The sequence below is a fragment of the Megalobrama amblycephala genome, linkage group LG7 (genome assembly GCF_018812025.1).
Source record: "Megalobrama amblycephala isolate DHTTF-2021 linkage group LG7, ASM1881202v1, whole genome shotgun sequence".
Taxonomy (NCBI): Eukaryota; Metazoa; Chordata; class Actinopteri; order Cypriniformes; family Xenocyprididae; genus Megalobrama; species Megalobrama amblycephala.
In genome coordinates, this window is record NC_063050.1 from 23,695,776 (window position 1) to 23,984,133 (window position 288,358).

Here is a 288,358-nt window from a genome sequence, read left to right on the forward strand (position 1 = left end):
TTAACGAGACAATCAAAGAGGAGTAGATTTTGCAAAAAGATGGATAAAACGTATATAATTTTTATTTAATTTTTTTTAGAAAATGACAGATCGTTTCGCTAGATAAGACTCTTATTCCTCGTCTGGTATCGTTTAAATCCCTTTGAAGCTGCACTGAAACTGTAATTTTGACCTTCAACCGTTGGGCTCCATTGAAGTCTACTATAAGGAGAATAATCCTGGAATGTTTTCATCAAAAACTGAAGAAAGAAGGACATGGACATCTTGGATGACATGGGGGTGAGTAAATTATCAGGAAATTTTTATTTGAAAGTGGATTAATCCTTTAAGAGTTGATTCCATATATTTTCAGGACACCTGTTCACAAGGAAATTATTTTTGTGTGCAACTACACTACTTGTATTTATTTTTATTTTTTTACTTCTTTGTCTTATGTAAAACATGCTTAAACTTTTTTTTTTTTTTTTTTTAAATGCCTCTTGAGACCTTGCCTTCTTTTGCATTCATCAGCGCTCCAACTTGGAATGGATAGCTACTATTGTGCGGTGTCTCACATTTTTAAATGCAAAAACGCATTCTGTGAATGGTCCCTTGGAAATTCTGTCAAACATGTAAGTATTATAGGTCTGTATTATGATTACATTTATAAGTTGTTTGTACAAAAAATAAGTTCCCCAGAATAGAAGGCTGTCAGTTAATCCACAAACTGTTTGTGAAAGGACATGTGAATAAAAACATGCAAAACTGATTAAATATGCCTTTGCATTTATTCTGAATGTATATAGCAACTTTGATTCTTTAGTAAGATCAGTGGAATATTGTTATTTATGTGAACCAATGTAGGGGGGGGGCAGGTATAGTTAGAGTTAACACTTTGTGCTTTAGCATCAGTGACTCACTGAATTTGAAGCTAGAGTGCTCAAAATTGTATACAAAGTATAAGACCCCCATTTGTTCACTACAAAATGCACCAATTCAAACCTCTTCAAGAATATCACAGCTCTTATGAGTTGATGCCAGAATACATAGTTTGCCTTTGTTACAGTCTACCCCACTACCAGGGTAGGTTGTAACATATGCTGGGGTAAGTTGTAACAATTTGCTGCCTCCAGTCGCTCCAAAACGGTCCAGCTTACTCAGCAGCCTCAGTACCCATCCAGCCCCAGCCAAAAGCGGAGCCCGAAGCCAAGCTACACCTCCGCCCGGCCAAACGCTACCCGTTTCCAAAACAGCATGGGCCTCACCCCAAGCTAGAGCTGGACCCCGTGCAGCCAAATCAGTCCTGATGCCACAGGATGGAGGAGGAAAGGGTTAAGTCCCGCCGAAGCGGACCACCCTTAAAATAGGGGTGTGCACAAATAGTCGAATATTCGTTCTGTAATTAATATTCGAAAAATAAAAATACTATTCGAATTTTACTATGTTTCTTTCCTGGCCGTAAATGCAGTGAATCCATGATAAATCCTAGGCACTAAAACTTGCAGTTATAACTAAATGCACCGGGTGGCGCTGTGGAGTGTGTTTAACAAGTTTATTGAATTTGATTGTCACAGTTTGGAATTACTTGGATGAAAATGATCTTACACAATGGAATTACTTTTGATCAAATTTATTAATGAAACCGAGTTTTGTTGTCATAATATCACCACCATATTGAGAAAGCACATGAAATGAGGAAAAACAGCTGTCCATCACTGCATTCACGACAGGTAGGCTAAGCGCAGCTGTACCCAAAGTGAGCCGAGAAGATAACTTATCTGATAGCAAAATGATTTTGAGACATATGCTTCCTTTAAATTTCGTCAAGGGAGATATATTTATGAACAGAAAACACAAAGTGCTGCTGTTAGAAACTTAGCTTAGCATACCGTTATGTATTATCGTTATCTTGTTTCTGCAACTTCTGTCAGCGCGGCTCGTTTTCTCACCCGAGCATGTGGATAATATTATTGTTTTTCTCAACAAGAACATGTGAAACAATATGAAAACGATAACCATATAGGCTACTGTCTCGAGTGTATTATGAACGTTTTGTACGATAACTGGCACTGTCTGCTTTATTAGCGTTTTTCTAGTTCGCTCTGCTTGAGCTTAAATGCTTTTGGTCTTTATATATATTTTTTTTTTTTTTTGCACAAATTGTTTAATGCTTTAATCAAAAAGAAAACCTTAAGATATAACTTAAGCTTTTTGTGTATATTGCCTAATCGTAAGCTTGTTCAGAAATGGTTACAAACTCTTAATGAATTTTAAAAAAATAAAGTCCTTGTTCTTGTCCCGCCCCATCAGTTTGCGCACCCAAAACCCTTATCACTGTGATAGCGAACTAAAACAAAATTTTTACATTCTCACGAAAAGAGCATTCCTCCTCTCCATGTTGTAACAGGTGCCGCTCTCCTGCTTCAGAGCGAGACACAGCCTGTAGCACTCCAACCATTTGCCACTCGACTCCGGCATGGCAGGCCATCCCTGGAGTGTTGAGTTAAATTTTGGGAATAATAGAAAGTTATTTATTCCAGTTCACTTGCAGACCACCACGCTTCATGGGTGTGATTCACACTTCAGTCTCAGATGACAGTTCTCATGTCCTCAGAGCCAAAGTTCAGAGAGTTCCACGGAATGCAGCAAGTCAGGCTTTTACAGCCACTACTTCCTCTTCCCCAAGAAAGATGGTGGCCTCAGGCAAATTCTCGATCTGAGACATCTGAATCGTGCCTATATGAGACGGCCGTTCAGAATGTTAACTATGAAACAAATCCTTGTGCAGATTTGCCCTGGGGATTGATTTATACCAATGAATCTGAAAGGCGTTTACTTTCATGTCCAGATAGCCCCCCATCACAGACCGTTCTTGAGATTCGCGTTCGAGGGGGTGGTATACCAATACACAGACCTTCCATTACGAAATGTGTAGATCTAAATGCTCTTTCCCCTCTGAGACAGACAGGAATCTATGTGCTCAACTATCTATGTACTATCAGGTCTTGCCCTCTGCACAGACTGGCGAGCCGTCTTCTCCTATGGCCACAGAGGAACCTCGGCTCATTGCGGGTGGTTCACGTGCCAGGCTCCTTGAACATAGGAGAAGACATTCTTTCACATGCCAGACAGCCCCCAGGGGAATGCAGATATGGCGCACCTTCGGTTGGATCAGGGAGGAGAGATGTTCAGTTGTTCTGGTGGCACCATGCTGGCAGAACCAGCCTTAGTTCCCAGAATTGATTCAACTGCTGTCAGCATCTACATGGCCCATACTGCTGAAAAGAGTCCTCCTCTCCCTAGTGGGGGCAACACTAGGCTGGAGTTATGGGACCTGCATGTTTGGCCCCTAGATGGGAGCTGAGGGGTCATGAGAACAATCTCAGAGGCGAGGACCCTTTCCACGAGGGGCATTTATGCCCAGAAATGCTCTATTTTCTCAAGCTGGTGCTTAGCTCGGAAATTAGAGCCTTCTACATGCAAGATTGTGTTAGTTCTCACGTTTCTGCAGGAACTGCTAGATGGCGGGCACGCCACCTCCACACTCAAAGTATATGTGGCAGCTATCACGGCAAATCATGCCTCAATGTCTGGACAAGCGATTGGGAAACACGACCTAGTCATTAAGTTTCTAAGAGGGACTAGAAGGTTGAATCCTCCCCGCCCTTTCTCGGTCCCTTTGTGGGACCTCTCCACAGTCCATAGGGAACTTCGGGGCCCTCCCTTTGAGCTGCTCGAGTCAACTGACCTTCAGCTCCTATCGCTTTAGACTGCCCTCTTGCTGGCTTTAGCGTCAGTCAAGCGAACTGGAGATCTGCAGGCTCTATCTGTGGAACCTTCCTGCCTTGAGTTAGGTAGGAAGACGGTAAAGTAAAGTGGTCCTTAGGCCCAGAAAAGGTTATGTGCCGAAAGTGCTTTCTACCTCATTCAGAAAGCAGGTGATAGCGCTGTTAGCTCTTCCGCTCGTGAAAAACGAGCTGGCACCTCATTCACTCTGTCCCGTAAGGGCCCTTATGCCTCATTTCCACTGAGTGGTACGGTTCAGTACACTTCAGTATGGTACGCAATTTTTGCCGTTTCCATTGTCAAAAGTTGTGAATGGTACCCTAATTCCGAACCGTACCGTACCACTTTTAGGACCAAGCATGTTGGGGTACCAAGCACAATAGAACCAATAGTACCAGTATCAAAAGGATGGAGCTACACTCTGCAGAACGTTGATTGGTTGACAGAGAATGGTCAGTTGCGTGTGCTACAAGGGGAATGACAACACAAGAGGCGCCACACAAATGTGGTTCAGGTAATGTGTGCATTGATTATTTTTACTTCATGTAGGCTATATAATAAAAAAATATAAAACACAACCCTGTCTATTTTCGTTTTCATTTTTTTTTTTTTTTAAAGAAACCTATTAAATGTGTGGTTCAGGCTATTATGTGCTCTGATTATCTTCACTGTATGTAACCTATAATAAAATGAAATAAGACATAAGTCTCTTTTTGTTAAAAGTCAGTTTTAATTATCAATAATAGCCATTATAAAAGTATAAAAAGCTATACAATAAGAAATAAAGACAAGCAAACAATTCAGTCAAACGTACAAAGTCAGTGCTCTAGTACAACGGTAAAGTTAAATAAATATATAAAGTTATGAAACTTCACGTTGCACTCAGCCAAAATTATTTGCCCAAGAACAAATTATAAATTCATGAAACCAAAGATTGTCCGTTAGATATACACAAGACGAATGATATGTCATGTTTAACCACTACAGAGACATCTGAGCCAGCGGCAAATGTCAAAAGGACTAGCCGCGGTACAGCTGCTCTTGGCTGGGTATATTAGCACTGAGCGCCCGGTGATCACCTGGATCTCACAACTCTGACAACATCAGATCAAATTTTCAGATAGGCGCTAACTTTATAAATAAACCACAGATTTGAGCTTTAAACAACTGCATTCTCGCCTGAAAAACTTTTAAAACTACAAACCCGATTCCATAAAAGTTGGGACACTGTACAAATTGTGAATAAAAAGGAATGCAATAATTTACAAATCTCATAAACTTTTTTCACAAATCTAATATTTTATTCACAATAAAATATAGATAACATATCAAATGTTGAAAGTGAGACACTTTGAAATGTCATGCCAAATATTGGCTCATTTCGGATTTCATGAGAGCTACACATTCCAAAAAAGTTGGGACAGGTAGCAATAAGAAGCCGGAAAAGTTAAATGTACATATAAGGAACAGCTGGAGGACCAATTTGCAACTTATTAGGTCAATTGGCAACATGATTGGGTATAAAAAGAGCCTCTCAGAGTGGCAGTGTCTCTCAGAAGTCAAGATGGGCAGAGGATCACCAATTCCCCCAATGCTGCGGCGAAAAATAGTAGAGCAATATCAGAAAGGAGTTTCTCAGAGAAAAATTGCAAAGAGTTTGAAGTTATCATCATCTACAGTGCATAATATCATCCAAAGATTCAGAGAATCTGGAACAATCTCTGTGTGTAAGGGTCAAGGCCGGAAAACCACACTGGATGCCCGTGATCTTCAGGCCCTTAGACAGCACTGCATCACATACAGGAGTGCTACTGTAATGGAAATCACAACATGGGCTCAGAAATACTTCCAGAAAACATTGTCCGTGAACACAATCCACCGTGCCATTCGCCGTTGCCGGCTAAAACTCTATAGGCCAAAAAAGAAGCCATATCTAAACATGGTCCAGAAGCACAGGCGTTTTCTCTGGGCCACGGCTCATTTAAAATGGACTGTGGCAAAGTGGAAAACTGTTCTGTGGTCAGACGAATCAAAATTTGAAGTTCTTTTTGGAAAACTGGGACGCCATGTCATCCGGACTAAAGAGGACAAGTTGTTATCAGCGCTCAGTTCAGAAGCCTGCATCTCTGATGGTATGGGGTTGCATGAGTGCATGTGGCATGGGCAGCTTACACATCTGGAAAGGCACCATCAATGCTGAAAGGTATATCCAAGTTCTAGAACAACATGTGCTCCCATCCAGACGTCATCTCTTTCAGGGAAGACCCTGCATTTTCCAACATGACAATGCCAGACCACATACTGCATCAATTACAACATCATGGCTGCGTAGGAGGAGGATCCGGGTACTGAAATGGCCAGCCTGCAGTCCAGATCTTTCACCCATAGAAAACATTTGGTGCATCATAAAGAGGAAGATGCGACAAAGAAGACCTAAGACAGTCGAGGAACTAGAAGCCTGTATTAGACAAGAATGGGACAACATTCCTATTCCTAAACTTGAGCAACTTGTCTCCTCAGTCCCCAGACGTTTGTAGACGGTGTTGGAAATCTCAGAAGCATAGACCAGGAGACTTTGGGATCTCTTGAAGCAGAAGTTACTCTTTATTGAGAAACACGCTGTGCGTCGCTGTGGTCATCCAAAATCTGACTAAGGCAGTGTACATTGAAGTTTATATACATTTTAGGGGGCAGTGCTTAGTGATAGAGACAAAGCACCAGGGAGACAACAAAGCATGCAAATGAAGTATTCAGGTATAGGAACCCGCCCCAGACGCTAGAGTGTCACAAGTCCTAATCCAGTCAGCATACCTATTCAAAGAATGGGAGAGGGGCTCCAAGAGCCATTAACAACAAAAGGTGAGAATCTCAGTAATCTGACTCATTAGACATACAATAAAGAGAACAGGAACTGGCAGAAAACTCTTGCTAGAAACTTTGCTAAACAGAATCATTCATCTGATGTGGTCATCTTTACCTTAAAATACTAAATACAATGTACTTCACCTTAGTAATTCATGTGAGGTGATGTCAGTATGTAGGATCAACAGATCTTAAACAGATTATTAAATTTGTAATCCCACAACAGTTATAAAAAGAAGAGGGGATGCCACACAGTGGTAAACATGGCCTTGTCCCAACTTTTTTGATATGCGTTGATGCCATGAAATTTAAAATCAACTTATTTTTCCCTTAAAATTATACATTTTCTCAGTTTAAACATTTGTTATGTCATCTATGTTGTATTCTGTATAAAATATTGAAATGTGAAACTTCCACATCATTGCATTCTGTTTTGATTCACAATTTTTACAGTGTCCCAACTTTTTTGGAATCGGGTTTGTACATTTCATGACATTAAAGTAAATTCTCCTCTGCTTCTCCACTATTGATGCTTATTGGTGCGAACTACCAAGGACGCAAGTCTGAACTTTGTGTGCTTATTGTGAAGACTGGTATTTTGAAACGCCTAATGTCGGCACACATCAAGCAAAGCTTGTCTTCTTGTGACAGACAGCCACATGCCGAGAAACAAGAACAAGATTTGCTGTATTGTGGTTTACTGTGTTGCTTCCTTCTTCGGCAAGAATGACGTCGATTGCTACTTCCCGGCATACACCATGCCTATAAAGTAAGGGTACTGTTGGTGGTGGAAACGTAAGCCTTATCAGGGTTTACCGTTCCGAATCGTACCGAACCACTCAGTGGAAACAAGCCATTAGAGTGTATACTGAGCAGCTTCGGAGGCCGCACTAAAGGGCTGCCGGTTTCGAAGCAAAGACTTCCCAGATGGACTGTGAATGCAACAGTGCTGGCTTACAAGTCTGTGGACTTGTTGTGCCCCTTAGGAGTGAGGACCCACTCCACTAGAGGTATGTACTTCTCTTGGGCATGGTCCAGCGGAGTCTCTATAGCAGATATCTGTGCAGCGGCCAGCTGGTCCTCACCGTCTACTTTCAACAGATTTTTTAAACCTGGACATCCCTGCTCTTCAAGCACGGGTGTTGTCAGTCTGAAATACTTGTGTACTATGTAGCAGGTTCAGACTGCGGTCTGAGCCTCTCTTTATGCAGCTGATAGGGGCCCTCAATCGATCACCCCCAAGTTGTCGACTCACAGAGCGGCTTCTGTTCTGCGCTTGTTGCACAGAGCTATTGGATTAAGTTTTCTATAAGCGTCAGCAAAACTGACGCAATGCAAGTGAACCGTATCGAAAGTGAATGTTTATGGTTACCCATAAACATTCGTAACCCAGTTCCCTGAGATAAAGGGAACGAGCATTGAGTAGCTTACTGTGCTACTACACTGCCCAGCGAGTCAATCTAGTCGCTCCTCAGTCGAATATACGGATATACGGTATTTCTACGTGACTTATATAGGCAGTCAACCCCACCCTTTCTGGCAGCTAAAATGCCATTTGTCTGTGCAGTTACACAGACATGAACCAATTAGGCTTCAGGATTCTGAGAAAACAGGAGTTTTCCCCATAAGCGTCAGCAAAACTGACACAATGCTCATTCCCGTTATCTTTGGGAACCATAAACATTTTTATTGTTTGAGGTCTCAGAATCCTGACCACTGGCTTTCAACATTTTCTTTGCAGCTGATCTGACTGACTTGCCCTTCTTTGAAACCTCATTAGTTCCTTTTTCCACTGGCTGGCACACATCTATCTGTCCTTCTTTTCCACTGTGTAGGCATTCTGTTAGATTATTAAAAATAAACTGTTCTTAGTTGTATGTTAGGAGATGGTTGTAATACTTTTTAACGATGTGTTACAACCCACCCCTGTCAGACAGTGTTTAGCAAGCTGTATTAGAATAATGGTGATGATTAAATTATTATTGGTGGAATTGGTGGTGTTCTCCCCAACTCCAACTCTCCCCATGTTACAGCCAGGGGTGGAAATGGGGGGTGACGGCGTCCCCGGAGTGAATTTCAAGGGGGGGTGGCGTTCCAGTTCAAATTTGGTTTGATTTTTTTATAGAAATGAAGGGATTTCTGTATTGACACTCAATAGCCTACGAAAACGAAACCGATTCAGTGCAAAAACATAGCGCAATAAAATTGCATGATTAATCATAAAAAGATCGCAATCTGAATTCAAACACCCACGCGATCTTACTCAGTGCTCGAAGTGGGCCGGTACGCACCGGTACTTTAATCTGTAGCATACCCACGCTTTGTCTTGCATACCAGCACTTCTCCCATGTTGCCCGTACTCGATCTAACCACCACACCGAAACATAGAATCAGGCCGTTAATTAATTTTATAAATCGCGTGTTCTGAGCTTTTATAAGCATGAGTGGCACACCACACGCGAATCACCGCAGGCGCGTTCACCAGCGCGCTCCAAAAGTGTGATAAGATTTGCGCGAGCTGTTCCTATGATAAAATAGAACGTTCTCAATAGAATTCAAATGGGTTTCATTTGAGTTCTATTCAGAATGTAGTAAAACGTTATGGAGAAAGTCATCATGATCTAAAAACAGCCAGTAATGATGATCCTGCAAGCTTTTCAAACTTCTCATGACCACCTTTCCTAGAATTTATCACGTTCTATTGTATTTATTGTGGTACATTTTAACTAACTTGTTCAAGAATTTATAATATATAATCTATTAAGGCAATAGATTTAAAAAAGAGAGAAAAAAGTGAACATTGCCCTAAGTATGCAATGAGGAGCCATCAATGGTCTAGCTTTAATTATATCCTTATTGTAACAAATGCTATGGTTAAACAATTACAAGAACTACTTTTTCATAAGGCCAAGTAGAAGTTAGAATCATGTATCTTCTTGAATTATTGACTAAACATTAGTTTTCCTCATGTGTAAAATGTGTTCTGCTAATATGACAGATATGCTTATTAGGAAAAACCTAGCTGTACTCCAAGAATCAACAAGTTTGGTATAAGAACATTTTAAGTAGATAGTTTGACTTCCCATGGTACTTTGTAAACAATTAATTGTTAACTATAGGCTGTTACTTTATTGCAGTTGTTTTATCAACCAACTTTGCATGTGTGGACCATTTTGCAAAAATAAAGCAACAAACAAATAAATAAAACTCATGAGGGAGCAAACCCAAACTCCTCCCAACCAAGGAAGACAACCAGTCCCCCATCCCAAACGGAAGTGAACAAAATAGAGTAGAACAAAATAGAGTAAATTACCCTTTGAAAGTAACTTGATACTTCAAATAAAGATTGCATCAATTACATCGTTACACCAGTAGGTGGCGACAAATGATTGTTAAAAATGTATTCGTCATTGATTCATTCATTACAAAGAATTGTTCAAAAACGTTGATTCATCTATGAAACAAGTGACATCTTTATAATGGAGTAATTGAGTCATTTATTCAAACCGATTTGATAATTCATTCAAAATAATTAATGTTTTTTGTAAATAGACTGCAGCAACTAACATGATGTCAGAATCAGTAAATTACATTTTCTTTTGTTGTTGTTGTCTAATCAGAATCATGGGAGAATTGTGAACACTATTTAAAAAAATGTGATTCTCAATTTCCAGAATCTTGCAGCTTATCGAGTAATTTCCTCAGCAGTTGAAATTATTTCAGCGAATATCAGAATAAAACTGCATGTTCAGGTAGCAATGTTTTTTTGTTTTTTGTTTTTAAAACAAAAAAACTCTATGGTCTATGGTAACATCCTCAAAACAAGAAGTTTTATAAAATGATAAACATCACATCTCAACCCTTTTAACCATTGTTTAAGAAAAGGGATGAGTGAATGTTATTATATTTACATTATTATCCAAATTATTTTGCTTTTTAGAATGCACATCAGCTTCCTTTTGCATTAAAACTGGATTCCCCTTTAAATGTGTAATGGTTAATTTTCAAAGTATACTAAACTGAGTGGTAGCCATCCAAAACATTCAGTTTTCTTTAACCTGAGGACAAATGTATTTAAAATGTTTGTGACCTGTTCAATTCAGTATGTACCACATATGCAAATTCCTAGTCAATGTATCTTTAATTTGGCCAAAATCAAACAGGTTATTTTCTCCAAGCAAAGATTCTGTTGATTGAACATGTTTGTGCCACACACAATTCATAAATGTTGTTCATTGACCTTTTAATGTGCTTGCTTGATAATTAAGAAAATATTGTTTGGAGGAAACATGAAATAGGCCTTTTAATGTTAGCAGATTATATAAGTGTATAATATTTTTTTTTTTTTAAATACGTCTGAAAAGTCATTGAAAGTAAAAAATAAATAAATAAAAATCCTTCCCATATAGAGTCCCCCCAGTGAATCTCAGCCATTTCCAGCCCTGGTTACAACCATACCCAGTCTCCCCTATATTTTAAGCAGTAAAGATATGTACATCTTTTCCTGGGCTTTCACAATTCTCAACCTTGTTCTATCATAAAATGTCTTTTAAAACTAGTCCAAAATAATAATAAAATATCCGAAAAAAAAAATAATCCAAAAAGAACCTACATATATTTATTAACTGTTAACCAAATGTATCGCATATGTATTATAATAACTTGGCCTACATTCAACACATTACATTTGCAGCATCACATAAAAGTTCTAAAGACCTACAAACTGTGTGAACAGCTCCCTCTAGTGTCAAGTGATAATCAGTTCATACATTTTAAATACATATTTTTCAATATTCACTAAGTCAAATCTGCAATTACTATTCTAAAGTTTGTAAACTACTTTCTTGCAGCAATAACGGCATGTTCTATACATTGATATACCATGCGTGTAATGTATGTACAGTTTAATTAAATAGTAATTTCTACTTTAAACAACATCAGCAGAGTCTTATTTTCTAGACACATGCTTTCTTCTCCTATGAAAAGAGAACCAACTTGTACAATACTTACTAAATTTTATGATATCATGTAGGAATAGTGCAATGCAACTAGTTTCTCTAAATGTTGGAATTGTGGGTGTGTAAAAAGATTATTCCAGATGATCTGTAGGAAAACTAAAGCATTATGTTATCTACAATTTATGAGCAGGAATGACGAATCATGATACATTAGACAGATGTTTAAGTATAACTTTGCCTTTTGCTTTATTATTGTGTCATTTAATACCTACATTTTTATTGTTGTTTGGATGCTTATTTGTTTTTGCATCTGCAGTAAGAAGATCCATACAATCCCCCAAAATTGTCAGCACGTTTTTTTGTAAGTGTGGAAGTTTCATTAACTTGAGATCATCTATACCCATTTCTGTAACCGGATTTTCTTTCAAGCACTTTCTCAAATTGTGGTTAAATAAATAAACAAATAAATAAATTCCAATGTACTGTTTTTGCTCCTATATATAATGTTTATTATTATTTATATTTTGAGCAGGTGACATCTTGACAGGGAGATCTGTATGGAATTAGATTTGTGCCAAAACATATTGAACATAACTTTTCAAGAAACTAATGAAAATATAAAGTGAAAAAAATAAACTGCAGGCAAAATTTTCTACTTCCATGTTGGTTTTAAGAGAGACATTTATTTATTTTGGGACATTTATGCAGGCATTAAGCAGAAGTCAGTCAGGTAGCTTGGAAATATTTCCATTACTTTGGATTTGTAACATTACAAATAAGAATTTAACAGTAAAATGTGACAATGGACCACAAAACCAGTCGTAAGTAGCACAGGTATATTTGTAGTAATAGCCAACAATACATTTATATGGGTCAAAATTATCGATTTTTCTTTTATGCCAAAAATCATTAGGATAGTAAGTAAAGATCATGTTCCATGAATATATTTTGTAAATTTCCTACTGTAAATAAATGAAAAAAAAAAAAAAAATGCATTATGGATATGCATTGCTAAGGACTTCATTTGGACAACTTGGATTCGGACGTGCCTTGTTACCTTCCTACAGGCAGCATTTATCAGATATCGGACACAGCCATAATCAATGTGTGCAATTATTTTCAGGGAAACACACTTTTAAAGTAGTTCCATGCAGGTACTGACTGCGTTACAGTAGAGGTTGGTGAAGAGAAACCTTCACATTTATCCAAAATATCGATGAAACCCAAATGAATAAAGCATCTCAAAACGAAAAAGCCATATATGAATTTACGATAATGAAGGAGTGGATGATGACGTTCCTCTACACATCAAGGTGAGTAGACCTGAGATGAGGTTCTCCATGTACATTTGTGATCATAATATTCGGACGGGATTAGTTTCCTTATATATGTTTAAGTTATGAATTAAGATTAAGTTATTATGTTAATAACAGTTTTACTCAACTGTGATTTCATGTGCTGATTGGGATGGAAGTTAGTTGAGTATAGGCTAGGGCCGAAATGTCATGTGATCTGAATAGGCTACCTAAGTTACCTTCAGTTAGTTAAAATAGGTGATGAGCAATGTTCCCTCTAAGCTGCGCGCGTGCGCGGCCGCGCACTTCTGAAGCCGAAATAATTGCCGCGCAGAGAACAGACATGAACATGATTGTAGTAGTGAGAAATAATTGCAGTGCTCTGGACAACCGCTATAGAGTTATTGTCGCTATAGAGTTGGAACCGGTGAATGCGATTTACAGGTTTCATAGAAAGAGAACGATTGAGCGCGTGTGAGCTGGCTCTGGCTGGCCCTGAGCCAAATCGGTCGCGGTAAGAATACTGTAATGTTTGCGGACTAAATACATCGATACGAGAGGCAACGTGAAATGAAAAGAATTGTGAAATAAAACGCCGTGTTTAATGAAAAGTGGTGGAAATAACGGATGATGGGCACAGAATGCTAACAAAACTTTTACAATCTTTACAATCACACACCTACAGGTCTAGCTCACAAACTCAAAATACATCAGTGATATACCTCAGTTTAAATAGATTTGTGTGTGTGGTGGTGTGGGTTTCAGGGATGTTTAGATAACTATAAACGAGTTAACGTTCACTTTTCTTAAAAATATTTAGCTATCAGATCTGTTTAAATGCTTCAGTTTGTTTTCACTATATATTAAAACAAATGGAAGCATTTAAACTGATATAATACTGGATATCAGTTTAAATACTTAAATATTATATTATATTATAATGTATGCCTTATAAAAAAATTTATCTCACAAGGGGATTGTTTATGGCTCCTTGCCACGAAAATCTTAAAACCTCCTGGTATATAAAATCTGGGAAATTCATAAGCAATAAACATGTAATTTTGATGGTTTAACACTGTCTGTTGCTAATAATTGACTGTCCAAAAACACATTATGGTTGTCCCAAACCATCACTGTAACTGCTCATATTATATTATTATAAAGAATCGAACTGTCCTGCAGGAGGACAGAAATAATTTTTTAATAGAATTTCTTGGTAAAGACTGGTACACTTAATACAGCAATGTGAAAAAATCTCAAGTAACCTAAAATGTGCTTAATTTAGTGACTGAACTGCTTGTTTTCAAACATATTATTTAATAAATCACTAAGTTACATCAAGGGTCAAATAAAATAGAAACAGCACATTAAAGTTAAATGTTACAGTTGCATGATAAATGTGTGTGTGTGTGTGTTTACGTTCATTGTACAGGTCTGATATAAAGTATGTTTTTGCTCAGGTGGCCAAAATGTGCGCTCAACAGAGAAAAGTTTTGCTCAGCGAGAAAAAAAATTAGAGGGAACATTGGTGATGAGCTTTTAATTAATAATTAATCAATTGAAATAATATGTGATTAGCCTAATTAACACTGTGTATATAATTAATTAGGGTACCATTTGTGAAATGCATTAGGCTATAGTTAAGTTAGCCTATAAAGATTTTATTTTTGTTATTGAAAGTTTTTATTTTTGTCAATGGAGGATTTGTGGACACAGAAACACATTTCCCAGTGGCATGTTGTTGATGTTCATTTATTAAATTGTTTATATAATTCGAGGAATTATTGTTTCATTTCCAAAATCTTAATTATTTATCATAGCCCATAAGCTAAGTGAGCAGAATCATCTAATCTGAATTCACAGTTAATTGCAAATAATCCCTTCAATTAAAAATATAGGCGTGTAATTCAGGTGTATTTTTTGTTATTTGATATATCTGCCATTTAATTTGGTTTATGGTTCAGTAGTGTTATGATACAGTAGCGGCTCCTGGTCATAAATTTAGGTAGGCCAGATTCAGGGTCTTATCGCTAGTTTATGATAACCATTTCTGTAAGCGTTATATTCTAATCGCTGAACACATCAGACACTTTTGGCAGAATTCTGATGTTCTTGCGTTATTCAGCCTGAGGGTGGCGCTCTAATGATGATTGGCAGACTTCAGTAAACACAACAAACGCATAGAATGTCATCTAGAATTGCCTTAATTTAGTATTTATTGCTTCTGAATGTTGTTGTAGGATTTTGCAATGTATGTAGGAAATCCAATGAGGAAAAAAATAATGTCTGTTCGCAAGCAAACATAAAACAAACACAACAGAACAACTGTAACTTATATAAAAGCTATTCACATGAGCACGCTTAAACTAAAGGGTTTATACTAATTTGATATGCTACTCCACACAGGATCACAGACATGCCAACTACTTACTGACCTGGGGTGCGTTTCCCGAAAGCATCGTTGGTGAACCATGGTCGTAAGTCCCATTGAACTCTAATGGCAACGACGGAATTTGCGACCATAGTTCGCTTCGGGAAACGCACCCCTGATTCGGACACACATCTGAAGCGGACTGATGTCGTCTTGTCTTTAGCGAGGTTTGCGTAAGGTGTGTTTACCTAACGTAAAAAATAAGTTGGGCAGCCAGCTCTCTATGAGAGCGCGCTGCAGTTCCATTTTTCACCACAGAGTTACATTGGAAGTATGTGTGGCGCTGTATATGGCGGGCCGGAAGGTCCAAAAATAAGGCTACCGACTTGTCGCGGGAATTCACCATACAATTGCCATAGCCACTGAATTTACCACTGATAGGCCGGGGTTGCATCTGTATACACACTCTCCTCACGCAGCGAACGACTCACTTTCCTCACGCAGCTGACCACTGACTCTTCTCAGCCGGCGACTCACTTTCCTTACGCAGCGAACGACTCACTTTCCTCAGCTGGCGACTCACTTTCCTCACGCAGTGAACGACTCACTTTCCTCACGCAGCGAACGACTCACTTTCCTCAGCTGGCGACTCACTTTCCTCACGCATCGAACGACTCACTTTCCTCACGCAGTGAACGACTCACTTTCCTCAGCTGGCGACTCACTTTCCTCAGCTGGCGACTCACTTTCCTCACGCAGCGAACGACTCACTTTCCTCACGCAGTGAACGACTCACTTTCCTCAGCTGGCGACTCACGCAGCGAACGACTCACTTTCCTCAGCTGGCGACTCACTTTCCTCACGCAGTGAACGACTCACTTTCCTCAGCTGGCGACTCACTTTCCTCACGCAGCGAACGACTCACTTTCCTCAGCTGGCGACTCACTTTCCTCACGCAGCGAACGACTCACTTTCCTCACGCAGTGAACGACTCACTTTCCTCAGCTGGCGACTCACTTTCCTTACGCAGCGAACGACTCACTTTCCGCAGCCGATGAAGTGATGTGTGAAATATTTCAGCTTCAGGCCACTCAAGATCCAGGAGTGCAGCTTTCACCCAGACGGCCAGTCAGGTTGGGACACATGGATCTGGTGACAATGATCAGGAACCGCTGCCAAACCCAGCCCAGCCACTGAGTCAAGCGCTACCTGGATATTTAGCACCTCTGCCTTCCGAGTTGGCTTCTTCTGTGTCAGCAGATCAGAGGAAGAGGAAGAGGCAGAGCGGCAGTCAGCAAGCTCCAGATGATGGACGTCCATCCACCTCATATAAGAGACCTGCCAAACGGACTTGCACAGGTCAGAATAGGCTTATATTAAAGAAGTAAGCCTAGTTTATTCTTACATTACGTTACTAATTGAGGCTTTATGTATTTGATGTGTGAAATATTTCAGCTTCAGGCCGCTCAAGATCCAGGAGTGCAGCTTTTACCCAGACGGCCAGTCAGGAGGTTGGGACACATGGCTCTGGTGACAACAATGATCAGGAACCACTGCCAAACCCAGCCAGCCACTGTGAGTCAAGAGCTACATGGATATTTAGCACCTCTGCCTTCTGAGTTGGCTTCTTCTGTGTCAAAAGATCAGACTCTCGGGAAGTGGAAGAGGCAGAGCGGCAGTCAGCAAGCTCCAGATGATGGATGTCCATCCACCTCATATAAGAGACCTGCCAAAAGGACTTGCACAGGTCAGAATAGGCTTATATTAAAGAAATTATGGCTCAACTATTAATTTATTTGTCTTTGTAAAATATTCTCAAGATCTTTGATGTAAAAACTTCATTAAAGTAAAATTCTTTTACAGATTCACAAACTGCAACATGTCTTAAAGACATTTCTTGTGATCTTATATTTTGCAGAAGCATATGCGAAGGGTCCATTGCTGGGGCAAGGTGGATTTGGCTCTGTGTATGCTGGGACCCACAGGTCTGATGGACTTCCAGTAAGACATTTTCTCCTCTCCTTCATTCAAACAGCCTTTAGAAATGTTCTCAGAATTGATATTAGTAAATGTCGTATGTCACAATGAGGCAGGTGTGCTTTACTGTGGTTTCTGTCCTCAGGTTGCCATCAAGTATGTCACTAAAGGGAGGATGAACAAGAGGCTGAAAGTTGTAAGAATCAGCGTGAATCTGTTGTTCTGTTTCACATCTTATTGGTTTGCACACACGCACACATCTGCATTCAGCCCTAGATGTAATGCAGCATTTCTTATTACAGGAAGGCCAGGGTCTGCTGCTGCTGGAGGTTGCACTGATGACCCGGGTCAATTCAGCTCCTGCCTGCCCCAATGTCCTGCAGCTTGTGGAGTGGTTTGACCCTCCCACTGATTACATCATGATCCTGGAACGACCAGTTCCTTGCCAAGATCTCCAGAGTTTCTATGAGGAGAACGGCTGTCTAGATGAGAGCCTGGCCAAGAAAGTGCTGGTCCAGCTCATCACTGCGCTGAAACATTGCAAGAGCCGTGGAGTCTTGCACCGGGACGTCAAGCCTCAGAACCTGCTGATTTCCACAGTTTCTCATAACATCAAGCTGCTGGACTTTGGTTGTGGAGACCTCCTAAAGGACTCTGCCTACACATCGTTTGCAGGTTGGTTTGCATTACAGAAAGAAAGCTCTTACTACTTCGCTCAGGGTGATGTTCTTATACATGGATATTTTGTGAACGTTTGATTATCAGCCAAAAGGAAGCTCTGCTTTGACTCAAAGATCATTTCAGGCCTACATTTAGTTTGGACTAGAACCTTTTCATTGGATGTTTTTGAACTTTTTGGGTCTCTCAGGCACTCTTCAGTGCGCCCCTCCTGAGTGGTTTCTTCAGCACCACTACCATGCAGGACCGGCTACTGTTTGGTCAGTGGGGGTGACGCTCTACAAGATCTTATGTGGTTTTTTACCCTTCAGAGTCTCATGGAGGGTCACCTCTAACAGCAGACTGCACTTCCCTAGAGAGCTGTCTACAGGCAAGAGATAGCATACATTCAGAGATAGAGCCAGACAGAGAAGTTTGTTCTGTTGTGTTACTGAAGGCAAGTACTGTGTTGTGTGTAACAGAATGCCGTCACTTGATTAGCTGGTGTCTCAGTGCAGCGGTGGCAGACCGGCCTAGCTTAGACGACATTGAGTGCCATCCCTGGTTACACTGAACAGGTGGCCAGTGACATTACACTTATCTGAAGCACAGCAGTCATAGGTTGGATTGGATTGTTAGGATCAGTCTAGATAAAAGGTTTTAATTATTGGTATGGGTGATCAGGAGTGATACAGGACCTGCAGAGACGGCTTCCTGTGCACCTACGGAAAAGAGGAGTGGACCATGAACTAATGGACGCTCCACAAACATGTTATTTTCTCCTCTGCTCCCCTGGTAGGGTCCCTGTGTGGATGAACATGCAGCTGAATCCAGAGCCTTGATGGGTCAGAGTTCAGCTAGTTGGGCAGAGTCTAAGGTAGCAAAATGTGTATTTTTTCCCCCCAATCAGAGTAGAAACTTTGGGACATTTTCAAAAATGTGTTTTTGAAAATTAGGACAAGGAAATAAGAAAAATCAGAAAAATAAATCTTAGAGGTCGAGTAAGTCCAGTAGGTGGCGATACACACATAGAATGCAAATCACCAAAAAAACTACAGATTTTTTTTTAATGCTGGAAGTTTATATGGACATACCCTCGAACCCTCAATTTTGACCTTGGGAGCGAGTCTACTCTTATGTACACTTCAGGCAGCTTCATATATCACAATACAACAAAATTGTGACTGCACAGCTTTTATTATGGTAGCATATATAGTATCATGTATTGAATTAATAGTTTTTTTCTTGCAATAAAAAGAACTCTGAACATTTAAATATACAATAAAACAAAACACAAAAAAACTATAAAGCAAACAAATGTTTCATACAGATTACAATGCAGTAGAACTATAAAGAACAATAGGTAACACTTTACAATATGGCCCCATTAGTTAACGTTAGTTAATGCATTAAGTAGGCTAACATTAACTAACAATGAGCGACAGCTTGATTCAGTAGTTACTATTCTTTGTTAACGTTAATTAATAAGAATACAACTGTTGATTGTTCATGTTAGCTCAAGTCCATTAATAATAGCAGATACAACTTTTGATTTTAATATTTTAATAATGTACACTGTAAAAAATAAAATGTCGCCTTGGTTTTATTTAAAAAAATTATTTCAAAAGGCAATTATTTGCATCAGACTTCTGAGTATTTTGAACTCATCTAATTTGTGTTTGACCAATTAGATTTTACATGTCTTCAACAGGGATCCCTGCGACTGAGATGGCATAGAGTACCAGCTCTGACTGATACCATGACAGGAACCTCTGGGGCGACCAAGACATGGAGCTCTAGGACCTCGTCAACCATGATGGGTGGCTTGGAATCCAGGTTGTCCAAGATAGGAACTTTTGTGGAAGGAACATCTGGGGCGGCAGCTCTGACTGGGGCCACAACAGGAACATGAGAGCCGTAGATGACAGAAATTTCTGCTTTGACAGGGAGTTTTGAAATCAGGGTGGCCTTGAAAAAGACAGGAACCAGTGGACAGAAACCACTGTGGTGCCTGTGACAGGGATCTCTGAGACCACAGCTTGCATAACCCTCAGGGGACTCTGGGACTGGAACAGCTAAGATGGAAATGGCCAAGACAGGAAGCCCTAGCAGTGGTGAGGCCTTATGCAGCAGCTCTGAGACTGGCGTGTCCATGATAGGGAGCATCAGTTAAAAAGAGGGGCAAAGAAATTAACTATGGACAAAAAACTATGTACACATCCCCAGGCAGCAATACCACAAGACACAAATATTGATGCCTCAATCCTGGTGCCAGATGCTACCAGAGATGGCCATGATGCTAAGAACTGGAGGGATGGAGAGGCCACTTGAGATGACAAGTTATGAATATTTGCATATGCCAGCCCATGATCCAGGCATTACACAAGGGCAGAACGTCTGGATGTGCACAGCTGAATCATGAGACTAGGTAAGCAAGCAAGAACAATAGCGAAAAATGGCAGATGGAGCAATAATAACTGACATGATCCATGATAACATGATATTTTTAGTGATATTTGTGAATTGTCTTTCTAAATGTTTCGTTAGCATGTTGCTAATGTACTGTTAAATGTGGTTAAAGTTACCATCGTTTATTACTGTATTCACGGAGACAAGAGACCCGTCGCTATTTTCATTTTTAAACACTTGCAGTCTGTATAATGCATAAACACAACTTCATTCTTTATAAATCTCTCCAACAGTGTGTAATGTTAGCTTTAGCCATGGAGCATAGCCTCAAACTCATTCAGAATCAAATGTAATACATCCAAATAAATACTATACTTACATGATCCGATGTATGCAAGCAGCATGCATGACGAACATCTTGTAAAGGTCCATTTTGAGGGTTGTATTAGCTGTGTAAACTGTGTTTATGCTGTTCAAGGCAAGCGCGAGCTCCGGGGGAGGGGGAGCACGAGAATTAAAGGGGCCGCAACCTATATATCGGTGCATAGTTAATGATGCCCCAAAATAGGCAGTTAAAAAAATTAATTAAAAAAAATCTATGGGGTATTTTGACCTGAAACTTCACAGACATTCAGGGGACACCTTAGACTTATATTACATCTTTTAAAAAGAAGTTCTAGGGCACCTTTAAACTTCCTTTACACCTGCTCACATATTATTCTAAGCTGCACAATTTGGAAAAAATCCAGCATTATGGCCATCTTTTATATAGCCACATGACTCAGATGTTATTTTTTCTTGTCTTGTATCATATAGAACTACTGTTGGCCTTTTTTGTGAAGATCTCACCTCTAGGCAGACACCACAGCCAGTCCTTGATCTTGTCCAGATCGGTGTGGTCTGGAAAATAGCTTCAAAAGATAGCCGATGTGGTCCGGAAAATAGCCAGCAGCAGTACTTTGTAAGTTTGAATTGCTAGAGCATGTTTTCTCTGTATACATTAGTATGTGAAACATGACACTAGTGTTAAAGTCCCAAACTACAGCTATATATATATACTACTAAAGGTTTTGTACTGTTTCATACAGCAGGTCCCCACAGCCAAAATCAATTAGTGTCATGTCCAGGGTGTCTGTGTTCACTTACAAGTTCTCCAGTTTGATGTCTCTATGGAGAACTCTGCGGCTACAGCATTTGTCAGCAGCCAAAATGTCCTGCAGCATCACATGCCGTGCAAACTCTTCATCAAGAAATGCCTCCACAGCTCTCCGAAAAGAGATTCTTGCAGGGGGCGCTGCAAGACCATAATATATAATATATTCAGTACAGTCCAGCATTTAAAGAACAGCATTTATCTGAAATATAAAGCTTCTGTAGCATTATACACTACCGTTCAAAAGTTTGGGGTCAGTAAGAATTTTTATTTTTATTTTTTTGAAAAGAAATTAAAGAAATGAATACTTTTATTCAGCAAGGATGCATTAAATCAATCAAAAGTGGCAGTAAAGACATTTATAATGTTACAAAAGATTAGATTTCAGATAAACACTGTTCTTTTGAACTTTCTATTTCTATTTCTATTCATCAAATAATCCTGAAAAAAATATTGTACACAAATATTTTGTACAGTTGTACACATTAAATGTTTCTTGACACTGAAGACTGGAGTAATGATGCTGAAAATTCAGCTTTGCCATCACAGGAATAAATTACTTTGTCAAATATATTTAAATAGTACACAGTTATTTTAAATTGTAATAATATTTCACAATATTACTGTTTTTTACTGTATTTTTAATTAAATAAATGTAGCCTTGGTGAGCAGACGAAACTTCTTTTAAAAACATTAAAAATCTTAGTGGTTCCAAACTTTTGGACTGTACTGTATTTCCTCAAATTATTGTTAGGCAGCCTGTCTATTAAAAAAATAGTTAGCAGTCTTTGATTAACATTAATATAAAATTGAAAACAGACAATGAGAGGAGACTTAGAGAGCAGTCTAATTACAATGTTAATGTATTCCATGTTTTTACACTTTTAATTTCAGTGCCACCTAATCAACAAAACAAAAAAAATGTAATTAATATCATATCATTCAGGTTATTAATCCTCAACAGACAAGTACGTTTTTGTGGATATACATAGACATTGATATATAGTTGGTCCCCCTTTGCAGCTAAAACAGCTTTCCAGAAGATTTCGTAGTGTTTCTGTGGGAAACATTCATCCAGTAGAGCATTTGTTAGCTGGTGACTTTTACACTTTATTATTCAAGTAGTTTCAATGGCCTTGTTTTAATTGACGAACTATATGGAATATTTGTACTAAATAAAAAAACTCAAATAAATGTTACCATTACATCACCTAAAACATAAAATGTCCTTTATACTGTACATAAACATTTAACCCTAAAAAAAAGTTTGTCTGTGGGACTCTTATTTTGATTCTTCCTGTTGTACCTGTGTTCAAGCTCCTTCTGTTTAGTTCCTGTTTCCTAGGTTTCTAGTATGCCTTTGTTTTTGTAGTTACTGATTGAGTTCATTACTTATATTGTTTGTAAACAAAATTAAGACACTGTACAAATTATTTGAAAAGAGAAACTTACATTTGTTTTCATCAAAACTAATAAATGCTTTTAGAGAATGAATCTTATATTTCCCTGAATTCCTGAAGGAATGTTAAATAATCTTACATAGGCTACAACAACACTGCTTTGGTTTTCAAAATAACATACAAAACCACTGCTTAAGAAAACTTAATAAATGAATTAATAAATTAAAGCATTTTTGTCTTAAAACTATTTAATTAGTGAGATGCAGTCAGTTTGAGTCCATGATAATACTAATTGTAATCCAGGATAATCTTGTAATTGTAGTCCATGATAATCTAATTGTAGTAGCTATGCTTATCTCTAATAATAATATTTTGTCTTGTGCTTTACTGGGTTTCTCAGTTTTTTATTGCATATTATGTTTCTAACAGTCCTCAAAATACATACATTACATAGTAAAGTTACAATTTTCTATATCTATTTTCCTCATCCTCGCTCTCCTTTTTGGTTTATCGAAAAGGCTTACTGGCCATTACATGATTAGTGGTTGCGTTTTTCTCTCACGGCCACATGAGGGCGGCAGACATCTTATGGTATCTGGACAGGGTAGCATAACCTGATTTTACTGAGTTCAACATGGATCAACATTTTTGTTGATCCTGGAACATTAAAATCAACCAATCAGATTTGAAGGACACGTTTACAGATTATTTCAAGTTTAGGCTTAAAATCATGAATTAGTGCTTCTACATAAGTGTTATTCATCTATCATTTCCCTCAGATTTTTTTGGAATAACTTAAGACTACATTTTCAGACTAGAATGTTGTTCCAGGATCAACAAAAAATGTAAAAATGGAACGCATCTAACTCAGCAATATCAGGACGTGCGTACAGTACAGGATCACAGTACGATTGCCTGACTTACTGTAGAAACTAGAACAAGAATATTGTCCTATGTGTTGGTATATGACAAATGACCATACATTATTATTTAATTTAATATTATTTTATATTATGCTCATTCTTAAAAATAAATGACATTAAATCATAGGATTTTATGGTTATGTAGGAGTTGGCTATGAAAACATGGGAAACTATTCCCACGAGTTTGACATACTAAATAAATATGGCATATAAAACATCAGTGTAGCCCTACCTGCCCTTCCATCACTGCAGAGATGAAAATAATACTGCTTATTTACATATAAGACTTTTCTCACTCTTTTCTCAGAATCAATGACAAGTTTCACAAATAAGCTGAACTCCTTGTTGAATATACGTTACCACACAGCAAATACAAAATATAAACCATTTTGTTTAATCACAGCTGACTACAACTGGGCTGCTGTCACAGATTATTCAAAGACAACATAAGCATCACCTATTATGTTTATTTAAAGAAGATTTGAATATTACAGTTTTTCTCAGTCGCTTTGGTGCATTTCTCACATCACTATTTACATTTGCACAACAGTTAATGCAGTTCTCAAAACAATTAGTACAAACTGCAAAACCTAGTTGATAACCTGCAAAAGCGTGTCACTTGCTCAAAATGGATAGGTCATTCCTCAAAAGCAAGTATCCGTGTCAATGAAAGTGTCAGTGTCATCAAGATGAAAAGTCCTGACACCATTGTTTATGAACAAGATAGTCAAATGGCTTTGTCATGTTTTCATTATGACAGTTTACTCTGTCAATGTTTTCCAATGCAAAAAAATCAGATCTTGGTGACACTACCTGAAAATGCTCAAGACAGCACTATGTACTATTTGCACAGCCATTTGAAAAATACAGTAAAGTTACATCTTACTGTATTTAGTGAGGTAACTGAGTACAAGACACTGAATATGTATGTTTCATATTTTTACTGCATATGCTCTTTGCAATTGTAATTTGTTCACAGCATTGTGCAAAAGAAAAAATACACCCTTATTTGCAACAAACATAAACTCCCTTTGGGTAGAGCTGTGCACAACTGTAAACAATATTGCAGTACATATGGCAAATCTTTACTGTAACACTACTGTACACTACAATACACTAAATGTGTGATGCAGTAAAGCTGTACGTCTAAATGTAAAATGTACAGTGACAAGTTCTTGTCCCACTGCAAGCTTCATGTATGACACGATGACAGTAGTGCAGTGCAGATTCTTTAGTGCTGAATTACTGTCCATTTATACACACCTGTTCTCCCAACTAAATGTTTGAATAATTGAATTTACAGTGGTTCTCCCAACATTTGGCTGCACCCTTCGACCAGCCTCAGCCATTGTGAGGCTGTGATTGACAACGTGATCCACAATTGTAGCCCTGAATTCATCAGGGATCTGCCTATTGGCCTCTTCTTCCTCTTCCCCTGTTTTGTCCCCTTCCCTTTCTTCCCCGCACCCTTACCCCTCTTCCATGAGGCTGACCTTCCATTTCTGTGTCACAGTAATTGTAGAAATGGTACACACTATGTCCTGCTTGGTTCGTATATGCTTGTAAAGTGGGGGTTTATGGGATTCACCTCTGACAGTGATTGTAGAGAAGTATCATTGGTTGCAACTAATGCTTCACACACCCCTTCTCATCAGTGAAAGTTGAGATTCACTTGAGAGAAATTGTTCAATTTAGGAGACATTTTCAGGAAAAAAAGATTTTAAAAAAATGTGTAAAATTTGCTTGACAGATTTTGACAACTAGTTCAACATTTTTGTATGTAATGACTCAAGCAATGAAATGAGGACTATTAGTTTTATATGGAATGACTATTCAGCATTCACAAGTATAGTTAATTTTGACTGACATGACATAAGCAAATGATAATGTTTTAAAACAGCAGAGAGTTGTATGAAAGCAATTGATGCATGTCCAAAAGCATTTGCAATTTGTTCGAAGGAATGAGAAACTGCTACTATGATGTGCACAAATGACTAAATGTTGTGGAGGTTGAACTAACTGTTGTGCAAATGTAAATAGTGATGTGAGAAATGCACCAAAGCGACTGAGAAAAACTGTATTAGGTTCAATTTATACCTACGCGAATAGGGACTTTTATTTTGAAGAGGGAAACTTTTATTTTAAAGAACATTGACGTCCCTCACTTGCACGACCTTAGCAGTGCTGGTGATAGTGTCAACATGATTTTGGGAATCCATGAAATGCATGACTAAAGATTAACTTTATTAATCAATCTGCCCAAATGACAATAAACAGACGGTTTCAGGAAACTCGGTGAGGTTTGATCTATGCTGTTTTCTATTCCAGATTGCCAGTCAGTTGTCTTGTCTGATTTCTATGGTCGGTCTGAAATGAATTATAAACTGATGTGGATTAACAGCGATCAGCTGAATATACCATGATGGCATTTCTACATTGTCATAAGCTTTTAGAATGTATCATTTTGTTTAATCTCTGTAATTCTGTAGTGGCTAATACCAAATTACCACAATGTTATTATAGCAGGCTCACTAATTGTAACTATTAAAATGTTAGTCAGTTAAAATGACCAAAACTTGAAGTGACCAATCATTTCTCTTTAACCTATGCTGAATAAATTTATCAGTAACGTTAACTACAAACATTTGGTCCCAAACTAGCCTAATGAGTGACAGCTTAATTTAGGCAAAATTTGCGAGTCTGTTGTTTGCCATAATTGCATATTTTATTGTTTGTTTATTGATAAAGAATAATAATAAAATAGTCATACAAATAAGTGTTTTAAACTATTTTCCTTAGAGGTTAAAATAACCAATTTTAACTAACTAAACAACTAACTAACTAACTTTCAATAACCATTTATTTATTATATATATATATATATATATATATATATATATAGCAAACTTAGCAAGTTTCAAGCTCTATTTTGTACATTCTTTATGGAAATTATATTTTGTGTAGTACCATGGTAAATTTAAATGAGGCTGTAATGTTCAGAGGTTTATGCTTGAAAGCTATTCACATAGATATTCTTTGCTGTTTTTACAGAATAAGTTCTACTCAACAGAAAAAGGAAGATGGGTCTGACTAGAGTTTTTCCTATTCTTCATCATGTTGCTGCTCTTTTTCCTTTGTACAGTACAATGGCTTTAAGACATTCTCTTTGTAAGCGTACTGTAAAACTGCACTATGCTTCCCTCTGCACCCTCCAACAGACGAGATCTGTTTCAGCAGAGACTGCCATAAGCCAACACATTTCAGACTTGACTGACAAGGAGAAAAGACTACTGACCAAGCTTTATGATGGACTTATCGGGGGTCAAAGGGCAGCTCTTGCTGAATCTATAACCCTTGTAGAAACCCAGCATCCGAGGAAGAAAGAGTTATCCCAGGTTCTGCTTCAAAGAGTGCTGGCATTCCGTCCGGAGCAGGAGAGACGCAATGGTGGAAAGCCAGTGGCCTTCAGAGTTGGTCAGTAAGGTGATGTGAACTATGGGAGTGAAACTGAACCGTGTTGCTGTTTGCATGAATGCCCTCAATCCTCAATCACCTCTCTGTACATGTGACTTCAGGACTGTCTGGTCCCCCTGGTGCTGGAAAGTCTTCATTCATTGAGGTCATTGGGAAGATGCTGACAGGAAGAGGACATAAAGTGTCCGTTCTGGCTGTGGATCCTTCTTCATGCACAACTGGAGGTGAACAAACGCTCAAATATCTGAAAGACATTTACCTGAAGATGATAGTGCCAATTGTATCTTGCTGCTACAGTACATATATTAGCTTGTTTAATCTGCAAAAAATATGTACTTTTTTATTTTTATTTAAAAAAAAAAAAAAGTCTCTTATGGTCACCAAGGTGGCATTTATTTGATCAAAAATACTGCAGAACAGTTAAAGGGTTAGTTCACCCAAAAATGAAAATTATGTAATTAATGACACCCTCATGTCGTTCCACACCCGTAAGACCTCCGTTCATCTTCGGAACACAGTTTAAGATATTTTAGATTTAGTCCAAGAGCTTTCTGTCCAGACAGTGACGCTGATGATGTGTTATGTAGTGCGCCCGAGCTTCGTTTACAGTCTGAGGGAGACGCACGCTGTATTCAAGCTATTCTACATTGTTTGTATTTTGGTATTGCTATATATAGGTCCCGTTCTTCGTGATCCCATGTTTCAAACTTTAGTTAGTGTGTAACGTTGTTGTTAGAGTATAAATAAAATCTGTAAAATTTTAAAGCTCAAAGTTCAATGCCAAGCGAGATATTATATTTAACAGAAGTCGCCTACATCGAACGGCCAGTTTGGACTACATCCCTCTACTTCCTTCTTTAATGACGTCACTAAAACAGTTTTTTGACTAACCTCCGCCCACAGGAATACACAAGAGTTGCGTTTGTAGAGAGTGTTTGTCGCCATGTCGTCGAAACGCTGTTATTTTCATCCAGCAGTCCAATCACCGGGTCTGATTCCGGCTCAAATTGATAGGGTAAAATTAAAGACATGTTTACAATAACACTGAGCGCATGCATCTCCACGTTATGGTAAGAGGCGTGACCTTTCCGGCCAAGATGCGCTAAACTGCTGTCGAATCACAACACAGGAACCGCTGGCACAATCAGAACTCGTTACGTATTTCTGAAGGAGGGACTTCATAGAACAAGGAAGTCATCAGCCCGTTTTTATGACAGTGGAAACAGCGGTATACAGATAAGTAAATTATATGAAAAATACTGTGTTTTGAAGAAGACAATGCTGAATAAAGTCGTAGTTTTTGTTATTTTTGGACCAAAATGTATTTTAGATGCTTCAAAAACATCTAACTAACCCACTGATGTCACATGGACTACTTTGATGATGTTTTTATTACCTTTCTGGACATGGACAGTATACCGTACATACACTTTCAATGGAGGGACAGAAAGCTCTCGGACTAAATCTAAAATATCTTAAACTGTGTTCCGAAGATGAACGAAGGTCTTGCGGGTTTGGAACGACATGAGGGTGAGTATTTAAAGGTGCTAAAGAGGATGTTTTGTTTTATACATTTTTGCAATATTACTTGAAACTGTCTTTACTAACTGATAAAATACTATTTATTAGGTGCTCTGAAAGTAATAATATTAATATACATCATCTGTGCACGAGGTAGGGCCTTAAAAACATCAGCCAATCATTTACGCGATTGGCCTTTTTGTCAGGAGACAGGAGTAACAACTGCAGATTATGAGTTACCTGCGGTGAGTCCGACATAATAAAGCCACTAACACGACACATCGAATGCCGGTGGTAAACACTCGTGTTCCAATACGAGTGTTCACTAGTTTTGAGAGGCGTTCCTTCGAAGGAGGGGGGTTGTTCTTACGCATGCACTCATTTCAAAAACTCAGTAACAGTCTTTGGTTTCTCAGTCGACGAAAAGATCCTCTTTAGCACCTTTAATGACATAATTTTCATTTTTGGGTGAACTAACCCTTTAAAAAAAAGTAACATTGTGAAACATTATTGCAATTTGAAATGTAAAAAACATTTTTCTGTTTTAATGTATTTTAAAATATAATTTATAAGCAGCCATTAACCCAGTCTTCAATGTCCCATGATCCTTCAGAAATCATTCTAATAGGCTAATTTGGTTAAGAAACATTTCTTAATATTGTTAATGTTAAAAACAATTGTTATTTAATTAATCAATGCATTAAAAGAAGTAAAGTAGAAGTATTAAAATAAAGGAAAAGTATATCTTTTCAAACAAATGTAAATAAAGTATATATAATCAAAAGTTATATAATATAGCCTAAACGTTTAATCGGTAGGTGAATAATGTTTATAAACACATTTTGACACTGAACAGTTAATCTTATAATAAGTTGCTAACCTTTTATGCAGGTTCACTGATGGGAGACAAAACACGAATGACAGAGCTCTCCAGAGACATGAATGCTTACATCCGACCATCTCCCACATCAGGAACTCTCGGTGGTGTTACCAGAACCACCAACGAAGCCATAGTCCTCTGTGAAGGTGCAGGCTATGACATTGTATTAGTGGAAACCGTAGGTAAGCCTTTGTTCCGAGTTTACATATAGTATTTTCAATTTTGAGAAATGCTTATCTTAAAAAAGTTGAAATCTTTACACAGGTGTTGGTCAGTCTGAGTTTGCTGTGGCTGACATGGTGGATATGTTTGTTCTGCTGATCCCACCAGCAGGGGGCGATGAACTACAGGTATACACACTTCCTTTACTTGATCCCTGTTGCCTGGTTCTCAAGCAGGGGGCCGGGGGCCCACTGGGGGCACTCGGCAAACTTCAAGGGGGCTCAAGATGACTTAAATTATTATAGACTTAAAATTTATTTTAATTAGAATTGCAGTCAAAAAGTTGGAGAACCACAGCCATTGAACATGATTTGAATTATCTCAACTGATTGTTTTATATTATAGGCAATTCTTATATTTTCAAGATTTTTTATTTGTAGACATTCTTGCTGAAAGTGTATTCAATTGTATTTTCAAAAAGGGAATCAAAAGAGGAATTATTGAGATGGCTGATTTGGTGGTGGTTACAAAATCAGATGGAGATTTGCTTGTTCCAGCTCGGAAGATACAGGCAGAATACACAAGTGCCCTGAAGTTACTTCGAAAGAAGTCCAAAGTCTGGAAACCGAAGGTTTGTTACTTTATAATCATGCTTTACATTCCTATCTTACACATATACTACAAGAAATCAGTTGTAATTAATTTATTGTAATTAATTATAAGATGACCATCATATCTGCAAGTCTTGATTTTGTTTTTCAGTGTCTACTAGAATAGATTTTCATGCTTGAACGTTCAAAAAACACATTATTTTTCACATATTTTACATTGTTGCAGCACCTCTCTTCCCAGCCTGTCAGCAACTATCTGTTTTGTTGCGGTCTCTTTGAAGACCCTCCTTCTGAAAAATGCAATATGCTCTGATTGGTTGGCCGGACCAGTGTCTTGTGATCGGTCAAACTGCTTAGAGCGTATTTTGGAAATGTCACACCCTTTACCATAACCGTGAGTTTCAACACATAGTAACGCAATTTAACCAGGCCTCACCCCTATTTTTTTTGCATATGCCTTAGGAAGAAATTATTTAAATGAGGAATATGAAGTATATGTTCTCGGAAGAAAACTCAAGACTTTATATTCATTATTCATTTATATTCACAGGGTTAGTTCACCCAAAAATGAACATTCTATCATTAATTACTCACCCTCATGTTGTTCCAAACCTGCAAGATCTTCAGAACACAATTTAAGATATTTTTGATGAAAACCAATCTGGATTTTGATGAAATCCGATCTGACTTCTCCATAGACAGCAATATAATCAACACTTTCAAGGTCCAGAAAGGTACTAAAGACATCAATAAAATAGTCGACGTGATTGCAGTGGTTCAACCTTAAAGGTGCTAAAGAGGATGTTTTGTTTTATACATTTTTGCAATATTACTTGAACTGTCTTTACTAACTGATAAAATACTATTTATTAGGTGCACTGAAAGTAATAATATTAATATACATCATCTGTGCACGAGGTAGGGCCTTAAAAACATCAGCCAATCATTTACGCGATCATCGCGTAAACAGTTGGCCCTCTGGCTTGTCAATCACTGCCATGACGATCCATGTGAGAGACGCGCGGCTGCGCGCTCCAGTAACTTTCCACACTCCACAGGCGCCGCATGCAATGTTTTTGACAGGAGTAACAACTGCAGATTATGAGTCACCTGCGGTGAGTCCGACATAATGAATCCACTAAGTGTGTGCGCGGCTTTAAGTGTAAGGCCGATTATGAATGTAAATTGATACTTATGACTGATCGCGCTCAAACGCGTCCAGTCAGAGCCAGTTGCTTTCAGTCTGTGATTACAGTCGGTGTTCAAATTCCATGTGAAAGTATATAAATCTGCTTCAGGAGCAGGAAACAGCATAGTCAGAATGTTTTAGCAAGTCGTTAAATGTGTGCCCGGCTTAATAACACAGTGAATGCCGGTGGTAAACACTCGTGTTCCGATACTCGTGCACGAGTTTTGGGAGGCGTTCCCTCTAAATGAGCTGTGAAGGAGGGGGGTTGTTCTTACCCATGCGCTCATTTCAAAAACTCAGTCAACAAAAAGAACCTCTTTAGCACCTTTAATTTTATGAAGCGAAGAGAATACTTTTTGTGTGCAAAAACAAAACAAAAATAATGACTTTACGGAACAATTTCCCCTTTTCTGTCTCAATCTCTTACGCTGTTTACGTTCAGCACATCCAGGTTCTACGTCTGATCGCCGGCGCTTTCAGCTTTGACATAAGGAAAAGGAAAAAATAAAACTTTAAAATATATTAAAATAGAATACAGTTTATTTTAAAATGTTATAATATTTCACAATTTTACTGTTTTTACTGTATTAAAATCGAATAAATGCAGATTTGGGTGAGCATAAGAGGCTTCTTTTTAAAAACTTTTAAACTTATTAAAAATCTTACCAACCCCAAACTATTAAATACTAGTGTATATAGCCATGTCTTTATTTGATCATTTTTCCTTCTTCACCTCCCTCCCACATAACAATTACATGCATGATAAATGCATTTTATTTAAATATCTTCATTCTCTGTTCAAAAGAGCTGTCCTGGCCAGTGGAGTAGTCAGTGTTGTTATTTCCCATCATGCTTTGCTCTGAGTTGTCAAGTCTTTCCTCTTTGTCCCCTCACCCCCAGTATTACCACAGGGCACAGAGCCAACATAGGCAGCCCTTTGAATGGCCAAATGCTGCCTCATGCATTTCACTGATTAGAGGCCACCCACATGGATGAGAACCGCTAAAGCCTTTGTCTCCTCTCAGCAGCATGATTTCTGAGCTCCATCCGTGTACTGGAGGATGCAACAGTCATATTGATTATTAGTTCACCCTCCTAAAGACTTTCTATAGGTCCTTTACTGAACCCAAGGATGGAGGAACGTGTGCGCGAACACCCTTTACATTTCTGCATTCTGGCTGCTTATATATAAAGCAAATGCCTGCTTCCATTCTCTTTTACTTTCTTCTTCTGCTTGTTGTTTTTATCTTTCTATTAAGTCTATAGTTATCCACATCTACACCAACACATTTTGTACACTTTCTCTCTTTCTTTTTTTTTTGCCCCCCTCCCTCTCTTTCCCATATGTGGTCAGGTGGTCCGCATATCTTCTCAGACAGGGCAGGGTGTGCCTGAGCTGTGGGATACCATGCTACAGTTCCGGGATGCAATGCTGAGCAGCGGGGAGCTCCGAGCCCGACGGCAAACTCAGCAGAAGGTATGGTTGTGGAATCTGATCCAGGAGAACGCTCTACGCCACTTCCAGCAGCATCCAGCGGTGCGTGCCGAGCTCCCGGAGCTGGAACGAAGGGTCACGTGTGGAGATATCTCACCCGGTCTTGCTGCTGACCTCCTTCTGAAAGTCTTCTCTACCACACCGTGATGGAAGGCCCTTCTATGGGAAACTATGAGCCAAGGCGTATTAGAAAGGGAGTAATTGGAAGATTGAATCTTACAACCTTCGGTTTCTTATTATTGTGCTTGACCTGGTTTAAAAGGATTTTAATAACTGATGACATTTGATAATTATTATAGGTGAGATAACCATTGTTGATTGTCTCTGTATTATCTTGCAAACTTGGTGAAATTGTATCTAAAGAAGAGGAAATTAAATGATTAATAATTGTTACACCCCTATGACCTGAAATCTGTTATTTTTACAGCACTGAACAATAAAAAATTATTTTCTTTTGGCCCATTGGGGACACTGATGAATTTGAAAGTGAATTTTTATTTGACTTGCCTGCACTGATCACATAAAATAAATACATTAGAAAAAATAATAATAATAATTCCTTACATTTATATATATTTATATTTATACCACCACCAATGCTACAAAAATATTTTTCTTAATACTGTAATATGTTATAAAATATATATATATATATATATATATATATATATATATATATATATTACAATATTTTTGCGTTTTTTTTCTTAAACACAGACATTTTAACGAAAACAATTTTTTTTGAATTCTGAAAAGTTATAATATAAACACTTTTGTTGGAAAACAATGGCATTGGTTGAATACATTACTGTTTGGTTAATATTTTTAATATAATTCTCACCATTAAAAATCTATTAAAGCCATCAAGGTAATGTTATCCGGGTCGCATATTTAAATGAGACTTTGCAACAGTCCTGTTCAATAGATCCCAGAAAACAAAATGTTTAAAGTCACTATGAAATCAAAATAGACAATTATTATTTTTATGGAATATTGCAGTATTTATTATGAATGATTAATCAGTGCATATCATTATTATTATTATTATTATTATTATTATTATTTTAATTAATGTGTCCTCATAGTCTTTAAACAAAAAAGATTTTTACTGGCGGGAGGACGGGACAACCTGTCACTCGCATGAGATCACAGCTATAGAAAACCTCAATGATCCAATCAATTCCTGATGTCAAAATCAAGTTTTTTTTTTTTCTTGTTTGAGAAGCTGTTTCACTCAGAGATGAAAAGACTATCACAACTTCCGTTTCAAGCCAATTTTATGTTTGACAATAAGATATATGATGGAGAGTTCTGTTATCTGTTCATGGGAAAAAAGCATGCCCTCGAAAAGACCTTTGACCTTCCCTGCACTATATTGTTTCATATTCATGTATAAAATTTAAATAGAAGCCCTATGTACTGTACAGAGTTGCTATGTAAACTACCAACATTATTTTTATTGTCAAATGTTTCCATGTAAAAAAAAAAAGTAATTCCCCTGTCATTAAAAAAAGTCTGTTTGATGTTCACCTATTAGTCATGGTGCGTTTGTTCCGAATCATCTAGAAGCAGGCCAGAGTTATTTTTACAATTACATTCTCTGCAGGTCAGCTAGTGATATTGCTGATCTTACATCAGAGCTCCAGTACATGAATTTAAATGAGCTCATACAGTAAAATGTTTTCCAGTAGCTGATGTTCTCTCTGGCTGACACTAGATGGACCTGTAGACCTGAAGAGATCTTTGTCCATTATGTAAAGAAGCTCCTCTGCATGCCACTGCTGTTTGTCTCAGCCTACAATAGCGTGTTGTTGGCCTGCCCCTTACAGACTCAAAATATGCTGACTGCGATTCCAGTCTTGTGGATTCCTGTCCTGATGTTGTACCACAACTGAGATTTACAAACTCTTGAGAGAATATGCCATGTAGTAGTTGAACACTGCCATATTGTAACCCGGCATTGTTCTGTTCAGTAAATCCCAAGTTCATGTGACCTCATCTCATCGCTATTGTCCTGCAAGCTGTGCGTGTTTGCGTACAGACACGTTCTGCCTCCTGTGCACATGCTTTCTAGTCATTATGCCTTGTGCTTCTGTCTTATGACTCAGACTGGAATGCTTTGTGAATACTGATGAACTCCAAAGACCTGAGGGCCGCCCTCTCCATCAATCACAAATAAAAGCTCTTGGCCTTTCTCTGTAAGCGGAGATACGTTAGATCTGAGTGTCTGCATTATACACGCAGAGTCCAGAACTGTGGTTTGTCTGGAGGAAACCTTCAGTCTGTGATATCACGTTGCAGCCTAAACAGTGCGTACATACACATTTAACATTTAGACAGATTGGTTTTGTGTGACCACATGCAGAACCCAAAGTTTTTTATATGTGATTGGAGAGTCTGCTTGGAAAAGTTCTCCCTTCTGCACATCTGACATACATACATGCATACACACAGAGCTGGGTAGATTACTTATGAATTGTAATCAGTTACTGATTACAAATTACATGACAAAATTTGTAATCAGTAATATAATCTCTTAGATTACACATTTTTGGTAATGTAATCTGACTACTTTTGGATTACATTTAGATTACTTTTGTGCTAACCCTTATTTGATGTCACATATATTGTAGGATAATCTTGTACTATTTTGACAAATACAAAGAAAAAATATAGTCCAAAAAATATTCTATTCACCAACAAGAGCCTCAATAGAGTCTTTTTAAAGTGCAATGTATGGACAGTTAACACTTCAAAATACTAACACTAATGTACCTGTTAGTGTTTGCTGATAGTAACGCTGAGTAAAACAAAATCACATCTTATGATTTTAAAACATATTTACTTAAAATTAAGTAAACTTAGAAAACAGCAACATTACAAAAGCAAATACTCTTGTTGTTGCTGATTTCTGTGCACGATTCCACACCCCTCCCCCTCACTTTCGAAAAAACTCGAAGAATCACAAACGTATATATATGCGGAAGGTTTATTATGAAAAAAATATAAATGTTAAAAAAAAAAAATGAAAAATTAGGAGAATCAATGAATTGTGAACAACTTACTACCATTTTGTAAATAATATGTAATCATGTAATCCATAAAAAAAGTAACTGCAGTCTGATTACGAGTATTTTAAAAAGTAGTTTACTCTAATTTCAAGTACTTGATTTTTGGAATCTGATTACGTAATCCAGATTACATGTAATCCGTTACTACCCAGCTCTGTATATACACTATATTGCCTCCAAATCATTGAATTCAGGTGTTCCAATCACCTCCATGGCCTCAGGTGTATAAAATGAAGCACCTAGGCATGCAGACTGCTTCTACAAACATTTGTGAAAGAATGGGTCGCTCTCAGGAGCTCAGTGAATTCAAGCGTGGTACCGTGATAGGTTGCCACCTGTGCAATTAGTCCATTCATGAAATTTCCTCACTACTAAATATTCCACAGTCAACTGTTAGTGGTATCATAACAAAGTGGAAGCAATTGGGAACAACAGCAGCTCAGCCACAAAGTGGTAGGCCACGTAAAATCACAGAGCGGGGTCAGCGCATGCTGAGGTACACAGTGCACAGAAGTCACCAACTTTCTTCAAGAGTCAATAGCTACAGACCTCCAAACTTGTGTCCTTCAGATTAGCTCAAGAACAGTGTGTGGAGAGCTGAATGGGTTTCCATGGCCGAGCAGCTGCATCCAAGCCTTACATCACCAAGTGCAATGCAGTGTGTCAGATGCAGTGGTGTAAAGCACGCTGCCACTGGACTCTAGAGCAGTGGAGACGTGTTCACTGGAGTGACATTGCCAGGAGAATGGTACTTGCCTGACTGCATTGTGCCAAGTGTACATTTTGGTGGTACATTATGGTGTGGGGTTGTTTTTCAGAGGTTGGGCTTGGCCCCTTTAGTTCCAGTAAAAGGAACTCTTAATGCTTCAGCATGCCAAGACATTTTGGACAATTTCATGCTCCCAACTTTGTGGGAACAGTTTGGGGATGGCCCCCTCCTGTTCCAAAATGACTGCACCAGTGCACAAAGCAAGGTCCATAAAGACATGGATGAGTGAGTTTGGTGTGGAGGAACTTGACTGGCCTGCACAGAGTCCTGACCTCAACCCAATAGAACACCTTTGGGATGAATTAGAGCGGAGACTGCAAGCCAGGCCTTCCCGCCAACATCGGTGTCTGACCTCACAAATGCGCTTTTAGAAGAATGGTCAAAAATTCCCATAAACACACTCCTAAACCTTGTGGAAAGCCTTCCCAGAAGAGTTGAAGCTGTAATAGCTGCAAAGGGTGGGCCAACTCCATATTAAACCCTACGGATTAAGAATGGGATGTCATTAAAGTTCATGTGCATGTAAAGGCAGGCGTCCCAAAACTTTTGTCAATATAGTGTGTATATATATATATATATATATATATATATATATATATATATATATATATATATATATATATATATATATATGTGTGTGTGTGTGTGTGTGTTAATTGGATCACGTCTTAACTGGTCATACTTTATGACTTCATGAAGTTTTTCAAAAAGCACAAAGCAATTTTTTTCTCTAAAAAATTATAAAAGATTATAATAAACTAATTAAAAAGGTTTTCTTTTCAAGAATTTCATTCTTTTGAAGAGTGTGTTCTTCATTATATCAGAATAGTTGTAAAACAATGACAATTTGGACTTTATGTCGCCTAAAATATCAAAATTTTAAAAATGCTCATGATAATAGAGATGAAAAACCCTGAATTGCAGTTTTAATGTATTTTTGAATAAATTAATAGGGAAAAAATAAATGAGCATCATGTCATAAAGCAACATTTTGCTTGCAATCAGAGTTTTGAAAGCATTCACAGCCAGGCATACTGAGATAATGTTTGCATTCAAATAAAAAAAGAATAACAAACTCAGCAATGGCATGCGCTGCTATATCTGGGCCCCATAAAAGAAATATAACCTTGGCCCACCTAAAAAGCAACAGTTCTTTGTAGTTTTGCTGGTTGCAGTCTCTGTCTGATGTATTTGTGCTATTAGCCTCCCTTACATCCACACGCTCAGCTGGCTGCCTCGCCGTCTCTCTAGTGACTGATGAGAGCGCAAGGCATTTCCTTCAGGGTTGTGAGCTCGGTTTCTGCAAAACGATCCTATGAGTGACAAACTAATGGGACAAGACTGGAAGTGTGGGAGGGGGTAATGCAAACTCCTTTGGCACACTTAGACTAGACCGGCAGTTCTTTCAGCTGCAACTGAAGTGATTTCAGCCCTGTTGCGATAAGCCTTTTGTAATCCCTGTGCCTGCATCTACGAATTACAGTATCATTCTGCAGGGTGTTCTGTACCGTTGCAGAATAAGTATTATTTTACAGCATACCTCAAAGTTATAGTTTACCCCAAAAAAATGTGAATTCCAACCCTGTCAACTTCTGTGGAACACAAAAGAAAATTTTGAAGAATGTTGAAAACTTGCAATGAAAGTCAATGGGGTCTAAAACAACACTGGACCCCACCGACTTTCATGTTATGGACAAAAAACAAAGAAACGCATGCAGGTTTAGAATGACGTGAGCGTGAATAAATGATCACAGAAGTTTCATTTTTGGGTGAAATATCCCTTTAAGACTGTAAGGGGTCAGCTTTATTTTTAAGTATTAATGGAATGGCAAATTAACAATTTAATACTACAGATATTGTTTTGTGTGTGCAAATGGACAGCCCCCTAAGCTACCACTCAGTACTGCTTTTGAAAAGAAAATTTCCGCTTCAAAAATGACAGGAACTCAATTGACCTGTGGTAATATATTTCAGTGAATAATTATTCTTAGCGACTATTGAATGATGGTATCAAATAGAGATGAATTCTTTTGAATAACCTGGTGAAAGCCAGTCTGCCGCCAGTGTTCGCTTAATGAATTCCACCTGGTCTCTGTCCCAAAATCAAGGTTTGATCAGGCCACGGTCCCACTGGTTATACTGTAGCCTACCATTGCCTCCACAATGTTGATGTCAAAATCAAGCTCTTTACATACAAATGTATTTTCTGGCAGTGCCGAGTGGCTTTTTTTCTGCCTACCCTCAAGCGGTAACTCAGCATGGCTTGTGTTCTTGATGGTAATAGAGTGTCTCGAGATGGCAGGCAAACTCTCCTCAGGCCTCTAAACTCAATCCTTTTTAATCCCAGGTCTAATTGCTCGCTTTGCCAGCCAAAGTGAATTCAGCTGCTGGCTGTCTGTGAGACCAACAGTCCCTCTAGAGCACAATGTAATAACATCATAGATTTACAGGAATTTAAAATTTAAACAAAAGACAGGAACATGGCAGCTTGCCTGTCAAAGAGGCCAGCAGCCTTCATACTTATGTTCAGACAAAAGAAAGAGAGATATCAAGAGCCACGTGCCATCCATATCCTGCTTTATCCCTACATTTAAAGTTATAGTGGGTATGGATATGAAAGGAACTGTACTTTCCTTACACCTTTCTTATTGTATATATTAATTTAACAACTGTCACCAGCAGAGGAGGCAATCTTTAGTAGTTTATATTTTTATATCTTATAGTACTTTATATTTGCCTAGTCAGGCTGGCACAACACTCTGCTGTTGTGCGGTTGAGTTCACTAAAATATTGAGTCCACTGAAAACAAAACTTTTCATTTTACATGCTATTTTCCCGATAGAATTTCGTTCTTGAGTTTTTAAAGGGTTAGTTCACCCAAAAATGAAAATTCTGTCATTAATTACTCAACCTCATGTCGTTCCACACCTGTAAGACCTTCATTAATCTTCGGAACACAAATTAAGATATTTTAGTTGAAATCCGATGGCTCCGTGAGGCCTGCATAGGGAGCAATAACACTTCCTCTCTCAAGATCCATTAATGTACTAAAAACATATTTAAATCAGTTCATGTGAGTACAGTGGTTCAATATTAATAGTATAAAGCGACAAGAATATTTTTGAAAAAAAAAAATAATAATAATGACTTATTTAGTGATGGCCGATTTCAAAACAATGCTTCAGGAAACTTCGGAGCACAAATGAATCAGCATATCAAATCATGATTCAGATCGCGCATCAAACTGCCAACGGCTGAAATCACGTGACTTTGGCGCTCCGAACAGCAGATTCGATACACTGATTCATTTGTGCTCCGCAGCTTCATGAAGCAGTGTTTTGAAATCGTCCATCACTAAATAAGTCGTTATTTTGTTTTGTTTTTTGGCGCTCCAAAAATATTCTCGTCGCTTTATAATATTAATATTGAACCACTGTACTCACATGAACCGATTTAAATATGTTTTTAGTACATTAATGGATCTTGAGAGATGAAATATCATTGCTCCCTATGCAGGCCTCACGGAGCCATCAGATTTCAAATAAAATATCTTAATTTGTGTTCCGAAGATGAAAGAAGGTCTACGGGTGCGTAAGGGCATGTAAGTAATAAATGACAGAATTTTCATTTTTGGGTGAACTAACCCTTTAAGTTTGTTTTACAATAAATTACATTCAGTACTCAAACGTAAATTATGAGTCGCTTTCAGTGTGTTTTTAACTGAAGTTATTATTTGAAAAGATTGGATCGGCTCAAACAAACGGTTGGTTCACGAATCACGTTACCAAAGCAGACCAATCAATCAGCCACACCTGGAGATTAATTAATTAAAACACTCGCACGACCAGCCGGTGACGTAGCCAAAGTATTTCCCAATTTCACAAGCTTTACATACTTTTGTTAAAAGCAGATTGCCTCTTTCTCATACTGACTTTGTCCCCTTTCATCTTCTCAAGACTTTCAGAAAAAATGTTGTCAAATCTTGTCGTGTCACAGACGTTGAACCCCACAAGAGATAGAGAAATTGCGTTATACTGACAATTAACTGTGCGCAGAATAATCTGGTATTTTGTACGCGGACAGCTCTTATGTTTCCTTCCACAGCTCTCTTCGATGAAACAGATTGTCCCTTTCTTCGATGGGGGCGATGCAAGCGACCTTATTGTGTGTACAATCACGGCAAAGACGATACATCTGGCGTGATGACTACAACAGGTATGATTCATGTTTTAAATTAATTTCTGGATGCGTTTAAATCATAGCGATAACACTAGCGATGATGTTTCAATCGGATCTTTGAATATGTGCGACTGGATCACAAAGTTTGATTCAAACTGAATCGTTGCGTTGTTGACTCGAGAACCGTTTGAAATTGAAACCGATGAATCTCCGATTCGCGCAGTTTTGACTCATAATGGGGCGAAAAGTTACTAATAGAATAGCTGAAATGTTACTTGATGACGGTCAACATGCTCGGGAATCAAAGTTGGTTTTTAAATAATTGTTATAGTTGTAACTGCCTGAGAATATCTGAATCATTTGAACCGGTTCTTAAACTTCAAAAGAACCGATACACAGAAATGAATGGGATTAATTAGGCCTATTATGCTGATCTACTGAGGTCTATCCTGCATATTCACAGCTGGTTCTCACTTGTTTATTTTATTAAGATGACATTTTCTCCTTTGTTTTCCCTCTCATTAAAATGGGTTTCGTACCTTAATTTCCCAAACGTGTGCTCAGATTCTGAATTTATGGCAGAGCTGAAAAACATCTGTATAACAGTTGTGCTCTTGTGTTTTTGTCCTCTGCTTCACATTTATATCTCGCAGATCCCGAAGTGATTCCTGCCAATGGAGCTTCTCACACCACTGAGGACAATTGTCTTGAGGAACTGGAGAGGATCAACAAAGAAATCGAGGCAGTAAGGAGTGAGGTGGAAAAAGAACAAAAAAGACTGTCACAGTATCAGACATCGCAGTCCCTCACGCAAGCAGATAATGCAGGTCTTTGCTCTGAGAAATATTTGAGAACCACCAACAGTCAGGCTAAAGACCAGAATGGAAACAATTTGAAATACAAAAAGCCTGTTTCTTCAAACAGTGGTTGTAAGTATGTGGTTGATCGCGCCAGACCCAAGACTGATTTGGAATATGACCCTTGTTCCAATTTCTCTGCAGACTTGCTATCCAGCAGCTCAGTAGAATGCAAGTTAAAGTCAACTGATAAAGTGGATATTGAACATGGCCTGAAGAATGACCGAACTGGAAAAAATATTCAGCATCTGTCTTCTCATTTTGATGACTCTGACGATGAAGGTACCTTGGTCATTGACATTCCACCTTCAGCAAGTGATCAAGGAAAACGTAGGGCCAAAGAGAAAGGCAAGAGTACAATGATTAAACCACTGCGTTCACCTGAGGGGACCTGTGCAGTTAATAATGATCCTCTTGCAAATGACCAAACAAAACCCAGGCAGCACAAAGAAAAGGTTTCTTCCGATGGACCTCCAAGTCATAGAATTGAACATATTGTGAGTGACCAGGAGAAAGAAAGGATCTCAGCAAAACCTGTGATAACACAGGAACAAGAGTCTTCTGAAGGGGAACTTGTCATTGATGTTTCACCTTTCGAAGATGAACATAAGCTTTGTGAAACTATATCTAAGGAACTACTTGACTTACCCAAATTATGTCCTATTAGTGATGCCCCAGCTGATGATGGTAAAGAGGCTAATGAAGAGCCCTTAAATAAACCTCTATCAATTGCAAAGCACTCTGTAAAAGAAACCAAACTTTTTCTGGAGGGTCTAAAAGAAGAACCTGTGACTAAACCAGTTAACTCTACAAATCTCAAAATGGAAGTGTTTGTTTCACAAGAGGAGAATGTCCTGGATGACATTTCCACATGTTTAGACAATCTGAGAAGTGAGAGTGAGAGGATCAAATGCATTCAAGATGTTAAGATGCTTCCAGTTTGTTCTGTTTATGGAAATGAAGATATTTACTCACTATCTCCTGCGAGTGTAATACAAAATGCAACTTTTAGGGCAGAACCACAAATTGACTGTATCTCAAGTTATACTCAAAAGTCAAAAATTGTATCTTCTACGACCATCTCCCAAGAGCAAGCACATCAGCGATACTTCCCCATGGTCTCATCTCGGTCCTTTCCTTCGTCCTTTCATAAAGTAGAAGAGCATGGATGTAGTCCACACTCTCAAAGCCTGGTTGAAACATCTTGGCCATCTATTCAAAAAAGTCCAGACCAACCATTTGCTCAGAACATACCTGCCTATGTTTCAGAGATTGACACCAGAACTTTTTCAGCACCATCGACTAGTCAACTCAACCTAAAAACAACTGTGGACTTTGAAAAATTACCTACATCAGATGCATCATTTCCTGTTCCCTGTGACCTACCTGTTCTTCCACAGACCTTTGCATCTGCAGCGATGACAGGAAGTAATAATGAAGCCATTGTAGTTGACTCTAGTTCTGATGAGGAGCTCAGGTATTCAGACCTAGATCTTTCAGAAACTGACCCAATGGAAGAGTGCTACAGAATCTTCATGGAAGCCAACCAAAATGAAGCTCCTGTCGTTCAATGTGATGCACCTGTAAGTAAATTCATCCATTTTGTAATATTGTATTTAGATCTGCTGGTAAGTGACCATATACATTAGTTTAAAAGTTTGGGATCAGAACAAAGTCTTGTATGCTTAGCAAGGCTGCGTGTGTTTGATCAAAAATAGTTAAAAAAAACTGTAATATTATGAAATATTACAATTTTAAAAAAACAACAGGTTTCTATTTTAATATTTCAAAATGTAATTTATTCCTTGAATGGCAATGCTGAATTTTTAGCATCATTACTCCAGTCTTCAGTGTCACATGATCCTTCAGAAATCATTTTAATGTGCTGATTTGGTGCTCAAGAAACATTTATCTTGTTGAATTTTTTTTTATTTATTTTTTTTTTTTTTTTATATAAAGTTCAAAAGAACAGCATTTATTTCAAATGTAAATCTTATGTAATGTTGTTTATGTCAGTTTTGCTATATTTAATGCATCCTTGCTGAATAAAAGTATTAATTTCTTTAAAAAAAAGAAAAAAGAAAAAATTGTACTCACCCCAAACTTGAGCGTTATTGTACACACCGGCCCGGTTTCACAGACAGGGCTTAACCTAAGCCAGGATTAGGCCTTAGTTTAATTAGGGTATTTAAGTAGCTTTTATAAATGTACCCTAGAATAACACATTACTGGTGTACATCTTGTGACAAAACAATGGCTCTGACATATTTTAAAATATGTCAGTGCAAGTTACTTTCAGTTCAAACAGCTCAAACATGCATTTTAGTCCAGGACTATCTTAAGCCTTGTCTGTGAAATCGGGGACCATGCTTTTTTTTTTTTTTTTTTTTTAAGGAAGAAGTATTAGAGAGCCAAGAAATTGAGATGAAGTCCAATCCAACAGCTGTGCTGAAGAAAAGGGTGGCACATGTGGCAAAGTTTGAGGTATGAGATGATTCATCCATATGTATATATGTGACCCTGGACCACAAAACCAGTCATAAGGGTACATTTTTTTTTTTTTTTTTTTAAATTGAGATTTGATCTCATCACTTATTCATCACGAAAGCTGAATAAATAAGCTTTCCACTGATGTATGATTTGATAGGAGAATATTTGGTCGCGATACAATTATTTGAAAATCTGGAATCTGAGGGTGCAAAAAAATTGCCTTTAAAGTTGTCCAAATTAAGTCCTTAGCAATGCATATCCACTCACAAAAATATATTTTTGGTAGGAAACTTACAAATTATCTTCATGGAACATAATCTTTACTTAGTATCATAATGATTTTTGGCATAAAAGAAAAATCGATAATTTTGACCCATACAATGTATTGTTGACTATTGCTACAAATATACCCGTGTGACTTAGGACTGGTTTTGTGGTCCAGGGTCACGTATTGTATTCTTTTGAAAACATTTACTTCATTTTTAATGAATATTCTATTAGTATTTATTTGGTCTCCAAAGTATTTCCAAACCAGTGTTGTTTTTTTTGTTGTTTTTTGTTTTGTTGAACAAATAGACAGTTTGAATTTAGAGGTGTTTTTGACTTCAGCAATCCTCTTTATTCAACAGCCAGCAAGTAAAAGCAAAGCACAGATTATTGTCCCTCTTCGAGAGGGTGGCTCCCAGTTGACCGTTCCCTCCAGAACTCAATTATGCCAAAGAAGAGCAGCCATTTTGACTACTGCTGTAAAAGGGTGTCAGTCAAGTAGTGCTCCAAAAAAAGTTTATATACCAAATGTCATTCATTCAAGTACAGTGCAAAACCGTAAGCATCATGCTCATGTTTAAGATTGGTTACTTATATTTTAGGGCATTTTCATTCTCTTCTGTTTTTTTTTATTTTTATTTTTTTTATATAGCCTGTCTTGGTATCATTCCGGTTGGTGCTACTGTACAGCTGGGGACAAATCTGCACCTTATTGTACCTGAAGGAAATTGTGCTTTACCTCTGACACTGATTCCAACCACAGTGTCCGTCCAACGGCCACCTCAGCCTTCTCCATGTGTTCAGATTTCACAAACTCCACATCCTCCACAACCAGCAAACTACACACCAGCTAAGGTTTACTTTGCTCTTTACTCTACTTGTCTGCCGGTGTCTTTTTTTTTTCTTCTATTGGGTGTTTTTGTAGTCTATTTGTGGTGTTAAAGTTGGCATGCAATGATATTTCAAGTATTTTCTAAATTGATGTTATTGATCTTATTAATCTACAGTCAAAATATCATAATACAGAGGAAAAGATCTGTTTTATTGCAACTTTAAGTTGAAGTGATGGGTAATTTCATGAATTGTGTAGGCAATGGGTGTCAAAAGAAAGGCAAAAGTACATCATGAGGTTGGGACAAAGGTACCACATGATGTTCGCCAACGTTATGTGAACCTTTTTGTGGAGGAATTCCTGAAATCATCTGTGACGGTACAAGATGCTTTTGAGAAGGTCTGTGTTTGAGAGATCCAAAAATTTACACTTATTTAATTCTCTGATTGTAATGTGTGTCTTTCCCCACACATCTGTTTGAATGCTCTAGGCTCTGGCAGAAGAAAAAAATGTTTATGACCGCAGTATCAATAAGCTCAAGTATCTAAGCATAGCTGTCAATGCACTTAAGAGACTTAAAAACCAAAACGTCTTGCCTGCCAAAGGTAGGTTTAGTATATTTATGCATGATGTGCTTTTGTTCAAAATCCTGCAGCCACTTTTGTTTACTGCACTGTACACTCCTATCAGGTCACCCTCCTTATATGTACTTACAGCTCCCAGTGAGAGAGATCAGCATGTGTCTAGAGGCAATGTACCACTAAATACTCAAGCACTTCAGGGACTCGGTAAGAGCTGGCTCTTGTTTCAGGGTCAAACTAGAGTTTTCACCTCTGTCGCCATAATTATTTTATTTATGTATTTATTTTTTTTTTTTTTTTTTTTTTTTTTTTAAATGCACAGTAGGCAGTACTCTCACTTCATACTGTAACATATATTATACAGTATGTAATAGTAATTAACTACATTTTTACAGTTTCTAAATCTAGGCAAAAAACAGAGTAGTAGTAGATGTAAATATAAATATATAGGCCCAGTGTTGATAAATATTATATTTCATATATAAGGGTAAGATGTCAGTAGGGTAAGATTTTTAAAAATGTTTTCAATAGAAGTCCCTTATTTACACACATGCTATATTTATTTGTTCAAAAATACCATAAAAAAGAGGAATATTGAGAAATATTTCTATTTTTAAAATGCATTTTCCATGAAACTAAGCAGCCATTACTCTGGTCTTCAGTTTCACATAATTTTTTTCTAATATGCTGACTGGTTGTCAGTTGACCCTTTTCTTATTATTATCAGTGTTAGATGCTTTTTATGCAACTCAGGATTCTTTGAATAGAATGTTTGAAAGAACAACATGTAAAAGTCTTTACTGTCACTTGTGATCAATTTAATGCATCCTTGCTATCGTTCAAATGCATTCATTGCTATTAATTTCTTTCAAAAAATATATTATCCCCCAATTTCACAGACAAAGCTTAAGCTAGTCTAAGACTAGCATGTTTGAGCTGTTTTACCTAAAATCAATCTTAAAATATGTCCGTGCCATTGTTCTGTCTCAAGATGCACACCAGTAATGTTTTTTTTCTAGAGTACGTTTATAAAAGCTACTTAAATGTCCCTAATCCTGGTTTAGTCTAAGCCCTGTCTGTGAAACCGGGCCATTATGTATGTGCCCAACATATAGGTGTCATTTCAGATGTAGTTATTTTGATTATACGTACATATAAGCATCTTGTTTTACTGATGCAGGTGATTTGACACTTTATGAGCAGCTGAAGGAACATGTTCTGTCTGAGGACATGTTGCGAGTAAACAACTTCCCCCGTAAACATCAGGGTAAAGCTGACTATGCCATCCAGTATGGAGATACCAAGAAGGGCATAAGCGACCGTGAGTTCGTTCATAAGTTTCCAGTTCAAGTCACCGTAGGACTTTATTTTACTGTTATAATTGTTTAATTGCAACTCATTGCAAACAATATTTAATATATAGATGAAGCTATTAGGATTTGAAGCCTTTTAAATAATTAGGAACACAATGGTAACAGCTTTAAAGAGAATCTGCTGTCGATGTGGAGCGACGTTCTCTGTTGACAAAAGTGGAAAGCACACCCGCAGAGAGGAGTGTAACTACCATTATGGAAAAGTCATAGAAAATCGAGGTAAGAATGGCTTAGAATGTCTCTATTTTTTTTTTTTTTTTCTTTCTATCAAGAACTATTATTTACTCTGTATGTTTTCTCTCATAGTGCCGGGAGGTGTTGAGACGCGCTACAGTTGTTGTGAGAATGCAGTTGGATCACCTGGATGCCAAGTGTTCAATGTATTATTATTCATGTTGAAATTATACTCGTATACTTGTGTTTTGTTAGAGGGGCTGAAAACATTTCACCTGATTTTTCAATGGCGATGTTATAGTTTTTCACAAAGCCATTAACTTAATTTTTTTCAGTGACTAAAGTTGAGACTTCCAATGTATGTTTACAGCTTCATGTCCATGATGCAGTAAGTCTTCAGGGCTTTGTGAGCAGTCTTCCTCAATCTTCGGTTGGCAAAAAATGTCCAGGAGTCTTTGCTGTTGACACACAAACAGTAAGGGTTATGTATTAATCTTAATTAAAATAAAACTAAATAAAAAAAGAATATAGGGGTACATTTAATGTGACCTTTTATTAAATTGAATTTGTGTGTTTTACCAGTGCTATACGACTCAAGGTCTGGAACTAGCAAGAGTGACTGTAGTCAACAGCAGTTTGCAAGTCATCTTTGACTCCTTTGTCAAGCCTGGTAATGATGTCATTGACTATAACACCAGGTGGGATGTTAAATGTCAATTCGTTTCAGTGGAGCGAACTGTGATAAATGTTGTAAATCATAACTTTTTATCCTGCTCAGGTTCTCAGGCATCAGTGAGGATGATGTGAAGGGTACCAGCTCTTCTTTGCGTGATGTACAAGCAGTGCTTTTGAGCTTTATTAATGCGGACACGATTCTGATCGGCCATGGCTTGGAGAATGACTTGGCTGCTCTCAAAGTGAGTTCTAACGCCATGCTCTCAAGATTTTTGGGCAGTTTGTATCTGGAATTACTATGTAACCTTTCACCATTATGAGCTAGGCATTGGCTTTATCCTGAAGTTTGCAGTTTTCATTTGGCAGCTCTTAAGAGTTACATATTGGTTGTTCTGCCATCTTCAGATTATTCACAACAATGTGATTGACACGTCAGTGGTGTTTCCCCATCGTCTGGGTCTGCCACACAAAAGAGAACTTAACAGTCTGACTGCAGACTACCTCCGGAGAATTATCCAAGAGAGTGGTATGTTGGCCTGTTAAACAAATTTGTAAGCAATGACCATGATCAAACCTGGCTGAATCAGAAACCGTAGCTTTTTACTGGACACCAGGTGTATTTTGTTTCATGGCACATTATCCATACACTCAGAAGTAGGGAATAGGGTACACAGGGATCATTCAGATGTGTTGATAACTCTTCCATGAAATTGCTTTCGGGGAAGTAATTGAGTCCGTACTGAATGGAAATGTCTATTGAGCACTTCTACAAACATGACTTGCATACAATTCAACAGAACATGCTTTCTTCTTAAAAAAAAAAAAAAAAGAAAACACAAAAAATGAATTTCTCATTTGCCACAGTGGTGGGTCATGACACACGCGAGGATGCCACTGCATGCATGGAGCTCATGCTTTGGAGGGTGAAAGAAGACTCCAAAGTGAAAAGATGGTGACTTTTAATAAAGTTTATTCATTTTTCTTTGTCCATTGAGGCCATGCGCCAGTGTATTTGGTGCTTTTGCTTGCATATAAACCTGTGTGGAGTGTTGGGTATTTACTGATTATTTTTGTTTAATTATTATAAATGGGTAAATGATACATTTGTATTTGGCCATAAAATGTTTTTCTTTAGTTTCACAGTATTAATTGTGTATTTGTAACAATTAATAGGCAAATTGATTATTTATTTATTTTTGTGGGCTTATAATGCACTGTGGGAGTACTGTAAACCTTTGAAATCTGGAAAGAGAGAATAAAATTAAAGGCATTGACAAGAAATAAAATGGCATTGTTTGATTTTTCTTTAATTATATATCCTGAAGTGTTGATTGGCATCCAGGTGTTTGTGTAATCTGTCATTTCCCCCCATTTGAGCCAATAAGAGTCTGCTGCTTATCAGCACCACATGCATCAAATCTAGTTAATCAGATAATGAGAAGGTAAATGAGTCAGGAAGTCTTTAAAAGCTTTTAAAAGAAAGATGTGGAAGTTTAATTTCAGCGTTTAAATAGTTTATTCTAACCAAGCTTAATATGTGGAGAATATCAATAAGCCATTTATTGTGGGTTTTTTTTCCCCCCTTCATTCTGTGGGATGGGAAACATTAGCACTTTTGAAACATAGCTGCCCTGTTTCAGCATTTGGACCGGCCCAATGTAACAATGGTTGTGCATTTGGGGAAGGGAGTATCTGTTTGTACAGCCAATAGCAGGCAGGTGGGTGGGGCATAGTGGTTTGGAAACCTGTTGGGAACAGTCAGTATTTTTCAGTTCTATTTGGTGATGCTAGTGGCACAGAAATCGCACACTTCACATTTCATTAAGTACGTTATTTCTTTTCAGACATTATTCAGACTTTTGACCCGTCACTCAGTTATTTAGAAAAATGTAATAGTGTAATAAAACATTATTCTCAATAAAATACTGTAATCCTTGGGTAGTGTACACTGTAAAAAAAAATCCCAGTAAAATTTACGGTAAAAAACCTGCAGCTGTGGTTGCCAGAACTTTACTGTAACAAATACAGTATCAACGTAAAAAAAAATCTGTTAAATTTATGGTAAAATAACATATTTCATTAACTGATATAATGTTAATTTACCAACCTAATGAAGTACTAATATCTGTTTTGTACCTTTTATAATACACTGACAGTCACCAAACACAGTGGTGATAAGAGTCACATGATGAATCAAAGTTCATCACAAGCAGATTTTCCACAAGCTGAGAAGGACAATACTAACATATAGAAGGTGCACACAGTGTCATTCACACACACACTAAACACCATCATGTAATATGCATGAAATTTTAAAAATGCAATAAACATTAATTTAACAACATTAGATGTAACATAAAACCCTAATGTACATAACTGATTAGAAAAAAAATGAGAAAAACTAAGAAGAAACAGAGTTATTTCAACGAAAATATATCAAATGTGAAGTGTCACGCAGGGAATTTTGGGAATGTCAATTTACGTTTTTTCACTGTAAATTTTACAATGAAAAACCCTGAACTGTGAATTTAACGGTATTTTACCGTAAAATTACATTAAATGCTTACATTAAAACATTAAATGCTTTTCTGTAGCTCAGTGGTTAGAGCATGGCACTAACAATGCCAAGGTCATGGGTTCGATCCCAGGGATTGCACATACTCAGATACAAATGTATAGTATAATGCAATGTAAGTCGCTTTGGATAAAAGCGTCTGCCAAATGCGTAAATGTAAATGTACCGTTAGATCTATTACAGTTATTCACCGTATATAGTACAAAAACTTTCTGTAAACCAATTAACAGTTTTTCACCGCAGCATTTTTACAGTCTTTTACTGTTAAAATCACGGTCATTTTTTTTACAGTGTATTTACAGTTTTTCTTTTACAATCACTAGGACACATTTCTCAATACTTAAGTCACTTTTTTCAAAACTCGTTACAAACTGAACATAACAGCAGTCTATGTGAGCTATGTGGATAATTTATTTGACTAGACTACATCTTTCAAATTACTTGAATTCTTTTCTCACTAAGACACAACCTAGGCCAATTTGCACATTTGCATACCTTTTTCAAAACAATCCAAAACTAAATGGCATCACAACATATAATAAAATATAATATAATCCCCTGGTTTCACAGACAAGGCTTAAGCTAGTCCCAGACTAAAATGTATGTTTGAGCTGTTTTAACTGACATAAACCTTTACTGACATATCTTAAATGTCATTGCCATTGTTTTGTTTCAAGATGCACACCAGTAATGTTAGTTTTTTCTAGTGTATGTTTATAAAAGCTACTTAAATATCCTAATTGAACTAAGACCCAATCCTGGCTTTCCGTGTATGAAACCGAGCCCATATCATATCATCATAGTATATATATATATATATATATATATATATATGTATATGTGTGTGTGTGTGTGTGTGTGTGTAAGTCAAACCAAAATTTATTCAGGCACCTTGAACATTTCATTCATTATACAGTTTATTCACTATAGTTTAAAAAAAAATAGTAATAAAATATGACAAGATCTCAGAGTTAAACTGTGTCAGAAAAAAATAATCTTAATTATGTCAGATAACACTTAAGCAAAACATGGTCAGGTCAAAGTGTCTGAATAATTTTTGGTTCCAAATTATCAATTTTACTGGTAGTCCACTGTGACGAATTTTTGGGTATAATATGTCACAGTTTACTTTATTTTGCTATCCTCTCTTACATAAATGAACTATAGTGTCCTGCACCCACTAGTACAAATATATCAAAAATGAGTTGATTTGAGACATGTATGAAGAGTTTTTGGTAACTTTGGTGCATTTTGAATGTCAAAGTAACTCTTGTGCCAAGCTGAAAGTTGGTTAAGAGAACTGTGTGAAGAGTTTTGAAAAAAGTGACCTTAGTATTCATAAATGTGTCCAACACTATAATGTGTAAACATGATGATTATAAATCCATCCCGACTTTGTGTATACCATTTCAGGTAATAATTTGCTAGCTCACAGCTTAGTAGTTAACCTAATTCGTAATCAGTGTTGCCAGACGTACGATAATAATCGTATTTGTACGATAATTTTGATGATGTACGATCAATAATGAAAAAAAATCCCATAATGTGCGATAATTTCAGAATTTTGTGACACTTCAAATGTTGGTTGTTATAATCGGCTTATACTCGTTGATCTAGCTCTGGATCCTGTACGTCATGATTGTAAGGAGAACGTGAACGTTGTTAGGCACATCTTCCATCTCATCTCATGTTACGTCTTCTCAGCCAATCATCGTGGAGAATGATAGAATGATAGAATGACTCTCTCTCGAGCACAAGTTAACGTTCCTGCTTCAGCGCTTTTAGGTCGTACACTAATTTTCTTCCAAATACGATAATTTTGAGCTTCTGGTACAATGCATGGACATTTCCAATCTGGCAACACTGTTCGTAATGCCAATAATAGTAATGAAGGGCACCTGGACCTGGCCTCAGTCTCTGTATCATGACCACCCAGAGTCTGACCCAAAATCAGAATCCCTTTAATTCATTCTGATGGGACTGAACCCTGAAAAGAACTGAATCCAGGACAAGGCTGCTGCTCTGAATTGACTTTTAAATGGCTCCTGGTGGAGTTTTACCTGCTTGTTTGACTCTTTCCACTCTTTTGACAGGTGTTTGAGGGCCGCGGCTGCAGTGAAAAGCCAGTGTGAGGGCTGGTGAAACAGTGGGCTGACATGCCCGGGAGCAGTGCCAGGGCACTGTTGGTGCTGCCCGTTTGGGCTCATGCTGTACAAGCTGTGTGAGTGTGGCCCAACTGGCTGCTGGGAATGCCTCAGCGACAGCCCTGGACTACTGTAGCAGCATCTACATGAACACACTGCTCTTGGCACAGAGCGAAAGAAACCAGATGCTCTCCCTTCCAGCCGGGAATGTAGGAAAATCTGCTTGCATGGAGATTGATTAGTTTACAGAATATTTTGAAAGACGTATAATAAATGTAATATTTGTGTGATTTTTGATTTCTTTTATTCCACAAAAACTAAATTTGTGTTTTAAAGATATTGAAAATATCTTAGGATGTTAAATTAATTTGAAAGTGTCCATTACCTATAATATAGTAGGCTACAGAGCGTTTCACATGCATGTATACATTTAGATTTGTATATGTATCTTTTGTTTGTTTGACCAGGTCTTCCCTCAAAATAGAATTAATGACTTGCTACCCAGTGTCTTAATTGTAAGACAAATGACCATGTGGCACTATGCTAATTGATTGAAGACAGGAATTCAGTTGGGCTAATTGAATGGCACAGGAAAAAAATCATTCAATCTAAAGTGTGTTGTGTTCCTTGAAAACTCACCGAAGGTTAATTAGTTTTACCTTTGAATCAATAAAATCAATGTGAAAGAAAATCCAACCTTGTAACCTTGGTTATGTTTCTATTCACATGATGCAACTCAAATTGGCAATATTTTTTTATTTTTTTTGGGGTGGCGTGATCCAGCGTTTGGTATGATAGAATGTTTCAAACAGAATGTGTGCAGAATCCTTGACTGTTTACTTTCAGCACAAAGCAACAAAAAATAAGGTGAATTTTTTTTTTTTTTTTTCCCCCAATGTAGGGCGCTCACCCTCAAACCAGACACTGAAACATCAGAAAATTGGTAGCAATTTCAAACATTCCTTATTTGCTCTGAACCCAGCATCCAGCTGCTAGCATGCAGCCTGCTGAGTGCAGAGGAGATAAACCAGTGTCACAAAGTTAATTGCATTACTTAAAACTGTTGGCCTGGCGTTATCAGCTGGATGAGCAAATTTATGATGGATAAGGTCTTTGGACATAATTCCAACATGGTTGGTGTGATAGTAATATATTTCTTTGATTTTTCTCCCCTGTACACAAAGAAAGACATGCCGTCTTGCTATCATAATTTTATAGAATAATAAAAAAACAAACAAACAAAAAAACAATGAAATCAGTAAGTGTGCATTTTAGAAAAAAAAAGGTGCTGCTGCCACCTATTGTTCTATTGTTGCACCCAGCTCCAAAATAATTACATTTATGGATTTTTTTTTTTTAGTGCAATATTAACTGTCATTGTAAATGCTTTTCTACTTCAAAGTTTTTTAAGATCTTGATCAAAATCTTAAGATTTTGCCGTTTTGAGTGCGAGTGGTCATAATAACGGAGTGATAATTAATATTATAAGTGATATTAAATATATATGACTGTACCATTGGAGAAACTGGTCAACTTAGGTTTTCTTTCCATTATTATTAGTTTTATTTATTAAGAAATCAATTGAATGCCACATCAAATTGAAACAGACTCTGGATAAGACAAGTAAAGGTTACTAGTAAAATAATTATATTCCTTTTTTTTCAAAAAGCAAACTCATGGTCCACAATATTTGGGGATGTATAGTAGGTGCATTACATTGTAAAGAATTTCTCCATAAAAAGTAAAAATAGGTTACTTCTAGTAAAAATAGGTTACAAAATCATGTATGCTTCATAATAACCCAATCACATCATCGCCATTGAGGTCATCAAATCATTTTTGGAATTGTACAAGTCAATACCATAAAAATAAATAAGTAGTAGCATACCATAAACGGAATACTACCTGTTGCAAAATTGTCTGTGACCTCTCAAATAAAACAGCAATTTTTTTTTAATTATTGTAAACTCCTAAAATAACTCACTCTGAAATTAAAATTTAATCAAAAACACATTGAAGATTAGTTGACAGGATGCCAGTTCATTAAGCGATATGCTGTTTCCTCCACTGACAACAGTCTTTTGTTTCCTTTCCAGTGTACTATTGCATTACTCCTTTTTTGGGTTAACCTTGGAGACTCCCCCATGGGGAGGGGCTCTGGTTATACTCTAAGTGGCTGCCATGGCAACCTAACCATCTGAACAGTAACATCATTCAGAAAAATTGCAATCAACACACTCTATACAGTCAGATAGTTGAAGTCTAATTGGGCTGTAGCTACTAGACAAACACTGCCCTTTTTAAGACCACCTTGTCTGGAGAGGCCGGCTTGCCAAGAGCTTGTGTATAATCCCTCTTCCCAATGAGCGTCTCCTGTCGCGCCTCCAGATTGTCAGGATTCCCACTGAGCTCCCGTGTGCTGCACCCCTGGTCTTATGTGGGACATGTGGGATCATGCTATGGGTGGCTGTGGCCTGTGTGGTCATCGATAGATGGAAAATTCATGAATCCGATGAATGTAAAAAATATTCCGTTTTCAAATATTCAGTGTTGGGGAAAGTTACTTTTAAAAGTAATGCATTACAATATTGCGTTGCTCCATAAAAAAGAAACTAATTGCATTACTTTTTACTTTTCATAAAAAGTAACTGCGTTAAGTTACTTTTGCGTTACTTTTTCTCATCTGGGCTGGGCTTGCTTGTTTGTTTTTTAATAGCAAGATCTATTTTTGGCAAATGTTAAGGCCCTTTCTCAACAAAAGTGAAATGAATAAGCCTTAGGATGAAGGAAATGCATATTTACACCTGTACAGTAGAGGGCGCCACTCACACAAACCTTTCAGCTGTGCTGCCGTTCTGGATTAAAGAAGAATAGGATCCAGGAGAAGGAAGTTCAACACTCTTATTTCTAAATATAATATAAAGTAATTTTTGCTTATTAGAATTGTTGTAATAGATCATTGAAGGTCAGCAGAAAAACATTGATTAAAAAAGTGAGATTAAATGCATATACCCCCCGGTTTCACAGACAGGCCTCAAGCCTAGAACACATCAAGCTGACGCTGACGAACTAGTAGCAACGAAAGCAGACTGCGGGGTTGGCTCACATCGGCAGCGTCTGGGACCAAAGTTGCCCTGACACACCAAACCGATGCTCAACACCCGACGGCCAAGTAGCACGTCCGTTCTGCACCTGCGTTAGAAGAAATGCCTTTCTGTAGCAGCAGGTGGCAGTAGCTGAACAGCCAATCAGAATGATCAGACGGCCCGACTGACCGACGAGCTCCGACGCCGATTCAACATGTCGAATCGGTCGAAAAAAAGACGACAAGGACCAACTTCAGCCCACCTTGGTGTGTTCCGGGCTTTAAGCTAGTCCTAGACTAAAATGCATGTTTGAACTGTTTTAACTGAAAGCAACTACTAACACGTCTTAAAATATGTCAGTGCCTTTGTTTTGTCTTAAGATGCACACCAGTAATGTTTCTTTCTAGTGAACAAAAGATATAAGAATACCCTAATTCACCTAAGGCCTAATCCTGGTTTAGGCTAAACCCTGTCTGTGAAACTATAATTTAATATAGTTAATTATTACAGGTTTGCATAAAATTCTGAGATTTATTGTTTTTATTCATTTTGAGGAATACTGAATGTTTTGTGCAAGTGAGATGAGTAAAAACATGTTCCCATTTAGTCTAGAACTACAATAACCATCATGTTGACACAGCGCACGGAACACCTCTGCACTTTATTTCTCTCAACATGAGGACAGGAGAGTTGTCAGTCAATAAATGTAAAAAAGTAACTCAGATATTTTGTTGTAAATTGAAAAAAAGTAATGCATTACCTTACTACAAACCGATTCCAAAAAAGTTGGGACACTGTACAAATTGTGAATAAAAAAAGAATGCAATGATGTGGAAGTTTCAAATTTCAATATTTTATTCAGAATACAACATAGATTACATATCAAATGTTGAAACTGAGAAAATGTATCATTTTAAGGGAAAAATAAGTTGATTTTAAATTTCATGGCATCAACACGTCTCAAAAAAGTTGGGACAAGGCCATGTTTACCACTGTGTGGCATCCCCTCTTCTTTTTATAACAGTCTGCAAACGTCTGGGGACTGAGGAGATAAGTTGCTCAAGTTTAGGAATAGGAATGTTGTCCCATTCTTGTCTAATACAGGCTTCTAGCTCCTCGACTGTCTTAGGTCTTCTTTGTCGCATCTTCCTCTTTATGATGCGCCAAATGTTTTCTATGGGTGAAATATCTGGACTACAGGCTGGCCATTTCAGTACCCGGATCCTTCTTCTATGCAGCCATGATGTTGTAATTGATGCAGTATGTGGTCTGGCATTGTCATGTTGGAAAATTCAAGATCTTCCCTGTAAGAGACGACGTCTGAATGGGAACATATGTTGTTCTAGAACTTGGATATACCTTTCAGCATTGATGGTGCCTTTCCAGATGTGTAAGCTGCCCATGCCACATGCACTCATGCAACCCCATACCATCAGAGATGCAGGCTTCTGAACTGAGCGATGATAACAACTTGGGTTGACCTTGTCCTCTTTAGTCCGGATGACATGGCGTCCCAGTTTTCCAAAAAGAACTTCAAATTTTGATTCGTCTGACCACAGAACAGTTTTCCACTTTGCCACAGTCCATTTTAAATGAGCCGTGGCCCAGAGAAAACGCCTGCGCTTCTGGATCATGTTTAGATATGGCTTCTTTTTTGACCTAAAGAGTTTTAGCCGGCAACGGCGAATGGCACGGTGGATTGTGTTCACCTGAGCCCATGTTGTGATTTCCATTACAGTAGCATTGCTGTATGTGATGCAGTGCCGTCTAAGGGCCTGAAGATCACGGGCATCCAGTATGGTTTTCCGGCCTTGACCCTTACGCACAGAGATTGTTCCAGATTCTCTGAATTATTGGATGATATTATGCACTGTAGATGATGATAACTTCAAACTCTGCAATTTTTCTCTGAGAAACTCCTTTCTGATATTGCTCCACTATTTTTCACCGCAGCATTGGGGGAATTGGTGATCCTCTGCCCATCTTGACTTTTGAGAGACACTGCCACTCTGAGAGGCTCTTTTTATACCCAATCATGTTGCCAATTGACTTAAGTTGCAAATTGGTCCTCCAGCTGTTCCTTATATGTACATTTCACTTTTCCGTAGCTCTCATGAAATCCAAAATGAGCCAATATTTGGCATGACATTTCAAATTGTTTCACTTTCAACATTTGATATGTTATCTATATTCTATTGTGAATAAAATATAAGTTTATGAGATTTGTAAATTATTGCATTCCTTTTTTATTCACAATTTGTACAGTGTCCCAACTTTTTTGGGATTGGGTTTGTAGTTACTTGAAAAAGTAATCTGATAACGTAACTCAAGTTACTTGTAATACATTACCCCCAACACTGCCCACACTTAATGGAAAATGTGCCTGTAGCATCACTAATGCAAAATATTAGCTGAACAGTTGAACAGTTCAATAGTATGTTTTGAGACACATCAAAATTAAGTATCACCTATAACCAATAGAGTTAACAAATGCAAATGTCTTTGAGCTCTTTTATCATGACTTATGTTTCATGGGACTCATATCCGAGTGCTTAACATTGCTAAGTGCAATGCTGTACCAGGTGAGTTACCGAGCAAATTTACTAAAAAACATACAGCCTATAGAGCTGGTTGTGATGCAAATGCCAATCAAATACTATGGTAAAAGTGTTTGAGGTTATAACATACTGTAGTAATGTGCAAAGAGCCACACAAAAAACACGTTTTTATTAATCCATAATTTGGCCCTGTAAGAATAAAGTTGTCATTTTACTGCCACATGTGTTAATTTCTTTTTTGACAGCTGATTCTAATTTGATAATCACTGATCTTACATCAAGATCTGCAAAATGAAAGTCAAGCAGTTAGTTAATCAACCCGTTGACCAGCCCTGCCTCCACACAGCAGTTCTAGGTCTTTCCGTGCCCCTGCTCTCTTTTTTTTTTCATCCCCGACCTGAACAGGGATCTCTCTTCACTTGGCTTGCTGTGGCTCCCTAACGCCCTCAAATCCAGCCATCTGACAGGGGTGAAGTGAGGGAGCCTGGGAAATATTGATGTTAAGACAACTTTGGGAGAGAATGAGAAGGTAGAAGAGAGCAAGGCGATGGAATGGAGGAAGCAGAGAGAAGGGAGGTGGAAGGGGGGTCTTCCTGCAGACAGGCACTCCTCTAAGCAGCTTTTCCTCTGGAGGCAGGGTTGTGTGAGGTCACAGAGGGATTACACTTTTGGCAAACAGGAGGGAGCTCCTCTCACTCAGGCTTTTGCAGCAGCCAAAGACTGCAACTCCCCCATGACTCGAACCCGGCTGTAATAAAGCCAAGGCCGGCTTGAACCTACAAACAAAAAAGCCAACAGCCTATCGATTGCCTGCCGCCAACTTTCACACGCTTGTGTCGAAAGGTCGGCTCGGAGTAGACAGGCTCCGAGCGAGGCTGAGTAAAAAATCCCTTTTCTGTTTCAAACTAGACACATCTTGGGTTTGAACACTACATTTTTTAAATATTAATCCCTGACCCTATTATACAATTATTCAAGAGGATTACGGTTACTCTCTGCTTTTCTGTTTTCACTCTCTCAGCTCGCTGGCAGAAATAGATACAGCCTTAAAATAAAAAATGTGATTTCTGTATTCAAGTGTCTGTATGACTAAATTAGCCAGTATCTGGCAGAGAGATACAGTGTGACCTCATCACCCTGGAGACCCACTTAATCAACTTTCCCTTTCCAGCAGAGGTCAAGCTAAGCAGAGGCTCTCGCTGGCCTCCAGCCCTGCTTTGATGTTAATTAAGATGCGATAGAACATGGAGAGGATTCATTAAAGCCAGAGTCAATCTAGTGGCACAAAGCACCAACATGGTGGACTTAAACCACCTCGAAGGTGACATCGTCCAGACTCAGACGCACATCAAACCCCATCTTGTCATTCCTTTCAGTATGGTGACCCGTGGCTCAACACGTGATTGAACGTTTGGAGTGACCTACAGGGGTGTTGAAAGCATAGCAGCACATGCCCCACCTTGGTCATAGAAGCTATTTATTGAGAGATAATGTACAGTCAGTCAGCTGGTCATTATTGTAAAATAAACAAATATGAGTTAACAAACTATTTTATCATTTTATCTGCGTATTACATTTAACACACACATTGCATTCAAGATTGGCTATACATTTTTTTTTAATAAGTTCATGTATTCCCAGGGATTCAAACCTATGACCTTGAATTATTACCGTAATGCTCTACTGTTTGAGCTACAGGAATTCAGCCTTGCAACATGTAATAATACTAAGGTAATACTTAAGTCCTCTGCGGTCATTTTCATTATAATCAATTGAGAGTGAAGATGGCGTCATTTGCGTTTGTATACTCAAAGACTATAGAAAGACTGTTCAATCCTATTAGTTATTAATGAGAGAAAATGCAAAGAGCAATATGGAGGAACACGTCCCGCCTTCTAAGTAAAGGGCCAGTCGCTAATTGATAAAGTCATCGCATCACTGCAGCTGCTTTTAGAAGCTCTGGTTTCCATAGAAACCTGAGAATCATGCTTAGGACTGCATCTATGGACTTTTGACTTTCGCTTTGGCTCGTCTAGCTTGAAAAATAAGCTTTTTTAATGCTATTTGAGCATATGAAACAACATTTATGGGACAGTTCATGTCAGATTTTGTTGCTGATTTGAAATATGTTATTTAATTGTAAATTCGCCAACCAGTTTTTGAGATTTCAGGATTCCCCTATTAAAATAGATAGGACTTGGTCTTGGATGCCCGAAATAGCTGCCCGGAGGCATTGCAAATATGGCCGCCGAGTGAACAGACTTTCCTTGAAAAAGGACTTTGGTATAGTGCAACAGACGGGTTCCGAATTTAAAAATACCATTCATTCTGCAAAAATATCTCCACAAAAACCAGAGAACTGAAGCAAGTAAATCATGCCAAAAGAACTTAGAACTTCCACACTCCCATGAAGCACTGCAAAAGACATAATCAAGCCAATCTCTCTACGCTTTCAAACTATAATATACATAAAATATGTTGTTTCTATATACACAATCAACATCTTTAAGCCAATAGCACTATAGTTTTTAATTTGGTCATGTCATTTGCAATGCTTCATGGGATTGTAGTTCTTTCCACCATTAAAGCTGTTAAGTACAAAGCATTGTACCTTTGTCTTTCTTTCCAATTTTTTACATTTTTGAAAAACTTTTTTTCTTTTTTTTTTAGTATTGTGATACACCTCATTGCTGATTGGTTTGGTTTATGGCTTAAAGGATTAGTTCACTTTCAAATTAAAATTTCCTGATAATTTAATCACCCCCACGTCATCCAAGATGTTCATGTCTTTCTTTCTTCAGTCGAAAAGAAATGAAGGTTTTTGATGAAAACATTCCAGGATTTTTCTCCATATAGTGGACTTCAATGGAGCCCAAATGGTTGAAGGTCAAAATTACCATTTCAGTGCAGCTTCAAAACGTTCTACATGATCCCAGACGAAGAATAAGCATCTTATCTAGAGAAACCATCGCTCATTTACTAAAATAATAAAAAAAAAACATTATATAAGTTTTAACAATAAATGCTCATCTTGAACTAGCTCTCTTCTTCTTGTCTATTTGAATTCCAGCAGTGTAGATGCTGCTAAGTGTATTACTGCCCTCCACAGGTCAAAGTTTGAACTAATTGTTGTATACTTGCACTAGCATATTGTATATGACAATTTAGTTCAAACTTTGACCTATGGAGGGCAGTAATACACTTAGCAGCGTCTACACTGCTGGAATTCTAATAGAGAAGAAGAAGAGAGCTAGTTCAAAATGAGCATTTATGGTTAAAACATATAAAAAAATTTTATTTTTTTTTTAGAAAATGAGTGATGATTTCTCTAGATTTCTCTTATTTCTCATCTGGGATCGCTGTAAACTGTAATTTTGACCTTCAACCGTTTGGGCTCCATTGAAGTCCACTATATGGAGAAAAATGTTTTCATCAAAAACCTTCATTTCTTTTTGACTGAAGAAAGAAAAACATGAACATCTTGGATGACATGGGGGTGAGTAAATTATCAGGAAATTTTCATTTGAAAGTGAACTGATCCTTTAACTCTTACAAACAGAATTTTTTTAAATTCCCATGGAAAAAATATTTCCTGAACCAAGGCTTCTGAAAAAGTAGGCAGGTATAGTATAGCACTCTATAAGACTCTATATCAACCTTTTACAGTTTATTATGCAGACTCTTCTTATTTGAAAGTTTTGCTATTCATTTGTCAAATGGAATTTAGACCTTAACTGAACCTCATGACAGAGTGACTCATAATTAATCAATCAAACCTCTAGCCATATTACATGGATGTAAATGAGGAAATCCATACAGACTGCCTGCCTCCACCGGCATTATGGAGCAAGCCTGAGAGGGAGAAATGCCGTCCAAGGTGCTTCATAGCTCCGGGGCTAACAGTGATGAATGGAGCCCTTAATGTCGGCAAACACTTTATCTCTGCTTCATCTGTTTTCATTAGGCAGGGCCAACCTTTGGCTTGGACGGAGCGCTCTAGCACTCCCAGGACTGCTGAAGGCAAAGTTAAGGTGGAGAGCGCTTTGCTTTTTTAGGCACAGGCAACTTCTCTTTTGGATGCCAAGGGTTAAGAGTCATGATCCTGCTGTAATCATGAATTCAGGAAGGCTTCGGGACCTAAGAGGAAGTCTAAGAGGTATCTAGGGATATTCAAATGGGATATTTATGCAATATAATCATTGTAGAAACATGGGTTGACAAGTTTATTTTTTAACTTATTTTAACCAGTGCAATACACAGCCAGAAGGAATGAGGTAGTGTGGACCAACGAGTATTTTTGTAGTTTTTTGTAGTTTTTTCACTGTGACTTACGTAAATTTCAGCCTGTCATAATTATGACTTATGACATAATTTAAGACTTTTTATCTTGTATTTACCTTTCTTATGTCATAGTTATGTCAATTTTGAATTTTTATGTTATAATTATGTTTTACCTTGCACTGATATCACTTCCTGTGTCCTCATATTTTCTGTGCCACTTTAACTACATTTAATATGTACCTGAATAAAACAATTGCAGGTTATGAAATTTGGAGACATTAAAGTAAAACATGCAATGATAAAATGGACAAGAAGACATTTAAGGTAATATGTGATGTAAGCTTTACTTTCAAATCCTGTTACATTTAGAACTGGCAATTTGAACAAAGAATGCAAAAACCAAGAAAACCGAAATACAAAACAAAATAAAAAGTACAAATGATCTAATTACCAGTTATTGTCACAAACAACCCTGTACAGCCTTAAGAATGAAGTAATAAAAAAGCTTTATACAGCACATAACAAGTTTACTGGGTGCCAAATAAGAAAGAAACAAAATGATACTTGAGCCTTATTGAGTTGTAGAGTACAGCAAGAGATAAAGCAAACAGACTGTGCAGAATAACCCGCAAAGCTAAATGCAAAACGAGTTGGTCTTTTTTTCTGACCAAAAAAAAAGGAAAAAAAAAAAAAGAGTAAGTGCTACAAACTAGAGATCAAGAGCAATTTCATGCATCTTTTGAAGTGCTAAAAAGGTAGTCAGTCTCGTTTGACGCGCAATGACGCTAAAAAAAAAAAAAAAAAAAAATGCTGCTCCTTGCGATTAGGCAAACAGAACGCCAAGTATTAAGTATTTATAAATACTGGAATTGGAACCGAGAGCGATCCCTGTTACGCTCCTCTTGCCCACACAACTTAGCATGAAAGAGCAGCAGCCATGTTCTTCTACATGATGATTACATGGTGTTCCAAGGCAGACGGACAAAAGGATGTTGCCCAATGGACATTCCATTTTAATTCATTCTATCAAAATGGGTCCTGAGGATCAGTTTCACTTCATCTCAGGCTCTCAGGCCACTCCTTGCCACCAAGTGGCACTAGAGCGTAAAAGATAATGGGTTAAGCAGGAGCTTTATTAACAAGCAAAGAAGCTCCACTTAAAATACAACATACCACTAGACTGCATGCTGGGCATTTACAAAGAAAATTAAAAGATATTATGAGAGCAAAAAATACAAGTAGGCCTATAAAATAAGGATACTGTGCGGGGCCAAGAAAGTATCTACCATCTTTTAATGGCTTTATGTCTAGCCTGCATTTCATTTATAAACTGGCCTCAAATATAGATATTTTTATCATAGAATTGGGAGGGAATAATTATCTCTTTGCAGTTCAAGGTTGACCTGCTACTTTTTTCCTTTTGAAAGTTTAAGGTCAGCTGTATCCGAAACCCTTTGTCACCTGATGCAATTTATATCTAAACAGGCCACATTTTTATCCTTGTCCATTATCTGCTATCCTTGAATGAATGAAGGTAGGAGAACATTGTACATCTATGATGGACATTCAAATTATTAATCAGATTCTGTTTGCTGGACAAAAACAGGACCAGATTTTAGTCCAAATGCAATCTATCGTCAAAGAATAAAGTATTTTAGGAACTCAAGTTTGACATGGTAAGTAGAATGGGTCTATATAGACCAATATATTGGCCAGGCTAACTGGGCAACCAATATTTGGCCATATTGAGCTTATGGGTATCAGCTGATTCGTGTTTGGTAACTAAACCAAACACATGCTAAGTTACTCTTTTAGCACCAATTAAGCTTTCTTATATTCTAAATTCTCTGTTCGGTAACTAAGCAAAAGTGCTCATCTGTTACAGTTAATCTGTTTAGAACGTGAATTAAACTGTATTTGTATCAAAAATGATCCAGAGGATAGATTTATTTGGAGCTTGCCAACATAATGGGCAGGGAATCCTGTTTTACATTTTAGAGCATTGAATACAATTGCGCTCTGATACTATGTTTAGAAAAGTGCAACTTTTACAGCACTGTGCAAAACTGCTGTTTAAAATTTAGCCTGGCCCTTTGGTGTCCAGGGGGATTTTGAACTCAGCTGTCCGCATTACACATGCCATACGATCCATCAAAATGGAGCAGCGAATCACTGCTGTTTGGCAAATACCTACAGGTTTAGAAATGTGTATTTTCAACCATTGTGGCAGACCAAAAAAAAAAAAAGGAAATTAAAAAAAAAAAATACACACACACACAAAAAAACAATTACTTAAATAGCATCGAGGCTGTCTGAAGAGGCAGGTGAACTAATTGGCATCAAGAACGTTTTCTGTTGGATGTAAGTGCTTTTGTTTAAAACGTTTCAAAAGTTTAAGTGCAATTAAAACTCAAAACACGGAGAGGGGGACACAGAATTATGGTACCATGTTTGCCCACATAAGGAAAGCCATGCTTCCACAAATCCTACTCATAATAATGGCTGCCTCCACATTGCACTTGAGAGCCATTTTCCAATGGGGTTCTCATAATAGCTTGTTAGTACAGGATATATATATTTATATATATATTTGTATTTTACATTTCAAAGGCTCTTTGAAAATAAAAGTAATAATAAAAAATAATAAAACAACCAGAAGAACAAAATTTAAGACACAGAAGGCCACCGAGATACCATTGTTTTTCCATGATCTCACTTACCACAGTCCAGCTACCTCTGTATCACTTTAACATTAACCAACATAAAGTACATTCATTCAAGTCATTTTGGAACAGTTTTTTTTTTTTTTTACACACAAAATTACAAAAAAGCTCCAAAAAGCACCATTGAATCGGCCTTTGTGACAGAATAAATGGGTCTTTCCCAAAAACCTGTCACCTCATACATCTTGTTAAACATAGGGGTGCGCATTATATACGTTAGCTATGCACAGGGCGCTTGACTGGTCACTTATATCTCATGCCAACTGGATGCGGCCAGCTATGGCACAATCTGCAGCAAACAATAGTAGGGTGAGGGATACTGAAGGGCTGCATCATGGGTTGACGACCACTGCGGTAGTGGTAATGATTGCTTTTGCCATTAGCGTGCCCTGAATGGCTTGTATTAAGAAATGCCATCAGCTGTGCCTCGCAGGTGTCATAAAGGGCCTTATGCTTGTTGCTGAGGCAAGATTAGCATTTGCCAATGGTCTCACCATTTAGCACAACCAGTCAATGCCAACAGGTGTGGGGGATAAGATAAAAGAAAAGACTACAAAACTATGTACATCTTGATAAATTAATAAGTGTGTGGTCTGAGGCTTCGCTTTGGAAACAAGACTCGAAAGATAGCTATCCGTTTCATTGGTTTTTGTCGTGCCATATACTGTATACCCCAAGATATTTCATACTGAGCCCCTAAATGACTTCAAAAAACAATTGCAACACATAGCGAACATGCTGTCGGATTCCTGACAAAATGCACAAAAAAAGCTTAGCGCCTGCAAGCTTATATATTCTTTGTCTCCTTTCGCCCAATAAAACGAATACAAAACTTGTAATAGATAAAGCACTATTATCGGATTCCAGGTCATTCACAATTTGCAGAGGAAAACAACTGTTATAAGACCTCTTAAAAAAGAGCAAGGATTGGATTGCGATAGAACAGAAAATGAAATAGCATTTCCTCTGATAAATGGATGTTTTACTATCATTACTACTTTTTAGGGCAGCATTTCAGCCTGCCTGTGGAACAGTTAGTGGCGTAGGTGACTGATGATATGGGGAAACTCCAATGAAGCAGAAGAAGAAGAAGAAGAAGAAGAAGGGACGAGGATGGTCAAATGGTCTTAGCTCTCTCTGTCAGTCCAAGGTATGCCAAGAAGGAGTGTTTAAGTGACGTGGGAGAGGGAGGTGACTGAGAGGATGAGTTGGACCAGAATGCCGAGAAGGGCGGTGAGGAGTTTGAGGGTGAGGGGCTGTGGAATGTGAAGCGCCGGGCCGTAAAGAGCGTGGTGAGGGGGATGAGGTGAGCCAGGTCACAGTTCCTGTACTGTTCCAAGTAGCGAGCCGCCAGTGTGGAGAACGTGCCGTTGGCCGAGAGGTAGCGCGCGGTTGGCGTGCTGTCTTGCTGCTTGCTGGTGATTGACAGGGCGACAGACTGCAAGGCTTGAGAGGCGGACAGATTCATGAGCGGACTGGTGCTCCCGCTGTCCCCGCTCCCGCTGCTGCTCCCACCTCGCTCCAAAAGGCCCGGGCGCGGCGTACCTGGCCGAGCCTCACCTTCCTCGGCGCTCCCCTCCCCGCCTTGGTGCTTTTTAACGTGCCGGCTGTAGACGAACGGGTGAGTGGTGGTGAACGGGCACTGGGCGCAACCGAAGGTCTGTCTCGGAGCGTGCTTGAGCCGCTTGTGGAGGTTGAGATTGTCCTTGCGTTTGCAGCTGTAGCTGCAGCGGTCGCAGTGGAAAGGCCGCTCGCCGGTGTGCACGCGCACGTGCTCGATGAGCTTGTTGGCTGTTTTGGAGAGGTAGCCGCACTGCTCGCACTTGTAGTGGTTGCCCAGGCGGTGAGCACGCGTGTGCCTTTCCAGCTCTGCCTGATTGGCCCACACGGCTTGGCAGATGCGGCAGCGATACTCCATCTTGTAGTGCGTCTTCAGGTGGCCCTCCATGGCGGCTGGCCTGTTGGTGGAGTAGATGCAGAGAGGGCACCTGGTCAAAGAGACAGGAGGAGCAGGGTGTAGGACACAGAGGTGGGAGACATTTAATAATGCACCTCCCGAATGAGAAAACACACTCTGTTCTCTTAAATGAAATGAAGAACACACAGAATGGACAAAGGGAAGGGATGAAGGAGGCATTTAGTGTGTCTTACCCTCTGTCGTGTATACAAACTACAGTCTGTGTGTACACTGCTACATGTTAGAGGGTGTGTGTGCGTATGGCAGTGTGGTTGCGGACAGGTTGGAACGGGAATCAGATGAAGGTAAATGAATAAATGAGTGGCACTTACATTTAAATAGCACCTTTCATCTGCTCAGGGCCCCAAAGCGCTTCACAAACCCTGCAGAACAGAATGACCTCAGAAAGCACACTGTGAAGGGCGCCTCTCTACCTCAACACTGAACTAGAGCGCTGTGAAACTCTCTCGCCCTGACTAAAAAAGCAGCTGGGCAGCCATAATACACATACAAGACTCCCATCAGCTGACAGAGAGCAAAATGGATTTGATCACTACTGGGATCTGTGCTCTTATGTTTTGAATCTTTATTGTGCAATGACTCTGGAGTTTGTCTAAGAGACCGAAAATTAGTTCATCATTTGTGAAAATTTTGTTGAATCAATAGCAGCTGCTTAGTAAAAGTTAATAAACAGATTATAAGGGTAGTAGAGACGAAAATCAGTAGATACAGTAAAACAATAAAAGAAGCATATTTTACATATATACATAATGGAGAACAATACAAAAATACTTAATTGTGTGCCAGAAGAAAATAAGACATCATACAACATAAACCACTGGTACACCTCAATCACAGACCAGCAGCTGGCTGACCCAGAAAAGGGACGTAAAAGTAAAGTGTTGTTTAAAAGAAACTGTTTGTGATCAAAAAGCAATTTTATCTGAAAAGCATGAAAGTCAACTTGAGGACCGTCTCAGAATAAATAAATACATGAATATCATAGCTCTATAATCTTACAGCATGTATCATTTGGTATATTTCATTTTTTCCTTAGCAATGTATGGAGAAACATTTGAAACAAGGTTGATACGTCAACAAACCGCAAATGAGCTCTAAAAAAGCAACCTCTGAGGAATAACATATTCCTATGGGGTGCATTTGTTGCTACTTTTCTCGGATTTTATATAGGATTATGTAAATATTATAGAATTAGCAGAGAATCCCCAGAGACTACATGTCTCAGATAAGGACACTTAAGTACAGGTATTTATATACAAAAATATACAGTCCAGTTTCAAACTATGACACCTTGTATGGAATATTCATAAGCAGACATTAATCCAGCCAACTGGAACCCTGCTGTGGGAGAAAGATCCCGTGAAAAAAAAAAACATGCAGTGATTTGTAAGCAGTCAGCTGCTATACATATAACGTAACATTAATGCCGACCACACACACACTTAAACTCCAGAGTCATTGAACCATTGCAGATTCAAAACGTAAAAATACAGATAAAACATCAAACGTTTAAGATACTGACAAGGAAACACTTTCTGTGGAAATTTAGAGCACAGAATATTTTTGTCAAATATAAAATATTAAATGGAGGATTTTTTATTTAATTGTTTTTCCAGCCTTTTTGAATTTTATATGAGAGCTAACAAATAAAAAGAGAATAATAAACCATAGATTACATGCTGAGTGCCTTTTAAATATTCCCAATCCGATACATTTTTAAGTAAAAGTCAGAATATAGAAGGCCTGCCTTTATTCACAGTCATTATTATCTTAAAATCCTAATATTTAAAGGCGTGCCATCTTTTCAAACTTTTAAGGGCATATTTGGAATAGAAAATGCTCAAATGGCACCTCTTATCGTGTTTTTCATCATAAATGCCAAATAAGGCTGCTAGTAAAATACTGTCTGTCCCTCCAAGTTAGAGAAGCCTCGCTACTGTTTTAGGTTTATTTTCCTCCTTTACCTGTGGCTTGTAATGGCTAAGCGCTCTAATGAGTGATAACTACAATCTAACAAATGTGTCTAGCATGGGAAAGCATAGCCATAAATGACAAGATGAGGCAATGAAATCTGAAATACATGACCTTAAGACATGAATTATGTATGTCAAACAACTAGACAAATACAACAAAAAATATCAAAGACTGGACTTTGTGTTTGTTCAGTTTAGTCAACAAGATATCAACTTGGGGGTCAGTTCGTCTTGTAAGTGTTTGGAAATAGGGTGTCTATTAGCCTTCAGATGAGTATTCATTGTGTTTAAATGTGTTGTTGTAACTGTGGTGGCGGTTATGACAGGCTGAGAAAGAACAGTGTGAACTGTAGCCTAATGGTCTTGGCAGTGGAGCTGCTCAACAGATGGACTAGTGCTGACTGGCTTGTTGTGATTTCTTCAGATATATTTTCACATGCGGGCTCAGACCTTTTGCAGTAATGTCTACCACAGGCTTTCCAAAGGAAGGGGCTTGTTCCTGAAAGTGCCTTTGATTTGTGTGCTTACCTATGTAGAATTGGCATCCCTAACTGTCAATAACACCTGCAAAGTGGAATTAGAAATTATACCTTTGGGGATCCTGACTTCCCAAACATTGATTAATAAGAGGATAAAAAGAAAAAGCTTTTATCATTCCTCTTGTAAACTAAAGAGGGATTCAATAAATTGAAGGCTGAAACTTTTTAACAATACAACGCCATAGTTATTTACTCACCATGTTATTCCAAACAAATGTTTGTATGCATTTTCTTATCTTTGCAACTACAATGAATAGGCCTAGAACTTTCAAGCTTCAAAAAGGATACAAAAGAACCGTAATGGTGGTCCAAATACTACTGTGCTACATTCTTCTATAGACTTCTAAAAGTAAATTGTTATTCATGGAAAATCTTTTCCTTCAATAGGCTGTTAACTTGAGAACTTCTACAACCAGATTATTGAGTCAGTGAGTTGAAACTGAACTGGATCGGTCAAAGGGCTTTGACACACCAGGCTGATGGTCGGGCTCACGTCAGTGGCAGTTTGCCCGATTCAGCATGTTGAATCAGCGTCGGGGCTGTTGGTGAGAGTTTATTGGCTATTCAGTTTAGCGAATAAGTAAATAAAACGAAGCCCTCATTTCTGATAGATTCTGATATCTGCTAATATAAACTGTTATTTCCTTACATGCAGGTGCAGAATGCTTGTTAGTTGGTAGTTGGCTGTAGTCTTTGCAGTGTGCTCAAGCGCAGCTTTTTGGCCCAGACGCAGCCGACACAAGGTGACAACACAGTCAGCTTTCGTCTCTGATTCTGACTTGGTGTATCACGGCTTAAATAATTAGAATGAATATTTCATTTTTTTAGATTTAACTGATTCTTTGACTAGATTAGATTTAGAACTCTCAAACTGGGAATTAGGTCCCATTTACACTAGTGCATTTTTGTTTTAAAACGCATAACTTTTGCTACGGTTACGCCTGTCGTTTATACTACTCCGCCATTTTCAAACCCTCAAAAACTGAGACTTTTGAAAATGCTGCAGAGTCACTTCTAGTTCAAAAACGCTGGGATTGCGTTTCAGTGTAAACGGACCAAAACGGAGATTTTTGAAAACGATGGCGTGGCTGCCCACGTTTGCTTTGCATATCCTTGATGACCACGTAAACAGTAACATGGAATATGAACTGCAATCTTTGCTGGCTTTGTTTAGCAGCCATTGTGCAGTTAAACTCAGCATTTTTTAAATACTGCAGCTACTGTACCTACATGCGCAAGAGGCAACTGTTTACACTTTTATACGCTTGCCCAGTGTGCATGAACGGTCATGTGACGTGTTTTCAGACGTGTAGTGTAGACAGAGATTGTTTCTGAAACGCTGTGGAAAAGCCAGTGAAGACGAGGATCGTTTTTATTTCAAAGAGCCTTTTTAAAACGAAAACGCACTAGTGTAAATGGGGCCTTAGACATCACGACTTCTATCATGAACTCTCGTAATAGAAAAGTGAGGGCATGTATCATGAACTTGTGTAACAGTGAATAACCACATATATTTTGGTCTGTTCCTTACAAAAATATAACATATGGCTTCAAAAGACAGTGTATGAGTACGGACAGCTTACGATACTGTTTAGCATTCTTTTTGAAACCTGAAAGCTCCAATCCCAATTAATTGCAACTGTATGGAAAAGTGTAAATTGGACTTTCTGCGAAATTTCTCCTATTGCGTTCCACAAAAGAAAATCATACAAGTTTGGAACAACATGAATTAATGGGAGAACTGCTCCTTTAAAAAAGGTATTAGCGGAAATGTGAGGTTATAAGTGGTACATTCAAATCTCTGGCTAATTAGCGTTGTGTGCAGATATATGTTTTAGGCACATTCAGGAAGTCTGTCTAGAACATGCTTCTACTCTACGTGGCTCCACAGAGAGGTTACCCTGAAGCACTGTTCGATGAACTTTGCTCATATCTGGAACAGCCTGTGTTGGGAATCCAGCTTGATCATCGACCAGTGCTCCTGGATAGGCTCTGTTTAAAACCTGGGCTGTGTCCTGCCTGAGGGGGTAGGGGCTAAGGTAGGGTGGGGGCGGGGTTTTGTGAGATTGCGGGGAGGCACGTGCTGTACTTGCTTTCCTTACTTGAGCCCTCCAGCGGGGACGGTGTGGCACTTCTTGTGCTCCAGGAGCTGCTCGGGTGTCTTCATGAACTTGTGGCAGATGTCGCACTCAAACATGCGTGTGATCAGGTGGATCTGTAGGTGCCGCTCGTACATGGGCCGAGTTTTACACACAAAGTTGCAGAAGACGCATTCAAAGCCTGTGGGATTACAGAAAGGAAGAGAGAGACAAATGGCATGCTATTATCATCTCTATACATTATCTTATATTGTGTTAGCAACAGTTGATTATAAAGAACTGGATTATATATTTAATCCAATTTATCTCAATGATTCTCTAAAGGCAGGGTTTTCAACATTTATAGACCCAGGGACCTCCCAACTCAAAGACTGCAGGTATAAAAACTGCTATATTTTCTTAACATTTTATAATAACTTTCATTAACATCCTTAAATACGATTATAAAATTACATAATGCTTATCAGAATGTTAAAAACAGTTACTGTTTCAAAAAAATCTATATTTTCTACATCTACACTACCATTCAAACGTTTGGGGTCAAAACAATTTTTAAATGTTTCTGAAAGAAGTCTTCCTAATGCTCACCAAGGCTGAATTTATTTGATCAAAAGTACAGTAAAACAGTACTATAAAAAATGTATTACAATTTAAAATAGCAGTCTTCTATTTGAATATATTTTAAAATGCAATTTATTCCTGTGATGGTAAAGCTGAATTTTCTGGAGCATCATTACTCCAGTCTTCAGTGTCACATGATCTATCAGAAATTATTTTAATATGCTGATTTGGTGCTTTAAGACACATTTCTTATTATTATCAATGTTGAAAACAGTTGTGCTACTTAATATTTTGGTGGAAACCAAGATTCTTCTTTGATGAAGAGAAATTTCAAAAGAACAGATTTTTTTTTACTTTTTTGTAATAGTAATGCTTTATTGAAACATGTGATCAATTCAATGTGTCCTTGCTCGAGAAAAAAAAAAAGAAAAAAAAAAGAAAACATACTGACCCCAAACTTTTAAACAATATACTGCAATAAAGTGAGTAGTAATCAGCTTGTCAGGTGATTTCAACATGGCGGCCACCATGAGGCGACCGGAGTGCACATCATTTTGAACATTTTTCAGAATACCTTTTAATTTTTTTGATCTGTAAAACATTTTTGATGATGGAAACATGCCTGAGATCATCTTTAATTAGTTCTGGGATGAAATTAATAGGCCTATGTGTAACTCACCTTTCTCTGCTTTTTCCTCTGTTCCTGGGCCTGAGCTTGATTGGCTGCCCACAGAAGAAGGCGGAGCCAAGAGGCTTTTTAGTTCTTCGTTACCTTGGGCAACATCTCCACCTTCAGAGCTGTTGAGGGAGTCACTGAGGGCTGAGAGAGAGGAGGAAGTGCTCTTGGTCTCACTGAGAGGGCTTCTGGAATTGAGACCTGTGTGGGATAAAAAAAAAAAAAAAAAGATATTGAGGGTCACTTCCTGAATATAAGACAAACTCTGTATTTGAATGACATGATGGTATCAAAGACTCGGCTTAGCTTAAGCCATCAGAGAATTAGGCGGGAACATCTTTCAGCGCTCAAGGTTTGATAATGAATTCTGTAATGAGTAAAGCAAAAGGCAGAAAAATCCTGCAATTGATCGAGATCCACCCAGTGAGTGAATATGTATGCCTAGAGCAGTGCGGTATTAAGCCTTATAAGTCAGGGGAGCTGGGCTCTCTTCCCTAAGAGGCACTCTTGCGGGTTTAGCCTGACTTCTGTATCCAAGCAGCCAGAACACTCAAGCCTGCGCTCTTATTGATCTACGCTGTGCCTGAGAGCAGCAGGGGAGGGGGGCTGCCTAGGTCAGGCCGCCACAGCTAAGATGGCGGGAGCATCTCAGGCCATGGCTTTCCCCTAGGGCCCTCAGAGCTCACGAAATGGCCGATACCAGCTCGCACACGCGCTTCGCTTGCATGTTAAGACTTCCGTTCTTTTGAAGGAACACATTCGGAATACAGAGTAGGTGGTCATGTTTAATCTTTTGTCAGCTGCAGTGACATCTTTGAATACAGATGTGCTGTGTGACTTGTATGCGTTATGAGGAGCAGGACTTCATCTCTATAAGGCTACTGTAAGCTGCGGACATTGCTCGAAATACCACAGCGAATTAGTGTCTGGGTTTAGCTGAACACCTGCAGTGTAAAGCAAAGCATGTGGATGTGCCAGGCGGGCACCCTGGTGACAGCCGCAACTCTCGACCACCTTCCTAAGCAGGAGACAAAGAAGTGCAGGCTGGTAGGCGCTGACCTGAGGTCAGCCAATCTGCAGCAAGAGGTGTCTCTGGCAGGGCGCTAAATCACAGTTGACAAACCAACTTGTTCTTTTTCTGTCACTCTCAGATCTCACTGTCTTGCCTTTGACTCAAGCTCCGTGGCGTGAGGGTGAGTGTGGGAGACATGGCGGCGTTGGGCTACTTGGATGGTTAGTTGTGAGTGACTAGGGCTATCGATTTTTCAGCCTCCTTGAGTCTAATAACACCAGGCCTCACAGTTAGATATAAACTCACACACCCACTCAAATGCGAACCCCCAGTCAGGTTCATGACCGAATAAAAACTAACCCCATGCAGAAACCTGATGATTGAGGTGTTTGTCTGCAATAACCCTGGTGAGTTTCTGTGTCAACAACATCCAGCCAGTGATTCAGACCTTAAAGGGGGGGTATAAAGCTATTTCATGCATTCTGATTTATTTACACTGTTAAAGAGTTGGATTCTCACGCTAAACATGGCCAAAGTTTCAAAACACAAGATGGACGTATGACGGAGTATTTCTGTGCCAAAAATACTCAAATCCTCACAAACTTTGGGATCTTTTTTTCAAGTATGGGGCTGTGTGACTTGCCTGGCAAGGCCAGACTGATATATCTTCTACAAGATATATCAGTCTGGTCAGTCTGCCCTCCGTCGCGATTCGAGTCAACTCCAAACCATACTGTGCAATCAGATTCGTTTATTTCTAGTGTGGCGAAAGTCCCTTCAATATCAACAAAGATTGCGTATGGGAGACCCGAGAGTTTGTTCTATTCAGCTGTGAATTCAGTTTTAAATGACCAAAAACACATTAATTATTTACTTTTCGCTGTTGACTCTCTTGTCGCTTTGCTAACATCATATCCGCCCTTCTCTGATTGGTTTACTCCGCTTCCTGTTTGCTCGGATTTGCTTCGCCCTAGAAATCGAATTGATTCAATGGCCGACCAGACTCATCCGCTGGTACAGTGGTGAGGCTGGATTTTCCAGGCAACTGTGTGACATCAGAATGGTCAGAATTTCTTGTACGGCCACTTCTCCCAGAAGAGCGCGTGCGCACACGTCGACCAGCAGCAGCGGCGCTGCACAGGACTTGCTCGAGAAAGATTTATCACTTTGTTTTTAGACCACGAAATCAACAATGTCACCAAAGAAGTATGTTTTTGGTTGTGAGGGTTTTTCGGTGGCTGCTCATGCCCTCAAGATCGGCGCTTATGGTTTCATAAACAAGGCCCAGTTCCATGCTGGATTTACAGATCATTTGAAACTGAAAGATTGAATGGCCTTTGATAATGATCCCGGTTATGAGTCAGAACAGCAGGTGGTGAGTAAAACTGCTTCAAATGTCTGTTTTGTTTGCAATAGGCACCTAAGTGCATATAATGTAAACAATACGAATTCATAAATTCATTATTCATTATTCACTATTCACTATACGCTATTCATTATAGTGATTCAAAAGTTATCCATGGATAATGAGATGGTGTATTGCGTGTGTTTAAATATATTTGTTAAGCTGACCATTGATAACTTGCAGGCCTTAAAGACTGCAAATAAAATTATTGCAAATGCAATGTGCGACATTAATCTAGTCATGTCAGAAATCTAGCATCTTTGGTGAAAATGATTGTGGTTTTGTCAAAAAACATCTTGCAAAGTTGCAATAGCTAATTAAGTCTTTACAGTGCAAGCTAATGTTTTCTGTATGCAACAAATGAGTCAGTTAGTCACAAAGGCCCTGTTTACCTGGTATTAAGATGCGTTTTGGTTGATTGGATCACAAGTAGATGAGGGAGACATACCAGTTTACACCTGGTGTTTTAGTCTGTCTCTTTTGTCCACTTTCGATCACTTCTGTAGTGATTTCTTGGAGGGGATGGTCTATGGGTGGGTAAATGTATGTTCTTTTTTAGATCTTTCGATCTAATGGACGAAATAAGCTTGCGCAATTTACATATGAAAATGAAAGTACACGGCAGAAAAACATACGGAGAACATCAGCTTCCATTTCTGCTCTGTCAGCCACAAGACCATGCTGAACACTATGAGAGTATGTTAGAAATCAGGAACGGTGAGAGAATTGTGCTTAGAAAGTTTTCCATCTTCAAACCAAACTTGGGTCTTTTTCAGCCAACAAAGTTTAAATCCCATCTAGCTAGCTCACTTCTCATAATGTTTATACATTAGGTCAGTAGGTGGACAGTAGGTGGTCTTTTGTGGTGGCTCGAACACATCCGACCACATGAGCATTTACACTACAAAAGCAATACAGTCGAATGCATTTTCAGCTACCTCTGGAAGTGGTCAAAAGTGGACAAGCTTAAAACATTTTAGACCCTGTTTACACCTGTATTTAAAGTCGTCCACTTGTGATCGGGTTTACAAAAATGCTTCTTAATACCAGCTGTAAACAGGGCCAAAGGTTCACAAAACTTCTAAAACCTGCTTCTGGCTTAACAGTTTGAAACAGACTCACTCACTAGTGAATCATTCAAAGGAAAAAAAAAAAAGACATTTGGCTCCAAAATAATTTTATTTTAGGAACCTATGACTCGCTTGTCATTTTTTAGTCAGAAGTCCTGCACTCAGAACTTACCTAGTTACAACTTCAGCAGTATCATTTTGAGTTACAAAAGAAAATGCAAATATTATGATGTACAAGCGCCAAGGTTTAAAACAAGATCAGAGGGTATGTTAAACACCCTGATGAAAAGAACGGGCTGGTTTATACTGGTTAGATGCTGGTCTAACTCGAGAACCAGCATTGGCAATATGTTCATTAGCAAAACTGATTAACCAGCATGGACTTTCTGGAAAAGATGGTTGACCAAGATAGTCATTCAAGCTATTTGAGATCCCTGGTGTACAAACCAGCATCCAAAACACAGGATTTTCAACAGGTAATGTCTAAAATGTAAGAATAGTGAGATCTTACCTGCGTGCCCTGCACTGATGTGAGCTTTCATCTCGGCCTCGTCCACACCCACATACTCACAGGTGCTACAGCAGAGAGAGAACATCCACTGCTCTTTGTCCACATGAAGAGACATATGACTAACAAACTGAGCGTTAAACTCTGTTTGGAAGCCACAGACGTGGCAGCTGTAGTAGTAGGGGCAGTTTTTGAGCTCTGGGCCATCGTTGGTAACAGCAGTAACAATCTGCTCAGCATCTGTGTTCACCAGTTTGACTGAGTGGATGGTGAGGTGCTGGTTGAGGTTGGCTCGGCACTTAGCCGCGTATGGACACAAATGACACTTATACTTCCTCTCTTCTGCAGAAACAAACAAAAGGGCACTTATAAAGCAAACGGACAGATAGATTGTGTTTATTATGTTGATAGATGATGTTTATAAGGTGTCCCTATTCTAAGATCAGAAGATCTCTACTCTTGAGGTTCACCACCCCTACAGGACTTTATATTTATTTATTTTCAGACTGAGATGTATTTGGATGGACCGTGATCAGACTGCTCATTGATGCTCCTCGGGGACCTGCGGGATGCGATTGTTCAAGGATCAGGCAAGGCTGGTCATGGTTGTGCTGTGCTCCAGGGGAGCTAAGAGCTCAGAGAGACTTCTTTATAGCTTAGTAATTACTTGGGTACTTTTCCCACCAGGACTAATCAGTAGCCTAATCTCTTTAAAGGAAGGGTAATCTAGTCCAGTGAACCTTATTTACTTACCTACGGCATTACTCATTCTAATGACAACATACAGCGTTGTTGGACATGTATGTGAAATGTGAAAATATAACATTCAACAAAGCTTGATTTTCAGCTAACTGTTGTTGTAAACCAGTAAACTGGTAAAGGCTGTTAGCCAAGTAAGTTAACGCTGTAGTTGTGATTACAAACATATGTTTAAATGTATTACTACAAATTGCTCACAGTGCAAGTTCTGCTGAAAACACCAGCTCATACCAACATAGATGGTGGACCAGAAAAATGTGGCTGGTAATGTTGGTTAACAAGCCTAGCCAAACTGGTTGAACGTTGTTTTTAGGCATGAATTCTCACCTGTGTGTAAGGAGAGATGCCTGGAGAGAGTCTGTTGGCGACCAAACACTTTGCCACATACAGGGCAGGGAAAGAGCTGTTCATTGAGTCTCCATTGGGCGAGTCCATTTCCTGGCTCACTACTCACCTTGTCTGGATCTACACACATTAAAAAAAAAAAAATCAGATAAAAAAAAGTTAGTTCTGGTTCTCAAATCTAGTCCAACAGCACTGGGATGTTTCACTGTTTGTATCGCTCTGCTTGTCTGCGCTCCCTGTTGTTCCAGATCAAACTACTGCTCTTGTGATACCTCTTAAGTGATTCATTTTGTCATTCAAGTTTGAAATCTTGCAATGTTTTAGCTAAAATTGCTCAAGACATTGTAGCTGTGATTGCTCCAGACATGCTTGAGATCACAATACACATGCTATATGAGAATATTGAATTCCTTAGATGAATTTGTCTGAAATTCTTGAAATATCCTACTCTTGTGAGACATGGGGACTACTAATTGCAGGTACAACCGAGAAACCAAGAGACATGGAGGTTGGCAAGAGGTCAGTGTGTGTTCTGCCACTGTGTTGGATAATATGTTGATGAGTCTATACATCCAGATCAGGGAGCCAACAAGGTGTTTTTTTTATCTTGACATTGGACTGTGTGCTCCTTTTTCACCTTTCATTAGAAGAGCAAGAGAGGGGGAGAAAGAGCGAGAGAACGAGAGAGAGAGAAAGAGAGAGAGAGAGACAGAGAGAGAGCATGCCACACAAGTGGAGGAGCCCAGCTGAATTAACCTTCTGATGAAGGTGGTTGGCTCGGCGTCAAATTAAAATGCAGCGCCACGCCTTTTCTCTCTCCAGAAGGAAGGAGGGAGAGAGAGATAAATAAATGAATAGATAAATAAATATATAAACCGAAGAGAAATTCCGTCATCATGCAACACAGCCCCTTCAAATGAATGTCTGGTGCAATATGAACGCCTGGCCATTTTTCTGTACGAAATATGAGGCAGAGAGGATGCCAAATGTTAAGCAATGTTTCTTTACAAGCCAAAACAGAACAGAAATATGTATACTTATTTAAAAAAAGTCTGCGATTTACATCAGAAAGGGTCTTTAATCATCAAGGCATTCAGAGATACATGTTTTGGGTTTGTAGGTCATATCAATGACTCGAGGGTTTTTTATTAGTTATGCATGTACCGCAGCATTCTGATCCGTTCAATAAACATGCAAGGGGCTTTTTGGATATGCAGCGGGTGTGTGCCCGTCCCTTTGGACTTGTGGTTTGCTCATAAATAGGCACATTTTTTACAAATGCTGTCATAAGCAATGCAGCCTCAGGATTGATGGGGGCATGGCGAGGAAAAGGGGGGCAAGTGGTTGGGGAGAAACAGCATTTTTTTGGCATATCAGAGAGGATTTAATGGTGGCAATTAAAGAGCAGATGCACTGGCCTTGGACGCAAGACCTAAAGGACATTTTCATGGGGCTGCTCGTATCTGCCAGAGACCAAACCAAAAGTCCTGACGGTAATAGTGTCTCAAAGTGGTCCAATGGGAAGGCTTGTCTGACTTGTCGGCACGTTTGCTCAAGAAGTCAGAGGGAAATGCTAAAAGAGCCCCTTTACTTCTCACAACGATCTTGGTTGAAAGACGCGTCTGAGATAAATATAGATCTACAGGGCAATCTAATGTCACTGTGTCAGTTTCATTGTTATCATGGACAGAGTTGCCATGCCAAGGTTTATATTGGTCCTAGAGCACCCATTAATACTAATGTAAGCCATCTATCCTGTGTTAAGTTCTGAAATCCATCATTATTTTAAAAGACATAAGGATAAATGATGTCCTTGCTTGCCTGCTCGATTTTACTGCTGATGTATTACTTACCTCTGAAAAAGAAGGCACATTACTTCACTTTTAAGCCAACAAGGGAAAAGTAGGAAAATTATGTCCCAGAAGAAACTTTTATTGCTCAGACACTACTCTTTCATAGAGGTTCTCAGTTATGTTTTAAATAAGTAACAACTTTGTCTGTTTCTTTTAAAATTCCTTAGGTGAAATAAAAACAGATACAACTGAGACAATTGTTGATATACAGTAAAAGTATAACAGTAAAAGCATAGAACGGGAAGTTAGACATCCCAGTCTGCAGGAAGTGCCGATCAACAATAAGTTGTACAGTCACTTTTGTACAGTAATTAGTAATAAGCTCTCTCTCTGCCTCCATATACTCGTGTTTTCAGTGTGATTAATATGCTTTATGCCGAACATCACATGAACAAAGAGGAAAACAGGTCTCATTGCATCCACTTGTGAAAGTGTTAACGGCAGTACAAACTGACAGTGATATCTATGGACTTCTAAGGTAATCAGCTAACCTAGGTAGTTATTTTTATTGTTGGCCTTTTATTTGATTTATAAACAAATCAGAGAAGTAGACTTTAAATTCACAATTTGGTCTCCATTTAATTTCCCTGCTGAAAGAGAGAAATTAAATCTCTCTTTAAGAGATACATTTTTTTTTCTTGGTGTGCTGAGCAGTAAACCATCTTTTTCTCATTTGAAAGTTAAAAGAGTTGAAAGAGTTCACCCAAAAATTATAAAAAATTCTCTCATCATTTACTCAGGCTCATGTCATTCCAAACCTAAATGACTTTCTTTTTCTGCAGAACACAAAAGAAGGTATTTTGAAAAATGAACAATCCAATCAACAGTGGTCACAGATATTTTTCAGTATATCTTCTTTTGTGTTCCAAGAATGGAAGAACGTCATACATGTTTGGAACAAAATGAAGGTTCCCGTACTGACCTGCACTGCATAAGAGAAAACAGAATGGATAAATTAGAAAACAGTTCTTTGAAATTACTTTTTGATCAGATAAATGTAGCTTTTGTGAGCATAAGAGATTCTCCAACACATTAAAAAATCTTAACAGATCCCAAACTTTTAAATGGTAGTGTATTCTGACAAATGTCAGGGTCCACAAATATTTTTCACCATACCTTCTTTTATGTTCCATGAATGGAAACAAAAATTTTGATGTTACAATAGAATTTTAATTTTTGCATAATTTATACTTTTTTATACATAATTTACACCTTTGAGCACTTGTTGATATCAAACTTAATATTACTGGATGATGTTTTGACCACATTTCAATCTTAAAGATTCAACTTGATTAGTATTGCCACACTACCAGCATGAATTAGCATCGCTAAACCGCATAATTAAATAACGATGCCATGTGTGTGCCGTCTCCCAGCCGTCCCCCGCGCTGACCTGCACTGCATAAGAGCTTTAATTAAAACTACAGTGGGTGTTTTGCCCTCTGCTTCAATCTATGAGCGAGTTTAGAAAAGGCAACACACAATCAGACACAGGGCACTGAATCAGCCTCGTCACCCCGGGGCCCACGGTTCCACTGAATCACACCGCTCATATGAACCTGTGCGTCTGACTCACGTCCCACCAAGAGGCAGTGCGGCGTGATGTGGTGCTGACAGCTCTGGTGTGACACAGAGCCTGGGGACTGCCAGGGAAAAGATGGCACCTTCCCACAATGCCTCAGTGGGGGGACATGAGCGAACGAATGCCTGTGCAATGCATATGACTCTCACCTAATACATTCATTTTCTTATTGTTGATGAATTTTTCTTAACCTCTCTCCCTCCTTCCCTGTAGAAAAGACCTGCATTGCTGGGAACCAATATATGTTTTTGGAACAAGGGTGACAACCAGACTTCTTAACAAGCTTAAAGGTGTCCTAGAATTAAAAATTGAACTTATTTTGGCATAGTTGAATAACAAGAGTTCAGTACATGGAAAAGACATACACTGAGTTTCAAACTCCATTGTTTCCTCCTTCTTATGTAAATCTCATTTGTTTAAAAGACCTCCGAAGAACAGGCGAATCTCAACATAACACAGACTGTTACGTAACAGTCGGGATCATTAATATGTACACCCCAATATTTGCATATGCCAGCCCATGATCGAGGCATTACACAAGGGCAGCCAGTATTAACGTCTGGATCTGTGCACAGTTGAATCATCAGACTAGGTAAGAAAGCAAGAACAACAGAGAAAAATGGTAGATGGAGCAATAATAACTGACATGATCCATGATAACATGATATTTTTAGTGATATTTGTAAATTGTCTTTCTAAATGTTTCATTAGCATGTTGCTAATGTACTGTTAAATGTGGTTAAAGTTACCATCGTTTCTTACTGTATTCACGGAGACAAGAGAGCCGTCGCTATTTTCATTTTTAAACACTTGCAGTCTGTATAATGCACAAACACAACTTCATTCTTTATAAATCTCTCCAACAGTGTGTAATGTTAGCTTTAGCCCATTAGCCACAGATCACAGCCTCAAACTCATTCAGAATCAAATGTAAACATCCAAATAAATACAATACTCACATAATCCGACACATGCATGCAGCATGCATGACGAACACTTTGTAAAGATCCATTTTGAGGGTTATATTAGCTGTGTGAACTTTGTTTATGCACTGTTTAAGGTAACTGCGAGCTCCGGGGGCGGAGAGTGCCAGCATTTAAAGGGGCCGCTGCATGAATCGGCGCATTTCTAATTATGCCCCAAAATAGGCAGTTAAAAAAATTAATTAAAAAAAATCTGTGGGGTATTTTGAGCTGAAACTTATATTACATCTTGTAAAAAAATGTTTGATGGCACCTTTAAAGGTAGTTTTAGTTCCCCCAAAAATGAAAATCGTCATTTATTCACATTCATTTCTTTATAAACCTGTATGACTTTCTTTTATTCTTCAGAAAACAAAGATACCTTACCGTTTAATAGTTTGAGGTCAGTAAAACTTTTTTTTTTTTTTTCAAGAAATGAATACTTTTATTTAGCAAGGATGCATTAAATTGATCTTAAGTGACAGTAAAAGCATTTTTAATGTTACAAAGTTTTCTATTTCAAATAAACACTGTTCTTTCTGGGGTTTTTTTACTGTATTTTTGAACAAATAATTGCAGTCTTAGTGAACATAAGAGACCAATTTTAAAAGAATTTTAAAAATCATAAAAGATACAGATTTTTAAAGAATGCTTTAAAGAATGTTTCAGAGATTTTTGTCCATATAATGAAAGGCAGTGGGGTCCAAATTGTTGTTTTGGACATTCTTTAAAGTATCTTCTTTTATGTTCTGGGTAAGTAAATGATAATATAACTTTTGGGGGTGAACTATCCAGCTAGTTCCTTGTTCAGCCAGCTGGATGCAGGTTAGCAATGTTTGGGGTCAAATGTACAGAATTCATGACCCTGAAACAAAAAAATTAAGGCATTGACGCATAATTGAGACACTAGAGTATCTACATCAATGCCTTGAAGTGGTTAATGGTTTAATTAGTGTTATTAGAGAGAGATGAGACAGCCTCCGCAGTGATGCTGAAGATGACTTGGGGCAAGAGTCGAGGATAGAAGAGCATTGTTACACACAAACACAAACACACACACGCACACACACACACACACACACACACACACACACACACACACACACACACACACACACACACATATGTGGTTTACAGGGACTCTCCATAGACGTAATGGTCTTTATACTGTACAAACTGTATATTCTATCCCCCAACACTCCTAAACCTACCCATCACAGGAAATTGTCTGCATTTTTTGAACAATAATAAAAAATAACAAAAAAATAAAAAAAACAGTTTAGTATGTTTTTTAAGCCATTTGGTTTGCGAGGACACATGAAGTGTCCTCATAAACCATGTTTTACGTTGTAATACCCATGTCATTATACACATTTGTGTCCTCATAAACCATTTACACAAGAACAAACACACACACGCACACACAAAATGACACAGACCCAATGAAGTTAAGTATGATAATGCAATTAAGTAAAAAAAAAAAATGAAATTAAGATGTAAAAGCAGACAATGATGTTCATCTGTTGCATATAAGTGCAACATAAAGGCCATTTTTATACAAAAGCTATCAAATTGGCAATACAGACACACGCAAACAAACACTGATTAAGTTTCTCTTTGGCATAAATACAAAACTATTTTAGAGCAATTCATTATTTTTCAACCACTGATTATGCTGTTAAAAATAAAAAATTAGAGCTCTTTGTCTTAACTAAGGAGTAGGAGTTACTACCCACACCAGGTCATAAGGTGTTATACACTTAGCAATGAAAATGCCAAAGAAAGATGGAGTAACAGAAAGAATTATAAAGAGAAAGAGAGATGAAAAAAGATAGGCAAGGGTCCCGGCCGCTCTTATGTGATTTGTGTACGTCTGCTTTGTGTCTGTGCGTAAGAATGAACGCATGTCTGAGTGTGTAGTGAATTAACTTTCACGCACCCTGGACACGAAAAACCCAATCATTTTTTCATTAACTGGTGTAGGGAATCGGGCCAGGCGAGCGCAAACTAATTACCCTTTGCCAGAGGGGCCAGTAGAGGGAGGCAGGGAGTGCCAGCTGCCCAGTGCAGCGGTCTCAAAGCTGGGTGGGAGCACGAGGGGCCTCTGTAGCCTCGCATTAGATGAGAGGGGTTGCTTGTGTGCATAGAGATCTATGTAGATGTGAGCAAGGTCCAAAATGAAATCCAAATCCACATAAAAATGACTTGTTAGTGGACAGTAGCTTTGAAATAAGCATAATAGCCTAATGGCCTACATTAAATTGTAAAAATCAGTGATGCCAGATACATACAAATATTCACTAAAAACAAGAGATGTTGTCAGTGGAAAAAATTATTGGAGTTTTTTCTCCACTCTCCAGATGTTCATCGCAACATATATGTTGAATATTCTTAACACTAACGCAACAAAACATATTAGGAACAAACATCATATGACATGCGCCCTACATTGTCATTGTCGCAAGCAGGGTGGGGCCGAGAGCCATGGGAACGGAGCGAGTCCCACAGAGGAGCTCCAGAAGGAGGAGAGATGACAGTGGAAGACAAGAGAAGACCAGGACTTGATGTTGTTGTTTTGTGTTAGTTTATGTGGCAGTCATCCGTGAGGGGCTGCCGCTTTACTTTTGTTTTTTTGTTTATATTAAAAATATATAGGAAACACTGAAATAATAGCACTCTCATAGGGACAAAAATTAATAATTAAAAAAAGAAACAATGAAATGTACAGTTTCATGGACAGTAGGAAATATTTATGATCGGTTACTAGGTGTGTCAATTATGGACGCTGAATGCGAGTACGGTAAGGGTCTTGGCTGGTGCGGAGGAGAGGTTCTTACCTTGCTGGGCAACCCTGCTTGAAGATCCGGCTTCAGCTGGGGAAGAGCTCTTGGAGCGCGTGCTGAAAGGTGATTGTCTAAAGCGGTCGTCTAGGAAAGGGCTGGAAAATCATAAAGCTACCATTAGATTCACTTAATGTGAGAAGCTAAATTCTGTAAGCATATCTAGTAAACCTACCTGTGTATACCGAATGATGCATTGTCTTTGTTTTCATTTGCTTTACTTACTTTTTCTGAAAAAGAAAAACACAATGGAATTAAAGAGAATCATTTTTGTAATGTTGTACTTACAAAAATCATTTACCACTAGTCAGTGTAAATATATGTTTTTTTTGTTTTTTTTTGTTAATAGAACTATTGATTAATAAAACTGACCAATAATCCATCCCTGATGAAAAAAAAAAAAACTATAATTGCTGGTCTCCAGCATACATTGTGTTTTTGCACACTGGTCCTTTTGCTGGTAGACCAATATCCAGTTTCACCAATAGTGCTATAAAATAGTTTTTTCCCCTATAAAATGTATTTGTTCATTTTAATCTTATAAAAGTCAATGATGATTTCAATAATTTTATATCATTTTATAATACATTTTTTATAGTCATAAAAATTGAGTTAACTTTATATTGTCAACCAGCTAAATCAGCATGAAATTCTTGTTTTCCAGTAAAAATAGAAACATTTTCAAAACAAGATACATTTACTTGAAATTTCAAAAATATATTCAGAGAATATAAATTGAATTCTCATTTCAAACTGTTTTTTTTTATTGTTTTAAGAACAAATCTAACAAAATTTAGTGGGGTTTAAAAAATATTTCCCAGTGGGGCAATATTACAATAAATATTAACAAATTTCAATAAATATTAGAATTCAATAAATTTAAGATATATTATATGAAAAGAAGTCTTAATATATTACACAATTTTACTTCAGCAAATTAATTTTGTTTTAAGGATGTTTTAAGGATTTTGAATATGCATGCTGATTAAAGACAGTCTTTTCAGCAGGGATTGCAGTGGTTAGATTTTTAAAAGCATGTTTTTTCAAAACTGCATTTAAAATATCAAAAAACAGAGGGCAAAAGAGAACAGTATCTTATATGTCTGTCTGTCTATCTGCCTGTCTTTCTCTCTTCTGGTGGTCTGGTAATGACCTTGCTCCCTGGGTGGCACTTCCTAAGCCCCCTCTCCCTGACACCCTCTCGGTCACACGGCTCACAGAGGATGGAAGGGCTCTCTGCGTTGCCATGACGATGCTGCACAGGAGCAAGAGGGAGAGAGAGAGAGAAAGAGAGAGAGACAAGGGAAGTGTGTGCAACCGAGTGTGCTTGAGCCAGAATGTTTGAGAACAATCTGAGGGAGTCGAGGGTTGAGGGGTTATACATACACACTGTGCAGCTACACACCACTCCCATGGGGTAGGGGGGAGTTGGGAGGGTGCGAATGGCGTGAGTGTGAGGTTTGGGTGTGTGTATATATATATATATATATATATATATATATGTGTGTGTGTGTGTGTGTATGTGTGGAGGGGGGTGGGGTGGGGGCTTTGTGATCGGCTTCCGAGGTGCTAGATGGCATTTAAAAAGAGCCGTAGCTGGCAGCGAGGAGCACTGGGGGCAGGTTTGTCTCTGCTAATCCCCAGAACGCTCTTGGAAGAAAAGCTCAATCCTGCCATCATTTAACACCACAAATATCCCTCCACTCTCTAGTGTGTCAGTGCAGCAATCACGATGAAGAAGAAAACATGAAGACTGTCGATGCAGAGAGCTCTTTTTTTTTTTTTTAAACGGACAGTCCACCCTGTTTCTTCTTTTATAGAGACTTACCAGACAGTTTGAAAAGCAGCTCAGAGGCCATTTTGACTGATATGTCCTGGGAGAAGAGGTCATTTTGGGGGCGGGGCAAAGGATCTGGGAGGTTGACAATTGGTTCCTTCTTCTCACATGCCCCTGAAGTGCTGAAACCCAGCAGATGAGAGGAGGGTGGGGCCAATTCTAGGGGCGGGTCCACTTCCATAGGCTCCGCCTTCACTATGACGTTCTGGATGCAAGCGTCTTTGTTATTCTCTGAAAACACAAATTAAAATCAATGTTATTCCATTTGCAAATGACCATAATAACACTGATCTAATTAGAAGTTCATGGGATTTCAACAAATAAAATTGTTGAACTTCAGCTTCAGGCAAAGATTTAAAGTAATGAAAGCTTTTGGCAGAAGTGGCCAGAACAAGGAGTATATTTGGCAACAGCATCAATGGTACACAGTGGTGCAATTTGCACATGTGATAGTCAGTGGAAGTCCTGAGGCAAGATCAGGCATAAGGTACTCAGATGCCTCTGGATGTTCCTTGGAAAAATTTACCACTAAGGTCACAAGTCATTTTGAGTCATTTTGCAGCAGATCCACCACAGGTGATAATTTTTTATTTTATTCTACATTAAAAAATTTACAGCAACACTGTTTGCTACCAGTAAAAAGCACAGAAGAAGGAGACATGATCGTTCGATGTTTACATGTAATCTCTCAGCCAGTGTTTCACAGTTTAATAAAAAAAAGTACCGAACCGTGACTTGAAAACCAATGTATGTACTGAACCGTCATGTTAGTGTACCATTACACCCCCACTATACACTACCGTTAAAACGTTTCTGTTTTCTATTGTAATTTATTTTAAGATGTAATTTTTCCAGTGATGGCAAAGCTGGGTTTTCAGCAGCCATTACTCCAGTCTTCACTGTCACATGATCCTTCAGAAATCATTATAATATGCTGATTTGGAACTCAAGAAACATTTCTTATTATAATCAGTGTTGAAAATAGATGCTCAACCCTAGAATGCATAAAGTGGGTAAAACTGACGTGACATGCTGTGATTTTTTTTTTTTTTTTTTTACATATTTTATCAATAATAACATTTATTTGAAATTCCATGAATTTTTCAAAAACTTGTTTCTGACCCTGATCAATGTCATTTTCACATTTCTTGGTCATAGGATGGGAAATATTTTAATTTTTTTATCACTACCCAAAGAATGCATTCCATGTGGAATTTTGACTCAACACAGTATTTTTGGATACATTTTTTGGCAATAATAATATTTATTGTCTTTGTTGTGACTTTTTTGCTCTGAGCCAAGAATTTGCCTCAGACACCAACACTGTATCTGAATACGTATATATCTCTGTACTATATTGCTGGTTTTTAAATATTTTAAATAGAAGGGAAGAATTCAAAAAATTTAGAAATATATTTTATCTCACACACCCGAATCTGTAGCAGAAAAGAAAAAAAAAATCTTGCAAGCCACTAGAACTTGCTGAATCACTTAATAGCTTTAATACACAATATGAGGGAAGAACAAAACATTTAACTTAGTTAAGGTTTGTATCTGACAAAATATTTGGCAAGCTACAGGTTTTATTTATAAAAAGCTCACAGGAAAAAGCATACACTGACTACAACAATTACAGTTATTAATTTTTCATTGGTTCTCTCATTTTTGCATGTGTTCATAATTTCTTTGTATTTCTTTGTCATTGCGTTATGAAATATCAACCCAGTCCAGCCCAGTCTCATAGACATGCAGTGAAGGAAGGACCTGAGCCATAACTAGGCTCTCTTTAATTGGGCCAGTAAACACCCAGGCAATCGCATAGCAATGTCCTGGTAATCACCCACATTTTCTGCACTGTGCAAAACCAAGAAGCAAGATTTTGTAACCTATAAGCCCCCTCGCCAAAGGAAGCACAGACATGAACTCACTGTCATGTGCAACATATTTAAATTTGAGCCTGGTTGTCCACTTTATGACTCATTTGAGTTTTAAACTGCTACAGAGACAAGGGCATCATTGAGATAAGGCTTTTACCAAAGGCGGTTCAAGCTGAAGCAGATGTCTATAATTTGGCTTAAAAAAGGGGGTTTGAAATCTGGTCGAAATGACTCAGAATGTTTTTTTTCTTACTCACTGCTCAAGGCTAAGCCAAAAACAAAGAGTACAACAAAACTCCTTCAAATACAATCAATTCCTTGTTTTTTGTTTTTATAAAAAGGGGGACCAGAAAATACGTAGTGCCATTCGAACAAATGGCAAAATTTGGCTGGATACCTGGGGCGTTTGTGTTTTGTTTTTGTGTCATAAAGTGCAGAGGTATAAAGCAGAACACAACAATGAGGGTTGAACTTGACAGCATATTTACAAACTTCAAAAGGTTTCAAGAACTTTCTTTGGTTAGCCTAAAAAACACGCAAGCGCCACGACAGGACAAACAAGACAGACACTCAGTGAGCTCATAGGAACTCCGCAGTTCATTTAATTAAAACCAGCTCTTGTAAACTCACTCAGCCTTTCTGATATAGAAAAACAAAGAGGTCTGCTCCCTGCATTCGAATCTGAGGGTAGAAAAACGTTTAGCCTGTTTCTCTTATCAGATCAGACTTCTGACAGTATGTACAGCTGAGCAGTAGATGGCATATGCTTCTCAGGGGTGACCACGCTTGATCAGACAGCTGGGGGGGGGGGGAGGCAGAGGGGGCGTAACCATATGAATTTTGTCTGGCCAGAGACGAGGGAGCAGGAGATTGTGGGTAGGCCGGGTGACCTCCACCCCTCCCGTTAACAGCGAGCGTTATTGGGCAGGGTCTGTCGGAGTGTTGTTGTCTGGCTCTGACCTAGATTGTGTGTGAGTACAGTGTATGTTTACAGTGTCTGAGCGTGTGCAAGTGTGCGTATGCGTGTGTGTGTGTGTGTGTGTGTGGTGGGGGGGTCAGTAGTGTGCCCAGGTGTCAGGAGCTGGAGGAGGCAAAGGCACACGGGGACACTGACAACCACTAGCCCGTTAATCCCTTAATAAAGTGCCTGGAGCCAGATTGAGGGCTGGGGTCATTTAGGGGACACGCAGTCTCACAACACACACACACACAGCAATGCACTCTCGAATTGGGTTCAGTGACGTCAGTAACTGCTTTCAAATGCATTTGTACACATGTACGTAGAAAGAGTGATGTAGAGAACAGGACACTATGAGGAAGAGAGCACAACCCTAATCGTCACTGTTTTGAAAGCATCTAAAATAGCCAGTGTGTTAGATAAGCAAAATTATCATGAGTAAATACAGAAAGGAAACATACACTGAAAGCTCAGTGGTGCAGGGAGGTTAAACCGAGGTTGACCAGTGGCAACTATCTGTTTAGCCATCTGGTCTATCAAAGATTCCTGCCTGCTAAATCTCTCCTGTGAGCTCTGACAATCTTACACCAGTGCAGATTCAAGGAAAACAAATAGAAAACACAGACATGTCGATTCTATGGTAAAGTGGTTAGCGCATGTGCTATAGACCTGTTGAGTTTTGGTGCTTGCGTGTACTCCCCGGTAGTGACGTCAAAATGAAATTGGAACCCTAACCCTAACCCACTCTGATGTTTGCAGTTTCAACAACTGTACCATGTCTCTTTTGGTTGCACGGGATGAGAACACATATTTATAATTTCGAGAAAAAGTTGAAGTGTACAATACCCTGTTGAAAAAACATATGCTGATAAGGTATGTTTTGAAGCATGGCAGCTGGTTTGAGCTGGTTTATGATGGTCCTTAGTTGGTCATGAGCTGGTTTAAGCTGGTCCTGAGCCGGAGCTAGTTGCTTAGATCCAGCTTAATGCCAGCACTTGACCAGCTTAAACAAGCTTAAACCAGTTCATGACCAACTAAGGACCAGCTTAAACCAGCTCAAACCAGCTGCCATGCTTCAAAACATACCTGCTGGTTTTTTCAACAGGGTATACACTTGAATCCACACTAAAGGATGCTTTTCTGTCACATATCACACATGAACTTTAATAAGTCAACAGAGTGTGGGTTAAGGTGTTTACATACCAGGCAAAATCAGGATAATGGGCAAAAATCTAGCTGAAAAATTAATCGGTTTATGCTTATGCCATTTATGACCTCACGCCGATAAAGGAAAATGGTTTAATGCATTTACATGACCATGCACATTGTAGGCTTAATCATAATGATTTAAAGAATGTGTATGTAAATGCACTCAATGATTTCCTGACTCTGACAATGAAAGGTGGGAGAAGGACAAATTGATACAAGCAGCCTAATATACTGTACCTGCTGCTGTCTGTGTCCTTAATGTTAATCAAACAACAAAACAAGGAGAAAATCAACTACTGCTCTTGACTGAATAACTTTTATAGCTTTAATAAGAATCAATGTATATTTTATACAGTGAAGACTATGCAGTTTTTAATTTTACCTTTGATTACATTTCTGTAATAGTAAGTTTCTTACTTGAATGGTAATGTTAGAGCTATTGTACCTGAAAAACTTAAAAGTAGTTGCTTCTTTTTTACTCTCAATAATATATATATATATATATATATAAATAACTATTTCATGATTTATATTGTTATAATGAAATAAAATTACTCAAATACAAATTTGGTCATATTGCCATATTGGCCACCCCCCTAAAGTCATCAATACATTGCAAAATTTAAACTGTAGTTTCTAACTGATGCAGTTCTAAGCTGTCTGTAGTTGATGTAAAACATTCACATTTTTTTCTTTTTTCTAATCAGCATTAAGATGTTAGGTTAAATATCATATGCCAAAAATTATAAAATTCAAATTCACATTTCTTTCACGTTCAAGGCAATGATTGCACGACGCAGGAAATCAATCAAGAGCTAACATATATACATGAATATATATTATTTAACAAAGTCTTCACTTTGAAACACGCAACAGAACACAGGAATCAAACTCATATATCATTTCCACACAAACAAACAATACCAGACAAAACACTGAGGAAACTAAGGCAAATCCATATTTTGTGTGTATCCGATTGAAATCCGATCAGATTTAGCAAGTGTGAACGGCCAAAAAAAACAAAAAAAAAAAAAAAACTACCGTTTCAAACTACATTCATATGTGGTTTGAAATCCTATTCAAATTATGTTTCATTTCATTTCAATCAACTAACATTGCAAGTTCCGTCATTACTATCATAGTTCAATGATTTGGTGTTTCACGAAACCATAGTTCAAACGAACATTCGCCAACTGCATCGCAAACTTGTGTGGTTAGAACGACAGCTCTCGACGGTTAGAAGCACAGTTTCTTGTTTTTATGACGTGCACTTAATCGTTATCGTGAGCAAAATAAGCAAGCTGACATTAAATACAATGTTTATCTTTAGTTTTGAATATATACAAATGTCATTTACATATTTTAGATTTTAAGCACCTTTTTTGGAGAGTGTGCATGTACGTATGTGCTTTAGTACGTAGGAACGAGTCTGATTGAATCTGGAAATAAAGCAAAAAAACTGAGAAAAATGAGAATTAGTCCTCAGATGCCATATCTGTAATTTATAGCAAAAAATCTAGCATTAATTCTATCTCAAACGGATTAATTTAACAGGTTTGCAACAATACGGTTTTGGAAAACAGTCATGACTAGCTAGTTGATTTGTTCAACGATGCATCGTACTATGGTAGCGAAGCAGTGAGTTACATTGTTGTATGGGAAACGCACCCCTGATCAGATTGTGCATGGTTTATCTGACTTTCTCAAGGCACATAAAAGGTAAACATCAGAAGTTGTTACAGAAAATATGCTGAAAGTCGCTGCAGAAACAACATTGTGTTGTTGCAAAGTGCTGAACGAGCAGAAAATGACAATATTACAGAGACATATTTTTAAAACGGCAGAGACAACAGCACGGAATAAGCTGCTCATACCAGCCTCCTACATTTCTGCCGCTGCCTCAGAAGATGCACTTGACACATTGTCAAGTTGTAAATAAGACAACATCTATATTGCAAACCCCTCCACGTTGCGATTGTTGTTTTGCAGATATTCCGGAAAACGAAAGAGCGGCATGGACACACAAATCGGATCTGAACAGTTGTGATAAACAGTGCGGACATCGATAATTTTAGATCAGACTCCAAACAGGCATACAAATAATCAGATTTAGACTGACAGTCTGAACGCAGCCTAAAGGCTTAAATACACAGTTAATGAAGGAACTAAATGAACCACAGGTGAACATAATCAGACATTAAGGAAACTAACTAGCAAACAGAACTCAGGCAAAGCGGAACAGGGAACGGAATGAAAATGAAACCAAAGCCGAACGAGACCGTTACAATTTCTTTTAAGTCAGCCTTTTGCAATAACTCTTCATTTTAAATAATACTCAGTTGTTACTTTTTTAAAGTATAAATATTGCATGCAGTTTTTCAGTTAATGTGGGCTCAAACAAACTGAATGTATCAATACAAACAGGAAAAATGCCGCTAAAAATAGTATCAGACAGCATATAGCACGTCACACCACAGGACATGTCAACTTGACAAAAGGTTTCAAGTAAACTACCTATAATTATATTATGTGTCTTCTTTCACCCACCAGTATTTCAACGTCAAACATTTCAGAGGCGTCATATAATAAAGCGATGAAGGTTGGTGACAAAGACACGCGCCGCAAACTTCATCACCCTCATTTAGACAATGAAAGCATGAATCAACCATCGTTCCCACCGCATCCGTTTGGCATACTAAACAATCTGACAGCCTCAGAGCATTAGTCATTCAACACATGCAAACCCCACTTGTCACATGCACTTTGATGCACTGTACAGTAGCCTGAGAATATGAATTTGGAGATGAGACAGAGAGAGAGAAAGGGAATTGATGCACACAGAAGAGATGCAAATAGGGAAAGGACGGGGAAGCCTGATGAGGCAGATGAAATAAAGATAGAAAATCAGGATTGGTTACATTGTTCGACAAGTGAACAGTCAGGCAGATAGACGAATTTATTGTTGTTTCATCTTGGAAAGGTTGAGTCTTTAAATTTATAACATTTTGAAGCACTACTTACAGGCAAATTATATATATATATATATATATATATATATATATATATATATATATATATATATATATATATATATATAGTCTTGATAAATATACATACATTTTTGTCATAATTAAAAAAACTTCACTGTCCTTTATTAGTCATATTAGTTGGCCAGTCGACGAAGCATCAGAGGTGCAGAAACAGAAAAGAAAAAAAGCGAGAGGTAAAGAGGAAGAAAGAGACAGAGAGGGTGATACAGAGGTGGAGGAGGATAGAGAATGAGGTTGTCATTCTGCACTACGTCTCCTCTGGCCCGACGGAAAGGATGACCCGCTTAGACACGAGGTGAAAAGTTCAGCTGCTTCAAAGAGGTCCAGAGCAACCGCAACCCGCAAAGAGACAAGGGAGAGCTGATCCCAGACCAGCGGCCGAACAGCCTCTCAATAATTCAGCACATCATGATGCAACACTCACCTCAGCTCAGCCAGAGAGAGAAAGCAAGAGAGAATCAGTGCTCCACATGCCCCTGAAGAGGCTCCTGGATGGATGCCGGGTTGTGTGTGATGCAGGAAATGGTCAAATGGCCGTGCAGGCCTCACAGTGGTTTCATTTCATGTGGAGGAGTATCTTCACTCTAGATGGTGAAAAGACTGTCTTTTTGCAGTTGCAAAATACATGTGGGGATAATCTTTTAAGCTGGGCATGGGTAAAGGTGGTCTACTAGCCATCCAACAACCAAGTAGTCGATTGTCTGGGGTTTTTTCTTCCTTTTTTGGTATGGATATTTTAACGGTCATGGTTCAAAGCGATGAATTTCGAAATGCAAGCTCAGGATTCACTGTGTTATGGTAGTTATCTGTTTGACAATTTGTATGGTAAAAGCCCCTTTAAGACATTGTGGGCCAGATTTACTAAACGGGACAAATTAGCGTGAGAATGTAATTCTACAAATGCACCGATGGGAGTGGCAAGTTTTGCACGTGATCTACTGCTGACGCGCAAATTAAAGAACGCAGACGCAGTCAAATCATTTACATAATGACCAACGCAATCTACCAAAAGCAGCGCAAATTAGCATTGGGTCGCAAATAAGCAGAGCTGATGCTCATCAGGTGCAGGTCGACACAGGCGTAACTTGTTATATGTAATATACGGATAACGTCAACCTCTGGCATTCCAAAGAAATTTAAATGAGTGGAAAATATTTTCTCCCTTCTACCACGCGCTCTCTGTTCTCTGTGGTGTCTCCTCCTAGCAGCAACAATTGCAACCATGTCACAAAATGGGTTAAGACATGCTTTTTTGGGGCATTAAATAATGGCGCAAATACCAGTAATTGACTAGCGCAAACATTAGTAAATCGCGTTGCGTGATTCATTTAAATACTCTCCTCCCATAAACTTTGTGTCTGAAAGGGAAACTCCGTCAAATGCATATACAATAAGGTCAACCACAAAAACAACTCAGTCAACGCCTTTTCAACGCTAATTCTGCACTGCGTGTCTTTAGTAAATCTCAACAGTAGTCTTTTTTAATGCCAAAAGAGGGTTTGTGTTAGTAATTCTGGCCCGGTGTCGCTAAATTCATCTTATTTTACAGCCTCAAAGCACAACTTCTGTAACAAAACCACAAGCAACAAATCCAACCTTCAACAATATATTTCAGTACAATTACTGTTGGGGGGTCCAATCACCTGCTGTAAGCAATGTTCTTATTATTATGCATAATTCGTAGGTATTTGTTTTTCGAGAGGACTATTATGGGCTAAATCTAGCCCATTTGTAAAAAGGTTGAATATCTGTCAGTTACTCTGTTGGAAGGTTATTATATGTTTTTGAATTTCCATTTCTTATGCCATTTCTTAATAATTATTGAACTATACATGTATGTAAATGAATGTCTTTGGCCATTGTGTAACATTGCTGATTTTTCAGCATGTCATGCCACAACTCTTAACTAGCATTATAAAGGACTTCCTTTAAATCAACTAGTCCATAGGTTATGAAACTTTTCAGGCTATGTACCACCATACAGGTACCACCAAGTCACCATCAATGATCACTCTTGCGATCTCAGAATTCAGGCCAACTTCCTATAACACCAGATGTACTCGTTACATCAGAAAAAGAATGGCATCTACGCTAATATTAGTCTTTCTGTTTATCCCGAGGTTTACCGTAGTCAACCGGATCCGGGCCGTATCCAGGTGAGACCAAGGACCTGCGCCTTGACACGACCACAACGCAGCCCTGAAGTATCAGCAAAGATCGAGTCAACTAGATCATCCATTGTGAAGACATCATCAACACGACAGCCAGTGCCACAGTTCCTCAACAAACCGACCATACCGGCGTGATGAATACGATCCTCAATTGGACACGACCACAACGCAGCCCTGAAGTATCAGCAGAGATCGAGTCAACTGGATCATCCATTGTGAAGGCCTCATCGACACGACAGCCAGTAGCACAGTTCCTCAACAAACCGTCCATACCGGCGTGATGAATACGATCCTCAACTGGATGGAACTGAAATAAATACTTTGAATGTTGTGATCCTATCAGACTTATGATAGCAACCTGATTCGTAACAAAGCACTGTTCACCAGAGGAGAACTGGCCCCCCGACTAAGCCTGGTTTCTCCCAAGGTTTTTTTTTTCTCCATTTTAACACCTATTTGCCACTTGTTTGCCACCTGATGTCACCTGTTGGAGTTTGGGTTCCTTGCCGCTGTCGCCTTTGGCTTGCTTAGTTGGGGACACTTGACATTTGACTTGACATTTATTCAACAGTGCTTTGATCTGCCTGCATTGACACTATTCTTGAAGAGCTGCTGTGCAGCAAAAATTATGTACCAGTTATCAATGTAAAGCTGCTTTGATACAATCTGCATTGTAAAAAGCGCTATATAAATAAAGGTGACTTGACTCTAAAAATATTTCAGCATTGGTCAATAATAAGTCTTTCATTCTAATTAAAACCAATATTCATGTCTGACAAATAATGTTGATGCAAGAGCATCATCCTTTGACTGGCTCTTTGTAAAAAAAAAAAAAAAACTTGCACATTTATAAGTTTTGCAATCCAATTCTAACATACTAATGCCTAGGGCTGGACCTGAATATTTGATTATTTGAATATTCGTTCGGTGGGTTGTTATTTGATTTTCAATTTTGGGATTCGAATATTCCTTTTTTTGTTTTGTTTTTCTCACACCTGGCATCCCCCTCGCGAAACGGTTCTCATTCACGCTTGAATGTTTACATAATAATCTGGAAATAATCTGAAATTTTTTTTTTTTTTTTTTTTACAATTATCTTATGTAGCCCAGCCATTTTTAATAGGATGGACAGATGAAGGAACCCAACCTTGTTTTTTAGAAAAATGTTAGGCTACCTTATTAAAAGTATTAGCTCTTAACAGACCTGTGTTTTATATCACTAGTGCATAAGCCCTGCCCATGTGAGGCGCGCAGCTTTCAGTTAGATTATTTTGCTGTTCTGTAGTTTATTAAAAGTTTATTCATTCTGAACGTGTCACATGTCCATATTGCGCCAAATGCAACACTGTACTCCGTTGGGTCCGCAGCAACACACCCGCCACGTGTGAAGTCGATTGGATGAACGGTTCTCGACATAATCAAAATGCAAACAGACAGATAGACACAGAGATTCCTACTGTAAGGCGTTGTGTACGGAGCAAATAGGGATACGTTAGCTCACTTAGCTTGAGTTATTGATACTAGACAGACTTCATGTAGGTGATTGACATTTCACAACTGGCACATACATGCAGTGCTCAAGTCACACATACAATTTCTACTCATTACACTGCCTTTATTAGAGAAGAATAAGTTCAGCCCCCTCCCTCCGAAGCTTTGAATATTCAGTGTTGATTACTACCGAAGCTTCAAAAAATGGCATTCGGACCAGCCCTACTAATGCCTAATAATTAAATGCAATCTTTAAACTTCCCCTATCTGTTTAGAAGCAATTGAACTGCTCTCTCTGGTTTCATTATTGATGTCATGGTCAAAACAGAGCTGAATCCAGAGTTTTTCAGTGAGTCAAAAGCAGATCGCACTTTAAACTCACCAGCTCACAGACTTTAGGGGCAAACAATAATAATTTACTTTTTCTGTCAATCGCCTCATTTTTTGTTGTTTCCTATTTTGCACAGGAATAAAATAGAAAATACAAATAAAGAAATACAATATAGAAAAACAACAATTTCAATAAAATATGCTTTATATATTGTTAAAATAGTGCAAATTTTCAGGGACATGCTGTGTACCACCTAATGGCATTCCAACGTTTGAGATCCATTGGACTCGTCAATAAGATGTTTTTCACATTCCTTTTTCAAATTACATTTTTAGATGCTGCTGTTGCACGGCTCCTCTTTTGAAAGTCATCCACTGTCAAAATATGTTTCTTGAATAATCAGTTCTAAATTTGAGCTCATTGGATTCCAGCTCAACCAATTCCAGCTCACTGGAGTACAATTTTGAGGTGGGATTTGTGAGGTTACAGCCACTCATCAGCCTACCGCAGTATCTCTTGGCTGGCATGGCTCCTGTTGTCTTACTGCTGAGCTGTGTATGATGCCTCTAATCGGCTTTGGGTATAATAACAAAGGCCAAGAACCTGGCAGAGACGATGAAGAGATGACCAGGTCAAGAAACAATCCCCTTGAGAAAAAGTTGTAATTGTATGTATCTCTACCCGTAGGGACAAATGCAGGTTGCATTGTGGAGAATGAGAGGATGGCAGTCCTCTCTTAGGTCCTGTGTGCCCCCTGGTGCAGCACCACATCATGGTCCATCTGTTGAAACCCAGGAACCATCAGTGCGGAGGGACTAACACGGCAGTGGTAATTAGCCCCAGGATGCAAACATCTACCATCAAACAGATGTGGGGGAAGTCGACACATTGTTAACTGGTTTGATGGGGGGTGGTTGGGGGAGGTGACCTACTTTAAATCGTGTGATGCAACTCCTCAAAATGGGAAAGCTGCTATTCACACCATGAAAAAAACATAGAAATAAAAAAATCTTACTCATGTCTTGTCAGTGCTTACATTCAAATCAGTGTTAACTTTCTTCTCGATTTTTGTTAATCGCTACAAGCGAACCAGGGCCTGTGGTCAGGTTCATCAACTTCACATGACGCAACCATGAACTTATCACATGAATAATCCCCCTGGAGCAACCTGGGAATAAATGTTGAGATTATACCACTGCAGAGATGGTCTTATTATTGGAAGATACCAAGCTCCGCAGCCATTCTGGATCACTTGTGTCTTGAAAACCAATCACATTACAGCCTTGACTTCATTGAACTTCTGTTGTGTGATAGCCATTCACTGTTTGCAGATAACATAAAATGAACGAGAAGTGCCGTAAACTGAATCCAAATGTTGCAAAATTATTGACAATAGGCTGATGATTAATTAAATTATACGATATTTTTCCCACAAAAGTTGTATATTCAGTGTAGTGAAGCCTCTCTTCCATAGACATTTATTAAAGTCCTCTCATCTCTTTTTTTTTTTTTTGCGTACCGCAGCGTTATGCTGTTTTTGCTAACCTTGGGTGGCTTGCCTTAAAGCGGTTTTGATTTAGTCTGCCCGTTGAGTTGAGTATACATAGGACCCCAGTGGTTAGCCATTTGTAATGCCCTATCAAACAAAAACGAATATATATAAAAATTGTAATTGAGAATTAGAGTAAAGATTAAGCTAGTAGGCTGATCTGCAGGTTTTGTGCTAAGCTAGAATGCAGAGCAGTTAGCCTAGTCTAACTAAAAAAATAGAAAATTTCACAATCAAAACACAGAGTACGAAGGCTTGCACATGACAAAAAATAGATATCATGGCCATGAATTTGTCCCCTTAGTTTACCATGGCCATGTTGTCCTAATTCATTCCCTCACGTTTGTTAAGTCATGGACATGCTGTACAAATTTGTCACATAGTACTAATTTCTTACCTCGTTTTTATATATAAATCATTACCACAAGCAAACAAATGAGTAAAATATGGCCTCAATTTAACTAAAACAAAGGACAAATTAAGTTGTGTGAACAATTTTTTTTCCAAGTTAGTTAAAGTCAATATGTGCAAGGTACTTGATTATGTTATGAGGCCTATTCACACCAAGAATGATAACTTTGAAGATAACTATTACAATAACTATATTAAAGGTGCCATCGAACGTTTTTTTACAAGATGTAATATAAGTCTAAGGTGTCCCCTGAATGTGTCTGTGAAGTTTCAGCTCAAAATACCTCATAGATTTTTTTTAATAAATTTTTTAACTGCCTATTTTGGGGCATAATTAGAAATGCGCCGATTAAGGTTGCGGCCCCTTTAATTCTCGTGCTCGCTTAAACAGCATAAACAAAGTTCACACAGCTAATATAACCCTCAAAATGGATCTTTACAAAGTGTTCGTCATGCATGCTGCATGCATACATCAGATCATGTGAGTATAGTATTTATTTGGATGTTTACATTTGATTCTGAATGAGTTTGAGGCTATGCTCTGTGGCTAATGGGCTAAAGACACACTGTTGGAGAGATTTATAAAGAATGAAGTTGTGTTTATGCATTATACAGACTGCAAGTGTTAAAAAATGAAAATAGCGACGGCTCTTGTCTCCATGAATACAGGAGAAGAAACGATGGTAACTTTAACCACATTTAACAGTACATTAGCAACATGCTAACGAAACATTTAGAAAGACAATTTACAAATATCACTAAAAATATCATGATATCATGGATCATGTCAGTTATTATTGCTCCATCTGCCATTTTTCGGTATTGTCCTTGCTTGCTTACCTAGTCTGATGATTCAGCTGTGCACAGCTCCAGACGTTAATACTGGCTGCCCTTGTGTAATGCCTTGAACATGAGCTGGCATATGCAAATATTGGGGGCGTACATATTAATGATCATTACAGTCGGTGTTATGTTGAGATTCGCCTGTTCTTCGGAGGTCTTTTAAACAAATGAGATTTACATAAGAAGGAGGAAACAATGGTGTTTGAGACTCACTGTATGTCATTTCCATGTACTGAACTCTTGTTATTCAACTATGCCAAGGTAAATTAAATTTTCCATTCGATGGCACCTTTAACATCCACACCAGCAGACAATATCTGTTTATTCTAAGCACATGCTGCAGTTTTGTGGTCTGATGCTTTAAATGCTTGAGCTCTTTAAAGCAGGATGGATTCTGATTGGCTGTCAATGGTTTTATCAATAGAAAAAAAAACATTCTGAAAGTCATTCCAATGATATCTGTGCCGTTATCTATATTGTTGTGGTGTGGACTCTGCTATTCTTTTATGTTTAGAACGATTTTTAGAACTTTATCTTTATCGTTATAATTAGCGTCCTTGGCATGAATGGGCCTATAATCATTCCAATTCCATGTTTAAATTTAACTGCAATTAAAAAAAACTTTTTTTTTTTTTTTAAGTGTTTTAAAGTTGACCTCTAAATATGATAATATCATAACTGAGAAGCTAAATGTAAAGTTCCACTACTTCTAGCTGCTATTCTGATATTCTTCCCGCTGATTCTGCTGTTTTTAGAACAATGCATTGGCAAGCAAGTCAAGTATAAACACTTAGCGAGCGAAGTAAGTTGTGTGCGCAGTATGTGCCGAGGTTCGAACGACAGTACCAATTGAAACTATACACAGCCATTACAGTAGACAACCCCCATTGCATTTCATGTAAAGCCATGCTAAATGGCCTTAAGAAGAGTAAGAGGGTTGATGAGACATCCTCGGTCAGCAGGGCAGTGCGCTTATGAGCATAAGAGCCAGACGGAGATGACCTTCCCCCAAATGACCTCTCAAGACTGCACCACTGCTTCACACACAAAAGACCACAGACGATGTCATTGTTTCCATGGCATTGATCCCCAGCCTGCAGCTAGTGGAGCGCAGCTCTTTAGATCCACTTGGTTGCATGTCTGCATGCCGCTGTGGCCGCGCTGAGAGAGATCTGTGAGGCCATGTCGTGTAAAACTGCTTCAGCTTGACAACAAACAGGCTAATTGGTCCCTGTTCCTGGCCTCTGGAGACAGAGAGAGAGAGGCTGAGGAAACACATCCTGGAGGTGGGGTGAGCGGGTAAGAGACTCTCGCTCATAGTAGTTCTAATGTGGGAAGTCACGGAGACCTCTCATTGAGCTTTACGCACACACATACTGCTCAAAAACAACGTGAGTGAAGCAGACTCTCTGCCTTTCTCACGTCTTACTGTTTTCCATATGCAAACGCTTGGTTCTCTAGTTCACGCGCACACTTTCACTCACTCTCTGGGGAAACGTGACCTGGGGCTGTGCAGTCAGGAAGCACACGTGTTAAAACCAGCTCTCTCTTGGCGCGGCTGAGTCACGCTGAAGTGTAAGGCATCATGGGGAGGGAGCAGGAGCAGCTGGTGTGTGGTGCCCGTCAAATACGCTGCTTTAGAGTGAATCACTCCCTATCATCCTCTGTAATGGACTACTCTAGATATCGCTCTCTCTCTCTTTGGCAAGTGCTTTTCTCACTCATTTTCTGTTTGTTTCTCTCTTTCTCAAGCTTGCAATCAATCCCACCTCTATGATCTCACAATTATTGTTTCTTAAGACTTGATGCACAAATAACTGTAGGGTTACACACAAAAAAGGGAAATGTCATTAATTACAATTACTTTAAAATGGACATTTTCTAAATTGAATATTTATTATAAATGACTGATCAGTGCATATCATTATTTTTTTCTTTTTGTTTTTTTAAACATGTGCCTTTAATCAAAAACATTAGCATTAAAGGATTAGTTCACTTTCAAATGAAACTTAGCCCAAGCTTTACTCACCCTCAAGCCATCCTAGGTGTATCTGACTTTCTTCTTTCTGATGAACACAGTCAGAGTTATATTAATAAATATCCTGATGCATACAAGCCTTATAATGGCAGTGAAGGGGTCCAACGAGTATGAAGCTCAAGAAAGTGCATCCATCCAAAGCAAAAGTATTCCACACGGCTCCAGGGGGTCCAGCGACGCGTTTGTGTATGAAAAATATCCATATTTAAAAAGTTATAAAGTAAAATATCTAGCTTGCCAGACCGCCTTCTGTATTCACCTTAGGAAGAAAGCGTAACTGATGTCGCATCATTTAAGCTTTTTCCGTAAGTTGAATAGGGAAGGCGTAGGACGTAGCGTAAGCATTTTGAACTGTGAGAGGCATTACGTTTTCTTCGTAAGTTGAACACAGAAGGATGGCTTGAGGGTGAGTAAAGCTTGGGGTAATTTTAATTTTAAAGTGAACTAATCCTTTAACATCCCCTCCCCCTCATAAAGACATATCTTCCCTGATTATGTGTACACTGACAAGATTTTGAGGTTTTACTCCAAATTTATGTCACAATAGGGAAGAAAATGTCGAATTTAAGGTTATCAATATTAGGGGAGGGAATCTCTCGATGATTCGATTCTGGATTCTGATTAATAGAGTCATTCCTGAAAAATCAATATTTTCTGTTATTGATTACTCTGTGATTTACAGATACAGATTTTGTCAAAATTAAATTCTAATAGGAATTAGGCCAGTTAAAAAATTAACTTGATTCGGATTTCATTTTTGTTCAGTTCGGAGTCATAATGCGTTGACTAATCTGTTTTTTAACCCAGCTCAAAGTAATATTAGAAAATTTAAAAGCATTTATTTTATGGAGCTGTGGCTTAGTGGTACATATGGACTGACACAGTGCTCATGTGAATGACACAGGTTCAAGTATGGCTCGCAACGCTATCATGTTCTATCACACTATCCTCTCTGTACTTTATCAATAAAATATTTTTCCCACAAATAATCGCTCCAAAATTTCCATCTTCCTGAGTTAATTTAACCACATTTATACACAAAGTGTACGTGACAACAGATACTTTTTAGTCCTGAACTTTTTTCAGGCCCCTTGTATTGTAGAGTTCAAATAAAGATTGGACCAGCGGCCCAAAACAGCAATCAATGGGTTTATTTTGGCAGAGGACTGACCAGGATAAAAAGAACATTGACTGAACAACATGAAAAGGAATTGACCCTCTTCCTTCTGCCCAGAAAACATAAGTGAGTGGAATAGACAGCAGTAGTCAGAGAGAGAGAGGGAGATAAAAGTGACAGAAAGAAAGAAAGAAAGAAAGAAAGAAAGAAAGAAAGAAAGAAAGAAAGAAAGAAAGAAAGAAAGAAAGAAAGAAAGAAAGACAAATGAATGCTGGATTTTATGATGAACTGACAGCATTTTACATAATTTTACATAATTACTCTATAACCTTTGTTGTACTGTTGCATTAAGGTTATTCTAAATATGACCTTAGCAATGTGTTAAAGAAAAGAAACAGAATGTAAAGCACACACATCTCTCACACACACCCACTCACTCAATCCTCTGGCCTTTGAGTTTCCTCAACAGCATTCGTGAATTCAAGCACTGAAAATACACACATATGAGCACATGCACCAAAATACATCTGCTGACCTGAGAGCTTCATAAGCAGCTCAGAGGCCACTTTGACGTTGATGTCCTGGCTGAGTAGGCTGCTCTTGCCCAACATCGGGCTCCCCTCCTCTCGTTGCTTGGTGGCCCCTGGGGGTCCTTCTTGGCAGAAGCTGTAGCTGGGTCCTCTCTGAGAGCTCAGGGGCTCTTCCGCCTGGGGCTCCTCCTTGACACAGAACGAACCCTTTAGGGCCTCCTTCTGGTTCGCTGCTGTGGGGCAAAAAAAAAAAAAAAGAGTTTAAGAACTACGCCCATGTTTTTGTTAACATTTGAATGTAAAGATTAAAGGATATCATCCAAAAATGTGACTATATTCTGTGTGTTCTGAAGTCAAATGATAGCTTTGTGTAAAGTGTGTTCTGCAGAAGAAATGAAACCATACAGGTTTGAAAAAAATTGGGGTGAGTAAATAATTACAGAAATGTCCTTTTTGGAAAAACTTACCATTTAAAATAAGGGACCCACTTTATATTAAGTGGCCTTAACTACTATGTACTTACATTTAAATTAATCATTTGATACAATGCACTTATTGTGTACATACATGTTTTTACATTGTACTTATATTTTAAAAACACCTGCATGTAATTACATCTGTAATTAATTTCTGTAATTACATTTATAATTACACTGTTGACCCATCCCTTAACCCTTACCCCTACCCTTAAACCTACCCATACCACCAAAGCTTTCCCTAACCTTACCCGTATCCACCTCAATAGCTGCAAATGTGTTTTGCAATTCAATATGAACCCAATAAGTACATTGTACTTATTTTTTGATGTAAGTACATAGTAGTTAAGGCCACTTAATATAAAGTGGGACCAAAAATAAGTTATCTGAACATTGTGGTTTGTTAGTTAAGTTTAAGCATCAATGCAGAAGATTATTTGGAGGTTTTTATATATCGCCTCCATTAATAATCATTTTTAGCAGTCTGTCTTTGGCTTCTCAGAAAGGAAATGTTCTGAGAAGACAAGATAAATAGATTAAGAAGCAAAAGGCTAAATTGTCTTTTTGGATTTCAATTGAACACGATAAGCCCAGTAGAAACAATTTTTCAGTCCATTTTTATATGAATATGTTCTTTCTGAATCATCTAACAGTGTGAACATCAAACAAGTGTGTTTAAGCTGACTGTCTGTAATTGGAGAGAAAATGATTGGTAGTGATATATTTCTTCTATATTTCTGGCCAGTTCATATGAGAGTAAAACACATTTCTTTTCTCACTCAATATGCTGTAAAAGTGGGCCATTTCTAATCAGGCTTCAATGAATAATTAATATTAAGACATGGAGCCCCTTCTTATCAGTGCCAGGAACAGAACACAAGCCATTGGTTCATTCTGAACATTTTTTTTTTAATTATTTTTTATGATGGTGGGGACTTTCCAATGACTTCTCTTGTGTCTAATGATACTTTCTTTCCCCTAACATTATTGCAAACATTTTTGCATTTTTCTATTTTAATTAAAAAAGAGAAATACATCTCTTCTGAAAAAAATGCACTACCGTTCAAAAGTTCGTGGTCAATAAGATTTTAAAAATGTTTTTAATGTTTCTCTTATGCTCACCAAGGCAGCATTAATTTGATAAAAACAAACAAACAAACAAAAAATACAGTAAAAAAGACAATTAAATGAATCTTTGCCGAATAAAAGTACTAATTTCTTTCCAAAAGTTTGAACGGTAATGGACATCAAGTAACGGGTTTAGGGGGAAAAAAACAAACAATGAAATTCACACACCTATTATGCAAAATATCTGTAAAAGGAACAATCAAACAGTCAAAGATCCAGGTCAACTGAGTTTAAGTGAGGGGTTGCCGTACAGCATGTACATTGCAGTAAACCAGAAAGTGTTCATGGTGCACAGAAAAAGGTGAAAGTGCACAATGGATCAGACTGAAAGCCTTTGAATTTGCATTTTGACTAGGTGTGCGGATTCCTTTTTGTTTCTGATTTAGATTTTAATTAAAGTATGATTTAGTAAATTCATTAAACGTTTTCCTTGTGGATATCGTTGGTTGGAACCCACAATACAGGTGATTTCAGGTTTTAATATCCTTTCAGGGACATTTGTTCCCCACATGTAGGTAAAACCTGAACCACACAGACACACTGCTTGTTTTTTTATCTTTGTAAGAAATTTCCGTTTGACTTCTATTGCTTTTATATTAAGCTCATGATATTTTCTATCCCCTACTTTAACCATACCAGAATATCTAACTAAATTAACGCATTATTTAATATATTAAAGGTGCAGTATGGAAGACTGCAAGAACATAGTTTTGGTAATTATGTTAGTTGGGCTTCATCTCAGCTCTTAAGTACGGATCGGATGAATATGACGGTTTGAGGCACACCAATGTACCGTGGTTACAAGTGATCATTTTATCAGAGCAAGTGTCACTAATGACATCAAAAAGTGCCCCCCCCCCTACATAAAAACTAAACAGAAAAAAAATGTATTTTGAGTCTTTTTGAGCTGTTGAGTCTTTTTGAATGATCCATTGTGCTAATAATGCTGTTCATTAATTATGGCAACAAGCCATCAGAAGCTGTCACCTTCCACTGCACCATACACACTACGACACAAGGACAAATGATGTGAAAATCCAGCGAAATCCTACCTGACACCTCAAATTATAAATCATTATTATAAGCTTACCTTGAATCGGTGTAAGGCATGAAGACTGTAATGATTTTTTATACATTTTTAACTTAGGCGGCATAAAATAAATATGTATCGTATTGTCTAACTGCAGATCTTATTGTGAATTATTCATTCATGCATCCATGCTTTTTTTATATTATATATTTTGAGCTCAGAATTTTATAAAACAAAATGTTATAATATGATCTTTCATTAAAACTCTTCTCTTTGTAGTCTGCTTAAACCCTGTCCCTTTCTTAAATTTGACATCAAGATTGCATCCAGATCTGCCTCCATCCAAACATGGAGTAACATGGATTACTTTTGATAATCCATTTCACATCACAGTATTGAAGAAAAATATCTTACTACTTCAGTTTCATTGCAACTAAGGAATGGGCCCTTTTCACGGAGTGTGAAAAAATATATATATAGTCAAACCAAAATTTACCTTGAACATTTCATTCATTAATACAGTTTATTCGCTATAGTTTTAAAAAAAAGGTAATAAAATATGACAAGATTTCAGAGTTGAACTGTGTCAAGATAACACTTAAGCAAAACATGGTCAGTGTCTGAATAATTTTTGGTTCCAAATTTTTTTCAATTTTACTGGTAGTCCACTGTATGAAGAATTTTTCGGTATTTCACAGTTTATTTTATTTTGCTATCCTCACTTACAAAAATGAACCATAGTGTCCTGCACCCACTAGTAAAAATATATCAATAATTTTTGGTTTGACTGTATATGTTTGTTGTGGTTTCCATTCACCAAGTTTACCTAAACATGACGACTTCCACATCTGATAACCTTGGAAATGTGAAAAGTTTTTCTTGTGGAGACCGTTGTCTGGTCCCCACAATGTAGCTGATTTCATATTTTACTATAATTGTGGGTGCATGCATACACACACACACATACACACACACACACGTTGACACAAACACGTTGTGTTTTCATATTTTATGGGGACATTCTATAGACATAATGATTTTTGTACTGTAAAAACTGTATATTCTATCCCCTAAACCTACCCATCACAGAAAACTTTCTGCATTTTTAGATTTAAAAAAAAAACATCACTTAGTTTGATTTATAAGCTGTTTGCCTCATGAGGACCAACAATGACCCCACAAGGACAAGGATTTCTGATATTGCCATCTTTGTCCCCATAACGTAGTGAAAATCCAAAACCACATGCACACACTCCAAATATCTCCATGTTTTAAAATCTTTCATTAATACACACTCTACATTCACTGTACATGCTTTGACACGCACGCACAATGTCAAATATGTTCTACCTATGTCTGATCTTCATATCCCACTTCCTCTGCTGTTCTGTCAGTCTTTTTCACTTAAGCACCTACCCATCCCTTTCCCTCCCTCCCTCTCTCACCATTCCTCCTTTCATCTCTCTTACAGATCAGCAGTGATCACTCACCGCTTCTGTCTCTACCACACTCCCCTCAGCAGTCATCTGATCTCCCCCCACCTCCAAATCTGAGTACATACACCATCCACAACAGCGCTGACCCTTCTCATCAATCTACACGAGCTGACCACCGCCTCAGTCCGATGACTCTGATTAATGGTGACGTGGATCTGTGACAGCACCGAAGGTACAGTCAGGTTAGGGGACAAGACACGACTATGAGCTAAAGATCGTCAGGAGCCATTGGGAGAGTTTGTGACCTTCACGTGGAGAGTGCAGGCAGAGACCGAGGTGGTGGCGGGGGAGGTGTATTTGGTGGCACCGGCTGGAAATGTCACCAGTCAGATGTCAGCGGACGGACTTAGCGTGGTCCGGTCAGCACCTGGAAGGGCATCCTCTAATTAAGAGCGTGTCGGGTCGCGTGTCCTATCAGACAGGGACAGGGCGTGCGGCACGCGCACATGCACCCTCTCTTTCGAAGACATGCAGAAAAGTACAAGCTGGAGACGTGAGCGCGGAGATACAAAGTCACACCACTCTGGTGACCTTTCGGTTTGCAGCTAAAAATAGAGCAAAATTTCCATTCGAATTCATGTTACAGTGAGCGTTGAATAATTTATCAGCTTAATCCGCCAGCCAAGTTTATTTTTTTCCTCATAAGGCGTGAATGTCTCCAAAATACCAAAATTAAGCTCAATAAAAATGAGCACTTTCTGTTTACCGACTGTTTTATTAGACTTTCATAAAGGGGTAATCCCAAGTGCCTATCTTGATATTTCAAATTCTGTTTTGTCATCACATCATCTTTTGCATAAATTTCTCTCATAAAGCTACCTTGGAAGTCTTGTGTGAATGCCGCCATCTCTCTAGATCTATTCACACAGTCAGTGTTCGGGACTGGCTACTTGCAAAGTATTTACAAACAGCTGTGACTCAAATTGTGATCATACAACAGCTTACAGAAGAGGCTCATCTTTACGAACAGTTAAATGAAGTCCCTTTTCTGTTCTCTTGATAATTGTGAATATGCTTGAACCGTAGCAACAGCGACAAGAGGATGTATCAAAGATGTCAACTTCCATAAACCGGAAAGTCTTACAGCTGAATCCAATCAAGGTGTGAGTTTATCAGACATGTAGTTCAAACCTTTAGGACTTTCTTTATTCTGCAGACACAAAAGAATATATTTTGAAGAAAGTTTGAAGAACAGTTTTGTTTACCATCGACTTCCATTGTATAGCGGGGACAAAAAAACAAACAAAAACACTGTGAATAAGACAGCTATCTTCTTTTATGTTCCACAGAAGAAAGTCTGTATAACATTATTTCAATCCACTTTAGTCCACTTTAGACATTCTTCTAACTATAAGTATCTTTGGATCTGCATGTCAACTACATGTCAGAGTATTAGTGGACTGTCTGATTAATATCTGCTAACACTTTATTTTTATGCTTCCAAACAGACATTCTGACTATAAGTACACGTACACAATGTTCCCTCTATTTTTTTTTTTTTTTCTCGCTGAGCAAAACTTTTCTATGTTGAGCGCACATTTTGGCCACCTGAGCAAAAACATTCTTTATATCAGAACTGTACAATGAACGTAAACACACACACTCATGCAACTGTAACTTTTTAATGTGCCATTTCTATTTTATTTGACCCTTGGTTTAACTTAGTGATATATTAAATCATATTTTTGAAAACAAATATGACAGCAGTTCAGTCACTAAATTAAGCACATTTTAGGTTACTTGAGATTTTTTCACATTGCTTTGTTAACTGTAGCGGTCTTTACCAAGAAATTCTATTAAAAATTCATTTAAAAACCTCCTGCAGGAAAGTTAAATTCTTTATAATAATATAAGCAGTTACACTGATGGTTTGGGACAACCATAATGTGTTTTTGTACACATTATGGTATGGTTTTGTAAATTATTAGCAACAGTAAACCATCAAAATTACATGTTTATTGCTTAATGAATTTCCCAGATTTTCTATACCAGAAGGTTAAGATTTTTAGTGGAGCCCTAAACAATCCCGTTGTGAGATCAATTTTTTATTAAGTTTACATCATAATATAATAAAATATATTATAATCTTGAAGGATTTAAACTGATATACAGTATTATATCAGTTTAAATGCTTCATTTTGTTTTAATATATTATAATATGACAACTGAAGCATTTAAACAGATCTGATAGCTAAATATTTTTAAGAAAAGTGAACGTTAACTCTTTTATAGTTATCTGTACATCCCTGAAACCCACACCACCATCACACACAATAATCTATTTAAACGGAGGTATATAACTGATGCATTTTGAGTTTGCACGCTTCACCTGTAGTGGGTGTGTAATTGTAAATGTCTCAGAGTTTTGTTCATTCTGTGCCCATCATCCGTTATTTCCGCCACTTTTCATTAAAACATGACGTTTTATTTCACATTTCTTTTGGTTTCGCGTTGCCTCTCTCGTATTGAAGTATTTACTCCGCAAACATAACAGCATTCTTCCCGCGGCTGCTCACACGCGCTCACATCGTTCTCTTTCTATGAAACCTGTAAACCGGTTCTAACTCTATAGCGACAATAACTCTATAGCGGTTGACCAGAGCACTGCACTTATTTCTCATTTAAACTGCAACTACAATCGAATGGATTTTCCCCGATTTTCCCACAAATGATTTTTGTCCTCGGCGCGGCAATTATTCTTTCTGCGCGGCCGCGCACGCGCGCAGCTTAGAGGGAACATTGCATGTACATGCTGACTTATTCTACTATCCCTAACCCTAACCTAACAGTCTACAAATACTCTAATTAGAGTTAGTTGACATGTAGTTGCAAATTAATGAGAGTTAGTTGACATGTATTGTGCTTATAGAAAGTCTTCATACCCTGTGAAAATCTTTACCTTTAAGTCCACATTACACCCTGGAAAATAAAATAAATTAAGTCCAACTTTTTTGAGCCTATGCACGGAGGTATGGAGGATTATTGAAAATTAATTAGGTGCAACCAATCAACTTCCAGATCAAACACCAGGCTAATTGTCCCACCTGACATCAACTGTAGTGGTTTTGATTACTTTAGAATGAAACCAGCTGTTTCTTGAAGATTCCACTGTTAGTAGTGCATAGTACTGCAAAGAATTCACCAAGGTTGGGAAATTCACTTTCAAAAGGCCTCTGGGATAAAGTTGTAGAAAGGCACAAGTTAGGAGAAGGCTACAAAAACATATCGAAGGCTTTATCTATCCCTCTGTTTTGTACTGTACTGTTTGGAGCATCATTAAGAAGTGGAAAGCGTATGGCACCACCAACACATTGCCTAGATCAGGCCGTCCGTCCAAACTGGATGGCCAAGCCAGGAGGACATTGCTACCAAGAGGCCAAAGGCAACTTTGAAGGACTTACAAGGCTTTATGGCTGGGACTGGTCAGTCTGTGCATATGACAACTATCTCACAAGCTTTACACAAAGCTGGTCTGTATTGCTGAGTGGCAAGAAAGAAGCCTTTCCTGAAAAAGTGCAACACTCAATCTTGTTTGTGCTACGTAAAAACATACCTGGAAGACTCTGATGCCATCTGGCAAAAGTTGCTATGGTCTGATGAGACAAAAATTGACTTTTATGGACTGAACTCCATGCGCAATTTTTGGCGAAAAGCAAACACAGCACACCACCTAAAACACACCATACCTACTGTGAAGCATGGTGGTGGCAGCATTATGTTGTGGGGGTGTTTCTCTTCAGCAGGGACTGGGCGATTGGTCATGATTGAAGAGAAAATGGATGTCGCCAAGTGCATCCAAATTCTTGAGGAAAACCTGCTTCCCTCTGCTAGACAGCTGAAGATGTGCAGGTCATTCACCTTCCGACATGACAATGATCCTAAACATCTGCCAAAAGAACAACTCAATGGCTTAAGGATAGGAAGGTGAATGTCCTTGAGTGGTCAAGTCAGAGCCCTGACTTAAATCCGATAGAAAATCTGTGGATGGACTTGAAGAGAGCAGTCCATTGCTGTGCACTCACCACGTAATTTGACTGAACCAGAGCAATTCTCCAAGGAAGAATGGGCAAATATTCCCCAATCTAGGTGTGCAAAGCTAGTACAGACATATCCAAAAAGATTAATGTCTGTAATTAAAGCAAAAGGTGGCTCTACGAAGTATTAAATCAAGGGACTGATGACTTTTCCAACCCTGTTATTCCTAAACACTTTTTAACATTTAAGTGAGTCACTTTGGTTATGGAATGCGGTTGTCACTTTCATTTATATATCCGAAATTAACGTAACCATATTTAGCACTCCGAACAGGACTGACAATCATATTCTGCTTCTGTCTGAATACTGCCTCTCTCTTGCTGTTTCTACACTCTTTCTCTCTTGCTGTGACTGGAGTGAAGCCCCCGGTCAGTGTTACATCAACACTGGGGCTATCTCTACTCTCGCTGGTGAGGCTGTCATCTGCCGTTGCTGTCACCTGGCCTCGTTTTTTTTTGTTTTTTTGCCTCCTCCTCTCTGCGGGCTGATTCGTTTCTCTACTGGGCGCTTGTCCAGTACCCTGTCACCTCTCACTCTGTTACGGCTGCCCACTATTGGACCACTTCATTAGCTTTCCACCTCTGTCATGCAGCTCTGCTCCCAGCTCTGACAATTGGTCAGCGCTCCCGCCGAGGATGGCTTAACGTGGCAGGTTAAGGGGGCAACAACAGCCAACAGTCTGCTACGGTAGGAAGGCTTTGCTACATGAAGCAGCAAGGGTGCAGCTACACATCACTGGACGTTAGATGCAGCAGGGGTCGCATACGAAAGCAAGCACCGCATGTTGGATGTGGGAAATGGCAGGCAAACCTCCATGATGCTGGGACTTTGAGGAACAAATGAATGGAGAGCATACAAAAACAATGGGGATGGAGAGTACACTTCAGTTTCCGCTCGTTCATTGGATTCGCCAATTTCAACACCTCTCACAATTGTTCTAGGCAATTATTTGCCCGTGACCAGTGTCACACCCAGAGTCACTTTCTCTGAGAGAAAGAGACAACGTGTGAACTGTCATTATTGAATTAGGTCCAGCAAGCATGTGCAGGGGCCTGCATTTCAAAGCGCTTCCCCGGCTTTCATCTCCAAATCAAAATGTGTATCGCAACTGGATGCATGACAGTCGTGTCAGCGTGGAGGAAAATCAAAGCGGATTGGTCCAGAACCAGGCAGTCCAAAGAAATGGTAGGCCAATTATGTCAGAGGTCAGTGAGAGTTCACCTCATGTGTGCGTGAGCATGTGTGTTTCGCCTAGGGAACTCTAAATGCAGTAGTCTGCTATTTTACACTTCGTTTTATTTATAGTTCTCTAATTCCCTCCCCATTTTTGTTTCTTTTGTGTCTCTCTTTCCTTCATGTACCCCAAGTGGGTGTATGACAACAGCAAATAACACTCTAAGCAAATAACACTACTTAGGAAATTTGGAGGATGTGCACAAATACTTTGACACATTCACTGGTGCAAAACAAGTTGCAGCCCTAGTCAAAAGAAATTACATTTCACATCCCTAATTGTTATTGTAACAGTATGGATCATAAATGTACATTTTGCAATTTTTGACTATAGGCTGCATCTAATGATTTCTTGTGATTAATCGGTTACTCTGATAAAAAGCCACCTATACACACACACACACACACATATACACATATTTGCCTTTTTATCCGACACACACGTATCTTGCCCAATCCTGCTCCAAATAATGTACATAAAAATGCAGACTATAATTTAAATATTTTAAATATAAGCCATTAGCCTTTAAATATAAGCCACAGCCTAACATTATACAGCAAAAACTGTGTATCCATAGTTTTAAAGACAGAATTAACAGCCTTGTGATAAGCACTCAAACACATAGAGTGGAATCTGAGTTCGAGTCCCGGCTCCTTGTCCTTTCCCAATGCTGTGCCCCCCTCTCTCCTGCTGTGCTTCATGTCAATTCTCTTTGCAGTACTGTCCCAATTAGGGAGAAAATGGCAGAATTACTTAAAAAACAATAACAACAATAACTAAATTATAAATGATAAAAGCAAAAGCACAAACAAAAGTGGGTGATCAATGCATTTTATGAAGTTTGAAGTTCAATGGAGATTTGCTCACAGTCAGGACTCAGGATGAGTATTTGAAAAAAGAAAATACTTCAGTGAATTTGTAACATTAACGAATAAGAATATACTTATCGAATCCAAATTAAACACCACACACACCTGACCAGGCAACTCACATGAAACTATGTGCTTATGACAACTTGGGCATCGCACATTTCCTGCAGCAGCTCTGTAACTGCTGCCATTTTCCCATAGAAATGCATTTGTTATTACTGTAAAGTGACTTCAAGCACAGATCCAACTACTAATCTATGATAAAATTTGAACTGTTTTAGCATGACAAGCACTCTTAAATCATGATTCTTGCTCATCTGATTTGTCTTTAAATTGTCTTGAAATGTATTATTGAAAGGCAGTGAACAAGTTACAAAAGCTGTGTTTTCATAACTGTCGGAGCTGCTTTAGAGGTGATGACTTATGCAACGCAATTTCTCAGAGACATTTTCAGCACAGCACATGAGAAGTGACGCCTCTTAGATCATCTTTGTTAAAGCACCACTGCACAAATTATTAAAGGTAAAACTAAAATGAGAAAAAATAAATCTAGACAAACTACTTTACCAAGGACTATCCTGACCCAGAAGTCTTGCTTCTGTAGAGGAGAATCCAGCCAATAGAGTGATACAGTCCAGGTTCCAGAAGTCAAAACTTTATTTTCTCAATGGAAAAATTGATTTTTAATGATAACTTACAAACGTTTAAAGTCAGATGAACTGTGAGTTAAGAGGTTGTTAATCAATGGTACATGCTTTTGTTGAAGCCATCTGTTCACATTATTTCAGCTTGTTTGAAACATAATTGTTTAACAGCGGAATTTGTGAAGAAAAACTACATTACCCATAATTCTCTACAGAAAATTACACCAATCAGAGAGTCGCAACAAGCAAACCCCACCAATCGAGTCTGTCTCCTTATGCTCTAAAAATACTTAATTATTTGTGCGTGTATGTGTCTATGCATATTTTGCAATAATCTTAAAAATATATCGCTTCTATAGATGTAATCCACAAACTTTATTAGTTTTATATTTCTCTGTAGTTTTTAATTTGATTGTGTTGTTTTCAATGCTTCATGGGATTGTAGTTCTTTCCTTCATTAACGTCTTGTACTTTGTCTTATTTTCTGTTTACTTTGTCTGATTTTCAAATAATAATTTTTTGCTTCAAATAAATATTTGTAATGTTGTGATTCATCTTGTAACTGGTTGGCTTCGTTCATGGCACTTTAATAAAGACTTTTTTTTTTTTTTTTTTTTATCCTTATGGGAAAAATTAATGGAAAACAATATTTATGGAACCAATGCTACTGAAAAAGTGGGCTGTATAGAGTGCATTAATGCACTCTAAACAGCTTCATCTCCTACTTGGAACATCTTGCCTCTTTCTAGCAGGACATGTCCACTATGTTTGAACTCCTAGCTTAGCAGTGTTGAGGAGACCATCTGGTCCTCTGGGACCTGAACCCATTTGTTTGGGAGTCCAGGAACACAGTGCTACGGGCGACAAGGGGGCAGTGTGATGAACGCAGACTCTGCACGTTCCACCAAGACGGAGATGAAGTTAACTAAGCTGGAACAGTCCCTCTGCATCCAGGCAAGAGGTCACGCGATGGAGCTGAGGGCGCTAATCATTTCCAATTACGGATTCCTTTTTAATTATGAATTATGCATGAATTTTTAATTAATCTAATGTTCCGAAGGTTTTCATTTTTTTCTGTGCCAAGATCTCAATCTAATTACTCTGCATTAAACGAGGGAGCAGCAACCCTGTTGCCGACCTTCTGGGTAACCCTTGGTCAGCCCTCTCGGATCAATCTTGCTGCTGTCTCACAATTACCTATATTTTCAGCTACAACAACATTTATTTAATGGTCTAAAGTTTGGAGTTCTATTACATTAACAAGTGTAATTGTGAGTTTTGCATTTTAACAGCTAAATTTCACCTTTGCCCCCAAACAGCTTATTAATTTATACACTCATTATTAGCCTGAGCATTAACAGATTATGATATTGTCTATAACACTCTTCATTTATTTAGATTTAATTCTTTAATATTAGTTAGTTAATACATTAGGTATCATGAAGTAACAATGAACAATACAAAACAAACAGCATTTATTTATGTAGGTTAATGATCATAATAATGATAATGTTTTTCAGGTTGCATAAATTAACATTAACATACACACTATCATTCAAAAGTTTTTGGATTCTTAAGATTTTGTAATGTTTTTGAAAGAAGTCTCTTATGCTGTTTTGATATATTTTAAAATGCAATTTATTCCTGTGATGGACAAGCTGAATTTTCAGCAGTCATTACTCCAGTCTTCAGTGTCACATGATCCTTCAGAAATCATTCTATGTAATGATATGGTGCTCTAATTATTATCATTGTTGAAAACTGCAGCTCAATATTTTTGTGGAAACCATGATACATTTTGTCAAGATATTTTGATGAATAGAAAAGTTCAAAAGAAAAGCATTTATTTGAAAACAATTTAAAAGTCTTTACTGTCACTTTTCTGTGAATCTGGAACATATTTACCTGTTCTTTGCAGAAGCATCCTCAGTGCCAAGAAAAATGGTGCTTAATTAATGTGTAATGCCTTCAACAAGTACTATAGCATCAAAAAGTCACTGTCTTTCTTAGGATATATATATATATAAAACAGGATTAGGTAGCAAGATGGTAGCAGCCATAATAAACAGACTCTCCATGGTAGAGTAGTAACTGGGGTTAAGAATTAATCATGCAGACACAGTCCTGCAGGATCTTGGCTTTGGATTCCCATCTAGCAAGCCGAATTCTACTTCTCGCCTTTGCCAACCCATAATTATATTACCAATTCATTAATCCTAAATGCAAGAAATTATGGATGAATCAATCAGAATCAAGCATCTAATGCCATCACATTGTCCTTTTACATTGTGGTTTAACTGTGATATCTTACCTGAGAGCTTCATGAGGAGGTCCGTAGCCGTCTTGGTGGTGATATCCGGGCTGAAGAGCGAGGCAGCTGTAGGTCCAGGCCCTGGTGGACTGGATTTGAGCCCAGACAGATCCAGAGAACTACTGCTGCTACTGGGTCGCTCCCTACACAGGGCAAAGGGAGACATCACAGACACATCCCTCTCCTGGGGTTCCTCCTTGATCTGGACGTGGTTCGAGGGTTCAGTGGGGGAGGCCAGTAAACGACCGTCAGGTTGGCTCACAGTGGGAGACGTGGAAGCATCTGTGTTCATGACCTGATCGCCAGCGACTCCACCGTCCCCCATGAGCAAGCCCTCGCCCTCCTCCGTGTCTGTGCCGGGTTCTTCTTTGACTTTGAGGTCAGGACGAGGGAAGTGCTGATGGCAACGCATGTGCAGCTTGAGGCTAAAGTGGCGGGAGGATGTAAAGGGGCAGAGTTCACACTGGAAGGTCTCCCCTCGATCTTGGTGCTGATGGACCTGAGATGAGCAACAGAAGAAACTAGATAAAAGTGTGGAAAAGATAAGCAGGAAGCATAGCAAAAAAGAATCCTCATCTTCTCTAACAATTAATTTTGAGTGGCAGTGAGAATATAAAGTTTTATATTTCTATAATTACTTAACATTTTTTATGTATTACGTATGATTTCTTTTCTTTTCTTTTCTTTTTTTTTTTAAATAATGCAATAACACTTTAAAAGAAAAGAAAAGAAAAAAGTCAGTGTCCTGTGTGAATGGCCGCTCGCTACCTCTGACTGCTGTGGCTATAAGCCAATGGTAGGCTAATATCTAAATAAATAATTTATTGACTTCTAAAGCCACTTTTTATGTCTATTCAATGTTTTCAATCTGCCACAATAATATATTTCCTTTGAATTACCTTAATTTAGGGGCTTTTCTCTGCATATATTTATAAATGTGATTAGTTTTATTATTTGGCACAACACATTAAATGTGATTAATTTCATTATTTGGCACATCATGTAATTTATTTGATTAAAAATATGAATTGACAGCTCATTAAAAAAATCTGCACCTAGAGACATTATGACATTTGGTCATGATTTATGGCACAAGCATTTCTGCTCTCAGCAATTGAAGTCACCTTCATGTGGGATTTGAGATTGTCTTTACGAGCACAGCGAAAGGGACAGAGGGGACACTGGTGGCTTTTTAAGCCCGTGTGGATCACCATATGTCTCTTCCAGTAGCTCTTTCTCTTGATGACCAGACCGCATACTGGGCACTGAAAGGGCTTTCCCCCATCCTCAGGAGAACCTGCAAAAAAAAAAAAAAATAAAAAATAAATATACTTTAAATGTATTATTCAGTGTTGTTGCAAACACAGAAATGGGTATTCTAGTGCAGTATTCTAGTGTTTACATAGAATCATTAGCTGGACATCAAAGCCACATTATTAGATAGCCCTTTGGCATCAAATAGCATGTAGGCTAAATAGCCTTTCACTCGTCACCCTTGCATCTATTCGTGAGAATGAAATAAAAATTGTGAGTTATGATTACACCGATCAATGCCAAAGACTTCTCACAAAGGAAGCCAAACACAAGGATGTTTTTAGTAAGCCGATTATTGTTGTTGGCTCCATATCCGGTGTCCATTAGGGCTTAATTGGTCTTATTAGAAGCTGGCATGATTGCATTACAAATTCTATGAGGGCCTGTCAGGATGGCTTCATAAGTATTCCAGTCGTGTTCCTCGAAAAACATCTGGTAATCAGTGTTTGGTGAAATTACCGCGCTCAGGCATTCATTGACCCAGGGTGTAAAACTTCGAGACTGCCTATTTGCAACAATAAACCACCATCTGTGGCTCAACCTCTCCCGGCGAGATCACTGTGGAAACCACTCGTGAGGTAAAATGACTGAAGGTCTTTGGTATCAAAGGAAAGGAAGAAGAGCTGTTAGCTGGTTTCACAAATATTATGTCCATTTAGAATTGTTTCATTACTGAACAGATACTCTTCATGTGACCATCTTACAGATCTCACACACATAAACACAAGCCAGGTGGAACTCAATTATGATTTTAATTGAGGTGTTCTTATTAAGTATTTAAATGTAATATATTATCATATTATATTATCTATCATATTATAACCGTTTACAACATATTTAACTCTCTTTTGATTGTGACACATTATTCTCTGTGTCTGCAGCTCCTTTTGGTCAATCCTGATTCCAAGCCGCAGAAGTTCTAGAATTAGCAAAAGATCAGCCATATCTCAGACGCTCAACCCGGGTCCTGTGCTGAATGGAAACTCTGATGGTTGTGCCGGCTCTGGAGCCTGACCTAAATTCCGGGGGAATCTGCTGAGATGGTCTCCGACTGTTCGGGCTATGGGGAGCACACACACTGCCGGCCTCCGTTTGGCAGGCTGCACATCCGCGGGAGATGAGCTAGGTCTGGGAACGTGCCGCCAACTCCAGCAAACCCCCACTGTGCTAACAGACCTTTCCCAGATTCTCCAGCCAACCTCTTGCAGACGAAGCATGACCTTATGGCACTACTAAATCACTACACAGCGCATTCTTCCGTGGTGTAATAATCAAACATTTAGGCACTGTTACCTTGAAAAATAAATACTGTTAAAAAATTATTAAATGTAAAAAATTAGATAGCAGGTTAAAGGTGAGTAAAGATGATTCAGATTTGTCTCATGATACATTTTCACAAACAACACCAAATACAGAGACCAAGAGAATCAGTTCCAGATTCTTTGTCTACTATTCACTTTCACTTAGCAAAAATTATGTTTGTGAGTGCCACCAAGTCTTAGTTTTTTTGCAACAGCAGCGTCTTTAGGCATGTGACCAAAACAGCTGTGCATTCAAATAAAAATGTTTATCGCACCACATTTTTCCACAGAACATTCGCCATGTTGTGAACAGGCCTTTAGTGCCGAAGTAGAAACATGGGCCCAGCTGTCCAGCGCGCTCCCTTCCTGGTCTGAGGCACGAGAAGTGGTGGTTTGCGGGAATGGCGGCCAATTAGCCCGTGATACGAGCTTTCCGATATAGTGGTTGCTAGACTTGCGGGAACACAATTGGCAAAGACTTGTCTTGGGGCAGTTGTGGCCTAATGGTTAGAGAGTCAGACTCGTAACCCGAAGGTCGCAGGTTAGAGTCTCAGTATTGGCAGGAAATGTAGGTGGGGGGAGTGAATGAACAGTGCTCTCTTCCACTCTCATTATCCACAACTGAGGTGCCCTTAAGCAAGGTACCTAACCCCCAATCACTCCCTGGGCGCCGCAGCAAAAATGTCTGCCCACTGCTCTGGGTGCGTGTTCACAGTGTGTGTGTGTTCAATATTCACTGCTGTGTGTGTGCACTTGGATGGGTGAAATGCAGAGCACAAATTCCGAGTATGGGACACAATACTTGGCTAAACGTCACTTTTACTTTCACTTCACTTTCTTCACTTCCACTGATGTAGGAAGGTGAACTCTGCATTTAATGGCTTCAGGTGTGCCTCATAAGGTGAGTCTGGCTGCTGGGTGGCATAAGAGGAATTAGGGTTCCGTCGTAATGAATATAACCCTAATCCTCTTGACAATAACTGCAGAATTAACATTTTTAGCTAGTGTTTTAAGTGTGATTTATCCTACAAAATATCCTGCAATTCCCCCTCAAAAGCACAAAAAACACACCCTAACAAAACGGCATGTCTCTATTTTAGGAACAAACTGTTACCTGCTTGACTGCTGGGCTTGGCCCTTCCCTTGGGGATTGTTGGCAGCAAAAGATCCATGGCCTGGTTTGGGGTGGGCACCTTCTGGTTCCTGTCTAACAGGGGCTTGACATCTTCGGAGGCTCCCAGTACTAATGCCGACTCTTTCTTATCAGCTAGAAGATTCCCTGCTGCTCGTGCAGCCACCTCCTTTAGCAGAGCTGCTGAGGAGGTCATGGAAACCAGAGAGAGAAAGGAGCCAGCTGAGGGTTGATGCTCAGATGAGCCCACCTGCTGCTGACTTCTTTCAGACACTTTCTTTGAGAGGGCAGCGAGCGTGGAGCTAGCTGACTGTGGACTGAAGGGTGAAGCAAACGGCTCAAAGCGCACCGCGTCATCAGAGCGGGTGCCCAGGGCTGCCATTGAGGAGGAGGTGACTGAAGAGGATGAGGAGGAGGAAGAGGAGGATGAAGACGCCGAAGTGGAGGACGCCACCGCGCTCTTGTCTTGGAGCACGGCGTTAGCGGCTGCCTTTAACTTCTGGATAGCCGAGTCTGGTGATAGGCTGCTGCCGCTGGGTGCCGAGCAACTAGCCGATGGCCATTTATCTGCAACGCCTACCCATACAAAGCCACTGCTGCCTGAGTTAGGGCCGTTGCTGGGGCCGTACGGGTCACAGGGCTCTTGCTTGACAGTTGCTACAGACGCGGGTGATGCAGAGTTCGAGTTACCGCTGTTGTTGCTGCTGTTAGCCAGCCTCCTCGCCAAGGCACTCAGCTGTTGTGCGTGATGCGAAGACGGAGATAGTACCAAGCTGACCGGAGGTGACTCTGGTCCTCTGCCCGTTCCACGCCCGGTCAGCTCCCCTCCCTCTAGCTTCAGTGAGCCAGCCTCTAGGAGACGGCGCAGGTTGCTGCTGAGGGGCTTGCCCAGGGCCTGGCTGGAGTCTCCATAAAGAGAGGACACCACTGAGGACAGCGTGTCCTGGGTCGAGAGGACCCCACTGTCCAGCCCCAGCAGCTCCAGGGAGGCCCGCTGAACCGGCGTTGGGCAGCCCAGTGAGCTCTCGGCTGAAGTGTCGTGGTCTGGTCGGGGAACATTGTCCGGGGAAACCCGCAGCTCATCTTGCACATCACCGTAGGACGATTCAGAGGGGCTGTCGGAGGTATTTCCAAACCAGCTGTCCTCCTCCACTGACCCACCCTCTGGCCCTCCATCCTCTACCGTGTCCACATCTGTAAAAAACAGAAGAAAAAATATTTATTCAAATGCTTTTTCATAAAGACAACTGATAATATTTAACTACCATTTTTTTGTATTTTTTAAAACAAGCATCTTTTTAAAAAAATATATATGATGGCAGGATTATTGTAAACACTGAAGGAAGAATCTGTGAGGACAAAATGCTGACAGTATTGTCCTTACAGCTATCGATTGACCTTTTCCAACTGACTTCTCTCATTAGAACCAAAATGGATGGTCTAAAAAAATATTTTCTGAAAAGATGAACAATATTACAAAATTGAGAATTGTCCTGATGAGTATCTGAGGCATCCCTCACAAGTCATGGAGGAATAACTTGCTTTCTAATCTTTTTTCAACCATATTTTTTTCTAGGGTCTACAGGAGTCTAGTAAAAGGGTTACCATGGTGACAGGCCCTTCCGGGAGGCAAGACAGCAAAGATTAGGGTAATGGAGGTTACAGAACTGGATTAATATTCATGAGCCTGCAGATACCACAAGGGAGCCAATAAGGATAGGGTTAAGGTCACCAAGGGTCATTAATATACACTTCATGTATCAATATTCATAAGCAAAACATTACAGCTTGCCAGACAAGGGCGAACAAAGAATGTGAATATTCCTGATACATATTAACAATCCCTCCACAAGAGCATGTCAGAAAGCAACAAGCCTAGATGAGGGAGGATGTCAAAACTTATCAAGTGAGGGTTTTTTCTTTCTGTTCACTTGACCAAATTAAATCCTCACACCTCAGTGAGAGTGCAAGAGAACCAGTCCCAGAGACAGCAGGAAAAAGGACTGGGGGCTTGTGACATCGGAATATGATCTGTAAAAAATTCATTTGAGCATCTTTTCTTCGCCTTTTGCTCGCACACATAAAGGCTGGTCTCACCTTGCCGACCCCAACATAAGCCTGGCGAGTAAGCTTTCTGTTTACAGGGGAAAGAAAAAGACGTTGCCTGGCAACGGTATCCCGTCGACCCGTAGGGATCATTACAGTCAACACACATCTGGCCAGCACTGCTTACTTTGGTCCAGAGGGGTGGCAACCGCCACGACCCCATGCTACCATGCACCACGATTCCGACAATGCAGCAGAGCATGCTTTATCACTCGGAAAATAAAAGAAAATAAGATATAAACCAGACACACACACCTTAATGTGCATGCAAGTGTATGCAAGTGTCCTTATGACTTCCCGTACCTCAATGCTAAAGGTTCGAGCGCTTGAAGCACATCATTGGGGCGTTTCACAGACTGAGCTCTCAGTCACCTTAGCAAAACAGTGAAGCATGTGAGGCATGACCCATTTCCATGTGACACCAGGGAGGACGGGCAGTAATGGCCATAATGTTGTTAGGGAGAAATGGCTAGATTGCTGACCAGAGGTCTCTGAGGCAGTAGCAGAAACTCGAACTGAACTCTGCTCTCACCACGCTAGGTTAAGCTAGGTTGTGCTAGGTTGTGCTACGCCCCGCCACTTTTGTTCCTAGCTGCACCGGAGAGGCAGACACAGGCAAGCCACTCCGTGGGCGGCCTGACATTTCCCAAGGTCACGGATCGGGCCCCAGTTCCGCATGGCTTTGTCTGAAACAACCCCCTGCCTCTGAAATGCACACACGCACATACACACTCATATGTGGCTTGAAAAAGCGGAACAAAACCCTGGTAGTTAGCTGCAACGGCAACAATGCTATCGCATAGCAACAAGCCTGACAGTTTGGGACAAGGGACAAGATACTGGCTGTCTGCCTTTGAGAGGTTCGTTTAATGGCATAATGGTGAGCATGAATTTGTGTAGCCAGAAAAACAGCTGCGGGAGGCACTGTGGTCCAGATCTGTTATCAGTCACTCACACTGAGACTTGGTGCTCGTCTCTCTTGAGGCTAAACTGCGCTTATGATTGTTTGCTGCTGCGGACATGACCCTATAACCCTGCAACCACAAGTGCTAAATGCAAATCATAACCTCAACAAAACACAGAAAGAAAGAAAAGTGTTACATTCAGGCTCTGAAATTAACTTTTTAGCCTACTCGCCAGACAGATTTCTCATAGCCAATTTAGTAAATATAAAATATAAAACAAATAAAGATTGCATGCTCTAGAATAGTGGTTTAAAACAGAAATGCTATAAAAAATTAAAAAAAAGGTTTAGATATAGCCTACATGCTACAGTGTAATCTGCATATAATGTTATCACATTATAAAAAAAGGGAAAATCACAAGATTATAGATGACCAGGAAAAACAAAACCACAATCTAAGTGTTAACAGGTATGTTCTTTAGAAACTCATACAAATTCCCTCCTTTGGACATGGTAACTCTAGTACAATTATTTAATTATTTTTCTGTAAATGTAAAGGACTTTTATTTATAATTCCACTACACATCTCATAAAATATAATTTCCTGCACAAATTTGATGTCCAACAAGTATTTTTTTGAAAATGCTAATTTAAAATTATTGTGCTAATTTCTCTGTTGTTCTCTGTTTAGTTGACACACGTGCATACTATTTTGAACTTTAAACTAAGGATAAAAAAAAAAAGAATAATGTTTTCCACAAAAATATTAAGCACAACTGTATTCAACATTGATAGTAATAAGAAATGTTTCTTGAGCATCAAATCAGCATATTTAGCTTTGCTAATTTATTCAAATAAAAACAGTGATTTAAATTCTATAAATTCTAAGTAATAATATTACTGTATTGTAGTATAGTACTGTGTTTTTGATCAAATAAATGCAGCCTTGGTGAACAAAATGAATATTCTTGGTGAATATTCTTCTTTCAAAAACTTTAAAAAATCGTACTTTTCAACATTGAATGGTAGCGCACTTCAACTTCCAAAAAATAAATAAATATATATTTATACCCAAATAATAAATAAATCAAATAAAATCCTATTTGGAATGATATTAGTGTGAATTATCCTTTTCCTCTTTAAGGAATGTGTATTTTTACCATATTTCTAAATAAAGAATTTTGTTCAGAATATTACACTTCATTCTCTGTAATGCAAATAGACTTCGAAAACATCTTAAGGAATATGTTAATTCTGTTTTGTTCTTTGTCATAATACATAGATCGTGCAATTGTAGCCTATATTTCTCAAAATGCACTTGAATAACAGCCGTTTTGGCAGCTATACAGTTAATTCCACAACATCTCAGCCGTGAGAAGCAAAAAGGCAAAAAGCTGAGGAGGAGGCTGGGAGCTTTCTCTATTAGGGCCAGCAGCCACATGACTTGCGTAAGGTTGCCTACCAATACACTGAGGCTATTCTGCGACTCAGCCGGGCATAAAATCGGCCTGCCTGACCCAGAGGTCGCAGAAAGGGCACAGAAAGGCTGTGCTGGGTGGGAGGGTGGCTGCTTCAGCAGAGTGAAGGAGAGAGGGAGAGGCCATTAGTCGATTAAGCCTGGGTGGAGTCATCAATATTCCACTGATGCCAATGAAAAGACACACTCGCGCAGTCTCGCATGAGAGGCTCGGGTCGAATGGCTTTAACTCTATCAGAGATATTGCAGTGCCTCACAGCGAGCCTGGCTATTGAATGTTACGGGCTAACTAACCACCACTTTGGCATCTATAGTTTCCCAGCATTCTCTGTGGATTGCAGAAGCAAGTGCCGGTGGCGTTCGAGGGGTGGGGGGCTGGGTTTTGGAGGGGAGATAAAAAGTGGTGCCGGTAATTAAGTGTCCGACTGGGCCCTGGCGGGGGTTGCCACAGCCGCAGGCGATGCTAATGAGCCCGTCCGCCGGTCAGTGCTACCTTATTAGCCGCCGGCCGACAATATGGTGGGAAGGACGCACTGCTACCGCCACCAGCCACACGTCGTCACGAGTGACTAACACAGAAACCAGAGGTGGGAAGTAATTCTGTTAATTAGGGGGCTCTCATGATGACCAGTCTATGCCTTTAAGAAAATGGGCAATCAGTCAAGGCAAAACTAAGATTCTGCAAATCTTTTTTAAAAATTAATTGTCTCATGATATTGCATGATACTCAAGGTTCTCGTATCGATCCTTGTTCAATGTTCATTCATATCAATTCCTACAGTTCAATTAATGAAGAAGCAGGAAGTCTAAATAAGCATATACTGGCAAGGTTTCTCAGTGCGGTCTGAGCCACTTCTATGGTAATGGGGAAAGTGAAGGGAACCGCATGAGAGATTAAAACTGACACCATGGATTCATTCTCTCTCAGTGAAATGCTGAGCCTCTCTCTCAATTGCAATACAGTTATGATATGAAGCATCACAATGTATTGAGTCGTGACCAATTGTATACTCAACTCTAGTATCTAACTGATCACATAAGACATGAAATTACTGAAATTTTAAGATATCAATCCCATCCAATAAAACACAAAACAAATGAAAAACAAACAAACACAAAAAAAACTGAACATGTATATGTATGTGTGAGAGTTTGTATGAATATACTCTGTAGGAAAACAAAGTTTTTATTAACTGGGGCTAAGCATCATCAATTTTTTGCTCAACTGTGCCTTACATTATTGCATTATTTTTCAAATGCAAAGTTAAGTTCTCCACACAGCTGACACTGTTTGTCCATGGACTGCCTAAACATCTGTCATATCTGCTGATTCCTTGGAAATTTATATTGTAATAGAGAAATCTTATAGCAGAGTACTCAAATTTAGAGTAATCGTAAAAGCCTTACTTGCAACAGTCAAATAAAACACAGATGAAAACAAGCTACAATATATAGTCTACTTGGTATAACACTTACATACAAAAAAATGATTATACTTTGTCATGTGATTTATATTGACTTTGATCCTGTGTATCCGACACTCTTATTAAATAAATCAGTCGCCTACGGTATTCCACATTAGCACAGGCCTTCATCAGCATGTATTAGCACATAAGTATACTACATATTACCATCTGTGTGTTTTCCACATGGCCTCAGCGGTCTGTGGGCATGATGGGCATGATGCCAGAGGTGAAACAGGAAGGAGATGTGTTCTTGGAAGAGACTGAGACAGTGTTGGCTTCCAGACCTCTGAAATTCCTCTTTGTAGATGAAGCGCCCTTTTGCACTCTTGTTTATTTCCCCCAACTTCCATTTATAGAGACCGAACGCACACGCACACAAAAAAAAAAAAAGAAACAGAGCTTGAACTTGTAATCTCAGAAGTACCATCAAAAAGTTGGAAGATCTGGGCGTTCATAGTCAACAGTGAGATGCTAATTAATGGGATCCACCGTACACTTCAGTGATGTTTCTTTAAGGGCATAAAAGTGGGGCATGGAGCCCAGAGCTCAACGGGCTTGAAGATCTCATATTTACAGCAGGAAAACAAATCGCTGGAATGAAAGGAAAATGGATGGCTCGTTGTGCCCGCACAGTCACAAAAACATAAGATAATAAGTAAGGCTCTGTGTACGTACCACAGGGACAGGAAGCAGGGGTGGATTCAACTAGGTGCTATGACGCTTACACCACAATATGCTGTTGCTACAGCATTACTGCCGCCTACTCAGATAGACAGCATGCACACAGGTTAGAGCTGACAGGGAAACTCTCCAACTACTGTAAATCACACTTTGTCCCAGTAGCTCAGGCGAGGGATGCAGCCAAGCTTGACTAGCCAGCCACCCAGAAAGACAGAGAGAAAGAGAGAGAGAATATGAGGGGGTGTGAGAGAGAGTGGAGGAGGTATGTGTGCGGCTGGGGGGGTTGAAGAAAAGGGATGGCTTTTTTACAGTGATACCGGGTTGACAGCAGCTTGGCAGTGGCGCCCACGGCACTGCCTGCTTGGATCCAAGCCTGTCACTCAAGACAAGGGCACTAATCAGGATTGGTCCCGGTTTCTTCCTGAAGAATGGGGGTGGCAGTTTTGCAGCCATTATAGCTGGAGAGGAGAGTGGGGGATAGAGCGGTGGCACAGCAGGAGAGGCTAACCTCATTTACATGCAGGTCCTGGAGGAGAGAGAGCTGATTCCTTTTCCAATCTCCATGTTAAACGGTGGCCGGGGCGGCCGATGGTTAGCGTTGCATTGTTCGGTCCTAGTGCTCTTTGTCACTGCGATAGCCATCTCGCTTTTCCGAAGGTAGAGACGTACGAGCGAGATAACGTCGACGACACCCACATATGACTGAAAACGTGCTGTGTCAAAAGAGTAAATGGGAACTGTTGTTCACCTCTCCCCTTTCGTTCGCTTCACGTCAGTGTAACCAGGTGCTTCTACTTCAACCCTACAGTATCTGGGTGACAAATGATTGCAAAAAATATGATCACTATGACAACCATAACTGTGCCTTTGTAGAGCACATCGAGCCAACATTTTGTGCCTAACCTTAGTGCTTCGTTTAAAAGTCTCTGCATGGAAGACGACTAAATGATGACAAGGGTAAACTGTGCCTGTACGAGTGCGAGTGAGAGAGGAATAAAGAAAAGACAGTCCACTGTGCATGCCAAATGAGAACTTCTTTATAGAGAGTATTTGGGCTAATCTATAAAACCATAATGAAGAAATGCATAAAGATCTGCAGCGGAGCAAACAGAAGAATTATATTCTGAATCAACACCATCCAGTAAAACAACTCATTCAGATTACAACACAGCCAATCAATAGCGGCGCATAAAATGAGGACCGCACCGATATTGAAATAGTACTACTGATACTGATATAGGCCAACAATAGCTGATAAAGTGGTGATATTATAAATATTAGATGAAAAAATGACTTACTGAAACACAACTGAAATAAAATGTTTAAGTTGAAGTACTAAAATGACTAAAAATAACATGAAATAAATGAAAGCTAAATAGAAATATTGAAAAATATATAACAAATATACTATATAATATTAAAATGACACTGAAAGACACTAAAAAAATAAGGATGCAGGGATAATTATTTTAATGTTATGATCAATAAATGGCCTATATTGTCACAAATGGGTGCTTGCAATGAGCGCATGATGAAGAAATATCATTAACACAATCTTTAATCACAAACCCAGCCAGGATCACGCAGGAGATAAGAGGAATAGTAATCACAGAAAAACAACCACGTAAAACATTGACGTTTAACCCCGAACATAAAACAAAGAGAGCTGAAGGCTGAAATACTCAAGGGAAGCTAATCAACAGAAACTGAAACAGGTGTGTAACATAATCAGTAACCAAGGAAACCAACTAGTGAGACGGGCAGGCAGACAGGGCAAAACAAGTTAAAAAACAAACAAAATGAACATAAACTTGACAAATATTTTGCCTAAATAAAATAAAGATAAAACACTAAACATTATGTCAGTCAAACCCCTTTGACCTAAAATATTTATCTGAAGTACTCCCTGAGACAAGTTAATATTTTAAGAATTTAACAACGCATTTCACAAACATGTCTGTTAATGGTCACACAACAAGCAGGTAAATAAATAGAATATTTCATCTTTTTAGTAAGCATTTTATTTTGATTATTTTACTTTTAAAATGATTTCCAGTTACACTTTATAACATACTGTAAAACCGAACTGTGCAATTAATTAAATGAAATTAGTTTGTTTCACTCAAATAATAATGAAAGTTCATTGTACTTCATTAGAAAAAAGTTGCATGAACTCAAGATTTGATTGTAGTAAGCTGAACTTAATACTATTGAGTTGCAGCAGATTTCTAATTCCCAGCATGCTTTGCGTCAGAATGTATAAGGAAAATAAATGTTGAAATTAAGTGTTTTGTGTGTTTTTGCACAAGATTAACATATAAGGAGATATAATTTAGTGTTTAATGTCGTGTTATGTTGGGATTTATAGGGGGCTCTGTCATGTTAGTTTTGTAGAGTTACCATTGTGGTGAAGAGTAGAGCCTGTGGTTAGGTTGAGGATGGGCTGCAAAACTTTTAAGACCACATATACTCTATGTTGTTTGATTATATACATGCAAGTATATAATGACAGTCTCTTTGATAGTTATAATAGCATGTGTTATTTGCTATCTAACATTTAACCAAGATCTGATTGTGATGTTTATGTAAATGAACTTTATGTAATTAACATTATGACGAGTGGGATGAGGCTGAAAACTGTGGTAGGGAAGGGATGCTGGTGACGTGATTGTTAATGAGAGACACCTGTGCACCACACTGGTCTTGCTCCGCTTCCACGGCTCCCGGCCCTGCCCCACTTGTCACAAAGATTTTAAGGTCTACTCATTTAAAAAAAAAAAAAGTTTACTTAAAACATTTAAGGAAATGTATTACCTCAAAACATTTGAGTTTTATTGAGTTTTACAATTAAGTTACATTGTACTTAAAGAAAAAAAGTACTTAATTACTTTAGAGTTACAGTTAGGGTTTGGTTTAGGGTTAGTTACTTGTAATTATGAATAATTTACTGTTATTACTATGTAAGTACAAGTACAAGTAGTAAGTGTTAAAATAGAGAAATTAGCATGCATCACTAAATATATAATATAAGACAATATTGATACATTTAAAAAATATTGTTACTGATAAATTGTGCATCTCTACTAAAAGCTACCATTACTGGCATGCAGCAACTCATTTTGACATGCACTCAAGAACTTTTAATAGACAGTGCTCTTTAAGGGTTACATAACAACATCAATGAAACTTAAAGGTGCCCTAGAACCAGTTTTTACAAGATGTAATATAAGTCTAAGGTGTCCCCTGAATGTGTCTGTGAAGTTTCAGCTCAAAATACCCCATAGATTGTCTATTTTGGGGCATCATTAACTATTCATGGATTCAGGCTGCGGCCGCTTTAAATCGCGCGCTCCATTCACAATCACAAATATCACTAAAAATATCATGTAATCATGGATCATGTCAGTTATTATCACTCCATCTGCCATTTTTCGCTACTGTTCTTGCTTGCTTACCTAGTCTGATGATTCAGCTGTGCACAGATCCAGACGTTAATACTGGCTGCCCTTGTCTAATGCCTTGAACATGGGCTGGCATATGCAAATATTGGGGTCATACATATTAATGATCCCGACTGTTACGTAACAGTCGGTGTTATGTTGAGATTTGCCTGTTCTTCGGAGGTCTTTTAAACAAATGAGATTTATATAAGAAGGAGGAAGCAATGGAGTTTGAAACTCACTGTATGTCATTTCCATGTACTGAACTCTTGTTATTCAACTATGCCAAGGTAAATTCAATTTTTGATTCTAGGGCACCTTTAAATTAATATTAAATTGAAGAATAAAAACAAAAAATTAAAGCCTCGTTTAACTTTGTACAAGACGTATATGGTTGAAATGACACTCTGACTTGCAGCTTATCCTTTTAATTTACCTTTGAAGGTACTTTCCCAGTGACAAGCTGTTATACCACTAAAGCTTGAATTTTTTCGCTATTTTTCAATGTACAAACCTGCAACCTTTCAATTGCCAACCCAGATTTTTAGCCACCAGGCTGTACCACCCATTCACATTTACATTTACATTCACGCTTTTATCTAGAGCTGCACCGATCGATCAGCCAGGGATCGGAATCGGCCGATTTGTCTCATGATCGGCCTGGATCAGTGATTGGCCGATCTGTCTCACTTCTTATTCCAATTCTGAGCCGATCCGTTTTGTTACCAGCGGCACAGGCAATCTTGGCGAGTATTCAGATAAACACAGTCAGTTTTGAATCGATAAATAGCTAAGAAAGTGAACCCATGTTGTGTGTAACAGTATTGGGTCCGCTGAACACCGTTCATAAACTCTTAAAGGGACAGCAGTCCAATATTCCTGCTGCTGTCTGTCATGTTAATCAAAGAACAAAAGACAAAGAAAATCACTTTCTGCTCTTGACTGAATACATTTTATAACTTTAATGGTAAGAAGTGATCTGTATTAATATTTACAAAAAAGACTACAGAAATTAAGGTAACCAATGTAAAATAACACTGAATTTCTGTAGTATTTCTTACCTGAATAAAAACCCAGTTAACCTGAAAAACTTAGTTTCATAGCTCTCTTTATTCTATTGCATTTATTTGAGCTGTTTATATTTTATTACTGACTTTTTTTTTTTTTTTTTTTTTTAATGAAAATAAAAATTAGCATTGAAGAAAAGTAGATTTTTGTTTGTATATGTTGTCAATTATAGTTCTTAGCAAGAAAATCGGGATCGGCAAAAATTGGTATCGGCAGATCACACTAACAAAAAAACGGAAATCGGCCAAGAAAATTGCAATCGGTGCATCTCTACTTTTATCCAAAGCGACTTACAAGTGAGGAATATAAGAAGCGATTTGTTGCGAAGTGGAAAATAGACACAAGAAGTGCTCACAATACAAGTTTCAAAAATTGCTTAGAGTAGCATAAGTTAGAATAGAGAGGGATTAAAGGAAGTAAAAGCATAGATTTTTTTTTCACTCAAAACATTAGCTTAGTGCATGTAACAAGCTTTAACAGTGAAAGAACAGGTACTACCTTAGCATCCCTCCAACATCCAGCTAAGGGTAGGCTCTCCAGACCAATAGTAAACAGCTCTCGACCTCATCATAACAACTAAACATGAATACCGGAGCTTTGCATCAAGGTCGGGAGTAATCAAACATACTGTGAAGTCATCTGCAAATGCGAAGGACATTTTTTACATGAGGGGCTGAGCAGGTCTCAGACACTCACCTACGTTTTAAGCCTTGTAAATCAGTGTAAGACATAGTGACAATAGCTTTCACAGAGATGACTTCACATCATGCATATAATATCTCGCCTTTGTAAAGCAGCCAAACACCTCTACACTTGCCGATGATATACCGTTTCCCTTGGAGGCTGTCAATACCTCAGGGTGCCACTACTCTGTGTCTGTTTCCTTCCTGGCACTTTTAATCTTCTCAGCTATAAAACAGTCCCGTCTCCAGAAAAACCTTTGGAGCACAGCTGCTAGTCTGATAGTTAAACTCATTAACATGCTTATGTTCTGTGCTGGACAGTGTAGTCTGTCTTACAGACATGACAGAGGTGAAGCTAGCCTTATGCTTGGAGAATACCAAAATTTCAAACCACACACTTTTCAAAGCACACTTTCTTGGGGATGGAAGAAAATAGAATTTGACAGAATTTCGAATATATATTAACATAATTTTCACGTTTAAAGTCTGCGTACTGATCCCGACAAGAATATAAATATAACAAGTTCCGTTTCGAAAATACATTGGTGTCCCAAAGTCTCTTGATGCTAATGATCACAACGATAGTAATTACCATAATTATTTTTGTTGTGTAATTACTATGATTATGATCACCACATAACTGTGAGAGTAAATTGTCAAGCTGAGCCAAAATTGGGATTTTTGGCAATACTTTGTTGGTATGGAATCAGCCTCCCCAATCACAACAAGAAAAGAAAAAAAGAAACAAAAACATCAAGTAGCCCCGACACAGCTGATTGGGATTGGAGACAATCTATTAAAGCTGAACACACTCAATAAAGGTGGCCAGTCCATTTCAAGGTAGAATACAAAGGTCCACTCCATTCTTCTTTACTTCACTTGGTATAAAAAACAAAAAAAAAACTAAAACCTCATAGCTTCAAGGAACTTCTAATCAAGAGCTCAAAATATTGCGGCAAAGTTAACCAAAATAATCAATGACTAAAAACAACAAAAAGCTGTTTATAGTCTGTTTGCGCTGTGATTCAAAATTAACAAATTGCACTTTATTTCTACTACACTTGGAGCACACATAGGGCGTAAGTTCAGCACAGTTCGCAGTACACTTCACACAAAATAATGAGAAATGTATTAAAGCTACTGTCAACGAAAATCAACATTGGCTTGGCTTTTTGGAAATGGCGAGCAGTTTTGTTTTTTAACTGCTAGAAGGCCAAAAGTTACATAGTGTACCTTTAAAATATGCAATATATTGATATTATTATTAGGGGTTAAACGGATCGTAGTTGATCCATGATTCGTACGGACCAGGTCTCACAGTTTGGCACGCATGTGATTCATAGAATAATTGCAAAGTTTAACCATCATAAAGTGAAAGTTTATCATTTGCATGTGATTTATCTTGCCAGTTTACAAATTCAAGCAATTTTAAACAATTCCAGCAAAAGAGGCAAAAGAGAACTCAATTCAGTACTCGCACAGTGTTTTCTGTGCGCATGGCCGCAAACACAGAGAGGTGCTTGAATGAACACATACATACAAAATGATGTCAAAATACCCATCTCGTCAAGTATTCTTGTAAACACAGTCGGTTTTGTCTTAAGTGAACGTAACCAGTTAAAGTCCCCCTGTAGTCAATAATTTTATACCTTAAAACTCATCTTTGATCAACAAAATTAAATATTTTAACGTTTTTACCTGTGAAAAAAAATTCTTCATGTCTTAAAATAGTTAGAATGTAACTCTACACCCTTGCTCCATTTAGTATGCACAGAACCATGAATATGCAAATTATGCAACAGTCCCGCCTCCACTCGATCACACGAGCTCAGAATACCTGATCCACATGGTCATCTTTACTGTAGTAAACGCTGCACAATGGCAAGTGGAAATACTGTGTAATTCAGCCATATATGTTCGAAACAGAAACTGATTCAGAAACGGAGTGAATTATACTTGCTCACCTACATGTCGATGTATTAGAATGGTAATACGTTTTATGTATCACTCTCTACAATGTCGGACACATAATGGTAATTAATGTGATTAGCCTTTTGCTTGACTATGTTATCAAACAGCTAATAATGTGTTGCTAGTGTTACACAAACCATGTTCCAGCTCACCATCTCAGTCTGCCTTCTAAAAATCAGTACCCTTAGAAACACTTTGAATGTCAGTGGAGTAGTTCATTATAACATCATTATATACATCATATACATAATTCTCCCGCTATATTGCTAAATGTACCCGATTATACCGGGATTTTTTATTTACCAGGATAACCTGACTTCTCGAGACTCCCCTGCTTCACAGCTTAGTTAATGATATGCTAAAGCCCGTCCCGCACATTGACGGGATTGGTTAAAACATATTTGTGACATAGAGAACAAGGGCAATTTCAAACCGTGTTTTGAAACTGTCTTTGGTTCATTGCAGTTTTACAGAGAAAAAAACTCAGCAATGCTGTTGACTTATGAATTTGTCTTAAAGCATAATAAAAACACCAAACAGACAAAAAACTTGATTAAAAACTTGATTTTCACCACAGGGGGTCTTTAAGAAAGAAATCGGATGTGTATCATTATATTGGATCCATGCATTCGGTTTTAAAGTGACAGCAGCCTATAAATACCTGATTAATCTATGTTCAATTTATACAGTAAACACCATGTGTTATTTTACATTTAGGCCTGATTATTACATTTCTGTACATGAATACTAGAGGCAGACCTTACTTTATTTGTAACTTTGTTATAATGTATTTATCTATGCTTGTATTCAGCAGGAAACGAGAGGTTATGGTTACACTTTATTTTAAGCTGTCCTTGTTACAGTGTAATTATACATTTAAGTACTGAGTAATATTAATTAACTATGTGTATTTACTATAGGGTTATGTTTAGGGTTAGGTTAGGTTTGTTGTAGAGTTAGTTGCATGTAATTATGCATAGTTATTACTATAGTAACTCCATGTAACGTGTAACGGACACTGTAAAATAAGTTGTTACCGAGGTTATATGCATCATGCTACAGACTTTATTTAGCAGTAGTTGAGAAAACAATCTGAATATGATTTTTTGACTAAATCATGCAGCCCTAGTCATCAGTTTTCTGTGGCTCTAGAATGATGAGGCATGTGGTGTTTACCGCTCAGGCAACTGGTGCTAAAAACATACCACAATGAGCAAAGATGGCAGCAAGCAGGTCCAGTATGGGGGGGTGGGGGTTGTCACATGCCAGCCGAACAGCAGCCATTCAGATGAATGGGAATACTAACGTATAGCTTTCTCCAGATATTATTGACCTCCTCCTTTCCGAGGCCTCCTCTAAGATATGACTATTCAAAACCAGTTTTTAAAAAATGACAGCGGCTTGCCTCTTCTCATTCCCTGTCAGCTGAACAGACTGCTCTTTGATTCTGCCCAGTAAGCCTCATCTCATCTTAAGACAGACCCAGAGTACTGACTCATAAATCAAATCACAGTTTGGCATAGCTCTGCAGCCCGGGCCTGCGTCAGACCTGTCTGTTCGATCCCTCGTGCGGTGTGGCCCAGTGTTAGCAGCCTGTTAAAGGTCTGTCCTGGAGGGGATGGATGCACTTGTGTGGTAGAACAACACAGGAAAGTGCCTGGAGCTCTCCAGCAGCTCCCCCCACCCTTTCCCCAGCTGAACCAGCGAGCTGTTCCTTATGAACCACTGCCAACAGAATGCCTGCTATGAGCTGGTTATTACTCAGTGCTGGGCCGCCACTAGCCAAAGGGCTGCTCTCCGAGCTGTAGATCTCCATGTTGTGACTTGTCAACATGCAGAAAATCGTTACCCAGCTCAGGCACTTTTATTCCACATGGGCTCTGATTGAGACTTGGGTGGGTAAAACATTGTGTTCGGAACTTCAGAGTCTACAGTGCTTCATGTACCATACAGACAAAAGGTGTGTCCCATTATGGAAAAAAATATTACCAAGTGAGCATGGGCTTAGAAAAATAGATGGGCAGGTTCAGGATAAAAAGACAAGAATATTTTTTTCTGCTTCATGCGCTACCAATGTTTTCACTGATGCATTTACAAATTTTTACATTTTAAATTTAAATTTTGAATGTAAATGTTTAAAGGTGCCCTAGAATTAAAAATTGAATTAACCTCGGCATAGTTAAATAACAAGAGTTCAGTACATGGAAATGGCATACAGTGAGTCTCACACCATTGTTTCCTCCTTCTTATATAAATCTCATTTGAGCAATAATAACTGACATGATCCATGATATCATGATATTTTTAGTGATATTTGTAAATCATCTTTCTAAATGTTTCGTTAGCATGTTGCTAATGTAATGTTAAATGTGGTTAAAGTTACCATCGTTTCTTACTGTATTCACGGAGACAAGACTGTCGTCATTTTCATTTTTCCCTCAGTCTGCAGTCTGTATAATTCATAAACTTCATTCTTTATAAATCTCTCCAACAGTGTGTAATGTTAGCTTTAGCCACGGAGCACTACCAAACTCATTCAGAATCAAATGTAAACATCCAAATAAATACCATACCTACGTGATTAGACATGCTGCATGACGAACATCTTGTAAAGGTCCATTTTGAGGGTTATATTAGCTGTGTAAACTGTGTTTATGCTGTTCAAGGCAAGCGCGAGCTCCGGGGGAGGGGGAGCACGAGAATTAAAGGGGCCGCACCCTGAATCGGCACATATTTAATGATGCCCCAAAATAGGCAGTTAAAAAAATGAATTAAAAAAAATCTATGGGGTATTTTGAGCTGAAACTTCACAGACACATTCAGGGGACACCTTAGACTTATATTACATCTTTTAAAAAGACGTTCTACGTCACCTTTAAACTTACACTAATTATTCAAAAGTTGGGTTTCAAAAATATATTTTTGAAAAATGATCTTGTGCACACCAATGATGCATTTATTTGATCAAAAATACAGAAATTTTGATTAAAAATACAATCTTTCATATTTTATATTTTAGATTTTATTACTTTCATATACTTTTCATATTTTAAAATATCATTTATTCCTGTGATGGCAAAGCTGAATTTTCAGCATCCACTCCAGTCTTCAGTGTCACATGATGCTTCAGAAATCTTTCTAATATGATGATTTGTTGCTCACAAACATTTCTTATTATCATCAAAAATGGTTGTGCTGCTTAATATTTTTGTGGAAACCGTGACATATATTTTTTCAGGATACTTTAATGAATATAAAGTTTAAAATAAAAGCACTGATTTGAAATTGAATTTTTGTAACAATGTAAAAGTCTTTAATATCACTTTTGATCAACTAAATGCATCCTTGCTGAATAAAAGTGTTAATTTATTTTTTTTAAAAAAGTCTTACTGACCCCAGTTTTTTTAACGGCATGCTAGTTAAAACACACACACACACACACACACACACACACACACACAAAAAGAATTAAAATATCTGATTTTTAATAAAGATTTTAATTTTTCTTTTTAAATTATTTTTAAAGCTGCAGTCCATAAGTTCTGCCTTTGTCGCCATCTCTGTTCGAAACCTGCAATTGCAGTTATTTGCAGAATTATCATCTTTACGTGGGTTGTGCATTGACATGGCTCCTTACGCGGATGAATCTAATGTTTTGAGGAGAATGTGTGACTGTCAGTCACCGCACCGGTGGATACTGTACAGGTACTTCGGAATCACAGATTGTAGTCTTGGAAGTTTGACCAAAATAAGAATTTTCACCAGAGAATGTCATCTGAACAAGTAAGTAACAAATCTGCCACTTTTGTTCTGACCAACTAAAAAAACATTACAATAAATCGCGCTACCAATGGTGATGATCGCTTAGCTCATATCACATCAAACAGTGCAAATTATTATTATTGTTATACACTACTCAAAATGTTAATGTCAACAACATCAGCATTGCATGTATTTAGTGTGTATTAGCGTTACCTGTAGATTTCAATTTCTGTACAGTCTAATCTCTAATTGTCCATTTGTCATACCATACAATCCGCCATCAAAATGATACGTTTAATTATTCCAGCTGCTGTGAGATAAGGCGGCATGCTCGAATTTCCCGTGGAAACCTACCAGTACCACCCGAATTAGAAAACATTATTACACGCTTACCGTTGTGAATTGGGCTAATGTACGGAGATATGTACTTGATTTTGGGTCATTTTTAACCAGAAAAAGTTATGGACAGCAGCTTTAAATATTATACATTTTTCACACACACAGGTTTGTTTTGCTATCAAAGTGAGGACATAGGCGTAGTGGTTTTTATACAGTACAAACTGTACATTCTGTCCCCCTACACTACCCCTACTCCTAAACCTACCCATCACAGAAAACATTCTGCATTTTTACATTTTTAACATTGTTTAGTATGTTTTTAAAGCTATTTTAAATATGAGGACTCATGAAATGTCCTCATATTTCATGTTTACGTCATAATACCAGTGTAATACCCATGTCATTATACAAATTTGTGTCCTCATAAATCACAAAAACGCACACATACATATGAAAATATTACTGAGTGGCTTCTAATTTAAAATCTATCCTTACTGATGCTATCAAGGCTATCCAAGTCATTCTTATAATGTTGTCAAAACCTTGTCAAAGCAAAAAAGAAAACGAAAAAAAGGAAAAAAGTAAGATATAGCTCTAACCCAATAAAGCAAGTGATCATTCAATAGAGCAAGTGATCATTCCCATCATTACTATTGAGCTTTGAGCTTGGTTTCAAGACCATTTGTCTGTTGGCTCTCAAAAAATGTAAAATGCTATCACAGGCGAAACCAGGTTACTTTGTGGCTGGTCATTTGCAAGATTTGCAAATTCTTTAATAATACATTACACATGAATCTCCCACTTGATGAGCCTAGTCCGTTACAATCATCGAGCCGAGTACAAGAATTGTCTTAATTATGTCACCACAGTGCCTTTGACTGAGCACTCACAGCTAGACTACACCTGTGATGAAAGCCAGGCGATCCAGCTAGCCAAATTAATCTAAATGTTCTGGTTCAGTATGCCTGGCTGAAGCCCCTTTCTGTATAAGCACTTGTTCAGGAGAGCATCCACCACCCTTCCCCTGCCCTTTAATTCATTTCTGAGAGGAAAGCCTGTGTATCATTATTCGCTTGAGCTCAAATGGGCAGACACCGGTGAGAGAGTCTGATCAAGTTGGTGGGGCAGGGGGAAGAAAGAAGAGGAGGAGGAGAAGGAGGGGGTATTCTTGGCAGATTTTCCCTACAAATCAGATGCCAAGAGCGAAATGGAAACCTCCCCTCATTTTCCTTTCCCCTTAATCCAATGTTTTCAAGCCCAGGCCCAGCCAAGGTCATTATAATCATAGATGAGTGGAAAGGAGCCAGTGACCCACCATTACGGTAAGGTGGAGAGCCACCCAGTCGCACACACTCTGCCATCGGTCTGTAATGGAGAGCTGAAATCCGTGCAATGCTCCAATTCCTCCATTTGCAAATGCAGATAACCTTAAAGATCATGTGTGTATAATGGAAATGGCCGGCTCCCATAGGGAGACATTTTAGCTGATGGCAAAGGTCAGGGTGAAAGAATGATACGGGCTATATACTTGCACAAAATGGAAGCCTGCGAGTAAGACAAAGAACAGCAGAAAAGGAGAAAAAGAGGTAACCTCAGTCGACCTCTACCACCTCGGAGTGGAAATCCGACGAAAACTGCTTAACGAGGCAGGAGCGTTTTAACCTAGGCTCCCTTCTCGCGATTAATTTACAGGAAGTTTGGTGAACTGTGACCTGCAGTTTGAACAAAATATACGAATTCTGGAAAAAGGAGTGTGCATCAGTGTTATAAAGGCCATGGTTTTGTAATCCCAGTGGTTTTCATTGTAGCACTAAAGCCAAAGGTCATATTTAACTGTCAAGAAGATCATCTGACTGTATCAAGGCCTTAATGCCCTCTTGCAAGTCTTGACCCCTGCACATTATGACGCAAACTGTCCTGAACTCAGCTATGTATTCTTAAGAAAGGGAAGTGAAAGATACACTTGGAAAAAGGATATGTCATAGCCTTTACATAGAAACGCTCAGAGAAAAGAAAAACACCAGATGCCAGGCACAAAACTTTTTGAAAGAGCAAACAAGCAGTTTCAGCACAACAATTCCACTGTCCTGGACTCGTATTTTTAACTTTTTAAGGCAGACAGTGTATAGTAATCATGAGCAAATGGGATAAATTTAGTCCTAGTCATACGCCTCTCCGCTCACAGGTGTTAAATCACAATGAACGCAAACAGAAAGTAATGAAATGTGACATCACTCCTCCGTGGATGAATGAGAGGGCTGCGTGGGGCGCCACCAAACTTCAGATGAGCTTTTGCTGAGTGGGTGATTTTGATACGGCATTAATCAGCAGTGGGACAAATGGCAATATATAATGTAGTTCATAAACATTGATGACTGAGAGATTATGGTATGAAAAGAAAAGCAGCAATTATTATAATACATTAGGTTTATATATACGAGTTTCAAATAGGAACAAACTTTTTTTTTTTTTTTTTTTTTAATAATTTCATAAAACATAACTGCCAAGTACATTTTGTTACACTGTGAAGTGTGTGAAGTAATTCACTAAAACCACACACACACACACACACACACACACACACAAAAGTTTACTTTGATTTTATTTTAAGTCAAATCAAAGTAGGTCTAAAGTAATAACTTTTGAATTTAACTACTGGTAAAGAAAATCGAGCTAAGCTCTTAAAACCTAGCAGAAACGAGTTAAATGAATGTAAACAAACACGTTATGGCATTAAGAAGAAAGCATTTTACAATGCAAATACAAGCAGAACATTCCAGAGAGCAAAAAGAAATGATCTCTGACTTTCAAAAAAGTCCCAAAAGGCGCCGTTTCGCTGGTGAATGGCACCACACATAGAGATGCATTATGAGCGCTTGCTTTCGTGCACTTAAAGCGCCACCGTGCCACATTTCGCCAATTCCTCTGATCGATGTTTTCCACACTCTACATCATGTCCCCTCTAGCGGCCGGCACACGCAACTACAGCCGTTATTAGCGAGCTGATAAAAGCACAATGTTAACATCCAGCTACACAGGGTCAAATGAACAAATATCGCGATTAGTAATTCCAAGCGCAACCCGTGCAAAGCAGCGGAAGCCGCAACATTTCCGTCGAAGCGAGAGAAAAAACGCGTTCTCGCCTTTGTGCGTTATTGATCGCAGATTGTCTGCAATGAATGGCTGCATGAGGAAGGAAAAAACCCTGAACTTCAGGTGACCGACCATGGCTTTGACACAGGCAGCCTGCAGACATGAACCCCACTGAACTGGGAGGGGTGGAAGAAAATACCTCAGCTTAAAAAAATCTCGCTCGACAAACGAAAGAAAAAAGTCGCGCACACACACACTCACACATACGACCGCGGAAGGCGGAAAGTTGTACGAGCGTGTTTTAGGGCGCATTTTTAAGTTGCGGGCTGCTGCTAGATAGCGCTGGAGCTAAGTAAAGGCAGGGGCACGGATGGAAGGCTGAGTCTGGCTCTCAGTCTGATCCGACTGACCCTTCATTTTATTGCGGCCAGATCCTCAGATCCTCCCCTTTCCCTTCCGCGCGTCTCTGCCTCGCTCGCACGGACACATATAAGAAAAGACGCGCGACCATAAGCGCCAAATAAGCAGCGATAACGCGAGCTTTACTGGCCGCAACCTTTAGGCGGAACGGGACCTTTATCGATTATCTGCAATTAAAGGCACCGCTAGTGCGCTCGCTCCGCTAGCCCCCTCATCGCCAACATGGCTGCCTAGCACAGACCTAAAAAAGGAGAAATAACCTCCGCCGTGCCTTTGTCTGTTTCACCTCTTTAACCCTAAACTACTGCGCAAAACACACGGAGACGCGCTAAAATCGCGCCGAACAAGAAAACGACTTACGTGAAGGCAGGCGCTTGGGTTGCTCCTGTTTCCTCCTTGGCATTTTCCCCCTTTTATCACATTCTCCTTCTTGTTTAGGGATAAGAAGAAAAAAGGTCTTTTCCCATTGAAATTTAGCGAGGGAGCCTGATGGCAGGGACTTGTCGTGCACCTGGCTGTCCTCGGTTAAGTGTATTGTTGGGAACAGGGAAGAGTAGAGGAGGAGGTGCTGTTGTTGTTGCCGTGTCTTGACTATGGCTGCTCTCTGTAAGTGTGTGTCTCCGAGCCCCTAACTAACACTAATGCAGGGATCAAAGGGCAGCAACAGCAGAGCACACACACACACACACACACACTCACACACACTCGCGCGCACACGCACACACACACACTCACTCACTCACTCACTCAGAGAGAGGAGCTCGCCCGACACAGCGACGAGAAAGGGACAAGGTGCCCCCAAGCTTTCAGGGTGTATACTTGACTGACCGCGGATTTTTTTTATAAATTCATATATAAAATGGATTATGGATGATAAATATTTAAATGGATTGAAAAAAATATTCTACACACAAAAAAACGTTTTTTTCAACATAATGTAGCTAATAATATAATAAATAATAAAATTAATAAACATTTTTATTTTTTTTCATAAATTAATTTTATAAACGTTTCAATGAATCTGAGTTTACAGAAACCCCCAAATCTGAACAATTCGTTTTAAGTTTAATGTAGTGCTACACATTTAAATGTTTGATTTACAGTAACACTTTACAGTACGGATCAGTTTGTTAACATTAGTATTAGTTATCGTGAACTAGCAATGGTAAATCCTTCTATTGCCATTATTCTTGTTCATTTACTTTTTTTAACACTTACATTTACTAAAAGTTGTTTATATTATTATTTAATGGTGCTGATTTAACATAAACTAACAGTGAACAGTTTGATTTTCATTAAAAAACATTCACAATGATTAACAAATACTGTAACAAATGCATTGCCCATTGTTATTAATGCATTAATTAATGTGAAATAATAGGACCTTATTGTAAAGTGTTAGAAAATTTACAGTTAATTATCATATTTTCCCATTTTAAGATTTGTATATATTATTATTATTATTATTATTATTATTATAGTATCATACTTTTATTTATAAATGATAAAAGTTCTGGCTAGCAGTTGAATTATAACAAATACTGTAACAAAAATTGTATTATGTATTGTTAGTACATGTTAGTTATGCATTAACTAACATTTAATAATATGACCTTATTATAAAGCAAATTACCAAATTTGCAATTAATAATATTTTCTAATTTTAGATTATTAAAAATATATATATTATTATGTTATCATCATCATCATCATACATTTATTTATACATTTTAAATATCTTGGCTAGCATTTAAATTATAACAAATTTGATTGCCCATGTTTAGTCAATGCATTAACATTAACTAATGGGATGTTATTGTTATGTGTTATTAAATTTACAATTAATTATTATAATTTTTTATTTAAGATTTTTTATATTATTATTTGTATTATGTTATCATTACACTGTTATCTATAAATGTTAAATGTCCTGGTTAGCAGTTGAATTATATACTGAATCTGAGTTTCTGTACAGTTAATTTGGTAATAAATATGTTATTCATAATATAGGAATGTCATTTTTTTTGTCTTGTAAGCGGCAAAAGTCTATAAAATAATGCAAATGAAAGGTTAAATGTAGATTTTTTTTTTTTCATTACTCTTTATTGTATGCTAACTTGATTAAAAACCAGACCCCCCTCCATCCCACACACACACACACATACACACACACACAATATTCTGTTCTATGCATAGCACTGAAGCAGCCGGCTGTTCCCCACTCAGGGCTGGACTCCAGCAGGCTGCATGCTGTTGGACAAGTTCGTTCTTTCACACCTCTTTGGTGTTAGGAGGACTGTATCCTCCCTCATGCCATGCTGCCATCCTCCTCACAACCATCCACACGTGCAGCTCGTTACTGTGGCAATTAGCACAGGCCCAAATTAGCCCACTTCGCCTCTGCACAGGTGACTGACACACACTTTGTAGCTCGCTCATTAGAATATGGCTGCCTCGCCATTCCTCTGCCTCATTGTCACCCCTTAAAGTCCACGGAGAGGCTGTTGAACTGTAAACTTTTGGACCTTGGTGGTAGTGTTTATGTGTTTTATCATAGTAAAAGTGATAGGAGTCCAATTCTTTGCATTTAGATCTCTATATTTGCTGGTCCAACTCATTCCCATTTTGAACTATAGCATATTTTATGTGTAATTTTATGAAACACATTTTATGGTAATCATACAAAATCTCCCCTGCGTGTGTGTGCGCTGCTTGTTATTGTTTAAGATTAGTTTAGTCTCCATGGCGAGGTCACGGTCTGTTCTGTAACCCCGCCGATGCCAGGCAGCTGAGGTAATGCGTGCAAGCAGACAATCTGCTGATAGTAGTCATGGCAACAGCAGCATGACCTCACACTTGGTAGCAACCTAAAGGTCACCTAACAGACATCATGTTTTGATGGGCACTGTATCAACTGAACCTGACAATGACAAACATCTGTGAAAGAAAGGAGACCATTTCCATTGACATATCTGTTTCCATTTGATACTTTAACCCTTTCCTTCACATTGCAGCATTGCTTTACAAATTACCTAGAGACCTCAATTTATTCCATGAGTGAAAACAGCATTTATGTGCAACACTTTCATAGGTTATAATGTTACGTTGTGTCACATTTATCTGTGGTGCAGTTTATGGCATATGAAAAATACTATTTTGCTATTAAACATTCAAAATTACTTATATATTATAGTTAGCCTCAGACTGTCCATCTAATTATATTTTTTGTACGATATTGATAAGTATGATTGTTCTGCTGGTCTTTGAAAGCAACTCGTTTTGTCTGTTGGCATTATTACTACTTATTAAAATGGCTCCCCTGCAGCAGTGCAGGCTGTTAGCGAGCTAAATGAATTTCAGGTGCTTCAGTAGCGGATAAAGGAGGTTGGATAAAGAGGTATATCTCTCCCCGAGGCCAAGCATAGTGGTGTGGGTTACCTCTTTTTCAACTCGTTGCTGCCTCTTCCTCTTTGTTAGGATGTTGCGAGATTGTGTTAGGAACACTGAGTGAAGCAGGTCATTAGAGGACTAGTGACATGACAGGATTGTGTGACGAGTGAGAGAGGAAGCTTGAATAACAGAGCTCGAATATTGTAAATATCACTTTTTCTTAACCCTCTGCCCTGCATATACAGCACATACTTATGATGCCGTAAAATAAGTGTTACTTTAAGCATTTCACCTTATTGTAATCATTGTATATTTTTAAATGTGATGACCTGTGTTTAATGGCAGCAGGGACATTTTTGCACCATTAGAAGGTGTTAATTTAAACCTTAGTCGATAAACATAATGAAACAATACTGGATTTGATCACTCAGTCCCAGCTAACAAAAATATGTTCTAAGAACATTTAGCTAATGTTCCAATTATAGTCCATATGTGGTAAAAATCAAGTTTTTAATGTTGTTTATACAGTATGTCTATGTGGTGTTTTTAATATGCTTTAAGACAAACCATGTGCAAATTCATAAGTCAGCACAATTGCTTAGAGACAGTTTCAAAAATGTGGTTTGAAATCGCTGGTGTCTGTGACATCACAAACTACATTGTAACCAATCACGTCAACATAACGGCAGGCTTTAGCATATCATTAACTGACTGCACAAGGGAGTCTCAAAGGAAGCCAGGTTATCCCGGTATATTTTTCTGTTGATATTGAAAAATCGGGTAGATTTAGCAATATAGCGGGTGTTTTACGATGTTATGATGAACTATCCGCTTGTTAAGTCGTGACGTAAGGAACGCCGCTTCCGGGTCCAACCCTCTACTCGTTTCACTTGAGAATGCCATCGACGGCCATTTATGAGTGCTATTTATTCATTTTAAACATCAATCATTTAAAAAAAGTTAAACATTTTAAATACTTACAGTGTACACAACAGTCCATGCTCACAGCGTCACAGATATTAATATTTTAACGATTTATAAAAGATGAATCATTGTCTGGCCATCTGGAATTTTGGTATGGAGATAAAGGTTATAATTATATATTTTTTGTAGTATTACACCACATCGTGTATGTACATTAGCATCATTTGTTGTTTTCTTGTGGTATGGGATAGAGCGTTAGGACCCGAAAGCGCTGCCGCGTGACGTCAGACTTAACAACCGGATATGCCTTTCTTCACTGACGTTCTAAGTTGTTCAAAGTGTTCCTAAGGATGCTGATTTTTAGAATGCAGCTGTCTGACTCTGAGATGGCGAATGGGAACATTGTTTGTGTAACATTAGCAACACATTATTAGCTGCTTGATAACATAGTCAAGCAAAAGGCGACTCATATTAATTACCGTTATGTGTCCGACATTGGAAAAACCGATACCATTGTGCAGCATTTACCTCAGTAAGTTGACCGAGTGGATCTCTGTGTGTGATTGGAGGTGGGTCTAATTAGCATATTCATAGATCCGCGTATACTAAATGAAGCAAGGCTGTAGAGTTACATTCAAGCTATTTTAAGGTATGAGGAATTTTTTTTTCACAAGAAAACATGTTTAACCCTCTACCGCATAGTGTTGCCATATGGCAACATACACTTTGTGTTCATTTCCTTGCCACTGTCTCTTTAACAGAACATTCTCGTTTTTTTTTGTTGGTAAGAAAAGACCTTAGTTTAGCTAATGATGTGCTTTCGTTAAGTCACATGACATGCAATTTTTTTCTGTGGCGAGATTTTCTGACAGACTGCCGTCTCTTGTATGTAGTTGCTGAAAGCAAATTAAAACGTCAGTAACAAACAAGGACCCACCCATGTCACATTCACAAAAATTTTTTTAACATCATCTCAGGTAATTTATGAGAACATATTCACCACTCAAAAAAGTTTTTATGAAATTAGTTTTTGGTAAATCGATAAAATGTCTGTGTTGCCATATGGCAACACTGCGCAATAATGGAATGGCATTATTATAATAGGTTAGATAGCTAGCAAAGGCCAGCTGCAGTCTGTTAAGCTGTAATAATAACAACATTAATGCTAGTGATATAATGTTGATATCAAGGACTGCCATGACATTTGTATTATGGATTAAATCAACATCGGAGACCTGCCACCACAGCCAGTATACTGGCCCAGACCTACCACTGGCCTACAATAGTGTCTCAAAAAGGCAGGTGCAAGTGGCTGTAAGTGTATTGTTAGGGTGAAGTGCACCAAATGTGATGTGTACATGTGTCTCACCTCTGAAAAAAAATGCTTTTTAAAGTTTCGTACAGAAAAAAGGTGAAGTTTCAAGGATTTTGGGGGATTTATGTTCATAACCTTCCTCTCATAAGATTGCGTAATGTTGAATTTTCATGAACTACAATATTTTTGGTTTTATGTCAATGTTTTATGATACATGATGAACAGTATTAGATTTGTTTTTAACATTTGCAATTTAAATAATATTCACGAAAAACGTAATGAAATTCAAAGAATATAAAGCATTATTCAGCAAAAGAGAATGGAATAAATAAAAGCACAAGATGTTGGATAATAAGTATAAGGTGTTGTTTATATTTACTGATAAAGCTTATAATAGCACCAATTTATTCAATACAAACAACATTTCTGAGGAAAAATATTAACTATATACACTTACACTTATTTTAAGTTATTTCCACTATTGCGCGTTGTTGCCATATGGCAACATATCATAAAGTACCTTAAAATAATATTTTTTTCCAATTTTTTTTTTTTTACAGCACTTCAAGTTAAGCCATTCTAAGAAAAGAAAAAGAGTCAAATATTTTTTTATATAAATTTATCATAATGCTTGCGGTAGAGGGTTAAATATATAATTTTGGTGTTTTAAGGGATAAAATTATTGACTACAGGGGGACTTTAAGTTTACAAACATTATTTCTGAATGTCTAATTAATTCTATAATGTCTATTTATTTTTTTTCCCCTGCTGATGTGAATGTTAGTAATGTAAAAAAAAAAAAGGTTAGACTAACTTCCAACTAAAATGTTTCAGAAAAATGTTCCATGAATGATGCACAACATTTTTGTGCTAATGTATTGGTAAAGTTATTAACGAACCAGATAATTTTGAACTTTGTTCTATTAATGTTACTGAAAGAACGTTTGATCACAACCTTGACAGAATGTTAGCCAAATTACTGAGAAAATATATGTAAAACTCAGCTTTACAGATTTTATTAAGTAAACAAAGTGCAAGTTCAAATAAACTTGATCATTTTTAATATGGAAAAAAAACATTTGATAATATTTTGATAATTTACTATGTGTTCATTAACAGTATGCAAATGAAAGGTGCAGTCACATTAGTGAAATATGCGTAAAAAGGTAAATTTTCTACTGTTACGAGTGTAGCAATATATGAACTACAGCTTACACAGAAGTCACTTTCAAACCAAACAGCTGTCTTGTGCTTAATGCAAGGAATTCATGTGAACCTGTTGTGAAATTTGCGCGTGTAAATCTTTTGCCCTCAAGCAATATTAGCGAAATGTCTGGATTTTGCCCATGAAAAGTCGCCGAACAATGGTAAATGTGACCAGAACTTAAGGCACGACTCATATAGACTGTCCATATTTTGGGGATGTTTACACAACCCTGTTTTCAACTAAAAACGGAAAACTTTTTATGCATTTTGGCCATTCATTTACACGACAATGGTGTTTTGGGGGTCTGACAATGCAAACTTTTGAAAACAGGATTCAATGTGTACGTTTTTGAAAACGATACCATTATCGTCTCTGTGTAAACTACAAAAACGCAAATTTATGAAAACGGTGACTTCATGTGCATGTGTATTACGTGTTCAGTCTGTAGGCACGAAGTGTTTCTTTACAAAACGACAGCGCCAACTACTGGCCTGGCATGCATAATACAATGTTTTTTTGTTGTTTTTGCGGATCCGTGTGAACAGGGATCATTTTGATAATGTTGTTGTCTATACGCAAAAAAACGCAAAGGAAAAACATTTCCAGTTTTAGTACATCGTTGTCGTGTAAACGTACCCTTAGACATGTAAATACGTGATTTCCGTTAAAGCGTTTTAAACATTTTTTTAAACATCAACAAACAGAATGCTTAAGTTAATCATGAAACCTAATTATCACAGATTATATATTTATAAAAAAAAAATGTGTGTAGTTGCATTCAAAATACACTTGACTCTAAAAACTAAGAGGGCACGTGCTTCTGGATTGTCTATTATTGCCACATGGGACACAAGGTCTTTCACACATATCTAACACCAGTAAACACTTATTATATTAAAGTTCTTCCTAATTAGCCTGTGAACACAGTAGATCGCTGACTAACATCAGGTATTTGGAGTGTAAGGTATGACATAGCTCTAGGTCACCATCTTAAGTTTCAAGATGAAGAACTGTTGATATGTTCTGACTCAAACTGCCTTTGAAATAGAGAGATTATTACAGCGGAAAGCTGGTGCCAGCGTCGTCCCCGGCATGCCACCTGTCCCTTCCCTCTCTTCTCACTCCCTCTTCCAGCTGTGTGACAGAAGCAGGTGGTTGCCCCTGTACTTGCTCTCTGACCTTTTACACTGGAAGGGATACCTCACAATGAAGACAACTCTTCCTCATCCTGCAGAACATTGTTTAGTTTTGACTCCATAAACTAATAATTATCCATTTAGAAAAAATAAGTTGATTCTGTTCCAGGATGTTTACAGGCTTAATTCACCCAAAAATTAAACTTCTCTCATCATTACTCATCATCATGTCATTCCAAACCCATACGACTTTCATTTATTTTTGTAACATGAAGAAATTTTGAATATTCTTCCATCATTTCCCCATCCATTAAAAGCCCATGCAACCCAAATTTTCAAGATTTAAAAAGTTCAAAAAGACATTGTAAAAGTAATCCATTTTATTCCAAGTCTTTAAAGAGACTTAATCACTTCAGTTTTAATTTAGGCTTTTATTCACATATAAACACTGATCAACGCACATAGAGAACATCAAATATGGTAAACAAATGCTGAAATGTGCTTGCTTGACTCGCCAGAACCATGAGGTTTGTTCTTGCACGTCAAGCAAGTACATTTGAGATGCCATTGACCATATTTTGATGTGGTTGTGTAGACTTTTAATGGGTCAAAAATGATAAGAGAATATAAAAAATATCTTAATTTGTCTTCTGAAGATGAACTTATGGGTTTGCAACAACATGAGTGTGAGTAAATGTTGACAGAATTTAAATTTTTTGAATAAACCCTAACTTAAAGTACTACTTGATGGTTGATGACCCACAAGAACGATATCTTCAAGAGCAGATCTCTTCTTCTCCTCTTCTCCTGATAAAGTATGACAAAGTCAGCCCCTTTTCTTGGCCTTTGACACTCAGCTTCCTCAGCCCACTAGCATATTGCGTGCTGGTGCTAGATGTCAAAAATGATGACCTTTATTTTTATGAATGGTGTCAGGACTTTTAGAGCAAGAAAAGTTAAACTTTGAAGATCAACTGTTGATAAAATATTTTTAAATGATTGTCAGATATATAAGTAGAGTAATTTGTTATATATGATTATAGAAATAATAATTCTGAGACTTGTCACAATTTACGTCGGATTCACCAGCACATCTAGCAATGAAACTAAGTTAATATCACAGTGCTGTCCATCTAAAAATGACCTTTTAATTTAGTCTAAGGCCTCTCTCTAACCTATTCTTGTTGCTCTTTAAAGCTCTGTGACCAAGAATAATTTTATAAAAGACAATTAGTTTGAAGTCATTTATTCTACCTTATGGAGTGTGTGACCCTCAAAGATTTTAATTGCCTTAATTATTTGATTACTGTGCCACATTTCATGCTGCTTTTGTCTTGAAAGCTTTTTCAGATGGTTCTTCCCTCAGCTGTAGAAGACATTATACCTCAGCCCAAAAATCACTACCGATTACATGCTCAAACATTGTGGTGGTAGTACACTAATTTAAATATCTTTTAAAAAGTAATGCTGTCATGACAACTCTTGCGTGTTTGGCATGGTAATGGATATGACATTGTGATATGTTTGATCTTGGCAAAATAGATCTGCTACGCTGCTGCTGCTGTTATCGCTGCTGCTGCAGAGCAAGTACGGGATTTGCTACTGCCAATACATACACGACACACAGCTGTGAGCAAGTAAGTCATGATGCTGCTGTACAATATAGCATGAATTACCTGTAGCAGATCTATACAGGTGGAGCTGGGGAAGGTGGAGGGTTTCTGAAGCACGCTGCACTGCTATGCAAATGCTGACCAAATATTTGAAGGTTGAGCTCATTGGCTACTGATACAGCAGGAACCAACCATCTACACCCTATAGAGAACGATGCGATTGCAAACAAATTGAATTTAAGAGCTATCAACCTAGAGTTTCATGACAGAACTTTGTATATACTGTATCTTTATGTAAATATCTTTTATAAAGATCTGTCTTTAAAATTAACATAAATACATAAGCTACATTATAAAATGTTGGACATATATGTATGTCTCTTGATCTTAAATCAATTAGTTATATTATAGGCAAATAATAGTTTTCTGTAATCCATTTATGGACATAATGAGGCGAGCAGAACTACAATACCTTTGCTGTCTTTGCTCTATTCTTATGCATCATTTTTACTCATTCTCGTTGGTTGGTTTGCATGTGGATAATTTCATGTGCTAGAATTTCATAAGCTGTATCTTAACCGCAGAAGAACGATATACTGTTGCCTTGTTTTGTGGCAATATGGATTACAAAGTAGCAACGTAACCTTTACAAAGATAACTTATCTAAATAAGGTAGGAAAAAGCCACTGTTTTTCTGAGTGAAAAAGAATATTCATAATGAGCTGAATTGGATGGGAGGAGTTATAAGAGGACATAGTGACCTCATCCAAAATGAAAAGTCGTTTCAGAGGTGAAGCGAGTTATTTTAATGAACGTTTGCGAAGATTTTTTTAGAAAGATAAAGCTTCAGCTAATTGCAAGCCTGTTCATCAAGCCTCTCTCTCCTTTATTGCAATCTTCTGTTCATGAATTTCTTCTCTTTCTGGCAGTTTCAATCATTCTTGTTATTTTTATACATTTTGAATACATTCTTGGATGCTGGAAAGCCTCTCATCCGTGGATCCACCGCCGTGACTGTAAGAAGCCCATGAAACACAAAACACTGACATTTAGCAGTTGAATGGAGGCTCTCTACAGGTAATTATTTTAGCATTTGCTATCCTTGCGTCCCTCTGGCTTTACAGTGTGTACTGCTGAAATGACATAAAATTAATAGTATTTGCAAAATAATGCTGGCATGACATTCTATGAAACAACTTAGCATGCAGTGTTTTAGTAATGCGTTGCAGTGCTATCAATGCTGTGTGTGAATTATAGACTTTCCTTAATTTTTTATCTGACCATTTCTCCAACACTTTTATGGAAGTCACTGACTGTTCTCATTTTGCATATGGGAAATGCTATCGGTTGAGCCTATGGTGATTACAGTTCTCTTTTGATCCACACACTGTAACATGAGCCCTCTGTGCTTTTGTGTGGCTATGGCTTTGTCTCTGATGGGATTTCTGCCCTCTCTCCATTTCCCTTTGTTTCTCTCCTTTTCTCTCCCTCTCTTTGAGGCTCCACCTCCTCTTCATAGGGCCCACCAATGAGAGACACTTCAGGTGCTGACCTTATCAGGTGGAGGTCAATGCCAGGTCAGGGATCTGTTGCTAGGCTACCATCAGATAAGTAGCGGGAAGACTGAGCACTGGGTTGCGCTGTCATTCAGTGCTTGTCATGTAATCTCATTCATTTGCTGACAATTGCCTGAACGTCACAGAAGGTTATCGAGCCTATCCTGTCATAATTAAACACATTAAAATATTAAACCAACAAAGCCAAGTGCTGGCAGCTCTTCTTGGCTTATGTGGTATCAAAGATGGCCAGCTGAACAGCATAAACATGAAGTTCTTAATTTAGATTTGGTTGTGCTGGATTTGAAATGAATGCCATCTGAACCATGAAAATGAACTAGGCATGAAAATGAACCAGAAAACGTGAGGGAATTGCACATGATATTCCATCAAGCAAGACAAATATTGCATCAGAATAGATTAAATTTTTTTTAAAGGAATAGTTCACCCAAAAAATGAAAATGACATGTTGTTTTAAACATTTTTGACCGTAGAGCACAAAAGGAGAAATTTTGAAAAATTGCACTGGTTGCACTTTTCCATTACAATTACATTAATTACAACAAACGGGGACTGAAACATTCAAGCTTCAAAAAAGGACACAAAAGCATGTTAAAGCACCATTAAAGTTCATATTATGTTCTGTATTTCAATTCTGATTGTTTTGTGTGACAGCCGTTCTTCACTGATAATCTTCCCCACCATTGGAAGGTTAACAGTTGCAACCAGATCACTGAATCAGTGGCCGTGTCCGAAATCGCCAACTATACCTATATACGGCACTATTTGAGAGGACAGCCATTTGTATTGGTGTCCAAAATCATAGTGGACGTTATCAAGTGCACTCATTCAATCCCACAATGCACCTCAATAAGTGTACAACTGGGCTGCGTTCCACTCCAAATTTTTATGCCCTTCACTCGCTAACTTCCCTCTGGATGTGCGTCATTGCTTACGTTGCACGAGTGCCCATTACTGGTGGAACTTGTGCATAAGGTTTAAATGAAACACACTAAGCCCTTGATCACTTAGAATTCATTATGGAGCTGATTTAATATTTAAACCCCTTTTCTACTTATGAATTTGTTTTGTGCACCATTCTATTGCTTATAAGTTGTTGGAGAAAATATATAAAATTACACAAATGAAACAAAATATCAATAGTATAAACTTTGACTGTGAACATAAGGTAGCTACAAGTATTATGCGATTTAATCTTAAGATAATTAATATATTATAGACTTTATATAACATATTATGCGATTAATTCTCAAAGTAATTAATATATCCTACACTTCAGTTAAGCACGATCTGCTGTGATGTCACAATCAAGTCGAATTGTGGGATATAGAGCTAGTTGAAGTGTACATCAGTGTAGACTTGCTACATGTCCATATAAACTTCCCTCGTCCACTTCACAAAGTGGAATGCACTTAAAAATGGAGGCAGGGGTTCCCCCGATGGGAAGTGCTTAGGGAAGTTCGCGAATGCGTATCTAAAATTGGAGTGGAATGCAGCCCTGATGTATGCTCAATGGCTAGAGAATACCCATAATGCACTGTGAGGGTCATGCTGAATGAATTCCCGTGTTTCGCCAGAAGATGGCACCCACAGCAGAATCATCCATCCATCCATTTTCCAAACCGCTGGTCCAATGTGGGTGCAGCGTAATATCATACAGAATAAATTCCTTTTAATTGATTATTAAATTGTTTAATTAAGGTTTATACATGCTAGTTTCCATGACAGAGTTCAAGATAAATATTTTCATTACTACTGGAGTTGTTTGCTGAGTTTCAAATGATTACAAACTATGCAAAAGCGGCCGCACTAACTGGCCGAATTCACTCACTCATTTTCATTCACTCGATCAAGTGGACTATATTAGTGGACTAATGAATGGAATATTGAATGAGGGTATAGGGGGCGATTTCGAACACAGCTAGAATCAACCTGATGATTTATGAATGAATCATTCAGACAAGTTTGGATAACTAAATCAACCAATTCACTGAAAAACTGCTATTTTCTCATGAACTGTCATTAACATGCCAATGAGAGTAATGGCAGATGATAATATTATCAGTAAAAAAGCAATCACTTTGTCAGTGAAAAACAATCAGTTTAAGTCTGTTCTTCATGCTAGCTATTGTATGAATTTACAGTGGGTACGGAAAGTATTCAGACCCCCTTACATTTTTCACTCTTTGTTATATTGCAGCCATTTGTTAAAATCATTTAAGTTCATTTTTTTTCCTCATTAATGTACACACAGCACCCCATATTGACAGAAAAACACAGAATTGTTGACATTTTTGCAGACTTATTAAAAAAGAAAAACTGAAATATCACATGGTCCTAAGTATTCAGACCCTTTGCTGTGATACTCATATATTTAACTCAGGTGCTGTCCATTTCTTCTGATCATCCTTGAGATGGTTCTACACCTTCATTTGAGTCCAGCTGTGTTTGATTATACTGACTCGGACTTGATTATTAAAGCCACACACCTGTCTATATAAGACCTTACAGCTCACAGTGCATGTCAGAGCAAATGAGAATCATGAGGTCAAAGGAACTGCCTGAAGAGCTCAGAGACAGAACTGTGGCAAGACACAGATCTGGCCAAGGTTACAAAAAAATTTCTGCTGCACTTAAGGTTCCTAAGAGCACAGTGGCCTCCATAATCCTTAAATGGAAGACGTTTGGGATGACCAGAATCCTTCCTAGAGCTGGCCGTCCGGCCAAACTGAGCAATCGGGGGAGAAGAGCCTTGGTGAGAGAGGTAAAGAAGAACCCAAAGATCACTGTGGTTGAGCTCCAGAGATGCAGTCGGGAGATGGGAGAAAGTTGTAGAAAATCAACCATCACTGCCGCCCTCCACCAGTCGGGGCTTTATGGCAGAGTGGCCCGACAGAAGCCTTTCCTCAGTGCAAGACACATGAAAAAAAAACACCTGAAGGACTCCAAGATGGTGAGAAATAAGATTTTCTGGTCTGATGAGACCAACGTTTACCATCCAACCTGACAGAACTGGAGAGGATCTGCAAAAAGGAATGGCAGAGGATCCCCAAATCCAGGTGTGAAAAACTTGTTGCATCTTTCCCAAAAAGACTCATGCCTGTATGAGATCAAAAGGGTGCTTCTACTAAATACTGAGCACAGGGTCTGAATACTTAGGACCATGTGATATTTCAGTTTTTCTTTTTTAATAAATCTGCAAAAATGTCAACAATTCTGTGTTTTTCTGTCAATATGGGGTGCTGTGTGTACATTAATGAGGAAAAAAATGAACTTAAATGATTTTAGCAAATGGCTGCAATATAACAAAGAGTGAAAAATGTAAGGGGGTCTGAATATTTTCCATACCCACTGTATTTACTGGATTTTGTCAAATTTGATACTAATTGTTTACAAAAAAGAATGAATGGGAAAAAAAGAATGGGTTTGATATGACATGAGAATGAGTAAATAAGTAATGACAGAATTTTAGGTGAACTATTCCTTTAAAGAGGTCCTAAAAATATCCAACCTTGTCATTTTCAATGTTACCAAAACTAATTTTCTTATGCTACTGTGGCATGTGGTATTGTAGAGACATCTGACCCCATGTAAATGATGATGCACTAGGCATTCTAACATCATATCATCTCCGTCGGTCTCAGTAGTCTCTCTGTAGGTCTTCACCATGACAGACTCTTCTGTCACTGTCGCTCTGAGTCCGGCGGGTTAACGGCAGGTCAGAGGATTTGGTGATCAGTGGTTCACTGAGCCGTGAGCCCTGCTGGACAAGCGCTTTGATAAGGGGACTGCTGCTTCTGCGCTTGCCCACTTCTGAAGCTTGGGTGAGACTGGCACGTTCTGAAAGGCTAAGTCTCAATGTCTGGGCACTTGCCAGCTGACATTCCACTGAGACAAGCTAAGGGAGAGAGAGAGAGAGACTGGGGCAGATTTATTGAGGCATCAGACTTGCCTCAGGAATGTTCTGTAAAACGCCATTCCTGTGAAAAGGATAAAGAAAATAATGTCAGACATTTTGTTGAACTGGTTTCTTCTCTTATTTCCTGAAGCATTACAGTATACATGTCCATATCACCTTGTTGAATATATCGCTATATGACATAATTCAGGATCAAGCACAGCATGTCTTCACCCATTCTGATGAATATTCATCTAGCAAAGACCACTATTTGCCTGCCTCTGAGTCACAACTCCTCTGTGGTAGGGAACACTAGTGGTCAAAATGCAGAGTGGGAGTTTGTGCATGTGTATGTGTATGTGTATGTGTGTGTGCTTGTGTTTATATGTGAAGGAGAGACAGAGAGAAGAGATCCTCACCCGAGGAGAGAGTGTAGGATTTGAAAGGCTAGCTTCCTGGCAGCCGGGAGTTTTATCTCTTTTTTAGAACAACCACTGAGGTGTTTAGAAAGGAGAAACCAGCATACCATCGCTATGTTAGACTCACGGCTATAAAAGCAGAGATTTGTCTTTCTCCTCAGGGCCTAATGCTGGTAATAATTGTTCAAAAACTGTCACAAGAAACTAGCGTTTATGTATTGTTGCCATTATTCCATCTCTTAAAGGGATAGTTCATCCAAAAATCACCTGTCATCATTTATTCACCCACCCATGTAATTTCAAACCTGTATAATTTTCTTTCTTCTGTGGAACACAAAAGAATATATGTTAAAGAATGTTTGAACTGTTGTTTGAACTCCAAAACAACTGACTGTCATACGGACACGTTTGTATTCAAAATCTTCTTCTATGTTCCACAAAGAAAAAAACAAAACAAAAACATTTTGGAAAAGTGTTATTTTAGTATTATTGTAGTTTTTATTATTACTTTGCATTAGCTTTTATTTATACATTTTGAGTTATTTTAATTTTAGTTTATTTTTTAGTTATTCAGTTTTTGTTTATTTTTTAATTTTAGTGCTTCAGCTTAAACTCATTTCAGTTTAGTTTAAATTTTTATTTATATTGTATTTTATTGTGGCCTCAGTTAACAAAAATGTTTTTGATATTTTCAGTTTAAGTTAACAATATTAACCCTGGTTTGGAATGACATGAAGATTAATAAATGATGAACTATTGCTATAAATACATCAATTCATTAATCTCTGCTTTGCAAATTGAGCAACCCTCTACACCAGGGGTACTCAAGTTCAGAGGCCAAGAGGGCCGCATTTTAACCAAATGAAACACGAAGGGCCACAAATTATAACTTGGATCGTAAGACTTTTATTTAGGCCTACTTAAGACAATATTTGTAGTTTTACTGTTTATTTACTAAAAGTGCAGTTTATTATCTAGCTAAGTCTTAATAGTATGGTGTCCTTTTTAAAGTGTCACTTAACATGATAAATGGCATTTAAAAAAATGATTAATAGCTTGTCTTGCTGTATTCTTAATGTACAAATGCATAAAGAAAAACAAGAACTGATGAAAAGAAATCCTTATTCATTTGAAATGTCTGCATTGTTTTCACAAGAAATTTAAGGTCTGGCTGTTGTTCACTGGCTGATGAGAGTTTGTCCGTAAGACGAAAACATTGCACTTTTTTATAGTCTTTTTATACTCCATTGCACCTTTTAACACTTTTTATAGCACCTATTTATACGTTTTATTATTTGTATTATTATTACCTACCTTTTAATTTGGTCAGAATCCAAAAATCTTTTTTTTCTTTTTCTTTTTTTAATGTTCAATCACAATCTCATGAATTATCTAACTATAACCAACGTTGTAAACATGTAAGATATTCTCCGTAAGCTCAATGATGTGATGATAGATCTGTAATGGGAGCGCTGCTTGCTTTCTGTTTATAACACATTGACATTAAGAATAAAAGGTTTGTTTTCATGATGCTCGGCAACATACGCACTGCAAAGTTTGAGGAATGTCAACTGCATTTCATCATGGAAAAATAAGGTTACTTTGTTTTTTACATGCGCGCAGAGTCTCGAGCCTTTGATGGCGTTCACGAACACAAGTGCTCGACACATGCGCACTGGAGAGATTCATGCTTGTCTAGTCTTTTTCGCTCAAATAGTTACAATAAAATGTCTTTGTACTTGTTTAAAATTAGAGTTGCTGGTATCTTTTAATCCCCTCAAACGAGAGCTCTCGGTCGGCTATTGTGTTTGTTGTTACTCTTGTTCTGTCTTATCCGTTTCTTTTCAGACTGAAACAACAGCCCGTTTCAGTGCTGACACCTTGTGGACAAACTAAATTAGTGCAAAAACTATTCAATGCGCGCGTGCAAAGTGCCTTCAGTTTATATTGTTCTTTGCGGTTAGAAAAACTGCTGCGCGCGTACACTATACGCGTTCTCTGCTGATGATTACAGCGTCACGCGCACTGTACGCCTACACCTAGTGTACGTGTAAAAAAAACGAAGTAATATTCACGCTAATTTTGGACGCAAATTATAATAAAAATACATTTATATGTAGCATGATGCGGGCCACAAATTTAATGCTGACGCCTGTTGAGTACCCCTGCTCTACACTGTATAAAAAAAAAAAAAAAAAAAAAAATTCTGTAAAAAACGGATAATATACTAGCAGAAAATTACCAGGACATTTGTAACCCCTCACCCAGGTCCTACACGCCCCGCTCTGCGCGGGCCTCCAACCTGGGTCTCCGGCGTGGGAGTTGGACACTCTCACAAGGAGGCTAAAGGCTGCAACCCCTAGCGTCAGTCGCTAGAGCATATCTTGAGATCAGAGGAGTGAGTTTTACTTGCACAGTGACTACTAGCTGGCCTCCATTACACTCACCCCCCTAAACCTCACTCCCATCCGTGTCACGGCACCAATGGCATCAAAGTCCTACTCTCCCCGCTCTACGCGGGCCTCAAACCTGGGACTCCAGTGTGGGAGTCGGACGATCTAACAAGGAGGCTAAAGTCTGCAACCTCTAACGTCAGTCGCTAGAGCATCTCTTGAAATCAGAGGAGTGAAGTTTACTCACAAAGCGACTACTAGCTGGCCTCCATTACACTCACCCCCCTAAACCTCACTCCCATTCGTGTCACGGCACCAATATAACCCCTCACCCAAGTCCTACTCTCCCTGCTCTACGCGGGCCTCAAACCTGGGTCTCCGGTGTGGGAGTCAGACGCTCTAACAAGGAGGCTAAAGGCTGCAACCCCTAACGTCAGTCACTAGAGCATCTCTTGAGATCAGAGGAGTGAGTTTTACTCGCACAGTGACTACTAGCTGGCCTCTGTTACACTCACCCCCCAAACCTCACTCCCATCCGTGTCACGGCACCAATGGCATCAAAGTCCTACTCTCCCCGCTCTACGCGGGCCTCAAACCTGGGACTCCAGTGTGGGAGTCGGACGATCTAACAAGGAGGCTAAAGTCTGCAACCTCTAACGTCAGTCGCTAGAGCATCTCTTGAGATCAGAGGAGTGAAGTTTACTCACAAAGCGACTACTAGCTGGCCTCCGTTACACTCACCCCCTAAACCTCACTCCCATTCGTGTCACGGCACCAATGTAACCCCTCACCCAGTCCTACTCACCCCGCTCTACGCGGTCCTCAAACCTGGGTCTCTGGTGTGGGAGTCGGACGCTCTAACAAGGAGGCTAAAGGCTGCAACCCCTAACGTCAGTCGCTAGAGCATCTCTTGAGATCAGAGGAGTGAAGTTTACTCACACAGCAACTACTAGCTGGCCTCCATTACACATTATCCAGTAATTTTATGGACATTTCCGACACAATGCAATTAAGTTGAAAATTCAAAATACAGGTAAAAAACCTGTAAAAAATAAATACGGAAAATTCCGTCAAATTAATACTGTACATTCTGCCCTATTTTTATGGATGTTTTAAAGAGTGTACCTATACAGTATCGGCTAACCTGTAAGAAAGATGGTAATGGTACCATATACTATCTATATTTTTTAACAACAAACATTTTGTATTATTTATTTATTTATTTTTGCAAAGAGTACACCTGATAAACTGCCAAGACTGCCTGTGAAACTATATGTTAGAGGATGCTAGCTGAACTCATCATGAAAGTAGAATGAGGGAGCTTTGTTCCAAATGTCACGATGCATATTTATAGATGTGAAGTGCTCCTTTTGTATATGCTCAGCTCCCCTGTCCTCCAGTCTCAAACATTTCTCCCTACATCACTGTAATGACACATGCAATCAAACCAGAGATACGCTTACAGTGACCCAAACATTTTCACACTAGCATGGCCTTTTCGAAGAAAAAAAGATCTCAAGCAGCAGGGAAACTTGGTCCAGAAAAGACGGACACAGATTATGACTGTGTTACACTTAATGACATAAATAAGGAAACTGAGTTCATCAAGTGTGGCAAATACAAGTGACATGTCAAGTGCTAGGCATTGCTCAGCTTATAAAAGGGTTTTTTGTTTATTAACTCTGTCTGGGATATCCTGGATGGGTATGCTCCCACTCTCCTAATGGAGCCATGCCTTTTGGGTGGGTTGTGAAGAGCTAGTTCCATGGTCGGTTGAAGAGTTGGGTGCTGAAGGTGGGCGTATGTAGTGGTCTGAATGTGCCGAACCACTGCTAGGCATCAGTCTTGAACATGAAAAGACTTTCTCTCCCTCTTCCTCTGACATGCACACAGATAAATACACATTGCCCGCACAAACAGTTCAGGAGGAGTTCAGAGGCAATGGGTTACCATTTCATAGCCTAGATATACAGTGCATATCATTGTATAAAATTACATGGAAATATAAACAATACAACAAAATTAAGTATTAAATGTGCTATTGTTTATTTTCTAACCTAATTGTAAAATAATAATAATTAAAAAAATGAAATACACTGTTTGCATAAATATTCATTCTTCACATTTTAACATTTACCAGAGCAAGTCTCAAACAACCAAAATTGGTATGTTGTAAAACTTAGAATGGAGTAAAGGTGAACCTGTCAGCCATAATAAAGGGATAGACCCCCCCAACACACACACACACAAAAAAGACAAAATTCTCTCATAATTTACAAACCCTAATGCCATCCCATATGTATATGAATTTATTTCTTTTGTGGAACACAAATGGATAATTTGTGACTGGGGTTGTAAGGATTACCATTGCATTCGTTTTGCATGGTTTTTGAAGCGTCTTTAAGGGACCAGTCCACTTGCATTATATGGATTATAGATGGATTAATTTTCTAAAAATCTCCTTTTGTATTCCATAGAAAAAAGTCATAGGCATAAATCTGGGAGAGGATGTAAATTTTTGGCTGGAGTATACCTTTAAGAGCAACACAATTTCAGTTTAGAACATGTAATTCAATAAAATTAGAACATTAAGGGTCTGAATACTTTTGCAAGGCACTGTATATTAACCATGCTCAAAATGGCGGCGTGCAAAGAGAATCTAGATGAGTCTCATTAGCTTTAATTAGCAATTAGTTGTTTAATTAGCAATTAGCACTTATACTTCACAGCACAGGCAGACATTGTTAATAGTTCATTGTGAACACTTGAGGACTTTCTTTCAATCGAGGTTAGACCTCTAAATGGCACAGTTCTTATCTGTTCAATTTTTTCTTTATATCTCAAACCTGAGATTTTTTTTTCTTCAAAAGGTCTGCAGATATTTTTTTCTAGAAAGATGATAAGATTGAACCAATGTCAAATCTGTCAAAACAAATACATCTAACAAATTCTTAAATCTCATACATTCGCTTCAGCTCATTTCAAGTACTGTATAAAAATGTGAATATAAGGCAGCTCTCCTAAATCACTTCAGCAAGGTATTTGACAAAGGTCTAGAGGCTGCAGCCAGTGCCTGGAATCACATTGGATAACCTGGCCTGCAGTGGCTGCATGCACAGACATATATATAGTGGGCATGAATCTGGGTGTTAGAAGAGGTGACTAAGGTTCCACTGCTCATTTTTGATCAAGGCGACACTCCCCCCATCATTTCCACACTATTACCCCCATGCAGTGCAGGGATTAGGGAGTGGGAAAGGGAGGAGAAAAACTACATGCCGGCAGCCAATCTGGATTTCATTTGAAAACTCCCTTGAGGTTTTTCCATTATCCCCCCTCCATATCCAACTTGACCCCGTAGAGAAAGCCCTGGCCCACAAAGGTCAGCCTAGTCTAGACTCTCCTCTCCTTGCCCCTCCGTCCTCTTCCTCGAGAAAGCCTGCGGCAACCGAGGGATCCCCCCCCCACCCTCGCATCTGACACCCCTCAGCCTGACCCACCCCCCAACCCTGTTGAAGCTGCCTCTGTAATCTTTTCATTTTTCCTCCACTCCCTCTCAGGTCTTTGGGGGCTTAGAAAGGTGAGGCAGGTTGTACCAGCAAATCAACTGTGCCACTGTCCATCTGAGCTCACCAGCGTCTTGAAGGCAGGGTGAAAACAGTCCCATCTGGCATCGCTGGGCAGCTATTACCAACACGTTACTGTTTTCGGAGAAGCTGTGGGGTTATTCCAAGTCTCGTGGTGAGAGTAGATTGTCTGCGCTGAGTAAACGGGAAAGCTTTTTCTGTCCCTAGCCAGTCAGCGCTATACAATTAATGCACATTCATGTCAACATACAAAAAATTTACTTTTGAAGGACAGGCCAGTAAGGTTCAATTGTCTACTTTTGTGATGTAGAGAAACATTCTTTGTCCTTTGCCAAGCAACAGGCAAAACTGTGAAGAAAAAAGCTCGTGAAATGCTTTCTGTATCTGTACCGCTTGGTTTTATTCAGTATCACTTAACAAGCCAAGCAATTCGCGCTTTTCCAGTAAAGTCAAGAATGTGCCATAGTGTGTGTGTGTGTGGGTGCGTATGTCAGCTCTTTGTCATATCATTCTGTATTTATTTACCACAGAATAGGCATGTATTGTGTGCTACTACTGGGAAATCTCTTAACTCGTTCGATTTTGTCTTAAATGAATGATTGCTTTGATAGAAAAACACATTAGATCACATTTTTCCCTCTTAACCCTCCTTTAGGATGTGAACTCAGACAACAAGGGGAAAAATACTCATTGAATATTCATTAACTTGTGCCTAGGTGTGTACACGGCTCTTAACCACACTTGTTTATGACTTAAGGACTTGTAGTGCTGACCTTAGTTTAACACGGCACCAGATACCAAATTAACCTCTAGCCTCCTCAGGGCTACCAATGCCCTGCTAACAAGCAAACTGTCTGGATGCGCCAGAAGTGCTTTATGATTCTGTCTCTCAGGTGCATGGCCTCTTCTGCCTGTGAACAAAAGACAGGTTTTTCTTCCCCATCTTTCTTTTTTGCTACTCAAGATTTTATTTTCCCTATGTGTTTTAGTCACACCCCAGCTAACAGGGAATGTTCTCGGAACATTTTACCAAGGTTTTCTCAAAGTTATGAACAGACATTCCTTCATTCTGGCCTTTAATAATGTTCTCAAAACGTTAGCACAAAAAATATGTTTCATGGAATGTTTTTTTTTTTTTTTTTTTTTTTTTTTCAAACCTTTTAGTTGGAAGGGCATAATTTTTTTTTTGAAAAATGTTATTACTTGTTTCATGTTAAAACGGAATGTTCTCTTATATGTTCGCATAACCAAGGAAAATAAAAACCTTTTAAAAAACTGGACGCTTTGAACATTCATAGAACATTTAAAAATAACGTATTTATAACGTAATGGGAATGTAAGCAAAACGTTCTCAGAAAATTTGTTTACCAGGACCTCAGCTATCTCTACACAATTGGCTTACAGTGTATAGTGTATATAGCCCTAAACAATATTTTCTTTTAAGCTTCTCGTTTTCACAGTATGTGTGCATTATTTATCTATCTATCTATCTATCTATCTGTCTATCTAGATGTGTTAAAAACAACGCAACCTGTGTTATATCTTAACACACCCGTGTGTTTAGTTAAGGACAACACATTTTGTGTTACTTTTATCTCAACCATGTGTTATTCCTGTTAATTTTCTACACACTAATGTGTTATATTTATTCAATCTGTGTCAATTATGTAGCCTACACAAAATGACACAAAACGTGTCTCAAAAAATAACACAAAAACTGTGTTATTAACACATCCTTTTTGACACTATCTATCTATCTATCTATCTATCTATCTATCTATCTATCTATCTATCTATCTATCTATCTATCTATCTATCTATCTATCTATCTATCTATCTATCCATCTGTCCATCCGTCCGTCCAACAGTCCATCAGTCCATCAGTCTAATTTCCTAAACAACAAAAGTGAAGCTTCCCAGTCTTCACTGCCACCGTCGATTTGGCTCGTTTCCCTCCTACGTATTATTTATCAAAGGGGAAAATGGTTCCTCGGCGGCTTCCGTACGCTGGATTTTGATCGAAGCATCTGATTGGCTGCGCGGTGTAAACACCATGGAAATAGAATAAGCGCTTCAGTTCATTGGTCAACAGTCAGTCACTCAGTTGAAACGTGCGGCAAACGTTGTAAAACGAATAAGGTAAGTGAGTGAATAGTTTATCTTCTTTAAATAAACATTTGTACTTGACCTTTGCGGGAGTATAAATTGATCTCATTACTGTAGCGCGTGACATGTATAATGTGTTCATTGTTCTCCACATTGGATTGTAACGTTAATGCTAGCAGGCTAAGTTAGCCGCTCGTGCTAAATGTACACCGGTGATGTTCAGAACATGATAAACAGCCAAACCTCTGCACACTGCTGTGCTTTAAATCATTCGTTGACTGGTTCATTAAAACTGTGTTCAGTTTAGTCAGCAAGCGATAAACTAATGTTTCGAAGCTCTTCTTTTTACGGTGTTACACTCAGTGCAGGCAGCTTACAGTCTCTTGTATCTGTGATATTGTAATGTCAGGTATTAACTTATAACCTACATTTTTGTCTCTATTTTCAGAGAAAATGAGTCTCCGGAAGCAGACACCAAGTGATTTCCTGAAGCAGATCATTGGGAGACCAGTGGTGGTGAAGCTGAACTCTGGTGTTGATTACAGAGGTACAAGTAGAAACATGTCTTTGTTTTATCAGAGTTATATTTCTTTAATCAAGGCTGTAGGTTTGGTTTCAAGGTAATGGGGACAGCGTGCAAGAAGGCAGGGGCTAACTCAGAGATAGTAAAAATACCTGGATTATGTTCAGAATGTTGTAGATAATAAAATACCATTGTGTGCAGATAAATCTAGTAATATAGGGGAGAAAACAACATAATTACCTTATATCAGTGTAATTTCTTCATATATTTTCTGTTGCATCATATTAAATATGACTGCTGACCTATCCAGTTCTTGATCCGAGGCTTTCATTGTCTGAATTCTCCCTTTACTAGTTGTACAGTAGTTTAAACCGTTTTGACTCTAAGGCAATCTAATCTGTACGACAATATTCAAAGACCCCATGATTTTTGTTTCCAGTGATTTACTGGAAATAATAAGGATTTTTAAAAATATAAAATTATTTTTTTTATTTCTACCTTATGGAATATATTAGATATTTGAGAGCTTGATGTAACTAGAAAAAATGTATATTTAATATAAAAATGCCTATGAAGTTATAACATTTTACTTCACATGACTTTTACAAGTTTAGAAATCACACATTTTTAAAATTAGGCTACCTCATATATTCAGTGGGAACCCTGTTGAAGGGGTGAAATCTTTTTTCTTTTTTTGTTGTTTTAGCTTATTTAATGCTAAGCTTATTTTAAATAATTTTAATTAATCTTGAGCCCCCCTTGGAAGCTTTCTGAGAACAACTGCTCTAGTAAGTGGTGGACCTGGTCATAAATGAGAAAAAAAAGAGAGTTTTTCATCAAGGAATGCTGCTCTGTATAGCTGTCACAGACACTGCTTGACTTGTCCAAAATAAATCTGCCACTGTTACTGATATATATCCACTGAATAACAGATTCAGCTTTGATGTAAAAGATGGTAATGGTTTATGTAAAAATGTATGTTCATTTGAATACATTCGAGCTCATGACATCTGGCACCTATGGAAAGAAATATTTCCCTCAACTCCCACAAGCCACATCAACTCAGTTTAAAACTGAGCAGGTGTGTAAGTGCACCAAGTCCTGCCTGCGCCCCTGATCTTCTGCAAAAATTCTCCAAAAAGGCACATTTCAATGAAGTGACGTCATGTCTTGCCCACAGGAGTGCTGGCCTGCCTTGATGGCTACATGAATATCGCTGTGGAACAGACAGAGGAATATGTCAATGGCCAGCTGAAGAACAAGTATGGAGATGCATTTCTCAGAGGAAACAATGGTACGTAATGTTTGTTTTCTAGTGTTAGTGCTGTTTCCTTATTTGTTTTCATAGTGTTTTCTGTTATTGAGAGCTACCTAAGCAGACCCAGTGTGTTAGTAACAGTAATGCAGTTTCCAAAGCTGTCTGTGTGCACATTCTCAAAAATTTCACTTTTCTTTAGATGTTTTTTCATATAAATACCAAAGTTCATTTTGTTTTCTTTGTCCTCTAGTGTTATACATCAGCACCCAGAAGAGGAAGATGTGAAGCCATTTAACTTGTTTGTTTCTTTATTCATTATTCAAGTGAATTGTTTACTGTTGATATTCATAATCCTTTGTTAGCTGACAATAATGTCTAAGTTTATTTCATGTTTTGTAACACAAAATGTGGTGTGGTGCAGTAAATCGTTTGTTTTTCAACAACAGATTTTGTGTTTTCCTGATTTATCTGTTCTATGAATATTTAAATAGTGATAATTCAGTCATAAGGAATTGCTAATTAGCACTTTCAAGACTTGGAGGTTGTTCAAGGCACCTTTATCTACATATTTCATATTCACTGCTGCTTTAATATACCTTTTGTTTCGCATTTGGTCTACTATAGCCCTCTATTTCATGGTAATGTTCTTTGTTTTCAAATGAATCAATAGTTTTTGAACCCTGATCTGCTTGGGCTGGTGTTGTATGCCCCTTTCTAACCTTTCTGTGTACATTAGGATGCCCTAATAAATTTACAAATAATCCTGGCACTATGATACTTCATTAGGCGAAGGTAAAAAAAAAAAGATAAACATATGGTGATTCATTAAGTTCCAAATGAGCTGATTGGATTTACTAGTGCTTTATTTTCATGTGGGTACTGCATGCTTTGTACACTTATTTCTTTTCTCTGTGTATCCACATATGCTCTTTGCCCTCGTTTAGGAGACAAAAGGCTGCCAAGGTCGGCCCTGAATGCGGGATGAAGGACACAGTATTGATTAAACCTTGTCCGTAACCGGAGTGAGCGGGGGCTTTCTAGCAGGAGCTTGGTATCATTATGGCGACCGCAGCAAATGCTTTCCTATTGTAATCAAAAACCAGAACCCCTCTCGCGACGCTACTCTGCGCTCAGAGATTAATTAGCTCTGTTCACAGTAATGACCCAATGACTAAAGAGTCTCTGTCTTATGAGGGCTGCTCTAATGACCCAGAGCAACAGCCTGCAACATTATAACTGGCAACAAATGCTGGCTTCAAAATCTGTGTACAGGTTATCGCCATCATGTTGCATTTATTGTATGGATACACAATAATCAGTGCAGAATTGTAGACGATGGGTCATAATGGGAGCTCGCATATTAGAGGTTGTCTGTACTTGCACTTTCACATAACGATATTTTTGGTTGTGAAAGGACAGGCACGTTTGGACATTTAGGCTTTAGCTTTTATTAGACTGGATTGTTGCGTTCATGTTTATGTGAGTTTAAGGTCTGCAGCTCCACCAGCAGTTGGACCCTGACATTGCAATGGACCAGAGGTTTGCCTTGATTCCCGTATACTATAGTGTACAGTAAAACATATACATTGTCTTTGACTTATGATGTTATTGACTGTCAAAAAAAAAAAAAAAGTCAAACTGAATTATCAGAACCTTTTGTAATGCTGTTATTCATAGTTCATTACAGAATGATGAGAATACACTACTGTTCAAGTATTTGCGGTCAGTATGATATTTTTTAAGCTTGTCTATAAAAATATATAAGTAGAACAACTGTTTCTTGAGCAGCAAATCAGCATATTAGAATGATTGCTGTAGGATCATGTGACCCTAAAGACTGGAGTAATGATGCTGAAAATTCAGCTTTGAATTTTTATTTTTTTTTGCTGTAGTTTTGGTCAAATATATGCTGCATAATCTTATACATCTCAAGTATATTTTATACAGTTATAGTTGCATATAGATTGTGGCTTTGAGTATTTTGATTTTGTTTGGTCAACAAACCGGTTCACCTCGACTGTAATATGAGTGTTTCCATCTGAGGAGGAATAAACCTCTCTTAACTCCTAGAAGTAATAAAGACATTCCCAGTATTTATGCAGCAAAGCCAGCAGAGTGTATGTGTCTAAGGCAATGCCATACATCACATTGCATGAACCTGATCTGAAGAGACTCTGCTCTGCCAGAGAAGATAGAAATGAAGGGATCACCTTTCAGTCAATTCTTGCACACCATTTCAGACAGCATAATGTTGGAGCTGTTACATGGGTTATCATTGTATGCAGTTTTTTTTTATTATTTAATTTCTCTAAAACTTTTGACTTTACTTGACAGAAATGTATGTATATGATATACGGATGTCGATATAAAGTTATGTATATTTATTATTTTTTTACCCTTAAGGTTAAAAAAAAAAAAAAAAAAAAAAGGGTCTAATGGATTTAGTTTTACACTATATGAAAGACTATGTGGGGCATTTAAGCTCATAGGCTGTTGTTCACTAGCATTCTACCACATGCAGACTCTTAATTTAGACTCCAATACTGTCAACCTTGGCCTGGAATGTGCTCCCTGACCTTATTATCTGAAAGGAACTGTTGTGGATGTTTGCAAGAGGGGGTTGAATGATTTATCCAGACTAACCTACAAATGGCAAAGCGAAGCTGCTTGGCTGGAAGAAATGACATTCATTTTGGGGAAAAAATAAGCCCTGGGGGTATGTTGGCCCTGACAGCAGCGCTTGCTAGCGTGTATATCGACCTCTTGTGGCTGTAAATTATACCTCTTTGATGAAAACTGATTACTTCAACTTATGGGATAAAGTGTGCTGGAGCAATGGGAGTCTGTTCATTGATTTTGGAAAAGGTAGACATTTCCCTGTATTGCTTAATGGTACAATATATGTACCATATTTTTGCATTAAAATATCCAAAGACCACTAGAACAGTGTTGTATATCTTGTTGACTCATGTATTTAATATTCCAAATGTTTCCAACAAAATCTGCAATTTTAACCAGTGACATGGCCCATGTCATTGGGTTGCCTGTCAATGGCATCAAATCCCCCTACCCTCAGCTGTTGGTAGAAACCATGGAGAAAAAAAGCAGAAGTAGTAGTTGTAGTGTCAAAGCCAATGATTTCTGGTAATGTCTAGTAAGACAGTTGTTTGTTTTGCACATTCGTGATAGACCACAATTATTCATTACCGTTTGGTGCAGGATTTGTCGCCAAAGATAACCTCTTAAAGCCTAAACGGCTGTGGAGGTGAACACGACAACTCCCATGATCCCACACTCGGTCACTGTGTCAGCAAGCGACGTCTTTGTTGTTGTTTTGAATAAGCGACCTCTAGCTGTGAAACGTACATACTGTGCCTTTAAGAGGATATGCCTCCATTTATGGCAACTAAAGAAACATTCACACTATGGTATCTATATTGACACAGTTTACAGTACATTCCATTATTTAAATCACATATATGTTCAGATGTGTGTGGATGTCAAAAGATTTTGATCTAAACCAGTGGTTTTCAGAACTTTTTCAGGTTGGGGATACAGGCCCTATACACTTTTACAAACTGCTTTTTGTTCGTATTTCATTGAAATGAACCAAATTGATACTTTTAACCAACTAACCTAAATAAGCCATTAAAGGTGCAGTATGTAGGATTTCTGTCCGCTAGAGGTCCCTAGAGGCCTATTCAAAACAAAGGCGTAGCTTGATGACGCCAAGTTTGAGCGTGAAACCTTGGGACATGTGGTCTTCACCTCAGCGGACGGCGTAAAAGAATAGGGATAGGACTCGGGAATAAATCATGTTCATGGATGTAATTATTAACATTACTGTAGTGTGAAGCAGAGCAGGACCGAGTGTTGTGGGAGCTGAACGAGGCCGCTGGAGCGATTGCGCAACACACGCCTCGTGAGCAGCGAACTTTTATTATGTCACAGTCGCCGGCGCCGCTTCCGCTTTTCCGGTCATGAGTTTGAGGTAACGCAGCTCTGTTTATCATATTAGATACATTTGAGTGTGTTGAAAATGATGTTATAACGTTACTCTGTGCGTTCGCTCAGCGGCTGTTGTGAGACACTTGTTTGAGACACGCTGCAGTAAGCTAGATCGATGTTAGAATATCATATTAAATGCTGGATGGCTTGTGTTGATAAATGGCATGCAATTCATTTTAAAACGTATTGATGGAGAAAATTCTGTATTACTGTTACTAAAAATAAAGCTGCATCAGATTATGCTATGTTAGCTACTTGACAATAGTGTTTTTCTCTGAGGCATGGTAAAGCATGGTACTCGCAAAAAATCAAGAAAATTTATTTAAACAATAAGACTAAACGTGTTGAGCTATATAACAACAATTAGTTTTCTGTCTATAAATATATCAAAAAAGTTGTTCCCTTGTCTATTAAAACATGTAATATATTAAAGCGTCTTTGGTGTTTCCATGGTTTCTACAAAATAAAACCGGAAACCGAGGGTAACGCGGGTATGACACAATTGACAGGCGACTCCTCGCGCATCCCGGAGCCTTGGTTAAAACTGCAATTTTCTCACGATTTACAAATAGTTGGAAACATTTGGGATTGTGTAAGTACTCAAGTGAACAAATTATATAACACTGGCCTAGTGGTTTTTGGATATTTTACTGCAAAAATTGTACATTATGCACCTTTAAGTCTAACCATTGAATCAAGGGCCTAATTAGAAATCCTTCAAAACTGCTTCATGACTTATGTCATCTGAACTGTTATGACTAATATGTATTTCACATTAGGCCTATATTATTTAAATTATGTTAGACATAAAATAATTGATCACTATAGATTGTGAAATAAAACATTTCTCATTATTTGTGATTTATTTAGTTAGCTTTAGTGTAGTACACAGTGTAGTAGCCTAGCATACCATAAACTAATTAGCCTGCTAGCTTAGCATATACCTTATGCTAATGCTTATATATATTATATGTTTTTTTGTTTGAGCAGGGGACTCGTATTGAAGAGATCTTTTTAATAAACAGCTAATAATTTACGTTTCAGCAGGAACATGATTTGCTACTTGCCATTGCTAGTCAGAATTGTGTCAGTTTTCCTGGAACTATACTTTTTCAAATGTTTATCTGTTAACAATACATTTGTCAATATTTAGGTGAACACTAGCACATCCACCTTATTTTTAGCGGGCGTGGCCATTTGTGACTTGAATGTGCGAGATATTGCAAACACAACACTCTGGTTTGTAGTGCAAATAGTTTTACAGTATTGTTATTCTTGTAGTTAATTACCTATAGTGACTAATGAATCGGAAGTCTCACACATTCACAGAAAATTGCTTGCTTCCGTGTTGCAAAATAAGATGAATAGATGATCTCGGAGCTAATAGTCTTTATATTTCACTGGTTCTTTAATCTTTTGGCTCATTAGCAAAAAGCTAATGAATAACATTCTCCTGCACAAGAAATGTCAGATCACAACAGCAGACATCACCAGAGGTGTTCTGGCATTACGTTCATCGGCGCATCTTAGGACATGTCAGGCAGTTGAGCCAGCCCATCTCCCTGCATTTCAAGTCTCGCATGAAATACGGACTAACCCTGCACTCAAGCAATTAGCCCCCTTCACAACACCATTTTGACTGCCAATTTGTCTACCATGGAACATAATGCAGAGAGTTGTTGGCAAGCGCCCAGCATGCTAATGGAATTGCCAGAGTGTTTTGTTTCTCGGCGAGTAACCACGGTGGCTTTGTGCTGTCAAGTCTCGGAGATAGCCAATGGTAATTGAGTGTGTCCTGTAGCTGCCACGTTTAGAAATCACTGAGCAACTTTGGCCTTGCACATTATGACATCAAGGGCACAACTGGGATTCAGAATAGGAGAATGTGTGCAGATGGGATAGACAAAGGGCTGAATAGAGAGAAATAATAGTAGATTAAAATCACCTTTAACAGCTGGCATTTTCCTTAATCTTTGGTTGATCTGAAATGTTCAAGGGTTTCATTGGTATGAATTGTGACTAGAACAGAAGAGCATAGGATAGCTCCATCAATTTCTCTGCAAATCCATGCACTTTTATTTTATTTGTCCTGGAGTTAATTAGAGCCAAAGGGTACTCAAATTGCTATAATAGTTCAGTCTGAGGCTGCTGCCACAAATATGTGCAAATGCCAAGTTGCATGCACTCTCGCTGCTGTCAATTACCGTCTCATAAATGTTTGGTTGACATTTTAAATTCACGCTCTTGTGCAGCAGCACTACCTAGGCATTGTATGTTCATAGTTACTAGAGAGATACTTTATTGATCTTGAAGAGAAAGTTTAGTGCAAATCAGCAGCAACAGCTAACAGAGAAATCACAGCTAATAGGCCTATATATGGATGTTTCAACCAATGCTGCTCATACACTAAATGACTTTCAAAGTTGTCGTATTGCTGTTATTGTCACTATTCACAACTGTCTGTCGTCGGTTCAAGTCAAAACGCATTTCACTCTGCAGTACTTAGATCGCAGGTATTTAACCGGATAAATGTTTTTTGAAAACTCACACATCACTCATGTGAGCAAGCGCCGATTTCAGACTTTTGTTGGCGATCTCCATTCAATGAGTGGGAAATCAGGGTTAAAACTGTGTTGTGTGTGGGCGGCATAAGGACACTTTTGGCCCTGTAGCCTTTTAGAAGGAAAAAGTCTCTAAAAAACACTTTTCACACTCGCACTACTAATTTTGTTTATAAACTAACAATTTCCAACAGTTGAAATTCATACATTGATTCAGTTTTTTTTTTAAATCAGTCTAATTTTTAAAATGTAGTATTTTCTGTTTAACAGCATTTTGCAGTGGGAATTAGACTGTCTTGCTAAGGCTAATTTTGACTCATTCACATTTTGACAGAATTACAGCAAATGAAATGGTGCACAATAAAAATATTTTCTGACTTTTCTTGGTTTTTTTTGTCCATAAATCTAATATTTCATCTCAAGCTCTGCACTGACATGGTTGCCTCTGAAAATAGGGGCAGAAATACAGTAGGAGCAGAGTTGTTAGGTGTAAATTATGCCACAGCTGTAACTCAATCCTCATTTTAGAAGAATTTATATAAACAATTTTCACATAATAAATATTGCAGTTGTTTATTTTACTATTGACTAAGGGGCAATTTACACAACACTTCTTTCAACAAAAAAAACTTTTTTGCATTTTGGCCGTTCATTTACATGGCAACAGGGTTTTTGGGGCCTGAAAACGCAACCTTTTGAAAACTGGTTTTAAATTTTTTAAAACGATACCATTATCATATCCATGTAAACTACAAAAATGCAAATTTGTGAAAACGGTGACATCATGCGTATTATATGTTTTTTTTTTTTTTTTTTTTTTTTTTACAAAGTGACATTGCCAACTACTGGCCTGTCATGTATAATAATTTTTTTTTTTTTTTTTTTTTTTGTGTGAACGGGGATCGTAACGCTATTGTCTGTATGCGAAAAACGCAAAGGAAAAACTTTTCTGTTTTTAGTACATCGTTGTCGTGTACCCTTAGATTTTCATAATTTTAAACATAACTCATTATGATGTATTTTTATAGTTTGAGTTTAAGGGAACCGTCAAACAACGAGTTGCCGATGTGACTTAAAATTGAAAAGTAAAACTCTGCTGTCACAGTTTTCACAAATTTGTGTTTTTGTAGTTTCCATGGAGACTAACGGTATCATTTTCAAAAGCTTGTACTTTGAAACCCGATTTCAAAAGTTTGCATTTTCACGCCCCCAAAATCATGTAAATGAATGGCCAAAATGCATAAAACGTTTTCTCTTTGTAGTTGAAAATGGTAGTGTAAATGGTCCATAAAAGTCTGGGATAAGGATAAAAAAAATAAATAAAAAAAAGCCATTTAAAAAGTAGCATAAATGAATTATGTCAACTGTTGTCCTACGCAATTGACGTGAATGCAGTGCAGCGCTTCCGTATTTATGTCCGATCGCAGGCTCAGTATTGGCCGACGCTGTACAAGTGTACAGTTGTTAAATAAAGTCATTATTTTTGTTACGAAGGTCTTATGGGTTTGATACAACATGAGGGTGAGTACTGTATGACAGAAAATTCATTTTTGAGTGAACTAACCCTTTAAATCTTTTAGTTATAAAAATAACCCTCTAAGTACCAAAGTTGAAGAAACACATGTAAATACACAAAGAAACTGTTACAGGAAAATTACAAGAAAGTAGTAGTGTGACATGAGTGGTTGAAAACAAGTTTGCCTGACCATTCAGACTCTGTTTTAAATCATTGATTCCAAACATAGACATTTTTCTGTTTATTAAATATTCCCTATATATACACAAAATGACCTTTGAGAGCACCACAAAACAAAATGAGAGTTACCATGCAGAGCCTATATGATACTGCTCAAGGGTAGTGAAGGCAGATAGTGGAGTTATGACTGGGGAGTGTCACACACACAATCTCAATCTTGCTATCCCAGGGGACCAGCCAGGGTATTTTCATAAACATAATTAGGCTGAATCAGTAAAGCATCGTCTTGCATGTCAATCGCAGCGTGTTTGCGTCATGGCAGAGACACAAAGGCTATGAGATTGTACAGTTAGGAGCTGTTAGACTCAAAGTGACATGGCAGGTTGAGCACTTACGTTTGCTTTGCAGTGTCACTTTGAGAATTTTATCGACCGGGATGTCAGGGGAGAAGATAACTGCTCGCTGCTCTTTCTAAAATGGATGCTGTTAGCGAGCTACCAAAACTATGTTGCCATGGCATGCACACATGGGAGGGGAGGACACTGATAAATAGCATCAATGACAAATACATAGTGCTTTTAATGTGTCAATTCACATATTCCATTACACTGTATCATATTAGATATTTATATAAGAATGCCAGGTGCATGTGTACCCTGGGCTCAATGGCAATGAAAAGCCTTAAAACTGGATAACTATCTGGCAGGTATACACAGGTGACAGCATGGTAGAAGCTTGTAATTCATGTTTTTACAGAGACCAACTTTCTCATCATGAGCACACAAAACATAAAAAAAGATAAAGAATATACTCATTTGTGTTCAGCATAATCTGTAAGGTCCACCCCTAAAAATGCTATAACTGATCACTTGGAAAGGGTTGTAAGCCTGTAAAATATATCAGGATTAATGGAGACTTAACACATTTATGCTTGCATAAGTGTTGACAAATGTAGAATAAGTAGGGCTTTAAATCAGCAGAAACCTCAGTGATGGTTGGCTGCAGTTCTCAAGATTCACTGCAGTGATTTTCACTAGTGACATCTCATATTGTTCTAGGAATAGCAAGCTGAAATACAGTAGCTCATCATTAGATAAGGAGGTCAACCTTGAAGATCTCCGCCATCAAGTGGTCAAACTGCACCATGCACTTTAGGCAATAGTTTGTGAATTATTATGGATAAATCTTTAAAGATGTTGTGTTTTAATGTTTACAATGTTTCAATATTAAACTATTTTAGGTTTAGGGGTGGGGTTGGGTTACATGTTCAAACATGTCTAAATAGTGTAAATAAAAAAAATTAAATAAATGTAAATAACATTATGCTGGCTCATTAAAGGCACAATATGTAAGATTATTTGATTTAAAAAAAAAAAACAACAACAACAAAAAAAAACCCTAGAACAGTGTTATATATTTTGTTGACTTCTGTACTTGCATCATCCCAAATGTATCCAACAATGTATAAATGCAGAGAAATAAGCTATTTTAAATGGTGTAACAGCCCATGTCATTGCGTCGCCTGTCAATGACGTCACATCCGCGCTACTCTTGATTTCTGGTTTAATATATTATGTGTTTTATTAAAGAGGTGAGCAACTGTTTTGAAAACCAGTGTAAACAGAAGAAAATTATCTCGGAAGAGAGAAGAGAATGTTGAGTTCTTGAGACACACATTCAATCACGCCTACTCCCGTTTATTTAAGTTCACATGGCTTCGTTTATCAGCATCAGTTATCGATTTTAGCTGAAAGTGTGCACATTTGGAGAAATATTGATTTATTCTCACATTTACTTCATATTTCTTTATACAGAAAATATTTCTATTCATTTTCCATTGAATTATGTGATTTGATTGGCTTGAAACAGCATAAAGAGCACTGTGTGTCTGTTTTCTTCCGGGTGTGTGAATGAATTATTCATTTGCTCTAGATGTGTCAATCATATTACGTGACCATAGGTGTAGACACATGTATGAATATCTATATCTGCAGTATACTTTAGCAGCTGATTTTTGCTAAACTAACACAATACAAGACGTCATTAAAAAGTACCATAGTAAAAATCTGTAATATTGAGTTAATACATATAAAAACAAACCAACACATTCTCACCTGTGAAAGGTTATCACATTCCTTTGGGAATTTAAATCTCGGTGGTTTCACAACCAGAAGCTGCGGAATATTGTGGCAACATTGATTTTCACTGTGAGTGCGACACGTTGACCATTCCAAGATGGCGGCTGCACCAATGTGCCTGGAGGAGTCGAATGTGGCATCTACGTATACATACATTATCTATGAATCAGTCTGTGTAGCCATAGATATGATTAGATGTCACATTCGATCGCTCCAGACACGTCGATGCATCCGCCATCATGGAACGATCAGCGTTTCAGATGCTTTGTCACCCACAGTAAAAATCAATGACTATTCCAAGATGCCACAACGTTAAGCAGCCTCTGGTTGTAAAAACAACCAATATGTGTAAAGCACTTTTTTTTCTTTTTTTTGTGTGTGAAAGAGTCACTGGACTACTAAGCTACAACAAAGCAATGGGCTTGTTTCTGAAGCAATCATCCAAACAAATCTTCTCTATTCAATCTGAGTTCTGGCCGAATCATTCTGCTCTGTTTTATTCAGGCCAGGTTTTTCTGTGTGCTTTGGGCTGCTGGAAAATGAAACTTTGACCTAAACAAAGATTTCTGGCTGACTGAAACAGGTTCTCCTTGAGGATTTGCTTGTATTCAGCTCAATCCACATTGCTCTTGATGTAAAAAAAAAAAAAACGTTCCTGTTGCTCCTGCTGAAAAGCAAGTCTAGAGCATTATGCTTCTTCCACTTGATGGAAAGAATGGATGTTATCTGGGTGTATTTCGTTTTTGCCTGTCACAGAATTTTAATTTCAGGCAGGTGAGTGCAGTTTTTGACCACAAATCTTTTTCTTTTTTACAAACTGTTTTGGATTATGCAACATGCCTTCAACAAATTCCTTTTATTATTATTTAAAAAAAAAAAAGGGATTTCTTAGCTCTCCCAAAGAGGTAGAGTCTGAGAAATGCTTAAAACATTGAGTCTGGACAGTTCAGTCCATTTCAGTTAATGAACTCTGTCAGTGTTGTAGCTGGCCTTTTGGTCACATCACTTACAATTGCTCTTCTTGCCTTCTTGCTCAGATTTGTAGGACAGCCTGATCTTAGCAGTGTCTGAATTGTGCCGTGTGTTTTTAATTTCGTTACAATGGACACTGTGGTGCTCTTAGAGAGGTTTGAAGCTTTGCCAACCTTTTTTATAACCTTGTCTAGTTTTGTTTTTCTTCAAGGTTCATTGTGAAGTTCCCCAAGTGACTCTTTGATCCTCATGTTTGGATATAGAACCTTAAAGGGTTCTGTCACACTGTATATAGAACTTTTTAGGGGTTACCATCATGGGATCATTTTATAGATTTAGTTTTAATTCATTTTTAAATCTTTTTTTTATATATTAAATTTTAAACGTGAAAGTATTATCAAATTTAGGACATTTCCCCTTATTTTTCCCCCCTCTTTATATATATATATATATATATATATATATATATATATATACCTTTTTGGCATGAAGGTTTCTTTAAAATTGAGTCAAGAACCCTAGGATTCCATATAGAAGCCCACTGAATCTTTTTTCTAAGAGTGTTGCAACAAAATTGATCTGCTATAAAGTCAGCTGTTTATGGAGCAGTCAAGGAAATGAACAGAATGGTTCACCTGTAAACATAATATTTAGTGTAACTGCTCAAAGTAATTCAGTACCTCATTTAATATAGATTGCTATAGGGGTAAATACTTGAATAATTTTATAATAATATTTTATTTTGCCTCTAAAACATCTAAATGCATTGCATATTATGCATGATCATGTAACATATGATATAAATTCTGGCTTTTGAAATCAAAGGCATATGTATTGAATCATCTTTTGCTGCCATCTTGTGGTTAGTAACAGCCTTTACATTCAAAAGACAATACAGACGTCTCTGATGAGAAAAGTTACCCACAGTTCACATGATTAATTTTTGTTCTTTGGCAATCTGCCACTTCTCTTAAACTGTTTAATGTTGCAGTGAACATGTTTGGTGTTGACAATCATGATTAAAGGGATAGTTTACACCAAAAAAAAAAAAAAATCTGTCATCATTTACTCACCCTCAAGTTGTTCAAAAACCTGTAGTGAGTTTCTTTCTTCTGTTGGACACAAAATAAGATGTTTTGAAGAATGTGAATAACCAATCAGTTTCTAGTCCACACTGACTTGTGAATAAAAAAATAAACTGTTTGGACAGATTTTTTATTTTTGGGTGAACTGTCCCTTTAAAAAAAGTGTCGACACATCCATCACTGCTTCTGCACAGAATCACCTGACCGTCATCCAATAGCACTCTAAATGATCTGCCTGAGCAGGAGGCTTCTTATCCAACTGAGACTGTTCACTGTCAGTGACACCAGGCTTTGGGGTTTCTAAGAATTATCCCCAGAACCCTGTGACCTGGATGTGATTGCTCTCCTCACCGCACAGCTGAGCGACAGAGAGGCCCTCAGGCTTAAATGGGGTGAACTGAACAAGGAAGGACTGCAATATGCTAAGGGGCAAAGGGTTTATGGAGGTTGGGAGAGAGGGTCAGATCACCCTGCCTGCCCTGGACTGCCCAGAGCTAAGGCTTGTGCCAGGCTGCCCCAGGCATGGCTCTAGGACTGTGGAAAGGCCAGTCCGTATTTGACGACCATTAGGGGGATGTGCCAGTGTTTATATGCATGATTCTGTGATACACTGAAAGCAGAAGAAGTGGTTGCGGGTTGGTGTAATTCTCTAAGTCTCTGCTGGCCTGATCACAGTGGACTTTAAGCCCGGTCTGATAAAGTGGCTGCAAGGCAAGTCTTTCAGGCTGGTATTAATTTTACATACACTTAAGGGATCCTATACATCTTTTATCTATTTCATTATCTTTTCTGTCTCTTATTTAGTATAATCTAATTTCATTTTAGATTCATCCAGTGATCAAGCAGACACCATATTAGAAAAAGTCAGTGTTTCATCTTATTTCTGTCTTTATCATTATCTGAATTCTCTATCTGTGCACTAGAAATGAGGAAAACGTATTATGAATGACTTTTTATGCTGTAATACCTCTAATGCATGAATACGGACTAAATGAAATTTAAAAAAATAACATGAATTGCTGGATACACTCAAAATTGAAGTATAAGGCATAGAAGAGCACACAGTGTTTATTTACTGTGCATTTTCTTAGTTTTGGATTATACTTTTGTAAGAACATTAGTATATACTTTATACATTAGTATATCCATTATATATATATATATATATATATATATATATATAATGTTCAAATGTCAGGGAAATTAATACTTTTATTCGGAAAGGATGCATTACATTGATCAAAACTGACAGTAAAGAATCTATTTCAAATAAATGTTATTCTTTTGAGCTTTATATTCATCAAGGAATCCTGAAATCAGTGTATTATGTTAAATATTAAGTGGCACAAGTGTTTTTTTTTTAAACATCGATGAATATAAGAAATGTTTCTTGAGCACCAAATCAGTATTTTAGAATGATTTTCTGAACGATCATGTGACACTGAAGTAATGTCAGGAATTTTTTTTATTGTAATGTTTTATAATATACTTTTTTTGTATTTTTATTTATTTATTTTATTTTTTATTTTTTTGCAGCCTTGATTAGCACAAGAGACTTCTTTCAAAAACATTGGCAATTTTTACAGACCCCAAACCTTTTAACGGTAATGTATAGATTATTTGCATGGGAAATTATAACAATTGTTATTATACGGATAATTATTAAAAATCCTTTATGAATCCTTTAGGTTAGTTAAATTTACCAAACCTTAATATGATATGTCCAGCTGTGAGTCCAAAGTAGAACACTAGAGGGCAGGACTGCACAGTATATCACACATTTCATTATAGAAGTCATCTCCACGCATCCAAACTTAGTACAGATGCCTTGGCTTTTACTTATGGAGTGATACATGTTCTTTAAAAAAAAAAAAAAAAAAAAAAAATGTTATCACGCTTTTTATATATTTGATCTGTTTTAAGTGTTGATTCTCAAAAGTTCAGTCAGTAGAGCAACACCAAAGAATGCAAGACCTGATAAAATGTGTAGCTAGAATGTAGTTGCGTTGTAAAAATGTGTCTGTCAAATGCATAAATGTAAAACTAAACACTTAAATTAAGACATTTACGTCACTCTAATGTTCAAATATTGAATTTAGATCAGAGAAATAGCAATGCACATCAGCATGTGTGTGACTATATTCCAGAACCAATCTATTTGTACTGACTGACAGCTAATTCAGTCAATGAGACTTTAAATAATTGCTGTTTTATGGATAGACGTGTGTTGTGATGATATTCAGTCAAGTGTAATGTTGTATTCATGTAGTTAATATTTAGCAGAGCTCATCAATTGGTCTCCAAGTTCTACTCATGAGCCCATGTTGGGTTGTTGATAAACTTTCAATAAAAAGCTTTTGTTGCCTAAAGCCAGTGAATCATACGATACTCTCTAGAGGCACTGAATTAAATAGGTTGGACAGGGCAAAGCACCCTGAGGCGATGAAAAAGATGTATATTATATGGACTCAACAGCAAAAGTACCTTTTGGATTATGCAGAATACTTTTTCATTAGTACAGGCTATCAAAAAAGAAAAAAAAGGGGCTTCTTAAAGCAGATTTGACAGAAAATATTTAGATATCTATAATAATGGTTAATTCTTAACTGTATTAAATTATATAATGTGAATATGTCTACATTTTAGGATTGTTTCTGTAAAATGTCCTGATATTTAGACAGCTGGTACAATAGGAGGAAAGAAGATCGGCCTAGCCGGACATAAAGACATGCATGACATTAATATGATAAAAAATATATGCATAAACAAAACAATTTAGTAAAATCAAAATGTGTGATGGATTTCACAGCAAATTCTCTTTTTATATCATGCTTTTTACTTATTTTGAAATGTTACAGTGAAATGACATGTATTGTTATAGGCACACACACACGTTCAAAATGTTTGGTGTCACTAAGATTTTTTTTTTAAAGAAATTAACTTCAGCAAGGATGTATTAAATTTATCAAGTGAAAGTAAAGACATTGATAATGTTACAAAGATTTATATTTCATATTTATGCTGTTTTTTAATCAAATAAATGCAGCCTTTGTGAACATTATAGACTTTGGTAACACTTTACAATAAGGTTCATTAGGTAACATTAGTTATTAGTTATCACGAACTAATAATGAACTGCACTAATACAGCATTTATTAATCTTTGTTAATGTTAATTTAAACATTTACTAATACATTATCAAAATCTTGTTAACATTAATTAATGCACTGTAAACTAACATGAACAAACAATGAACAATTTTCATTAACTAACATTAAAGAAGATTAGTAAATACAGTAACAAATGTATTGCTCATGTTAGTTAATACATTAACTAATGTTTAACTAATGAACCTTATTGTAAAGTGTTACCAAGACTTTTTTCTAAACCATTACAAAATATTACCAACCCCAAACTTTTGAAAAGTATAGTATGTATATAACTTGCAGTTCTTTCTAATGTTTTTCCACTGCTATACCTAAACAAAAACATAGAGTACATTTTTTGGAGCTTTCTTGTTGATTAAATGGATGAGAGAGTTTCCCTCAAGTAACAGGATATGTATGTTTGTGTCATGTACTTGTGTAATATGTTTTTCAATGCATGTTCCTGTGTGCATAAGTGCCCGTATGCCCGTGTTATTTAACAATCATTCCAAAGCAGTCTTACTCTCTTCAGCACTGCATTGGCGGCTGAGCTTTTATGTGTGTACATCATGTGTGTGTATGAGTAATGCTCCTGGGCAGTGTGTTTATGGTGCTACTTTAGCGAGGCCGCCCGGGGGTGTGAGGCAAGCCGAGTGCTAATGCAAAGCACCATGGGATTTTCAGGAACAATGTGGTGACATTAACAAGCTGTCAAGCACTGTGACGTTGCTCTCTCAGAGTGTTTAAAAACAAAAAAGTAGGATCACCTCAGGTAGCACACACATTCTCTCTTATATCTCACACGCACACCTTTCTCTCCCCCCACCCCTCTCTCATTCTTTTTCTCTCTCTGCTGCACACGTTGTACTAATAGAGCATGGTGTTCTAGCCTAATGGAAGCTGAACTAAAGAGAGTTTTCTGTTAAGGTATGAAGGGCCCTCAAGGCAAGAAGGCATTAGTCTATTTTGAGAAGGTGAATTCTAAATGATGTTATTAGGGATGAGTCTCGCCACCTTTTGCTCTCTTGCTCAGGGGAGTGAACCACCCCTTTCGTTAGATGGGGTTGTAAGGCATTTCTTCTTTGGAAAGGGCTACATAATGGCAACAAAGCCAATTTAGCTCATAGACCATCAGCACATTTCTGTGTTGTTTGAGTTAACAAGGTTCGCCTCCAACTTGCAGCAACATTGCAATCAGAAAGGTGTACATTAGACCGACTTTTGACCCTACTATAACATTATTGGCGATATGAAAGTGAAACCTGAGTTAAAAGTCCATTTTTGCTCTGTTAAAATACTGCGCCCTATGTACAGAACTTTTCGCCTGACCTTTATTTAAAGAAATATTCGGGCTCAATACAAGTTAAGCTCAGCCAACAGCATTTGTGGCATAATGTTGATTACCACACACAAAAACATATTTTCCGACTTGTCTCTCGTTTTCTTAAAAAAAAAAGAAGCAAAAATGGTGGTTTTAATGAGGCACAATGGAGGTTAATTAAAGTGAATGATTTTTTTTTTTGTTAAAACTTGTGTATTATCTGAGCTTTAAAGGGTTAGTTCACCCAAAAATGAAATTTCTGTCATTAAGTACTCACCCTCATGTCATTCCAAACCCATAAGACTTTTATTCATCTTCGTAACACAAATTAAGGTATTTTTGATGAAATCTGAGAAGCTTTTTTTAATCTCCCATAGAAAGCAATGAAATTACCTCATTCAAGGTCCAGAGAAGTAAAGACATTGTTAACCCTTAAATGCATGACTGTTTTGCCAATCATTCTTACATACTCGGGTCTTTATCGACCCGGATCTATATCTAACACGGATGGATCTCTACCTGTCGTGATAATATAAAACTCCTCTGTTATTAGAGTAACAATTACAGAAGAATAAAATAAAGCATATTTTGTTACCTTTGGGAGCTTGAAAGGGTTCAGTTTGAGCAGTTGTTTTATGCTATCATCACTGTCCTCGTCAGAGCTCATTTCCCAGTAAATTCAGCAAATAATAGGCTAGATTTATGTTTGAGGTCACGAATATGAGCCCATTCATTATCTCAAACATATTCTCAAAACTATATAATTTTAAGCATCTTCAAAATCAATATTTCGATCGCTAACAGTTTCACCAGATCCATCCAGTAACAGTTACAGTCATATTTGATTGCGTTCAGTACTTGCTCTGCAGTAAATCGCTGAGCCATTTCATGTTTTGCTTATTCTTTTGTTTTTTGTCTGAATGGATCGTCATTTCATCATTGTGTATCAGACATTGCCACCTTGTGGAATAAAGGTGAATTGCACTTATTCCGTCATCTAAGATTCAATTATTGTTGTGAAGAAAAAATACACGTACACTCATACACACCTCGGGTCGATAGCGACCCTATACAATTTTTTACAAAAAATGAATACAAAAATAGGCATTCTTTTATAATTTTATGATTTTTTTCTTGTTATATTATTTATAATGAATTGATTGAGGAATACCAAGAAGGTTGATTTCTAAGTTTAAAAAATGAACGAGGAGGTGGGTAGTGAATGACGTCCCGGGTCACTAAAGACCCGAGGTATGCATTTAAGGGTTAAAATAGTCAGCGTGACTACAGTGTTGCAATCTTAATGTTATGAAGTGATGAGAATACTTTTTGTGTGCAAAAACAATGAATTTATTCAACAATTTCTTCTCTACCCTTTCAGTTTTCTACGCAGTTGACGCAGTGCAGCGATTCCAAGTTTACGTCCGAACACCAGCTCAGTATTGGCTGACACTGTTCACGTTAAACCACTGTAGTCACGTTGACTATTTTAACAATATCTTCACTACTTTTCTGGATCTTGAATGTGGTCATTTCATTGCTTTCTATGGGAGATTAAAAAAAACTCGGATTTCATCAAAAATATCTTAATTTGTGTTCTGAAAATGAACAAAGGTCTTACAGGTTTGAAACGACATGAGGGTGAGTAATTAATGACAGAAATTTAATTTTTTGGTGAACAAACCCTTTAAAGCTGCTTATGGCAATACATTGTCATGGCAGCAGAGTTATCAAATTGTAATACATAAAAGTTGAAAAACCTAACTTAAAGGATTAGTTCACTTTCAAATAAAATTTTCCTGATAATTTACTCACCCCCATGTCATCCAAGATGTTCATGTCTTTCTTTCTTCAGTTGAAAAGAAATGAAGGTTTTTGATGAAAACATTCCAGGATTATTCTCCTTATAGTGGACTTCAATGGCCTCCAAACGGTTGAAGATCAAAATTACAGTTTCAGTGCAGCTTCAAAGGCTTTAAATGATACCAGACGAGGAAAAAGGGTCTTATCTAGCGAAACGATCAGTCATTTTCGAAAAAAAACAAAAATGTAAATGTATATGTTTTATATAAATAAATGATCACCTTCCAAGTGCTTCCGCCAAAACCGCACTTTCGTATTCTTCGAAAAGCTTACGCTGTATGTCCTACGCCTTCCCTATTCTACTTACAGAACGAACGCAGCGCCATTTCCATTATTTCCGTAAGCAGAATAGGCAAGGCGTAGGATTTTATTTGAAAGTAAACTAATCCTTTAATACAAGTTCAGTGAGTTAATATAAGTTTGCATACTGTTTCATTCATTCATTAACCATTTCAGTCGTATCCGACTCTTGGTGATTCTATGGGCCATGCACGAGAGTCTATCCATGGCGATGATTTTGTTTTTTTTTCCAGGATAGGTTGCCAGGTCTTTCCCCAACCCTCCACATTCTATGGCATACTGTTTACATTTCTTAAAAAATAATTCTTTAAAATGTTCTTTATGAAAAAGGGTTAATTAGGTTCTTTTAAGAACTGTTTACGAAATGTTCTCTATGAAAACCTTTATTTTAAGAATGTATTGAAAGTATAAGTGCCTCACTGTAGCCCAGAATTTTATTTTCAAAGAAAATGAGGGACCACTTGAAATATATGTTTGTGGTATTTTGTGGTAAATCAACATTATGCCACAAATTCTGTTGAGCTTAACTTGTTGAACTTGAACAAAGGATATTCTTTGAAATCCCTCTCATTTGAATGAGCTTTTTCTTTTTTGTGTGTGCATTAAATGCTCTTTTGTCTTCATATTGTGTATTAGTCACAAATCCATACTGATTTTATTCCTGAGGTCATGCTGAAAGGTTACAGACAACTTTTGATGCTCTTAAACTTTTTTCCCCCTGACAAAGTGTACCTGCCTTACCAGTGACACTTACAGTATTGCTTGACATTATCACTAGTTTCAGTGCTGCGAGTTTCACAAATCCATAAACCCTTCCTCTTTTCAATAATTCAGAATGCAGAATTATTTATCTAATATGTATTTATTATTCATATTTAAACAAGGAGGTCGTCTTTTGGGACCAGGTCTCATTTTCAGTCTCTTATTTTGTAAACAGACAGCCACAAAAGCGACAGTTCTGCTGATTTAAAGAGACAAGTGTCTGTTTGTGAGTTTGAGGTCTACCTTCAGTTGAAATGGAGTGGGATCAATATTTAATACTAGACATCATTTGCATGAACTCCCTTCAGAATCTGTACCCCATCCCCCCCAAAATGGACAATGCACTGGAAGTGGGAAAAGCAGCAAGTAAATGCAGAAAATCCATCAGAATCAGCTGCACTCTGGCAACTGGGCTGTATGCGAATGAGTGGAAACCCTAGTAGACTTTTAACAATAAGATTAAACATTTAGTGAGGGCTTTCACCAGGTGTTCCACCTTATTTTTGGTTTGTTGTCAGAAGCTAAATTTGGAAGTGTTTGATTTCAGCAAGTCATTTTAGCAATTATTGTATCATTTATCAATCTGTCAGCAGCATTTGCGCACTTGAGAGCAGCTGTGATGTATCTATAAATTAAAGAGAATGTTCCACACCAACAGCGCACATGTAAAGCCATGTACAGGCAAATGTAGTGAGCCCATCGTAGACAAAAGAATGATAAATTAAACTGAATTATGATTTGAATTAAAACAATATTGCCATAAAGAATTCAAATACAATAAAAGATGTAAAAACGAATCTCTCTTTGGGACCAGAACTATGTGTGTTTGTACGCTTTAGTTGCATGTTTCATGAGAGAATTTTTTTTTTTTTTTTCAAAGTATTAAAACATTGTGACTAAAACTTTTTCTTTCATTGTAGGCGATGCATTGTAGATATTAATGGTGCTGAAATCAATTGTCAAATGGAATCAAAGGCAAGTTGCTAGTATTTGCTGCATTGCTCCGTTAGCCAGTATCACTGCTGCATCCCGGCATTGTTGCAGACAGATTTTGGCAGGGGATAGATCGGAATAGGATGTGGCATGTATGTGTGAGGTAACCTGTGTCTCCGTGTGCGCCCATGCCCTCTTGTCACTTATCTCTCAGTATCCTTAATGCAGGAACAGAAGCGCGTTTCAAAGAGAATAATGCGGAGGAACGTCATGTCAACCTTTGATATATTTATATATTTCTTTTGCTCGCATTAAAATTGAAGCTGCATTCTTAAAGAGGATGTCAAAGAAAGGAAAACTGTGTTCCGACTCAAAGCGGGGAAAACAGACAGACAAAAGTTATGCAAATGAAACAAATGCGGAGAATCACAGTGAAGAATTGATGAGGACATGAAATTGACTCTGAATCTGAAGGGTGAACGAGCCGGTGGACACATGTCGCGGTGCCTTTTGGGGTGGGTCTGGCGGGGGGGCGGATTGCCTTCGCTATGCGCTGCAGCTGTGTGTGTGACTTTTGGATTAATTTTAATGCCCCACTCAGCGGGTTCTGTGTCACTCTCCCCTCAGTCTGAGGACCCGTCGAGATGACATCTGAACAGGCACTCACTACGGCGCAGGGAACTCAGAGAAGCCTCGGCGCTGGAGAAAGTGTTTATGAAAGATTCATCACAGATGTCACTCTAATCTGCCATGCATTGTCAGGGAGCTGCTCCAAAGCACACATTGTAAATGGATTCTTCCTCTGACTTAAGTCATCTCTGGCTAAGAGTTGTAGATGGGATGGAGATTGTTTGGGGTAGATTGTGGAAGAGAGAGAGGGAGACAGACAAGTACATTGTGTGAGTGGATGAGGCGGAGCACTTTGTGGGCCGCATTACCGCATGTCCGTAGAGAGATGGATCTTTAATGTACAGTCGGCCACCGTCAACCTTGTGCATTCATGCCTTGTGGATGGAAAGAAAAAACACAAATGAGACCTCTTCTATATATATTTCTCCTAGACACAAATGGGATGGTTTACCTAAAAATGAAAGTCATCATTTACTTACTAATTACTCGTATGACTTTATATGGAGCATAAAAAATATAAATAACGTCAAAAATATAAATAACGTCAAACCTCACTGGTTCTCGCACATTCTTTTTGGAGCTTGAAAGTTTTGGACTCAATTGAGTTTCATAATATGGACAAAACAATATCTTCTTTTGTGTTCCAAAGAAAAAAAAGTGAGTGTGCGTAAACAATGGCAAACTATATCTTTACCTGCTCCTCAGTTTCAGAAGATATTTCAACAATTTTAGAAAAGAGCTCTACTTTTACTATATATCACCAATTTTGTCTATTTTTGTTTCTCTTAAGACATTGTAGGAAAAATATTCAAATGAAACATAAATGAAAACTCAATTAAATCTCCTGACCTAGGAAAGTGAAACCTGAGCAATAAAATTGTCCTCTGGAAACAGAAAAAGCTATATCTATGATATACAATCTGTAGTATACACTACAAAAAGATTGGGGTCATTGCGATTTATTTATTTATTTATTTATTTATTTTTTAAATTAAAGGTGCTAAAGAGGATGTTTTGTTTTATACATTTTTGCAATATTACTTGAAACTGTCTTTACTAACTGATAAAAGACTATTTATTAGGTGCACTGAAAGGAATAATATTAATATACATCATCTGTGCACGAGGTAGGGCCTTAAAAACATCAGCCAATCGTTTACGCGATCATCGTGTAAACGATTGGCCCTCTGGCTTGTCAATCACTGCCATGACGTTCCCTGTGAGAGACGAGCGTGGCTGCGTGCTCCAGTAACTTTCCACACTCCACAGGCGCTGCATGCAATGTTTTTGTCAGGAGACAGGAGTAACAACTGCAGATTATGAGTTACCTGCGGTGAGTCCAACATAATGAATCCACAAACACAACACAGCGAATGCCGGTGGTAAACACTCGTGTTCCAATACGAGTGTTTACGAGTTTTGGGAGGCGTTCCTTCGAAGGAGGGGGTTGTTCTTACGCATGCGCTCATTTCAAAAACTCAGTAACAGTCTTTGGTTTCTCAGTCGACGAAAAGATCCTCTTTAGCACCTTTAATGCTTTTGTTCAGCAAGGACGATCAAAAGTGACAGTAAATACATTTATAATGTTACAAAAGATTTCGATTTCAAATAAATGCTGTTGTTTTGAATTTTCTGTTAAAGGGTTAGTTCACCCAAAAATGAAAATTCTGCCATTTATTACTTACCCTCATGTCGTTCCACACCCGTAAGACCTTCGTTAATCTTTGGAACGCAAATTAAGATATTTTAGTTGAAATCCGTTGGCTCCGTGAGGCCTCCATAGGGAGCAATGACATTTCCTCTCTCAAGAGCCATAAAGGTACAAAAAACATATTTAAATCAGTTCATGTGAGTACAGTGGTTCAACCTTAATATTATAAAGTGATGAGAATATTTTTGGTGCACCAAAAAAACCCAAAATAACGACTTATTTAGTGATGGACGATTTCAAAACACTGCTTCATGAAGCTGCGGAGCATAAATGAATCAGTGTGTCGAATCTGCAGTTCGGAGCGCCAAAGTCACGTGATTTCAGCCATTGGCAGTTTGACACGCGATCTGAATCATGATTCGATACGCTGATTCATTTATGCTTTGATGCTTCATGAAGCAGTGTTTTGAAATCGGCCATCGCTAAATAAGTCGTTATTTTGTTTTTTTTGGTGCACCAAAAATATTCTCGTCACTTTATAATATTAATATTGAACCACTGTACTCACATGAACTGATTTAAATATGTTTTTAGTACCTTTATGGATCTTGAGAGAGGAAGTGTTATTGCTCCCTATGGAGGCCTCACAGAGCCATTGGATTTCAACTAAAATATCTTAATTTGTGTTCTGAAAATTAATGAAGGTCTTACGGGTGTGGAACGGCATGAGGGTAAGTAATAAAAGACAGAATTTTCAATTTTGGGTGAACTAACCCTTTAATAAAAATATCCAAAAATATATATATATCAGAGTTTCCAAAATAATATAAGGTAGCACAACTTTTTTCAACACTGATAATAAGTTTCTTGAGAACTAAATCAGCCTGTCAGAATGATTTCTGAAGGATCATGTGACACTGAAGACTGGAGTAATGACGCAGCTTTATCATCACAGGAATAAATACATATTTTACAATGTATATTAAAATAGAAAAGTTTAAATTATAATAATATTTTGAGTTTTTACTGTATTTTGATCAAATAAATGCAGCCTTGGTGAGCATAAGAGACTTCTTTCAAAACATTAAACAGTCTGACCCCAAACTTTTGAATGGTAATGTACACTGTACATCTATATGCATGGGAAAGAAACGAGAATGAAAATGGAGAATGAAAATATTCCACAGTTTATCGTAATATGAGCATAGAAGGTTATAGTTTGTAGAATGACAAATTAGCTGGAGAACAGCCTCCTCTTGCAAGAAACAGTTTTTGGTGATTTATATACAGTAGCTACACCTATCAAATGTGCAATGTTTTCAAGCGCTGAAATTCGATTCGGTGCCTCTGCTTAGAAATATTTGTTTCTTGGAGCACAGTATATCCTCCGAGTGTATTCAGCAATATAGAGTCTAACCCCTCAACACTACAGCAACATTAGTCTTTCAAGCTTTTAGTGCCACTTTGAAAAATAAAGTCTTGTCGAGGGGAAAAGGAAAAAGTCAGAATCGCTCCTTTTAAACACTTTGCTTTTAATGTGACACCTTTCTGATTCTGGGGCCTTTCCCTCTCCATTATCGGGGTGACAATATTAAGCATGACTTATTTATATGCTGTTTTGCGAGGCCCTGGGTGATGAAAGGGATGGAAGTGACAGCGAGGTGAGTCGGACCCGTCCCAGTACCTGGAGTCAACACTCGGCACATTTTGTTACGCTTTGATCTAAGGGCCCCTTTGCTCGTCTTCCTCCTTTGCCTTCCCCTCCTGATAAGGATTTACAGTTTCATCTTTTTCTCTTTTCTCTTTCCCTCACTTTTCTCTCCCTTATCACTTTTGTATCGCAGGGGATGTAAACAAGTCATCTTCGCTTCAATGAGTGATACTGACATGCAGTAGTGTTTCCTCGCTAAGTGCCTTTAAAGCCAGAAAATATGTAAATGAGTGGACTGGTTTGGGTGTGTGCACACCATTGCAGCCGCTGTATCGCATTTCACCTTGCGATTTCAAACAGCAAACACTGTAAAATACGGTAGGATGGTGTAATCTACCATTTTACATTAGGTTTTTAGAGGCTTTTACTGTAAGCGATTCATAAATATTTCTGAGATTATTGTCAAACCTTGTATTTTGAAAGCCTTTGGTGATTATTTTTAAACTGCAGAGTGTTCACGAAATTATGCATTTTAAAGTTCAACTGTAAAAATAACAACAACAATTAGTTGCAAATGTGAGAATCTTTAATGAAGTATATTTATTTCTACATTAAAATCTGTTTCTTGGTTAATTGGCTGCTTAGTTAGAAACTTTGATGATGGTTAATTATTGAATCAAGAAGACCAGTTGGATAAAGAGACTGGATTAGATTGCCAATGTTAACTTGAAAAGGAATGACAGTTACATTCACGCTGATCCATAAATTATAGGGTGCTCTTATCAGCTCTGGCACATCTGAAACTACAAGATGTGGTTTGTGCTTTGCGCTGAGTGAGTGCCATCTATAATGTCTGAAGTGTGGAAAGGAAGAGACATGCAGCCAAATGACCCAACCCCTAAAAGTGTACTGCAGGGTTTTTTTTTTGACGCAAGGGTTAAAAAGCCAAAACATAGCCCTCACTTTAATGGCCTGACTGACAGAAATTCCATAGACAGTTGTTTTTCAGTGTTGAGTGGAAAGAATTAAAAGGTCAAAGGTCATCATCATTGTTTCTAACAAACAATTCTTGGTGTGGATTAAAAATATGATTTTCTCTTTTGACAAATCATAAATCTGCATTATGTACATTTTTTTAATAGTTGTTTTATGTATAAATGTCGTGATGTTATTCCATCAAGAGGTGCATCAGAAATGAAAAATGACATACCCCAGGTGAAAAAAAAATACACTTCCATAATGTACTTAAAGGTGCTACAGAGGATCTTTTCGTCGACTGAGAAACCAAAGACCGTTAGTGAGTTTTTGAAATGAGCGCATGCGTAAGAACAGCCCCCCTCCTTCACAGCTCATTTCGAAGGAACGCCTCTCAAAACTAGTAAACACTCGTATTGGAACACGAGTGTTTACCACCGGCATTCGCTGTGTTGTGTTTGTGGATTCATTATGTCGGACTCACCGCAGGTAACTCATAATCTGCAGTTGTTACTCCTGTCTCCTGACAAAAACATTGCATGCGGCGCCTGTGGAGTGTGGAAAGTTACTGGAGCGCGCAGCCACGCATGTCTCTCACGAGGAACGTCACGGCAGTGATTGACAAGCCAGAGGGCCAATTGGCTGATGTTTTTAAGGCCCTACCTCGTGCACAGATGATGTATATTAATATTATTCCTTTCAGTGCACCTAATAAATAGTCTTTTATCAGTTAGTAAAGACAGTTTCAAGTAATATTGCAAAAATGTATAAAACAAAACATCCTCTGTAGCACCTTTAAAGGGTTAATTCACCCAAAAATGAAAATTATGTCATTAATTACTCACCCTCATGTCGTTCTACATCTGTAAGACTTTCATTCATCTTCAGAACACAAATTAAGATATTTTAGATAAAATCCAATGGCTCAGTGAGGCGAGCAAGTTAATTTTCTTTTTCAACTTTGTTTTTTTGGTGCACAAAAAGTGTTCTTGTCGCTTTATAATATTAAGGTTGAACCACTGTAGTCACATGAACTGTTTTAAATGTGTCTTTAGTAGCTTTCTGGGCATTGGAAAAGGAAATGAACTTGCTGCCAATGGAGGCCTCACTGAGCCATTGGATTTTATCAAAAATATCTTAACTTGTGTTACAAAGATGAACAAAGGTCTTACGGACGTGGAAAAACATGAGGGTGAGTAATTAATGACAGAATTGTCATTTTTGGGTAAATTAACCCTTTAAAGTGCTCTATCTTTGAGCACTAATTTTGTACTTCATTTAATAAAAAATCTTCTTAGTACTTAAGATAATCTTAAAAACATCTAAGTGTACTCAACTGTGCTATTTTGAGACACTATGGATATAAACTAAAATGTGCTTTTAACATACTATCTCTGTATTTAAAAAATGTATTCAGTTGCCACTTGTAGTACACTTGAACCCATAGTGTAAGTGGTAACTAAATACATTTTTAATCTAAAGGAGAATTTTTAGTATATTAAGTACAAAATTAGTGCGCAAAAATAGAGCACTTTAAGTACATTATGGAAGTGTACTTTTTTTCACCTGGGACTCCATTAATTAGGGTTAAAAGAACTGTTCCCAAACATATAGCATGCTAGAAACATAATAATCACAGCAATAATGATCCAGTCATAGACTAGTATTTGCCTATTTAAATCCAAACAGCTTTTTTTTTTTTGGCCAGGCAATGTATATTGGAATTGAACAGCTCAAAAGCTTTACCACCAGCTGGACCAGCATGAAACCAGAACTAACCAGCATAAACCAGCCTGGACCAGCATAAACATTTCATGATGATCTGAGCTTGTCTTCTCAGCAGGGTAAGCAGTGTAAAGGGTTTTTTTTTATTTTTTTCAGCTTCCATCAAAAATATCTTTATCACTGCTTTACTTTAAGGCCTAACTGCCACAATGCCAGTAAGAATATATCCTTACCAAACACTACATGCTTATATTCCCTACTTTGTTATTCTAACACAGAATAGATATTTCTCTCTGTGCTTGTTTTCCTGCTGGTGCATGTGAATTTGGTCTCTTGCTGTGCTGCAATTAAACAGGAATGAGCAGGCTGTTGGTTGGAAGGAAAAAAAGAATCCACCAACAAAAAAAGTTGACGCATAATGTAGTTTGTGTGTCACATCTAATTTACTGCACTCACTGCAACTTAAACAGACTCGATAAATTATTTGAGAGGGAGGGATAGGAAGAAAAAAGATCAGGAGAAAATGACATTGTTATTCATCTGTGTCTTTGTCACAGAGTCAAGAACCAAAAGACGTGCAAAGAAAACTTCTCTCCCCAGGGCTCAAGCAACCATAGTTCAAACAAAGTAAACAACTGTTTTTCTCAGATGCTCACATTAGTGTTGCTGCAGGCAAAAGTTGCCTTCCTTTGGCAGTTGATGCTGTGGCACGTTTAGCCGGGAGGGGGGACTGCGAGATTTTTGCTGGTGTGGCACAATGTTTCCACCCCATGGACGTCACTGTGCAATTATTTGTGTAATTTCTACTAGTATACTGCAGATGTAGACACAGTCATGGAGGCACATAATGCAAAATGTATGTTGTCGCTTTTTTTGCACGCAGCTCAGGGCCCGTGTCTTTTCACATGTATTTTTCTATGTTTTGTTGCTTGGCAAATGGACTCTTGCGATGGGCCGTTTCTACACCCCGCTGTTCTGAACAGGCTTTCCCAGCATTGCGAGATTTGTTTTGATATGAATAGGATGGTGGTTGCCTCTGAAATATCAGCTCACTGTACTGTGCACCTTTTCCCATGTGGCATCATTTTCTAATAAGTTTTTGTTTTACACAGAAAACAATCAAACTCACACTCTCTCAAATTGTGAGAAGACCAGGGAGAGAACAAGAAAAATGCCCTGGGTAACAATCTCTTTGTCGAAAACTTAAGTCTTTATTCTCTACCTGGTTGGGAAAGAGAGACTCCCACAAGAAAACACTTCAAAGACAGCACACTTTGAGAAAGACTACATTATTATAAATACTTGTTTTTTTTTTTTAGTAATGGTTTTCATTCAAGCGATGAACTCTTGATTTATGCCTGGCTATTTGTACATTATTATTTGTTGTTACTGATTTAAGGTCTTGTTCCTTTTATTTATTTGCTTCTATCAAGTGTACCAGTTTATACATTTAGAATTAATCATTTTCAGCTCTTTGTTCTCAAATTTGATTGGTCAAGCAGTATTCTTTCAAGAATTCCTTGTTTATAGAACTGTAGCCCATGTCTGGTTAAAGGTTAAAGGAATAGTTCACAAAAATAAAAATTATCTGATAACTGACTCACCCTCAAGCCATCCTTGGTGTTTATGAATTTCTTCATCCAATTTGCAGTTTCAATGCTGCTTAAAAGGGCTCTACACGATCCTAGCCGAGGAATAAGGGTCTTGTCTAGCAAAACGATCTGTCATTTTCTAAAAAAATAAATAAAAAAAAGTATATACTTTTTAATTACAAATGCTCGTCTTGCACTGCTCTGTGATGCGCTTCCACAACTTTGTGCATTACGTAATCACATTGGAAAGGACACACGTGACGTAGGCGGAAGTACCAAGTACCAAGTCAAATGCCCTTTACAAAAAAACGTAAAAAACAGCGAAGTTGGACGATTTTGAAGTTGGAGGAGAAAATGAGATTGAAATGAAAATGAGTGTTTTGCCCTGCTGCGGTACTTCCGCCTACGTCACGTGTGACCTTTCAACATGATAACGTAGTGCGCATCGCAGAGCTAGTACAAGATGAGTAAAAAGTGTATATATATATGTATTTTTTTTTTTTTTTTAGAAAATGACCGATCGTTTCGGTAGACAAGACCCTTATTCCTCAGCTAGGATCATGTAGAGCCCTTTGAAGCAGCACTGAAACTGCAATTTGGACCTTCAAACCGTTGGTAACCATTGGCTAATCAAGTCCACTATATGGAGAAAAGTCCTGGAATGTTTCCCTCAAAAACCTTACTTTCTTTTCGACTGAAGAAAGAAAGACATGAACATCTTGGATGACATGGGGGGTGAGTAAATTATCAGGACATTTTAATCCTTTAAATAACATCCTGCCTCTTCCCAGCTTTGTAATGGCATTGAATAGTGTACGAGTTTTTGAAGCTCCAAAAAGTGCATCCATCCAGCCATCATAAAAGTAATCCATAAGACTCCAGTGGGTTAATAAATGCCTTCTGAAGTAAAGCGATGTGTTTTTGTAAGTAAAATATCCATATTTAAAACTTGATCACTGGCTTCCGGTAACGGACGTACGCACATTCACGTGAAAGTCGAGTTCCAGAGGAAGGATGACCTCTGACCTGACGTATGACGTAGGCATAGCGTGAGCTTAGGTAAGAACTGATTAACGTGAAAGCGCAGAGGATGGAGCAGAACAAAACTCTGGTCATGAATTAGAAGTGTAAAACGAGAAGTTTTAAAGAAAAATGTTGGAGTATTTGTATTACATCATACATCGGGTCAGAGGTCACCCTTCCGTCAGAACTCGACTCTTGTGAACGTGCGTATGGCCGTTGCTGGAAGCCAGTGATGAATTACTCTGCATCATAATTGTAATTCTCGATGAAAACAAAGTGTTACTGCTAAAAACCCCATGTAATTCTTCTAGCATATTTTGATTTAGACAAATGCTACAGTTGCATATTTTTTCTTCAAATGTAGATTCTTAGCAAGATGTGCAGAAAACATACCCATTCCCATTGTCACTTTCAAATGCAAATGGGGCCTCATTAAAAAGTGCAAGTGATATTCATTAACACTCGGACCGCCAGATTTTATTGATTTATCTGCTTGCAAACCCTAATGCACCCTATGGGCAAGCGAGGTACAAAGGTTTATCTAAATGCTTATTTAAATTATGTGGCTCACGGGGAGAGGAGAACACTAGCTTTAGGCCCTGGCATCTGGAGAGGTAACATTTACATAAGCCCTTCTGCATGAGGTGCTTCATTATTTCAGTCATAATATCCACGCTTTGAACCACGCCACAAAACAACTAGTTGGGGATGTTTAAGGGAACGATAGAATCATGCCTAATTCATGTATGCCTTTTGTTTCAATGTTTGGATTTGTTTGAATTTACGTCATTGCCGAAATTGTTTTAAGTCGTCCTGTTACTGAGCTGTGTCTGAATATGTCCTGGTCAGTTTATCTGTAAAGCTCTTATTACAACATATATTGTTCCCCTGTAGCTTTACACAGAATAATGTCTTATAAATCCCCACTGAGCTCCAGTTGTTTAAGTAGATTTGTTGTTTAAGGAAGAAACATTGGGAGAAACCAAAACTTGACTCCCCTTTTGTCGATATATATAATTTTATTAAATTTATTCTGACATTTCTGTCTTGTCCGCTTGCAAGAAAATTAATCTTCCAGGCAGAAATACCTGTAATACAATCTCAAGTCATAATTTTAAGCAATAAGGGAACCAATTAGATCTGACCTTGCTCACAGCTGAACTGTAAATGCCTCTTTCTCTCTGCTCAATCATGAGGATTTAGATCATGAAAAGCTTATATCAAAGAGATTCCTCCCGATCTCTGCCTCTTTCCTGCTCCTTTTCACTCCCTTACCATCCCCTCCAGTAGAAACAAGGTGCCCCTGTGATTAAGGGCCAGTGCGGTGCCACCCTTGTCATTAAAATAAAAGAAAGTGAGCGTGAGCTCCACAGGGGCTAATGAACGCCATGCATCACGCTAGGCTTAAGGACATATCTGTGGCATCATTAACTAATAGTGCACAAAGGCCAGGGCGAAGGTTGGCAGCCTGAAGACAGGTCCCTAATCATCAGCCAGAAACCAGTGCATTTGGACGTGACTCTTCAGCTTTAGTTTTATACTATCTGATGTAGTTACATTTATTCCTTTAGTAGATGCTGTTCTGATGGATCTTCTTGTATTTGGCTGAGTCACCGATATATTAGATTACTATTAATGTATACAATACTTTTATTATCATTTGCTTGACCTCACGTTGCCACAAACCTATGTGACATTCTTTCTTCTGTGGAACGCAAAAGAAGATATTTTGAAGAATGTTTTTGTCCATACAATGAAACTCATAGGGGTCCAAAACATTATTATTATTTTCAAAATACCTTCTTTTGTCTTTTTAGGTGAACTATCACCTTTAAGTGATTTTTACATGCACTTTGAAAGCTAGATTTCAGTCAAACTAAAGCAATATTATATGACCCTTCAAAAATCATTCTAATGTCAATTTGGTGCTCAAAAGAGACATTTCTTATTATTATCAGTGTTGAAAACAGTTGTGCTGCTTTATATTTTTGTGGAAACCAGGATCCTTTGATGAATAGAAAGTTTAAAGGGGTGGTTCAGTGGTTTATTTCTACTTGATTGTGTTTATGGGGTGCAGTTTAACATGTCTTAATACGTTTTTAAAAAAACGCTGTATTTTTCATATATATTTACCTTTATTCTACACTGCTGTTTCCATTGTCATTTGAACAACTGGTTTAACTTCCTGATTCTACGATACCACTCCCTCCGAAATATGCAATGTACTCAGATTGGTTAGCTGGCCCATTGTATTGTGATTTGCTGAAGCCTCCAGAAACGACACAGCCCTTACCATTAGTTGTTACATGTGCTTCAGTGGAAATGTAAATAATGGTGTCTATATTGCCGTATCAAATTGAGCCCGAATCAGACCCACATAGATTAATTAATTAATCAGAATAATTAATAGGTTTGAGTAGGACAAACTTAACTTAGTTCAGTCAAATTAACTTTTTATGAGTATTTAGCACTTTCTTTTTCTTTCAAGTTCACAGAACTGATATATTTTAAGCAAACTGAACTGTTTCATTTTTTTTTTTTGAGTTTTATTGAACTTATTTCTTTTAATTTACTGAAACTGGGCTAGGATTTCTATTTCTCAGCATGCTTTGGCCATGGCACTCGAAAGGGACAGTAAATGCTAAAATAAAGTGTTATATAATGTTTTTTTTTTTTTTTGTAGGAGATTTAGTAGTGATTAATGTTTTGTTATGCTAATTTAGAAGAGTTTCTGTCAATGTGGGTTTTTGGAGAGTTACCATCATGGTGACAAGTGGCGCATGCAGCTTGGTATGAGAGCAAGCATGTTAAATGCTTTATATTGCTGTACTCATTCAGCAAGTATTATACCATTATTGCTATTGTTAACATGCTAGCAAATTATCAAGTTTTTACACTAATAAAAATGTTTATATTGGGGTTACATGATAATGTTAAGTTAAATGTATGAGTGTACTCAAACATTTCAAGTTAAGAACAATTAAAATGTAAGAGTATAATAAAAATAAAAATCTGCCAGCTCTGCAAAACTTTGAATTTCTTAACTTAAATTTTTTTACTGATTGCCTCAATTTTTTTGAGTTTTGCCAACTTATTCGGGTTTACAGTGCATTGTTGCTGAATAAAAGTATTAATTAATTTATTCATATTTAGACAGTAGTGAGTGATATATATATATATATATATATATATATATATATATATATATATATATATATATATATATATATATATATATATATATATATATATATAACTATGAACTATGAATATAAACATACTTAAACCTTTACCAAAAACACAAGTTATTTTGTGCCTCTTTATGTTGGTAGAGTAGCTACATATAAAAATAGCTGAAAATAAAATAAAATAAAATAAAATAAAATAAAATAATAATAAAATAAAATAAAATAAAATAAAATAAAATAAAATAAAATAAAATAATAATAAAATTTTTTTTTAAATAAAATAAAATAAAATAATGAAATAAATAAAATAATCGTAATTAAAAGTGGTAGTATGTTGCATTTCTGGGAATAATTGTGTTTGCTATATTTTCAGCTGGGAAAGTCTGCTCACTGCTAACATTATCCTTTACAGACACAGCATGAACACATCCTTCAGTCTGCTTCACCCTGTAACCTCATAGCTACACCTTTGAGTAAGTGTTTGTCAGTCCATGACCTTCCAGGGCCTCTCTGAGTAACCAGTAAGAAAGAATGGATGGAAACAATGTCACGTTGGGTCTCCCATCTCTCTTTCTCTCTTCCCAGCTCTGCCTGCCCCAGGAGGGTCCTGAGAGGCCCCTGGCACGAGAGCACCGTCTCAGCTCTCATTAGTGCATCATGATGAAACGAGTTGTAACGCATGTCATCAGCACAGGCTACGCTAAGTTAATCTGACGGCCTGCCTTGTGAATCATGCATGACCCCCGTCTGCCTCGGTGCTAGTTGCAGGCCCAGAAGACTATGGAGGCGCTCACCTCGTTGGAAGCATCAAAGATTTACACGCCTACGTCTCTTCCTGCGAACTCACCACCTTTCCATCTACTGACCTCTGCTCTCCTCTGGTGTGAGATCTTTGCCACCCTCACTGGGCCACCATCATCTCCTTTCGATTACTGAACTCTGCTTTACTCTTTTTACTGTGATCTCTTTTGCCAGGACTGAAGGGAAAAAATATGGCCAGAGAAAGAGAAGAAATGAATGAGAGCATGAAAGAGTGTGAACAAGGGAGCTCATGAGATTACAGGGGTGTTACAGCATGGTGTCATTAACATTTTAGACCCCAGAATCTCTTGCCCGTTGGCTCTATCAGTGAAAGCAGAACACATGCTTCAGTCAAATGCGTCAGTATTTCCCACGACACCAAAACAGACAGGCGACAAGCATCAAGCCCTTCAGTCACAGGTACTGCTGAGATGAACCCCGCTCTGCATATTGTACAATAGCGAAAATTTGGATTTGTTTGTGTTGAAAATATAGGAGTAGTTCTTCTTCTATTGTTTTTATATAACTGAAAAATGTACAATAGCTTTCAAAAGTTTAGGGTTGATAAGATTTTTTTTAAAGAAGGTTTTTATGCTCATCAAGGCTGCATTCATTTAATAAAAAAACAGAATTTTTGGGAAATATTATTACAAAATAAAATAACTGTTTTCTATTTTAATATGTAAAAAATGTAATTTATAAATTATGTGTTGGCAAAGCTGAATTTTCAGCAGCCATCACTTCAGTCTTCAGAAATCATTCTAATATGCTGATTTGTAGCTCAAGAAACATTTGTTATTATTATCAATGTTGAAAACTGTTCTGCTTGATACATTTTTTTTTTTTTCAGGATACTTTGATGTGAAATGAACAGCATTTATTTGACATTATAAATGTATTTATTGTCACTTTTGACCAATTTAATGCTTTATTTATTTATTTAATATTATAGTTATATTTATACAATTTAAATCTTCTCATCATGACAACATTATATGACAAAAACAAAGATTTTCTAACAGAAAATTAAAATGAATGTTTGGCTTCAAGAAATTATGACTCTTCCTGCTTTAAAAAAAAAAAAAGGAAACTGTTATGTGGTTTAACCATTAAGATGAATTAAATGCAAATGTATTACTGAAGAATCACACTAGTTATCTGCTCAGCTATAAAGTGCTGTGGTAAGTTCATTAAGATGGTCCTCAGTCATAACATTTAAATATCTTCAGGCGAAACATTTCTTCGTACGTCTTCTTTTTTACACCTTGACTTAAATCCTAATTCTAAGATTAAAGCCAGTTTAAGGAACCCTAATGTTATATTAAAATAGATTTAATCACCGCAACTGCTTTTGAAATCACTTACCATATATTAGTATGCAGAAAAGAATGTCTGAAATATGCTAAAAAGGACAAAAATATATATTTTTGTGGTCCGCTGAGTAGATGTGTACATATATTACTACAGGTTAATGAAACTGCGGATCTCTTAATTTTTCATATGGTTAGTGCATGTGTAAATATTTAATGAAGACTTTATGCTCCAGATATTTTAATAAAAAGGTTGATAAGTATGGATTATAATCAGATGGTTTCTGGGGGTGAATGAAGGAATCTAAATCTCGTAAACGGCAGAATGACCTTCTCTTTTTTACAGAAACTTACTGTACAGAGATGAAAACTTCACAGACTGTGTCGGAAGCATTTTTTATCATTTGTCATTATGGCTGTTTCTTTTTAGTTCACCATAATTGACTAGAGTATTGTTGGTGATTGTGACTTCCCTTGATGCCTAAAGCATCTATAAATGTTAAAGACAGTGAACAGTTGCTTTTTGGAAACAGTGGTTCTGTGTGTGAACTGTGTGACAACGAAAGTGTTGCTCTAATTATCTTCCCCCTGACTGACCTGCCAGAGTAATCTTAAAAACAACAGTCCAGTTTCAGACTGGCCACTTTTAATTAACACAAAACGATGCATCACATGGTTTAATTAATATTTCAGCATCCACTTCGGTCCCGTTTGCCACTTAGATAAGGCTAATTTGGAAATGACATACCCATAGACCATGAGCCCATGAAAAATGCACCAACCACTTAAAAGCAATGCACGACCACGAGGAAGACTCTTTACCCCCTCCCTGATTCCCTCATAAGTTTTGACTTTTACTTATAATGAAACTGGATCATATTTTCAGAATGAATGCCCCAAACTAATGCAACCGCTTTCTGCTTTGGCTCTGAAGACATGACGGAGTGGTTGGATGGTGAAACATTATCCTCTTTTGAATATCACGCCTAGCAAGTGTTCTTCAAGCGTAATGTGTGATGAATAATTTACAGGTAACCCCCCTGCCTCCGATATGTATCGTCAGGCCGTCTGTCGTCTTCTGAAGTTTCAGGGACACTTAAAACAGGTATTCTAGCTTTGCACTCAACCCTGATACTCTTTATGTTGCAAGAGATGGACCTGACAAAGCTCAAAGGCTACAATTGCTGTTGTTTTTAGGTTGAAACTGATATAGCACTCTATTAGTCCAACCTGCCTGGTTACAGATTTCACACTGTTATTGAGTGGAAATCTAGCTGAATGCTGAGACACTAGCGACTGAATGCAGCATTCAACTCAGTTGAAGTCAGTTGTTCCTTAGCTACCAATTCAAAAAGATCAGATGAGCAATGCAGAGGTCAAGCAATTGATGTAAGTGACTTGTAAATGGAAAGGACTGTTATAACTATATTTTAACACTGGACAAAACATTAGGAAGAAGAAGCTGTTAATGTCAGGTAAAGTCATTTATTTTGACACTGAATGCCCTGAAGTATGCCCTGAATAACTGTAACTTAAAATGACTTAATGTGAGAAAAAATACTAGATTATTTTAACGTTTAATTGGGGTATAGGCTGACTGTCACTTAGATGGACAGCTGGACAGAACCATTGCTAACATTCTGGAGAAACTTTAGAAGAAAAAATATTCTACTGTTGGGGTTTTGGGGTCAGTACAATTTTTAAATGTTTTTGAAAGAATTTTTTTTCATGCTCACGCTGCATTTATTTAATTAAAAATACAGTAAAACAGTAATACTGCGAATGTTATTACAATTTAAGTTTTTTTTTATTTTAATATGCTTTGATATTTACTGTCTTTACTGTCACTTTTGATCAGTAGTGTATCCTTAATGAATACAAGTATTAATTTCTTTAAAAAAAATCTTAAGGCCGGAACACACCAAGCCGATGCCAACGAACTAGTGGCAACGAAAGCAGACTGCGGGGTTGGCTCATGTCAGCAGCGTCTGTGTCAAAAGTTGGCCTGACACACCAAACCAACGCTAGACAGCCGACGGCCAAGTAGCATGTCCGTTCTTCGCCTGCGTAAGATGAAATGTCTTTCCGAACCAGCAGGTGGCAGTAGCTGAACAGCCAATCAGAATAATCAGATGGCCCGACGGTCTGACGAGCTCTGATGCCGATTCAACATTTCAAATCGACTGAAAAAAAGCTGTTGAGGACCAACTTCAGCCGACGGTGCAGAACACACTGAGAAAACTTCGTCGGCCGACGAACAAAAACTGCCCGACGGCCGACCATCGGCTTTTCTGACCCTAAACATTTGAACAGTAGTGTATGTAATTTTATTTATACTGATCTCACATTTTTCATAAGTCACTTTATATTTCCCATTTTTGACTTTATATCTCACAATATGAATTTATTTCTTATTTTAAATTGAATCTTTTAAGTTTAATTGATTTTAACATTAAATAATTTTTTACTTGATATACAGGGCAAGCAATTATATACAAATGTGAGGCATGGACCTATGGGAAAATTTCCATTATGGATCATTAAAATAATAAATTAAAAATAAATAAATAGTGTGGATGTGGACTCAACCTCAAGGTCTCAGGTCCTTTCGTGTTGAGCCCTTCCTGTATTTGCTGATTTGTTCTTGTGCAAACTTTTCACAACCTGTGATGCAGGCATCCTCTCAGTATGGCGGTGTGGGTATTTTCGTTCCCATAGCGTCAACACCATGACTCGTTAATGTTCCCTTGAAAGGAGGGAACATCGTCGAAAAGGAGGCACACCAGTATTACACATTTTCGAACTCTTCCTAATCAAACATACCTGATTCAGATTGTATATCAGATTATATAATAAATTAAATTTACTTTGCCATTCTTTTCATGATGATGAAAAGGTACTTTAACAGTACCTTAACTTTAACAGCATTACGTTGTATTTATATTATGATGTTATTTTCTATAGGTGTTTACATTAAGGTTACAAAATGAGGTCTGTAAAAACTTAATTCCTTCAGGAAATAGATCCTAACAGGGCTAAAACCTTGATCGTTCAGTCAAGAAGGCAGTGCTAAAGCTTGTGTTTGTGGCACTGTACTATCTGATTAGCGCCTGGAGGCCAAACTCCAGTGAAAAATGCCATCCAGACAAACTCTAGCTTGAAGTTCTAACAGGCCTCTGAATGAGGCGATGTCTACTCTCCAGGGTGCTTTCCCACTGCAGCTGTTTTCCTCCTCTGGCTCATTGCCCATTACTAGCTGTGCTCATCACACAGGGAAATAAACAGACCAGCATTTAAGAGGGCATGGTGCTAATAGGCCTATACAGTGATGCCTGTCTCCATAACTGAGAAAGGTCGTGAAATATTAAAGGTAATAAACAAAATACTCTCTGACGATGGCTAAAGAGAGAGAAAGAGATTGGACCAGAGAGTGAGCCTCTATTCAGCAGCTTTCCTGCTAAATTCACCCATGGTGGATGGAATTAGAAATTTATGGATGGAAATATAGGCCCTGTTTAGACCTGGTATTAAGATGCATTTTGGTTAATTGGATCACAAGTAGACGAGGCAGACACTGTTTACACCTGGTATTTTTAATCCGTCTCTTTTGTCCACTTTCAACCACTTCTGTCCTGATTTCTTCAAGTGGAGGGTCTATGGGAGGGAAGATGTATGGGTTTTTAAGATCTTTTGATCTAATGGACAATATAAGCTTGTGCAATTTACATATGAACGCGACCGGAGACGATGGAAAAACATAGGGAGCATCAGCTTTTGTTTCTGCACTGACAGCCGCAAGACCACTTCGAACACTGTGAGTGTGTGTTAGAAATCAGTAATGGTGAGAGAACATTGTGCTTAGTACATTTTTTGTCTTCAAACCAACTTAGGTCTACAGCCGTCAAAGTTTAAGTTACTAGGTGGAGAGTAGGCGGTCTTTTGTGGCTGTTTGAACACATTCGACCACATGAGCATCTACACTATGAAAGCAGTCCTGTCAAATGTGTTTTCAAATACCTTTGAAAATTGTCGAAAGTGGACAAGCTCCAAACATTTTAGACCACATTTACACCTGTTTTTAGCATCGTCCAATTATAATTTGATCGACAAAAATAGAGTAAACAATAACTTTTCCTTTGGGGAAATATAAGTATTCAATAGGCAGATACATCCTTTTTATTTTAACAATAGCCTTTTCTTCATAGGAGTGTTTTCCAGGCACACCAACAGTACATATTTTGGATGTCTCCCTCATCTGACCCATCTGTTTCTCATCTTATAGTCTCTAATAACAAGCTAATGAGTTGAATCAGGTATGTTTGATTAGGAATAGTTCGAAAATGTGTAGTATTGGTGTTCCTCCTTTTCGACGATGTTCTCAACCTCAAGGACCTAAGACCTTGAGGTTGAGCCCACATCCACACTATAAAACCTGATAAATGTGTGGGGAGAAGACCATCCTGCTGCAGCACAAACATCTCGCAAAGAAAATCCTCTTGCTAGAGCCTTCGAAGCAGCCACACTTGCTAGAGCCTTTGAAGCAGCCACACTCTGGGTAGAATGGGCCTGAAACCTAGAAGCGAAAAACGACTGCATTTCTCATAGGCAAGGGAAACTGCATCTGAAACTCAGTGAGATATAGTCTGCTGGGAAGCGGTGAAACCTCTTCTTACACAGAATAAGGCAGTCATGTGTTTATTAGTCATGTTTAATCAATCAAAGCGTTTCAATCTTCTGTTTGTTCAGCTACAACGATAGTATGGGATTTCCTGGAATAATATTGTCTACTTCTGCCGCAGGGCATATTTGCAGTTTCTGCACGAGAGCGCCCTCTGGCTTTCAGATGGAGGAGCATTTACTACTGCTCAGAGTCGTACAGCTCTGACAAGCTGCGCATAAAATAATCGCAACCTTTGTCAAATCGTGTGCGGTTTAATTGCGATTAAATTGCAATTAATCGTGCAGCCCTACTTCAGCCCCTGCCTCGACAGGATGTCCTATATTGAGGTGTCCTGGGATGTAAACTGCCCTAGGGAGAGCAGTTTGCTATTTGCCCAGAGCAGGATCTGCTGCGTCAGCCTGAAAAGGGCACAAACGCAGCCCACCCTGGTGATTTATGTAGGCGACCACCAAGGTGTTGTCCGACTGCACCAGCACAGGGTAGCCCCTGAAATCTGGGAGGAGGTGTCTTAGAGCTAGAAAGACAGTCCTTTAGAGTGAGTGAGACCTGTGAGTGAGGCTTCCATCTTGATGATCTTGCGAAACAACACACCCCTAGGGAGGGACCCTAGATTAGAAACCAGGGACTCCTCCATGTAGAAAAGGCACAAGTGCTCAGCACGTGGCCCTTACCATAAACATGGGTTTTAGTAGGGAAAGAAACCCTTTGTATTTGAGCCACCACTGGAAGGGCCTCATGTGCAGCAAGTCTAATAGTATTGCCTTGGCCACTGCAGCCATAAGACCCGGCGGTACCTGGCATCGCCGAACGGAAATCTCCTGGCCTATCCTAAAAGACTGTCTACCATGATGAGAGCCAAGGACAATCTCTATGCCAAAAACGCCATCTCTTGTCACTGGTCTAGAATGAGCCAGTCGTCTATGTAATTTAGTGGACGGATGAACTGGAGTCGCAAAGAAGCTAGAGCCGGATCCATGCACTTGGTGAAAGTTTGAGGAGACAAGGCTAGGCTGAATGGAAGAACCCGATACTGGTAGCTTCGCCCCCTAAAGCGAACCTCAGGAACTTCCTTGTATAGGCAGAATCTCTATGTGAAAGTATGCATCCTTCAAGACTACCATGACAAACCAATACTGAATTTGAGACACTTCAAACTTTAATGTCAACATCATGAATCTGTAAGTCCGCAGAGTACAGTTCAAAAGACGAAGAATAGGATGCAACCCCCCACCTTTTTCAGGTACCAAAAAGTACCTGCTGTAAAATCCTGAGTCTCACTGGGATATGCTTGATGGGCCCTTTCCCCAGGAGAAACTCAATTTCCAGCGTGACCAACAGAACTTGATCTGGCTTCACCATAGTGGGGGACGATTTAATTGAATTATGTAACCACTCTCTATTGTTCAAAGAACCCAAGGAGAGAAGATGGGCAGAAGTTTCCAGAATGCAAAACTCTCTGAAAGAGGAACAAGTTTTACACTTTCATTTATAGGGGAAGGGGAACCAACTCATTGCCCTGACACAGCTCACTGACAGGAGCCAACAGAGTTGAAAGAACATTGTTCATGAGTGGAGACCGGGCAGAAACCCTGCTAGGAACTGCCGCTCCCCGAAGCACCAGAGGTGGCGGGGGTAGTGGGGTGATTCCTAGAAGAGAATGGGAGAGAGAGGAGGCTTGATGACAAATTACCCCCTTCTCTCCCCCTAGGACCCAGCCAAAATGGGCATCTTATCTCAGGCCCACTTGGGTCAGCTAAGTATGTCCCACATAGGTGAAAACAGGTGGGCTAACCCATGTGAGGACATAATTAGCTAGGCCACAGTTAAGTAGCCCATGTGGCCCCAAATATCAGCCCAAGTGCAACCCCTTTGGGCCCCATATGGGTGTGCTGGCTGGGGAGGCACCTGGCATCAGGACTTATTATTTTTAGCTGCACAAGCAGCAATAACTGCCCTGAGGTCAGGCTTGCTGCCTGCAGGCTAGGGTGTGATGCTCCGATCATTACGAAGGGGGAAACGGGGACCCACACTAACCTTCAGTTCCTCCCTCCTGGAAATGGGCACAGGACGGGAGGTAGAAGGGCCAGCCTGGTGGATCCAGCGAGGGATAAACAGCTGGAATACCTTTGACTCTTTCTTCACAGCCTGAAACCTGTTGACGACAGAGCTCACCGTTCGAGTAACGACTTTGAGTGGCTCCTACTAAGATTAAGCTTTTTTTGCGTCCTTGGCCAACGGCTTGGCTGATGCTATGGGAATGCCTTGAGAACACACACATGGCTCCGGCTCAAACTCAAGGCGTTCCATACGTCAACTCCATGGCATGGCGTCAATGTCCCCTTGAAAGTGAATGGCTTAGTCATTATTTTATCAGAAATACTAGAGAAAATGTCATAGCTTCCAAGGGGGTCCTTCAAATATTATCTTGGACATTGGAAATACTTGGAGTCCAAAAGGTTGAGAACAACTGTTCTAGAATGAGAATGTCCTCATCTCCAACCTACTAGCAAGTATAAAATCATGGTTGATAGCAGTGATGTAAACTAAAGCATATCTGCTATTTTAAAACAAAGTGACAAGCCCTCTTATATGTTCCACTCAAACCTACTCTTTCAATATGAAATATGTCACCACAGGCATTTGTTAAGTGATTTCATTGGGTCTTCAAGGTCACTATGAATTTTGTATGAAACCTTTTGAAATTTGTTAGCTTTCTTTTTACTTTTTATTTGTGAGTGTACCTCGTTTTCCCAAGTAGGCTCCTAGCTATACACTAAAGTTAAAAGACTGCTTTACCACAGGAATAAATATACGTCATTGCAAGATTAAAGTAGATGCTGGTTTATAATTAGCTCAGTCGCCCTCAGCAAGAGATCTCTAGTACATCTTTGCCATCTTGATGGAATGTGGATGTCAGCAGGGTTGGCTAGCATGAATTGAGCAACCTATCAGCTTTAAGAAGAGTAGATTATTCACACACTCACACCACCACCACCACCACCACAGCTAGAGCTGCAAAGAAATATTAATGGAATTAAAGTGCATTTTTACTTAAGTACAGATCCAAATAAAGAGTCAAGACTGAGACGCACAGCATGACAACAGGTTGCATTCACCACTCACAGCCTGACCAAAGCAAAGTGTCTGCAGAGGGCGATAACACGATACACTGACTACAGGAGCTCCCTCAGGCCCTGAGCTCCATCAGTCCCACTTATATTCTCTCCATTCCATGCACTTTCCATCCATAAGGATCTAACCTCTGTGCCGAGCGGCTCTTAATGAGCTAAAACATTCCTTCAATCATCTCGCAATCAGCCCAGTCAAGCCTCCTCATCCTGGCGCTGTCATGCTGCAGCGGTGGCCCCATTAAACCTCCCAGATGTCTCAGCCCCTCTGTTGATTCTAAATGAATTCATGCAATTACCAGAGTACCCCTTTGCGTCGACAAACATTTTTTGAAAGAGGGTTAGGGGAGGAGGAGAACTTGTTGTAGGACAGGGAGGAGGAAGGGGAAAAAAACACCAGCTCTGACATTTCAGGGAATTTCATAGGGATGGCTAATCGAAAGTGATCAGCGGAAGAGTTTAATATTTAACTAGTCAGCGACGCAGCCCAAAGTTTCTAATGAAATTATAACTCATGCTTGAAAAGCAAAAGTGCATGTGTTGTGGGAGCCTAAATTATTCAGCCGCCCCATATCTCTGCATTTCTGTTCACCCACAGACAAACGTGGCACTCACAAGCTTTTAAGAAAGGAGGCAGGCTGTGACGAATGGCATGATTCGAAACAAAAAGATTATATCTGATCCCAAATTAAAGTGACTTGCTGACTGAAGTATATCCAGGAACAACTTAATTGTGTTAATTAATTGATTTCCTCAACTAAGGGACACACGCACATGACAAAATCGCTAAGCATATGATCTAGCTACAATCTCACAAAGCCATTGTGCCCTTTCAGTACACCTATGACTTTTTATGTTTAAAAAAGTATTCTGTTATCAAAAAAGTACATTAATTAGCTCTTTTTGAGAAAGAGAGATGAGGGGCCCACAATATCTATGAGGGTCGGTAAAATATTTAGGGCGGCAGCATTCATATTAATGGTAACATTACACATACGTCTCGCAAAATTCAATTAGAATTCAACTCAACATCGATGTCAGGCGCTTGTCAGGCATATAAATGTGCCGTAGCTTCGGGTTATGGTGTCTATTTTCATACATTATTTTTCAGGTAGCTTAGCTTTCGGCCACTCAACCACCCTTGCGGCGTTATTCCAACAGAAAAAAGAATTACATACTTGATGGGGACTAATTAGATCAGCCCTCACCTGTGAGTCCTCCAGGCTGTTGTATCCTGACTTCCCTAAGGTTAATGTGCACCAACTTTTTAAAGGAGCACTGGCTTTTTATACTTTAACTACTACACTTTATGTGCTTTGAAGCAGAGAGAAAAGCAGTTTTTTTTCTTTTCACGAATCAGTGCAAAAGAGCATTCAAGTGTCCAAATGTGGTTTAAACCACTAAAAACAAATGTAACTTCAAGGGCATCTTTAGCTCCATGTTTGCCTTTACCTTTCTAGTAACTGTTTTGACATTAATATCTCATTCATCTCTTTTTAAGGAGTTGGATATTGGATGGACGTTTCGGTTCTGGATTAGGTTGATATGTTTGATATGTGTGTTACAAAATGGATTCAGTTCCCTCCAAAACTGAACCTTTATTTTCATTCACTTTCGTTCTTCTGTGGAACACAAAAGAGAAAAAATTCTCAAGAACAGGTTTTCGTCAATACAGTGAAAGCAAATGGTGTCCAAAACTAAATTGGACTAAATTTTGATGGCATGTACAAAAAGAAAAACTATTCCTTTAAAACCAAACATTAAAATGTGACTTGTGCTCTGCGGTCACACTCATTTAGTGCATTCAACTGTTAACTATGAAAAACATGACTTGAACAGATTTGGTTTGAAAGGTTTGTAATGATTTTTAAAGCTTTACAAGATGACTTTAAAGTGCATTGCCAGCTACATTTCAGAAAGGACCCATAGTGTGATTCACATCAGTTTTCCTTCTCTGAAATAAAGGAACAAACTGCTCGCTGTCAATTGCAAAGAGAATCTGAAGCTTTATCAATCTTGGTTTTTCTTTTAATCTGGTGAGATTTTTATTCTTTATTTCTAATAAGTATTTAGCTTTGTGTCATTTTGAACCTCATAAAACTAATATTAAGTCATAAATGCAGGACCACAGAGAAGCCAGCAGACCAGGGGGCCACACATCGATTTATGAGGGCACATTTGATACTCGCTAAGTTTCTAATTGTTCCGATGCTGAGAGAAAAAAGAATACCTTTCAAGAAGCTTCTGTTTCATGCACACTGATTAAAGAATGTGTGAGACTTCAGTGACATGGCGGGTATTATTAATTCATTGCAAACAGTGGAATTTGGGTGTGTTACTTTGAAAAATGTTCAAAACTGCTGGCCTGTAATAAAAAAGCAGCTAGTAAAAAAAAAAAAAAAAAAAAAAAAAATCTAACTCATTAACATTTCATTGGCGAATTCTCTTTCATATGAAATATCCCCAATATACGGCTGTCACAATCAATCAGGTGTCCAGAAAAGAGAGTCTGACAAGCGAAAAAAGGGATGGGGAATATGTCAACGGTGGCACTCGCTGTTTCTTCTCTCTGTCATGTTGCCAAAGCCCAATGTTAAGCAGACACCACAGCCAAAAGGAAAAGTGAAGCTTGAGATTCTGACAAAAAAGAAAGAAAAGAAAAAAGTTCATGCCATCCTTCCCATGACAGAAGTCTCCAGCTAAGGTTATGTTATCTTTAGAGGCAAGAGAATAGTTCAAAAGCAAGGATTTCTCTCGCATTGAGATCTTTTGGGATGTGTTTGGCAAGAAAACCACTTGGCTCATAATTGTGTAATCGTATGCTTAGTCCCCTGCTCCCGCCTGAATTCTCTTAGTTTCACCTTGAACTCAACTCTTGAAAGAGCAAGTACAGAAGCAAAGGCGAGATAAGGAGGAATTTAGGGGGAAATGTGCATGTGATGCTGCCCCTGGGCAGAATTCGGTACTTATAAAAATCTAAAAGAATCGCAGATTGAAATCCATCAAATTTCAGGACTTCAACTGAGAGAGTTTACTTAATTACCCTGATGATGAAAAGTTGATTAGACTTAAGTTCAATCTTATCCATCCTCATCAGGATGATTAGGAAATGGCAGCAGGTAGGAGCTGTTTCTTCTTGAACGTATGAACTCCATTTTGACACTTTGTGGGTAATTTCTGGTCTAATCTGTGGTTATGTGTAAAGTGGAGAACATACATTAGGTTGTAAAAAATACAACTAGTCCAAATGGTAAAGTACAGGCTTTTCTTCACCCTCTGCCCTCTTTTTCCATCTCATTCTCTTCTGTATTTCTTTTTAACATGCTAGGGCCATTATAAGGCCATAAAGTTAGAGTGACCTACAGTTTCCATGGTCATTCTGAACTCAGTCTAAAATAGGAACATTAAAGGGATATTTTAAGCAAAAACAGTTTTGTTACCATTAACGTACTTTGTAAAACACACACACACACACAAACAAAAACCAAAAACAAAACATTTTGATGACAGAATTTTCAGTTCTGGGTGAGTTATATCCTTTAAAATTAGAAACAAATAAATGTGTAACCCACAAACTTTAAAAACATCAGAAATTGAAAGGAATTTATTCTCTTTTCTCTTTTGATTTTAAAGGATTAGTTCACCCAAAAATGAAATTTCTGTCATTAAGTACTCATGTCGTTCAGAACACAAATTAAGATATTTTTGATGAAATCCATGTTTATATTTAAACTTTTTTTATCCCCAATAGAAAGCAATGTGCTGCTCATGTGAACAGCATTGGCCAATACTGAGCCTGCGTTCAGACATAAACACTGAAGCGCTGAACTGCGTCAACAAGTCTCACAGGGTAGAGAAGAATTTGTTGAATAAAGTCATTATTTTTGTTTTGTTTTTGCACGCAAAAAAGTATTCTTTTCGCTTCATAACATTGAGGTTGAACCACTGTAGTCACGCTGACTATTTTAACAATGTCTTTAGTACTTTCCTAGACCTTGAATGACGGTAATTACGTTGCTTTCTATTGGGGATAAAAATCCTCTTGGATTTCATCAAAAATATCTTAATTTGTGTTCCGAAGATCTTACGGGTGTGGAACGGCATGAGGGTGAGTAATTAACGACAGATTAATTTTCATTTTTGAGTGAACTAACCCTTTAAGTTTTTACTTTTGGTATGAACTTATGTCTATCTAAATCTCCATCCTCTGACCTTAACTAAAGAAGTAGAGGTGTAGAAGCAGGTATCAAGCGTGCACCAGGAAGTTGATACACTCTCATACCCAGTGGGCAAGTATTATTCCTACTGTATATCATTATGGGTGAGTTGTCCTAATTAGCGCAAGGGCAGAATAATGAATACAGCTCCATTAATCAAAAGGTAATATATGTAAAAGCAGTACTTTTGGCCTTGGGAGAAGCAGCTAAAGGTAGACAAGGAGAATAAAATCAAAGGAGGAAAAAAAAATGTTCCTCCAGCAGTGAATATTGCTTTAATATTCATTTATACACCATTTCTTGTATTGAATACACACAGCTTACTCTGTGCTGCTTCATTAGGTCATAAGCAAAATAGAAAAAGTAAACGGAGTATAAAACAAGAGCTCTTTGCTCACCACTCTAATATATACCTCAGTTCAGAAGATTTAAATGTAGGATTGTTTCAAAAGTAGGACGTCTCAAAGAATATACATTACTGTTTAAAATTTTGGGTCGCATTTTATAATTTAAAATAACTGTTTTCTATTTTAATATATTTTAAAAATTATTCCTGTGATGGCAAAGCTGAATTTTCAGCATCATAACTACAGGCTTCAGTGTCACATAATCCTTCAGAAATAATTTTAATATGCTGATTTGCTGCTCAAGAAACACTTCCTAATGTTATCAATGTTGAAAACAGTTCAAGATCCTTTGATAAATAGAAAGTTCAAATGTAAAGCATTTATTATTTTGAAAAATAATGTTTTGGAACAACGCATCCTTGCTGAATAAAATTATTAATTTCTGTAAAGCTTTTTAATGTAGCTTAATTAAATAATTTTATTCAAATCCTTTGTTTGTTTTTTTTCTGTCTTTTTATTTTGCCAGCATTATCAAGATATAAATTATCACTGTGTATGAAAATGGATGTGTTAGATGTTCTTAATAAACAGGTTTATTTTTTCCAAAGTGCAAGGCATCAGACTTCAAATTATGATGTGTTTAATCAAATTATATGTATTTAATTTTCCTGATTAGCTTGCAATAAAGTGGCAACACATCTTGTTGAAGTTTTATTTTACCTTTGGTCGTAAGTGGTTTGTTACCTGTATGCTTTTCATGCTCTGCTGACTGTTGTTGTGTCGGAGATGACTATCCGTTTTAAGGCCATGAAAAATTGTTGTTGTCAGAGTAAGTTATTATACTATATTATATTATGCATTTTTGAGTGTCCAGATGCTTTTTGGGGCAACTCTACATATGTATCTATATATTGTCTGATGTTTCCGCCTCTGCAAAAGCTTAATTCAAAAGAAAGAAACGACTTGCAGTTGTACCAGAATCCTTAGCTCAGCCCATAAGTCTCTCGTGCTGTCACTTAGCTCGCGATTACAGTAGGTGTAGCGCACAGGACAATGCCTCAAATGTAAGCATCAACCAGAAGTGTCTCTATGTAGGTCATGAGGCGCAGATGGAGGCAGATGACACAGTGATGGTGGCGGGTAGAAATGTTTGAGAAAGCACTCAAGTGATCTCATTTTCTGTGGCTGCCACAACAATCTTTGCTACAGACTGCTGATTCCTCTAGTCTCCCTTTTTTGATACATTTGCACCTCCGAATCCAAAGTGAACATACTCGCACCCTCTCAGTGTCTTTCCATCTCTCTCTCCTTCACTCAATAGTACACATATACGTTATGCTGCTCTGACATGGATGGATGGTTTTAAAATGCTTCTATGGATATAAAAATAAACTTGTGCTGAGTGAAAGCTGCAAATGTTTTTATTTTAAAATGTAGACGGAGAGAGATGAGAGAGTTGAAGAACATAGCCACTGTTGGAAAAAAGTGGCATTAGGTTTTACCGTGAAGCTCAGAGCGCTTTTCAAAAAGTCAAATGAAGTTCATTAAAATGAAATTATGTTTATGTGTATATATTGTACATATACTCTTTCTCTCTCTCTCTCTCTCTCTCTCTCTCTAAATATAAATATAGTATACATAGGCTACATTTATTTTAAAAAGATTTAATTTAACATTTAATTGTCTAGTTTTTACTTCAAATGATCCAATTAATATTCCAAAGAATGATTTCAGTTAAGTTAAATTTAGACAAGAATTGTCAGCATTTCAAACCAACAGTGTCTTATCTCCATCATAGTAAAACATCATGCCATTTTGTTCTTAATTTCCTATTAGCAATTAAAAAACTGTTAAAATTGTTAAAATTGGTGATTCCAAATGTAAAACACTTCTTTAAAGAAAAAAAAGAAGGGAGATACTAATAATTTTTTTTTATCTGTGCGTGCACTGTAATACACTGAGACTATCTCCACATATGATCTTCAATATTCATATTATGGAAAAGGAAACAATGGAAAAGACAGAATGAGGCAAGTGGCTTGTGTTTCAACCTGACACCTCTCTCAGCACTTAAAAGACGACAGCCCTCTCCGCATCTATTTTCTTATTCTATCTTATCAGTTACATTTAACGCCTTAACGAGAGGAGAAGTCGCACGTATCAAAGTAGCACTTTTGTCATATAGCATTAGAGTCCCTCTTTTCTCTTTTGGTTATTTTCCCCCTGATCACAGATTGTTTTCCAGCAGGTAGAATGAAAGACACTGATTAAAATATGAAAGGTGCATGCTTTGTGCTTGCTGACGGCTAATTTCTAAAAAGTGCGCCACCTTCTCTCTCATTTATACATGCTTGCCATTTTCCCTTCTCTTTCACTGCTTTCCCCCCTACAAGCTGGCAGTCCCCCTAATTTAACCTGAATATATCTATCTGACTATGATAGATAGATAGATATATAGATAGATAGAGAGTTCCACAGGCTACTTGGGTAATTAGCAGCCATCACTTTTACGTATGTCTCGGAAAGAAGAATCATTACTAAAAAGGAAATAAAGTCATACAAATTGGAAAAATCTATCAGGTCAGTAGACTAATTTCTGTTGTTCTTTGTTTTTCTTATATTTTCCCAGTAAGCTCATAGTCTGCGTTCGTTTCTTTGCCACTCAACTACTGTGAAACAAAGGTCAGAAGGGCACTACATGAGGTGACTGGCGCGAAAGGTTGCCGCGCATGGGAGCGTGACGTCATTGAACCTTTTTTAATTCCCACATAATCGAGTTATGACCGTATTTAAAAGTTTATATACGCTAACAAATAAAAACTAACAATCTCTGTCTGTGCGAGAGCATGTGTATTCTTGGTATAGTCTTACCTGAATGTTTCCTGAGTTTGAGCCAGTTGTTTTATTTATTTATTTTTTAAGTTAAACATTAATAAACACATATAAATCTTAAATGGTCACATGTGGCTCTTTCTACAACTTACCATTGTTCCGCTGTCAAACATTCGGTCCCACAGTCAATGCCTGTGCTGTTCCGTAACAGTTCGCTAGATGGGGCTATAAGTCTTTAATTGTTGCTGAAGGAATTCATCAAAGGAAGTATAAACGTATCAATACCTTAATTCCTGGTCATATAAAATTTCCAGCCTTTCCACTAGTTCGTTATTAGTTCCATATGGTTGGAAACTACAGCTTTTTTTTAAGCAATGATAAATGTTTTTACTCTTAAGTGGTTTCTGTTTACTGGGGATAGGATGGCTGCAGGGTGCAGTAAGTGACACACACACACACACACACACCAAAAAAAAAAAAAAACAATAAAAGGGGGCAATTGCTAATAGGTCAAAGGATTAGATCACAGTCTTTATCTAAAAGTAAAACAGCAGCATGCCATCAAAACACAGCTGATCCTGAGGTAAAGTTAATATCTTTATATAATATTTTCTTTGGCAATACAAATTAAAAAAGGTGAAAATATAACTTTTTTTCCCCCTCAAGTTTAACATGCATTTGTATTATTTGAGTCCCATTGTGTGAGAAAATAGCAATACATTAATTACGTATTTATGTTCCTGCCCATTTAAGGGTTGAATCATGTCCATTGCCACAAGTTCAGTTCTTTTTTTCTTTAAAAAACAAAACAAAACAAAAACAAACAAAAAAATTCCGTGCAGAACATAATGTGAATTATGTGTTGCTTTGCTTTTTTGCTCTCTCTCTCTTTCTCACACATATCATACGTACATGTAATCACTCAACAGATCACTTGGGGATGTTTTCACAGAGCACTTCACAGTAAGTAGAAGCTGTTGGTTGAAGGAAACGATAAGAGATCGATATGCATGCACAGTTCTATGCCTCAAAGGTGAATCCCAATGACTGGGTGAAATTAAACACATTCATTATACTGAGCATCAGAGAGGCTTATATCAAATACAATAAGAGAGGCAGAGACTAACAGATGTGAGAGGCTGTCCGCTGCAACTGAGGCCATCCTTCTCAATATATACAAAGGGGGGCATGCTTTATCTTCATCGATAGCCGATGTAAGCACATATATAGCACAACATACAGACATCTCATTCTTCACCATCACATATGCACAGCATAGATAGATAGATAGATAGATAGATAGACAGACAGATAGTCAGACGGACGGACGGACGGACGGACGGACGGACGGACGGACGATAGATAGATAGATAGATAGATAGATAGATAGATAGATAGATAGATAGATAGATAGATAGATAGATAGATAGATAGATAGATAGATAGATAGATAGATAGATAGACAGACAGACAGACAGACAGACAGACAGACAGATAGATAGATAGATAGATAGATAGATAGATAGATAGATAGATAGATAGATAGATAGATAGATAGATAGACAGACAGACAGACAGATAGTCGGACGGACGGACGGACGGACGGACGGACGGACGATAGATAGATAGATAGATAGATAGATAGATAGATAGATAGATAGATAGATAGATAGATAGATAGATAGATAGATAGATAGATAGATAGATAGATAGACAGACAGACAGACAGACAGACAGATAGATAGATAGATAGATAGATAGACAGACAGACAGACAGACAGACAGACAGACAGACAGACAGACAGATAGATAGATAGATAGATAGATAGACAGATAGTCAGACGGACGGACGGACGATAGATAGATAGACCCTAATAACTACCGTGGCATATGTGTAAACAGCAACCTAGGTAAACTTTTCTGTAACATCCTAAACAGCAGACTAACTCATTTTCTCAGAGACAGAAATGTCCTAAGCAAGTGTCAAATTGGCTTCCAACCAAAATATCGCACATCAGACCATATATACACTCTCCATACCTTAATTGATAAGCAAATAAACCAAAACAAAAGCAAAATTTTCTCATGCTTTGTTGACTTCAAAAAAGCTTTCGACTCCATTTGGCATGAAGGTCTTTTTCTTCAATTAATCCAGTGCGGTATCGGAGGAAAAACATATGACATCATCAAATCAATGTACACAAACAACAAATTTGCTGTTAAAATTAGTAACAAACACACAGAATTCCTCCCTCAGTGTCGTGGAGTGAGACAGGGCTGTAGCTTAAGTCCTGCACTGTTCAATATATACATAAATGAGTTAGTGAGGGCTCTGGATCAGTCTGCAGCACCTGGTCTTACTCTACTAGACACTGAAGTCAAATGTCTCCTGTTTGCTGATGATCTGGTGCTGCTGTCTCCCACTAAAGAGGGTCTACAGCAGCATCTAGACCTCCTGCACAGCTTCTGTCAGTCATGGGCCCTATCAGTTAACCCCAAAAAGACAAAAATAATGATTTTCCGAAAAAGACCCAGCCGCCAAGACCAACATCATAGTTTTAAATTAGACAACATGCTCCTTGAGCACACGCAGAACTACACTTACCTTGGCATAAATATTAGTAACACAGGGAACTTTAATAAAGCTGTTAACGACCTGAAAGACAAGGCACGGAGAGCTTTTTACGCTATTAAGAGAAATATTAAAATTGACATCCCAATCAGAATCTGGATAAAAATAATCAAATCAGTAATAGAGCCCATCGCGCTCTATGGATGTGAAGTGTGGGGCCCACTCACAAACCAAGAGTTCACTAAATGGACAAACACCCAATAGAGACTCTGCAGACCGAACTATGCAAAGTTTTGCTCCGAGTACAGCACAAAACCCCAAATAATGCCTGCAGAGCAGAATTAGGATTATACCCACTTATAATCACAATTCAAAAAAGGGCCATTAAATTCCATACCCACCTAAAAAATAGTGATAAACAGACCCTCCATCACAAAGCCCTGAACTACCAAGAGCTGACACCAGGAAGAAACGCCCTCGGCAAATTGGTCTTGGAGTTGACTACACAAACCACAACATGTCTGACTGAAAATAAAAACTTAGCCAGACCAAACCAAATAATTAAAACACAAAAAGAAAAATACCTAAAACATTGGACAGATGCAACAGCCCTACAAAGTAAATTGGTATGCTATTTGGCCCTAAACAGAAAATATGAATTGGCAGGATACCTCAGTACAGTGAGTGACCCTAAACTGAGAAAAGTCCTGAGCATGTACAGACTCAGTGAACACAATCTCATCATAGAGACAGGCAGACACAGACAGACCTGGCTACCACAGGAAGAGCGGCTGTGTCCCCACTGCACAGAGAATGAAGTGGAAACAGAACTGCACTTTCTAACATCCTGCCCTAAATATGCACAAATTAGGGACACTTTCTATCCCCATTTTACAACTCACCACAAAGACTTCCAACAGAAACCAAATGTGGACAAACTCCCATACCTGCTAGGAGAAAGCCCAGCAAGCTCAAACCTGGCCGCCAGGTATGTGAGGTCCTGTCACCAGGAAAGAGCCTCCAGCGGGACAGAACTACCAACACACTCACTAAATGCCTAGAGACACTTCTATAAATATTGTAAGATTTAACATTTTTATTGCAATTTTATTATTATTATTGCTATTTTATTGCTAGATTTTTTTTTTTTCTTCATTATTATTATTTTATTTATTTATTTTTACTGTACAGTGTTATTAATGCTTTGGCAATGTAAATATTTCTTTCTCCATGCCAATAAAGCTATTTTGAATTTGAATTTAGTCAGACGGATGGACGGACGATAGATAGATAGATAGATAGATAGATAGACAGACAGACAGACAGACAGACAGATGACAGACAGATAGTCAGATGGACGGACGGACGGACGGACGGACGGACGATAGATAGATAGATAGATAGATAGATAGATAGATAGATAGATAGATAGATAGATAGATAGATAGATAGATAGATAGATAGATAGATAGACAGACAGACAGACAGATAGATAGATAGATAGATAGATAGATAGATAGATAGATAGATAGATAGACAGATAGTCAGACGGACGGACGGACGGACGGACGGACGGACGGACGGACGGACGATAGATAGATAGATAGATAGATAGATAGATAGATAGATAGATAGATAGATAGACAGACAGACAGACAGATAGATGATAGATAGACAGACAGACAGACAGACAGATAGATAGATAGATAGATAGATAGATAGATAGACAGACAGTCAAACAGATAGATGATAGATAGACAGACAGACAGACAGACAGACAAACAGATAGATAGATAGATAGATAGACAGACAGACAAACAGATAGATGATAGATAGACAGACAGACACAGACAGACAGACAGACAGACAGACAGATAGATAGATAGACAGACAAACAGATAGATGATAGACAGACAGACAGACAGACAGATAGATAGATAGATAGATAGATAGATAGATAGATAGACAGACAGACAGACAGACAAACAGATAGATGATAGACAGACAGACAGACAGACAGACAGATAGATAGATAGATAGATAGATAGATAGATAGATAGATAGATAGATAGATAGATAGATAGATAGATAGATAGATAGATAGATAGATAGATAGATTCAAAGCTTTATATACAGTATATCAAGGCCTCCTTCTCTTCTCCTTTGAGACTGTCTGAATTCACTTGACTAGACAATAGAAATGTAATGGGTTTTAGGTTATGGTTTGCTCACCTTTCTTTAACCCTAAGGACATTTAATGGACTAGCACACTAAATTCTCTTTCTTACAGGTTATATAAGTTGAAAAGTTTTTCTTTATTTCAGAGAATCAAATCTCAATCAAAGGACGGCTGATTTTGAAAGACAACAACAAGCAGCGTCAAACTGCCCACCTGAGGAGGCATGAGCATATCCAAAGCTTGTGCAGACAGCCGTGTTACATAACTTAGTAGACTGAGTGCCCTCAACAGGCACTAATCTTCCTGAGCTCCTTTGCGCTCAATTGTGCGGTTTAGAAATCTGCTCTTTCCCTGCCAATAAAAACATTAATATATCTTAATAGCACTCTTGACCTTAACAGGTTCCTCAGTGACCATGACATTCCCAGCTACCCCCTTCATCAGTGACAACATATTGACTTACCGGCTTACAGTTGCTCCTTTTATGATCAGATTACTCCTAAACAAAATACCATTATGCCCAGCAGACTCATTTATGTTTTGATTATGTAAAAATTTTATTTACATTTCTGCAACGTTTTGTTTGGAAAATTAGCCAGTTCTGCAAACATTCCTTGTTAGCTTGAGGATATCTTGTCTGGAGTATTAAAGGGATATTTCACACAAAAATGAAAATTGTGTCATCAATCACTCACTATCATATTGTTCCAAACCCATAAGACTTTTGCTCATCTTTGAAATCCAAATAAAGGTATTTGAAATATTTTACTTGCATATCAAGCAAGCATGTTTGAGCTTCAATTTACTATAATTAATGTGCTGTATATGTGCATTGATCAGTGTTTACATGTGAATAAAAGCCTAAAAAAAAACTATTCATCATATAAAATGTTTGTAGCATTAAAGTTTTGGTTGCATCAACTTTCAATGGAGGGACAGAAATCTCTCAAGTTTCATTAAAAATATCTTCATTTATGTTTTGAAGATGAACAGAAGTCTTATGAGTTTGGAACAACATAAGGATGAGTAACTGATGACAGAATTTTAAATTTTGGTTAAACTAATTACTCACCCTCATGTAGTTCCACACCTGTAAGACCTTCGTTCATCTTCGGAACACAAATTAAGATATTTTTAATAAAATCCAATGGCTCAGTGAGGCCTCCATTGACAGCAAGATAATAAACACTTTCAGATGCCCAGAAAGCTACTAAAGACATATTTAAAACAGTTCATGTGACTACAGTGGTTCAACCTTAATGTTATGAAACGACGAGAATACTTTTTGTGCACCAAAAAAACAAAATAACGACTTTATTCAACAATATCTAGTGATGGGAGATTTCAAAACACTGTTTCATGACACTTGGAATCATTTGTTTCGAATCAGTGGTTCGGAGCGTGTATCAAACTGCCAAAGTCACGCCCCCCCCATGGTGAACCATTGGAATTTCGAAACGCTTATGACGTCACAAAGCCTCGTTTACTGAAATCACGTGACTTTGGCAGTTTGGCACGCTCCGAACCACCGATTCAAAACAAATGATTCGAAGTGTCATGAAGCAGTGTTTTGAAATCACCCATCACTAGATATTGTTGAATAAAGTCGTTATTTTGTTTTTTTGGTGCACAAAAAGTATTCTTGTCACTTTATAAGATAGAACCACTGTAGTCACATGTCTAAATATGTCTAGCTTTCAGGGCATCTGAAAGTGTTTATTAACTTGCTGGCAATGGAGGCCTCACTGAGCCATCGGATTTCATCAAAAATATCTTAATTTGTGTTCTGAAGATGAACGAAGGTCTTACAGGTGTGGAATGACATGAGGGTGAGTAATTAATGACAGAATTTTCATTTTTGGGTGAACTAACCCTTTAAAATGCTTCCTATCTGACAGTGCTGAGTCTGCTTTAACCCTTACTGTAGGAGGTGTTGTGGCTGATTTGGTGGACAGTGCGTTTGGCTAAGTTTGTGTTTTCACACTTAAGGAGTGTGTCACGCCCTTTGAGCAGTGAAAGACAGAGATCAGAGGTCAAACCCATTATGGAGTTAGAGAAGGACAGTGACATCCACTCGGCTAGGGATGACAAGGCCTTTGTTGCTATGGGAACAGAGGGTAAGAGGTCTGTCCTTGCTGAACTGTTCCCAGAGCCTGGGGACCTACAAACATGTAGTGGACCACATCCCCTGTCCTTTCAAAATCAAGCTGTCTTGTACTCTGATGGACGTTTTTGAATGTCAGCAAAGGTTTTGAGTACAGCCTGAACACTGTACTACCTTAGTCTCACTGGAACAAAAGAGATAGTTGGAGATTTTGGTTGAATTCTACATATAGGGATATACTTAACCTATATACATAACTAACCTGTGACAGCACAATAAAGGTCCACTGACAGGCAGATCTTGTTTTCTGTGTCTCAGTTTAGACATGGTGTAGGATCTGAGACATGGATTGAATCTGTATTACATGTGTAGTGGGCTGAAGTGTTAGTCTGGGCTCAGGCCATCAATTATGAATAGAGATATACAACCGAGGCTGCATGTCACTGGAGTTCTCCAAGAGGAAAACAGAAACACAAGTTAGCCATTCGCATAAATGGTTAGAAACACAACCGTCTAGGCACTGCTTTTGAGCTAAACTCTTCTTGGTTCCACTGTTTTTGCTTGAAATACTCACTGGTGATCTCCAGCTGATAGTAAAGACATATTATCTGATATCAATAACTTCATAGACGTCCCTGCTCTTAACACACAGTAACAATCCTATTTGAAGGGAGGAGAAAACAATATATTCCTGTGATCGAATTCACTCCTGTGTTTACTCATATATTTGTCTATTTTCACAAGCAGACATCTTCAGAACAACGCAGTAATAACATTATTTTTTATTCAAAACTCCAGTGTATTGCCCTCCAGAGACTAAAATGCAAACAGGCAAGGAAATGTTTATAGTTGTCCCTATCAAATATACCTATGCTGCAGAATAACAATAAGACCCACAGTACTATGGGTCGTTGAACATAAAGGAGGTTAACCTGCTCTTGAAGCTTTACCCAGGGGAATATACACTTCATGGGGTTATTTCACTTTGATTTTGATGCACTATTCATTTGTAAGATTTATATATATATATATATATATATATATATATATATACACACATCAGAATGGATATGGAAGTGTATACTACCATTCAAAAAATTTGGGTCGGTAAGATATTTTAATGGTTTTGAAAGAAGCTCACAAAGGCTGCATTTTTTTAATCAAACATGCAATAAAAACAGTAATATTATGAAATTTTTAAATATTTTTCTATTTTTTTTTTATATATATATATTTTAAAATGTAATTTATTCCTGTGATGCAAAGCTGAATTTTCAGCATCATTCCTCCAGTCTTCAGTGTCATATGATCCTTCAAAAATCATTTTAATATTTTGATCTGGTGCGTAAGAAACATTTATTATTATCAATGTTAATTAAACAATGATACATTTTTGTCAATGAAATGTATCAGAATACAAAAGAAACTGAATCAAATATATTTAAAAAAAACTGCATTTATTTTATATAGAAATGTAAATGTCGTCACTATCACAATTTAAGGCATTCTTTTTTAATAAAAGTAGCTATTATTTAGAAATACTATTATTAAAAAAAGAAATTGTTGCTGACCCCAAACCTTTGAGTTGTAGTGGTAGTGTACATTTAAATTGTAAATATATAAGAAAATGATTAAAAAAAAGATTCTAAATTATTACTGCTAAAATATTTAATATATGTGCTAATATATTTGTACACCACCTCACATGTGCACTAATAACAGTTCAGTAACGTGCATTCTATTGGCTATTGCTACACATGCAAACATTTTGTATTTAGTATACTGTATAATCAAAAAGTCTGATACATAAGTTGATCTACCTGAGAACCGGGTGCTCATGGTCTCCAAACCAGGGGGAGCATATCCCAGTGATATTTCAAAAGGTCACTATCATTATTGTTGCTTAGCAACCTGGAGCACAAACTGTAGATATACACATCAATGGCTGAGAGGCTGCTTGATGAAAGTACTCTAACTGCTTAAACCACTGTTTATTTTTAGAATGTGACAGCACATTTTTTTAATATATATATATATATATATATATATATATATATATATACACACACACATGATATTAATTCAGTTCTTCCATGTGTTGTTTTCATGCTTACATTCAACTAATGTTCTATCCATTTGTAGCTACCTGCTGGATATCCAAAAGCTTTAGAGGTTACTCCTGCAGCTTACATTGCATTGTATTACTATCATAAAACTTCTGATCGTAGTATTACCAGACACTTTGAATGTGTCAAATGCTTGAAATCCTTAGAAGTGTTGTGTTGTTCTCTTAAGTACAGCATCTTGGTGTTCTAGTGTCGGTTCTGATCCGTGGCTCTCCTCCTGTGCTGAGTATGATGGATCTCCCTGGCTGCTCTGTAGGGGAAGGCAGGTTGGATAAGGTGATTCATCTCAACCCCAAAGTCTCTAATGGATCGACCATCCAGCAGCGTTCGAGAGTTCATTACGGCTTCCTAGCACTCAAGTCAAGAAAAGAGGGGAAATAGTTGGATAAGATGAAAGGAATCAGAAAACAGACATTGCAAACCTGTGCAAATTAAAAACAAGATACAAATAAAACCAACAAAAGCACAGTTCTCTTATTTTCTAAAATTCTGGGAATTCGATTGTGTTCTTGGGCAAACAACATGACTCACATTTGATGCTGAGCTTGTAGCCAATCTCCAGTTTAATGCAGTTCTGTCTTTTAGCCAATGAGGCGTGGGCGGGTTGCTGAGTCCCAATTCATATGCTTGTTTAGTCAATTTAATTAGACAATTAACCCCAGCGGTCGTACACACACTGTTGCTCTCACCGCTGTGTCGAGCTTCTCTGTGTTTTAGACTACTGGCTATGCAATTGTCCAGGGGAGCACAAATCAATACAAGATCAACATGTTTCAACTAATGTTCATAGGGAGGAGTGAATCTCTTAAATCAACTTAGACACTGTTTACTTTAGATAGTTTCCCATGGCAAAAAAAAGAAATACCCAGAGCTTTGAGCAGAAGCAGTGATTTGGGGGAATGCAGGAAATTAAACGTGCTCTGTGAATCAATTGGTGATTGTGCGATTACAGAATGATAAACTAAGAATGATAACTGTTAATGATGATGATTATATTTATAGTCTGTTCTTTTTCTCAAATTTGAATTAACTGGGTAACTGGAGTTTGCTGATGTGGAAAAGGCACTTCATAAAACATTACTGTGTGCATTATGCTGAACATACACTATTGTTCAAAAGTTTAGTATTGGAAGATGCTCACCAAGGCTGCATTTATTTGATAAATATACAGTAATATTGTTAAATATTATTAAATATTACTACAATTTTAAATGACTGTTTTCTATTTAAATATGTTTTAAAATGTCATTTATTCCTGTTTTGGCAAAGCTGAATTTTTATCAGCCATCACTCCAGTCTTCAGTGTCACATGATCCTTCAGAAATCTTGCTGATTTGCTGCCCAAAAAGCATTTCTTATTATTATAAGTGTTGAAAACAGTTAATATTTTTATGGAAACAGTAATACATTTTTCTTTAATGAAAAGAAAGTTTTTATTTGTAACTGAAATCTTTTGTAACATTATAGAGATATTTACTGTCACTTTTGATTAGTTTAACAGATCTTTAATGAATAAAAATGACTTTGCTAAATGTTCAGTACATTTGTTAGTGAATGAAACCATACTCACTAACTTTTAATATATAGATGTCAAATTTCTATTTTGTATCAAACAATTTAAAAGGACAGACTTTACCCTCATATTTGATCAGTGCTTCCCTGTCCGCTCAAACAGATAAAAGGCTTGGTGCTGAAGAGGTGTATATCACACTCAATGGAAGATAAGGAGGAATGTGTCATACAGTGAAGTCTCTGTGGTTAACTGTATGGCATTCATCCTTAGAGGTGACCTCTCAGCACCTCCCTCCCGTCCTCATAGCTGTAAAAAGCCATCTGAGAGAGAGGCTATAAAGGAGGGGCATAGCAAGTGTAGATGCTCCAAAGCATTGATTCGATAGAGCTCTTCCATTTAACGTCCATAAACAGGACTGAATCATCCATATATTTTTAATCATTTTGTATTTTTTTCCCTATGATCTGATTTCACTCTCTTTGCATTCCAAATGTTATGTTTTATTTTGCCATTTTTCCTCATTGGTACTTCCTCTATTTTGTTTTTACATTAAATCTACCCATTTTTTCTCTTTCTTATGCTCTCTCAGAGCTGAAGTGACCACACTTGTGTAACCAGTCTGCCAAACAGAGGAAACCAGCAGTGATTTAGCAAACAAGCGATCAATCAATGGTGCACTGAAGCATGTAACACATGCCAGTCAAAACCTATTAAGTTCAAAGGGTCCCCTTTAAATTCTGCTTGAGTGGGCTGACCCTGTGGCGGGCAGCCAGACATGCCAGGGCTAAGAGGACAGTGGCCAGCATGAAGAATAAACACAAAGATTTTGGGAATATCAGATTATCAAGCTTACAAAGGGACTATTATCATACGGAAAATATTGAAAATTTACTCTCAGTATTGTTGTAATACTATGCTTTGTTCAAAGACAAATACTAATTTCTGATGTATTAAGGATATGATGATAATTGGATGGGGAAAAAAGTTAAAAAATATGATCTTTGCATTGATGTTGGTTTCAAACTATTTGTGTATACCATTTAATTATTTTGATTAAATAACATTTTATGCAAAATGTTTTCCTTGTACTTTAACTTAACAAGTATAATCATTATTTACAAAATTTTTTTCAAGCATTTTAATTAATTTTATATAGTCATAATTAATGTTTATATATATGTATAGTATAATTATATATATATATGAAAAGTTTGGTTCCAAAACACAATAACTCTTGATTGAGTAAAAAGGTGTTTTCTTTACCAAGAAAGTGGCAAGATGAAAACCACTATTTTCTGTTTCAAACTTTCACATAGCATCTTTTGGTTATAAAAATTCAAATCTACATTTTGATTTTAAAAAGTTTATTATAAAAACGTATTTTTATCCCCCCAAAACGCAATAAATCCATGACACTTTTTTTTTTCAAAATGCAATTAATCCATCAATATAAAAGTAATTTTTCAAATTTGATTTGAAAATACACAACAAAGTAAGTTGATTCACATATATGACAGAGTCTAAACTTTGCCAATATTTATCTTATATACAGACATTTTACTAAAAATACATTCAGCCGTCGTTCCCAAAATGAATTCAACAGGTCATCTTGTTAATGTTATAAATTATTTGTCATTACCGATTAAAGAGTATCTGGCGCCAGCACACGGTTAAATAAACACATTTGCCGAGTACATTGGTATTAAAAACGGCTTTTAAAAAAAGCCTTCAATGTTTACAGTGGGTGGAATGGTGAGCTGTGATTGGTTGAGTGGATATATCACGTTCTGCAGAAAAAGGAGACTGGCGTTTGTCGCATTTTGGAAAGAAATGGAGAAAACATGACAGAATAACATGGATATGGATATCGCATTTTGCGCAAAATTAATAAATTACTTTTTAATACAGACCAGATACAATACTGATTTTGGCGGAAACTAAATTTTTTTGAAAATGGCATTTATCGCATTTTGGAACCAAACTCTTCATATATAACTATATATAGTATAATTTTTTTGGAGGTTGGCACAGAGCTGGTGACGGACAGGAACCTGGAAGAGCTCGCAGAGGAAAACCCAGTGGCAGAGCCAATGGATGGAGGAGCCATGGTTGAAGGCTTCGCTGACAGTTTGGGTGGAATGGGGGCACCGACCGACAGAGGCTGAGCCAGGGGGAGTAGAGATCCAGGGAAGGAGGGGCTGACAGACCAAGGTCATGGGCCTAGAGGCCTTAGGTGAAGCTGGGGAATCCGCATCAACTTGCCAAGCTGGGGTAGATATCCAATCTAGATCCAGACTGGACTGGCGGAGGAGAAAGTTCAATGGTGGGGACTAGGGTAGGACCTGGATCCGCGGACCACCATTCTATCAGGCAGTAATCCACTCTCAGCTCGGGATGGACTGGGCAGCTGGCACAAGCTCTGAGACAGTCCTGGTGGCAGGCTCTGGCTCCATGGTGGTAGTGGACTCCAGCACTGGGTCAATGGCGGGTATAGGATCTGTCTCTGGGTCCATGAACATAGGTACTGGATTGGATTCCGAGAAACCCCTCACAAACAGGTAAGCAGACTCTACACAGATAAGAATGTACTTTCTCTAAGTGAAGCTCATCTCTGGGAAATCCACCAACTGGCCATCTGCGGGCTGACCCACAAGTCTTAAGACTTGTGTCATCCAAATTAGATAACTTTGCCTACTCACAAAAGTGAAGGTAATATTCCCATAGAGGAAGTCCTTTATGGTGGAGGTTGGTGAAAGCCGCTGCTGGTTCCATCTTTAATAATAAACTCAAAAACGCAGGAAATCGCTATGAGCACACAGGAGATAAGGAAACCACACATTAAAGGTGCCCTAGAACCCCTTTTCAAAAGATGTAATATAAGTCTAAGGTGTCCCCTGAACGTGTCTGTGAAGTTTCAGCTCAAAATACCCCATCGTTTTTTTTTTTAATTAATTTTTTTAACTGCCTATTTTGAGCCATTATTACATATGCACCGATTAAGCATGCGGCCCCTTTAAATCTCACGCTCCGCCGCCCCTGCGAGCTCTCAACTGCCTTAAACAGCAAACACAAAGTTCACACAGCTAATATAACCCTCAAAATGGATCTTTACAAAGTGTTCATCATGCATACTTTGATTCCTGTGAGTATAGTATTTATTTGGATGTTTGCATTTGATTCTGAATGAGTTTAAGGCTGTGCTCCGTGGCTAACGGGCTAATGCTACACTGTTGGAGAGATTTATAAAGAACGAAGTTGTGTTTATGAATTATACAGACTGCAAGTCTTTAATAATGAAAATAATGACAGTCTTGTCTCCGTGAATACAGTAATAAACGATGGTCACTTTAACCACATTTAACAGGACATTAGCAACATGCTAACGAAACATTTAGAAAGACAATTTACAAATATCACTAAAAATATCATGTTATCATGGATCATGTCAGTTATTATTGCTCCATCTGCCATTTTTCGCTGTTGTCCTTGCTTGCTTACCTAGTCTGATGATTCAGCTGTGAACATCCAGACGTCCTGCCCCTGTCTAATGCTTGAACATGAGCTGGCATATGCAAATATTGGGGGCGTACATCCCGACTGTTACGTAACAGTCGGTGTTATGTTGAGATTCGCCTGTTTTCCAGAGGTCTTTTAAACAAATGACATTTATATAAGAAGGAGGAAACAATTGTGTTTGAGACTCACTGTATGTCATTTCCATGTACTGAACTCTTGTTATTCAACTATGCCAAGATAAATTCAATTTTTCATTCGATGACACCTTTAAATAAATACCATAACTGACAGATGACTGAACTAAATAGGGAGTATAAATACAAGAGATAAAAAGGGAACTAAATGAGATACAGATAATAATTATAAGTAACCATAGAAACAAACGTGGCATGGTCATAATCAGAAACCAAGGAAACCAAAACTTAACAGAGCAGGGAAACAGGAAGTAACCGAAACATGGCTCTATATCAGCAAAGCAGTGATTGCCTCTGGCCTACTTGTGATATTGCTCATATATATATATTCATCATTTAATGAGACTTAAATGTCCATACAGTTACCACTTCAATCAGGCATCATTAGACAAAAGGTGTGATCAAGTATTTTTTATGAATTTAATTTGATGCATTTTTAAATAACTTAAAAGATCCAAAAAAAAAGGAAAAAGAAAAAAAAGTCTAACTAGCCAAACATTAACCTTCATAATCTGCAATAAAGTACTGATTAATGCATAGAACTCAAGGTATTGTGGGTGTATTTTTGTTGTACTTTTTGAACCCTGAGCACTTATCATTCAGTACATGGTCCTGTTCACACAGAGAACACTCACATTGCTTGAAACCCCACAGGAACGTGAAAAGTGTTCAGTGATTTACATCACATGATACACAAATGCATCACACACTCGTCTTCTTATTGATGCCAATCCCATAAACACATGCACGCACACACACACACCCGCAGTGTCACACGCTCGGTGACACAGAATGAGAGGCAGCCCCACTCTGTGTTAGTGGAACACAAGAATGAAGGGAACAGAAGAGAAATGAGCACTTTGAGTCAAAGAGGAGCTTGGGGCGTGCTGCAGGCGAGTGAGCAGTCAGAGAGAGGCTTGGCAGCTCAATGCGCCTTCTGTTGACAGCTCTCAGAGTACAGCTAAACCTAATGGCAAGAGATGGGCCCCACAACTGCTCACTTTCCTGCACTGGGTTCCTCTTTTGTGACATTAAGCTGTGACTCCGCTCAGCACATTAGTAAATATGATACCATCCATATTTCAGCACGATTCTGTTTAATGATATTGTATTAAAACAAAAGTTGGTTTAAGTTGTCAAATATGGACATTTCTTTTATTGTAAATGTAATAATACCTGAGAGATTTGGCCTCTCTGTCTTCTTACAAATGTAAGTTAGAAAAGGTAATTGACCCTTCGCAGGGAGTTTGATTGACAAGCGATCTAACCAATCAGAACGCCGAATCCGCCATTTTGTCCGACAAAGCAGTCAGGAGTTAGAAGAATAACCTCGGTGGACTTGAACTTGAAAAATGGTGTGTATTGATGTCTTTCCACGTTTGAAACAACATTCCTTCTCATGTTCGTTCATGTTTATTTGATGCTATACATGAACTAGTAGGAAGAGATGATCGGTTTACTTGCCTCTTGAGCTAAGGCGCTACAGCAATCTGTGACGACACATTAAAGAGCCACAAAATGGTTTTTATTGTTTGAATTTCTTAAAAAAACTACACAGTTTGAAAGCTGGGACTTTTGTTTAATATCATAAGTAACCTGCTTTGTCTTGTCTGTCGATGTGTTGTCAGTATCCTCTTTGCTCCACAATGTATTTTTCACTGCGTGTGGCGTGACAGTGCCATGGCTTGTCGGACAAAGCAACAGTAACTAAGGGTGCGAAGGGTCAATTGTTGCTGTCTTGCAAGATTACTGACTGAGTTAAAAGTTAAGACATCAATATTACATTAATAGTGAACATAAAACCTTTGATAAATATAAGTAGTTTAGAAAAAAAAGTTGCTAGAAAAAAGTGCTGTAAGAAACATGAAAGACGGGATAAGAAATTAAATAACATGGGACAAGGAAATGCAGATGAACAATAAAATATAAATGAATAATGGGATATATTTGCATTGTTTGTCTTGCTGATAGGCAGATTATTTTGTATTTTGTAATGGACTTTTTTCTTAGCCTTTAACTAATCTAAAGTAAAATGGTATAATAATTTGAATTTAAATCACTTTTCATTCACTATTTTTTTTCTTCAGTAAATAGCAATGCAATAAGTGGGATAATGTACAGCCAGATGGTTTATTCAATAAAGCAAAACAGATCTCCAAACGGGTGCAAACACAATGAAACAGCATGCATGGCACAAAAAATAGCAGACACTGAACTGAATGAACTGAGGGACTTAAATACACAAGGATAATGAACTCAAATAGGAACAGGTATCAAAAACCATAGTAACCAACAAAGAGAGAGAGAGAATGACACAAAGGAAACAGGTAACAAAGAGAAACAAATGAAAGTACATGCAAACAAAACAAAAAAACAAAACAAGAGGGTGATAGGCAGGGCCGTATTAAGACTACAAGGGGCCCCTGGGCTTTACCTCTTGAGGGGGCCCTTCATCGACCAGAAATATTACCTACATTCACTCAATCTTCTTAATCACAAAGAGAAAGTTATCAGCCTTTTATTTTGCATGGATAAATACCATTACCAAAACATCTGAACCTATAGGTCTGTTATAAAATATAAATATCACTGCATGAACTACAAATTGGCACATAGTCTGAACTATTTGTACAGGCTACTCATTTCGAAGGCTGCATCCTCCGGAGGTCGCATTTGAAGGCTGTATACGTCATTGAGGCCGACTCATTTAAGAAAAACAAACGTTGGATTGCAAAGCGAGAAAGAAAATACAGCATTTTGCACCTCACGAGGAATAACCATTAATTTTATTATGGTTAGGCTACTTTTCTTAAATAAGACATCCTTAATGATGTATGCAGCCTTCAAATGTGAGCTCCGGAGGACGCAGCCTTTGAAATGAGATGCAGATTCGAACAGTAACAAAGGCGTCAGTTTTACCGTTTCAATTCCAGCGCGAGTCCTTGTCTTTTGGAAGTGCATGCAAAGTGGATTTGCTTTCACACCGTAAAGATGCCATGTCAACATGTCAACAACACAAACCAAACTCTTCCAGTCTCAATGGTTGAAGGTGGGTCAAAATAGATGTTGTTCATGAGCAACCTGCTGCCATTACGTACATTTTTACATTGTTATGTAGGTTTGTAACAGGAAGTGAGACTGGAATCGCTGAAGACTCATTTTGGCAGTTCAGAATCAATTCATTCTTTAAGGCAAAAATTACTTTTTTATCCTGCAGTTTGATCTTTAAAACAATGTGACAAAAACACAAGTTCGACCCAAATGTTTAATGTCATTATTGTTACCATCTATTTGCATTAGTTTATATCCAGCTGGTCGCTTTTATCGATTCGTTTTGCAGCAAAGTTGCATAATTAAAACTAGTGTCATGAGAAAGCAATAATCATGCAGTCATGCAGCAGACATAAATATATAAACAAATCAGAAATGCATTTGATTTCAGTTCTCTTTTATCATCACTGTAATACAATACAAATCTTATTTAAATAATAATCAGTGTTCTAAAATGGAAGCAAATAAAGTGTAAAATGGAAGCAAATAATGTATACATGCATACAATATGTGTCTAATGTCAATGCTATGGCCTTTGTGTAGATATTTAAAGATGGTCATCTTTAAGCATGACTGTTTGGATTTATATTAAATGGCAACAATTTATAATAAGATTCCATCTGTAAGGTTAATAAAAGTATTGTTCATTATTAATTTCAACATTTTAAGTACAGTACCTCATTGAACGTTTTAAGAAACTGTATTTTTGTATGATTTGTATTTTTATTGGACTACTGACGACTGCAGCTTTCAGTGAGTGAAGGGTCGCACATCAGTCGAGAAGCGCAGTGCCGCACCACGTCTTTAAAATTCGAACACATTGTTTTCTTTGGGGCTGTTCACACAGAACGCGCTTTTCCATTCCAATGCGCTACTTTTTCTTTGTTTTTCTATGTAAGCATGCGCTAGAAGGATGTGCAGAACCGTTGCGCTCGCGTCTTGCAGCATCTCGCGCATGACATGGCGTTCTAAAGCCATGAATCAGTTCAGCTAAGTTAAAATCAGTTTTAAAAAGCGTCTCGAGACCTTGCGGTTTCCCCCATTCCACATTTCAAAGCAAAAACGCGCTCTGTGTGAACGAACCTTATGAGTGTACGCACACAGGCAGCGCCACTCGGTCTGTCCGTGTTGTCCAGATACTGATACTGTGAGTTGCTTGCTGCTAGACACGGCGCGTCTTGATGCACTTCACACACAGGACCGCACATGTTTTCAAAGCAAAAGGGACAGTCATCACATTATAAAATGCGGTTATATTTTTTTCCGGCATCACGGGGCCCTCCCTCAGCCCGGGGCCCTGGGCTTAAGCCCAGGTAAGCCCGTGCATTAATGCGGCCCAGGTGATAGGGACCCTAATCAACCATATAATATATTAAGTTATGGCAAAGACAGGTTCAGAAACCTCTCGGATTTCATCAAAAATATCTTAATTTGTGTTCCGAAGATGAACAAAGGTCTTACAGGTGTGGAACAACATGAGGGTGAGTAATAAACTTGAAATTGATAAATAGTCTACTCCAGAAGTCCAATGAAATCATAGTTACCAATTTTCTCTATGTAAACAGCATTATAGGAATATTATTGCGCTATGACAAATGATATAGTAATAATATAATAATATGGTAATTGGATTGTGGATCAAAGTAGAGTAGATCCAAATGTGCTCATGCTCTTTACACTACACTTTTCTGGAAGAAATTATTATTAAACCATAATATTAAATTAATATTAAATATTATAATATTAAATTAAACCGGTGTTTTTCAAATCCTGGTTCTCCAGCACATTGCATTTGGTATGTTTTACTTCTTTAATGCACTTGATTCAGGTCATCAGCTGAATGTCCATACAAAATTTCCATGACCAGGGGTCTCATTTATAAAGCGTGCGTACCCACAAAACGGGGCTGGAAGCGTGCGTACGCCAGTTCCCGCGCAAAGGTTGTGATCTATAAAAACAAACTTGACGGGAGAATGTGCGCACCTTTAAGCAAACTTTGAGCCGTGCGTACGCACATTCTGGAGACAAAAGTGATATGAATTGAGATAGTAGATGTGCTACTTTCGATCACTTTTCCAGTACACGCTGTTTTATGACAGCGAGGAGCGCTGGGAGCACAATAATTCCTCTTTAAACTAAACTGCAGATGTTATGACAAAATATTTTTTTGAGAATGACGATCAGTGATGCACACTTAACTTAGATATTATGGAAGACACTGCTGGATTCGGTGGTCGAACGGTCCGTTGTCCAGTTTGAATAGGTCCAATGATATCTTACTGTACAGCCACAGCTGCAGGAGGTGTTGATGTCAAACAATTACCATTTGAAGGATATAATTTGAGGAAAACGGTAAGATTTGCATGTTTTCTTTTTAAAATCCTTTGTCAGTGACGCGCCGAGTCAGACAATTGTATTTACACTGCAATAAATAAGTAGGCCGATCTGTTTCCACTAAAAATAGCCTATAAACTTCCTAAAAGATATGTTCACCTCATCAGCAAAACTGCATACATTTGATTTGAATTGTTTAAAACTATTCAAATACTATTTGGCCAGTGGAAATGAATGAATCAACTCTATTCTAAAACCTTTATCTGAAGTATTTTATACAATTTTGTTTTTATGGATATTTTGATATATTTATTCTGAAACATAAAGAGGATACTGGATGATCTTTATCAATATAATGTGTGGCACAAATGGCATTTATAGTCCATATCTAATATTTTCCAATGTCTTGTACCTTTGACGGTGTTAACCATGGTGTCATGTGGTTGGGAACTTGTATGGAAATGATATGCAGATGAGGTTATGCATAGTAAAACTAGGCGTCGTAAGCTCCATATATGGTGATTTCCGCGAGGAGACAGGGTGGAGATGCACGTACGCACAATCTTCTGCTGACTGGGATTTATAAAGGGATTTGTGCGCAGGTTCTGGCGTACGCATGGTTTTATAAATCTGATTTTTTTTGTGCGTACGCAGAATCTAGCTTCTGCACGTACGTACACTTTTAGTAGGGATCCTACGCACAGTTTTATAAATGAGACCCCAGGACTGAAAACCACAGTATTAAACCATAACTTGGTGATGAATGGAGTTACAAATTTTACTGAGTGCACATAAACCCTTCACATGAAGTACATTAATTTTGCCTGAATCAAATAAAATGCTTTGTGCAGCTCATGATGATCCCCATTTGCCCTATCTACAGGCAACTATGCCTGGCCCAGAAGAGAGAAACAAAGAGCTTGTCCCCCTGTCATCCTTTGGCAGCTGGAGTAAAGGAGGACTTTGATGGGGAATGTTGGGAGGCATCCCACCAGTGGGGCAAGAGAAAGGGAGGCTGAGAGATGAGAGTACCTCAGTGCAGTGCATCTACTGTATGCTTCTGCACCAGACCCCCGAATGAGTGATTACACTCAAGACCCCCCCACACCCCCCACCCCTCCTCTTCTCACCCTAAGGCCATAAGGGGACATATGAGTGGAGGTCGGGAGCATGTGTTTGACTGAGTCTAAGGATGTAATGTATGATGTGCTATATGGTTTGTATAGATTGTGATAGAGGCAGAAACAAAGCCCCTTCAACTTTTCATCTTTCTCACCTTCAGTTCTTTTTCTTTCTTTCTTTCTTTCTTTCTTTCTTTCTTTCTTTTTGTTTGTTTGTTTGTCTATCTATCGATCTATATAGATTGATCAGTTGATAGATAGACAGATATATAAGGTTAAAAAACGTTATGACCCTGGGCCACAAAACCAGTTATAAGTAGCACTGGTATATTTGTAGCAATAGCCAACATTACATTGTATGGGTCAAAATTAACGATATTTCTTTTATGCCAAAAATCATTAGGATAAAGATCATGTTCCATGAAGATATTTAGTAAAATTTTCTACTGTAACTATAGTGGATATGCATTGCTAAGGACTTCATTTGGACAACTTTAAAGGTGATTTTCTCAATATTTTGATTTTTTTTGCACCCTCAGATTCCAGATTTTCAAATAGTTGTATATCGGCCAAATATCATCCTAACAAACCATACATCAATGGAAAGCTTATTTAATCAGCTGATGTATAAATCTTAATTTAAAAAAAATGACCCTTTTGACTGGTTTTGTGGTCCAGGGTCACACACATACACACACACACACACATACATATACATATATATATATATATATATATATATATATATATATATATACTTTTTTTTTTATTATTATATTTAAATAAATAAATACATTTTGCAAATTATTCAAACAGACCCGCTGAAACAATTTCAGGATTATGGTCCAGCTGGGTTTTTAGAGGGATCATTCAAACCTATAAATCAAGAGCGCGAAAATAACATCTGCGTATATGCAGCATTCATTCCTCTAATAACAATGCGTGTTTTCCACTGACGAGCAATAATACATTTATATATTTCTTTATGTAATGCTTTTAATAAACATTCTATCAGAGGAAACCAAATCAACGTGGGCAGAAAGAATGAAAGGAAATCAATTAAAACGAAGTCACAGCTCTGGCTAGCGAATTGTCGGTGGCATTTATTTGATATAATATAGTTAATATTCTCGCTGGGTAAATTAACGCAATTTTGCCACAGTAGATGGAGTGCGGCGGGAGTGGGGGAAGTATGCGAGCTCCCCAAGGCCGGACTAATAAGCGCTTTTGAGTAAACAATAGTCAGAGCTGACCGCTGAGCCATGGAGAGCCACACGGGGCGAAAATAATTAAAGCTTATCCGCCTCATTGGTGCTAATGCCTGTAGTCTTATAGCTGTATTGTGTGACACTCTCCGTTTCAAGGAGGCATCGCATCCCTAACCTAAAATCCTTCCTTCTCCACATGCGCGTTTGTGTGTGTGTGTGTGTGTGATGCATGCGCGGTCGTTGCTCGTTTGTATTGTGTCACTCTGCTATTGATTCTGAGGCTGCTCTGGCAAGAGAGAGGCGGGTGGGCGGGGCGTGTGCCAAAAGGCAAGCTGGGGGGCGGTACTTAAGGTCAAAACATATTGTTCGCCCCAGTCCCAGTCTGCAGGCTGCCTCTGTTTTGATTGATGGAGGGGAAAAGTGGGATTTGGAGAAAAGATACAGAACACCGCAAAATGGCTGGCGCATGCGATTATTTACAGGTGAAACTGACCATTATAGGGACTGATAAAACAAAGGCTTTGTTCTCTGACTATAATGGCTATTGGTTTACTATAGGCATAGGCTGTTTAAAAGTTTCAGGACAATAAGATTTTTTGAAAGAAATTAATGCTTTTATTTGGCAAGGATATATTATAAATACATGTAGCTACAATGTTACGAAAGATTTCTATTTCAAATAAACGCTGTTCCTTTTGGAATCCTGAAAAAAGTATAATGTTTTCCACACAAAAATATTAAGCAGATTTGTTTCTTGAGTACCCAATCAGCATATTAGAATGATTTCTGAAAAATCATGTGACACTGAAGACTGGAGTAGACTAATGATGCTGAAAATTCAGCTTTGCCATAAATTACATTTTAAACACATTAAAATGAGAGCAGTTTTTAGTAATAATATTTTACAATATTACTATTTTTACTAAAAAGTTTATTTTTAAAGGTGCCCAAGAATGCTTTTTCACAGGATGTAATATAAGTCTAAGGTGTCCCCTGAATGTGTCTGTGAAGTTTCAGCTCAAAATACCCCATAGATTTTTTTTAATTAATTTTTTTAACTGCCTATTTTGGGGCATCATTAACTATGCACTGATTTTTTCAGCGCGCCGCCCCTTTAATTCGCGTGCTCCCTGCCAAACGAGCTCTCGATTATATTACAGCACATTTAGAAAGTTCACACAGCTAATATAACCCTCAAATGGATCTTTACAAGATGTTCGTCATGCATGCTGCATGCATGCTTCGAATTATGTGAGTAAAGTATTTATTTTGATGTTTATATTTGATTCTCTATGAGTTTGATTGTGCTCCGTGGCTAACGGCTAATGCTACACTGTTGGAGAGATTTATAAAGAATGAAGTTGTGTTTATTCATTATACAGATTGCAAGTGTTTAAAAATGAAAATAGCGACGGCTCTTGTCTCCGTGAATACAGTAAGAAACGATGGTAACTTTAACCTCATTTAACAGTACATTAGCAACATGCTAACGAAACATTTAGATAGACAATTTACAAATATCACTAAAAATATCATGCTATCATGGATCATGTCAATTATTATTGCTTCACCTGTGCAGATCCAGACGTTACTGGCTGCCCTTGTCTAATGCCTTTCATAATGTTGGGAACATGGGCTGGCATATGCAAATATTGGGGCATACACCCCGACTGTTACGTAACAGTCGGTGTTATGTTGAGATCCGCGTGTTTTCCGGAGGTCTTTTAAACAAATGAGATTTACATAAGAAAGAGAAAGCAATGGAGTTTGAAACTCAATGTATGTCTTTTCCATGTACTGAACTCTTGTTATTCAACTATGCCGAGGTAAATTCAAATTTTGAATCTAGGGCACCTTTAAGAGACTTTTTTGTCTAAGGTTAGCATGCTGTGAAAGCTCATCTGAGTAAATCATAAGCATGACACAGGAGTGTTGGACCATAATTAAGACACTTAAGAAATAGATCACAGTGGGCAGATGGGCTTCTGAACTAAATCCAAGCACACTGCAGGATGCTTCAAAACCGCCAAAGGGACATTTAGCAGGCCACATTTGACAAGAGGCAGTCTCAGGAAAAGTGGTTTGCACTAAACATTTATTGTAATTTATGCTAATTGTGTGATTTGAATTGTATTATTAAAATAAATCTAGTTACGCCTCAACATTTCTCACCATTATATATATTCACAATAAAAAATTGTGAGTTTTCACCTTTCAAGCTCCTAACACTTCTTCTTCTCTGAATAGGTGAAGATTGCCTACTGAGGGTCTTGGCACATTTCTCAAATGTTGCCCCATCAGCCTGCATGCCTCTGCAAAACACATCAGAAAGTTATGTAAGTATTTGTACTCAGGGTGCCTGGAGCTAAGCGCAGTGGAATTTCTCAAACGTGTGATGTACAAGTGACGTGCAAACATGAAAAGATGTGGGCAAAATAAGAGAGAGCGAGAGAGAGAGAGAGAGAGAAAATTGAAAAAAAAAAGAACCCAGAATGGGCAATACATAACCACAGGCGATGAGGCAAACCAATATTTTCTACTTACAAATTGTGCTCTCCACCCCCCCTTGTGGATCCATGCCCGTAAACGTATTGCAGATAGACAGTGTGAGGAGATCGGAGAGAAACAGGAGTAGTGGGAAACAGGTGATGAACAGAATAAAGCAGCTTTTCATTTCATCCCAGGAGCGCTACACCTCAAAGAAGTGAGAGAGGGAAGAAAGACAGACAGTAATGAGTGTAAGCTTGTTGAAATTCTTTAATCAAGGAATTTTGTTTACATGCTCTACAGAATTTTTTTAAGTATTGACAATAGTGGGAATTTAGTAGCAGCAGGTCCTCAATCTCATAAACTTAAACATAAAATGAGGCCAAAATGGTTTAGTGATTTGCCTTGTAGGAGCTGCATTTCTTGCTTTATATTTCACTCTGACAGTACTGTGCTACAAAGAATCAATACTGTGAAACTCTAGAATAGGAATTTCTTTTAGCTTGTTTAGACTGAAATAAGTCTTTGGGCGAAGCTTTAATGTCAGCCAGTAACTGGCTAGCTGTCTCAGACTTGAAACCATGGTCTAGCTCTCTAATCTCACCGTCAACAATGAGACTTTGAGTCTTATCTCCAGACAACTTTAGAAGAAAAGCCAAACATCTAAACGCATTTCCTCAATTTCAACAGGATCAAACTGGTAACTAAGCATCAAACACCTCAGGTTTGAAATATATGTTCTTTGAACTGGTGTAGGTAACAAAATGTGACCTGGTGTGACTTCTGTCCGTGATGAGCTGTCAGTCATCGTTATCCTCGCGCATGGATCATTTTTATCAGGTGCCAAAACTGTCAAACTGGGTGGTAAAAAACTCTCAGCTTTATAAATTCTGTCCTCTGATGAAAAACAATGTTAGAATTCACATTGCATTGCCAGTGGGTACAATATTAAATTTTCCCCTTTAACAAAAACTAACGTAAACCAAACTACCTCGCACTATATATAAAATACAGTGCATTATAATAATGATTTACTTTAGAATATTTGTACAGCACAAATCCATCATTTTATGAACACAGAATGTTGTGATCAATACCCAGGTGCCTCTAAAGGGATGCAGGGCTGAGCACATAATCTTTTTATTGATAAGAAACTTACAACTACTGCTCATGCCTAATGGCAAATGCAGAATAGTAAAAGGCTGTATCAGAGAGAGAGAGAGAGAGAGAGAGAGAGAGAATGAAGCGAGTCTTCATCTACAAGTCTGCCCCAGGGGAGGCCCACAAATTAAAGCTTATAAAAGGCCTCATTACTGGAACAGTTCTTCTGTCCCCAGCAACCCCCTACCTAACACACACACACACACACACACACACACACACACACACACACACACACACACACACACACACACACACACACACACACACACACACTCTTACACCAATGCCTCATGTGTCATCATGTACAGATGTTGCAAACGTAAGTCAAGAAAATGCATATCATCAAATTTAAAGGCTTCTGTGGAAAACTATGTCTAATTTATCAGTCGAGCATCATGAAGGATGCCCTGCAATTTTTCTGCACCCCCAAAATATTTTAATTAATTATTAAACCAGCAACAGCTACACTTTGGTATTTGGTATTTGGTATTTTATACTTTAAAAAGTGGCAGAGTTTGTCTTCCAGAACAATCCATTAGTCAATGGACAGTGTAAACATATTGATGCCAGGGAGAATCTCTCTAAAGATTTTACTTGGTAAAAAAAAAAAAGATGGTGAGTATTTTAAAACAAGTGCTTACATCCCTAGTGTATTCATTGTTGGTGAGCAAAAATTATATTAATTTGTTTTCCTGGTTTGGTGGCAGATCAGAACTGTTTTGTTGTTGTTGTTGTTGTTGTTGTTGTTGTATTAAGAACTGTTTCATGTTTTGGGAGTTTTTGGAGGTATACACTCTAAAAAATGCTGGGTTAAAAACAACCCAAGTTGGGTTGAAAATGGACAAACCCAGCAATTGGGTTGTTTTAACCCAGCGGTTGGGTTAAATGTTTGCCCAACCTGCTGGGTAGTTTTATTTAAACCAAATATTGTTTAAAAAATGCTATATGGCTAGCTTAAAATGAACCCAAAATAGTTGGGAAATTAAAAACCAGATGCAATTAGAGGCAACAATAATAGACAAAAGGTGAATGTTTATTAATAAGCTTTAATATTTTATTAATATAAATTTAATAGTATAATAGTTTATTAATATAAATGTATTAATAAGCAATTTAATAAATGTTTATTGTTTAATAATTATTCATTGAACATTAATAAATGTTCATTTCCAACATACTTTGGGTTAATTTTAATTAAGCAATACAGTAATTTTTAAACAATAGTTGAGTTAAATAAAACTACCCAGCAGGTTGGGCAAACATTTAACCCTACCGCTGGGTTAAAACAACCCAATTGCTGGGTTTGTCCATTTTCAACCCAACTTGGGTTGTTTTTAACCCAGCATTTTTTAGAGTGTAGGAGTCTGAATTTTTTCTTTAGTGTTACATGTATTTTTTCAAAATGCTTTTGTCAATGTCAAAACTACTAAAATGACCAGTCAAATCAAAGAAGGCGGAAATTGCTGTTATGTTCTACAGAATTCGAGCATGAATATCAGCATGACACTTTAGTTTTAACTGTCAAAAAGTGAGATGTACGTGTCTCTGAGATATTCTGGGTTTCGATAGTCTGTAATAATCTTAAAAGGGTGTTTAGCTCCTTCCAGCCAGTGTCTCCAGTCCTCCAGAGCCAACTTGATTGCCAGAAGTTCCCGATTACCAATGTCATAGTTCTGTTCCTCCGGGAATAGTTTCTTGGAAAAGAAGGCACATGGATGGAGTTTGGGTGGCTCCCCCTGCCGCTGAGAGAGGACTGCTCCTACCCCAGTAGTGGAGGCATCTACTTCCACAAAGAAAGGTAGGTTAGGATTTGGATGTGACAGGGTAGGACAGGCGCAAAAAGCTTCTTTGAGAAGTTGGAAGGCCTTCGTAGCAGCTGGATCCCAGAACAGAGAATTGGGCCTGTTTTTATAGTGGTTAACGGAGCACTGATCTTACTGAAGTGTGCAATGAATCTTCTGTAGAAATTGGCGAAGCCTAAGAAGCATTGTAATTCGTTGACAGAAGACAGTTGTGGCCAGTCTTTGACAGAACTGAGGGTGAGTTTGCCAGCCCATACGGCATAACCTGGTAGTGGCCTGAAGCTGTGAAGGCAGCCGATGCGGAGCGTAATTGTGGGAGTACAATGCATTATCACACCTCGTCCCAGTGGTCTTCCGAGGTTGGAATGGATATTTCCTGACCATGTGTTTTTTTTTTCACTGACAGACAAAAGTGAAAAAGACTTGGTTTTAAAGCAATTGTTAGTTGTCAGTGGGTTAGTTAGAATTTGTTGAAGCATTGGAAATACATTTTGGTCCAAAAATAACAAAAACTACGACTTTATTCAGCATTGTCTTCTCTTCCGGAATCCTTTCCATTGAATTGATTCCATTCAATCCTTTCATCTGTCGGCATTGAACAAGAAGGGAGCGGTAATGCACCAAAACGCTGGATGCCAACCGCCGTAAAACAAGAAGAAGAAGAAGAAGCTTCATTTACAGTCTGAGGGAGACGCACGCTGTATTCAAGCTATTCTACATTGTTTGTATTTTGATATTGCTATATTTTTTTAAATGGTGCGTAAGTGTGCATGTCGCGGATGTCCTAATCGCCAAAAACAACCATGGCGATGTAAAAGTGCATTACCAATGCCGACAGATGAAAGGATTCAATGGAATCAATTCAATGAATCAATTCAATGGAATCAATTCAATGGAATCAATTCAATGGAAAGGATTCCGGAAGAGAATACAATGCTGAATAAAGTCGTAGTTTTTGTTATTTTTGGACCAAAATGTATTTTCGATGCTTCAAAAAATTCTAACTAACCCACTGATGTCACATGGACTACTTTGATGATGTTTTTATTACCTTTCTGGACATGGACAGTCTACCGTACATACATTTTCAATGGAGGGACAGAAAGCTCTCAGACTAAATCTAAAATATCTTAAACTGTGTTCCGAAGATGAACGGAGGTCTTACGGGTTTGGAACGACATGAGGGTGAGTCATTAATGACATAATTTTCATTTTTGGGCGAACTAACCCTTTAAACTACTAGTGAACACCATATATCAAATACTGTACAGGCACTCAAATGGACAGACATAGAGTGAGAAAGAAAGAGAATGTAACATCTATGTTATAACCCCCAAAAACTTCAGACTTTTCTTTGTTTGGCCTACAGACCAAAAAAAAATAAATAAATCAGCTTCAATGGAGGACAAAAGAATGAATCTCCTGAAAATCTGTGACAAAAATTACTGAGGGCCTTTTTAGTGTGACCTCAGCATTTTAAAGTGGAGTGCCAGAGAGACTAGCGAAATATTTAATATGATCTATTTTAGTAAAATTACCACCTGAGTGACCATAAAATGATATTCTACTGTAGTCTGCACAGTTCGGCAGGGGACTTGACAGCATAATCAGGCATTTATACTCTCTGTATAAGTATAAATCTCTCTGGCAAACTGCTAGCATTATAATTGTGTGCAATTAAATTGTTGCACTGGACATTGTGCATCAAGCATGGTTAAATGACAGTAGTTTTTTTTTTTTTTTTTTTTAATGTATGAAAATGCTCCCCATATAAACAAATGAACAAATGTCAGTTCTAGATTTGTTCATTTGTTGATATTGCAAGAATAGTCAAACATTAAATTGTATTTTGAGTCCATGGTTTTTGAAAATATTAAATCAAATTTTCTCATACATATTTATGTTAAAATATACTGATTCCCCTCAGGTACAGGGTATTTGTGCAAGAGCTCATTTACAATATTTACAAGATTCTTTCTATACCACTAATGTAGAAAAGTACAAAAAGACAAGAAAATAAAGAAAACATCTTAAGTCACAACACAACCATGTTTGTACTCTACCTTCACTCAGCTGTAATTGGTGGCATCACTCCACCCACAAAAGAAAGTCTGTACTTGTGAAGAGTTCTGCCTTTGCCAGTGTTGATAAAGCCTTATTTTTTCTGTGTGAATTTGTCACTGTATTCAAACTCCCAAGCCGAGCTTTGCTTAGGGATTGATGGATCAAAGAGACGTCCCTCTGCTTTGTTTGTTGAATGTAAACATACTGGAGACTCTCCTTTTCTTTCTATCTTTTTATATTTGTATGTTTGGTTAGAGTCCACTTTTTAAACTCAGAGATGAGGGTTTGATTTAGAAATGTTTTCATTGATGTGTCCTTTGTGTTGCTGGTGTTATCACCCTGATGGTTACTACATCAATCTAATCTTTAGAGATTTGGTAGACTATTTTTAATGGCTTCTTTTTGAATCCTGTTGCATTAGATGCAATACATTTAAATGTTGAGTTGATGTACATTAGTGTCTGACAAATTTAAAGTCAGCATGAAATAGATGTTATGACAGGTTTGCTACCTTATTGTGATGTATTTCAAAATAAATGGCTATTAAAAACAGAAACGAACATTGAATGTTGTGTGAAAATTGAGCACCGTATACCGAAATTGAGGCAGATTTGATTGACATAGCTGCAGCATGGCCTTGCATACACCATAGTAGTAAAACGTGATTAGTATTGTGCCAATTGTACATTGTATGTTGAATTTCATTCATTTAGATATCAAATGCAAGTTTAATTTCAATAAAGAAACACGTTAAATGTTGTAGAATTCAAATTATATGGACAATAATGTCTGTTTTATGAGAACTGCTATGTTGCTTCCTCACACTTCCTGCCTGTCAGCAGAGCATTTTCTCCCTTTTGTCTTTCACATTTTAAGGGGGTGCCTGGCTGGCAAACCTGCGACAAGTGTCTCAGATAGCGACGGAGAAGAGAAAAATCCCCTGTGAGAGATCCGGCTCCTGCTCGCCTTGCTTCTGTCAGCACTCATTTGGAGCTCTTGGGCTCAAATTGTAGCAAGGTGAGACATTTCTCTCACTATACATATATTGTTTCTCAGCAGACAGCATTGTGCCCTTGAAGTATGTCCTCTTAAAACACAGCTCAAAAAAGCACCCTGTTAGCATTGTTGTCTCTTTGGGAGACGCTAATCATCATCTTAGTGGTGACACTGGCCTTTAACAGACAAAAATGGGAAACACCATCCCATGGAAGATGTGTCAGTCTGAGAGTAATACAATTCTTTTTGCTCAGAGTAGGATTTACTTTGGTACTTTGATGCATCTGCCCTTACAAAAAAGAACTGCAGTATATTGAAGTACAACTGCAGTACAAAGAAGTATAACTGCAGTATAATTAAGCACAACCATAGATTTGTAGTATAATGAAGTATAATCACAGTACAACTGCAGTACATTGAAGTTCAACTGCAGTATTGTAGCTATACTGCAACATTGCAGTGTTTTCGTGTCCAAAAGCTGCAGTTTTCTATATGTAAAAACTGCAGTATTTTTTTGTAAGGGTGAGGCTGAACATCTAATGAATATTAGGGTCCCACTTTATATTAAGTGGCCTTAACTACTATGTACTTACATCAAAAACTAAGTACAATGTACTTATTGGGTTCATATTGAATTGCAAAACACTTGTGCTGCTATTGAGGTGGATACGGGTAAGGTTAGGGAAAGCTTTGGTGGTATGGGTAGGTTTAAGGGAGGGTTAAGGTGTAAGGGATGGGTCAACAATGTAATTATAAATGTAATAACAGAAATTAATTACAGATGTAATTACGTGCAGGTGTTTTTAAAATATAAGTACAATGTAAAAACATGTATGTACACAATAAGTGCATTGTATCAAATGATTAATTTAAATGCAAGTACATAGTAGTTAAGGCCACTTAATATAAAGTGGGACCAATATTAGAGTGAAAACTGAAAAATACTTTTCCCAAAAGCATCATTAGCCAACTAACATCGCAAGTTCTGTCGTTACTATCATAGTTCAATGATTTAGTGTTTCCCGAAACAAACATTCTCAAACTGCATCGTAAACTTGTGTGGTTAGAACCGTTCACAGTTTCTTGTTTTTATGACATGAGGAATTAATAAATTATTATCTTGAGCAAAATAAGCAAGCTGACATTAAGTACAATGCATATCTTTTATTTCGAATATATATACAAATGTCATTTACATATTTAAGTTTGTCAAGATATTTTAAGCGCTAATTTTAAGCCTGATTGAATCTGGAAATAACGCAAAATAACTGAGGAAAATGAGAATTAGTCCTCAGTCCCCATGTCTGTAATTTATTGCAAAAAATCTAGCATTAATTCAATCTCAGATGGATTCATTTAAAGAAGTTATTACTCCAACGATAGGTTTTCGACAATACGGTTTTAGGAAACAGTTGTGATTTGCTCAACATTGCATTGTACTTTGGTAGTGAAGCAGCAAGTTACATTGATGTATGGGAAATGCACCCCAGGCAAGCTCTAATCTGATCCTCTGAACTCTGAACTCCTTGATACCATCATACCTGCAAACTCACTGGCTTTAGGTGAAAATCACTGTTCTGGCAGCGAAATAGGTAATTCATGTGATTTGTGCTAATTCAGTTTTTGTTTCATTACTTTTTTTCCGTAACAAGTGGGCGCTCATATCCTACATACAGCTCCCAGTAGTGATGGGCGATTTCAAAACACTGCTTTGAAGCTTTACAAATCATTGGTTCGGAGCGCCAAAGTCACGTGATTTCAGTAAACGAGGCTTTGTTACGTCAAAAGTGTTTCGGAGTTTCAATAGTTCACGTGACTTTGGCAGTTTGATACACGATCCGAACTACCGATTCGAAACAAAAGATTCGTAAAGCTTAGAAGCTTCGTGAAGCAGTGTTTTGAAATCGCCCATCACTAGATATTGTTGAAAAGTCATTATTTTGTTTTTTTGGTGTACAAAAAGTATTCTAGTCACTTTATAATGTTAAGGTTGAACCACTGTAGTCACATGAACTGTTTTAAATGTTTTTAGTAGCTTTCTGGGCATTAAAAGTGTCCAATATCTTGCTGGCAATGGAGGCCTCGCTGAGCCATCGGATTTTATCAAAAATATCTTAATTTGTGTTCTGAAGATGAAACGAAGGTCTTACGGGTGTGGAACGACATGAGGGTGAGTAATAAATGACAGAATTTTCATTTTTGGTTGAACCCTTTAAGATTTTTTTTGTGAATTTGACCCATGATCTTTTGCTGTTTAGTTACACAGCTAGTACTTTGATAATTATGGTCCGATCCAATGATGAGTTTGAAAATGTCAGTCATGGCAGATTTTAGACAAATGCAAATACTAATGACCCAGTCATGAAATGACAGGTGAGCAAAAACTGCATCATTCATATGACAAGGTCAGAGGTCAGCCGTTTAGGAAAGGGATAAAAGCAGGCCAATTAGAGGGAACGTGTATATTTGCATACAACACTTCTAGAGTGAGTGGCCTTTAACATGAGGTGCACTCTAACAAGAGTGTGTGTGTGTGTGTTGGGGTGAGGGGAGCGAAATAAGCACCAAGTGCAAAAATCCTGGCTGAAACTACACAAGAAGGAGCGAAACATGTCTCTTAATGAAGCAAGGCGCAGTCCTCGGCTATAATTTTCAAAGGCGCGCAAAAAGATTAAAGTCAAAGGAGTCTCCCAATGGCTTCGAGCCTGCATTTCTTTGAAAAGCACCCCCAGTGCACAGAATCTCGAACCCCCCCTTCCCCAACACACGCACGACCCACCCCGCTGTCTTCCTTTCTCTTTCTCTCAAATAACTGAAGCTGCACTTTAGCCACCAAATCTCCCCCCTGATCCCATCATTAAAAGAACACTAGTGAGGGGCTTTGCACACAAGTTGGCGAGCCTGTATGGTACAATCGCGGGGCTCAGTGTTAAACAGCCACCTTCTCTCTGTGAAATAGGGGTAACAGCCTTAATGTGTGTGCGGGTACGTACACACTTTGATATGCACGCTCTCAAACACGTACGCGCCCTCCACGAGACAAGCGCACTCCCGACTCACGAACCAATAGTGTACTCTATGTGTATGTTTCAACACACTCACACATACAGGCATGTACAATAGGATGAATAATTGATTGTCATGGGGGCTTCATGTGTTAAGAACAGAGGAGGCGTGCCAGTAGCGTTTTCACTTCAAATTTGTATTGTCTTTAGTCTCCGCCAGTCATCAGCATATCTAACACCTGCCTCAGTCAGATGTCTAGTGGTGCCTAAGCCTGGAACCCGCTTTCATCTCTGCACTGTTACTGAAACACAAAAAAAGTATGCGTTAAAAAAAAAAAAAATCATACCACCACACTGTTTCAAGAGATCATTATCTATCAAGGAAACCAGGACACAAGTTTGATAGCTCAGCTCACACCAGCTCTCTCTCTCTCTCTCTCTCTCTCTGTATAATATATATGTGGGCTAACCTTTGTTTGATCGTGTTAGCGTCTAAAATATTTTTCAAAAACAGAGAAAAGGTTCTTGACAGCTATTGTAAAAAAGGTGAATCAATGTACAAAAGAAAAGCCAAAGATTTCTTACACATCAGTAACAGTAACTACAGTATTGTGCAAATTTCAAATAAATAATCTTTGTCCGTATGCATTAAACATTAGCAATTAAAAAGTGTAAGTTTCAGGCTATGTAAAAGGCAGACTGCGGGTCTCAATTTTTTTTAAGGAACTGCCCCAACTTCCTTTCCTGTTTAACAGGATAAACAGCCTCTTATTTGTGCGGGAGGGCAACGGCCTATGGTGATGTCAAAATATGCAAAATATCATAGAGCAAGAAATGTTTTTTTTTTTTTTTCTTCCTAGATTTGTTTCCTAAGCTCTCCTAATTTAGATGAATCAGTACAGAGTTGAAAGTATCACGAAAGTTTTGTATTAAATCTATACATATTCACATCTTTAATGACTCATGAAAGTCTGGTATGTTCTTTATAGCACCTGTTTAAAGGGTTAGTTCACTCAAAAATGAAAATTCAGTCATCACACTCTCATGTCGTTCCAAACCAGTACGATTTTCGTCAGTCTTTGAAACACAAATGAAGATATTTTAATGTAATCTGAGAGATTTCTGTCCCTCCGTTGACAGTCCACGCAACTACCACTTTGAAGATTCAAAAAGTTCAGAAAGAGATCATAGAGCTAATCCATATGAATTAAGCGGTTTAGTCCAAATTTTCTAAAGAAACATGATGGCTTTATATGATTAACAGATTTAATTTAGTCTTTTGTTCACATATTAACATTCATCAACTAACACATCAGTTGTGGTAAACAGAAGCTCAATCATGTTTGCTTGACGTGTGAGAACCAATGAAGTTCATTCACATGTGATACGCAGCATGTTTGAGCTTCCGCAAGAACCAATGAGGTTTGTTCTTGTGCGTCATTCAGGGTAGGTTGAGCTTCTGTTTATGTTCGCTGATCATTTTTCATATGTGAATAAAAGCCTAAATTCAATCTGTTTGCCATATAAAGCAATTGTGTCTCTTCAGAAAATCTGGGCTAAACCACTCAATTCATATGGATTAGTTTTACAATCTCTTTGTTTCTTTCTTTTAAAGCGTCAAAGTGGTAGTTGTGTAGATTGTCAATGGAGGGACAGAAAGCGCTCAGATTTCATTAAAAATATCTTCATTTGTGTTCTGAAGATGAACGAAAGTCTTATGGGTTTGGAACGACATGAGGGTAAGTAAATGATGACAGAATTTATATTTTTTGTGTGAACTAACCCTGTAATGGTGTTTCTTCAACTTCAGGAAATTTTATGTCTCAGATTTTTATTAAAACTAACTGGTTTCAACTTTTTTTTGTGAAATGGAGATCACAAAAAAGAAAAAGAAAAAAGAAGAAGAAGAAGAAGAAAAAAAAAAAAAAAAACGGTTTCACATTCTTTACCCACGTCTTAGACAGACTTTCAAACTTAAAGGGTTAGTTCACCCAAAAATGAACTTTCTGTCATTAAGTACGCACCATCCTGCTGTTCCACACCCCTAAGACCTTTAATCATCTTCGGAACACAAATTAAGATATTTTTGATGAAATCCAAGTGTTTTTTTTTATTTTTATCCTCAATAGAAAGTAATGAAATTACTACATTCAAGATCCAGAAAAGTAGTAAAAACTTAGTTAAAATAATAAACGTGACTACAGTGGTTCAATCTTAATGTTATTAAGCGACGAGAATACTTTTTTGCGCAAAGACAAAACAAAAATAACGACTTTATTCCACAAATTCATCTCTCCCCTGTCAGTCTCATATGCTATTTACGTTGCAGTGCTTCCAGGACATGGCACGACATGAGGGTGGCTAATTAATGACAGAAATTTCATTTTTGGGTGAACTAACCATTTAAACAAAATCTTAAAAAAAAAAAAAAAAACATTAATATAAAAAATTATTTTTATGTGTTTAAAACTGTGATAATCTAAAGAAAGAGCGACAGAAACCATTTCAATATTAATTGTATAATTTTTCATTTTAAATTATTAATTAAAGTATTATCAATTACATTTAATTGTATTTAGAATGCATAAAAGCTAACTGTGAAAATAGCCTTAGCAAAAGAGTTGTTAATTTTATTCCAAATGTCATGTATGCATACGGACAATATTAGTAGACAAATTTACTTACGGGCCAAAAGTGCCACCAACACCTTTAAGTTTGCTGCGAGATAATTTCCTTTGCAGCTAAACTGTGATATCAAACTCAAACAATCTGATATTTCTTCTTGAACTTCTTCTTGAAAGTGCAGTTTGTTAAACATAGTTATAGTAAAACTAAATTCAAATACTAAAACTTGACTCGCATTGTGGCATGACCTCAAACAAACTGCGTGTGCACTCCATGGACTGGAAATGTGGTATAAAGTGTAAACAGTGATGCAAAATTGAACAGAGAGGCCATCGTTGGGAGTAAGATTCATCCCGCTCAAGTGTGTAGACATTTCGCCTTGGGCACCAAGTCCTGCCACTATGACATCACATGGGGCCTGGTAGTCAACTATCAAAGAAGAAGAGTGGGATCGTCTGGGGCCTAACGTATTCATCAATGGCAAAATATTTATACACGCCATTCCCTGAAAGGATATCTCCTTTTAAAAACCACAGCCTATTGGCACCACATGAAGAGCAACAAGCCATCAAAAAGACCAGAGAATTAAAAATACAAAACACGGCAATGTTGAAAAACAAGAAACTTCATAAAATGCAGAAATTCTCTTGTCGAAGTAATTAAAAAAAAAAGATGCCATTGAATTAAGTTGCATGTTGCTTTTTTGACTAGGCAACCTTAGATTTGATGAAGTGCTGTCTGGCTGATCAATAGGATAGAGCTCCAGGTGGTATTCTTAATTAAGATAATTTATGAAGCTGTTACAATGGGGATGCATTACAAATAGCCCTCCACACAGCTTTATACTCAGCCTGCGCTACAGTGTACTGGCTTCAATTTTAGACTTCAACGTAATGTATTTGAATACAGTGGAGTACAAACAATCACCAACCTCCTGAAGTAGGCGTAATGCCTCAAATATGTAGAAAAAAAAAAGTGTAAATGAAAGTATAATGGATTTAAAGTTAATGATTTAGTAAAATCCTTCTATAATACCTCAGTTCTCTATTTAAGGGCACTGATGCATCTGTGATGCCTTCATGATCTGCGTTGTCTTGTCAAATGGAGTATTTCACCTGTAGAGCATCAGTCAGAATAGCAGAAGGAAAGTCATATTGGCTGGGGATACAGTCCTATTCCCCTGGGGTCAGTGACATCACTCTTAGCACTTCTCAAGCTCTATTGGCAGTTTTGACAAAGACACAATTAGCTTGGGAAGTTTCACGGATCTGTGGTCGCCGTGAGATCAATGACCCTTGTGGAGACATATCTATAGACACGTGTGAGCCGTCTTCAGTGTTAATTGGTTATGAATATTCTGTAAAAGGCACACCATCTGGGCTATAATTGCCTTTTTGGAATGATATAAACATTTCTGGAAGGTTTGCATTTAACTTGTCCACCATAGAAAGATTTTCTTGAGCACCAAATCAGCATATTAGAATGATTTCTAAAGTATAGGATTGATCTATAAATGACTTTTTAAAATATATTAAAAATAAAAATAATTGTTTTACATTTTATATTGTGAAATATTTTTTTTTTTCAATTTAACTCTTTTCTAATTTATTATATTTTAAAATGAAATTTATTCATCTGATGGCAATGCTGTATTTACAGCATATCATTACTCCAGTCTTCAGTGTCACATGATCCTTCAGAAATCATTCTAACACACTGATTTGGTGCTCTAGAAATATTTATTATCAGTGTTAAAAAAGGTTGTTGCATTCATGAGTGAATTGTGTTGGGACTACTATTTTGAAAAGGAAGTCAGAACTGTTGATTTTGTATCTGACGTGTTTTATTCTGATGTAGGCTGCATCCGAAAACTGGAAAATGCTGCCTTCCTCCGCTGAAAAATCCAGCTAAAACCAGCCTAAGATGGTTGGAAGCTGGAAGTAGCTGGTTTTAACTGGTCTTTAGCCTAAGCTGGTTGGAAGCTGGAAGTAGCTGGTTTTAACTGGTCTCCCAGCCTGGGTTAGCTGGTGTTCAGTTGGTTTAAGCTGGTTTCCCAGCCTCCCAGTCTCCTAGCTAACGAAAACCCCCCTAAAACCAGCTATGACCAGGCTGGGAGACCAGCTAAAACCAGCCTGACCAGCTTAGGTTGGTTTTAGCTGGAATTTTCAGCAGGGCGAGGACACATTTCAAGGTAGGAAGGCATCAAGGCACATCTGATCAATTTTGGAAGGCAGCATAGATCCTTCTCTGCCTTTGATATCCCACAATCCTGTGCATTCCATTCTGTGACAGTAAAAAATAAGATGGCATCTGAAAGTTACGTTTGCTTGTCATTTTGTGTGTAAATGTATATTTTTGACCAACATTTTCCACTTTTTGTCATTATTAGCGAGAAATTACTAGTGTAGTAATTAAATATTTGTGTAGTTTTCACCAAAAATCGTGCTATTTTGTTGTAGATCATTAAACTGTTACGCTGCCTCAGAAGTCTGTCTGAAATCAGTTTCGTGAGGTGCCTTCATGCACAAACAATGCCTTACAAGTCATTGCCTGATAAGGAAGTGAGCCAACAAGTCAGCTGCCTAGGTTTTTGGATGCAGCCACAATAGAGTACCTCAGAGATGACGTGTTTTTGTATGCAAAATCCGGAAGCGAGTTAGCATTTCAGGACTTCCGGTTCCATCGCCATAAAGTCTATGGGTTTTTTTAATTGGTTTTTACTAAATCGCCTGAAATAAGGTCTGTGGTTAACAAAGCCTCTAATTATAATTACGTTTTGATCTATGACATAAAACACACCGGTTATAACCGGCTTGTCATTTTTTAAACCTTTATTGTGTCTTAAAAACGGCGGTTGCTAACAAGTTGCTATAAGGGACTACTTCCTTTAGCGGGGACTTTAGACGTCATCATGACAAACAGGATATTTGGACAGCATTTCTCATGAAAAAGTGGATAAGTATTCATACACAGCGCAAATCATAATCAGCGAGCATGTTTTTAAATAAAGTTGTTTTCTAAATAAAGTTTCAGGAAGCTTGGTGGTGACAACGTTGATCCGCGACCATGGTGTGCTGTAGTCCGTTTATAGCCTAGTGCTAGCTTTTTATATCTGACGACTTTATTTAGGCTTCAAAATGTATAAATGTTGTGTTAACTTGTAAAGATTATCTTGATAGACAAAACGTGTAAGTGTCATAGTCCTTCGTTTAACACAGAGCATATTTTTTGCAATTTTCCAAAAGTCTATGGGAAAAATAGATAGGCTTTCGATTGAGGGAACCCGTGCGCCGCTAACTTCCAGGTTGGCCAACAAAAACACGGTACTCTATGTGTGAGAACGGAAATGACGTGTAAACAAGATGGATGAAGTTCGTTACTCCGGTTTTGTGTGCTTTTATTGTTTTAAAACTCCTGACAGTCACTACAAAGTTGTGCTACTTAATATTCTGGTGAACTGTTTTTCAGGATTCTTTGATGAATAGAAAGTTTAAAAGAACAGCATTTATTTAAAATCCATTTTTTTGTAACAAATGTAAAAGATTTTCCTGTCAATTTTGATCTATTTCATGTATCCTTGCTGAATAAAAGTACTATTTTCTTTAAAAGAAGAAGAAGAAGAAATCTTACCCCAAATTTTGAATAGTAGCATATACACAGTAAACACTGTCATATCATTATGGTAAAAAGTTTTACTTAAAGTTTTAGATGTTAAGTGCTAGATTTACAACAAAATATATAGCCATTTCTGTGTCTATGCCTCAGAATCACACTCTGTCACATCTACTAAATTACACTTAGCTGATATCACCTGAATCAGCAGCAGCACATACAAAGACGGACTGGTTTGTTGTTCTCACATAAAACCTTAAAATCTTATACTGGAGTTTTTTTTACCCAGTATAAAAAGGTTATTTTGAAAGAAAAAAAAACTTCATTCCAGTGCATGACACTCAGAGACATAAGATAGCAGAGTAGGCAAGATGCTGTTAAAACCTGAAAAAGTCAGTTTGGAGCGACAACACTGCATGCTTATGCTAGCAGAAAAACGCTTAAACGCGTCTACATGAATATGTGTTATGTGTGTGAAGAGCCTGACAACAAAGCAGCACTGTTTTTTCCCCCTTCTTTTTTTGATGAGGATACACAGCAGCGATAGAGCCCTAACAACAAGGTGCACCAGGATAAGTGGCTCCCAGAATGCTCCGTTGTGATTTTCTCAAATAAGTGTGCGCTGACGGTATGACACCCGTGGCATGCTTAACAGTAAAGAATCTATTAAATTCAATGAACCCATATTTTCTCATTCTACATATAAGCTATATTTATTTCCTCCTCTTTAATGCCTAAATAGGTCTCATTCATGTTCATTCAGTATCAGATTATCAACCTAGTCATTATGACCCTGGCATCAGTCCATCGCTGGATCAGTTTCTTGGAATGCCAGACAATCCAACGCTTAAACACTTCTCCGTAATTGTTCCCCTCTCTTGTAACAGTAACATTCCATCACTTGCCATTAGTGCCCGTCACCCAGTAAAAGCTAATCTTTTATTCTGTTTTTCAATTATTGTAGAGTGCACACTTAAATAGGGAGGCGGAGATAATGAAATTAACTTCCGAACTTAAAGCAATTCTCTGTGGCACAATGATCAGATATTCTCTCAGCCTGGAAAATATATGCAAATTTTATGCGTCGATCATTTGTTATTACCATTGCAGCAACATAAAACAGAGTTTTCTTGAACAATTAGACTTAAAATAGTGCATATTAATTAGCCAGGGGATTGCAGACATGAATATTAAAATTGTGTAATAGAGCGCCCTGTACTTTTGACATTAGAACACTGATGTGGGTGTGACAGAATCGTGTATTTGTTTGTATTCCGAGGGCCTTGAGATCTCAAAGGCGTCCCATGTACATGAAAAGAAATATGAGCCCAACAGTTTTCGTAATGGGTTATAGCTCTTGTCTGCCAAGGGAAGATAATTGCACATAGATGCTCACATTTAAACCTCTCATTTACTTCTGCACTTCTTGTCTTGCTTGTTTGTCTGTTTGTGTTCTTTTGTTCTTCAAGCTAAATTCCATCACAGGGAGTGCACTGTGTGCAAAATATAGATTCTTCCTTTAATCTTTTGTGTGCGTTTTCTGTGTGTGTGTTTTAATAAAACTCTTTTGTAACATGGCAAATAACATTGTCTTACATTTAAAACCTTTTAAAAAAGATTCCAGTATTTATTTATTCATTTATTGCTCACAAAATGCATTAAAACCCTGGAAATGTTTCTATTTGCATAAAAGTAAATAAGGTAGTTATTGTCATTAGGTCTGGTGACACATTTGAACAAATCACCCAGATTCCAGGGCCTCCGGCACAAGACAGCGGCCCCGCCCCTCCCATCCGTCACTAGCGGCAATCTCCCTGAGGGGACACCCTCGTGACACCCATAATGGTTGTTTGATGGCCCCCATAAAAGAAGTCAATGTATTGATGGAAGCCCTTTGAGGACAAACCTTATTTGTATGTGGATCAATCCAGTCAATTCATAGAAGGGAACCATAAGGAAGTAGAAAGCGGACTTCAATGATGACATTACACCTGTGACCTCACAGCTTTCTCTTCGAATTTTGATGACAGAGACAGTCTGTTTTCATGATAGTGTGTTGCATTTTTATTAAATCATTGAATCCCTCACAATCAGATTACCATCTTCCAGATTAAATTGCATTGTCTACAATTTGTCTGTGCAACCTAGGAATGCTTTATCAGCCTATATTTTTGCTGACACATTTGCATCTTGAGCACATTGACGCCAATTCTAAATTCAAAACATTCAAAAAAGAAAGAAAAAGAAAACATAGAGCAATACTCTGAATCGGAAAAGAAATATGATAATTTTTCTATTTCCATTTTACCTTAATATATTAATTTAAAAGACCCTTTTCCATGTAAAACATCATCTCAGTAACCAACTGATGTAATACTGTCTATAAATAAATAAATAAGGCCTGTGAAGGAAAGACCCACCAGACAAGCTCTAAAGGGAAGTATCAATACTGCAGAAGTCTTGAAGAGAGAGAGAGAAGTCAAAGTTAACGTTTCAGTCTGCTCTCCACCAAAGTGCTAAGAACAACGACTCGGTTGCATCACTTTAAAATGAGGGCAGAAATCATGTCTACCTTTATTAAGAACTTCAAATGAGGCCACTATGAGAAGGATTTCAAAGAAAAAACAGAAAAGGGCATACTTACTGAATTCAAGCGGACAGTAACAAGTCTGTGCGAGCTCGAAGTTTGGATGAAATAAGTTTGGATGATTTCATGATATGACACCAGGAAACTTAATGCAACATGACATAATGAACACAGGCTGGTCAGGTACTTTTACTCCGTAGACTCAAAACACAGTTGTGATCCACAAGCTGCCATTACATTAATCTCATATAGTACCTGGCTCTGCGTTCCTCGGCCTCACATTGAATTTAACTAATGAGACCCCGTGATTTCTTGCAGATTCTCTTCTCTCAGTCCAATCCCAACTTGATGAACAAAGCAGACCCCTTCATTTGTGCACAGAATCTGTAACACTCTCCGAGGAGGCCACCAACCAAAGGAAAGAATGAAGATATAGGACGAAAAGAGGAAAAAGGTGTTGTCCTGGACCAATAAAGCTTCCAGAGTCAGGTTAGTATTCCTCAACAGTTAAAAAAAAAAAAAAAAAGATGCTAAAAACCTCAGGATTTATCGTAGAAGTGGGACGCCAATAGTGATGAGTCTTAGGTGAGGGCAACAGGAAGTTTTGGAGAAAGTTTGAGTGTAGTCCAAAGCGAGGTCCTATGGAAGGGAAGGAAAGAGCCCCAGTGCCTGCCTGCTCCAAAAGAGGATGTGATGAGACTGCATAGCTAATGAGCTCGCCGGCTCCAGAGAACCCCGGCTTTTCTTATTCTCGTTCATCATTAATTCAGCAACGTTGATAATTTCATTAGATTGCCACCATTTTTTTTTTTTTCCTTCGGTTATCAATAATTGATGCGCACGTCTCCTGGACCTGGGCAGTCCCTGTGCACGCTTTCACGCATGTGTGTGGTAACTGTGATATGGGCACACCTAAACACAGTACCTTTTCCACGCATACACCCAGCACACTCCAAATACACACACACACACACACACACACGGCCGAGCTCTGCAAAGGCAGCGCAGGGGATAAAACATATGGCAGTCGTCAAAATGAAGCAGCGCTTCAGGTAAATAAAACAGTACCTGGCAAATACTGGAGAGTTCTCATCTGGCGCTGTGGCAAAAGCACAGAGAAAACCGCCAGGGCAGTAAAACAAACACACAGAGCCAGACGAGCAGCCAGCCGATCTCCCTGCAAGCTTTCAACAGCCAAGCTGTGGGATTACTCTAATCACATTTATTTATTAACCCTCAATTAAGAATGGAAGTCTTACGGCTCATGTTAGTTTAGGGAGAACACTGGGATCTGCAATGCACATAATTGACAGGCAGGGCTTATTCTTAGTTCAAACCGTTTTGGCTGATTAAGTATAAGCCTTTCATCTGTAGATACAATGCTATTAATTAAATCATTAAAAGAATTATACACTTGTGAGAGAGGGGATTTAAAAAAAAAGGAAAACCAAATGAGAAGCTGCCTTGCAATAACTCCTGAAATATTCATTAATAAAAAAAAAAAAAGATTGCTTAAATTTAATGACAGGGATTACATGTGTAGAGACTGTCTCCGTTTCGCCAAGCCTGCCCCTTAACACAAACCCTCCTCCCTCCATTTGATTACTTGATAAAGAGATTAAATAAGAGAGCAGAGCACACAATTTGCACGCAGGCTTTGATGCATAGATTGTGCTCTCATATAGCTGATATAGGTCATATAGCTCTACATACAAAGACAGTACAGTATCTCGAAGTAAACACTAAAGAAGAAGCACAACGTTAAAGAGAGATCCCAAAAAAGTCAATTGTGTCATCATTTAGTCACCCTCATGTTGTTCCAAACCTGTATGACTTTCTTTCTTATGTTGATAACCATTGATTTACATTGTATTCCACTGTATACATGAAGGTGACATGAGTGTGAGTAATGATGACAGAATTTTCTTTTTTGGGTGAACAATTTCTTTCTAAAGTGTCAACACTCTTTTTTTTACTGTTTTCACACTGTGGCAAAAGCAATATTTAATTGCGTTGATCAAATGGGACCAGTGTTGTATTCTGAGAAGTTTGTTCTATGTTATCGTTTGTCTCTACACTCTTTGATAGTTTCGAGGCTTTGTTATTGGGTTTAAACTTCAGACATCAGATCATAGATGGATCTTGTTTGATCAACTTACTGATACCCTTTTCCTTCTTCATCTTTCACATGGATGTGCATCCACACACACATGTAGATAAACCAACTCTTCTTATGGAAAGTGACAGTAGCCTGCCAAGTACACCATGTCCAGATCATTACTCTGCTTTGAGCTGGTCTTCTCACCACAGCTTGTAAAAAAAGTTTGAACAAAGTGCACCACAAAAAGTGATTCTGCTTGTTCTGGTTGCCTAAAGCAGAGCATTTTATTCAGCCAAAACTTGACTGAAATGATCAGAAGGGTCAAAACTTGCCTCACCTCACACAAAACCGAGCACTACTGAATACAAATATGTGCTAAATTAAAATCACCTTCTGAAGATTTGCTATTAATGACCAACTTGAATCTATGGAATTTGTTTACAACGCCTGTTCACACCTCAGTAAAAAAACCCCAAAAAAAACAATTGTGAGATAAAGTTTGCATAAGAAACCTCTGTGCAGAAATAGTCACAATTACAAGAAACAATCACAATTGCAAGATATTGTTAGTTTGTTTGTATAAACCCTGTTTCCACTTTAGAGTAAAACAATAAAAAAGTTATGTTTAAATTAGAAATAAAATTTCTAAGTGATATAACATTGCAACTGCGAGAAATAAAGTCACAATGGCAAGATATAAAGTCACATTACGAGGTATAAAGTCACAAATGGGAGATAAAACTCGCATTTATGAGAAGCATTCACAAACTCAAGATATAGTCACAGTTTGTTTGTATAGATCTTATGCGCCAGAGAAACAAGCATGTAGCCATCTTTAGAATTTTGTCTTTAACCCTTTGACGCGTACGATCACACCGGTGTGATCAGTCTTGTCTGACCCCAGGAGCGTACGATCACACCGGTGTGATTAGAACGTTCAGCGCATCACGTGAGACGGACGCGCGCAGCGCTTTTCATATATTACATATATGCAGTGTTTTCAACCAAATAATGTTTATTTTAGGGTTCAGACATTTAAATACACATGAGTACTAACAAAACAATATATTTAGAGTTTGTAAAATACACAATGATGTCTATAGGAGCGGAAATAACAACCATTTCCATTATAATTAGACGACACGTTATATTCATATCAGATACACATTGTGAAAGTAACTTTAAAGCTTACTCTATTCTTCCCCAGTTCACCGACTCACTTACTTTCATGTATTTCGGGAGAAGTGGATAAATTAACGTGTTGTAAATCCAACAGATCCGATTCTCTGTGCGGCGCAAACTAACATGGCGGCGCCCATCGCGCATATGGCTCAACTAACGCGATCGTTATAAAGCTGTTTAAACAGCAAAACACATCCACTTGCACATTTTTGGCAATCGGAATATTAGATATTTCATGCTATAGTTAACAAATTTGTGAATATTTTGAATAAAAAAGGAAAAATTAAATGAAAGCAGATCATCATTCATACAATGCTGCGTACAGTGTCACGTAACAAGCAATGACGCGTCACCATGGAAACCATAAAGTGCTACGTTCTAAATAACGGTCGCCTTAAAAAACTCACGCTGGGGGGTCAGCCAGAATATTTTAAACTTACGTGCGAAAGGGTTAAACTTCCTTTTTTGTGGTAGCTCTGTATATTTCTTTGGCATCGCTGATGAAGAGTAATTAGCTGGTGAAGTGGATTTACTTATTGTAGAGTTAACGAAAGTTATCATGAGCATTGTAATGTTTAAAGTGGATGTCATAACAAATGTCAGTAGACCGGGAAGATTTTAAAACGGGTGGATCATTCATAAATCTGTAAGATCTTACCTTCATGCTGTGGAAACACAAACTGGAAACAATGTCTATAGAAAACCTGTTAAATAAGAAATAAACATTTTGTATGAAGTTGCAATTGTGAGAAATAAAGTCAGTATTGCGAGATATAAAATGGCATTGCAAGGTATAAAGTCAAAAATGTGAGTTAAAAAGTTGCACTTACAAGAAATAGTCATGATTGCTAGATAAAGTCACATTGCGAGATATAAAGTTGTAACTGTAAAAAACACAATTGCAAGATTGCAAAACGATATTGTGAGATATCGTCACAATTATATATAAAAAGTCACAATTGCTAGATATAAAGTTGCTTTGTGAGGTATGAAGTCACAATTGGGGGATTAAAAAGTGGCAATTATGAGGAAAAAAATTGTTGCATTTGAGAATTCTAAACCTTTCAGGCCATATGTTTCTGTGTCAAAGTATGTGTGCGGAATGCAAAAACAAAAACGACCCATATTCTGCAGCACTGCACAATCCCAAAAGTGTCGCACACTGTCACCACCACGCATACGCGACACTATTGTATATGAGATAGAGGATTGAACCCATTGGTGATTGTTGGATGATTGATGGCTCTGTGTTAAAGCAGATGAGACACACTCCGCCCCTACTGTAGTGAGACTGTTTGAGAGAGTGCCAGTAGCCCACCCATAGGGGGGCCTCACCGAGTTCTTCAAAAAGCCTGTGTGTGTGTGTGTGTCCTTCTCTGTTTGATCCCCCTGCAGAGGGTCAGGACACAGGGGATTGGTCTATAGATCAGTTTATGTGTGAATCTGTCTGGTGGTGGGTGGCTGGCGCAAACAATTGATGCTAAAAATAATGTTCAACACAGAACTGCTATGATGGAAGAATGAAATCAAGGGGAGAAAGTGTGAGTCTGATTGAGTGAAATATACATAGATTGTGTGTGTACATGCTCTTGAGGCCAGTTGATGAGGTTTGTAATATTTCACTTTCGCAAATCCAACCAACACCTTTGAGGCTGCCAAGGCCTGGTACTCACGGTGTTGGCAGTCTATTTTTCGATCAAATTAGACTATGGGGAGATGAAAACCAAACTTCACAAAGGATAACTTTGGGTAATTGCTATGATACTCCTGGTAAAAAAATAAAAGAATAAATAAATGGATAAATAACCCCTTTTGTGTATTGTTTTTCATCAACATCTGGTATCAAACAGGCTTCAGCCATACAGATGAAAGCCATGATAGAACAATTACATGCAGATCAGTCACACAACACAGACAAGTGTTCTGTTTTGGCATTTTCTTTCTCTTCTGATTTATTAACAACATTCCCTGTCAGGTTGGTGGTTATATTATTTTCTAATGCTTTCCAGATCTGATTTATTATAAAAATACTTAAATTGTTCATTTTTGATTATGTGAATTAGCATGATGTTTGTTAATATTATTATATTCACATATTATATTAATATATATTTGTGACCTGTGCTGGCAAAATGAGTTGCAATGAGGAAATTTTCAAAGATATGTTATTGTTATTTTCACAATCTCTATCAAAAAACCTTTAAAATGATGTATGATTTGTTGGAATCCAACAACAATGACTGAGCTACACCTATTTGAAGTCGATAGAGTCAGCAAAGTCAATTTTGAGAAAAATCGAGTTAAAGTTTTCTGAAGGTTCCAAAACAAAATCACCTAGCAACCATACCTTAAAATCCCTGTTAATAACACCTAATTTACCACACACCTCGTCAAAACCAAATATCTATAGGAAAATATATATTCAACTTTTTTTCAATATTTTACTTCAATAGTTTGAAGTACTGTAATGTTTATATGTGCATACTGGGATCACACGCAGTCTGAGGCATCTTTGTGCACACGCTTAGGATCTGTCAGTCAGCGCGAGTAAGATCGATTTGTTTACATCAGCTTGAGTTTGAAAATCACATTTCATTGGTTCACACTCATACCATCAAAAGTCCGCTATGAATATTCACAAAGTTGGAATGCTGTGCATTAAAATGATACCAAACGTGGACTAATGAGGAAGTTGCTGAGGGGAAGCGCGAGTGGTAAAGCAAGCAGAGAAAAACAACATTTTTCATGGTCAAAGGAAAGGTACTACTAACAGAAAACATACAAATAAAGACACTTTTAGATGTTTAACTGCTATTTGAAGCATTTAGATCGCTAGATGAGGGCTTAATGAACTCTTTCAAATTTTGTGAAAACCTCAAATTCTACATTTTTGACTTGTTTTGCCTGTAGCTAATAATTAGCCCATGTGCATTCCGACTAATTTTTCCAGCAAGGGAACACATCACGTGTTAATAAAATTATTGCCGAAAGAATGAATTTGCATTAAGGGGATAGTTCACCCAAAAATGAAAATTTGATGTTTATCTGCTTACCCCCAGGGCATCCAAGATGTAGGTGACTTTGTTTCTTCAGTAGAACACAAATGATGATTTTTAACTCCAACCGTTGAGGTCTGTCAGTCATATAATGCATTGAAACGGTAACAACACCATCTATAAGAGTCAAATAAACATGCACAGACAAATCCAAATTAAACCCTGCGGCTCGTGACGACACATTGATGTCCTAAGACATGAAACGATCGGAAACCAAATACTATTTATATCGTTTTTTACCTCTAATACACCACTATGTCTAACTGCGTTCAGCATCCAGTTAGTGAGGTCAAAAAACGCGTTCTGATGATGGAAGTGATCTCTCTTTGCTTCAATGAGTGTGAGACATCACTTCCGTTGTCAAAGTGCGATCAGACCTCACTAACAGGATGCGGAGAGCAGTTGGACATAGTGGTGTATTAGAGGTAAAAAAATTATATAAATACTGTTCGGTTTCTCGCACAAACCGATCGTTTCGTGTCTCAGGACATCAATGTGTCGTCATGAGCCGCAGGGTTTAATTTGGATTTGTCTGTGCATGTTTATTTGACTCTTATAGATGGTGTTACCATTTCAATGCATTATTTGACTGACAGATCGCAATAGTTGGAGTTAAAGGGTTAGTTCACGCAAAAATGAAAATTATGTCATTAATGACTTGCCCTCATGTCGTTCCAAACCCGTAAGACCTCCGTTCATCTTCGGAACACAGTTTAAGATATTTTAGATTTAGTCCGAGAGCTTTCTGTCCCTTCATTGAAAATGTATGTACGGTATACTGTCCATGTCCAGAAAGTTAATAAAATCATCATCAAAGTAGTCCATGTGACATCAGTGGGTTAGTTAGAAGTTTTTGAAGCATCGAAAATACATTTTGGTCCAAAAATAACAAAAACTATGACTTTATTCAGCATTGTATTCTCTTCCGGAATCCTTTCCATTGAATTGATTCCATTGAATTGATTCCATTGAATCCTTTCATCTGTTGGTGTTGGTAATGCACTTTTATGTCGTTGTTTTTGGCGATTAGGACATCCGCGACATGCACACTTATGCACCATTTTAAAAAATATAGCAATACCAAAATACAAACAATGTAGAATAGCTTGAATACAGCGTGCGTCTCCCTCAGACTGTAAACGAAGCTCGGGCGCACTGGATAACACGTCAGCAGTGTCTTACATCAGCAGCGTCACTGCGGAGTCGTGAACCCGGACTGACAACAGACCCGGAAGAGAAGACAATGCTAAATAAAATTGTAGTTTTTGTTATTTTTGGACCAAAATGTATTTTTGATGCTTCAAAAACTTCTAACTAACCCACTGATGTCACATGGACTACTTTGATGATGTTTTTATTACCGTTCTGGACATGGACAGTCTACCGTACATACATTTTCAATGGAGGGACAGAAAGCTCTTGGACTAAATCTAAAATATCTTAAACTGTGTTCCGAAGATGAACGGAGGTCTTACGGGTTTGGAACGACATGAGGGTGAGTCATTAATGACATAATTTTCAGTTTTGGGTGAACTAACCCTTTAAAAATCATAATTTGTGTTCTACTGAAGAAACAAAGTCACAAACTTTAAGGCAAATGCTACCCATGTATTTAGATTTGAGCACAAAAGACATAGAAAAACAGACATAAAACAGACATAAAAAAGTCCAAAGTTGTTTTGGTCCACATTGACACTCTAAAAAATGCTGGGTTTAAAACAACCTAAATTGGGTTAAATATGGACAAACCCAGCAGGTTGGGTTAAAGGGCACCTATTATGCCCTTTTTCACAAGATGTTATATAAGTCTCTGGTCTGGTCAAGTTTCAGCTTAAAATACCCCACAAATTTGCCCCTATTTGGGAGTGAGCAAAAACATGCCTTTCACTATATTACTATATTGCTGGCTAAAAAAATAAATCCAAAATTGGTTGGAAAAAATGGCTGGGTGAAAACAACCCAATCCCTGGGTTTGTCCATTTTTTAGAGTGGGGGAAAAACATCTTCCATCTTCTTTTATGTTCCACTGAATACAGTCAGTCATACGGGTTGTGGAATGACATGAGGATGTGGATCAGGATCACCTTACCCTAACTGAACACAATTCTTAGAGGGCCTTTACATAATACATGTTCTTGTATTCAAAAACAGCAACACAACAGAATGGCAACTGCCATGATGTCCATCTACATGTGTATGTATATGGCTGCAATTCTAGTGCTTTAAAATGGGATGAAATTCAAGACGCAACTTTTCCAAGAGTGCCACCACTAAAAATATGAAAACTAACAAAATATACAAGCAAAAAATCCTAACAAACAACTTCAGCAGTTGACTAGCTGGCTGTTGGATGACTAGTCGACCATTGTGACCCATCCCTAAATGAGCAGACCTGAGCCTTTAGAGTGACAAGGTCAGTGTGAGTTGGAATCGTCGAACACTAGATAGTCAGTGATCTCTCCTTGCTGCCTCTGAGTGAATGGATCACCCCAGTTTTCCACAGACATCTCTCATCCATCCCCACTGAGACTGAAATGTGCAGAAGGAGGCCAGAGATGAGGGGACCAGCGGGTGACTGGAACTAACCTCGCTAACTTCACCGTAGCCTCTAGGGGGGTCGGGCTCGCGAATGGCACTCGGCATGAATCACTCGTCGGGAAATTATGTCCACAACATTTAATATAGCGAATTGCTACTTGCGTTACAGACGGCACGTGATCATTCATCACAACTTCTCGCAGCCGTGGCTGTTTGCCCAATTCGACGCCCTGCCCTTCTATAATGGGTGTACAATTGAATCAGGTGTCTGGTCCTCTTAAGGAAATTAAGTCATGGCTTACGCTGCGGCCACTTAATGAGGGCCGGGCTGTGAGACAGTGACGAATGGGGGGCGACGCTAGGGTAGAGCAATATCTGCATTCCGTCGCCGTGTCGATTTTTCACCCTTCCGCCTCCCTGCTGCCATCCCCCTCCTCCCTTGAGAGGGAGAGATATCAGTCACCTGCGCGGTTATTAGAAAGCTCTTATTTGAACATAGATTCCCTTCTGCGATGACAGCTAATAACAGGATTGTCGTTCATGAGCTGTATTTTTACGTAGCCTTTTGATTATGATGGACATTACGAGCTACAGATAGGTCCACCCAGCACTGCAGGTGCCTATAACTAGTTAATGGTGGCGCTTATGATGTACGGAATTTGTTTAATAATTCAAGATGGTGGGAAAGTCAACTGTGTGGCCCACATTTTGCAGGACTTTTGACAGATCTTTTTCATAATGTACCAGATTTAAATGTTTATTTAATTGAGTTACAGCCTACTGAAGCCTTTTGATGCCTCAGAGGAAAAAAAAATTATAAAATAAGAAAAATAAAGACACATTATGAGATATAAAGACACAGTTATGAGAAATAAAATCACAATTACCAGAAATTCTCCAAGTCTAATTTGTGAAATATAGAGTCAGAATTATGGGAAATAAAGTCACAATTATGAGATATTAAGTCACACTGTGAGATATAAAGTGCAGTTGTATAAAAGTCGCATTTGTCAGATATAATGTTGCATTTTTAAGATATGAATTCACACTGCAAGATATAAAGTCTCATTGTGAGATATAAAGTCGTAATCTCAGGAAATAATTACAACTGTGAGATATAAAGTCACATTGTGACATATAAAGGGATATAAAGTTGTAATTGCGAGAAATAACGTTGCATTTATGAGACGTGAGTAAAAAAACTGTTATATACTAAGTCACACTGTGAGATACAAAGTTACAGGTATTAGAAAATCACATTCATGGGATGCCATTGTGAGAAATAGTCGATTTTTAAGATATGAAGTTGCAGTTAGGAGAAAAGGTCTCATAAAAGATACAATTACAAGAAATAACAGTGCATTTGTGAGATATATAGTTCCAATTGTGAGAAAGTTGCATTTGTCACACACTACAAGATATTAAGTCATATGGCGAAATAAAGTCGTAATTTCCAGAAATGACTGCAATTGTGAGAAATAAAGTCACATTTTGAAGAAATGTGATATTTCAAGAAATACAAGTACAGTTGTAAGCAAAGTAGCATTTGTCTATGAAAGCTTGTGTTCAATGATAATAAGATCAATTGTGAGTTTATAACTTGCAATTCTGACTTTGTTTGAAGCAATTTGTGAGTTTATATCTCGTAATTCTGACATTTTAAGTTGCAATTCTGACTTTATTTCTCGCAATTCTAAGTTTATATCTTCTGAGAAAAGAAGTCATAATTCTGAGATGAAGAGTCGCAATTACCTTTTTTATTTAGTGTCGGAAACAAGCTTCCATATTTGCTATTTAAGTTACACTGCAAGATATAAAGATATAGATTAAGCTACACTGCAAGATATAGTCACAATGTGAGATATAAAGTCATATTTTGAGAAATACTCACAATTATGAGACATACATTTTTCTATTTTACATTTATAAACAAGAACCTTTTTTTTACAGGTTGAATGTAACTCACACCTCACTTTGAGAGTCGGGAAAACAGACTATTCTGAAAAATAGAGTCTTCAGTGTTGACATTTCTAATACTGTGAACGTACTCTTCCAGGTTCTTATGTGTTTGTCTCCACAATGTACTCTCAAAATGGACATTTATAACCATCTCCATATATTGGCTGTATCAAAATGTCAGTTGATTGACTTGACTTAAAGAGCATCATGTGCTGTGAAAGTGTTACTTTTCTGGACCACAAATCCATGAATGTGTGAAACACACAGAAGGAGTTATCAGAGTGCAGAGAGCATTCAGTCATACCAATCGAAATGTACTATGACATATATATTAAATATTATATATTGTATCACCCCTACACCACTTTCTAACAATCATTTTTGACTACTGCAATTTTTTACAGCTCCTATACAACTCTATAATTTACATCAATCCTCTCAGAAGCACAAGTATCATATCCACTAAAAAGAACATGGCCTACCCTTGAGATTCAGAGCAGAACAAGCTGTGGTTTGATGTGACTACCATCTTAGTGAGGAACTGGCACTGGCAACGGCTATTAATATCCATGACGGGGATCAATGAGAGGAACATCTCAAGATGATCAGAGGAGCATCCCAGAATGAACAAGCAGGGCTGGCCTGAGCTGAGTGGAAGCTGCTACATGTATGCCCTTTAATAAAGCAGTAAGACATATGGAGCTGCATGGAACTTGGCTCTGCAGTGGTCAAACTATGTAACAAAGATGACTGTGTGTGGAACCGAGGACCCTCTCTTACCTCTCTTCCTCCATCCCAATTGAATTACACTCAGTATGAATTATTGACCCTGTAGTCCGAACCCTCTTCATTACTGGGGAGAATGTCAGGCCTGGTTTGCAGATACGGAGAGAGCGTCGGGTTGGGTTGGCTGACCATGTCGACGTGCTCTATCTTTAATGCTCTGAGCAAACCAGGAGGTCTCCGCGTTTCATCAGGCCAGCCGTCAGGAAGCATGTTCACGTCCAAGCCTGAGTCTGGAAAGCTTGGAGAGGCACCACCTGGGAGCCGGCTGTGCCTCAGTATGTTGTCTTAAAGTTCAGGATAGCTGTGGAAGTGCCTGTAAAAGAGGAGATAGATGTAAAGTTCCCTAAAAGTTTTTCCACATCTTGGAGAGAATCTGTCAAGTCTAATTGGGAAAATGTGTATCTACCCACATTTTTGCAAAACTCCAAAAATGTACCTATGCATACAATTCACTAGGGCTGCCCCCTAATAGTCAACTAACTGTTAGTCTTTGAGAAGAGGCTTAGTCGACCAAAATTGTATTAGTCACTTAGTCGCACAAAAAAAACAAAAACAACAAAAAAAAAACAGCTGTACATCAAAACGCTCACCTATCATTTATCGACCTCAAATATGGCTTATCATCTGAAACATATATGTAGTAGCAACTTTACATGGCACATACATACATCTTTTGAATCTGTGAAGAGTGTATTTTATTTGTGTGCACTCACAATAACAACAAAACGTTGTGCTGTTGTAAAATAATGAAAGCAAACAGGGTGCGCATTCCTATGGTGGCCGAGAGAGCTCAACGCGCTGCAAATGAAGAAAACACAAGCAAATAGAAAACACACCATCAAATAAAGAAAACATCTTCATCAGTTTGACAACACATGCGCTGCAAATTCCACAACACTTACAAAAAGTGAAACGCGCTGCAAACTCCACAACACTTACAAAAAGACAAACGTACCTGTATCTTTGGAGTTTGCAGCGCGTTTGTCTTTTTGTAAGTGTTGTGGAGTTTGCAGCGCGTTTGTCTTTTTGTAAGTGTTGTGGAATTTGCAGCGCGTTTCACTACTTGTAAGTGTTGTGGAGTTTGCAGCGCGTTTGTCTTTTTGTAAGTGTTGTGGAATTTGCAGCGCGTTTCACTTTTTGTAAGTGTTGTGGAGTTTGCAGCGCGTTTCACTATTTGTAATTGTGGAGTTTGCAGCGCGTTTGACTTTTTGTAAGTGTTGTGGAGTTTGCAGCGCGTTTCACTACTTGTAAGTGTTGTGGAGTTTGCAGCGCGTTTCACTATTTGTAATTGTGGAGTTTGCAGCGCGTTTGACTTTTTGTAAGTGTTGTGGAGTTTGCAGCGCGTTTCACTACTTGTAAGTGTTGTGGAGTTTGCAGCGCGTTTGTCTTTTTGTAAGTGTTGTGGAGTTTGCAGCGCGTTTGTCTTTTTGTAAGTGTTGTGGAGTTTGCAGCGCGTTTCACTACTTGTAAGTGTTGTGGAGTTTGCAGCGCGTTTGTCTTTTTGTAAGTGTTGTGGAATTTGCAGCGCGTTTCACTACTTGTAAGTGTTGTGGAGTTTGCAGCGCGTTTGTCTTTTTGTAAGTGTTGTGGAATTTGCAGCGCGTTTCACTTTTTGTAAGTGTTGTGGAGTTTGCAGCGCGTTTCACTTTTTGTAAGTGTTGTGGAGTTTGCAGCGCGTTTCACTACTTGTAAGTGTTGTGGAGTTTGCAGCGCGTTTCACTATTTGTAATTGTGGAGTTTGCAGCGCGTTTGACTTTTTGTAAGTGTTGTGGAGTTTGCAGCGCGTTTCACTACTTGTAAGTGTTGTGGAGTTTGCAGCGCGTTTCACTACTTGTAAGTGTTGTGGAGTTTGCAGCGCGTTTGTCTTTTTGTAATTGTTGTGGAGTTTGCAGCGCGTTTGTCTTTTTGTAGCTAAGTGTTGTGGAGTTTGCAGCGCGTTTGTCTTTTTGTAAGTGTTGTGGAGTTTGCAGCGCGTTTCACTACTTGTAAGTGTTGTGGAGTTTGCAGCGCGTTTGTCTTTTTGTAAGTGTTGTGGAATTTGCAGCGCATGTGTTGTCAAACTGATGAAGATGTTTTCTTTATTTGCTGGTGTTTTTTCTATTTGCATGTGTTTTCTTCAATTGCAGCGCATTGAGCTCTCTCGGCCACCGTAGCATTCTGCAGTCTCTTTCTGAACTTGAGCGTGACAAAAAATAAAATAAGACATGAAAAATATATCTATAGAAAGCGAAATGTCTACTTTTAATTGAACCAATTCAAATGAAAAACAAGTATTCTCAGCTTGTGTAATCCGTATGAAACATGCATATCCATTACTGATGGGCGCGTCACTACTACGGAGATGACGAGTCAGCGTCGTCAACTTCATCACTGCAGCCGAAAATACGGAAAACACTAGTTTATCAATTAATTATTAAAATGTTAAAGCAATGTCCTTGCTGTTTTTCCCTGACTTATTCATAATCATTTCTTCCGGTGCGCTGTGGCAAGCTTTATGCGTGTGCTTGAGCGCTGATTAGGCTATATAGGCTAGGCATTAAAGGCTCTTTATTATGATGTATGGTTTATTAATAAACATGCGATTAGTCAACTAATTGCTTAAAATGAACGTCTACTAGTCGACCAGAAAAATCTTTATTCGAGGGCAGCCCTACAATTCACTGCAGTGTTCAGCAGAAATGAACATTAGTGGCAGTACCAACTTTAATTCCTTTTCACATACATTATGATTATGGGGCAGACTTCATTGATTAATAAAGGCTTATTTTTGCGCAGTTCCTTGCATAATACTGTTATTACCTCAAAACGCTTTCACCATTGCGCCAGACTTACACATTTAGATATACATTTAGATGTTTGCATCACAGTTCCATATGTATAGCATTTACATAGTAAAATTACTCAGTAACTCACCTGGTACAGCATTGCATTTAGCAAAGAGGAGCGCTCAGGTATGAGTCCCTTCACATTATAAAAGAGCTCAAAGACTTGTAGAAGCAAGCTAAAATGGCATGGCTGCTTCAGCAAATGCATTTTTTTCTCATGCTTGTTTTTTGTTAACACTATCAAATTGGGTTTAGTGTAGATGGTACACTTTTAGTACATTGGTAGATTTTCAAATGCGATAGAGCATTAAACTTTTAGTGCTACTCACCAGTCTTTTAACTGCTGCAATACAACAACCAATGCAATAAAACATTGCCAGATTCATGTTCATCTGTTTCAGATGAAACTGAACATGCTTTTAGAGCTGCTCACTGGACATTTCACTTTGAAAGTTTCACAAAACATGCAAGAAACAACGCAATATAATTTTGTAGAAATGTCACCACAGGTATGTTTTCCAATGAGCCTGGTTTGCGTTTCTATGAATCTTAAAAGAAGTTATAGTGATAATAATGATCTCAAAGGGGTTGATCATATTTTCTAGAATGTCAATCTTCACTCAAAACATAGAAATGACCACTGAAACCTCAATATCATCTTCAAATGGATGGTTGTAAAAGAATAAAAATTCTGCATTCCAGAAAAGGAATCATTCCAACCTGTTTTATATTACCCACACATTACTGAGCTCTGTTGGTGGGTTTGTCAGGAATAATGCTGAGCTGAGCTGTCAGACATCCCCACCTCTGAAACAAGCTCCTGTTTGAATGGAAAGTGTATTGCGGGAAAAAAATTGTAAATATATCTATATATTTTTTGGACCAGCATTCCTCTCAAGAATCAGCCATTCACATTTGACGATTTATTAGTTTGAGGTCACTGAACAAATTAGTTAAGGTATCATGTAAAGCACTGCTTTGAGTCTGTAAATTGGTCTTCCCTGAGCTCTTAAGGGCCAGTCTGTTGAGATGATCTGTTCTCTGTAGCAGAGGTTCAAATTTTTTGATGCCTAGGAAACCCCAGATGCATTGATTCCCTAAAATATTAATAAAGCTGTATGTTTTTATGCACAAATATCCTAAAATATTCTGTGAGAAAAAATATAAAGTGTGATATTATAGAGTCAGCGTGTTTTCAAAATTAAACAATTGGCTTTTATATTGTCAATGTAGTGTAGCCAAAGCAAATTTATTAATTTATTAAATTAATGTTTTAAATTATCTGGAAAAAAATATTTACTTTTTATTAAGCTGAAAGCTCACTATTTGAGTTATAAACCTGAAGAGAAACATATTTAGTTCAATTCAGATTTATTTGTAAAGCATATTTCACAATAAATACAAGCAGAATGTTAATTTTTGTGTATGGTAAACATGTTAAATAAATAAGTTTACACTATAACTTTGGCGGCTCTAAAAATCTTTTTCTTTTCTCTTAAATTTCCCATGGACCCCAGTTTGAGGTGAACAAACATTTTTGAAAGTCTCCAGTCTGTTTTTAAAGGTGCCCTAGAATTAAAAATTGAATTTACCTTGGCATAGTTGAATAACACGAGTTCAGTACATGGAAAAGACATACACTGAGTTTCAAACATTGTTTCCTCGTTCTTATATAAATCTCATTTTTTTTAAAGACCTCCAAAAAACAGGTGAATCTCAACATAACACCGACTGTTACATAACAGTCGGGGTGTACGCCCCCAATATTTGCATATGCCAGCCCATGTTCCCAACATTATGAAAGGCATTAGACAAGTGCACAGCTGAATCATCAGACTAGGTAAGCAAGCAAGAACAACTGCAAAAATGGCAGATGGAGCAATAATAACTGACATGATCCATGATATCATGATATTTTTAGTGATATTTGTGAATTGTCTTTCTAAATGTTTCGTTAGCATGTTGCTAATGTAGGCTACTGTTGGTTAAAGTTACCATCGTTTATTACTGTATTCACGGAGACAAGAGCCGTCGCTATTTTCATTTTTAAACACTTGCAGTCTGTATAATTCATAAACAAACTTCATTCTTTATAAATCTCTCCACCAGTGTGTAATGTTAGCTTTAGCCACGGAGCACTATCAAACTCATTCAGAATCAAATATAAACATCCAAATAAATACTTTACTCACATAATTCGAAGCATGCATGCAGCATACATGACGAACATCTTGTAAAGATCCATTTGAGGGTTATATTAGCTGTGTGAACTTTGTAAATGCACTGTATTATAGAGTCGCGAGCTCAATGGGCAGGGAGCATGAGATTTAAAGGGCCAGCAGCCCCTGAATCGGTGCATAGTTAATGATGCCCTAAAATAGGCAGTTAAAAAAAATAATTTAAAAAAATCTATGGGGTATTTTGAGCTGAAACTTCACAGACACATTCAGGGGACACCTTAGACTTATATTACATCTTGTAAAAAACGTTCGATGGCACCTTTAAAATCCTGCATACATCACCAAAGAAGCATCTGTTGTTTTCACCGGAAGATCCACTTATGAAAGTTTGATTAAAAATTGTGATGTTAAAAAACAAATACATGGATGAACTGTTCACAATCACAAATTCACATAATGTGCCTTTAATAAATAGATAAATTTACCATAATGAGAACATTAAATATATACTCTGTCAAAGACTATACCATAGGTTTGAGCTGTGTAACTGCGTAAAAGTAATAATTTCTCAGTAAGCAAACATTTAAATGCACAACAATTATTTGCCTGCAGGACAACACATAAGTGCCTGTGGTTTCTGCATTATCTTACTAGTTGCTTTTAGATGGTGCATCACAAGACCTACTTTGCCACAGGAAAAAAAAAAAAAAAAAACACTAAATGCAACTATGCCTTTTGAGCACCACAACCTACTTGCAGGCTTTTGTTTTATTTTTTTTTTCCCTGACAGTCACAGCTAAGTATTTACCTCAGCAATTACCCACTGACATCCTTCATCTCTTTAGCAGTGCTGTACAGTCACCCTGAAAAATAGTGAGATACTATAAACATGCTTGCATTCCCACAGAAAAAGCTTACTGTGATTCAAACATGAAAAGGGAACGTACATTGGCCTACGAAATTCTGAAAAACAGAGAAAATCAATTAAAAAAGTAAACAAACCAAAAAGAACACCAGCAGCATAAATGCATGATAAAATGTGTAGATATGTAATGCCGGTGTGTTTGCTTCTGATGAGGGGAGATGAAAAGACATGCATTTTAAAAGGAGACAAGAAGATGTCATCTTCTGTTTGTCTGACATATTTACACAATTACCGCACTATAAGGCTGAGCATCCTGGATCTCTGTGCTTAAAGGTTTGAAGTTTTTCAGGGGGATTTTTTTCCCCCAGTTTCTTTGGTGTCAGCAAGATTAGTCTGCAGTGTGGGCAAGGTACAGTATGTTAATAAAACAATTTGATTTTGTGGGAAGTGTTCAACCACATAAAATACAGAACAGACTGGGCAGTACGCAAAACAATCACAGTCTGCCTTACATTTCAATGGCATGGGTAATTAAAACCTATCCTACCTCACCTTACACCCTAATACATATTCACTTACCCCAAATCTACAGGAATTACAGAATCTGTTCGGCTCTCTGAGGTATCGGCACACAATGGTGCTTTTATCATATGCTTATCAGCATGACCTCTTTCTCTCTTTTTAATGCTCGATCCTTTGCCCTTTCAATCAGGAAGCATATTACTCCTCTGTCAGAGCAAAGCACTTCCTAACGACAGCAGAGCCAGCTGGGATAGAGGGCGAGGGCAGGAGGCCTTTGCATTAACATAATAATCCAGCCATGCTCCCACAGGCCCTGGGGCCAGACAGCATATTAGCTGGGTCCCCTTTGTGAGGGTCCTTGCAAAGGAGAAAGAGCCGTCTTATTACTTGCCTGTCAACCTGTGGAACCTTTATTTTCAGCTTTTGGAGTCACTGCTGTTGGTTGTGAAGGACAATCAGATGGATTTTAAAAAAAAACCAAAAACCCCAAAAACTTTTGTATATATTTGTAGACAGACTCTCAAAAATCTCAATCTGGAGGAAGAGGCAGACCTATGAAAATGCCTGCTGTCTGCATTGAAACTTCCATGCATCTTTCTAATGACACAATCACCTGAAGGATGGAACACCTGTAGAAGATACAATAAAATACACATCACATGCCATTTAGGGTGCTTTCACATTAGCACTTTTGGTGCGCACCCGGGTTCGATTGACGTCAGAGTTAGGTACGTTTGGCTGATGTGAACACTGTCTTCTGAACTCGGGTGCGCACCCGAGTCCGCTTAAAAAGGGTGGTCTGGGGTGCAGTTCAAGTGAACTCCGGTACGGTTCGCTTCTGATATGAATGCAAACGTACCAAATTGCGGAAGTGAACCGCTATTAATGCCGTATCATTTGATTAAAAAGTGTGTATGTGTGTGTGTTTCACGCGCTTTCCAGACAAGCGTGACAGACGTGCTGCAAGCAGAGAGCTGTAGTGTAGCCTAACCTCATTTTTGCTCGCCTTCAGCATTCTTCATTCGTGGCAGATAGACGCAAGTGCCGTTATACAAAACCAACGGTTCAAAAACAAAAATATAAAAGTGAGGAGAGCAACGTTATTAATTTTGCCGCCTTCTCCTGCGCCGTCGTTATAAGTCTAAAATGATAATTTTTAAAGAGAAATTTCAGAGGATGTCGATATAAGAGAAGAGAAGCTTAAATTTGTTGCACAGCCCTATTTGTTTGAACTGCAAGAGGCATCTAAGTTTATGATACTCCTACATCTTGCGTCATACATTGCGTCAGAGGATTACTCATTTGGCACAAGTCGACTTGCGGATTCTGCTTACAGTTGTCCGGCGGAAGCTAGTTATTTGAATTTATAAAGTTTTAAATATGGATATTTTTCTTAAAATACACATCACTTCCCTTCAGAAGGCCTTTATTAACCCACTGGAATCGTATGGATTACTTTTTTAATGGATGGATGCATTATTTTTACTTTAAAACACCCCCATTCACAACCATTATAAACCTTGGAGGACTAAGGATATTTTTAAATATATCTATAATTGTGTTCGTCTGATAGAAGATAGACATATACACCTATAGGATGGCTTGAGGGTGAGTAAATCATGGGATAATTTTCATTTTTGGGTGAACAATTCCTTTAAGATATGTTGAAGTGATTTGCATGGAAACAGCTGCTATGGATATCAACAGTGTTTTTGGCAGTGTGATGTTTTCTCCAAGGTCAATTGTAAAGTCTAGTTGCTATTGCATCAATTAACATGTTTTCCAGACCGTTGAAACCCTGGAAATAATTTGACTGGAGAATGTTTTGTATATTGAGAAAATATTGGGGTACTGACATCTAAAATGACAAAACAATCAGAATAGTTCACCCAAAAATGAAATTTCTATCATTTACTTACCCTTGTGTTTTCCCAAAAGCTGTTGCATTCTTCAGATTTCTCCTGTTGTTCGTACTTGGGGAAAAATAAAGTCACATCGATCTGGAACAACATGAGGGTAAGTAAATAATCACATCATTTTCATTTTGAGGGGAGCTGGGTTGAGCTAATACTAAGGTATCTGCATTTTAGCTTAAAATAGTACAAGAAAACTTTACCCAGTCATACAAATGCATTGGGAAAGGATTAGCTTTCCATTCCAGATTTTCATTTCTTCCCGAAGGCTTTCACTGACTGCTGTTAGCAATATGCATTGGACATGCGATCTTATTCACTAATCTCCTTGCACACATATTGTGACTGACCGTCTATTTTCTCAAGAGGCCCTTGTGTGTCAAATCAAGTGGCTCTTCACACAAGCTTCTTGAAGTGCCTGAGTGCTTGAAGCTCTTTAAAAACACAAGCACTACGCACAATGTAATATGAAACAAAGTACACAAGTACAAACACTTCCATTGTACTTCTTTAAAGACTCCTTAATTCAAGATTCATCAGTAGTGTTGAATTTAGATGGGCATCATAGGCTTTAAGCCCAACAGTCAATGAGGAATCATCCATGTAAGGCTGCTGGAGGGAGAGCAACGGGGAGTCTGTCAGGCCATTTAGATTTAAAGGAACTCAGATAGTGGATGTGATGGCGTGCGCTGACAGCTCAAGAGCAGAGGAACAGATAGACAGAGGAGGTGGCATAGAGGTCTTGCACTGAAGTCTCCCAACTTTGAGATGTCAGAGGAGGAAGATGAGGAGGCAGCAACTCCACAAACAACCGGATCAAGCCACACCATAGGCCCCCACCAGTCAATGCCCCCTTGGGGGCGGCGCTCTAATTGGTGGAAAGGGCAGCCCGTCCGCTCACACACTCAGATCTCTCTGAGGACATCCGAGGCAACGTGCCAATTACTGCCAATTGTTGGCCTCGTCATTGAGATGTGGACAGTCGTCCACATGGAATATGACTGGGGTCGGAGAATTTCCCAGTTTTTTCTGAGGGATGGTGGAGAGATTCGCATATGCTGAAAAACTCAGGCTTATGACCCCTGCTAGACAGCGTTCATTCATGTTATATCCACTGAGAAACGCAGCTCTCTCTATGAATATCTGTTGTATGCAGTAAGGTTTTTTTTAAAAATCAAAATACTTTTGCTTTCTGTTCTGATGTATTAAGATCTGGTAAAAGGACAGTTTCATATAGACAGGATGAGTTAATGTGAAGTGATTCTAACTGACAAACCCTGTACTTTTCAAACCCACAAGTTCAGGCAATGTTTAAAGAGGGAATAGCCCATTATGGGCTGCTTGGAGGGAGTTCAGCACACATAGTGGTTCATCCATTATCCATAAGCTGTTCATCATGGTTAGGGTCAGGGGAAGACCACAACCCTTCCCAGCAGGCAAAGAGCATACCGGGGAAGAGGAACTCCACTATCTGGGGTGTGTACACTGTATACAAGAAAGAAATAACAATAATAATGATTTAAAAAAAAAAAAAAATGAATTAAAAATTCTAAAAAATATTTTGCACAGCTGAAATCTATGTAATCATTTTTAATTGTTAGCAAAAATCTTGGCAAAAAGAGACCATGGTAATTTTATACTGATAAATTATTCAGCACACATTAATAACAGTCCAAGTCCAAGCAGCATAAGAGGAAGCTGTTTTAAGAGTGATGAACGGTTCGTGTTTCCAGACTTTCTGCATGGCAGTAATTCTTTAGCATTTAAGCACTAAAAAATGACATGAGAAAAAAAAAAGCTTATTTTAAAAAGTTCAAAGGATGTTTCCAATGAACCCAAATCGTATGGAGCCAACCTAAAGAGTATATGTTAATACATTTGTGCATTAACAAAGTAGTGTTAAATATTAAAAAACGTAACTTCATAAAATTACTTAAAACCTTACGAAAAATACTGTATATATATATATATATGTTCTGTCATGAAACTCTAGATGGCACAGGCTAATAGGTCCTTTAACTCAACCTGCTCAACCTGAACATAATCCATTGTTATCTATAGGGCACAGCTGATTGGTTCCTGTTGTATCAGTAGCCAATGAGCCTGCATGCTCAACCTTCAAAATACTTTGGTAGCATTGCCTTAGCAGTGCAGCGCGTTTCAGAAACCCTCCATCTTCCCCAGCTCCACCTGTATCCACCTCTATAGATCTGCTATGGCTGCACAACACTGTACAGCAGCAGCATCTCTTACTTGCTTACAACAGCGAGTCATGTATGTATTGGCAGTAGCCAAGTAGTGGCATATATATATATATATATATATATATTTCAGGACATAAGATTGTCCTCATGTTATTTGACAGTAACATATCCTGCGGCAAATGTAGGTCCATGTGTTTTGCACATATTTTTCAAACCTTATGATCAAATTTAAACCAATTAGGATTCGATGTACCATTCACAATAAGAATGTCACATAACTTACACAATAATGTTTTGTCATAATGAACAACAATAGGTTGTGTCCAGAATTACTGCTCATGTTTGCTGTCAGCCACTCTGAGGTTTATGTTTTCAAATGGAAGATGACTGTTGGGTTCAAGGCTTAATCTACTCCTTGATATGTGTTTCATGTCTAATCAATCACTTCATCAATCTGTTTGCCATCTATGATCTCCATCGGTTTTGATCTCACCTATAGAATTGAATGGTATTAATATTTAAAGCCTGTTAACTAGATCTAATCACGAGAGCCAACCCTCACTACATCATCAGTGAGCAAAGACAGCATGTCAAGAGATGCCTTGCTCATCTAGATAGGAACCTGCATGATTCGCACATCAACACAGCCACTTAGTTATTCTTTTTCTTATTCATAACTAGGAGGGAGGAGGGACTCCCTCCCATCAGCCATGGACATGAAGCAATACTTTCAATGCTTAATAATTAATAAATGACTGAGTGCATGTGGTACCTCACCTCCAAATGCATACCATCTGTACATTAAACAATGGACTTGAAAGTAGACACAGAAACACAGAAATATGCATGAGTTTCTTGGAGATAAAATAGGCCGCATACTTCTGTGAGCAAAAAAAGGAAGCAACAATTGCCTTCCCAAAGCATGATGCGAAGCCTGTCTTGTTTTCTCTTCCTTAAAGGCAGTGCTCTATTCTAAATATTTACAAACTGAATAGTGCACATGAGATGGAATAAGTGGAGGAACTCAATAAAAGTAGTCCAGGGCCTAAAGGAGAAAACAACAACTTCTTAGAGCTGGTTAAAAGAAACACTGCCAATGGAAGAAAAACAAATTTTCAACTTCAAAATAATTCAGAAGCAACTGAAGAACTGAACATTCTGTCATAGATGTACCCATAGCAGTATAAGAGAAGTGTGTTCATTTACATAGACTGTAGGGGAGAGTAAGGATCTTTTTATTCAAACCTTTGAAATGTTCACCTCAAACATCTTTATTATATTAGCAGCAATACATATTAATATAACAGTGATACATTTTAATACAATAAACATTAAACCCCAAATACACACTTTTCAAATGCATAAATAAGTACAAGTTTTAAAATCATTGCAGATTTTATAGGCTCAAAAACAACACAAAAGAGTAATGTTTGATTATGAGATTTAAATGGTAAATTGAAAATAAAATTGATCATATGATTTATACAAACTTTTTAACTTTTAAAAAAATATATATATTTAAGATAAGTTATCACTTTAATAATTGTTATCCATGCACATTAACTTAAAGAGATAACAGTGTAAATGATATTTTGTGTGTGTGTTTCATTTCTGAACAAGGTGCTATTTTGTCAACTTATGGAAAAAGTGTGAAAATATTTTATAAACGTCATTGTTACACGATACATATAGTGACTGTAGTAATAACTATAAATCATGCATAATTACATGTAATTAACCCTAAACCAAACCCTCAACCTAACCCTAACCACTATAGGTATAAGTACATAGTTGATTATTCAGAACTCAGAACTTAAATGTATAATTACACTGTAACATGGACACCTTAAAACAAAGTGTAAACAATATTTTTATATATATATTTGTTTTATTTGTTTTGTATTTTTTTGAGTGCTGCAATGATGACGTATTTTTATAGGCCAACCCAGAAGTTAACATCCCCCTGATTCCCTCGACAAAATCCACTGGCTTTTGGATTATTTCAGAAAACGAGTTCTGTGACCAACAACAGTTTGTGGTTCTGACATGTTTTTGTTCATCATGATAATCTTCACAAATTAACACAACTTTTATTCACTTTGAAGCCTAAATACAATCAACAGAAGTATAAAGCTAAACGTAGGCTAATCACTAAGCTTCCGACAGCTCTTTCAATCTTTATTTAAACATTTTCCCTGAAGCTTGAGCTTATAAACACAATACGATTATGAACACAATAAGGTTGTAAAAACAGACTAGTGAGTTGATGAGTTTACCTATTTGATGTGATGACATTTAATGTCCTTTTGTAGTCCTATTTAATCACTTGTTAGCAATTGCCTTTTTCAAGACAAGTAAAAGCTAAAAAAAAAAAATCACAAGGGGGGTATTACTGGTGCATTTTATGTTGTAGAATGAAACATGAAAATATGAGCCATATGTTAACCACAGACCTTATTTCAGGCATTTAGCCCAAAACCCATTGACTTCAGGATGATGGAACCATTTTATTGAAAAAATGTATAAAATGCCATTTCCATCCCTGTCATTCAAATCCCAGAATGATTTGTAAACACATTATTTGAGATGATATTGTGGACATTTCCAACAATGACAGAATTCTCCTGTGATACACTGCTGGATACTGTTAGTTAGTAAATTAAATAAACTACAGTGAGACTGTGAAAAGTGTGTTCTGTGAGTGTATATTTGAAGTCAACAGGGCCAAAGGTGCTCATAGTTTGAAGAATAGGCATTTATCACACTTTTGCGTTCAAAAAAGCAGAAGCTTCAAATAGCAACATAAAATAACTTCAGCTGTAGCCTGTATCAATGGCAGTACCCATAGCACGGGATTGTCGTGATTTATTGATGTACAATTCATCACTTCACATCAACCTGTTTACAATCATTAATCGGGTATGATGAAACAAGGAAAAGTGGTGTCATGTTATTCCAACACATATTTCATGATTTAAAGGGGAGCGCACAAGCCCACTGTATGTGTATGCGCAGTAGTTCAGAGTCTGTCCACCTTTTGTATTAAATGCACAAATAGAATACAAACAGTGTATGACATTAAAGAGCATTAGAATTTGACTAGGTTATACGTCCCATAAAATATTAATTACTGATACAATCATCAAGTATTAGAACAAATTAAATTTGTTCAAATAAAGGAATTTTTCCAGCCCAAAGTCGATTATAAGTCGAAATAACTGGGTTGACCATCTGAAACGTATATCATATCCTCTGGGTTTGAGTGCAATGATTGGATAACATTATATTGTAGACAAGATTGGAGATTAATTATAATATATGCCACAACAATACCATTAAAATAAAATTCTGATTGTATTACAATTATTCCTGAGGCGTTAACTTGAGCAGCATGCAGATCTGCATTTAACTCATAACTGTGTCGGCACCGGCAAAGCTGACAATTGTCTTGCTTACATAATGTTACACATTAAAATGGAAATTCATATGGTAGGGTATTGTGTGAGGCTAAATAAAGCATTTGAAATATTGATGGGTTTTTTTGTTGTTGTTTTTTTTGTAAAGTTCAACTAAGTTAGTTTAATTTTCTTGTCAACACTGGCGACCATCCATTGACAATAACGCAGGCGGAAATTCGTTCGTACTCGGCTTATGATAATTTTTGGGCCTATTCCCAAAAATAATTTAATTTAATAAAACAGAAATTGAAGTTGTCTGAAACAAACATACAAAATCACGGCAAGATAAAACAATCCCTACACTGTAAAAATATAATTGTTGGTTTAACTTAAAATGTTGAGTTCATTGACATTAAAGGTCCCGTTCTTCGTGATCCCATGTTTCAAACTTTAGTTAGTGTGTAATGTTGTTGTTAGAGTATAAATAAAATCTGTAAAATTTTAAAGCTCAAAGTTCAGTGCCAAGCGAGATATTTTATTTAACAGAAGTCGCCTACATCGAACGGCCAGTTTGGACTACATCCCTCTACTTCCTTCTTTAATGACGTCACTAAAACAGTTTTTTGACTAACCTCCGGCCACAGGAATACACAAAAAGGGGGCGTGGTCTTGTTGCGCTCCCACGGAGAAGAGCAAGAGTTGCGTTTGTAGAGTGTGTTTGTCGCCATGTCGTCGAAACGCTGTTATTTTCATCCTGCAGTCCAATCACCTTTGTTTGGCCTTCCCAGGGACGCTGTACTTAGAGATCAATGGTTACAATTTATGTTTAACTCGGTTCCCGAAAATTATAATCCACATGTAAAACTATGTTTACAATAACACTGAGCGCATGCATCTCCACATTATGGTAAGTGGCGTGACCTTTCCGGGCAAGATGCGCTAAACTGCTGTCGAATCACAACACAGGAACCGCTGGCACAATCAGAACTCGTTACG

General features: G+C 37.9%; 5 protein-coding genes and 1 long non-coding RNA gene across 12 annotated transcripts; 4 read left to right on the plus strand and 2 right to left on the minus strand.

Moving 5' to 3' along the window:
* The first annotated feature begins 16,179 nt into the window (after positions 1-16,179).
* On the plus strand, positions 16,180-18,757 carry LOC125272079 (serine/threonine-protein kinase pim-3-like). Its single transcript, XM_048196656.1, is given in 7 exon segments — positions 16,180-16,610; positions 16,707-16,998; positions 17,170-17,252; positions 17,374-17,424; positions 17,531-17,903; positions 18,097-18,310; positions 18,312-18,757. Coding segments are annotated over 7 exon segments (1,215 nt in total). The 5' UTR covers positions 16,180-16,556; the 3' UTR covers positions 18,460-18,757.
* A 7,151-nt stretch (positions 18,758-25,908) lies between these two features.
* mmaa (metabolism of cobalamin associated A) lies at positions 25,909-33,581 on the plus strand. The gene is made up of 7 exons (XM_048196657.1): positions 25,909-26,065; positions 26,822-27,244; positions 27,346-27,468; positions 29,657-29,827; positions 29,910-29,995; positions 30,289-30,438; positions 32,962-33,581. The coding sequence occupies exons 2-7, from the start codon at positions 26,851-26,853 to the stop codon at positions 33,247-33,249; spliced, it is 1,212 nt and encodes a 403-aa protein (XP_048052614.1). The 5' UTR covers positions 25,909-26,065; positions 26,822-26,850; the 3' UTR covers positions 33,250-33,581.
* Positions 33,582-40,670: 7,089 nt separating this feature from the next.
* On the plus strand, positions 40,671-49,645 carry zgc:152968 (uncharacterized protein LOC564848 homolog). The gene is made up of 16 exons (XM_048196658.1): positions 40,671-41,157; positions 41,775-43,561; positions 44,373-44,462; positions 45,098-45,293; positions 45,388-45,590; positions 45,826-45,966; positions 46,058-46,172; positions 46,284-46,355; positions 47,329-47,469; positions 47,627-47,740; positions 47,828-47,901; positions 48,066-48,170; positions 48,278-48,393; positions 48,474-48,612; positions 48,776-48,896; positions 49,235-49,645. Exons 1-16 carry the CDS (start codon positions 41,031-41,033, stop codon positions 49,324-49,326), a joined length of 3,633 nt encoding a protein of 1,210 aa, XP_048052615.1. The 5' UTR covers positions 40,671-41,030; the 3' UTR covers positions 49,327-49,645.
* A 13,687-nt stretch (positions 49,646-63,332) lies between these two features.
* On the minus strand, positions 63,333-144,471 carry znf827 (zinc finger protein 827). 7 transcript variants are annotated; one of them, XM_048196663.1, is made up of 14 exons: positions 128,400-129,128; positions 122,264-123,475; positions 119,659-119,831; positions 118,535-119,033; positions 105,317-105,544; positions 87,728-87,967; positions 86,075-86,129; positions 85,897-85,997; positions 78,645-78,782; positions 77,562-77,900; positions 73,567-73,764; positions 72,330-72,507; positions 68,027-68,077; positions 67,557-67,695 (listed from the first exon to the last, which is right to left on the minus strand). In XM_048196663.1, the coding sequence occupies exons 1-13, from the start codon at positions 128,659-128,661 to the stop codon at positions 68,029-68,031; spliced, it is 3,672 nt and encodes a 1,223-aa protein (XP_048052620.1). In that variant the 5' UTR covers positions 128,662-129,128; the 3' UTR covers positions 67,557-67,695; positions 68,027-68,028. The 7 variants fall into 7 exon arrangements, 5 of the variants coding, with proteins under 5 accessions (XP_048052618.1, XP_048052617.1, XP_048052616.1 ...); XM_048196662.1 differs by having other exon boundaries at positions 67,584-67,725; positions 128,400-129,127; XR_007185765.1 differs by having other exon boundaries at positions 67,600-67,695; positions 68,027-70,252.
* A 22,669-nt stretch (positions 144,472-167,140) lies between these two features.
* Positions 167,141-169,482, plus strand: lsm6 (LSM6 homolog, U6 small nuclear RNA and mRNA degradation associated). Its single transcript, XM_048196664.1, has 4 exons — positions 167,141-167,289; positions 167,705-167,803; positions 168,960-169,073; positions 169,288-169,482. The coding sequence occupies exons 2-4, from the start codon at positions 167,710-167,712 to the stop codon at positions 169,320-169,322; spliced, it is 243 nt and encodes an 80-aa protein (XP_048052621.1). The 5' UTR covers positions 167,141-167,289; positions 167,705-167,709; the 3' UTR covers positions 169,323-169,482.
* A 58,529-nt stretch (positions 169,483-228,011) lies between these two features.
* LOC125271421 lies at positions 228,012-244,608 on the minus strand. The gene is made up of 3 exons (XR_007185602.1): positions 244,036-244,608; positions 243,703-243,803; positions 228,012-228,908 (listed from the first exon to the last, which is right to left on the minus strand). It is a non-coding gene; the product is annotated as an uncharacterized LOC125271421 (long non-coding RNA).
* Between the last annotated feature and the right edge of the window lie 43,750 nt (positions 244,609-288,358).

Bases quoted from the DNA above. Each gene is read 5' to 3' on its own strand.
- mmaa (XM_048196657.1), top strand. From the start codon at position 26,851: ATGGGTCTGACTAGAGTTTTTCCTATTCTTCATCATGTTGCTGCTCTT. The intron at 27,469-29,656 runs GTGAACAAACGC...CCTTTTATGCAG, and splicing joins TTCTTCATGCACAACTGGAG to GTTCACTGATGGGAGACAAA. The intron at 29,828-29,909 runs GTAAGCCTTTGT...ATCTTTACACAG, and splicing joins TGTATTAGTGGAAACCGTAG to GTGTTGGTCAGTCTGAGTTT.
- zgc:152968 (XM_048196658.1), top strand. From the start codon at position 41,031: ATGTTTCCTTCCACAGCTCTCTTCGATGAAACAGATTGTCCCTTTCTT. The intron at 43,562-44,372 runs GTAAGTAAATTC...TTTTTTTTTAAG, and splicing joins TCGTTCAATGTGATGCACCT to GAAGAAGTATTAGAGAGCCA. The intron at 47,902-48,065 runs GTATTATTATTC...GTATGTTTACAG, and splicing joins CTGGATGCCAAGTGTTCAAT to CTTCATGTCCATGATGCAGT.
- znf827 (XM_048196659.1), bottom strand. From the start codon at position 128,661: ATGGTACTTCTGAGATTACAAGTTCAAGCTCTGTTTCTTTTTTTTTTT. The intron at 123,476-128,399 runs GTAATATGTAGT...TGTTTTTTACAG, and splicing joins ATGTGGAAAACACACAGATG to ATGTGGACACGGTAGAGGAT. The intron at 67,726-72,329 runs GTAAGGAAAGCA...CTCTTTGACCAG, and splicing joins GTCCCCGCTGGAGGGCTCAA to GTGCCCTCTCTGCATCTACT.
- lsm6 (XM_048196664.1), top strand. From the start codon at position 167,710: ATGAGTCTCCGGAAGCAGACACCAAGTGATTTCCTGAAGCAGATCATT. The intron at 167,804-168,959 runs GTACAAGTAGAA...TCTTGCCCACAG, and splicing joins CTCTGGTGTTGATTACAGAG to GAGTGCTGGCCTGCCTTGAT. The intron at 169,074-169,287 runs GTACGTAATGTT...TTTGTCCTCTAG, and splicing joins ATTTCTCAGAGGAAACAATG to TGTTATACATCAGCACCCAG.